The 266,670-nt window shown below is 38.1% G+C and overlaps 18 protein-coding genes and 1 non-coding gene across 26 annotated transcripts; 12 read left to right on the top strand and 7 right to left on the bottom strand.

Moving 5' to 3' along the window:
- Window positions 1-12,821: 12,821 nt before the first annotated feature.
- On the top strand, window positions 12,822-24,051 carry ppp5c (protein phosphatase 5, catalytic subunit). The gene is made up of 13 exons (XM_017496092.3): window positions 12,822-12,932; window positions 14,720-14,961; window positions 15,337-15,484; window positions 15,590-15,711; window positions 16,087-16,152; window positions 16,287-16,385; window positions 17,853-17,958; window positions 18,054-18,196; window positions 18,961-19,048; window positions 19,206-19,246; window positions 19,688-19,866; window positions 21,395-21,476; window positions 22,832-24,051. Exons 1-13 carry the CDS (start codon window positions 12,866-12,868, stop codon window positions 22,892-22,894), a joined length of 1,446 nt encoding a protein of 481 aa, XP_017351581.1. The 5' UTR covers window positions 12,822-12,865; the 3' UTR covers window positions 22,895-24,051.
- Window positions 24,052-27,307: 3,256 nt separating this feature from the next.
- Window positions 27,308-47,276, top strand: si:ch211-235m3.5 (BICD family-like cargo adapter 1). 2 transcript variants are annotated; one of them, XM_017496089.3, is made up of 10 exons: window positions 27,308-27,656; window positions 31,860-32,075; window positions 37,298-37,414; window positions 37,757-37,903; window positions 38,241-38,420; window positions 42,089-42,238; window positions 42,836-42,913; window positions 44,274-44,383; window positions 45,058-45,178; window positions 45,911-47,276. In XM_017496089.3, the coding sequence occupies exons 1-10, from the start codon at window positions 27,438-27,440 to the stop codon at window positions 46,106-46,108; spliced, it is 1,536 nt and encodes a 511-aa protein (XP_017351578.1). In that variant the 5' UTR covers window positions 27,308-27,437; the 3' UTR covers window positions 46,109-47,276. The 2 variants fall into 2 exon arrangements, with proteins under 2 accessions (XP_017351578.1, XP_017351580.1); XM_017496091.3 differs by lacking the exons at window positions 27,308-27,656; window positions 31,860-32,075 and adding an exon at window positions 33,385-33,801.
- Window positions 47,277-64,986: 17,710 nt separating this feature from the next.
- Window positions 64,987-66,519, bottom strand: LOC108280888 (claudin-3). The gene has a single exon (XM_017496382.3). It carries the CDS (start codon window positions 66,278-66,280, stop codon window positions 65,654-65,656), a length of 627 nt encoding a protein of 208 aa, XP_017351871.1. The 5' UTR covers window positions 66,281-66,519; the 3' UTR covers window positions 64,987-65,653.
- A 9,038-nt stretch (window positions 66,520-75,557) lies between these two features.
- On the bottom strand, window positions 75,558-76,680 carry cld3 (claudin-3). The gene is given in 1 exon segment (NM_001201116.2): window positions 75,558-76,680. A coding segment is annotated over 1 exon segment (657 nt). The 5' UTR covers window positions 76,660-76,680; the 3' UTR covers window positions 75,558-76,002.
- Window positions 76,681-77,466: 786 nt separating this feature from the next.
- Window positions 77,467-99,572, bottom strand: LOC108280887 (claudin-4-like). Its single transcript, NM_001329301.1, is given in 3 exon segments — window positions 77,467-79,371; window positions 91,768-91,772; window positions 99,562-99,572. A coding segment is annotated over 1 exon segment (654 nt). The 5' UTR covers window positions 79,267-79,371; window positions 91,768-91,772; window positions 99,562-99,572; the 3' UTR covers window positions 77,467-78,612.
- On the top strand, window positions 89,559-101,179 carry cldnf (claudin f). The gene is made up of 2 exons (XM_017496001.2): window positions 89,559-90,146; window positions 99,885-101,179. Exons 1-2 carry the CDS (start codon window positions 89,656-89,658, stop codon window positions 100,633-100,635), a joined length of 1,242 nt encoding a protein of 413 aa, XP_017351490.2. The 5' UTR covers window positions 89,559-89,655; the 3' UTR covers window positions 100,636-101,179.
- Window positions 95,155-97,513, top strand: LOC108280693 (claudin-4). Its single transcript, XM_017496002.2, has one exon. The coding sequence runs from the start codon at window positions 95,226-95,228 to the stop codon at window positions 95,856-95,858; it is 633 nt and encodes a 210-aa protein (XP_017351491.1). The 5' UTR covers window positions 95,155-95,225; the 3' UTR covers window positions 95,859-97,513.
- A 2,523-nt stretch (window positions 101,180-103,702) lies between the features above and the next one.
- cldne (claudin e) lies at window positions 103,703-105,481 on the top strand. The gene is given in 1 exon segment (NM_001329299.1): window positions 103,703-105,481. A coding segment is annotated over 1 exon segment (639 nt). The 5' UTR covers window positions 103,703-104,317; the 3' UTR covers window positions 104,957-105,481.
- Window positions 105,482-116,559: 11,078 nt separating this feature from the next.
- cldnj (claudin j) lies at window positions 116,560-117,347 on the top strand. Its single transcript, XM_017495200.3, has one exon. The coding sequence runs from the start codon at window positions 116,560-116,562 to the stop codon at window positions 117,190-117,192; it is 633 nt and encodes a 210-aa protein (XP_017350689.3). The 3' UTR covers window positions 117,193-117,347.
- A 2,573-nt stretch (window positions 117,348-119,920) lies between these two features.
- On the top strand, window positions 119,921-121,764 carry LOC108280872 (claudin-4). The gene has a single exon (XM_017496350.3). The coding sequence runs from the start codon at window positions 120,154-120,156 to the stop codon at window positions 120,823-120,825; it is 672 nt and encodes a 223-aa protein (XP_017351839.1). The 5' UTR covers window positions 119,921-120,153; the 3' UTR covers window positions 120,826-121,764.
- Window positions 121,724-130,073, bottom strand: sbds (SBDS ribosome maturation factor). Its single transcript, XM_017496349.3, has 5 exons — window positions 129,838-130,073; window positions 129,514-129,643; window positions 122,734-122,934; window positions 122,332-122,496; window positions 121,724-122,238 (listed from the first exon to the last, which is right to left on the bottom strand). Exons 1-5 carry the CDS (start codon window positions 129,963-129,965, stop codon window positions 122,110-122,112), a joined length of 753 nt encoding a protein of 250 aa, XP_017351838.1. The 5' UTR covers window positions 129,966-130,073; the 3' UTR covers window positions 121,724-122,109.
- A 3,255-nt stretch (window positions 130,074-133,328) lies between these two features.
- porb (P450 (cytochrome) oxidoreductase b) lies at window positions 133,329-168,237 on the top strand. 2 transcript variants are annotated; one of them, XM_017495971.3, is made up of 16 exons: window positions 133,329-133,487; window positions 139,412-139,585; window positions 151,195-151,243; window positions 152,923-153,051; window positions 153,208-153,357; window positions 157,074-157,198; window positions 157,363-157,452; window positions 158,001-158,099; window positions 158,281-158,397; window positions 158,842-158,960; window positions 159,987-160,168; window positions 160,780-160,929; window positions 161,011-161,278; window positions 164,691-164,836; window positions 165,125-165,210; window positions 166,931-168,237. In XM_017495971.3, exons 2-16 carry the CDS (start codon window positions 139,416-139,418, stop codon window positions 167,073-167,075), a joined length of 2,025 nt encoding a protein of 674 aa, XP_017351460.1. In that variant the 5' UTR covers window positions 133,329-133,487; window positions 139,412-139,415; the 3' UTR covers window positions 167,076-168,237. The 2 variants fall into 2 exon arrangements, with proteins under 2 accessions (XP_017351460.1, XP_017351461.1); XM_017495972.1 differs by lacking the exons at window positions 133,329-133,487; window positions 139,412-139,585 and adding an exon at window positions 146,582-147,607.
- A 2,752-nt stretch (window positions 168,238-170,989) lies between these two features.
- taf15 (TAF15 RNA polymerase II, TATA box binding protein (TBP)-associated factor) lies at window positions 170,990-177,883 on the top strand. 4 transcript variants are annotated; one of them, XM_053673532.1, is made up of 16 exons: window positions 170,991-171,126; window positions 171,860-171,893; window positions 172,119-172,164; window positions 172,264-172,276; window positions 172,424-172,520; window positions 172,626-172,762; window positions 172,973-173,138; window positions 174,686-174,720; window positions 175,253-175,285; window positions 175,374-175,483; window positions 175,614-175,743; window positions 175,832-175,945; window positions 176,086-176,161; window positions 176,868-176,947; window positions 177,070-177,208; window positions 177,428-177,883. In XM_053673532.1, exons 1-16 carry the CDS (start codon window positions 171,117-171,119, stop codon window positions 177,465-177,467), a joined length of 1,260 nt encoding a protein of 419 aa, XP_053529507.1. In that variant the 5' UTR covers window positions 170,991-171,116; the 3' UTR covers window positions 177,468-177,883. The 4 variants fall into 4 exon arrangements, with proteins under 4 accessions (XP_053529508.1, XP_053529506.1, XP_053529507.1 ...); XM_053673530.1 differs by having other exon boundaries at window positions 172,264-172,330; XM_053673533.1 differs by lacking the exon at window positions 174,686-174,720 and having other exon boundaries at window positions 170,990-171,126.
- Window positions 177,884-178,170: 287 nt separating this feature from the next.
- On the top strand, window positions 178,171-205,776 carry mmp28 (matrix metallopeptidase 28). The gene is made up of 8 exons (XM_017495967.3): window positions 178,171-178,688; window positions 185,185-185,261; window positions 185,739-185,926; window positions 195,975-196,196; window positions 196,430-196,675; window positions 201,183-201,326; window positions 204,192-204,359; window positions 205,031-205,776. Exons 1-8 carry the CDS (start codon window positions 178,587-178,589, stop codon window positions 205,420-205,422), a joined length of 1,539 nt encoding a protein of 512 aa, XP_017351456.1. The 5' UTR covers window positions 178,171-178,586; the 3' UTR covers window positions 205,423-205,776.
- Window positions 205,777-207,215: 1,439 nt separating this feature from the next.
- On the bottom strand, window positions 207,216-214,643 carry LOC108280190 (protein FAM124B). The gene is made up of 4 exons (XM_017495012.3): window positions 214,459-214,643; window positions 212,055-212,086; window positions 210,987-211,735; window positions 207,216-209,394 (listed from the first exon to the last, which is right to left on the bottom strand). The coding sequence occupies exons 1-4, from the start codon at window positions 214,530-214,532 to the stop codon at window positions 208,840-208,842; spliced, it is 1,410 nt and encodes a 469-aa protein (XP_017350501.1). The 5' UTR covers window positions 214,533-214,643; the 3' UTR covers window positions 207,216-208,839.
- Window positions 214,644-217,423: 2,780 nt separating this feature from the next.
- cul3b (cullin 3b) lies at window positions 217,424-234,502 on the bottom strand. Of its 3 annotated transcripts, none has more exons than XM_017496204.3 (16): window positions 234,207-234,502; window positions 228,831-229,028; window positions 228,406-228,519; window positions 228,158-228,318; window positions 227,776-227,890; window positions 227,422-227,650; window positions 227,128-227,273; window positions 226,834-227,010; window positions 225,933-226,103; window positions 223,738-223,845; window positions 223,468-223,592; window positions 223,192-223,306; window positions 221,115-221,249; window positions 220,558-220,744; window positions 219,955-220,100; window positions 217,424-218,522 (listed from the first exon to the last, which is right to left on the bottom strand). In XM_017496204.3, the coding sequence occupies exons 1-16, from the start codon at window positions 234,267-234,269 to the stop codon at window positions 218,391-218,393; spliced, it is 2,322 nt and encodes a 773-aa protein (XP_017351693.1). In that variant the 5' UTR covers window positions 234,270-234,502; the 3' UTR covers window positions 217,424-218,390. The 3 variants fall into 3 exon arrangements, with proteins under 3 accessions (XP_017351693.1, XP_017351694.1, XP_017351696.1); XM_017496205.3 differs by having other exon boundaries at window positions 223,210-223,306; window positions 234,207-234,501; XM_017496207.3 differs by lacking the exon at window positions 234,207-234,502 and adding an exon at window positions 230,301-230,538.
- A 2,502-nt stretch (window positions 234,503-237,004) lies between these two features.
- LOC108280635 (guanylate cyclase soluble subunit beta-2-like) lies at window positions 237,005-252,392 on the top strand. The gene is made up of 15 exons (XM_053673809.1): window positions 237,005-237,024; window positions 238,985-239,079; window positions 240,893-241,053; window positions 244,455-244,554; window positions 244,824-245,047; window positions 245,256-245,349; window positions 246,099-246,202; window positions 246,342-246,558; window positions 247,503-247,823; window positions 248,203-248,351; window positions 249,506-249,652; window positions 249,942-250,096; window positions 250,381-250,595; window positions 251,367-251,471; window positions 252,232-252,392. Exons 1-15 carry the CDS (start codon window positions 237,005-237,007, stop codon window positions 252,390-252,392), a joined length of 2,268 nt encoding a protein of 755 aa, XP_053529784.1.
- A 385-nt stretch (window positions 252,393-252,777) lies between these two features.
- Window positions 252,778-252,850, top strand: trnak-cuu (transfer RNA lysine (anticodon CUU)). Its single transcript has one exon. It is a non-coding gene; the product is annotated as a tRNA-Lys (tRNA).
- A 26-nt stretch (window positions 252,851-252,876) lies between these two features.
- On the bottom strand, window positions 252,877-258,058 carry LOC124629317 (putative coiled-coil domain-containing protein 195). The gene is made up of 3 exons (XM_053688662.1): window positions 257,194-258,058; window positions 254,557-254,776; window positions 252,877-254,058 (listed from the first exon to the last, which is right to left on the bottom strand). Exons 1-3 carry the CDS (start codon window positions 257,405-257,407, stop codon window positions 253,929-253,931), a joined length of 564 nt encoding a protein of 187 aa, XP_053544637.1. The 5' UTR covers window positions 257,408-258,058; the 3' UTR covers window positions 252,877-253,928.
- Window positions 258,059-266,670: the final 8,612 nt, after the last annotated feature.

The following is a 266,670-nucleotide window of genomic DNA, read 5'->3' as shown; positions in this document are numbered from 1 at the left end:
CGTCACACTGTAAACTTGAACCTAGCTCTAAAAGTTCCACTGACACGTGAGGGCGACCAGGCTAGGAACAGAGCTACATTCTGAGTGGTAAATCTAGTTATTATGGAGCTTTGGCATCCAAAAAAGTTTATCTTTACTTCCTTTCTCTATCTCTCTCTGATACCCTTTCTCCAATAACATGGTGCTGCTGCTGCATAAGAAATGACACACTTTTCCACGAAACCGTGATATCATCGGATAATAATAACAAGTAAGGATTTCTAAGTGGTATCTCTGGAATTTTACCATCTACTGCAAAGTTAACTTCTTCTGTGTCTACACACAATACTGTACACAGGCAATGCCATAGAGGACAAAAACACAATGACAGATAAATGCATTCATTTGGTTAACATAAGCATTAACAATGTAGTTCAGCCTCCTGGGATCGCTGATTTGTGGTCATCATCATTTTCAAAAAGCCCCGCATTATACACTACAGTATATGACCAAAAGTATGTGGACACATGAACATCACACCTATATGTGTTCTTTCCCAAAACTGTTGCTACAAAGTTGGAAGAACACAATCGTATAGAATGTCTTTGTATGCTGCAGCATTAGAAATTTCCTTCACTGGAACTAGGTGGACCAAATATGTTCCAGCATGGCAATGCAACTGTGCACAAAGCGAGCTCCATGAAGCCATGGTTTACCAAGTTTGGATGGAAGAACTTGAGTGGCCAGCACAGAGCCCTAACCTCAACCCCACTGAACACCTTTGGGATGAATTTGAAAGCTGACCTCACCCCAGGCCTCCTCACCCGACATCAGTGATGACCTCACTCATTATATAGTGGTTGAATGGCCAAATCCCCACACAAGAGTGGATGTCATTATAACAGCAATGAAGGATTAAGTGCTTATGCTCACCTTCAGTAACCACTTTATCGTGGTCAGGGTCAAGTGCATTATAAACTTCTTATTTCAGTGTCTTTTGTTGTCTATATGCCCTTAAACATGGTGGTTGATCTGAGTTTACAAGATGGAGGAAACAGGAGTCAAGAAAGTATTGTTTAGAGTAGTAGGAAGCACCCTTTACATACTGTTTTACATACATTTTTGCCTTTCCAATTTGTTAACCTGGTCATCGGTTTTTTTTTGTTTGTTTTGTTTTGTTGTTTTTTTTTTTCTGTCCTGTGCTTTGTTGATTGGTTACACATGTTCCAAGAACCTTTTGAGGAACTGAAATTAAACTCCACAGCTATGGGAAGAGTTCCTGTTCTTTATTCCCACTGCACTGCAATAAACAGGAACATTATGGGAAAGGGATCCTGACTGCAAGACGGTCACATAATTTCAGCAAAACCCATAACCCACCCAGTTGAGATTCTTCAAGCATAGAGTGTAGCAGTTTGTTTTGAGTGGTATTAGACATACCTTTGTTTAATGGGGTTTATACAGCACGTATAAACCCCATTAAACAAAGGTATATGTCTAATACATTAGACCAAAAAAAAAAGCTAGACCAAAAAATTTGGGCATCAGATAAGGGGGAGTGTGATGGAAAGACTTTGCAAAGACTGGCCCTTTGGACGAGCCATCGCTGCTTATGAAGGTCCTGGTGATTGTTTTTAGTTTTGATCCTAGCGTGCTATATTTAGTGTCTGTTCCCAGACTCTGGATATGGAAAACCCCCAAATAAGACTCTGCACTTAGAGCTGCACTACTTTATAGAGTTCCGAGTCTTGTTACAATATTAAGCAAGATGACATGAGAAAACAGATGACATGAGAACAGCTATCACTGGTATTACACCGTTCAATCTTGGTAATCTTTAGGGAGTCAGTATAAACTGTATAATCTAATCTGTACTTCAAGGTAATGGGGAATTACAGTAATGTTCCCCAGTGAATGATGAACTGTCTCACTATGCTTAGTAATTGTCCTGTAATGTTGACAATAAGCTATTCTTCTAGATCCTCCTCAGGCCACCCAGGGAAGAAGAAATTATATCAGCAGGAGGGATAAACCATTTTCAGTTTAAATTTATTTTTTACAGTATCACTGAATTTGTTTGTTTTTCATTGTACAAACATAACTTTTAGCCAGAGTACTAACCTGAGACAACAGGATATTTCATAACGGTGAGAAACAGGAACAGGAAATGTGTAAGAAACCCATTTTGAGTCATGGATTATTTTCAGTATTTCTATCTGTGTATGTATGAGCTTTTGCGTCACTCTTCACAGAAGGTTTATTGTGTGAATGTTACTGTTTGCAAGGCAAAATTTCACGTGGAAGTTCTTGTTAAAAACGTTCTTGTCTCATATATGTCATGACCTAAGACTTGCAGGGTGTTTCAGACTAATAACACATTTGAAACACCCTGCAGTGGATCATTTCCTCATGGCTTTCCTACATATTTTAGTTGAGGTCTGTATGCTTTACTAACTGACTCAGTCATTGTGTTGACTCTTGCTGTGGGTTAGGTAAACCATATGTGTCCTTGCCAACGCCGATTGCCCATAAACAAATAAATCCAGTACAAGAAAACACGCAAATTAGCCACCACAAGACATTGTGGCTTCCGTTAAGTAGCATGAGTAAAGTAGCCGCATGTCAAGATAAACCAAACTAGTATAAAGGACTCATTTTTGCTTTGGTGCTCTGTAGGAAACTTCTGAGGCTGAGACGGTGGCTGTTTTTATGGGCCACACTTAGTAACCGCTAGCAACTGGTGAGCCAACACATTACTAGAGCCAGTGTGGGGTGGATGCTAGAGTTGGCCCAGAACAGACATTGCCAGGCAAAGGAGGCAAATAAACTATGCAGTGTGTACCTGAATGGGCATAAAACACTAGAGGAGGTGAGTGAGAGGTGATTGGGTGTCTCCCTGTGATTCTGTGGACGGACATGGCCTTTTCATAGCAGTAAACAGAGGTTAGGGTGGATTACATTGGGAAAACTAAAGTTGTAGCCATGCAGCCCAACTAAAAAAGTTTTTACAATGACTGATGCAAAAACAGGTCAAAATTTGTTTCATTGACCTTTGCCATCTCACGTTCTCTACAATTCCTTTCATTTTCTTTCCTCTAAAATTTGTCACTTCCTCCCTAATTGAGATAGTTAAACAGACAGATGTGCTGTGCATTCTCACAGGCATTGACTGATTAGCGTGAATTTCTCATTTCCTGTTTTGGGGTGTGTACCTCATCCCTTGTTCTTCTGCCCAACACACATCAAAGAGAAAGGAGGGAGCTTGACTCTGAGAGGGCCAAGTGGCAGCCTGAGAATGAGTGAGTGGGGGAGAGCATTACAGAAGGAGTCAAGGGAGTACAGGAAGGGAACAGCGAAATGAAAAACCATCTAGGATGAAACCACCAACCCAATACCAATAGTATTGGAAACATATGGAAGAAGGAGAAAGTGAAGTCTGATAGACTATTGAAGCAATTTAGGGGAAGCACTGAGAAGGAGAAAAGTTAGATGGCAGGATCACAGGGGCTGATTACAAAAATTCCCAATTCTTCAAAGCTAGACAATGAGTCTGCATGTTTTAAAAAAACTGAGGGCAAAAAGTCTCCAATCCCCTAATACTGCATTCCCGCTTACACATGCTGGGTTTTGATAAATGTCGAACATTTTCTTCCACTCCGTTTATTTTATTTATGTCAATTATATACTTAGCCAGTAATTTTCTTAATCCCTTTTAATGAAACTGTGGTGCCAGTGAATGGAGAGAGGGCCTTAATGGCTTAATCCAATAAAACTCACTAATCCCTTTCACTCATTACATTTGGTATCCTCATTATAGGTTAAATAGGATATCAACCCCATGCTGTACCCAAGAAGGGGTGGGGGAGTATATTACATGAAATTTGTCGGGTCATCTTGTCCACTACGTCCATATAGGAGGCAAATGAGACACTGGACAGCTTGCATATCCATGGATCATTGCAAAACTGGAACATTTTTACTGGTGGAATAAACAGTCATTAAGTGAAGTTTTACAGTTAAGGAGGATGTTTATGTCATTCATGAGAAAATGGTGCACTAGCCATGAGTCTCCACCAATGTTAAAGTTATTCCTTTTAATAGACCTAACCCAGTTCTTATAAATTGTAAGTCGTTTAGTGTTCTCTAAATTAAACTTTTTTATTCCATGTCATGGCTTGGCTAAATGGGTTCACAAATAATATTCATAAAATATTATAAGTTCAGATAAAAATCATGAGAATGGACCCAATAGTATGATTTGGCATGAACACATTCATTACATTCTGGGTCTCAGTTGCAGTAAAAAATAAATAAATAAAAATTTACACGGCAATTTTAAAAAGGCAATATTTATATGCTATTATAAGGTACTATAAGAAGATGAGACATATAGTGTTGTCAGGCAATTTGTTTTAGCATCCATTGAAAGGGTTTTCAAAACAGCAAAAAAAAACAAAAAAAAACAGACAAATCAATCAATCAAATATGCCACAGCCTCTAATTAGTTGTTGCTTTTTGTATTTTATTTTATTTATTTTTTATTTATTTATTTTAGTCCTTAAAAGAAGTTAAAGTATGACATATCTTAGGGGGCACGTTGGCTTAGTGGTTCTGCTCTGTGTGTGTGGTGCTTACATGTTCTCCCCATGCTTCCGAGGTTTCCTCCAGCTACTCTGGTTTCCTCCCCCAGTCCAAAGACATGCGTTGTAGTTGTCGTGTGTGAATGCATGTGTGAATAGGTGTGGGAATGTGCGCGCGATTGAGCCCTGTTATGGGTTGGTGCCCTGTCCAGGGTGTCCCCCACCTTGTGCCCTGAGTCCCCTAGGACAGGCTCCAGGCTCCCTATGACTCGCCCTATGTAGGGCGAGCAGTATGGAAAACGGATGGATGACGCATCTTAAGTAGGAGGACACAGCCTCCCACTTACCCCTTCTTAGAAAGTCTTCTAATGGAAGGTTGGAAGCATAACTCCTCTGTGCAAACCACTGGAGGATGTTGTACAGACAAGGTAGGGTATCATAAGTGAATTTACTCAGGAGAATGAGCTGGACTTGTGGGATTTTCCACATGTCAAACCAACTAGTTGGAGTATTAACTATGGTCTCCACACATTGCCCATCGCCCCTGGCACACTTGAGACAGCCTTGATCCTGTACTGCTCTTTCCTAACCTTTGCCACCTCTGCCAAGCTCAATGCTTCTGTTTTTATTTGCTTTGGACCAGAGCTTCTCCACAACCCAGGCCAGTGCTCCTTAGCTGGAACCTGCCAATGACTTTTTGGTGCTGGAGTCTGCTGATCTGTCTGTCCACTTCTTCTTGGGCCTTCCACTTATTGCCAGTGTGCACCTGGGGATCTATATACCTCATTAATGGATACCAGCTTGAACTGGTAGCACCACACTTTGTACTTCCCTGGGAGTTTGGATGATTCTCGCCAGGCCACCTGAGAATTGCTTCTTTTCAGTTTAATTCAATTCAATTTTATTTGTATAGCCTTTTAACAATAAACATTGTCACAAAGCAGCTTTACAGAAATATATCAATTTTGTATCTATCCATCCATTTTCTATACCACTTATCATACACAGGGGTTGTGGAGATCCCGGAGCCTATCCTAGGGATCTTGGGGCACAAGTCAGGGGACACCCAGGATGGGGTGCCAATCCATCGCGGGGCACAATCAGACACACATTTCATACAGCCCATGCTGACCCCTGTCCACCATCGGAAAACACCCACAGTGGCATCACTGTGAGCATCAGAACTGGACCATGGATCATTGGAAGATTGTGGCCTGGTCTGATGAATCATGTTTTCTTTTACATAATTTGGATTGTTGGGTGGGTGGGTGTCGCGTACCTGGGGAAGAGATGGCACCAGGATGCACAATGGATAGCCAGCGAAGGCAGTGTGATGATCTGGGCAATGTTCTGCTGGGAAACCTTGGGTCCTGGCATTCAGGTGGATGTTACTTTGATACATACCACCTACCTAAACATTGCTGCAGACCAAGTACACCCCTTCATGGCAGCGGTATTCCATAATGGCTGTGGCCTCTTTCAGCAGGATAATGCGCCCTGCCACACCGCAAAAATTGTTCAGGAAAGGTTTGAGAAACATGACAAAGAGTTGTTGACTTGCCCTCCAAATTCCCCAGATCTCAGTCTGATTGAACATTGCCTTGAGAAAATAGTGCTAACAAAATAAATCACTGTCTTTCACTTACTTTGTCACTGAACCTTCCTGTCTGTAACGTTATAATATTTCTGACGTGTAGTGATTCTACCACCCGTTTCTTTGTTGAAGCTATATTTTTATTGATGTTACAGGGGACCATTGTTAACATAGTTATAATAGTGTTTAAAAGCACTGCTCTATAATTTTGTCAAATTTGGGTGTTACTATAAACCGTACTAATGCTAAAATAAAAATCTCCAAGAAATGGATCAAATCAGTGTGAATACCCCACTGGACATTTGGAATTTGGGATTTAGGGGACTTCAGAACATCCATAAAGATTAAAAAACAAACAAAAAAAACTGTAGTACATCTAAAACAGCTTGGTAAGAAAAAATGTAAATAGACCCTTCAGATATTATAAACATACTCTGTCTTCGTCTTATCTCTCTGTTTCTCTTTGTGTGTGTGGGGGGGGGGGGGGGGGTGTGGGGTGTGTGTGTGTGTGTGTGTTTGTGTGTCTTTGAAAGGAAAGGAGGCAGTGTTCACTAAGGTATGTAGGTATTCTGTAGTATTTTCCGCTATATCAAATTTCCATCCTTGCAGTCATGCTGAAACAACCCTTGTGAACTTTTTTCAAGACTGATTTACACACAGGCAGCACTTTTATTCAGTACATTTACCCTGTACTATTCTGGAGAAACGTGTTAATGTTAATAGGCACGATGAGTCATTGGAACAATCACCTCACAAAAACAAAAATTGTGAGTGAACACCATTACTGGGGGGACAGGATGCCCCCTAGCATTGGAACACAACGAATAGAATGAGGAAGGAAAATAGCAGAGAAAGTGTGTGTGTGTGCGTGTGTGTGTGTGTGTGTGTGTGTGTGTATGTATGTGTGTGTGTGTGGGTAACGGAAGGGTGGGACCATACAAATCAATGTCTATTTACTTAAGCAGTGACTTAAGTTGTTTTTTTGTTTTTTTTTGACGTTTCTCTCCCTGCCTCTCTGAGCCCATTCCAAATGCATATGTGGTTGCAAAAAAAATGCAAACTCCCCCCTCGCCAGACCTCCAGCAGACCCACTACTCATTAATGATAAAGACGAGCCTGCACATTTTCACCGCTCTCAAGCCCTTATCGCTCATGTTGCACCACAGTTTAGGGAGTGCTGATAATGAAGACGTGAGGCTGAAGGGAGGAAAGCAAGCCAAAGAACCACACCCAAGCTTTCATGTAGCATTACAAACCACAGTCTGTCACTTAAAACACACACACACACAGAAATGATCATATGTTTACAGTGACAGTGTGGCGAGTATATAGTATGTCTCTGTTCAAGTGTGGAGTGCGTGGCTCAGACCTGACCTCTTGCAAAATTCATGTTGGATTTCATACATTGCTAATGGGAGAAAAGTTATGACTACCAACACCACCTCTTACTCTAATACCTTAACCTGTATAACCTTTCATACGTTTTCATTTAATCAAAACCAATGTTGGAAAGAATACAAAACACACTGCCTAGAAATAAAAGTACTGCTACTCCAGTAAATAATTCACTTTAGAAGAGATCAAGAAAATTACTCAAGAGCAGCCAAATGCTCTTGTGGTTTTATTAGCCTGTGTAAGAACTAAATATATATTTTTAAAAAAAAGATTGTATTATTTCTGCTGAGTAGGTATTATTGGATTTGTTAAGTAAAGGATTTATCGTGTATTGTGGGGGATGGAATATATATTGTATTACTGAATGGACTTTTATATAGTTTAATGGGTTAAGGTTTTGTATTAATGAATACAATATTATGAGTTGTAAAAGTATCTGCCATTGAATAAATATAAATAATTGTAAACAAAAACCAGCTCCTCAGACAATTGTTATACCTCAATCAGCCATAACATTAAAACCATTGACAGATGAAGTTAATAACATTGAATATTATGTTGCAATGGAACCAGTCAGTTCTTGATGTTGATGTGTTGGAAGCAGGAAAAATAAGGATCTGGCAACTTTAACAAGGGCCAGATTGTGATGGCTAGATGACTGGGTCAGAGCATCTCCAAAAATGGCAGGTCTTGTGGGGTGTTCCCGGTATGCAGTGGTTAGTACCTACCAGAAGTAGTCCATGGAAGGACAACCGGACCGGTGAACCCGCGACAGGGTCATGGGGGCCCAAGGCTCATTGATGCACAGTGTATAAACTGTCTTGAGCATTAACATCCCCTTTCACTCAGTCATGTGATGTCAGATGTTTATATAGGATGGCAAATGTGTCAGTTGACACTTTTAACTACAAAAGTAACTTTTCCTTTTCCATAAGGTGAGATAAATGACTGCTTTCTGTCACACATTTGCCTTTCATTCATTATTCATTCTCATTCAGTCTTTTATATCATCTATACAGGATATTTTTTCCTGACTCATCAGCTGCATGACATGATTAATACCAGACTAGGGTTTAATCTTGTCTGGGAAACCAGCTTTATGACTATGTATGACGTGCAAAGCAAAAAAATAAGTATAAATATGTTTCTTTAAACAATAATTAAGTTATTTATTTATTTATTATTATTAATCATCATCATCATCATCATCATCATCATCATCATCGGGTGCACGTTCGCCTCACACCTCCAGGGTCCGGGGTTCGATTCCCATCGGGGCCATGTGTGTGCGGAGTTTGCATGTTCTCCCCGGGTACTCCAGTTTCCTCCCCCAGTCCAAAGACATGCATTGCAGGCTGATTGGCGTGTCTAAAGTGTCTGTCAGTGTATGAATGGGTGTGTGAGTGTGTATGTGATTGTGCCCTATGATGGACTGGTACCCTGTCCAGGGTGTACCCCGCCTTGTGCCATGAGTCCCCTGGGATAGGCTCCAGGTTCCCCGTGACCCTGAAAAGGAGTAAGCGGTTGAAGGTGGATGGATCATCATCATCATCATAGTGGTTAGCAAGTTTGCCTCGCATCTCTGGGGTTGGGGGTACACAGAGCTTGTATGTTCTCCTTGTGCTTCGGGGATTTCTCCAGGTACTCCGGTTTTCTCCCCAGTTCAAAGACATGTGTTATAGGCTGATTGGCATGGGTTGGCACCCTGTCTATGGTGTACCTCGCCTTGTGCCATGAGTCCCCTGGGATAGGCTCCAGGCTCCCCACAACCCCTGTGTAGGATAAGATGGATGGATGGATGGATAATCAATACAGTCATGTGAAAAAATAAGTACACCCTATGAAAATTGTTGGCTTTTTTGACATATTTAAATGAGCAAGCTTTTGATCATCTTTGAAACAGTGCCTATTAATAAAGGTGATACACTCTATAAAATCACATAAAATTAACGTTTTGTAGTCATTTTCACAATTTAAATAAAAAATAAATAAATAAACGGATCAGTCACATAGGAAAAAATAAGTACATCCCTACATTTATCACACCTTCAAATCCATAAAATTACAATCAGGTGCGCAAGATTGGGTGCCAGTGATTAGAACCCACTTAGGGAGTCTTATTTATACCCCTCTCATATCTAGTGTCTGGTGTTCCCTTTGTTATTGAGGTGTGTGGTGTCATCATGCCAAGATCTATAGAGTTCTGTAAGGCCTTCAAAAAAAGGTTGTGGACAAATTCAGCCCAACAAATTCAGCCCAAGAGCATGCCGTCTGATGCAAAGAGAAGTCTCCAAGAACCCCAAAATTTCATCACAGGATTTGCTAATAAGTCTTGCAACTGTTGGTGTCAAAGTGCATGCTTCTTCAATCAGAAAGAGATTATACAAATTTGACCTGCATGGGAGGCATGCCAGAAAAAGCCTTTGCAAGACTACAGTTTGTCAATGAGCATAGAGGCAAATACCAGGCCTTTTGGAATAATGTGTTTGGCCACAGTAACAGCAGACATGTTTGGCACAGACCAAAGACAGCTTTTAAAGGAGAAGCACCTCATACCAACTGTGAAGCACGGTGGTGGAAATGTAACGGTTTGGGGTTGCGTCGCTGCCTCAGGGACTGAACAGCTTGCAATCATTGATTCAACTATGAATTCTGCATCATATCAGAGAGTGTTTGAAGATAATGTGAGGCCGACTGTCCAAAAGTTGAAGTTGAACCAAAAGTGGACCTTTCAACAGGATAATGATCATAAGCACACTAGCAAATCCACCAAGTAATGGCCCAAAAAGAAGAAATGGAAGGTTAAGGAATGGCCTAGTCAAAGACCGGATTTGAATCCCATTGAAATGTTGTGGGGGAATTTGAAACCGGCAGTACATGCAAGAAAAGTTTCAAATATCTTACAACTGAAAGAATATTGCATGGAAGAGTGGTCAAAAATTCCAGCATGCCTGGTGGACAATTATGCCAAACACCTACAAGAAGTTTTTTTCTGATAAAGGGGGAAATACTGGCTTCTGAGGCCAAGGGTGTACATACTTTTTCTACGGAAAAATATCACATCTATTGATATTTCTGTTGAATAAATGATCAAAAAGTTCATTTTCCTTGCAGTTTTGTTCAGGTATATCAATTTCATTAATTGGCAGTGTTTCAAAGAAGATCAAATGTTTGCTTACCCAAATATGTCAAAAAAGCCAATAATTTCAATGGGGTGTACTTATTTTTTCACATGACTGTATCATCATCATCATCATCATCATCATCATTCTTAGTGATCACTTTTTGTCAACACTGGGCAAGGCAGGAATATTCACCAAGGATGGGACACTAGTCTATTCTGCACACACACATTCACACACTCATTCATACCTAGGGACAATTTAGTGTTACAGATACAGCAACCTGAGCTCAGGATTGAACATGGGACCCTGGAGCTGTGAGGCTACCATTCCACAAGTGGGCTGCAGTTTATTTTAATAAATTCCAGAAATCATGAATACCCAAAGAAAATGAAAAGCCACATATAAGTAATATATTACGCTTTCTTAATTCGTATTATACAGTATGTCATATATGGTGGACAAAATATTCCTTGGCGTTTCAATGAGATGGTCTGTCTTTCCTGCTCTTTAAATTCTATGACTTTTCTATGACCGTACATGTCTCACTCCTTCTTTTCTGCTTTGCCTTAGATGTTGGCACAACAGCTTCCTGTGAGAGATTCTTTCCATTTAGTTCTCCTTTCCTGTCTCTCACCTGCATCAAGGGCCCACTTCTCTTTACTCTGTATGAGGAATAAATGTTGTGCAGAAAGACTCATTCTTCAAACAGCGGTGAGGGAAAGTTCACTTGCACTTGAAAACATCTGCTTCTTAAGCCATTTGATGAGGCTTGCTGAATCATTCCAGCATGGGATACCCCTAGTGAGTCAAAATGACAGGACCCCCTACCGACACAAACACACACACACACACACACACACACACACACGCACTCGTTCCTTTCTGTTTGGATGACTGTCTCGCATTCATGCTGCTTTGAGTCATGATATGGATCTAGTGGAGGAAAGCTGAACAGTGTCTCACCTTCTCTGCTTGAGTGAACTGAATCAAACGATAGAATGTCTAATTAAGTCAGACCCCATGAATCACGTTTTGGAAAAGAAAGAAAGAAAAATTTCATGCCCAAGTCTTAAGCATTAGTCTTTGCAGATGTGCTATACAATAAGCTGTTAGGAAAAGTGCCCTGAGTGAGTTTGTGAGGTTTTAATTTTAGGTTGCGTGTTGTTTTTGACAAACACTAGAAGAGGGCAGGGTGTGTGCTTCAGATGGCAAGGCTGTTAGTGAGTAACACTGGACACCTGTGGTACTTTGGCCCATTTCAACAGCTTTCACTGGACCCAGTGTTTTCTTTGTTCTATTACCAAGAAAGCCACAGAGGGAAACTGTACAGAAAGTGTCAATAAACTTAGCAGAATTGCAACCCAGATAATGTGACCATATGTGAATAACAAAAGCCTAAATCATAATAAAAGTTTATAAATAAAAGTGAATAATAAAAGCTTTCTGAGTCTGGTGATGGAAGCTTTGCGTGCATCAGTTGGTATGACCTTTTATCTGGCATGGTAAAGGTGGTTTAAATTAATTATTATGGCCAATGAAAACCTGACTTGTCTCCAGCAGAGATGCAGCGCCCCCTACAGACCCAGAGGAAATATTACAAGTATAAGACGATTCAAGAACTTGACTGTCATATTCATATGCCCAAGCACAATGACATTCTAAGTTTGGATGTTCTCATGGCTCTTGCAATGGAAAATAAAAGATAAATAATAGCACATAAATTACAAATAAAGGAACAAATATATGAAATGTTACAAAAAGAAAAAGAAAAGTAGAAATTGGTAAAAGACATATTTTACATAATCCTATATAGAGTATATAGCGTATGTATAGACTATGAGGTATTTGTGCAATATTGTGCGAGATGCAGTGTAACACTGAAACAGAAATAACATTATGGCATAAAAAACATACAAACCTATGCTTAAGACATTTATAATAATGGTGGAAAATACAGTAATCGTATTTACATGATGTGAAGTAAAATAAATAAATAGCGTTGCGGATATTTAGACATTGAAAATATTTCGCTAATTTATTTATGTATTTATTTATTTATTGCGATTGATTAAAAAAATAAAATAAAGCTTTTAGAGCTGACCACAGAAGAAAACGAGCTGTCGCAAACTCCAGTTTTTACGACCATTGTTTGACTGTTGACGGCCATCGTAACGGATTACGACAGTAAGAAAATGGCGGAGGAGGAGCGGAGTGCCGAGGCTGAGAAACTCAAGGAGAAGGCGAATAATTACTTTAAAGGTAACGTTAAAACAAATGGCAGTTACAAGTAATAGTCGTTTGTCCTTTATGTAACTGTGTGGTATTTTATGGGTCGGAAAGTGCTCGTGTTCTCGGATTGGATGGCGCATGTCAGGCTGAGTAGTTAGCCTTGCTAGTGAAGTCACGAAGCCGGTAGGTAGCTTAAATCAATTATAAGCCCACAGAACCCTGTAATAATACACAACATTAACATGCTCGTTAAATGAAATGTGTCCTAAAGCGAGTCTGGTTCGTTCTTGGTGAATAATTAAGTATGTACCGTGGTGGTCTTATTTAGCCAACGTGCTAACTAGCGTGACGTGATGGAGACGCGTGCGGGGTTGCTAGTCTGTACTGCAAGTTATTTAACTGATTTAGTTTACACTATTCAGTCCCTGTACTCTTACACACAGTGTATCTCAGCAGGTAAGCCAGATGTAGCTTGTTAGTTGAACGTTAGCTGTATTGTTACAGTTACAAATCAATTCGAGAAAAGAATGATTGTCATTCATTCACAAGGCGGTGATTTTAATCTTAATTAATCAATAACGCATATATTATTTGTAACCTTTGTAACTAAAATATGCTTTAATTAGGAAAATACTTCACAACTTTAACTTCTGCCGTTTGGCTTACTAACTGGCTACTGGGCAACCCTCATAATCATATTGGCCATGTGATAACCAAGTTATAAAATGAATTAAAGCTCAATGGTTAGTGGCTTTTTATTTGAGAAACTGATCAATTTGCAGTGGTCTCTTATTTTTTTCCAGCGCTTAAATAAAATGTGTGTGCGTGTATGGATAGCTCGATAGATAGAAGTGAGATGGGGTTGCAGGGGTGGTTAAGCTACCTCCCTGAAATTAGTTTTTACAGGGTCGGATGTCTGCTAGTGTTAAAAGAGCAAACAAACAAAATCGCAATACGTGTTGACCAAACCCACCTGCTCAAGTGGAAAGTTTGACCAAACCCTCCCCTGCTTGCTCTCACTGAAAGTTTGACCAATCCACCCTGCTCTCACTGAAAGTTTGACCAATCCACCCTGCTCACGTGGGAAGTTTGAACAATCCCCCTCCTGCTCACGTCGAAAGTTTGACCAATCCTACCTGTTCCCACTAATAGTTTGACTAATCCCCCTCCTGCTCACGTAGAAAGTTTGACCAGTCTCCCCCCCGGTCACGTAGAACGTTTGACCAATCCCAGTTACTCACTTGTTTGCTCGGTCAGACACTCTTCACCAATCCCACCCAGTCCTGCTGAACATTTGAGTAATCCCCTCTGTTCCTGGAGAACATTTGTCTAGGCCTATTTGCTTCTGCAGAAAGTTTCACCAATCCCACCCATTCCACCCCATTCAACCAATCCTCTCCCACTGCCCACAGTTACTATTCTTGGCACTTTTGTAAAACCTGAGTCAGCATTTTAGCCCAGAATTGATACAGATATCAATATTTGGCGTCCGATCTGTGTATTCCGACTAAATAGTTTATGTTTAAGCCTCAGCTAATCGAGGTTGGCTGGCAAGCGATGTGTGTGATGTGAAGACCTGGTTTAGTCCAGCTGTATGTCACTGACATGGGATTTACTGACCAACATCGTGTGTGCAGATTATCACAAATGTGCCGCTGCTTCCAGTAGCTTGCACATTTGTTCCTTTACTGAATGTTTATTGCGTTAACAATAAAAGCATTTTGAGGCTGTTTGATGAATCAGCATGTCACTTCAAAGAACAAAGGTGAATATAGATAGACTGATTGCGATCATCACTCTTCGGCTCTTCCTTTCAGAAAAAGACTACGAGAACGCAATCAAGTATTACACCGAGGCACTGGAGCTGAATCCATCCAATGCCATCTACTACAGTAACCGGAGCCTGGCGTACCTGCGCACCGAGTGCTATGGCTACGCCCTGGCAGATGCGACCCGTGCCCTGGAGATCGACAAGAACTACATCAAGGGCTATTACCGGCGTGCCACTTCTAACATGGCGCTGGGCAAATTCAAGGCCGCGCTTAAAGATTACGAGACAGTACGCTTTTGTTTTTTTTGTTTTGATTAACATTATAATAATTATTGGTTATAACTATTTTCCAACCAGATGTATAAATTAGAGGTATAGTGTTAAATCAGTAGATTTGTGGATGAAAATCACATTTAATGTGTATGTTAAAGATGTAAATAACTTTAAAATGCTGGAAGATATTTCTGCAGGTAAAAGCAGGATGCTTGTGGTTGATTACATTTGCACTGAGACATGATACACTGTTTCCTCTAGCTGTTTCACCTTACACCTATGTATACAATAATTTTCTGCTCAAACACTTAGTATTAGCTTTGAGAAATGGCGCGTCGTTGCACAGACTGATTAAACCTCTTCCCTTGCTCTCGTCTTTGACCTGAACAGGTAGTGAGGGTGCGACCCAATGATAAGGATGCCAAGTTGAAATATCAAGAGTGCAACAAGATTGTAAAACAGAAGGCCTTCGAGAGAGCCATCGCCAGTGATGAACTGAAACGATCAGTAGTGGATTCATTAGACATCGAGAACATGAGTAAGTACTCATCCCTTCTACTTGAACGTTGTTTATAAAGCGTGCAGGTTATCTGTAGGACTAACCCTTCCGGTGCTTATTTTATTACAATTTTCTCCTTTGCAGCGATTGAGGATGAGTATGTAGGCCCTAAACTGGAAGACAGTAAGGTCACGTTGAAGTTCATGAAGGAGCTGATGGAGTGGTTTAAGGACCAAAAGAAACTCCACAGGAAATGTGCTTACCAGGTAAACCTCACAACTAGAGTCTGATAACTTGCAAGTCCCTAATTTGCTGTCTCGCTACTCATCATGTGACTAGCAAGTTGACTCAGATTTGACCAAGCCCCCCCTGCTCACGTGGAAAGTAAAGAATTTTCCCCGGCTGTCACACAAATGTGTACAAACACCACCTACCTCAGAGGTGTCCAGTCTTACCCCGAAACGGCCGCTGTGGGTGCAGATTTTCATTCCAACCAAACAGAAGCCACATTTGAGTCTATTGAAAGCCAAGGTGGACTGATTTAAACAGGTGGAATCAGATGTGTGCTTGATTGGAACGAAACACGTCTGTTTTAAATGACGCTGTATTTCATATTGTGGTATTCGTGTACTCCTTTTTAGATGCTGGTTCAAGTAAAAGACGTTTTATCCAAATTACCAAGTCTTGTTGAAATTACATTAAAAGAGGTAAGAAAAGAAACTAAGGCTTGTTAGGATTGTTTTTTGTGATTTAGATCTAAATTATTTTCTTATTTCTACTCATAAACTATTCTTGATGTGGTAACTGTTTTTTTTTGTTTTGTTTTTGGTAACTGTTCCAGACAGAGAAAATAACTATTTGTGGGGACACGCACGGCCAGTACTACGACCTTCTAAACATATTTGAGCTGAACGGCTTACCATCTCCGACCAATCCATATGTATCCTTTTCGTATGTCCTCAAAGCATTTAAAAGTCCCTGTGAAGTGCATTGAAATGAGTAGCGTTATTCGATGTGTTGACGTAATTTCCACTGAAACAGGAAATCAGTGTAGGACATGTTGAGTGGCTCATCCCCCCATTTAAGTAGCCAATAGCGATTAGCTTACCTCGCAGCCCCTGGCTAAGGCGTACTCGACAGTTAATTCCATGGGTGCAAGCCCGAGCAATAAGGATACGTTGGATTCACTTGTGGAGGATTTTTTTCTCCATCTCCTTCACCTGTTCCAGCGGACCTCGCAGAATACTCTACCAATGAAGAAAACGAACCAGGATTCGTCAGGAAAATGCCTGGCACAAATACCTCATTCTTCAAAGTGAATGAATTCAAGCCATTTTCTTTCGTAATCATCTTGTAGTTGGAACACTGAATAAAGCGTGCGCATTCGAACAGCCAAAGACACATTTACGACCCATGCTTGCTGATACGATACAACACGAACTGCGGCAAGGGGATTTTTATAATGTTTGGGCGGGACGCTTCAGAATTGATCGGACAGAAAATCTGATGAGAGGCTGAAGTGCAGAATGAGGTCATCAAATTTGTTGATCCGTATCAGTGGTAGAGAGAGACTGTAAATTTTCAATTTGAGTTTTGTCATAGGAAGCACACTAGCTTATAGATAACCTTAACGCTGACATATTCATACTAAAAGCCACAAATCAGCAGTTTTGATTTCATGGGGACTTCCATTCGGATGTAAGAAGTAATGCTCACGTATTTCCCAGTGAGATTTAGCTGTAATAAGGATTAGTTGGCATCAGTGGACAAGCTCTGAAGATGGGAATGAGCTACAAAAAAAAAAAAAAAAAAAACACTTGGTGGATCCTGATTGGGAGCATTGTTTTTGATTTGACGTGACAGTTGAAGTAGCTGGAGCTCAGTCCAATAGCATGCATATTTACTGCTATTCATCCAATTCCATGTAATACATTGTGACTAGTGCATGTTGTCATGCTAATGAACAGATGACACGACATGACCATGATCTGGATAAATATAATCATTCCATCAGTAATCTGATCAAAGCAGATTGCATGCTGTGGACTGAAAATATCAAGAGGAGGAACTATGGTATGTTTATTCAATACAGTTCTCTCTAGGTGAGAAAAAAATGTCTATAGACAATGTTTATCAGCATCTTGACAGCGAGGGATTCTGACGCAATGCAAACAAGAATGTACTTTTACTTAAAGCTGAACAAAGCACTTCAAACGTGACCTGTTCTTTGATGTTCCTGATTGATTAATATTAAGAAAGTTAGTCATTTCTGTATCAGTACTGCTGTAGTACTCAACCTGAAAAAACAGCATTGATGCATGCCTACTTCTTCCAAGTGGTTTAAAGACATGGCTTCTATTTCACGCCCTGCTTGTTGCGTAATATGAGTCTTAACCAAAAAACGCAGCTGTTCAACGGTGACTTTGTGGACCGTGGCTCCTTCTCAGTGGAGGTCATTCTCACGCTGTTTGGTTTCAAGCTCCTTTACCCAGACCACTTCCACCTACTGAGAGGTGTGCCCTGGCTTCAGCATTTCACATCATACACACACACACACACACACACACACGCTTAAAGAGTAAGAGAGTAACCTCCATTTCATTCCTAGGTAACCACGAAACAGATAACATGAATCAGATGTATGGCTTCGAAGGCGAGGTCAAGGCCAAGTACACGGCGCAGATGTTCCAGCTCTTCAGTGAGGTCTTTCAGTGGCTTCCACTCACACAGTGCATCAACAACAAAGTGCTGGTGAGCAGCAGTTTGGTTCTTTTTTATAACAATGTGTGTACATACAGTCAGCTCCAGAATTATTGCCACCCTTCGTAAAGATGGGTTTAAATCAGTCTGTATCTCGGTGCACCATGCACGCACTCATTAATACTTGGGGGTGATATAGAGTAATCAATCCAACAACTGCATGTTTTAAGGAGGTGGGAGGAAACCTGAGAACCTGGTAGAAGCCCACATTTTTTTTAGACTAATCCATGTCACGCACAGTTTGTTACAGTGAGTTTTCTAATACACACTGTACTTACCCTCAGTGACCTAGCAGAATGCACTGAAAGTCAAACGCAACTGATATATCATATACCAGCAGATTTTTTTTTTATATCCATAGCAATGGATATATTTGTTTTATACATTTGAGTGGGAAAAATTTGCTTCCCCTAAAAAAAAAAAAAAAATAAATAAAAATGAAATATTTGACAAAACACTACATTTTTATTAGATTATTTTGAACTGTGGCTATATCCTGCAACATAACATAAGGTGAAAGAAAATAATTATTTAAAAAAAAAAGAACTCACTCTTGCAGTGACTCAAATCCCAGTCCTGAGCAGAACAAGGCAGCGTATAACATCTGACAAAAATATGACCGAAATAAAGATTTTTGATAAACTGAGATGATAAAAACTATAAGTAAATTTCCTTGCCTCTTTTATTTTATCCTAAGGGTCTACAAACTACTTTTTGTCCTTGTGGTTAAGTATCTATGTAATGTGTGTTTTCAGGTGATGCACGGGGGCTTATTTAGTGAAGATGGTGTGACCTTAGATGATCTTAGAAAGATTGACAGAAACAGACAGCCTCCAGACTCGGGTAGGAAATAAGACTGCTTTGTATGAGTTAAAAATATATCTATTTGTGTGTGTGTGTGTGTGTATGTATATGTATGTTATTTTATCTTTGCACATTCTTTGTTTTTTTTCTCTCTTTTTTTCCACCTCATTTATCACGTCCGAATATGACTTTCCAGGTCCTATGTGTGATCTCCTGTGGTCAGATCCTCAGCCGCAGGTCAGTCTCTTCTCTAATTTTACCGCTATGTCCCTTAGAGTCCATATTAACAGTTTCATTTTTATGAATCTACAACTGATAGACTTTATGTAGTCAAGGACATTTTTGCCAGAGGATCACTTTCTCCCTGAAATTATTGCTAACTGATTTAAAATGACTTAAAATGAGGTCATGGTTCTTACTTGAGCTCATTTTAAGAAGCTAGTAAAAATTCCAATGCAAATCTAACAGGGAATAAACTAAAACGAAAGTACTTGTTTGTTACCTTTGTTTGAACGTTGTGGTATTGGAAAGCCACGTAGACGAATTTATGTCATGAATTTTGATCTCAGCGGTACATATTTGAGTGACAGAGCGCTGTGTTTAATGAGGCGTTTTTATGGCGTCGTTTGATTCACAGATTGAACAGTCACAGATTGAATGTAATTGAATGTGTTGCAGAATGGGCGGTCTATCAGTAAGCGTGGCGTGAGCTGTCAGTTCGGGCCCGATGTCACCGAACGTTTCCTGGAACAGAACAAGCTGCAGTACATCGTGCGCAGTCATGAGGTGAAGGCTGAGGGCTATGAGGTCACTCACTCAGGGAAGTGCATCACGGTGTTCTCCGCGCCCAATTACTGGTACAGTACTCCTTTATTAACATGGAAAAATTACTGTCATCGTGCACATGAGTGAGGCTTCATAAGTATGACACTTAAAATATAGTGTGTGTGGGATAATTCATGGTTAGGTGTGCATTACACGACTTTAATGCACAGAATGGAGGCAAATAACCTCCACACAGTGCATTAAAATCGTGTAATGCACCCCTAGATGTAGATGCTTATACCATGGTCACGTGCCGGCATTGACAAGTTAAAGCCGTCATTGATGCTTGCGGTGCAAAATGTGACTGAAAGGATAAAAATAACGGTTAATTTGCATTAGTTATTTTATATACGCGTCATTAGGTCTAGAATTCTGCCCGCTCCAAATCATACACAGAGACAAAGTAGTGCGATGAGATTACATTTATTTGAATGAATTATAATAAATGGTTATTACAAATAAGTAATCAATTATTATAATAGGTCATAAAGGATGAGATAAATTTTTTTTGATCAGTCATTTGTAATAATTACTTCTGTAAGTGCACACTAATTAGACAGTATGTACTGTATACATTCAACTAAAATGCATTTATTTATTTTATTTATTTAGTAGTTTATTTCACAGGGACAATGGACAGTCCATGACTGCTCCTGTAGTCCCTGGACAGGAAGTATATAAAAGAGGGAAAAATGCATCAAGATAAAAATAAATTACACAATGTCATTAAAGCATTGGTCAATAAATAACAGACACGAAAGATAAAAGATTAAAAAATTTGTGACGGACTGGTTCCTCACAAAGACTGTGCTTATAAATGATTGTTTGGCAACAACAGTTACCTTCTGATAAGAGAATTTGAAGCGGTTTTGATTTGTTTCATAGAGGTGCACAACATATTACCACTTTTGACTAAAACTACAGACTGAATTTGAAGCTTGGGAGAATAAATGTATGCTTCTTTGTCCATTCAAGTCTAACTATTCCGATTTCATCATCTCTACCTCTGTAGCTCGTCTCTAGTCTGATGAGCTGCCTTCAGCTAAATAATTTACTTAAATGTTTGTGATTGGCCATAGCAGTAGCTCTGCTACAGAAGCTGCATTGTTTCATGTTAAGTGTTGCTGAACGACGGCAATTGTCCACCGTTGTAGTTTCGGCTAACCATTTAACTCTGCGGTATCGTGTGATTCACTAGTATAGCAGAAAAAGAGAAGGTTAGTTAACGAGACAAAATACATTATAATGACCACGCTGACCTTAGGAAGTTTGGATCTCATAATGACGTCAGACTGAAATATTCATCCATTTGATAAAAGTTCATAGGAATGGGAATTTATTTTACAATGAAATGTGCTGCTTTCAGTGTTAAAAGATTTATGTGCTTTACATTACACGACAATATCAGGAATATTTCTTAAAATGCTTAAGTAGGTATGCAGGCCATTCAAAATGTAACATTTAAAGATTATTCTACGTTGAAGTACAGGTCAGAGATTTGAATTACTGTATGCCTTGTGACTTGATGTTCGCATCCTTTCTTTATCTTTTTGCCTGTAGTGACCAGATGGGTAACAAGGGAGCCTACATTCACCTCAGGGGATCTGACCTCAAGCCTGAATTCCACCAGTTCACTGCTGTGGTTAGTATCTTCACTCTGAACCACACTGTATAGTTAGACAGTGACAAAGTGACTAAAATTAATATCAATTAGTAGGCATGTTTCATTTGGAAGTGGGATTTCGTAAATCGTTATTCAGGGAGATCGGACTCGCTACTCACTTCTCACTATTTCTTTGTTCCAAGAAAAGCAGTAATGAAGCTCAAAAAAAGCACTTAAGGTTTATGTCGACATTTCCTACATTAAAAAAAAAAAAAAATACATTGAAGTCCCATTTTCTTTTTTAATAACTTCCTGGTGTAAGTATAAAGGTGATGTAGCTATGATTATTGTGCTCTTTGGTGTAGTGGCTTCTCAGGCTTTTTGCAGATGCCATAGTTTCTTCATCAGTTCATGAACTGATAATTGAGGTCAAGGTGCCTTGACTGCATTGTTGAGTATTTTTTGCTGGACCATGTTTTTATATGCAGCCAAAGCCTAATATTCAAACTCCCAGAAATTCCCAATACAGTGACTCCCAATAAAATGAATTTTAAATAAATAAATAAAATACAGATTTCCTGCTGTTCAACAAGTAAATAATGAATGTTATCTCTACCATACTGGAGTGTCATGGAAAAAAACTATAGTCATGCTATATACCAACCACTAGGTAGTGCTAGAATACTGTCAGCCATACCATATTGTATATTTTCATCATGACAGCCTCTTGCTTAGTGAGTCTTAAAATAGTTAATGTTGTTGTGGTTCTTCTTATTGTTGTTGTTGTTGTTATTCATACTGTTTTTGATGGTCATTTTGGTCTTTTAGTGAGTATTTGCAAATTTGTTCTTACTCATATTCTGCTTTCTGGACATTCATGATGTATACAGATTTCCAGAATTGGAATGTCTGGAACAAGGGATGTGGGTGAAGTAATAAGAGTGTCAGAAAATTAAAAATTCTTAAAGACAGGGATGATTATTAATGCTTGTGTAAATCATATGGTCTGATATATTTTTTTTCTCCACATGACAAATCATTACAGTGAAGGAAAGAAGTATTTGATCCCCTGCTGATTTTGTATGTTTGCCCACTGACAAAGAAATGATCAGTCTATAATTTTAATGGTAGATTTATTTGAACAGTGAGAGACAGAATAACAACAAGAAAATCCAGAAAAAACGCATGTCAAAAATGTTATAAATTGATTTGCAATTTATAACATAAATTGTTAGAAATTGTTATAAATACAAAACCCCCTCACTGTATGTATAAAGATCTTGTTTTCCCTCAGTTTTATTTACTTGCATGACAGGTACTGTTTTACCCAAAGACTTGCAGCTGTGATATTCACAACTTAAACAACTAACTGAGTGTTTCCTCTGTCTCCACAGCCTCATCCGAATGTTAAGCCCATGGCATACGCCAACTCACTCTTACAGTTGGGAATGATGTAGAGGCTCCAGCCATCTCTTAGCAGCTGTTACTCTCTCAAGTCCACACCAGTCCCTCCAGACACATCACACTTGTCATTCCCGTTTTTTTTTTTTGTTGTTGTTGTTGTTTAGTTTTTTTCCTCCCCCCACAAGTGATAGGGCTTCTAACGCACACAAGCACTCAAAGTGATCAAATGCTTCTTGGTCTAGCAAGCAGTCAACTCGAGTGCACATAGTTGAAAGAAAAAAGAAAACAGGACCTTGGTTGCTAATCCATTTTAATTTTGATACGTATCAGTCTGTTTTCCCTTCAGTTTTTTTCATAGGTGTAAAGGATTTTTAATCCAGTATTCGCAGTTGATTTCTAAGATAGAGAACACAACAAGCTGGATTGTACCAAAGACCTGGGGTCGTATGTAGCAAACGGCTTGGAGAAAGATGGATGAGGGTGTTTATAATTTTTTTGCCCTGCCATTAGGACGAATGTGGATGAGCCGCTTGATGCATTAAGATCCTGAATTAGGAAACTGATTAAGTGTCGTCCTGTGTAAACAATTCTGCATTTGTCACGCTCCCTTTTTAATTTGAAGCTTTGTTGGGAGGGACAACAGTGTGTGTATCTGTAATTCTGTAGCAGTGAAATCATCCTGTGCTACTTGGGTTTTTGTAATCAGCTGCCTTCATGCGTACGTCTCTCGGTATCGTAGAGCCAGATCGAGTTGGGTTCATTTGTACTCAAGCTTTTGTCCATCATATAAATGAGATCATGTACCCCCTGTAGTTACTCGACTGTTTGACTCTCTCCACATGTTCTTCAGTATTGTGAAGGTCCACTGTCCGTTGTACTCCGATCTGTTTGGCAGCACCAACACGTGTTTTTCTTCCAGCTTGCTTGACTGAAGTGCACTGGAGATAGCTGTAGTCCCCCACCCAACCCTCATTGTACGATTGTTTAGCTAAGTCCACCCCATCCCGCCAGTGTGGATTTGTGACAGAACATGACTGATGTTTAGAAATCTTAAAACGCACAGCAGCCATAGCCCATGCCCTTGACTTTTTAGATAATGTTATATACACAAATGTGTATGTATATACAGTATATACTGTAACAATGAAATCCCTGTGTACATGTTTGGGGGAAAAAGTATTGAATAAAAAAAAATCACGCTCCAATTCTAGTAATGCAGTATGTTGTCTTATTGTAAACTGCTCAGGGAGGAAGCTACCAGGGTGTACAAAGAGAATAAATGTGTGTTGTTTTTCATAAATATACACTGGGTTTCAAAAGTATTCAGACCCTTTCAATCTTTGCACATTTTATTGTGTTGTAGTTTTAAATGAAAATGGGTTAAAGTAACTTTTTTTGCCAGTAATATGCTCATAATTCCCAAAGCAAAAAAAAAAAGAGAGAGATGGCATCAGGATGCACTATGGGAAGCCGGAGGAGGCAGTGTCACGGTCCTAGCAATGTTCTGCTGGGAAACATGTATGTCATGTTGTAGTGTGTAGATGTTACCAGTAGATGGGAGGACTGATCTTTCCAGCTTCATGAAACCAAGTGCTTCTGAAAGAAGTAGATATTATATCAAGTAACCATAAGTTTAGCGTGAGCCTGGACATTCAGGGGAACAATTACCAAAATTGCATTTTGACAAACTTGTTTGACAATGCATTATGTTATAATTGTATTTATTAATCAGGAACGCTTGATCAAGAATAGGGAATTTCTCTTTGTGAAAAAATATTTTTATTTTTTTTTTAAATCTAGACTATATTTTAAACACCATAATAATCATTTTACTTTGTGACATCTAAATAAACTACAAATGACTAGTTGTAGGCGTTTGTAGAAAACCAGCACGTAAGGGATATTTTGGTTTGCAGCCACTTGGAGTGAATTTTCAACATAAGCTTGTTAACCAGAAGGCTGTGAAGTAATAAAAAGAATGTCTGTATCTCGTTATTTATTTATTTTTTATAAGTCATTGTTAAATTGAGGAGTTAAGAGTTTTGTATAATCAAGCACTCCTGATGTGATGCATTTGTGCGTCCTTCACAGGCTGTGTCTTTTCATTAGCAGATTGTAAACTGTTTAATAACAATAGGAGCATCATGGCTGGGTGGACAAGTCTGTGCTCGGGGGATTCTCACCCCAGGCCATATGTACAGACGCGTGGGGTCTCCTAAATACAATGATGCCGCCATGCGTCACGATGCTACCTTCCTTTATTTGCACTCAGATAATCTCTACCTAAACAATTTTTTATGCTTTGACTTTGACAGCAGCCACAGATTTACCCCCCACCTTAATGCATATATTGCCACTGTCACTCAAAATACAACCATGCTGGTTTCATTAGAGACAGAGATTAATTGACCTCTGAGAACTTAAGTCTGTGCTGGAGCTACAGATTAGATTTGCTAAATCGCCTTATGTTCTTTTCCAATTTTTATCCCAAGAAAATTAAATGACCACCAGAGGTAACTCGCATTCATTATTAACAAATCATCACTGCCTGCCAAGGTTATATTCGAATGACAAGGGTGACTAGATTGGATCAAAATTCTCAGATTTGTTATGGTTTGAATTGTACCTCATTTAACTGAATTTTGTGTCTTAGAAAAGGTGGGAAAAAAACAAAACATAGCTTTACGTCTGTGGGCCTAAAAGGACATGAGTTTGACACTTTAGATCAATTCACTGTAAAAAAAAATAATAATAAATGAATAAATATTAAATGAAATCCAGTTATAATCTTCTAGCAAAGTTAATGGGACCAGCTCAATCAGGCATCACTAAATGTACAATTAACTTGTCCTTTTTTTTTTCTTTCTTTCTTTTTTTTTTTTTTTTAATCAATACAAATTTTTAATTGTAGCTGTTTTTCTATCTGTCTGTCTGTCTCTGGTTCAATCTTAGGCTCAGGTTACTGACTGTGTGGAGTTTTCACTGTGTTTGTGTTCTCCCTGTCTTTGCATGGGTTTCCTCAAGGTTCTCTGGTTTCCTCCCATCTGCCAAAAGTTTCATGTAGGTGGATTGGCTACTGTAAATTGCCTCCAGTTATAAACGAGTGTGTGTATGTATGCATGCATACATGTGCATGTAGCCGGCTGTAATGGACTTACATCCTATGCAGGGTATATTCCCACCTCATGCCTGGTGTTCACAGGATAGACTTTGGAACCACCTTTACTGAAGATAAATTATTGCATGGCTGCGAGGATTTTAAGGTTACCAGATCTTTTTCATCAGTGGTACAGGTTTACCATGAACAAGCCAATCTGTTAAAGTAGACTTTAATAGGAACAACTGTACCCCTGCTCATTCATGCAATTATCCAAGCAGCCAATCATTTGGATGCAGCGCAATGAATATAATGTAGGTCTAGTGCTTCCATTAATGTTCTGAATAAACACCAGAATGAGAAAACAAAAATCCCATGAGCAGCATTTCTGGGGTTGGAAACACCTTGTTGATGAGAGAGGTCAGAGAAGAATGGCGATAATGTTTTGAGCTGACTGGAAGGATACGATAACACAAATAAGCAATCCATATGACCGTGGTGAGCAGAAAAGCATCTCAGAGTGCATGTCAAAGTTTGAGGTGGATGGGTTACAGCAGCAGGGTTTCACTCTTGTCAGTCAAAAACAGGAATCTGGTACTACACTAGGTACAGGCTCAAAGAAACTGGACAGTTGAAGATCGGAATAATAATCCCTGATCTTATACAGACTTAATATCTTCTAGAAATATACAGTGTGGTCCAAAAATCTGTGAACACTAGTGAAACCACTTCTGTTTGGCATTCTTTTTCAACTAAACAAATGTTTTCATTACAAATGATATGAGCAACAACTTGAGTGAAAAGTAGAATCTTAAAAATATTGATAAGAACCTCTCAGCAGTCCCTGTTTTTCTGCTTTAATGACAGTATGTACTCGAGCTGGCACAGACTCCACATGTTTGGGGAAAAAACTTCATCGGAGTGTCACCTGAACACGTGTTTTAATAGAAGGGATTCCTTTAAGAAGGGACTCCTTTTGTATAAAGGAGTTAACATGCTCAATATCACAAATTTGCTTAAACGTAAATAGTGACCTAGAACCTTTGGAAGAATGAATAGGCTAGTCAATAGAAATATTGCAAATTTCTTTCTCTCTCTCTCTTTTTTTTTTTTTTTTTTAATTTACAAATTTATTATTAAAACGTTCATTATTTCCAGTTTAAAATAATAAGTTTTTTAAATCCAGATTTTCATTTTAATCTCAAACTTTTGGACCCCTCTATTGATGAAAAACGACCTGGCAACCTTGAATGCATCTCATTCATTCTGACACTGAGTTAGGTTCTGTGTAACACACACCGCCACCTGTAAGTGACAGGTCCTGCCCCTCTTCTTCTGTTTTTTTCCCTTCGTACCGTTGGAGGTTAGGACTTTCCTTCCATCCTTCCAGCTCTCAGCTTCATTTGCCCTCAGACTACAACTATAGAGCGCTTCCACACTGAACCCGAGCTGCACTTTTGAACTATTACATCTCACTTCAAACTGTTTATGGGTGCATTATGAGTCGGCTGGAGGAGATTTGTTTTCGGCCGCACAGAATGGACTTGGAGGAGGATTTCTACTCGTATGGAGACGGAGGCGAGGTGCGCGCGGCGCTGCGCCGGAAGGAAGAAGAGCTCGTGCTCGCGGCTCAGCTCGGGAACGCGCTTCTGACCGAGAACAGACAGCTGAAGGAGGAGAACAACAAACTTCAAGAGCAATACACGGAAAAAATCGAGGTAAGATAAGCTATAGTAATGGCGTGTAAGTTGTGCTGGGTGGAAGTGAGGTGCGCGGTTATGGCACCTGTCAGAGTTTCCACTTGTCACAGTCAGTGAGGGGGAAAATGAGTGTATGGGTTTAGTTTCATTTAGCTCACTCCTTCCTCCGACTGTCTGACTTCTTCACATGTTGGGGAGAAAAAATAAGTCTGTGAATTTTTGCACCAGGTGCAACTACAGTGCATACAAGATCTCTACTATATGCTTAATGTATGAATAATGTATGCAGAATGCAGCTCTATCTGTAAGTATATGGTCCATTATTTGTTACTGGAGGTTAGGCTATAAGGAGTTTATGAAAAAGCAGGTGTTTTATTGAATGCAGTAAGTAACACTAATTTAAACAGAAAAAAATACATATAGATCTTTATATATATATATATATATATATATATATATATATATATATATATATATATATATATATATATAATCCGATATGCAATCTAAAAAACAAAAATCAACTGCAGCTTTATAGCTACTCAAAAAAAAAAAAACAACGATTGGATGACTGTTTATAACAGGCATGTGGATTATTACTGTATATGCAAATCAAATGATTTGAAATCACTAATGCAGTTATACATGGTTTTTGCACTAAATATACATTGTTTTCCAACCATGATAATTTATCTTGAAGAAGAAAAAATGTCAAGTGTAAGCAAGAGAGTAAATAAATAAATAAATAAAGGTGATTTGCCGGAAAGAAGGTTAGTCTTTTTTAAAAAGTTACACTTGGATTTTTTTCCCACCATGATCAATCTACCAGTAATTAACATTATTAGATCAGACATTCTTCTGTTAAACCCAACACTCGTAGAATTTTTTAAATTATTATTTAATTTGACTATCCAGCAGTGCACTGCCTTTCAGTATATAAAGCAAGCAAATCATGTTGTAAATCCTTATCTGGGTACCAGGTTCCAAGTCTGCCTGTGATCTTTCATCCGATACGGCTGTCCTAATCTTGTGAACATCAAAAGTCTTAATTACGTCCTGAATATTAGGCTGTAAGAGCAGCACTGCACTCGGATCAGTGAGATGTCTCAATAGCACCTTGCTCAGCATGTGAATCCACTCTGTCTGCATGGGCAGTAAAAAACTTAAAGCTGTATATCTTAACTGTAACCTTTGACCTCACATAGCTGCGAGACCATGTGCTTCTAGGCAACAGCTGATGAGCTCTAGAGGACGAACATGAACATGCATGAGTACTTTAAATTTGAATTTATTCTCCATAACCATTCACAGAGTGTTAATATCATGCTTAAAGAACAGTCACATTTGTTCAGCACATAACAGTTCAGTAATCATGTGCTTTAATGAGCCATAAAAAAATGGGACATGGTTTGTTTTTAGAAAAGATAAGAATTTTCCAGTAAAATTTCCACTGCGTTCATGCATTACATAGTTGTGTTATTCACTGGTCTGTTTACGCAGGTCCTTCGCTCTGTGAAGTAGTCCCTTGTGTTCAGATGGGCGGTTAGCAATAAAGCCAGCTGACGTTCAGTTCTTTAGCAACATGGAAGAATAACCTGTAGTCAGAAAAATTACATTTCTCATTTCTGTCTCTCATGGTTCTTGGTAAATATATCATTCCTCTACTTAACAATGGGTGTCAGATTAACCCAGACTATCTCTTTTGCTTTAATGTCATTTTTATTGAATGCATTCACTATGTTTGTCTTTATCTGTCTCTCTCTGTATTTAAAAAAAAAAAGTACTGCAGCCCTCTAGCTGCAGTAGTGGTTCGAGTTGCATGTGGGCTTCTTATTCACTTGGTTTTATGCACATTTTGAAATTGTGCATGGTGTAAGAAAACAAGAATGGCTAGAACAAACAAAGAAATAGTTTTCTGATTGGCAGAGGTGGAAAGGTTGTCATCAAGAGGTAGCATTACTGTTTCCTTCCCATTACTTTGCGGGTTTCCTCCGGTTTCCCCCCACCTCCCAAAAGCACATATATAGGTGAATTGTCTACTCTAAATTGCCTCTATGTTGAATGCATGTGTTAATGTGCATGTGTGATGCCCTGGCGTCGACTGGTGTCGCATCCACCATTGCGCATAGTGTTCCTGGGATAGGCTCCAAACCCTGACCAGGAAAAAGAGCTTACTGAAAATGAGTAAACGAATGAAAGAAGGAAGGAAGTAAGGGAGGAATTCTTAATCCTATTTCATGTACATGAGGTGTTTTGAGGTCATTTGTTTTAGACCTGTAATTAATAACTTGAGATAAGTCTTAAAAATGACTGCTCTTTAACTATGAAGTGAAAGGTGATTGCAGTCACTCTTACACTGTCTTTGTTTACGATAAAGATTGTGTTAATTTTACCTGTTTATACAGTACTCTGCAGCCATGTGAATTTCAATTGCAAAGGAAAAAATAACAACCCCTTCCCTTTTCCCCCAGTGGACCTCACCCTGTCTGTTAGCTTGTAATCTAGCTTTAACTGTATTAAAATAAACTAGATAATTTATTCATTATCTGTATTTCCCCATGTTTATTTTGTCATTTTAAACTCACTGTGATTGCATTCAGAAAGTAAAATATTGTGTCTTAAGAAACTATGTATTGATGATGATTATGGTTATTAGAGTCCCAGCAGCAAAGGTGCATAGGCACCCTATTGTTATTCTACCTTTTCTCCTCCTCTTCCATCTCCTTCTCTTCCTTCATCTTCTTCTTCTTCTTATTGCTAGGTTGTCTATAGAAGCCCATAGAAATGTCTAGTAAAAAGTTGTGAAATTTGGCACACTGATTGGGAAGGGTCTAAGGAACATTCTGCCCAAATTTGGGACAAGTGCTACCAACGCTCTAGCACCTAATTTGGAAGTAGTTTTATGGTCATCGCTTTTGAACCCTGTCTCCTAACTGCCTAATTAGATTTTCAGTCATATTCGATTTTGTCAAACTCCTCCTACAAATTTTGTCCGCTCATCACCAGATTTGGCACATTTCATCTCCAGAGTAAGCCTCACAAAATTATAAAAAATAATTTTGAATACTTCAAACGATTTGCCTGTAATTCAAACGGTTTTCACACTGACACAAATCTTGATAGACATTCTCAGGACCATGCCTTGGCTATGCAACACATTTGATCTACTGGTCAAAGTCACAATAACATGCCAAAAATTATTCCATCTTAGTGCCATTTTTGCTGTTACTACAACATTTGTCCAATCATCTTGAAACCTGTCTTAGATTGCTTAGGCAACAACTGTAGTGCATCTGTGAATGTGTGGCTCACAGAGTCTGGGTGCTTGGCCCCCCGAAAATGCTGCTTGCATCTATAATGATAATAATAATTAATAACTACATTATTATTATTATTATTATTATTATTATTATTATTATTATTATTATTATCATTATTATTATTATTATTATTATTATTATTATTATTATTATTATTATAGAGAAAAAAGTGTTGAGATTTGCTCCATATTACACCACAGTGCTGTTAAATTCTCAAATCTGATTGGTCAGACGGTGTTGATTAAGGAGTCTCCAGTGTCAGTGCTTTGTAACAGTCAGAGGTAAAGCTGTAAATTTACATTTTTTGATACAGAAAAGTCTTCAAGACAGATGTATTTAAGCTTTCCAGTTTCTCAGTAACATGACAAGCTGCTTTTTTGTCTTACTATCTTTAAGGAGAGAACGAAACAGAGGCTGGTGAAGGCGTGATTGTTTCTATAATATGAATGATAACAGGAACTATGAGTGTATGAAGAGTACACTCAACAACAGAAGTGTTGTTGTTTAATAGATAAAGGACTTCTTGGCAAATTGCTGTGATATAAGAGGAAGAAAATGCTTCTGAACACGCTGTTATACTGGTAACAGGAACTCTGCTTTGTGTTGGGAGACATAACACTAGCACATCATTGATTATTTTCCTATAACAGCACACCCTGTCGTGTTTCATCATCATTATTTAAATACACTTATAACCCTGTCCCCTAGCAATTAGCCAAATATCCATTTATTAATTCTTAAGGATATCTGATTAATAAAATATCTGTTTAGAATCCAATTTACAATTGTGTTTATTCTATAAATTCAACAGTTATGCCTGGATTACTAATCTATTTGAACAGAGCGTGAGGGTTAAGTCTGGCCATGTGATTTCACCCTGTCTCTCTTCTGTCTTCCACAGGAGCTGGAGCAGGACAGACACAATCTAAGGCTGAAGCTGCAGGGATGCCAAGCTCTGTGGGAGAGTCAGGTGGGTGAGCTGGAGCGGGACATCCAAGCGTTGAATGCCCACACTGAGCGACTGACATGGCAACTGAGCGAGGCAGAGAGAGAGAAGAGTCGGAGTGAAGAGCAACACAACGAGATCAGTCAGCAGCTTCAGGAACAGCTCCAGGCGGTGAGCGGTACTTGTCTTTTAATAGATTGAAATGTTTCCACTTTGTCATCTTAGTTTGCACCTGACAAGTTCTCATTTTTTACATTTTAAAAAAATTATTTTTGTAGTAATTTTTGTGTAATTCAGATTTACATTTCATAGTGGAATTGCAAACGATGAATTTAGACCATGATATGATTTCAAAGTCACAATAAATGATCATGTCATGATACACATTACTATGAGTAGAGAGTCCAGTTGAAACAATAATCAGTGATGTCAGTGCTTACACAGTAACATGGTGTGGTTTTCCCCTTTCTTTTCCCTAATTGTGTCATTTTTTTTTTTTTTCTGTTCCTGGTTAAAAGTTAATTTTATGTAATATTGTAATGTTTCTTGAAACAGTTGACAAGAGTTATGCTCAACAAATCTAAATATGCATACAGCAGTACATCATCATCGTTACTGTGACAGTGTAGTATCATTTTCCCATATCACCCACGTTTAGTGACCATGTGACATATATCAGTAGGAATCAGCATTATGACTGAACACCAGTCAGGATTTCTGCTCGTAAAGGCTTTAAAAGTAGGAATGCTGATCTACCAAGTGATTCATCTCCTCTTTAAGCCCCTTGTTCTAAATATCAATCCAAGGAAGATGTAGATCATGCTGACTCAAAATCAACTGCCCAATCATGGCGCTAAAAATAGGAATGACAGAATGCCCTGCCTGAGTCACTTTTTTTGCCCTGAGGACACACAGAGCAACAACACTACAGTGTCACTCCCAGCTGTGGTTTGTGAATTAAAGATGTAGCACATAAAAGATAAGGAGTGGCATTATTCACCACTGAAACTACTGGACTACTTTTTGTTAAAAGCACAAAGGTAGATATCCCTTATATCTAATAACAATAAGATCGAAGCTCACTTTCAGTGCTCTAAGAAGCACATCATCGTACAGATATATGGAATAAAAGTCTGTACTAGTACTGCAGGAGCAAAAAAACATTGCTTTGTGTATTTAATGTCAGCAACTCCGCTCCTCTTCTTCCTGCTTCCTTCCTGAGTACGAGATCATTAGTGAAGTATGTGGAGCTCAGACAGTGAAAACAACATTCAAATGACGGTGAATATCAAATAGTTTCATGATCTTCTTGAAATTTCACTTTGGAAAGGAGAATAAGTGCTTCGCAAAGTGCAATCGCACACTATTCTAATCTAATCTACAAGAAATCCGCTTCTGTCAAGATCAGACCTGGGACAATACGTCAGTACATATTGCTGGTGTTTGAAAACTCCTTGCATGAGCTCATGAGGACATCTTATCGGTTTGATTTGAGTAATCAGAACAGCTCTGGGGATGATAAAACAGCGAGACGAAAGCCAAGGCCTTGTTTTTCCACTCCCTGCAGATTTGCTTTGTTGCAGTGTCACACATTCACACACGTTTCCTGGTGTAATTCCTAACTCGGGCTGTACAGCGGATTCTTGCCAGAAATCAAAGTTCAAGGAAACTACTGCATTTACAAGAATCTTCCCATCTCTCGAGTCTCAGGGAGGAGGAAATGGCTCATTCGCATTTTGCCTTCACCATGAATGAGTCGCAGATTTTGAGCAGTGTAAATGAACAGTTAGAGAGCAGCCTGACACATGGCTATAATATAACCAAACTGAGCAGCAGGATAGAGCCTTTACCAGATGTAGTGAATGGTGGCTCCATCATTTCCAACGTGCCTGAGAAGGTAAGTTTGAAATCTCCTTAATGTGTATGTGCAAGACTGTGTGCGAGAGAGAGAGTTAAAATGTTGTCCTGAGGTACTTGGAAATTTGGCTACTGCTTATCTAGGTCAGAAATGTGAAGGAGGATCGGTGAAGGGAGTCATAAGGGTGTAGCAGGTGTTACTGGGTCACTGAAAACAAGAAATAGTCATGCCAGGAATGCCGTATCTGCCCGTACCAGCGAGCACAGACACCCAGAGGCTCTGTGCGTGTGTGTGTGTGTGTGTGTGTGTGTGTGTGTGTATGTGTATGTGTGCATAGGTTGGTCTTTCAGCCCAAAAACATCCTGACATTCTCACATTGAGCTCTTGGTCTCAGCCTTACTCCATTGTCAAGCTGTTGTTTGATTTCCAGTGCAAAGGAAATATATGATGTTACTGTCAGCCTGTGTAAATATACACAAATGATAGCAGGTCCAGAACAGCAGCTGATATGGTGATACTTATTTGCATGTCTGTCAAAACAAATCAAAGAGTTGAGTGAGCGAGAGAAAGACAAATTTCTCAATTTTGCAAATGACCTCTTTATACTTTCACATTCCTGACAGCGTGGCTTTCGCAATGTTGACATTTCATCTAAAAGCCGTGATTTAAAAGAATTGTCCGGTGACAGAAACTGATGCAATCAAGTGGCAGATAAAAGTTGAGCAACATAAAACCTGCTGGTTTTATTGTTTAGGGAAAAAATGTGGTGCATTTAAAATGACAAAGCACTTTTAATAACCCACATTTTCTCCCTACATGCCAAATAACCTTTGAGCGTGTTTTGCATGTATATGAGTTTTAAGGCAAATTTTTCACAAGGTTTGTTGTGATTCCCGTGACTGAAATTTAACAGAGGACCGAGCAAATGAGATTGTGTTAGTAAATTATTCACTACTGTGTTGTTTCTCATATAAGGGGATAAATATTATATGAAGAAGCAATTGGACATGGCTGGTTTATCTTAACTCGGCATTTAACTTCTTTCAGTGAGAATGAGTTCCATGTGAGACTCCTCTGTTTAGATAATCTGACAGTATGCATGTATAAAAATTAAAAACCTTCAAGAATTATCACTGGATAATTCTTAAATTAACATGGTACTAGTGGGACTAGATAAAATTTTGTATATAAGCATTGGTGTTAATCTTTACACTCTTTTGTGGCAAAAATGTCCCTTTTTTATTTTTAGTAAATCGATACTGGATATAATTTTTCAGACTTTTTAAGTCCTTTATGTGTTTGGCTCAATTGGTGTAGGAAAATGTCGTTTTAATGCTTGTAATTGTCAAACTCGATTATTTTAATTCCTGTTTCATTCCCTCCATCTCTGATTCATCTGTAATCTGTGCACGTACTAAAATAAACAAAATGTATAATGATCGTATATCATCATACATTTTGTTTATTTTAGTACTGAGATAAAGATATATTGGGTGTTCCAGTTTTCTGCTGAAAATGTCAACAGGATGTCCATTGGTAAATCATGCACCCAAAATGAGGGGTTTTTTTGCTTCGAGTTTGGGTTGAAACACACCCCTAAACCCCTATGGGGAAGAAGTCACGCTTGGGTCGTCTCATCCGTTTCTTTACCTCCCTAGGGGTTTGGTCCTGACTGGGGGTTTCAACTGTTAAGTGCATTAACAAACAGTGAAATGGAACCCCATAGCATGCTTATTTGACCACCATGTTGTGTTCTCTACTTAGAAATGAATGTCCCATTGACTCATATGTACAGTAAATGCTTCTGTAAAATGTATTATAGCACTAATATGTCTTCTCTGCGTCCCAGTTATAAGCAACCTTTACACATGGGGGTTTTAACTTCTCAGCTCAACATGAGCTGAACATAATCTCAGAGTTCTATTTCAGGAAAAAAAAATAATAAAATTTCATCGCTCCACAACAGAACAAAGACAGTAGACAGGCTCAGGATGGCCACTAGCTTTTTTTCTGGATTTCATTACCATTGAATTTGACTGAAAACCAACCCACACACCCCGTAGCCCTCCAACTGTGCCTAATGTGACATGATGATGTGCCACTGCCAAGACCAAGATGCCACACTCCATCTGCCGAGCTCGCCTTTGATCCCCTCTCAAGCGTGTGTGATGGGAGCTGACGTGAGGGGGCACAGACCGCTGAATCAGGATCAGGCCACCCTTTTGTTTTGGTGTTGACAAGCACACATAACTCCCTTTCACTGTTTGGTCACAGAGGCACATTACTTGTCGCAAAAAAAACGTCAATTAATATTGCTTTTCCAAAAAAATAAAAATAACAGTCAATTAGGCTGTCTTTATTAGAATTAACAAGGGAACCATTGGAACCAACATGGATAACTGTATGTATTGACGTGAATTTTCACATCAAGACAACTTCTTAGCCTTTAATCGTATTTTGTAGCTATCACCGTGTCCTAATTGGAAAAAGAGTTGTGTGTGTCAAAATTATAATTGTAATACAATTTAATGACTTGTTCATTGTCTGTATAGATTGGGACAAACCTGTTTACATAGCACTGAATTCACAATTTTCCATTTGTTCCATGTTCCATGAGAAACAGTGACTTTCTCAGAAGTCATGAAAAGGCTGTATTTATGAACTGAATGAATGAAACACTGCTCATCAACCTAAGAACACCACCCCCAGAGTGAAGCATGGTGGTGGTAGCATCGGGCTAAGCATTTCCCTTGGATTGAACATAAATCATTTTATTGGTTTATGATTATATTTTCAGAAATACTTTTAAATGTGAAATACTGGTTTCACATTGGGCAAAATAATAAGGTGTTCTTAAAATTCAGCTGTGTAAAGCTGCCTTTTGAATGGGACAGATTTATCCTTGAAAGCAAAGACTGCTGAAAAATGCTATTTATTCAGTTCAGCTTTATTTGTATAGCTCTAGAACAACAGACACTCTCATAATGCAGTTTTACAGAAATGAGGACGTGTACTGTGAGCAAGCCAGAGCTAAAAGGGGACAGGTAACCTCCCTCGAGGAAGAAACATTGAGAGAAACTTAAAGATTTGCACTTCTCAAGTCTCACCTTTGCGTCAAAGCATAATCTTATGTGACGTACTTGGTACTAAACTCATAAAGACTGTCCTGTACTCATCTCAGGACTCTTATTTACAATATGCTCATATGAACATCCTTTTAACACATTGTACTGTTTGCCTTTACTCTTCTACATTTCTTCAACATCTACACTGTCCTGTGTCTGGGTTATCTAGCCTACTGACTAGCCTAATTTTAATATTTTCCATTATAACAATATGCATTTTGAACATTGTAGTATACCATATCTCTGATTAAGACATCTCTTGTGTAATAATCTGACATTTTTACTGATTTACACCCTCACTGATACCACTGGTTCATGATACCAATTCACTCAAACACTCACCTAGTGATTTATATTGCACACACAGAACTTCCATTCAGTGTTAATATATAGCGCTTGTCTGTGTGTAGGCTATGGAGGTGAAACTGGCCATCACGGCTGAGCTGCAGAGCCTGAAGCAGGAGCTGGGGGAGAAGGGCCATCCAAGTCCACAAGATGAGGAACTGCTCAGTGCCCTTAAAGAACAAGTGAGATATTCAGCCTTATACACACACAACCAGTGAACAAGAACTCTTAGCTCCATGGACCTTATCAAAATGCCTAATGTTTTTTTTTCTTTAGCCTGTTTTTTCTAAACAGAACTGATGTATTCTTTAGCTTCACTCCAGCTTCTTCTCATGAATATCTATTAACTTGGCATTTTATGTATTTATTAGTTAAAGACTTCTGTCTGGAACATCTAGTGCACCAAGGGTCTTGTATTCTTGTATTGTATTGAGGTTGCACTAGTTTTTGGTATATTGTAGATTTACACCATACACTGAGAATTGTTTTCTGTGAATGTGTGTGTGTGTGTGGTGATTGTCCAGGTTACAAGACTGATGCAGCGGGAGCAGTCCCTGGAACAGCGGTTGGAGACAGTGTGCAAGGAGAACGCCGAGCTGAGAGACAGTGTGTCCTCGTTATACGCACAACTGGCCTTGCATGAGCAAGAGAGTAATATGCAAACACAACAGGTACATCACGCGCACACACACACACACACACACACACACACGCACACACACACAGAGTCATTATTATCCTTTATTCCCAGTTTGAATGTCTTGAATTTTCCAGTTTAATGAACAAATAGAGTCTGTGGTCATTTCATATCTAGTGTGTTCACTATTTCTGCCATGAGAAGAATTTTCAAGCACATGAAGTACTATACATATTTATATTTTTATTAATAATATATATTAGGCGTTTTAAAATGTATTGAACAATCTTCTTTAAAAAGAGATTTAACAGCAATATCCATTGAGTGGATGGAACATGAGGGTTATTATGTGTTGTTAAACATGTGTGTAGCTGACAGAGGCCTGGCAGGAGGTGGAGCTAGCAAAAGACAGAGTTCAAGAACTACAGTCTCAGATAGAGGAACTACAGGAAGAGGTTTCCCTCCAGAGGACCACTGATGGGGACACATCCCTGCTTTCAGAGATGGAGCATAGTTTAGACTCCATGAACTGGATCCAAGACAAGAAGCACGTAAGCAGTCCAACGAAACAAAATCTTTTAACACAACAAAAAAATGTGCCACCATCACCAGTGGAAAGCATATACGTATAGTGCAAAATTCATGACCTTGATATTATAAGATTCTGCCTGGGGGGATAAATGAATGGTATATACAATAGAACCTTATAATAATAAAATCACGACAAACAAATGTGATAATCATGCCTGTAAAAATACAGGTTGTACTGTTATGGAATTTCATCTTCTCTGCTAAGAAAATGCAGTTGAACTTTTTGTAATCTGTGTTATGCTGTGTTCTTACTCTACTGCATGCATTAATCTCATGGCTGTGAGTACACACATGTAGGCTGTAGCCCAAACCACACAATGCTCATTACATAGTACAGTAGTATACCTAAATAGCAGTAACACCAATAGTGTAATGATGTACAATTTAGAAATACATATAATAATTTAGTATTTTAAAATACAGTAGTATGCAAGTATTTCCGACTCATGATATAAATAACTTTACTGTGTATATCAGTGTGATTGACCCAGTTGCTACGCAATACAAAAAAAAGCTTTCAACAAGAGCTTGTTTTAGCCTGATCAAGCAGTAGTTCCCATGCATCGCTGGGGTGCAACTGTACTCAGAATGTGCTAGAATGGACCAGTCACATAATACTGGCTAGCTAATCTATAAACTCGGTGTGTAATCTCACAGAGTGCTGTGTTCACCAGACCATGGACTGAATGTAGGGACGTTCGACAAGGTGCTACGCTTCTCCAAGGCTATTGTGAATAACATATGGGTTTATGAGATTTGCAGTTTTTTTTTTTAAATTGGAGTTGAAGTTAAAATGTTGTGTAGACAGCAAAACTATAAATGCCTGGACATTTCTGTTGTTCTAGTGTATTTTTTTTTTAATCCAGTATGTGCTCTCGACATTCATCACATTCATCATCCTGTCAAAAAAAATATTGTGTCTGACTTGGTACTGTATATGATGAATGAATCATAGCATAGGAAAAAAAAATTCCTGCCAATTCCATCACTTGACTATTACTATTACAGGATTATCAGGGTGTCTCACAGGAGCTCGGAAACTATAGAGGCGTTTTTTTAATCTCCTGTGACTCAATAAACGTCTTTTTTTAAAGAATAAAATCCTACACAATTTAGCTCTATATACATTAGGCTACTTTAAAATCTTAAAATGCTGCACAGGAAAACTCTACAACCCTAGAGGCATAAACTCACACAAGTAATTTCAATAATTGAAACAAGCTACCTGGAAAATCAGGTTAAGCAGCTGTGTTAGCAAATATCCTATATGTCTAACTTGTCTAACTTTATCCTACATGTCTAACCTGCATATTCAGCTTAAGTTTGCTTGTATTTATTTATTTTGTATTTATTTGATAGTTTGCTTGTATTTCCTCATTTGTAAGTCGCTTTGGATAAAAGCGTCTGCTAAATCAGTAAATGTAAATGTAAGCCACCAGTGAGTGAAAAGATAAGCAAGTGAAATGGACTGAGACGTAAAAAAATAATAATAATAAATACAATTGACTGCATTGTTAAAGCTGTCGTCAGCTTGCCAAGCCAGAGATATTAGTCAAGTAGTCACAGAATGATATGAAAATAGAAATGTGATCTTATATTTATGTGTTAACATAAACAGTTGTGCCAGTTCCATTTATGATATGTGCTACAAGGTTGCATTATACTATAACTATGATTTGTCGATTTGTTGTTAATAAAATATAAAAATGCTTCATGACCTACAACAACAATGAGTCTACAAGCATGATGAAAAGAGAATGATTCTCAGTATTACAAGACATCCTGTACCTCATAGTTCTTTGTAGGAAGCATTTTTTAAATTTACTTTCACTTACCTGAAGCAAATATTCCTGACCTCCTGGCTAGAGCTTTTGATTACATAATTTAGGACATAAAAAGACCCAAGTGTAGGATCTTCTTAATCTTTTGCCATAGTTTGTTTACCAGAGATATAAAGATTATAGTATAACTCGTAGTACAAACTAAAATCCAAAGCCTGTGATAAGTAGTAAAACATTCAAAACAAAACATTCAAAACAACGGAACATTCTGTTTGTGCTCTCCATTAAGGACAACCATTGGACAAATATAGACTGTGAGACGTAATCCAAAGTAAACAACTTAAGGAACTATTAGACTTTATATTAGTTTTAAGGACATGAATAGAAACTGTTCTGTCAGCACTTTATTTAATTACTTCACCTCACTGTTGGTTTAGGACCTTATTTTCTTTGCCGAAATGAGCTTCTTTGTAGGGCAATGAGTTTTTTAATTGGTGTATTTGTTCCTGTTGAGTTCATTTTGATAGGATTTTGCTTTTTGGCTTCATGCCAGTGCTATCACTGAAACAAAAACTCATCGGGGACTTTACAGTGATGTGGTTAAATAACTTTGTGTGATGCCTTGAATCATCCGAACTATGTAGAGTTGTGGCTTTTCTAGGTCACAGTGTGACAAAGTGTGTGTCAGTAATAAGTTTGTTAATGGTATGGGAGGGGCATTATAATTATTAACAGAGAAGTCTATAATATAGTAATGTCGACAGTGCATTAATTAACCTGGCTGACATGCCACATGCTGATGGTGCTACTTTGTGCCCTTACTAAGCATGCTGCTTCAAAGGGCATTAGGGTAAATTTTGAGTTCATATTGCAATATGGAGATTGTCATCCTTTAACTACTAACGCATTCTGACTAGAGATATAAAAGATTCTGGTTTTAACAAGTAGACGTATCTGTTTCGATGAGTAAACACACTGGGATATAGTGTGACTACCAAGTATATATTGGGATATACTATATATGGATATACTACTAATAATAATAATAATAGTTATACATTGTTGTTGTTATTACCACACCAACAACAACAACAATAAGAAGAATATGTGTTATTTATATAGCACTTTTTTCAAACTCAGGGTCACTTTACAGACCATTAATCATGTCACAAATAACACAAACAAAAAAATGGACATACAGGAGATTTAGACAGTTGGATGAAGGTACATTGGGATGTCAGAAAGCACAGCTGGTCTGTAGACGTAGAGGAATGAGAGGAGCTAGTTTAATTAATGATGAGAGACGGATAACCCTGAGTGATGATGTAACTTCACAGATACTTCCTAAATTAAAGCACTGAAAGACCTGCCACTAATGTAAAATAATCTAAATCTGGGAACCGCTAGAACTAGGGGACCTTAACCTATTGACAGAATAGTTCAATAAAGGTACACCAGAGCACAACTGTTTAAGTTTTTGTAGTTGAGAAGCATTTTAAATTAAATACAGTAGATGATGGGAGTGGGATCAGTGTAATCTAAAGACAGGAGGTGAGATGAGGGCTGAACATTTGCTGTATGTGACAACTCTGTTGTGTTATATTTGGGTAATGTGGCTATTGAGCAGACATAGTAATAAACCCCTAATTGCTTTGTAGATCATCTACTCAGCTTCATGTCATACAAAACAAAACTATAAAACGTATGTCACAGAAAACAAAACTGTAAAACTGCTAGATGATAAAATGATACACGTTTATATGTGTTTATGACATAAGTGATACGAAGCATTTTTCAGTCATGTGGCAAAGACAACAGACACTCAGTTCCTAAAAATTTACCTTTAGGTTATACAAGAAGTGAGCGCTATCTTAGACATGCTGCTTCCTGTTTCCTATGGCTCTGAGGCTCCATCTAATCAAGAAGATAGTCTGCAAGGCAGGCTGGGGCAGCTTAAGAGTGTGGCAGAAAGGATTGTGCACAATGAGACACTTCAGGTGAGCTCTGTGGCCAGGCTGACACACACGTGCACACACACTACAGTCTCTCTCTCTCTCTCTCTCTCTCTCTCTCTCTCTCTCTCTCTCTCTCTCTCCCCCTTTCTCTCTCTCGCTCTCTCACGCACGCATGCACATGGAAACAATACCCTATACAATAGCTGACCTCTTTTTCCCCTCCTGGCTTTGTTACCATCTGCAAACTCTATCTGCTCATCACGTCACATTGCAGCTTATTTATTTCCAATACTTATGTCCAATAGCTGAATATTTATAATAACTCACCAATTACCAATATGGTTTATTTCATATAATGTTTTCACATAGGAAAGTTCAACAAAATTAGTATAAATATGCTGTACATTAAATCAGAATGAAAACCACACTTCTATTGTGTCATTTTGTCACTACATTTAAACATACGTGGAAAAACAAAACAAAGGAGCCTGAGATAGAAGGTCGTTCATATCTGTACTATTTGTTCTCATGTGTTTGTGCTTCACATAAGACCCCTCCCTATGGCCGGTAACAAAGGGCTTCCCTCATATCAGCCCGGTGATACTGATGTGCCATATCTGTGTTTCGTTGCGTCTTCAGGAGCTGAACAGACCCATTGTGGGAGGAGACATGGCGCTGTGCGAGAATACAGCCTGGATACAGGAGCTGCGAGATCAGGTGACAATGGCTCATGTGTTAGAGCTATCAAGGGGCCAAGGGCTGCTTCTGACCTCGCTTTTGCCCTCGAGTTACAAAAAATGCACTGATGAGCCAGGAGGAATTTTGAAACAAAGTGTTCTTGAGAGTATTCTCCTTCAGTAGTTTATGAGCAAGGCAGAAGTGGTTGAGTGGTTGAATGAATGGCTGCCCTTTTTTAAGAAAAAAAAAAATCACATGGCGTTAAACAAAAAAAAAAGAAACCGGTTGAAAGTAACAAATTACACATTTTTACTATATTTAAGTCTGTTTTTAAGTATCTCTACTCTGCTTCAGCTTTCCTTTCATTACATTTCATAACCAAAACCTCAGCTTTCTACTCACTACATGCTACACCAAATCATCAGGTAAATCAGGTTTTTAGAATCACACAGCTTCAAAGAGCTGATCTAAATTCCTAACAAGTCTATACTTTTAAAAGCAAAAATGAGATCTTATTGTAATCTTTCTGCTATATACAGTACACTTTGTATTTATCAAGGCAGTTCCTACTGTGGCAGCTAGGTATTACATTACATTAACATTTATTAATTCAGCAGACGCTTTTATCCAAAGCAACTTACGAATGAGGAAATATAAGCAAAGCATTAGCGTTCAGCTAGTTTGTATTGTCAGATGTATTATTGTGGTAGCTAACATTTGAGAGCTGAGGAATAAACCTGCTACTATTTAGCCTTATCTATTTGCTAGTCTCTCAAAAGTTAGCTAGCTATTAAGATTCAGTGTACTAGATTGTATTGCCAGAGTTATTGTCATGCCAGCTAATAGTTGAGAGATTAGGATATTAGCCTTAGTTTATTCCTACTGAAATCTCTCAAATCTTAGATAGCTGTTAGCATTCAAGTAATTTGGGTCATCAGATTTGTTTTCATGCTACATAAGATTTGAGAGATTGGGAAATTATTAGTCAGCCCTAGCTAATCCCTAATCATTCAAATGTTAGTTTGCTATTAGGATAAAGCCAATTGGTGCCATCAGAATTATCATGGTTGCTAACATTTGAAAAAATAAGAATAAAGCTGTTAGATAGCTAATGTTTCCCATGTACCTTGATTATTTCATGAAATAGACACTAATTTACCTTAAATAAGTAAAATGGGCATATTTTTCTTTTTGTGAATTTCTCCTTTATGTTTTCTGTCACACTTTAAGTAAGTCTAAGTGTGTAGACTTCTCTACTTTAACTTGAGTGAAGAATTTGAAGCTGTATTTGAAGAGAAATTTCATGTATTTTTACCACTGTTGTCTGCACATAACTATTTATGAAGTTTTAAACACATATTCCATAATTTACTTGAAACTTTCTGTCTTTCTCTGTCAGAATGCACAGCTATTAAAAGAGAACGCTGAACTCAGGCTCAAAGCTGACAGCAGGCTGGACGAAGAGATCATTCAAAGAGCTATAAAGGACAGAGATGACGCCATTTCAAAGTACGTAATTGAGCGTAAAACTGCATTTCAGCAAGAAAAATTTACACGCAAAGCCTAGGGCCCTAAAACACCTATAAAGTCTTTTTTTTTATAGCAGTCTGAAGAGGCTCCATGACATTGAGATGCTTTTGAGGAAATAGGCTTTGAAGTCACCACAAACTTTATAGCATTGTTTTCAATCATGCTCCAATATGCCAATGCACCATGCACCATTGGTCCTATTAGCATATTTGTTTTTCAAATGACAATTTTGTTAAAACGCCAAAACAAGTACTTAAAATTATCTAATACTGAAAAAATCTAAAGAAGTTTTCGGTGACTTTAAAGTTCTTTAGACCACAGTGCTGTCTGAATTCTCGACTCTGGTTGGACAGAAAGTATTGATACATTTTCTATAACAGCATCTCTAACAGTAGTTACTGCAAGGTAAATTACAGTTTTATATTAATGTGCTTATTTCTATAGGACTTGTATGGTGAACCCTCCCCATTAAAAAAATGTGTGTAAATTTTTATATTATAAAAATAAAAAAACCTGTAACTTTGTTTTCTGACATGGGACATTCTTCTGGACAAATTGTGATGATCATATGCAGCACACGTACTGATGTTACACGGTTTACCTGTAATTTGTACACTGTGTGTGATGATTTTTTGGCTCCACTCTCAATGCAGGAAAACGGCAGTGGAGGCAGAACTGGTGCGGAGCAGAAATGACATGATGTATCTGAACAACCAGCTGCTGGAGGCCATCCAGCGTAAACTAGAGCTGTCTCAGGAACTGGAGGCCTGGCAGGTGGGAAAAACACCCTCTCACAGACTCTCTTTCTCACATAAAGGAAAACAGTTTGTGTGAGAGAAAGGGTAGTGTCAGTTTTTTCACTGCAACTTGATGCTTCCTGTCAGACAATGAGCAAGACATTTAAAGTCACTAGACTTTAAAGGACATGTCAACTAGAAATGCTATGAATGGATTTGTTCAGAACTGAGGTCAGGGTCGATTTCATCGCCTCCAGGTGAAGCTTCCTGTTAGATGACAATTTAGATGAGAGCTGATCAGAGAGGATGGGAGCTAGTGAGAATTTTATTTACACAAACCCTGATTTGTCTAATATCCCACAAAGTTTTTGATACATAATGATAATGTGTCTCCCCCTGCTGGCCAACAATGTACATTGTATAACATGTACATGAGACACTGTCAGTCACATGATCAGGTCTTTTGGAGTTAAAAAGCCATCAATGAAAGATTTAATTTTTTTTGGCATCCACATCAGATTGTGATGTAATGCATTGCTCAACCCTGATAGTTTCATTCAGTGAGCTATTGATAGATATTAGATTTTAGTCCTCACCTCACATCTAATATCACTGTGATACTGTGTATATTGTACATACATCTTGTATTCTCCTACATACACTTGGTTCTTTTGTTAATGTCACAGAATTGTACTGTATTAATGCATTTGTGTGTGCGCGCGTGTGTGTGTGTGTGTGTGTGTGTGTGTGTGTGTGTTGCTTTTAAAAGGATGACATCCAGGTCATCATTAACCAGCAGCTGAAGAGCCAGACAGAGCAGCAGATGCAGTCAAAGCGGTCTGGAGGCAACCGTCTCTCTTTTTTCCGCAAACCACTGAAAGCATCCACTTCTGTGTCCTGCATACCGGAGACCACGACAGTGCCCAACCGTTCGCCCTGGAGAAACTGGCTCAAAGTGGCCAAATAAACAACACTAACAGACAGCACAGGAAATGAGCGCACACACTGCTGTATGCAGTGCATCTGGAGTGTACCAGCACCAGAATATCAAATATGTGACTCTGCAGGCTGTGCATTTTTAGCTCTCAGGTAAGAGTAAAGCAAGCATTGAGACAGTCACTGTATGAATCCGCTCTTAAAACACTACTATATAATATCTTCTTCCTGGACAAAGGTGGATCACTTTAACCTAATTTTGACCTGAAATCAAGTGCATGGTTATTTAAAACCACACCTGACACTGATGTGTGGTATTGGGGAACTAAAGATCACTTGAGGATCACATATACTGTATTTACTGGTTATGCTTATATTATTTATTTAAAAACAAGGGAACAAATCTATAATTTACTGGCTGCTCTTGGATGTTAAAACACTTCTAGGAAATTCAGGGAAACCATTTCTATTGCAATGAACTGCATCATTTAAAATATGCACGAGTAAATGGAAATGTGTTAATATGGCGTCAAAGTCTCCGAAACTTATAAGAACCTCCCTGAATATTCTGCTTTTGTAAATATTTTGTATTAAATATGGAACAATAACTCAAATTGAGTTGACAGTATTAAAATAAAACATTGTTGAATATGAATGTCAAGGTCCTGTTGTATGAAGGAAATGGGTTGATATTTCAGTATTTAGCCTATGTGCCACGTCACCTCCTCATATCCAACTGCTCATATCTTTGTACATGAATGTCCTACATGTCTGAAGAAAGGGTCTGTCTCATTTGTTCGTGGTCTGGCACATTTGTACTTGAAGTGTTTCATTAAGTGTTTGAGAGATGTGAAAGTACTGCAGACTCGTACTTTATAATCCATCAGGTTAATCCATCTGCTAGGACAGATTTCTGGTCTAGTCCTTCAGGAAGGTCATTACTTTTTCTTTTTTTGGTATCTACTTGGCTCAAGAGTGCTAAGTAACTGAACAGAACACAAAGAGAAAGGATCAAAAGTCTATATGGCTGCCCTATGAAGTTAAACAGTTAAACCCAGTTTAGTATTTTTATATTATTATTATTATTATTATTATTATTATTATAAATAAATATGGTTGTGAATGCATGTTTATAATGTATATAATAACTCATGTGGACTCTTGTCTTACATTGTAAAATAAAGGTTTTTTTTTCAATATTTGAGTTTTGTTTTTGTTTTTTTTTAAGTTTTGATGTCAATGCATTTCACCAAATGAAAGGAATCAACGAGGTACAATTCTACCTTCAAACTTTGAACAAAAGTACCCATAACATCCAGTGTACAAGCTAAACAATCCTAGCATTTACACTTATTGAAATATAATCATTAAAATACTTCAAAATCATATTATTTGCTGCATTGGTGAATTCATTAAACATTTCATGCTTGAAACATTTTCCATGAGTCATCCTATACTTTGTTCAGCCGGAAGTAGCATCATCTGAATTTTTCTTTTTTTTTTCCTTCTTTATTTTTGTTGCGGTCACTTTGAAAGTACACCCCTGTCACCCAAATTGAAAATTAATTTAAAAATGAATAAGTGACTCATTAGAATGTCCTTAACATGAATGTCTCCATACATTTAGCATGGATGCTAGTTAAGGACATTTTGTGTATTTGCTAATTCTATGCTTTATAAAAGAAGGCATTGTAGCAGCCATTCTAAAAATCAAATATGACATTGTTGCTATAGATGGATTAAACATTTATTGAATGATTGAATCCGTGTTTCCGTAGATTCAGTGTTGAAATTTGATTTTAAAAATAATAATAATAACGTTTAATTTTTAAGTTACAAATGCTAAAGGGCACCACAATCATGGATTCACAGTTCCAGTCAGATAAGTCACTAAGTCATACAAAATAAGGTATTTTAATGAATCAGTATGACGTGAATTGTCATAAATGGTTCACGTTCATAAAAATAAAAAACAAAACAGTGGATTTGATTGAAAAATGCAGTATTTCAGCAATAAACCGTGCTTCTCAAGCTATGTTGCGCTACTGACCTCTAGTGGTGAAATCACAGTATAGCAGCGTTCTATCACACCACACCAGGGGGCGATGCAGAGAAAAGTTGTCTAGGACAATAAATCAAGTTTCTTGGAATGATTTCAAAGGAATTTAGGGAGGACTCCAAGTGTATCATGTGAGATATTCTATTAAGATCTCAATGTACTTGAAACTTCCGCAGTCATTTTTGGCAGAACCCTCTGACCCAAGTGTGACCTAAATATACAAAAAATGTGTTCAGTGTGTGATTACAGAGAGGGAGTCAGTGTATCATCCTCAAAGTAAAATAAACAAAGAGACAGATACAGATAACACTGCCAAGTTTCACTTTTTATTTTATTACACACTTATTCAAATATCAAATTATAAAGCAATGGCTGCAACATTGACTGCAACACAATTTCCACTATGGTGGAATGGTCCACTAAAAATGAATACATGAATATTCACAAAAAAATTAATGAATAAAAATTCTATTGCTCAGGGAGTTTATTTAAATGGTGAACTTTCTAGGAAAAACACTACTCATGATCTCAAAGGAGGTCGCATGTTACAGTAGCAATTAGAAAATGTTAGCTTAACAAAACAATTTTAAAATTTTCAAATAAAAAAAAAAAAATTTACAAGGAATTTTTAATAATATTGTCAAATGCAACTGGATGTCTTACCAAAGTGTTGCGTTTGGCACAGATTTATAATCAGGATAGAATTTGCACAATAAAAAGTCTATTTCAGTTTCCAGCTTAGCCAAAGCGAAGGCCTGGAGCTACTCAGTAATATGTAAATAAAAATTTAAGGTGACTTCCTCACATTTAGTAACTGACCATGTAATCAGTTAAGTAATCATGTCATGGCCAGTCAAGCCATGGCAATATCATTACTTAATCATATCACTACTTTACTTATATTTGAGTCACCAGTTTATTAAAGTAAAACAAAAAAACCTTCTTTAAAATAAAAAGATAATATAGCAACAATTTAATAATTATATACATCAGAATCACAATATATTATATAAAAGCAGGACACAGAAGCATTATGTACCCTACACAAAACACAATAAAAGCAGGAAATAATATAAACATTTAAGTTTAAACATATTATGTACTGTAGATCTATAGGTGTTAAGCAGATCCTTAGGCCATAGAAAAACAAAGGCTGGTCTTGTCAGGTGGCAGAAACAACAACAGCTGTTGTTGAATGCTTTTATTAAAAATAAAAACTGGCAAACTCAAGCAAATCTGAATCAGTGTGTCAATTGCAAAATCCAGGAACATGCAAAAGGGTCAGGCCATGTACAGACAGGTTATCATAGGACGAGATTAAAATCAGATAGCAAGAAAGCAAACGACGGTCAAAAACAGGATTCTCAAACATGAAATAAAGGCTTGGTAAGTCAGATGCTTGAATAGAGCTGAACAAATACATTGCAACGTGTCTGTATTGGGAGCGTGCTTATGTAGTGTGGTGGTGATTGAGTCTACGTGTGTCCAATCAGAAATCAGGTGAACTTGAGCATGTGAGCTGGAAGTTGGAGGCCATGGTAGCCATTTTTGTAATCTGAGGTGGACGCTGGGAAATGGCATCAGATACTGAATTCGGTGTTGAAATGATAGGTTTTAAAGTGCATCTATTATGGTTTTTCAAATATTACCTTTCATGTAGTGTGTTATGGAGCTGTTTGTGAATGTAAAAACATCAGCAAAGTTTAAAAAAATCAAAGTGCACGACAAACGGAGTTATTGACTCCCAAAAGAAGGAACCGATTCTGAACAGCTGAAACAAGTCATTAGTAATTCCAGACTTACTTCCTGTACTAACTGAGGTAGGTTTGTAACAAAAGCCCCGCCTCTGGTCTTCATTAGCTTCTTTGACCCACCCTCAAGCGTTACTGTTGTAGTTGCCCTGAAAGTTACAGATTACTGCTGTCACCATGTCTAGAAGTTGTTTTTTGCACTGCAAAAGTAAAGCTACTTTGCATGGACTACCAAGAGATGAGGATGTAAAGTGTTGGTGGTTAAAATCATTGTTAAAATGATACCACAGCAGTTCAGCTCCGAGCTTTTGTATTTATGTTCCCACCATTTCACTGACATCTGCTTCTCAAATCTAGCTGACGTCAACAATTATTTATTAAAGATGGAGCCGTACCCACTTTATTTGGACAATCTTTCGCCTCTAGATCACAACAAGTATGATTTAATTATTTATGTATATATTTTCTACCGAGTGTTCTAAATGCGTGGTTTTGTGTTGTATACCTGTACAGCCAGTGCACAGCTGTTAGCCTCTGCTAATCGGGTGACACGTGTTGTTGCCAAACTATATATAAACTTACCACCGAGAAATGTCCTGTTCTCGTCATGCTTGCAGTGGTGGTTGGGGTTGATGTTGATCTTCCCATGTATGACTATCAAACTCAGGCTCAAATTGATATTGTTGTGTAAGTGCATGATGCTAAACGGTTAGCTGTAGACTTCTGCTAACTGGCTAACTCACGTTATCGAATCAGCAGTGGGCCCAATATTACCTACAGTTTTGTCGCTTAGGCCAGAGACACACTAGATTATTTATTTATTTGTTTGTTTAATCTTAACCGTGGGAGAGCACAGACATAAGGACAGTTTCAACCGATTTTTAACATTATATTCCCCTGAATGCACACACTAGAAGATTCGGCCAGAGCACGAGACAACATGCCTGTCCTTAGTACCCATCAAACATAACTTCAGAAGACTTTTTATTATTTATTTATTTATTCATTTATTTATTTATTTATTATCCGCATATCAGCCGCCTCATTCACACAGCAGAAAGTTAAAACAGACTTTTTTTTTCTTTTTTTCCATCTCATCCAGACGTAGCTGAAACTCGTTATGGTAGTGGGCATTTCCTTTTTGGAACACGCTGACAGTGGTAGACCAATCACAACAGACTCGGATATCTGACCAATCAGAGCTGAATATGCTCTCTGAGGAAGAGTTTAGAATGAATCAATTAGAAAGAATCATTTAACGAGTTGTTTGCGACACGAGGTGGGTGGATGAGTAGATTAAAGTGTTTTTTGACCTTGGATGCATGTAATTTATTGTATGAGACCTTTAAAACAAAATTAGGCATGTTTCAAAACCATAATAGATGTGCTTTAAGATAGGATTTAAACTGTTAATAGTGTGAAGTTCTAAACTATTGTGTCTCTGTGCAAAAGCAAGCTCCATCCATGTAAAAATCACAACTCAAATGCCCACTGATCAATAATAAATTCAAATGAATATTGAATGAATATATGAAAAATAAATCTGTTTATGTGAATTTTCACATCATATTTTTTTAACAATCATTTTTCTCAGGCTTATAGTAGGTAGGTAGATACACAGACATTCACATTATTGATCCCCAAGAAATATGGAAAAACTGATGTTGACAACATTAAATAAACACCCCTCACCTCTGATTTACGTGACAAACGTAAGTGATAACAGGAAGTAACTTGCCTTGTCTTGTCTTGTAGACATTTTGAGAATATTAAATGTTCATTAATGAGTGAAAATGTATTGTTGGTTTTAGACTGCCTATGTCTGCTAGATACCCTTTCTACTACAGTGAAACTATGATTACTTCATAACTACGTCCACTATGTGCAAACCTGTTTGAACCAGAAGTGAATGTTCTTCTCAAAAGACACTCTGTTTCCATATTCTGCCTTTTATCACGCTTTTGAAACATCCAGTTGGTAACTGTTAAAGGTGTACACGAATTAGTGTAATTTTGTTGATGTCAATAAATCAGTAATATGTTATATCATTACTCTCTGTACATGCATTTAGATCTTCACTTTCATGAAAAGAGCAGAAACCTATCTAATCTGGAACTGAATCATTAGGCAGACATTGTTTCCATGCTCTGTCCTCCTCTGGATGACTCTAGATACCTGACTCCCTGCTTTCTCACTCCCCTTTCCAGTATCGGTCACGTGACGGTAGTTTCAAAGAAAGCTGTGTGCTTCTAAATTGAACAAGAAAGCCTGTGTGAGCTTTGTGAGAGTGAACCAGTTTAGAGACAGTCAAGTCTGTATCAGGCTGGCACTAGAAATGTGGGCCAATATTTGTGAACTTTTTAACTGGGAAAAAAGTAGAGAGAAAGAAAACTGTTCTTTCAGTAAAACCTCTGCTGTTTCCCATAAAGAATAACAGCAGAGAAACAAAATACTATTTTATATATGGATTATCATTATTCTTTTTTTTTTTCTTTCTTTAGAACTGTAAAGTTGTGTGTTTAAGTACATGAATGATTTTGGAATTAGTCAAGTATATACTTACTCTAATACAGTATTTCTTTTTTCCTTAAATGAACAAATGAATGAATCATACCATTGTGGGTTGGATTCTACAATATTTATCATTTTGTTTTCACACAAACACCAACTCTTTCATTAATCCAGCAATTAACCAACAATTAGTTTTAGGGAAAAAAGTGTAATAACTGTATACAGAAGGGCAAAATGATACCAATTTTGAGTTTTTAAAATGTCAATTTCTATTCCTGTCTTTTTTTCTTCCTTAGTATTGATCATTTATCTTTAGTCAGTTACAGTTAAAATGTTTATTCAAGAATAGTTCATGAGTTTAAGAGTTGCACTAAAAATTCCTGTGTGTAGTTCGTTCTTTCTTTTGTTTTTGTTTGCTTGTTTTTTTCACTACACTACTTCTTGTTGCACTACAAATTCCTGTCTTTCTTTTGTTCTTTCTTTCATTTTTTGTTTGTTTGCTTGTTTGTGTTTGTTTTTCTAGTGTGATAGTGCTGACTGTGGATTTATTTTTAATCAGCTCTATTTAGTTGAAAAAGAATAATGAACACCAAATTAAAAATATATATATATTTAAATTTGTTTTCATTTTTTGATGTTTTTGATTAAAAAAATCACCAAATTTGAATTCCATAATGAATTTGGAAATGTCAAATGAAGTATTTTATTTGTAATGTCTAACCAAGAGTAAATATTTATTATATGTTGAAACCTGATGTAAAAATAAATAAATAAATAAATAAATAAATAAATAAACTGCTGAGCCCCTGATGTCTTCTACCCATAGACTTAAAAGAAGAATTTTCTCAAATGCATGCTGATCCTCCACAGCAAAATCTGTAGTGTTAACATATACAGTGTTAAATTAATGGCTCCCTCTGGACTTTCATAAACACTATAAATATTAATTCAACACTGGATATTTTGCAGTGTGGTTTTGCAATAAATTTAAGGGAGTAAAGTCCTGTTCACACTGGGACGTTTTTTGCCGTGTTTTTTTGTGTTCCCACCCAGGCGTTAAACATGGGCGACCCGTTGAATGAAAGTGCAAATTCCCTCCCTGACAGTAGATGGCGCTTATTGAAAAGCAGAAATACCCCCAGTACACAAGGTGGCGCTGCACATCTTTCCGTTTCTGATACCCGCTTATCACTGAGAAGAAGAAGAAGGCCAGTATTTACGTCTTTAAGCCATTCACACACTTAGTGCGAACTGCTTAAAGAAGGTACAGTAGAGTTTAGACTATAATATTGATCCTATAGTTTACTTTAAGGCATGAATGTTAAAGTTCACAATCGCTCTTATCATTAATATTAGCCGGCTAGCTTCAGATGCACTAATTAACTACATTAGATGCATTGAACTAACCAATCAGACTACCAGCTAGTCTCGTCTCTCACCTCTGCCAAGCAAGAAGAAGCCCACTAGAACCATAAACCACCAAAGAGCCATTGTTACTGGACAAAAAGTTTAAAAGAATGACACTGCAATGAGCTGAATATGTCTAAGACACTACATGAGGGATCATGGTGAAGCAAAGATAAGGGAGGTTGGAGTTGAGGGGAGGGATACAGCTGATTGGAGGACATCAGAGTGTTCTTAATCCTAGTGTTTGCTTGTATGGTAACCCTGCATTTTTGGTCAAATATAGGCCTTGCATTTCCTCCAATGGATCTCCTCCTACACCTAGTTCACTGTGTTCCTCAGGCTGAGCAAGATTTATATATATATATATATATATATATATATATATATATATATATATATATATATATATATATATATATATAAGAACAATTTCTGAAATGATATGAACACAGAACACTGAGTAAAAATCTCTGCATATTCAGTAGTAGGCCTGAGTAATGATCTATATTTCCCAGTCTACATTCTTCCCCTGATTATTAAGATGGGTCATGTTTTGACCATCAGATTATTCTAAACATGTGTGTTATCTCAAAGTTTGTGCTGCATATGTCTGGTGTAAAATGCCACACTGATTAAACATATCGCAAGTTTACCACGACTGGTAGCGTTAATGAAGATGGTGTCCATGCCGCCTCGTTGTGAAAACATCTTGGAGCTACTGGACTGGTTAGAGATGTCTGAAGTCTTCGTCTTGGTTCTGGAGTGACCCATTCCCTGCATGGACCTGCAAGACTTCTGTAGGCATAACAACAGTTGATTGTCTGAACCAGTGGCTCGAAGCATCATGAGGCAGGTGGTTCGGGCTGCTTGACGCTGCTGTGAGCGCTGTGAGTTTTTCACCATGACGTCAAGCCAGAGAACCTTATGATCAACACTGAGATGCTGCAGGTGAAGTTAATCGACTTCGGCTGTGGAAAGTTGTTGAAGGACTTTACCCACACAAGATTTGCAGGTTACTTTATAATATGTACGGGACAGAATCCAACAAAACGCAGCGGAGAACCATTTTCGTGACCGTTGCTGCGCTTTCTTTCCTTTTCACTCAGGAACTCTGGTTTTCTCTCCTCCTAAGTGGACACAAAAGTATATATGACGTCCTGCTACCGTTTGGAGTCTGGGTGTCCTCCTGTACTGCTTGGTCTGTGGCGACATCCCCTTTAAGACCAACGATGAAATAACTGATGCACCCGTACCTCTACAGTGGTACCTGTCTGGAGGTGAGAAAATGCAGAAGCATCACATTTAGACCTGTAGAATAAAGCCATAAAACTTGCACAGTAAAATGAATTTAAACAAAATCATTATTTATTTGTTTTTCTTTTCATTTTAATTTCTCACTCATCACTGCACACACAGACTGCCAAGCTCTGATCTCGGGGTGCCTGGAAAAAGACCCTGACTATCGGGCGACTTTGGAGAACAGGATGATGTCCAGGTTAGACAGCGACAGCACTGTGGAGAATACACGTCTCATTCATTATCGTCTACTGCAAGAAAGGACGAGAGGGAGGGATGGGTGGGTGGATGGATTATAAACACCTCCAAAAGCAGGCTCTCTGTTTCTCCAGGCTAAAATGACAATTAAGACTTGGGTTAGGTGTGAGATATGTCTGAAAGATATATGTTTTCATTAGACTCTAGTGCTTCTCTGTAAAGTAGGTGTACAGGAGTGTTACTTACAATGGTGATGAATTTGTCGTAGGCAGACTTGGCCACAAATTTGATAGTGACATGTTCACATATACAAAACATAATTAGTAAGTTCTAAAAGTTAGTTACTAATTAGTATAATTAATACAATTCCACGGTTATTACACGAGGCTCACAGGAACTCGGAGAAGTTTCTATATTGTTACTATATTTCCTATATTGTATCAATTAATGACAACAAACTGTACATGTGCAAATGTCTTACCATTTTCCCATTTGCCTTACAAACTCCAGCATAGACAGAGCCGAAGCCTCCTTGTCCCAGCAGCTATCCAATGTCGTACCATGATGCAAACATCTCTGTCAAACACACAGACCATCATTCAGTTCAACTCAAATAAGAATGAAAGAGCATCTGTATATTCCTCTGAAATGTTCACAATAGTTTTTGTGCAGAAAGTGGATTCTAATATACCAGCCTCTGCTGTATTCAGCATCATAGGAGTAGGCTGGCACGCAGGACTCTCAGAAAACTGGAATGGTGGAAAGCCTGGGAACTTCTCATCATCTCTCTCATCCTGCTCTGGATCATTGAGAAACACCACAAAAGGAGGCATCACGTTGTGCTGATGTACTTCAGCCGCATGAATTCGGTGAAGATTTTGCACCACTCTGGTTCCTCTGCCTTCCTTTGGTGAATCTTCTCAGACAGCTTCAAGACAGACAAGGAAAATAAATTGGTGATGGGACAATACTATGAATTTTAAACCTAGAGAATCTCGGTCGTCATGTTTACCAGAATAATCTTCCTTGTCAAGGCTTCTGTGGTGCTGGAGGGGCAGTTGGCGATTGCTCTAGTGACGGATTCGCAGTATTCAAGAGCTAGAGCAGAAAGTCCTTCCTTGGCTAGCATGCTAGTGTGAAGGAACTTGTATTTCTATGACAGAGTCATATGTTAATGATTCCTGCTTAAATTTCACATGGAAAAGATGGGTCTTTTTAAAAAGAAAAATTCTAACCTAGAAATTAGGTTACAGTGAGGGAAAAAAGTATTTGATCCCCTGCTGATTTTGTATGTTTGCCCACTGACAAAGAAATGATCAGTCTATAATTTTAATGGTAGATTTATTTGAACAGTGAGAGACAGAATAACAACAAGAAAATCCAGAAAAACACATGTCAAAAATGTTATAAATTGATTTGCATTTTAATGAGGGAAATAAGTATTTGACCCCTCTGCAAAACATGACTTAGTACTTGGTGGCAAAACCCTTGTTGGCAATCACAGAGGTCAGACGTTTCTTGTAGTTGGCCACCAGGTTTGCACACATCTCAGGAGGGATTTTGTCCCACTCCTCTTTGCAGATCTTCTCCAAGTCATTAAGGTTTCGAGGCTGACGTTTGGCAACTCGAACCTTCAGCTCCCTCCACAGATTTTCTATGGGATTAAGGTCTGGAGACTGGCTAGGCCACTCCAGGACCTTAATGTGCTTCTTCTTGAGCCACTCCTTTGTTGCCTTGGCCGTGTGTTTTGGGTCATTGTCATGCTGGAATACCCATCCACGACCCATTTTCAATGCCCTGGCTGAGGGAAGGAGGTTCTCACCCAAGATTTGACGGTACATGGCCCCGTCCATCGTCCCTTTGATGCGGTGAAGTTGTCCTTTCCTCTTAGCAGAAAAACACCCCTAAAGCATAATGTTTCCACCTCCATGTTTGACGGTGGGGATGGTGTTCTTGGGGTCATAGGCAGCATTCCTCCTCCTCCAAACACGGCGAGTTGAGTTGATGTCAAAGAGCTCCATTTTGGTCTCATCTGACCACAACACTTTCACCCAGTTGTCCTCTGAATCATTCAGATGTTCATTGGCAAACTTCAGACGGGCATGTATATGTGCTTTCTTGAGCAGGGGGACCTTGCGGGTGCTGCAGGATTTCGGTCCTTCGCGGCGTAGTGTGTTACCAATTGTTTTCTTGGTGACTATGGTCCCAGCTGCCTTGAGATCATTGACAAGATCCTCCCGTGTAGTTCTGGGCTGATTCCTCACTGTTCTCATGATCATTGCAACTCCACGAGGTGATATCTTGCATGGAGCCCCAGGACGAGGGAGATTGACAGTTCTTTTGTGTTTCTTCCATTTGCGAATAATCGCACCAACTGTTGTCACCTTCTCACCAAGCTGCTTGGCAATGGTCTTGTAGCCCATTCCAGACTTCTGTAGGTCTACAATCTTGTCCCTGACATCCTTGGAGAGCTCTTTGGTCTTGGCCATGGTGGAGAGTTTGGAATCTGATTGATTGATTGCTTCTGTGGACAGGTGTCTTTTATACAGGTAACAAGCTGAGATTAGGAGCACTCCCGTTAAGAGTGTGCTCCTAATCTCAGCTTGTTACCTGTATAAAAGACACCTGGGAGCCAGAAATCTTTCTGATTGAGAGGGGATCAAATACTTATTTCCCTCATTAAAATGCAAATCAATTTATAACATTTTTGACATGCGTTTTTCTGGATTTTTTTGTTGTTATTCTGTCTCTCACTGTTCAAATAAATCTACCATTAAAATTATAGACTGATCATTTCTTTGTCAGTGGGCAAACGTACAAAATCAGCAGGGGATCAAATACTTCTTTCCCTCACTGTATGTGAAACCTGAGGTCATGAACAGCACATATTCGTAAACCTCAGATCGCTCAATAGCTTCACTGGCAGCCGATTTATCGAATGGCAAGCTGGTGCAAAAGAGAATTCTCTCTTAGTCGCAAGTGAAGGAAAGTAATCACACCCATGCATGCACACGGACATACGCACGAAATACCAGTCACCTCCAATCAGCTCGAAGCTGGAGGTACTATATGATCCCAGCTCCAGTTGTGCCACCACGCAGCAGATATGCGCTGCAAAGATCTGTCCTCTGCAGGCTGCTGATGAAAAGCCAAATATCAGGCTTATGGACACACTGAAGTTTACTGTCAGAGAGATAGGTGTCTGTTTGGACTTATTTTTCAAAGTCATTTTAATCTCACTGTTACCTTTTGCATAACTACATCCATCCATCCATTTACTGTACCGTTTAACCTACACAGGGTCGCGGGGAGCCTAGAGTATATCCCAGGTGACTAGGGGCACCAGGTGGGGGGATACTCTGGACGGGGTGCCAACCCATCGCAGGGCACAATCGTACACACACTCACACACTCATTCACACATTACAGACAATTTGGGAATACCAATCAGCCTACAACACATGGTTTTGACCTGGGGGAAGAAACCGGAGTACCCAGAGGAAACCCCTGAAGCATGGGGAGAACATGCAAACTCCATGCACACCGGAAGGTGGCAGGATTCGAACCCCCTACCCCGGAGGTGCGAGGAAAACGTGCCAACCACTAGTCACCATCCCCATTATATAAACATATACAACAAATATGTTTTTAGGTCTTGGTCGAGGAAATACTGCTTCGTTAATCTGTATAATATTTTATACAATAAATCATACTTTTACAGATCACTGGCAACCCTGGGCAAGGAGTGTTCATAGACCTTTGTCAGGTGACGTCACGCAACCTCCGTTTTGACTCAAAGCAGTGTACGGTTACTTCCGCCAGCATAGTGGAACGCCATGGAGTTTTCCCAGTCCCTTCTACATCTGCCAGAAATGATGTACAGCGACTTGCACACAAATGTTCACTTATGACATGTTCTAAACTAGATAAAGGATACAAATACTTCATTGAGCAGTACCTGTTTGATTATTTAGATAAGCATTTGTGTATTGTTCAGCCCAGCTTACTAGCGGAGGATAACATTAGGATAACGGTAGTTGTTAGCTTTCTCTTCTGCAAATCTTTAAGTCCTTATTTTGGATTAATTTACTGTAATACAGACTGCAAACACTTGTTGCAATCGTGTTCCATATTACTGATGTTAGCTGTAGATTGTGTATTGTTAGATAATAGTCAGTAAGTATTACCGTAGCTTAGCTTAAGATCTTAGTGGGTTTAAAGCAAAAAAAAATATTTATTTATTAAATAAATAATAATGAAACTCACTTTTTGTTGCAATCAACAAAATCCCAGTGTAGCTCCTATCCTGGGTGAAGTGTCCGGCTTGTCGCTGCTTCACCGCCCGGGAACAGAGGCCACCCTGATGGTGACGCTAATATAAGAGCTACACTGGGATTTTGCTCAAATGCAACAAAAATTGAGTGTTTATTATTATTATTTTGCTTTAAAAGCGCTGAGGAAAGCCATAAGCAAAGTTAAGCTAATTGATGCTTGTGCTTTTGCTGCAGGTAGATGGCAGAGTACACACTGCTTCTCATATCTCATAGGATATGATGCATATATACACTGGTGTATTTCATGTATTGCTTCATAGATTGCTCTCCCTCAAGAATGTTTCATTTTAGCAGCAAGAAAACTGCTTTGTTGTCAAAAGTGGAATGTCAGTTGCGCCACCCTTGGTACTATGGCAACTTAAAGTAAAATGGAAGTACGTATACACTGCTTTGCGGAAAGGCGGACGTTTTCTGATGTCATTGTGAAAAGGGCCTATTGACTACTATAAACTGATGACTAAGGTGCATTAGGTAGGAATATTCAGTCTGTAGAGGTTAAATGGGTGGATTTGAATAAGATTTTAATGGTGTCTTAAGCTGATGTACAGAAAACTCTGCACTCAGAGTCTATGGTGGTTCAGCTAGTGTTAGCATTACCAAGAGGTGTCATGACATAAACATGCAAAATTCAGCTCATAATGATTTATGATTTGTCAGCTGTCGCTTGTTATTTTGATTTGCAATACAATATTCTCTAAGCTCCTATATTAGAACGTTAGCATTCCTAGCATTGCTAGTGAATTCAGCAGCTTGAAAGACAAGTTACAACTCTATAAACATGTTGGGGAGTGAATGTGTGTATAAAATGGCTGACAAAAGGCAAGCCACAAGCAAGCCTTGTGGACCGTAAAGCAGTTTCCAAGTGGGTTTTCTCAGCCATGTAAAACACTTTTGCTGAATTTTTCTATTTAGAGAAACAGTCTAAAATACTGTACTTAGTTTTCATTGACTATAACTGTTCAGCTTGTATCAGTTCATACAGGATTCTGTGGTCTTTTGATTGTTGTAGGCAAAAATGGTTGATTTTGCTTCATCTTTTTTTGTTGTTTTTTGTGGAAAACTACTCGAGGCGGCAAAATTGCAATTGCACATAATTGTTTTGAACTGTGTCCTTCACAGCGATGTTTGTTGGTAAACAAAGCCTTTTACCTGTACTCATGTGTGACGCATGTGACTCGATGAGGGCTTTGGCTAAATGCATGTTGTGATGATGTCACATGATGCGTCTTGGCCCAAATCTGCGTTGATTTTGAAAAATTGCAAGCCCTTCCGAATATTGCAGAGTTTGCGATCTCACAATCCCAAAATCATGGAGGGACTGTTAAAGGGATAATTCACCAAAAAAAAAAAAAAAAATTCTGAATTCTCAAACTATTCAACTTTTAAGTTGAATAAAACTGCTGTACTTTTGATTGTGCCAAATGATTGTGGTGTTAATAATTTTTGCTTTTTTTATAATTTAAAATTAAAAAAATAAATGAGTGAGTCATTTCATGTCATAAAAAATGCCACCACATTCTATTAAGGGGAAACCGACTTAAATATTCGAACATACCTCTAGTGTTGTGTGGATGCACTTCGTCAGATGATCCAGGTCTTTCAAAAGCCGCTTGTCTTTTACAGTCTTCACAAGTGCTTTGTGGGCTTCAGATCCTGGACCTTAACCAAAGCTTGCTTCTCTGGCTTGTCTCATCTAGGGGCTCATGAGCACATCGGTGATAGTGCCTATTCTGTGGCCAGTCGTGTTGGTTGGTAACATGGTGTATTACTGATACCCACTTCTCTTTCAACACCTCAGCGTCACCCACACAGGTTTGTGCACTCCACCACAAATGATTTATAATGATTGGAATCCACTCTCCCAAGCCTTCATATTCCCACCTCTTAAATGCAATGGACAGTTTGTTTTTTTGACATTCCTTTAGCCACATTCCAGGGATCAAATTCATGGTGTTTTTCTGAATGACAGACCATCATTTCCTTAACAATTAATGGATGTCTGTCAGTGGAGATGGTAGAAACCTTCACTCCATTTTCTTCTATGGTTTCAAGAGCTTCCTTAAAACCTTTGATTTCCATGGTATTAGAGCTTGAAACTTGGGTGCAGCTTATTACCTTGAAGTCCACAACCTTTTGACTCTGCACATCTAAAAAAGTGTAGATGTCATTACAAACAAAGGTTTCCTCGCTAAGTAATAAATAAATTTCAGTTAGCATGTTCAATACTTTTTTCCTGTGTCATTCCTCTTTATTACACATAACTTTATATATGGACTTTAATGTTGTGAATTCTTTATATTTACGGATTTCTTGAGTTAATACTGATATCTGGTGAAAATTTCATGTAAATAGCTTCATTGGAAATATATTTACTGAAAAAAATGTTGACGCATTTAATACTTATTTCCCCCACTGTATCTTATTTGATCCCAAATTCCCTACATAAGAACATTCCTTGTGCTCTGAGTTTCATGATATTCAGTTAATGGATTTGGCAAATATTCAGAGTGACTCCCATTGTAAAATATATGCTATCATTTTATAAACAAACTGTTCCAATCTATCAAGCTTGGGCACGTTGGTAAATTGCTGTTTGAAATTTAACAGTCTATCGCATGTTGTTGCCTATGGCAACGTAACATTTATCTGGATTTAAAGAAAAGCTAGTCACTGATTGGCCTTTTTATTGTAGGTGGGCTTCAGTTGTACTAATTATGCGTTTGGGTGAAGACACAGGAATTCTAAATCTCTGTCTTTTTCTAGTGTGAACATAATTTTGATTCACTCTCATTACAACTCTGCAAATTTCTTTTATTCATTAATAATTTGCATGTTTTTGCTGCACAAACAATACTTATTCACTTTTGATTTTTATATTATTCCACTTTATTTATTTGTTTCTAGGAATGATTTATGTATAAATTTCTACCTGTAATTAAAACTTAACACTATAATATAACACTTATATTTTAATGAGGGGGAGGGAGTGATTCTGAAAGTAAGTAAGAAAAGACCAGTTTGGAAGTAGAGTTTAAGTTAAGATTTAAGATTTTCTACAAACATGTCATAATGTGTCAACATACTTGAAGAAATGCAATATTTTTTCCAAATAACAGAAAACTTTTTGGCTGCTTTATGTGTAGTCCTAAATGAACTGCACTTTACATAGAGGATGTAGTGTTTAGATTGTAAGAAAATATCTATAACAGGATTCTTTTATGTGTCAACTCAGATAAAAGAAGTTTCCTTGTAAACATACTATAGATCATTATGACTAATGTCACACCCTGAAAGCACTGACTGATGAGTAATTGGATCACTATGCTACATTAAGCAGTCCTGATGTTTACTCCAATGTTCTAAAACTTTTTCATTGTGAGGCCCCCCTTGTCTAGGGTGCATCCCTTTGTGGCCCCCTAAAGTCGTCAAATTTTTGCTTTTTTTTTCCACACTAGGCTCTTCTCTATTAACTTTCGCAGATAAGAGACTATGTCCTCTATCTAAAAACGTATCTATTTTAAATAATCTTAGGTTTTATCAGTGTGTGGCTAACAGTACTGTACACTTGTATATCAACATGTCTCTCTTTGGTGTGTGTCTTAGTGTGCTGTGTATAATTTATTTCAATTATTAATATATGAAATATTTCTCATTTTTATGTATGTCATAGTCTAAAGTTTTACAATCCCGACTTACATACAGGTAAACTTCATTTTAAAAAAAACAATGTTTTAGAATTTCTATGCAGCCCCCCGACACCATCTGTTGGAACCCCAGGGGGCCCACGGCCATCAGTTTGAGAACCGCTGGTTTAGTCACTGTGTGATGCGCTTTGTTTGGGTGACACTGATCCTGTATGATCTCTAACAGCAGGAGGTGCTGCTTGGTAAAGTGACACCATCGATTTTACACACAACACATCTGTTAGATCTGTTAGGTGCGACAACTGAATGCTGTAGTCATGTGACCAGCCTGACTCAACGATTCCTCTCGTGCCATCAGTAAATATACCGACCATATGCTGTATTGCGGGAATAAGTTTAATTTTTGCCTTAAAGGTACAGTAAACATCCCAATGATAGTTTTCTATAAGGGTCAGTCATGAAGAACTTAACAAAAATGATTTCGTCTGAAATGGTGTTGAAAATAATTGAGTATACAGAATTGATGTCTAGAAATAAAAATACACGTTTCTACAAATTTTCAAATTGTTACAAAGTTTCTTTCATTCTTTCCTTTATTTTTTATGTTTGTTTACTAGTATAGCACTGCATTTATCTTCAGATGACTCTATTTAGTTGAAAATGGTGTTTATTCAAGAAAAAAAATATATTTAAAAATATTTTTAAATGGTTTAAACATGTACAGTGCCCTCCACAAATATTAGCACCCTTGGTAAATATGAGCAAAGAAGGCGGTCTTTATTGTTTAACCTTTTGATCTTTTGTTTAAAATTAAAAAAATAAATAAATAAATACTCTGCTCTCATGGATATCAAACCCTGTGAAACAGTAAGTCATAGTTGAACAATTTCCTGTTCCTAGTCACCCAGGAGTACTAAAACAAAAATGTAAAATATCAATGGGAATATACTTAAAATATATTTTTCTTAAATAAATTCACCGGGGTGCCAATAATTGTTGCACACCTATATTTAACAAATATATATATATATATATATATATATATATATATATATATATATATATATATATATATATATATATATATATATATATATTAATCTGTGTTTTATTTGCAATTGTTTGATATCCATGAGAGCAGAGTATTTTGGTCATTTTTTTTAACAAAGGATCAAAAGTGTAAAATAAAAAGACAAATTTTCACAGCCTTCTTTGCTCATATTTACCAAGGGTGCCAATATTTGTGGTTGGCACTGTATCACTTCAGATTCCATTGTTTATCTGTTTGTTTGTTTCTTTTTCTTTCTTTAATTTTTTGATTGTTTAAGTGTTTGTTTATTAGTATGTTAGCACTGTTTTTTTTATTCAACTCTATTTAGTTAAAGAATGTTTATTCATTAAAACTGATACAAATGAATTATGATTACAAATTCCAATGACTTTCATTTTTTAAAATTTATGTCAGTGTTTGTTTGTTTGTTTGTTTGTTTGTTTGTTTGTTGTCTTGATTTCAGGGGCATGCCTCCTGGTAAAAGCTCTAGTGTGTGATCTTTAAAGGTGCATGTTAGAGTAATTTTGTCGCCAGTTAAAGATAAAGTGTCTTTCCATGGTTTTAATTACAAGACAGGTGTTCAGCCTGGCTTCCTCTGTCATTTGAGAGTCGCTGGAGTTTGAACATATGGTGAATAATACATGAAAATACATGTGAATAATACACAAAATTTATATTTATTGTTATCATTACACTCATGACATTACATTAAAACTTGATATATACAATAATAAAAAAAAATCTTCAGTCTGTTTAATCAAAAATTGAAGAAAAAAAAAGTGTCATGCATATGGCAGTTTTTCAGTGTAGGTACAGCTTGATACAAATGTTCTTCTCTGCTTGACTGCCCACAATGAGTTGTTCACTTTGTGCTTCCTGGCCTTCTTCCCATACTTCTGCACCACAAGGTCCCTTTTATAAGGCTAGCTACAATGTACAGAAGTATTCATATCTGTTTACGCTGGATTTACTTCTGAATGCTAAAGCAATCTAAAATTACAAATTATATTAAAATACTGATTACTCTTTGAATTCCTTTTTTTAAAAAAATGCATAAAATAGCAGAACGCATGAAAACATTTCATTAAAAAAATTTCCTAGTCCACAGTGAAATGCTTTTCTCTTCCAGTGCCATCATATTTAAACTGGTTTTTTTGTTGTTGTTGTTTTGTTTTTCTTTACAGTTTCACAATGAGACATTCTTTTCAGAGATCAGCAAATCAAATAGCAGTTTTCTCCTTCATAACAGAGTCTGAGAAGGCAGATTTGTACCCTTGTCTCAAACATGTAACAGTACATGACACAGTTTGTTTCCTTTTCCCGACTCACACATAGTCTCTCCTGTCGTACCCACCAGCAGCTGCAGAGTGGGACGCTGAATAAGTCATCCTGGATGGAGGGCAAGAGCAACATAGCAGCGATCCTCCCATTATCAGGAGAGCCGTGGCGGCCCAGCCGATGTAAAGTGAAGCCCCTAGCTCCCACTTCTGCGGGGTGGCCATTAAGGGATTGTAGAACTCCCTGATGATTGTATTAGCTGACCAGGAGACAGGAATCAACTGCATGAAGCCAGCCACAAGGAAGAGAACTCCAGCCACGATCATTACTTTGGCCTTGGATGATTCGTCATCAATGCAGTTGGTGCACTTGGCCCCAGCGATGGACACCAACATGGCTAGAATGACCACTAGGATGGAGATGACAGTGAGGGCACGGGCTGCTTGGAGATCTTGGGAAAGCGCCAGCGTGGAGTCGTAGAGTTTGCACTGCATCTGACCAGTGCTCTGCACCACACAGCTCATCCAGAGGCCGTTCCAGTAAATCTGCGCCGTCACGATGTTGCTTCCGATGAAGGCCGTGACCCTCCACATGGGCAGAGCGCAGGAGACAATGGCCAGGAGCCATCCCAGCACGCACAGCACAATCCCAATGAGTTCCAGGCCGGCAGACATGGTCGTGGACGTTCACTCTTTCCTCTGGCTTCTGCTTTGTGTTTGGCCAGAGCTGAATAAGTATCTGCCAAGAAGGAGATGATAAGAAGTGGTCACACTGAAAGCAGTGCCTTGGAGTCAGTGATGTGGTTCCTTTGCTAAACAAGTATCCTTTATACTCCAGATCAGGTAGAGGGGAGGAGTCCTCCTTGGCAGTGACGTGACTGCAGGCTTTCACTCCCCAATCTGCTTTTCTCTGCATGATAAGGCAACAATAAGATCGTCAGCTTCTTAGTGTAAATCCAGTAGTTGTGCCTTTAAATGGATGTAAATAAGTATTCCATCTACATTTCCCACCATTAAATTTTTACAATTTGCTTTTCTGATATTATCTGGACAGTGTCTGTGTGTGTCTAAACTTGGGCCATATACATTAGTAATGACCAGGGTTGGGAGGGTTACTTTAAAAATGTATTCCATTACAGTTAGATATTACTTCATAAAAAATGCAATCAGTAACATAATCCACGTATCACGATATGAAAGTAATGTAATATTGGATTTTTAATCAAATAAATCAATAAATAAATGAAAGATCACTGTCTACCTGATGCAGGTAACATGACAAAAGCTAGGGTGACCATATTAATGTATGGATCGATGCTTTTTTGCTCAACAACATTGTAAAGAGTGGATATATGAGGTATCATAGCCATCCTTAAGAAAAGCAATGGTCCAATTTATTGTCCAGCACACGAGATCCACACAGTGAGATGTCCCAAAGTGATCTAAAAAAAAAAAAAAAAAAAAAAAACGCAGTTACAGGGCTCCCTTTTATACAGTGGAAATATAAAAATTTATTTTCTTCCCTCTACTCTTAAGGTCACCCTTTTTCTAGTTGCTTTTTTTTTTTAAACTACTTCTGCTTATTGTGACATTTTGATCTGACCCTTATTAAGCGAGGACCTTAGCTGTCATTGTACTTTTCTTCTTCATCATGGGGTAGTGTATGTATTTGTTTATTTGTCAATAGTATATTCAATTCAATTCAATTTTATTTGTATAACGCTTTTTACAATAGACATTGTCTCAAAGCAGCTTTACAGAAATATCAACATGGTATACAGATATTAAAGGTGTGAATTTATCCCAACTGAGCAAGGCACTGAGTGGCGACGGTGGCAAGGAAAAACTCCCTAAGATGTTTTAAGAGGAAGAAACCTTGAGAGGAACCCGACTCAGAAGGGAACCCATCCTCATCTGAGTAACAACAGATAGTATGAAAAATTTCATTATGGATTTATATGAAGTCTGTATGGCCTTAGGAGCAGCCGTAGTCCCAGCAGTCTGGAATTAGAGAAGATTTGAGCTCCATCCAGAGGCAGAAAGGATCTGGATCTCTAGTATCTCCATAAATTCGTGTGGGGCTCGGCGAAAGGAGAGAGGGAGAAAAAAAGATTATTATGACTGCGAAGTAGTAGAACAGAATCTAGTCAGGGTAGGCTTGAGTAAACAAATACGTTTTAAGCCTAGACTTAAACACTGAGACTGTGTCTGAGTCCCGAACACTAATTGGAAGACTGTTCCATAACTGTAAGTACCATATACCATAAGTATATGTTTAGTATGATTCTTAAACTGTAAATGAATGTTAGCCAGTGGTTTCAATGTAGTTTATTTTATGTGTTCCATGTCTGAGTTTGTGTGTGGTTCACTTTTCTGTTGGGGGCCTTCTTTTTTTGAGGAAAAGAGTATAACTGTTCTTTTTCGTGGTGTATCCTTACAGCTGATCTTTCCACCATCCCCCCCATGACTCAAGCCTGGACCCGAACACTCGCCATCAACCAGCACATCCCACTGCTGATCCGTCTCTCCAGACTGACATCCCACAAACTGAGTCCGGTGTTCCTGGGCTCCCTCATTCTCAATAAATTCTCATTCTCCACATATGATGCCCTTGTGTTTTATTTATTTCTATCATAAATTTTATCCTACAAAACTCTAGAGAATGCTGTGCTTGAAAAAATCCCAGGTGCTCAAACCAGCCACCAACAGCCACAGCACGTTCAAAATCAATGATATCACATTATTCTCCATTCTACAGTTTGACTGAAGCTTTTAACCTGTATCTGCATAATTTTAATGCATTGCCACATGATTGGCTGACTGAATAATTGCATGAATTACATGTACATGTGTTCCTAATTAAGTGGCTGGTATATACATAATTTTTAAAAAAAATTGTAATCCCCAATGGCTTGTGGGTGTGTTATACACATACTATACATTACTGTTAGATTTTATTATAGCTTATTTTGTATACATATATACACTTGAAGATGTTATTAATTTATGCTATTGTTGCCCTTTTTAAAAAAAATTAAATAAAATTGCATTTATTTTTGTTAGCATGTTTGGCTTTTGCAGGTGTCTGGTTAGTTGCTGTTAAAGGTGTGTATAAGTGTCTTAGTTACTGTTGCTTAGTTACAGGAAATCACTCAGCCAAATCCTTGACAGAAAAAACTCACCGTTACAACCAGTGCATGGTAGAACTCCAACCCTCCCCACGTTCCCCATACCAGCCAAAAAGCAGCGTTTCAACACATTCAGATAAGGAATGCTGAAATGTTTCAGGTGGGTTTTTTTTACCTTGACATTCATTTGTTTGGTATGTCGGTATGCATTACCTTGAACAGCTAAGAGTCACAAACCTAGTTAATCAGTTATATCTCTGAATATATGCAATGCCTTCCATAATTTTTGGCACCCTTGATGAAAATCGGGGGGGTGGGATTTAAGCAAGTGTGTCTGCGGCAGATTGTCCAAGATGTTTAGAAAAACTTACCAGCCAATTAAACGATAAAACTTCTCAAAATGTACCTGAGACTACTGATGCATTTTTAAAGGCAAAGGGTTGTCAGGCTAAATATTGACTATTAGTTTAGTACTTATTAGTTTAGTACTGTTTACTGCTCTTTATAGAAAGGTTTTTTAATGTATAAAAGTTTAATTTAATTATTATTAATTTATTTAATTTATTTTTTTATCATGGAATTTTTATTGGAAAATCGCATTTTACATATTATATTATAACACCCCATCCAACAACCCCACCATACCTGGCACCAACAAAATAATCACAGCCAAAACCAAAAGAAAGGGGGAAACAAAAACAACAACAAACAAAAAAACAGAAAAACAAAAACAAACAAACAAATAAAGAAAAAAAAAGAAAAAAAGTAAGATGATTAGCATTTACCGTATACCTTCCCTCAATCCACCTCCAGGGTGCGTACACCATTGAAGTAGGTAATAAATTGTTGCCATTTTCCCGAAAATGATTCACCAACTCCTCCGATGTTATACTTGATTTTTAAAAAGTTTTAAAAAGAACCTTTAATCTTTTAGCCAGACTGATATAGAGGGGGGTTGTGGAGAGGTCCAAGACAGCAATATTCTGCGCCGAGCAAGTAACGATGCAAAAGCCACAACACTAGCTTGTTTATGGTTCAGAGGTTGACGCTGAGATGGAACACCAAAGATGGCAATTAAAGGGCAGACATCTAATTTGATTTTAAGAACGTTGGACATAGTTTCAAAGAAAGAGTTCCAAAACTTCTGCAGTTTGGGACAGAATGCAAACATATGACTGAGGTTACAGGGCGAAAGTTCGCATTTTTCACACATGTCAGGAACATTGGGATATATTTTAGATAGTTTACTCCTAGAGAGGTGAGCTCTATGGACCACTTTTAAATTGTATGAAACTAGCACATGACGTGGTGGTATGTATATTATCTAACGCTCTGCCCCAGTAATCATCCTCAAGCTCCAGGCCCAATTCCTCTTCCCAAGCGCTAATGGTTTTGATATTGTAAGAAATGTGCTGTGCCCAGATCGTTGCATATATCCGTGAAATAATGCCATCCTTATGAGGATTCAGCTTGAACACCTCTTCCCATACAGACTATGTAGGTAAGGAGGGAAAAACCAGCAAATAGGGAGGAGACCCAGTGCCTAATTTGAAAGAAACGGAATAGGTGAGACGGAGGCAGGCTGAATGACGAGGATAATTCAGAAAAGTTTGCAAACACATTATTAATGAAAAGATCCTCAAAGCATTTCAGGCCCTTCTTTTCCCAAAACGAGAATGTGGAATCTATAAAGGAGGGGGGAAAGAGGTGGTTATTACATATAGGTGCCATGGTTGAGGCCGAAACTGATAGAAATTTTTTAGAGATGTACATACTGTTGGATTATCCGTTTATTGTGAAAGGGGTATAGGAAGGGAGGAGAACACCATAGCAGGGAGGGAGGTTGAAATACAAGACTTTGCTTCTAAGTGGCACCATGGAAGAGAGGGGGCCTGCACCCCGAGCACCATATTCTGAATATTAGCCGCCCAATAATAATACATAAAATAGGGCAATGAGAGGTTCAGCACTTAGTCGACTCTTTTGAAGTGAAAATTTGGAAACCCTGGGAGTTTTTCCTGCCCATTTAAAAGAATGAATTAATTGGTCTATATTCTTGAAGAAAGATTTGGGTAAAAACATAGGAATGGACTGAAAAAGGTAGAATGTTCATTTTTACCGTGTTTATTCTACCAAGAGCAGATAATGGTAGCGCTGCCCATCTTTGAAAGGCTGACTTCATGTATGAAATTAAGGGTGTAAAATTTGCCGCCATTAATGCAGAATAGGAACGGGTGATATTAACTCCAATATATTTGAATTTTGAATCCTCCAAATGAAAAGGTATTTCAGTCGGTTTTATTTTTTGGCCAGATTAGTTTACAGCTAAGCATTCACTCTTAATTTAATTATTTTTAAGGCAACTTTGCTTTGCAGCATTTCTTTAAGCTATGACCAAGCTTTTTTTGTACAGTATTTGTAACTGTATTTTTGTTAAATTATTATCAGCTCTAGTTGATATTTTAAATAAATTAAATAAAACAATTGTCTTCCTTGAAAGATTTATCATTTTTTTAATTACTATCAGTCCCCAGAAGTTTTCTTGGAGGTTGCACATATTTACATAATCTCTTTGTCATCCATCATCACATGGTTAACCAAAGAGCTTTCAACACAAAAGCTGTACACCCAGAGTTAGATAAACACAAAGTCAGATAATGGATCTTTAAAAAATTACATAAGTAGTAAAAATATCATTAGGAACAATAGAATTTTACAACTGTTAAAAAAAAAGGTAGGACATTTGCCAGAAATATGAAGATTACAGTTTTAGAATTGAGGAGTTTTGTTCATTCTTGGGATTGTCACATTTCAAATTAAGATGTTACATGCTGCCATATTGTTGCCAGAATGTAGCCCTTCCTTCATCTGAACTTCACCAAGTGTCAATGGAACACTAGACTGGAATTGTTTTGTGGTGAGATGGAACCAAAATTAAACTGTTTGCCCATGAACACCACCACCACCATTATCATTGTCCATGAAGAACTTATTCACTGTACAGTATGGTGTTGTTGATGTTTTGGGGTTGTTTTGTTGGTTCAGGGGCTCTTGTGAAGACTGATGAAGTATCAGGGTCTTTTAGGACTTTCAACAAGTTAATAATCCCAAATAAACATCCAAATGAACACAGAAATGGTGGTGAAACACAAAACCAATATGTTGCAATGGCCATTTCAGTCTCCAGAGTGATTAAACATAAAGAATTCAAAGCATCTTAAAATTTCTGAAAATGTATGAGTGGTCCAAGAAGCCTCTAAATGTGTCTTGAACCTTGTTAGACAATCATTACCCCAAGGGAAGATTGCACTGAATGTTAAATGTAAAGCTGTAAACAATGTTTCATAGGAAATAAAATCCATTACTCAGGATTACTTTTTGTGTTTAAAAAAAAAACACAAAATGTTTCGTTTTATATTTTATATTTTTGCTTTTATGAAAAGTGCAGATAATTTGGGAAGGTATCATACTGTATCTGTGCAGCAGAGTGTGCATTGGATTTCATTCCCAACATTATGATATCATTGCTGGCTCAAACACAAGACGAAAGACAGCTACTGTTACTGGGAACGTGATTAAAAACATTTCATGGGATTAGAGATGATGCAAATGTTTATAAGAGCCTTTTTATTTATGATGAATTCAAGTGATATCTGTGGAAACTATAAAACTGACGGATAAGACTTAGTGTTTATTGAGCCATTTTTTCACAATACTAGAGTAATAGTAGAAAGAAATTGCATTTAAAATTAACATTCAGTCAAAGTTAAACAGTAAATGCAAAATCAATGTTAGTTAAAGAACTGAAGTAAATATTTATTGTAAATAGAGTATACTATATAGTAGGTAATGTTTTCTTATTCCAGAGGAATTCAAATGCAGCAGGAATTACAGAGACGGGTTAAAGCAATGCATACTTAATCCTCAAATGATTGATTATTATAAAAGTAATTATCAATGATCATTTTTTTCCTTGCAGTTAGCTCGAAAACTATTTTTACAAATCAGCCATAATATTTATTATTACTATTATTATTTTCAAATCCGCACACCAATTTATTATTTGCATTGTTTTTAGACGTGACACCTTGTTATTGATATACATTTATGAATATGTATATCTATGTACAGTCAACAGCAGAAATATTGACACCCTTCATGAAACTCTAAATGAAAGAGGAATATATAGTATAATATGAATAACACATGCATTGAGGTTATAAGTTAAAGAACTTGATGACATATGGGGGAAGTTTATAGTTTGTTTTTAAATTTTTATGGACTTCCTTTTTACTTAAAACTGCTGGTTTAGAATTTGAAAATCTAGTGATTACACATTATAAAATTATGATGTTTTGTAAATACCTCCTGGCAGAGGCAACCAGGTGTTGGGTTAAAGTATTTATGGTTTCCTCTCATCTGACCACAAATAATGACTCATCTACTGACTGATTGTTAGGAAATGCTTGTTTTGTGCAACTCTTTCAAACAGGTTGTTGTTATGAAGAGGAAACAACCTTAAAGTGGATTCTAAAACTTGAAAACCTGACCAATTAACTACACTGTGCAATTCTGAAACTGTGATTGTTTGTTTTGGAGCATTTACTTCCCTCCCCATCCTGCTGTATGCTCATCCAATTCCTGGCAAATTCAGCTGTTCAAGACTTAATAACCTTGTGCCCTGATTGTGCTTAATGGTATTTTGTAATGGCTTATGTATTATGTCTATCTTTTGTGTTTAAATCTCTTTGTTTTCCCTCACAGTGATGGATAACATGTGCAAATTGTGTTTTATTTATATTTGCAGATTTTATTTGAGCTTCTGATGAGAATTTTAAAAAATTGACTTGCTTTATGCTTATTTGCCTTGATTTCACACATTCTTTTGGGGTGTAAATAATTTTGTCACAAATGTTTTTTGAGAGAATCCTAGATTAATATAAAAAAAAGTTCTTATAAGAATGATTTTTTCTAAGGCAAGTAGTTTTTCCAGTGTTTTATATCATGTAAATCATTATTTAAATAATGTTTATTCTGTAAAGTCCTTTTTTTGTCCATTCTCTTGAAGGGCATCAATAATTATGTTCTTTCATTATAAATAATTGAGGAAAATTCCATTTTAAAATGAAATGGAACTTTGTGTACATTAATGAATTTCTGTGTTATTCTCTATCCCGGATACTTACAGATTAAGCCCGGTACTGAGTCATCTATCCATTTATGATATTTCTAAGCATTGCATTATTAAAAGCATCACATACAGTTGGCTTGGACTATAAATTAAGAGCTATGTGACTCAATCAGTTGGTTGAAGTTAAAGGCTAATTATTATTTTTTAAAAAGGGCACCATTTATTGTTCAAACGTCAGTCCATCCAGAAACAAGGTGGCTAATAGAGTAGTGGCTAATAAAGTGATGGTTTTGACCGAACATAGTGCCTTGTCTCATTAAACTGTATTTGAAAAAAAATTTCAAAGTATTTCATAATGCACCGGGGAAAAAAATTCCTATCAAATAATTCTAGACTATTCCAGTCCGTACAGCATTTATTTTTCCAAATATACAATGCAACTTGCTGAGTTTTTGTGCTTTTTTTTTCTGAAAACTACCTGAATTGGTGAAATTGCTATGGCAAAAATTGTTTTGAACGATCTTTCGCAGTGATGTTTGTTGGTAAATTAAAACTTTTAGCTGGACTCATGTTTGGCACATGTCAACCAAACAGGACATCACGTTGTGATGACATCACATGAGGCATCTTGGCCCAGATCTAAGGAAAATCTGCTGTAATTTTGAAAAACTGCAATCTCCTCCCAATATTGCAGAGTATGCTTGATTTTGCTTCATTTGTGCAATCACAAGTTGCAAATCCTGGAGGGACTGATATTTTGAAGTTTTAACTGCATTTTCAACAGTCTAATATAAAAAAATAATTAAGTGCAAATGTAAGCACAGAAAAATTTCCCTATTAGCTGAGGACTCATGATTATTTGCCCTTACACATTAATACACTCTGTATAGATCCAGACCTTCTGTGCTTTTTCAGTGTATTCTGATCTTTTCAACTTTAGTGTCACTGTTTGCTTTGTGAGTCTGTAATGACCTCGTGACCCCTCTGTATTTGTGGATCTTACAGGTGTTTGATCCTCATTTCAGCAGCCTTGAGACTTTAGCTACAGGGAGGGACATTAGATATGGCCCAGAGACTCAGATAATGTGTTTTCCTGACATTCCATGGCATCAAAATCCCCCAACTGACCTTTGCCTCGCTACACTGAAATAGCTTCATTGTAGTGTGGACACTTGGATTGAAGCCCCAACAAAGACAAGATTCTTGTAGAGAAAGCTAATAGACCTTAGGGAGGCAAGGAGATAACGAAAGGACTAAAGCTCTAAATCAGCACCTTATTGCTGAGGAGAATTTTTAGGATTTTTTTCCCATATTCTGATCCACTAGAACACTGTAGGAAGATAATAAATAACTATACAGGAAAAGCATTTTGAAATTAACTTGGGCATTAACATTTTTATTTGTTGCAAATTATTTGATGAGAGTGGACCAATAAAATGAATAAGTATTCAATTGTGTATAAACCAGACCATAGAATATAGACCTGAGCAATGTATATTACAAAATCATTTGTGGCAATATATATAATACATAACATATAGAATGAATCCTTCTCATATACTCGTACTTTTTTATTTTTATTTTTTTTAAAGGCGAGTCATTATATCAGTTTAGTTTATTGTATTGTGATACTGAAAATATTAAACATATGTATTATATATGCAAAACACACACACACACACACACACACTTATGTTGTTTTTCTTTTTTTGGCTTGAGCATGAGGTTTTTTATTTTTATTTAAAACAAAAAAAAAGCTGTTTGAGCAACAAACAGTTGATTTTCCTAATAAAAATGTAAATATATATTCATATATAATATAAGCCACATTTAACTCACCAATACTTAAGAATACTCCAAAGAAAACTAATTTTACAGTTATAATTGCAATCATGATGTTCAGTTAATATGCAAAACACATCCAACATGTACAAAAACATAACAGTTTCAAACACCGCAAGTAAGAGAACCAGATGATTCAGTCAGTCATGAAGGTAACCCTACTGCATTTCTCAATTTGACACACACTGAGACATTTTCTTCTCTGTTGGGTCACAGAGTTAACAGTCCTTCATTTCCTTGCTCTCATCAAACCAAGGACAATCTCAGACTCTAACTCTTCATTTTTCGTCATTAGCTTAGACATAATCTTTTCTGTCGTAGGTGCTGGGTGCTACAGATCGTGTGGTGGAGTAGACCATCCTGCTCCCTGTACCGTACCTTTTCTCTTGATGTGGTGGGCAGCTGCAGCACAGAATTGCTCCCCCTGTCAGCAGCAAAGCGGCAGCCGCCCATCCCAGGTAGAGAGACGCTCCAATCTCTCGTTTCTGTGACTCTGTTATCACCGGGTTGTAGAAATCCGTGATGATTGTGTGGGCCGACCATGACACCGGGATCAATTCCATGACAGCAGCGCAAATAAATGTCACGCCAGCAGCGATTATCACCTTGGCCTTCGTGCGCTCATCCTCTATGCAGTTGGTGCACTTGGCCCCTGAGACAGAGACCAAGACTCCCAGCACTCCCAACATGATGGCGATCACACACAGAGCTCGAGCTGCCTGTAGATCTTGAGGCAATGCCAGCATGGAGTCGTAGACCTTACACTGCATCTGGCCTGTGCTCTGCACCACACAGTCCATCCATATGCCCTGCCAGATGATCTGTGCCGTCACAATGTTCGAGCCGATGAAGGCGGTCACCCTCCACATTGGCAAAGCGCAGGACACAATGCCAACAATCCAACCCAGGGTGGCCAATGTGACGCCCAATATTTCTAAACCCAGGGCTGCCATTGTGTTCTGCTTCACTGTTCCAGAGAAATGAATACACAGTGCTGAGATGCTGAAGGAGGTTCTCGGCAATGACCCAATATTTCATGTACACTGAACAAGGTGGAGTCTTGGGTACATGAGGTCCCACAGTGATTGGTCAAACATTTTGAAATACTGGTTTGTTTGTTTTTTGCTAGTATAACCTTGCCACAGAGACCTTTTTTTAATGATTGAACTATTACACACAAAGTAAGCAGTGAATTGATAACCATGGCTTAGGGGTGTCTGGTTAAAGGATAACTGTTAGGTTACACTTAAACCACAAAACAAAAAAGTCTCAGGAAACAACCGAGGAGGAAGATTCAAACACGGGCAGGTGTTGACACTGTGTCAAAGAATTTTTGTCTGTAACCTCTCAGCAATGCTGAGCAAAACCACATAAAAAAAAACCCCACATTTTCTCAGCAGAAGTCAGTTATTGATAGTTGACACTTAATTCTAACAGAAACTCCCTGAGTGACAAATTGCTTTGATAGAACAGCCAATAATTTCCACTAAAAAAGTTAAGTAAACAGTCATATGGTACAAAAAGGACCTGAGTGAAACTGATTAGCTGATAGTGCTGGAATCATTTTTCCTGTCTTTTATTCTGGAAGACAGAGCACAAAGAAACTAGTGTAAGTCAGCCATATCAGTGTGATTCTCAGTTACATAGTTTAACCCTATGTTCTTGGGGTAGGTGTGTATTTTTGGTTTACAGCACAAAAGGGTCTTTGTGGGGGATATTGCGATGTTGTTTTGCACGTAGCCTGCAGCATATTTTTAGGTTCTTATTGACCTTATTACACTCTTTCATGTACCAACATAAGTTTCAGAGAAAAACAAAAACAGCTCTAATATATTGTGTTTGCTGCATTGCAGTGTCTGACTGTTTACTTTATCATTTTCACCATACAAAATTGTTAGTGGCACTGTTAATCCATTACATATTACTCTTTTGAGTGATTTCGACTTCATCACATTTCTCTGCATTCTTTAATGCATTTTTTTCAATATAGTAGTTTTCATAGTAGACCAAAATATTAAATTAAATTTTCCTGACCAAAATATTGACCAAAAAGCCCAATTTGTTGGTAAAACTGCATTTGTCATTCACCATGCTCTACCAACAAAACAAAGGAATGCCACAACACAGAGGCTTTGCCAACTAAGCAAAAAGGAAGGTGCTTTCATCTCGTGGAGGCTAGTTTCAGTTACACTCCCCTGAAGTAAAGATTTGAACAGTGGACACAAAGAAGCAGAAGAAGGTCTCAGAACAATGGCTGCATTGTACCCAGTCACGTCTACACCGATGCAGGGAGGTCATTTCCAATGTGTAGCAGCCCCTCAAGAACTGGATAGATTTCAAATGATATGGAGCACTTTGGACTAAGAATTCCTTATTTCAGCTCATCCAGCCTACCTTTGCAAAGTCTCAGGTTTCCATGAATGGTCATCCATTTAGAAGTAAATGAGAAACTGAAAAAATGTTGCAGGAAACATTTATGTGCTGACTGACTTGTGATAAGAACTTTATTACATTCAGAAAATTTTTCATTACTAAAAGTTGCAATGCCCATCAGCCTTAACCATGTAAACTCTGAGGGCTTGTAATGAAACGTAATGAAAAATTGCAACATAATTAGACATGGTGAATACCTTTTAAGTCAACATTGTTCAGTTGGAAAAACTTGTCATTCTGTCTCAAAATCTAGATGTAACACAAAGGTTATTACATTCTAATGCAGCTATTTCAAATCTACTGTGAAAGAACATATCTATTGACTTACTGTTGTTGACAGAATTAAATCTATGCCATAGTTCAATCATATCTAACCATTCTATCATATCTTTCTGGTGTTTATCCTAGTAAATAAAATTCCATCACAGTTTATATTGTTGCTGAATGCATGCTCATTTACCAACCTACAGCATTCAAACATAGTCCCTTCTGCAATATCCATTTGCAGCCACTGATTTCACCACTGAGTATTGTGCTCCAGTAGACGCAGGATCCTTGGTTGCTCTGGAAGAACACGAACAGGAAAGTATGGCTCCCCCTAGGATTAGCAGGCAGGAGGCGCCCCAGCCGAAATACAGTGAGTTCCCGAACTCCCTCTTCTGTGTGTCCTGCAGCAGTGGGTCATGGAAGTCAAGGACAATGGTGTAGGCTGACCAGCACACGGCCAAAAGCAACAACAGCCCAGCGCTGCCGAATGCTGCACCGGCACCCAGCATGATGCGAGGCTTGCTGGACACATCCGACGTACAGTTGGTGCACTTGGCACCTGCTACGGCCAGCGTCATGGCCACCACGCCAATGAACACGGTGATGACAACCAGAGCTCGTGCCGCCTGCAGGTCACTGGGCAGCGCTAACATGGAATCGTAGATCTGGCAATGCATTTGGCCTGTACTCTGCACCACACAGCTCATCCACAGGCCCTCCCACACCACCTGTGTGATCACAATGTTCTGACCCACATACGCCGCTACGCGCCACATAGGCAGGCAGCAGGCCACCATTGCGCCCAGCCAGCCAGCCACAGACAGAATCATGCCCAGAATTTCCAGGCCGGCTGAAGCCATCGTCTCTCTGGAGCTCTGCACACTGAGGTCCTCCGTGTCCAAGCGTGATATTAGATCTCTCCAGCTCCCGACACTGGCCGGAGCTGAGAAGGGAGGGAAGGAGAGGCAGAGAAACAGATTCTACCTTCTTTATAGTTATAGTTCGAAGGTGGAGTCAGACCATGATGGCATCATCTTTGCACTGGTATAAGAGCAGGGATTTGGGGATTCACAACTTTCTGATGGGGTAGCCTTATAAAAACCACATAGCTGGGATTGTTAATATACAGAAATAAAGTGTTGTACTAGCATTCTTGACAATAGCATAACAATAACCATATATTTAAATGCTTATTTGCATATAACATTGTGCTATATGTTATTTGTGAAATTGACTAAATTGATTACATAATCTGATATTTTAGAGTATTTATATGTTAATATATAACAAAATAGGAGAATGACAGGCTATTTTGGAAAGGGCAATAGACAATTGCCATTATGCCAACACTAAATACCCACAGTCACAAAGAAATTTAAGGGTGAAATTACAGAACAAGAGTTCTTTAAACCTAGGTTTGCTAGCCTGTTATTTCCCAGAAGCAAGGGTTTTTGTTTGTTTTGTTTTTTTATCTTAAAACTGAATGCACACTTCTTCCATTAACCTTGAGGAACAGCTGCTGAATCACCTTCTCAATAAGACAATTCCACTCTTGTCTATAGAATTATCAAGACCTGTTATCTGATCTCATGTCTATAGCAGCTTCTTCTAGCACTCAAACTAGATTTTAGGTTTGGTCTATATGCGTTTATTGTTTTTTCTTGACTGAAATGAATTCAGTAATGAAAAAGTAAAACTATCAAAAGAAAAAAAGCTATTTAATATCTTGCTAATTAGTTATACATGGTGACTTTTTCATGCTGCACAATGTAGTTAACACTATAGCTATCTGTGTGCCTGTGAAAATGGATAAGACACCAGACTGCAGTGTAGAAATTGAGGATTAACATCCACTTGCCCTGCCTTAGTAAAATATTTAAATATGCTGGAGTAAGCAAAGACACATAAATTGAGGTGTCTCCTTTGCATCCCTAGAAGACATGAATGCCATCTAATTAAAAAAAAAGCATGTTGAGGTAAGTTTCACTAATTTGCTAACATTAACTGGCTGTTAACTAAGTTAGCCTGTTTTCTTTGCTAAGGTCAGGTTAGACTAGCATCAATTCCAGTAGAAAAAATAAACTGGCTAGGCAGCAAGTCAAATTCTAGCTAGTGGTTAATATTGGTTATTTACATGATATTTTACTTCCGATTAATTCATTAGCAAACTTCAGCATTAGTCATGCATATAACAAGCACATTTACAGATTGATGATTGAATGATGCTTAGTTGCTATGCAGTTGCTTGAAAACAAAAATCATCTAACAGTTTTAGATAAATAATGAAATTTACAATACATGACAGTAACTTCATTTAAAAACATTTTACTTTTAATATTTTACTACATATAAAAGTAGCAACTTTTAAAACTTTCACTTGAGTATATTTTTTCAATTGAATTGAAAATTTTGACACATTACATTTACTTTCACTTAAGTATAATTTCTTAAGTATAATTTGTCTGTAAGGTTTCCACGCTATATTCTTATATAACTGTGGGTCAAGATTTATAATGGTGATTAAAAGTACTGTTTATCTGTTGCTATATTTGTTGCATTTTTTATTGGATTGTCAGGACCATCTTGCAGAACAGCAGCAGTAAATGAAATAGTAGTTTGTTCTGGAATTACTTCTGTGATGTTACAATTTTTTGATTTTATAAATAACTATTTAAATATATATTTTGTAATACTGCAATGTAAGGCAATGCAATGAAACTTAATGCAGTGCAGTGTAATGTAATGTAATTTCAATGTAGTGTAATGCAATGTAGTGTAAAGTAAATCAATATAATGTAATACAATGTAGTTTCAATGTAATGTAAATCAATGTAATGTTATGTATTGTTATACATATAATGTATGTTATGTAATGTTACATCCACTTTATGCATTTTGTGACCGCATCGAGCTCGCGCTTCGGTTTTCCAAGCATGCTACGTGCTACAGCACTTAGCTTGAGGGGAAATCATGACAGAACACCCCCCCCCCCCCACACACACACACACACACACACACACACACACCTCCCCCCCAAGGTGCTCCTCTTGGAGCACCAGAAAACACTCCCCTCCCCGGTGGTCCTGGCCCTCTGGGCAAAATGTCTTCAGCTGAACAGGGAAATTGAGTGGCGTCCTCAGCTTTATCACCAGACTCGGGTGTGAGCAGAACTTGGTTGTCCGTGTCAACAGACTCGGGCATGAGCAGAACTGGATTGTCTGTGTCAACAGACTCGGGCATGAGCAGAACTGGATTGTCTGTGTCAACAGACTCGGCCATGAGCAGAACTGGATTGTCTGTGTCAGCAGACTCGGGCATGAGCAGAACTGGATTGTCTGTGTCAACAGACTCGGGCATGAGCAGAACTGGATTGTCTGTGTCAGCAGGCTCGGGCATGAGCAGAACTGGATTGTCTGTGTCAACAGACTCGGGCATGAGCAGAACTGGATTGTCTGTGTCAACAGACTCGGGCATGAGCAGAACTGGATTGTCTGTGTCAGCAGGCTCGGGCATGAGCAGAACTGGATTGTCTGTGTCAACAGACTCGGGCATGAGCAGAACTGGATTGTCTGTGTCAACAGACTCGGGCATGAGCAGAACTGGATTGTCTGTGTCAACAGACTCGGGCATGAGCAGAACTGGATTGTCTGTGTCAGCAGGCTTGGGCATGAGCAGAACTGGATTGTCTGTGTCAACGGACTCGGGCATGAGCAGAACTGGATTGTCTGTGTCAACAGACTCGGGCATGAGCAGAACTGGATTGTCTGTGTCAACAGACTCGGGCATGAGCAGAACTGGATTGTCTGTGTCAGCAGGCTTGGGCGTTAGCAGAACGTGGTTGTCCGTGTCAGCAGACTCTGGCATGAGTAGAACGTGGTTGTCCGTGTCAGCAGACTCTGGCGTGAGCAGAACTTCGTTGTCTGTGCCAGCAGACTTGGGTGTGAGCAGAACTTGGTTGTCCATGTCCGCGACCTCGGACAGGAACATGGCTTTTGAGGCCATCCCATCGACCTCAGACAGGAACTTGGCTTGAGAAGTCGTCCCGTCGACCTCAGCAGAACTGATGAGACCTTAAATGTGCCTGATTTATCCTGTTTCAAACCTGGACCGGGTCGTAACAACAAATATCTTTGACTCCAAGACTATGACTGAAATGGGTATTGGAGCATGCACTGACTTGCAGATGCTTTCTGCAAGCTTCATGAAGCTGTTGTTTATCACACAAGGACATGTGTCTGAGCAGGTACTCACTGTCACCTGTGTTGACATTGCTATATTCACTGTGGGAATGGAAACCTGCTTAGCTTGAATATTCTGCCTATGGGTGCTAGTGTATTAATAATTAACAGCCAGGACCATGCATGCTTAATAACGGTTAGCTGGAAGACAAAACAGGATCTGAGAAATGTAGAAAATATTTTAAAGTGACAGCCTATTTACCATTTCTTTAATCACAATACTATGAATGGATTAACAGCAGATGAGACAACAGAGCTTCTATGCAGTTTGCTGTTAAATAATCTAATATTTATTACATTTTTTTCCTATAACAGCATGCCCAATGTTTTTTATTCTTCTTATAACACATCAATTTGCCAATGATTATATTTTTATTAATTAAGTTACATTTAAAGTTGTGCAATGTCCATGAGACAAGTTAGTTTCTGTTATCACTTGTATCACTTGTACCCTCCCCTGGCTCCTATTATTGTTCTTTTTTTATTCTAAGTAAAGCAAACTCAGCTCAGCTGTCTTTCCTACAACTGTCTTGCACTTAGTGTACATCGAAGTACAGTACTCTTTATAGTATATCACTGTATGTTTCCACTAATATACAACGTATACTATACATATAATATACAATATATAATGTACTTTTTTCTAAAATCCTCTAAATTTGCTGATTTGGCTTATACTTTCATTGACTTTTAAGAGACTTAAAATCAAGATGGGATAAAACATAGCATTTGAACTTGCTCAAGTCTTGCTCAAGTAGCTTGCAACTGATTCAACCATCTCTGCCATTGCATTAACTCACACTAAAAGAAAACTTTCAGTGATTTATTAGTAAGCTCAACGAGTTCAAAGTGGGGTTGTGTTTGCTTCAATTAGTGTCAATTAAATTGCTTGCTTAATTAAAATAAAGAACACACAAATGATCCAGGTATTGACACAAAGAGAATCTTTACCATTCTCACTCCCACCCAAAATATTAGATATCCCACAATACATTGCATTTTCTAGTATTTTACTGTAAACCAATGCACTGTTCTAATGGCCCAATCATTTACAGTACAATCCTGTAAATAAAAAATGACACATTTTATAATAAACTTTTTTTGTGGCGTTTATTCTATTGTAAATAATTTACAGAAAACCTTTGCCCAGATACTAAGTGTGAAAATGATAGACCCCATTTAATGTTATAAACCAGTAGTGGCTTTTGAGGTGGTTGGTGAAAATACAGAAATGGCAGGAAAAAATAATTAGTCTATGTCTTTGACACTCACCCAATATTATTTGTTGTAATGCTTCATTATAACTTGAAGAGAGAAGTTGAATGAGCATTGTTTGTGTTGACAGGTAAATGAAGTTTACTATGAACTTAACTTCTCATTATATAACCTTCAATAACACTTCTAACTATAGTGGCAACATCAGGGAAACATTTAAATAACATATTTGTATAAAAGATCATGTCATGAAGTTAATAAAGATGACAGTTACAACACTGCCAAGATACAGAATAACTACGGATTATTAATAAGAAAAAATAACACACAACAAGATGTTGTTGGAAGCTGAGTTAACATTACTGTTTTCCAATTGTTTAAATTATCTTATAACACAGCAACAGCAACACAACCAAAGCTTACCACTTTTAATTGATTAAAAAATGTCACTAGATTTATACTTACCTTTAATGTTGTAGAACTTCCGCAAAACAACTTACATTATAGCAGCTATAAACTGCCTCTCTTTTTTCCATGTCTTTAGGTAAATAAGGGGGGAAAATGCAGCTTGTCGTATTATAGAAACCGCAAAGCTCTCTGTCCTGAAGACTTTACCATGTTAAATTAAAATGTTTACTAATATCAACAATTACACTTGTATGTAAACCTATGATCCGCCTTACAGCCAAACGACTGCTCGATTTGCTGTTATTAAAATGAATCAATACCTTCTGAATTGAATTCAACAGTGGTCATATTGTAATCCTGATTAATTGTAAGAGTGATAGTGCAGCACTTTTATTTGGTCTTCACCTTCAACAACTGCTCTCAGTAACCATACAAACAGTAAGCAGAACACGAGATCAAACCCAAAATTAGGGAGCTGTAATGTCAACCAATCCCCACACAATGCTAATATATCATTTTCAAAACTTTGTCTAAAATTGTTAGCATTTACTTGCTTGCAATACTAAGTACATCAAAAGAGTATGATAGTGCATTATTATTGCAAGCAAGTAAATGCTCACCCTGTTTAAAACAATTTTTTTTGTTTTTATCATTATTATCTGTACAAATACAGTAGCACCACATGTATTTATAAGAACTGTATAGAAGAAGAAGTGGAAGTAAAGTGCAGTATTCCGAGGAAGTGGAGCGCTAATAACATCCTCTCAATCTCTTTATTTATCATTTACTGTGACTTTTGTGTTCTCCAGTCACAGGCAAACACTGGGAACATTCATGACTCAAGCCAAAACAAAGTTTTTTTTCTGTCACTCTCTATAATTACTCACACTGCCCTACCCACAATCCCTCAGGCAATAAAACCCAGTGACATCACACACACTGAAAGCACCTGTGAGAGAAACTCTCTGATGCCTGAGTTTCAGTGGAAAAAAATGTCACATGACTAATTCTTATTCATTGGTGCACGAGAAATAACATAATCTTGCTTTTTTCCTCATAGAATCAACTTTCTGAGCTTTCCTTCAATGTTGATTTTGTGGAAAATGTGTGCATGTTGTCATAGCCTCTCCCTAAGGTGTGTTTTGTCAGTGTGACTTGCCACAGCATGTGTATTTTGTCCCTGAGATTTTCTCTCAGAGATATTAATCTAATAAGCCAGTTCTGTTTCACCTGTTTCTACACGTTCAGCAATCTGGGAACATTGTGATATTGGTTTAATATAATAATAATAATAAAAGATATGTAGACATACAGTCATTGCTATTTTGTATACTTTCCTTTTACAGGTGTTTTGTTTTTGTTTTTTGTTTTGTTTTTTTGCCTGTTTTTGTATTATCGTATCTTACTAAAAGGAGGTGTGTTAAAGGTGGGAATATAATAATTAGCAAATTAAGTCATCAATTATAATTACAATAAATACAACTATAAATAAATGAAATAAAATAAATATAAATAATAAACTATAAAAAAAAAAAAAAGTTTCTGTGATTACAAGATATTAAGCCATGAATCTTCGACACTCAATACGATATATATATATATATATATATATATATATATATATATATATATATATATATATATATATATCTTTCTATACATATATATATATATTAATTTAAATTTAAGTAATACATTTTGTAAAACAACTGATTGTGTTTTCTGTAGCAAATAGACAATATTATTATGTTTATAACATTAGCACTCATTTTTACATTATGATGAAGTGTTCAAAATGGAAGCAAATACTTTAAATTGTTGTAAAGTGAACTGCGCACACACTAGCTCCATTTTTTTCTGTTTCAAACAGACCTTTTCTACTTTGAATCCAAGATGTTTTAAATGTATGTATCTTCATGAACATGGAACACCCTGACAAGTGAGTGACAAGTTATTGATTTACTGAGTTCAGTGTTCCACTTTTTATTCAGTATTTTTTATGCGAACGTTCTCTCTCTCTCTCTCACACACACACACACACACACACACACACAGAGATATATCTTCTTTTCTCTTTGATGACTATCCTAAATACACTTATCAGTGACCAAGTAGTATGGAAAATCAGTAACACTTTACAATAACGTCCCTTAATATATGCAAGAATAAATCATGAACAAACATTGGAACTGCTTGCGATGGAAAATGCATAGTGTTTCATTAGAAATGAATGAGGAAGGAATTGTTTGTTTCCAAGGAACTGGGAAGAGTCCTATTGTAAAATCATGAACCGCTTACAACATAACAAGCAATAATGATGCAAACAGTAGCCAAAGAAAGACTATTATTATTATGATTAATAACAATTTAAGCCTATTTATGTAGACTTGGACTATTAGGTTAATTTACCAATTACATAAAGGTATCACCTTAATATGAAACATGTGTTAGTACAGATTTTAAACCAGTAGGCTACGTGGTACTTGTTTCATAAAGAAATTAACAGCCCGTGAATTGTGTACTGTTATGTTAATGATTGTTTTAAATATCTAATCCTGTATGAAGATTTCAGAGAATGCTTACTCAATTAATTTGTTCACTCTTTCTTTTGGACTTCCAGTTAAAGGTTTAACTTATTTATTGCTGCTCTTAAGAGTTTATTACGTATAGTGCTGTGAAAAAGTATTTGCCCCATCCAGATTACTGTCTTCAAAACAGTTCCACTTTCGGTTCATCAGTCCAGAGAACATTCTCCCAGAAGTTTTGAGGATCATCAAAGTGTGTTTTGGTAAATTCAGACGAGCCTTAATGTTCTCCTGTGTTAGCAGTGGTTTTCACCTCGCCACTCTTCCATGGATGTCATTTTTACCTTTTAGTGACCTTTATTGATGCAAGAGAGGCCTGTAGGTCCTTTGATGTTGTCCTTGGCTCTTTTGTGACTTCCTGGATGAGACATTGCTGTGCTCTTGGAGGAATTTTGGAAGGTCGGCCACTTCTGGGAAGGTTCACTACTGTGGTGAGTTTTCTCCATTTGGAGATAATGGCTCTCACTGTGGATCTTTGGAGTTTCAGAGCCTTTGAAATAGCTTTGTAACCCTTCCCAGACTGATGTATTTCAATCACCTTCTTCCTCATCATTTACTGAATTTCATTCAATTGTGGCATAGTGTGTTACTGAGTAAGGCCTTTTAACCAAATTCATGCTGTTGTAAAAGTTCTATTTAAGTGTTGATTTGATTGAACAGGGTTTGCAGTAATCAGGCCTGCTTGTGTCCTGTCCAGCTGAACCACATAATGAATGCAGGTTTATAGATTTGGGGAATTAGTAACTACAAGGGCAAATACACTTTCACACAGGCCCAGTTGATATTGGATAACTTTTTTGCTTTAAAAAATAAATAACTATCATTTAAAAACTGCATTTTGTGTTTACTCAGGTTGCTTTTGTTTTATCTTAGATTTTGTTTTCATTTCTGAAACAATTTAGTATGAGATATACACAAAAACAGAAGAAACCCATTTCTTTTTCACAGCACTGTATATTATATACATAAAACCATTATGATTTCACATTTTAGTCTCAAAATGTGTTGTTTTTACAAACACCTGAGTCATTATTTTGGAAACAATTTTGTTCCCCCTGTAGTAAAGTATAGTATAGTAAACTATAGTAAACATTCATTAATAATTAAGCTTTACGTAGTGTTCATTTTAAACAGTTACTACATTCATCCATTGTTACTGGGTAGTTAATGCGATACAAAGGAACCTTTGTAAGCTCAAAAAAAAATAAATAAAATAAAAATAAAATACACAATAATATAAAAGTCTTTTTTTAAGTGCTTACACAATGACATGGATGGTTGAGTGTGCTAACGTGCACTCTCTGGTGTCTCCCATTTCATCTGGTATCTGATAGTGTAGAACCTAAAGAAGGTGATATTCTCCAAGCTGTCTTTCTTCAGCTCCTTAATTGTGGAAATTCCTTACCTGTTTACCTGTGCATGGAACTCTATCCACTGACCCCTTGCCAAGTAGATTTTAATGAGCTACCTTTCAAAAAAAAAAGAGCCTTTATTGTCCTAACGGCAGTTTTTGGCTCCTGAACAGTGCTCTCTTTCTTTAATGAAAGAATCAATATCTCTTACTCTCTCGGTCCTTTATTCCAAAGGAGCCAAAAACCTGTGAGTCCCCGTGAGTTGCTTTTTTTCCCTCCACCATGTCCTCCCTGTGTCCTTAATCTGCAGACCGTTGGACGACAAGCACTTGTACCATATTGGACCATTAAGACCTATAGACTCTGTGGCTGGGTTTTCATATGCATCTGCATCCCTCAGGACATCGTGTAAAAGGTTAGCATTTTCCCCCACGCTTTCTCATGCTTTTTTATCAATGCGTATTTAAAACTCTTACATTCTTTAGCAATGCTATCATTTTAAGTGCTGAGATTGAGGAGGTTGCAGGAGGACTGCAGGTGTCACATGTTTACTTAGGGGAAAAAATTGTTCTGTGATGTGGTTTGATTGGATTATGGCGGAGAGAAAAAGTTTGCTTTGACTTCCTGACAGAGAAACTTTAGATTATTTGATGTACGATATTGTAGATTGTGGTCTTAGATTTGATTTATGTGTGTATAGGAAATTGATACATTACAAAGTTTCAAATATAAGTACACTACACTCAATTGGGCTAAATAACAAGGTATTTAACCAGTTAAAGTCTTAGATTATCAGTAGGTTAGTTGTCATGAAGCATATTATTCAACTAGTATGAATAATTCAGGCAAACTAATTGCTAAAGGAATGTAAGAGTGAGAGATGTATATCTACAGTATATGTCCTGAAACATATTTTTTTTGCCATGCAATCAGTATCAGTTAAAATGTTCGATATTGAAGGTAGATATGTGGGTGTGCAAGGTGAAATTACACTGCTTTAAACAGTATTCATTTTACTTTATTGAACTATATAGAGTTTTATATATGTTGCATTTGACACCCTGAATATAATATATAATTTAAATAGTATATAATTAAAATAAAATATAAATGATTCTTCTCAAGAGTGGAGAGCCCCAAATCAAAATAATTATTAATAGTGGGAGTTACTATGTACTATCTGCAGACTAAATCTGGTTTTGAATATCAGTGACTCACAAAACCCATGAAACCATCCTTTAGTTTGTTAGCAAACCTGAAAAATCCTTGGTTGTTGGAGAGGGGCGTGAGAGAGTGAGTCAGTCAGTCAGAGCATGAGTTGGTCCCTCCCTATTTGAAGCATATAAAAGGACCAACTCTCATCCACTGTGTCTGTCACTGCTTTTGGTACAAGACTACACGCATATTTGGACTCCTTATTGTTTGGACAAAGACAAAAAAATCAAGGAAGAATGGTATCTGCCGGGCTACAGATGTTGGGCACAGCCCTGGCCATCATTGGCTGGATCCTGACCATTGTGACTTGTGCCCTGCCCATGTGGAAGGTCACAGCTTTCATTGGGAGCAACATTGTGACAGCACAGATCAACTGGGAGGGCATCTGGATGTCCTGCGTGGTGCAAAGCACTGGACAGATGCAGTGCAAGGTCTACGACTCTATGTTGGCTCTCAGCTCGGACCTGCAGGCCGCCCGCGCACTCTGTGTCATTTCCATTTTGCTTGGTGTCATGGGGATCCTCCTGGCCATCGCTGGTGGCAAGTGCACCAACTGTGTGGAGGATGAAAGCTCCAAAGCAAAGGTGGGCATCACAGCGGGTGTGGTCTTCATCGTCTGTGGTATCCTGTGTCTGATTCCCGTCTGCTGGTCAGCCAACAGCATTATCAGTGATTTCTACAATCCCTTAGTGCCGGGTGCACAGAAGTATGAGATCGGAGCTTCTCTGTACATTGGATGGGCCGCTGCTGCTCTGTTGCTCATCGGAGGAGGCTTGCTCTGCTGCAACTGTCCACCTAAAGACAACTACACTGCAAAGTACTCAGCACCCAAATCAGCAGGTTCCAAAGGCTACGTGTGATCCTTTAAAAAGATGCTTCAACTCTGGACTCGATTTTCATGATATGCTGTATTTTGGCCAGCTGATATAGATGGTGTATTCTTTATTGTCCTGTATTTTATTAGCTGACCACCATAGTCGTGACAGTACAAAGATTGAACGCTACAAGCTGTAGCGGAACAAGCAATGTCATGACAAACGGCAGCGTCTGTCAAGTTGGGTGTTGCCCTTTGGTGTTCTTTGTTTTTTGTTTTGTTTTTAATAACCAAGAGCTGTAATATACTGATGTGCTCTATTTAGATTTAATTTCACATTTGAACTGTATTAAATAATACACGTGTATGGCATTTAATGTTACATTTTATGGTTTAAATGTTTTACATTTCTGTTACATTTTATATGTTAAGATTTGATGCTATACTGAATTCTATGTTTCTTGCTTTTTGTTACTAGTAATGGTATAAAATATTTAAAATAAATGCAAATAAACTTTTTTATTAAAAAAAAGAAGAAGAAGAAGAAGAAGAAAAGAATATTATTTGTATTGACCACACACACATACAGAGAAATCCCTACACATATCTTGGTAAATCACTTTAAAATGAAATCACTTTTTATTATTTGTGTGAAAAAAATATTTGTGTAAAAACATTCAAAACCAGATTTAGAAAGAGATTAGTAAGAATTTGTAAGAATCACTAATACTTTTCAAGAAAGGAATGGAAATTTCATTGAACAAATATATCATATTTATAATATAATTATCTTGAACAAATATATCAATCCAAATATGTTGAGCAAAATTCACAAAAACATGACAGTGTGGCTGAGAAAATGCATATACGTAGCGTAAGGGTGAACATGTAAAGAATATGTTGCAAATAATACATCCAAAATTAAGTACATGTAGTTTTACTCTCATTGGGTATTTTATAGTTGGATTATTAAATGTGTACTAAGGGGTAATTTATGGGAATTATGGACGTTTGAGTGGTTGAGTAAAGGTTGACGATTCTTAGGGATTGCTCAGAAATATGTATGCAAGAGTGACACCCAGTGTTACTTTAGTTCAGTGGTCTACTCAAGCAGTATGTCCAAAACCACACCCTAGATACAGCATTACTACATTGTTTCTGGAATACTATCTTGTAGTCATGTCTGAAAACAAAGTGTAGAATATCAAGTTCACTCATGACAACTAGGGAATAGGGAATAGGTTGTAGGGAACTATTTCAAACACAGGGACACACCTATGTGGCTCTATAAAACAAAACAAGAAAAAACTGTTATTTCTTTTAACAACCACATCTGCAATTTTTCCATGGCTGCCGCTAAATCTATGGAATGTGTTGCAGCTGGAGTGTCATTTATAATCGCTGGTCTGCTCTCTGCTCTCACTGTAACTTGGACAGCCCAATGGGTTTTAATAAGGCAGAATGTATGTTATATTTTCTTAGTACTTCTCTAGAACATGATTGTTAATTGAAGCAAGATCCATTACAATCTTCACTCTACTACATATAAAATATTATTCTAGGCTAGGGATTGTCAACTGGAAGACTGTGATCTGTGGTTTTACTGCAGATCCAGTAAAAGTATTTCAGCTGACTCTACCAAATACTTCAAAAATGCTGTAGCAGAGCCAATGAATGTATAAAAAAAAATGATTGCCTGTAATTTTGGTGTAATTTATGTCATCGGACCAGAGACTAGTTAGAGGGCTGGATACATAGAAAAGATTTCACAGACTTTTCATTTCACAGATTTCACAGCAAATGGCTTGATTAAAAGAAATTGACTTAAAACAGAATGTTTAAAGATGATGAGGACAGAGAAGTATGTGTTTATGCTCCTCGTGTCAAATTCACAACTGATGTTTCTTGTTTTTCTGAGGCTGTAGCACTAATCAAAGTTGTAACATGATGAGCCACTACAACATAAAACATCCACCCATACATCCATTTTCTGTACCGCATATTCTACAGAGGACAACCTGGAGTTGTAGAAATCAAACAGGAATCAAACCCTCAACCCTGGTGGTGTGAGGTGAACGTGCTGACCATTAAGCCACTGTGCACCCAACATAAAACATACCCACATCAAAGTGTTTTATTTATAGTCATAAACTAATCATTACTAGTTACTAATTAATTGGTAACTATTATTGCCATTCGGTCATGTTATTGTGTAATGCGAAGATTTTTTTGTGTAACTGCACCTTTACACATTTTAGCTGAGTACCCCTGTTATAGACAAGAAAAAAAAAAAAATATTTATATACAAAACAGTATCCTGACTAAGAAATCTATAACATGCTTTAGTATACTGAACAAGTACCTATAGCTAGCTGGTTGTGAAGGTTTTGAAGAGTGTATTTCATGGATTTCATGAAAGAAAGAAAAAAGATTCCAGTATCCAAGAACAAGAATCCCTAACCATCCAAAAAAAAAAAAAAGATACTTGAGAAGACCCTTTTTTCCAGCGATAACTGCTTAGTAAGAATAATTTAAAAACTTTTTATTGTCATAAATTTTAATGACGTAAAATAAGACTAATCTGGGACTGAATTGTGTCAATTAATGGTTTGTTTGTCAATGATATGTTATTATGCCTGCATGGGAAATAATTATTAGAGGCTATAACTTGCTGGATGTTGATTGAAACTCAATTTAACCTATTATTATCAAGATTGAATGTCCAACTGTGTTTTTTGTTAAAGCTTGTTGAGAGGGTTGCCAGGTTTCAGCATAATTCCCACACTAACTACACCTTTTTTTTAAAAAAAACTGAAAGTCCAACATTTTAATTTATACCAAACAGTAATGTTTTTTTCTCAATCTTTTAATTGGAAACAAGTTAAAATTACCAATTTTCAGTATCTTCCTGCAGTAGACAAACTTTACATGCTGAACCTAGCAACCCTGCTCATGGAATAAATATTATGGCAGGAGATGCTTCCAAGTGCAGGCAGACTTTACTTCAAATCCAAATCAATAGTCAAGAGGGAAGTCTGACACAATCTTGGGTCAGGCAATAGACAAAAGATAAAATCAAATCAAAGACTGTTGTGAGTAAACCCAAAGCCTTGTGCCAGTGTGAGTAGGCGTATAGTATATAAAATGAGCCACAGGTACATTCAATCAAAAATGTGTCAAACAAGAGCGTGTGGGTCATGTAACCTGTGTCATTGGTGGTCATTTCGATTCATCCCAGTGACTCGAATCTTTTTAATTCCATTCACTAAAAAGATTTGTTCAGATTCGTTTGCTGATTTGTTCAGCGACACTTAAAGATTTGTGGTGTTTAGTATGAATATGTTAGCCTTATAGTTATCTATAAGCTAGTATGCTTCAAAACAATGACCAAATTCACATTTAGAAGATATGTGCTGTCAAAATTTACAGTCTCTCTCTCTACCACCAATACGGATCAACAATTCTGTTTGCATCATTCTACACTTCGGCTTCTCATCAGATTTTCTGTCCAATCAAATGTTCTCTAGAAGTGTCAAACACTTCTAAGTTTCCTGGCTGTAAGATAAGCTAAATGCTATTGGCTATTTAAAAAGGTACCATGTGACAAGGCTAATGGAAATTATGTCAACACATCGAATAAAGCTACACGATCCAAGGCATTTCATGGGGGACTTTAAGTTACATCATTACACCAGTAGGTGGCTCCAGTGAGTGTCTTTTTATGAGTAAGTCATTGTTAATGCACGTTTTCAAGAAACTAGTTTTAGTATTATGAGTTATTAAAAAATGGCATGTCCAATCCACGAAGAAAGACATTTCAGTCCGTGCAGTCTAGTTTTGAGAGTGGTCACGAATGTAATTTTTTAAAAAGAAACATTTTTACACATTCATGTATGCTATGAACAACACGTTCGTGTATAGCGGATTATGCTCTGTTGTGCACAACCAAAACAACAGTCAGTTCATGAGTCATATGAGTCAATACATGAACGGACACGAGAACATTCACCGATTCATTCATGAAAAAAACACCACTAATGGGACACTGAAATGACAATTAACGAATTGGAAGATGTACTATTCGTTTTTTGTTTGTTTGGCTTGTTTGTTTGTCACTGATTTACGCACCATATATCCTGACCGAAACACTGCCTTACTGAGTTCTAAAATAAAACTATATAGTCCCTGTTCAGATGCACACCAATAGTTTCAATCATTTGCCCTGTGACCCTCCTGTTGGTTTGGAACACATTATCTGTTCATTCTGAATAATTTATTTATGGCCAGTAACATCCCTAATGTACAACACTATTTTTATCAGATCACTGAAATGGATTGATATGTTAGTCAATGCTATTATGATGAGGTTGTACAAAATCAACCGTATAATCTTTTAAACGTTTCAATTTGCAGTGTAATTCAATTGAAATTTTATTCATATAGCCCTTTTAACGGTGGACGTTGCCACAAAACGGCTTTACAGAAATCTGAATCTAGATCTACCTGTATATGGGTTTCATCATATATTTCCATTCCAACCCACATGTTTGTACATTTTCCAAATTTTAATCCAAACCAACACCCATGCAAGTTTGCTTTGATCAGCTTGGCACGAATCAATCATATTACAGAAGACAGAAACAGACATTTAACAAGCATTTTACTTCTAATTCACATTTTGGTAATAACCTTTTCAACTGAACTCTAGGAAACAAACTCAAATGTACTTTCCTTAAAACAAGTAAGATGGATGACCTTGAAGTACTTGGTCTTTGTTTTTTGGTGCTGTTTGAGGTCATGTTTGTGATGTATACAGAAACCTTAAGAAGCATGAGGGCAGAAGTGTCAGTTAGCAGTATTTTGACAAAGAAGAGCTAACCCCACCTACAACAACCTATACCCTATAAATACACAACCTCAGCTGAATGCATGCATTTGGCCTTCAGATGAAGGTTCTCTTTTGAATGTACTTTTGTTCAAAAATTAAAAAGAATGGTGTCTCAAGGAGTTCAGTTCATTGCCATTCTCGCAGGCTTCTTGGGGTGTTTGGGAACCATCGTTGTGTGCTGCCTACCTCAGTGGAGCGTAACCGCATTCATTGGTGCAAACATTGTGACAGCACAGATAATCTGGGAAGGAATTTGGATGACTTGTGCAGTGCAGAGCACCGGGCAGATGCAGTGCAAGATGTATGACTCCATGCTGGCACTCAGCGCAGACCTGCAGGCCGCCAGAGCAATGACCATTATCTCCATTTTGGCTGGTATCATTGGAATCATGATGTCCATCGCTGGTGGGAAGTGCACCAACTGCATTGAGGATACACGGGCTAAATCGATGGCATGCATCGTGGCTGGAGTGTCATTTATAATTGCAGGTGTGCTCTGTTTGATCCCTGTATCCTGGACAGCTCAAAGGATCATCACAGATTTTTATAATCCCATAATGATGGATGCACAGCGAAGGGAATTGGGGACTTCCTTGTACATTGGCTGGGCAGCCACGGGTCTTTTGCTGTTGGGGGGAGCGCTGCTCTGCTTGAACTGCCCTCCCAGGGAGCAGCACATCTATAACCCAAAGTACTCTGCTGTAAGATTAACTCCTATCTCAAAGGAATATGTCTGAGAGAGACAAACTAGTCTCAGAATACTGCTATATATCAATCGTATCTGTTTAGAATTAGTGCTAGGATTTGGTCGGCATTCTGGACATTTTCTTCTCATCACCAATCATTGTAAATAAACCACATTAATTCACACTGTTTGAAGAAATAATTCTTGCACCAAAGAGAATTGGCAAAAAATTTGTTTTCTGGGTTTTTTGTTTTTTTAAGATCTTTAATCAGTGGTTTTTCAAGAACAAGATTGTTATTGGAAGCAAAAACAATACAATCATGCTCTTCTATATTAGGAACTATTCATCTATCCACATGATTATGTAACTTGCTTTTGTTATGGTACACCACATTTGGATAAAATATTGTCCTTGGTGGAGAATTTCAGTTTTGCTGAAGGAACTGGGTTAACTTAGGTTCCTACTCCCAAATTAGATGTATGTATTAAAATGACCAATTATGTATTGGGCACAACCTGATGCACTGAGCTGGAATAGGACATTCTTTTTTTTTCAAAGTATAAGTTTGGCAAATACAGAATTTATGTTTAAAGATGAATGAACAGATATATGCGTTTATTCTCCTAGCATCATTTCTTTTTGTTACCAATCCATGGTGCTAGTCAAAAATTGCAATGTGAAGTACCAAAACAAAACATCACCACTGAACTATCTTATTTTATAGATATAAACTAATCATTAATAGTCAAGCATAAAAAGGTAACTGTTGTCACCATTCAGTCATTTATTTCATAACAAGGAATTTTATATTACTTGACTGATAAAAGTTTTATTTGAATTCCCCTGTTTGGTAGCAGGCCATATGTATGGTATACTGAAAGAATACATACAAAACAGTATCCTGCATGAAGTCTACAATATACACTATAGTATATGGCCAAAACCTGAACATTATACCCATATGTGCACATACAGTCCACTGCAAAACCATGGGCATTATTTTGATGTTGGTCCACCTTTGCTGTTATAATAACCTCCACTCTGCGAAGGCTTTTCACTAGATTTTGGAAGTTGGCTCTAGGGATTTGTACCCATTTCACCACAAAAGCATTAGTGAGGTTGGACAGTAAGGCCGCTCGAGTTCTTCCACTTCAAACTTGGCGAACCATGTCTTTATGGATGTTGCTTTATGCACAGGGCCCCTAATTCTACAGCATACTGAGACATTTTAGATAATTCTACATTTTCAACTTTGTGGCAACAGTTTGGGGAAGAACCACATATGGGTGTGATGGTCAGGTGTCCACATACTTTTGTTCATATAGCGTATATGTACCAGAATAACTGTATTCTAATTACTTTTTCTGATAACACAGTAATGTAATGCATTACATTTTAAATATATATTATTTGATTACAGTTACTGATATGATTATCTTTAGTTCTCTGCTAAAGAATTTTTAATTTTTTTTTTTGCTTTGATTTTCACTGTACATAGATGATTATCCTTTAGGCAAGCCATACTATCTTTGTTTTGAGCTCCTAAACCTGTTTTTTGTTTATAGTAGGAGTATACGTGTAACTGCTGATGTGTACAGTATCTACAAAACCAGTATTTTTGTTGTGTCCAAACCAGTTCTTAAACCAACATGCTTTGTATGCGATTTCCTAAAAATAAAATAAATAAAAAAGCTTTCAGTGTCCAAGAGCAAATTGTTGCATGGACAATTATTTTTTTTATTTTACTTTTGTAATTATTCAACCATATTTTGCCTCAGACCTTCAAACCCTCAACGTTTAAGAAAAACAAGTTCCATCTGTCACTTTATTACCCAGTCCACTCAAAAAGTATATATTAGCAGACAGAAATATCTTCAATATAATTTGAATTTATGCAATAAAACAAAGATAATAGGCTATTTATAGATTTCAAATTATTCAACCTTATTTTAGATTCTTTCTTGCCATAGTTTTCTTCAAATTGCATAATTGTGCTTATTTTAAACATTTATTTACTAGAAGAAACAAAACGATTCAGCTGTGGAACAAGAACAAGGATTAAAGTCCTTATATTTGGTTACCATAAACTTATAATGAGAGATATAAGTTAAATTTCACTAAATTGTCTATATATAGATATATTCACTTGATAAATTTTTTAAGAGGTTTGCCCCTCAGAGGTAAAGTACTTGGTAGAACTCTAAAGCAAACGCTTTTACTTTCAGAACAGCTTCCACATATACAACCCACTTAGAAATCGTGAACAATTCGCTATCCAAAGAAACCTTGATAAACCCTTTTCTACCAAAGAATGGACATTATTTTTAAACTGTTTTAATGTCATTTTCATACAATGTCCAATACATAATCAGCACCTTTTAATGGCATAAAATAGACTTAATATGAGACTGAATTATGCCAGTGAATGCCGTATATCATGGCTTTAACTTGATTGATTCAAATAATGTAAATCTCATTGGTGGTTATGCGGTATTAGACATATATCATGCATAACTTAAGGTTATACTGTATAAGGTTTTACTGTACAACCTCATTGTATTTTGCATATACAGTAAGGTGACTAGATTGTTTAAATGCTAACCAGGGACATTTCCTAGTTCAGTGATCAAAATATCATTGAAATCTCACTTGTTATTATCTATGAATTTAAAAACCAGGGACAAAACATTTTGTATGTTTTTGTCTTTTTATTGCTGTGGGTGTCTAATTCAATTAGTTGAATTGAAATACTGTAATTCTAATTCATTTTTTTTTTCAACAATGCACAGAGGACATTAAGTGTCATCAAAGTGAACAGAACAGATAAAGAACAAGGAACTACATCAGCTGATTTCATAGCATTTTAAACATGGAATAGAAGGAATACTGCAAAATGTAAACATACATACAATTAGAAAACATTTTCTAATTGTATTTAATATTTGCATTTTAACAATCTGTGAACATACTGTACACAGTCATTACAGTCAATAATTAAAACTTTTAAAATGTCTTTTTTTGTTTGTGCTTTTGGAATTGGACCTTCACCATCCCTAATTAGGCTTACTATTTTACATTTTAGGCTCATTTGGAGCACAGGTGTCCTTTCTGCAAATGTCCTAGCTGCAATTGTAACTGTTTAGATGAATATAATTTTTATTTGTTCATATCTCTGTGTATTTTCACCCACGTGGTACTGTAGATGTGTGTGGGAATTCTGCGTTGTGCCCTGCTATATGGTCCTGTTATATGGTACATACAAATAGTATTACTTTAATTTAACATGAGTGGTTAGTACCTTGAACCCGATAACTTTGTCTCTTTTGATATTTGATGATAGCTTGTTGATGTTGTTTCCTGTCTCGTCGTAAATTCTTCATGGATAAAGCAGCGGCGCGCGACCAAGTAATCAGTGTAGCTCGCAGCCCCCTCTGTTGGTGAAAATAATCACTACATGATTGCTCTGAACGTGCTGTAAAATAGGACATTTCCGGGGACAGCTCCAGGCAGGGACAAAACATCAAAAACCGGGACTGTCGCCGGAAAACGGGGACGTCTGGTCAACCTAATATACAGTATACTGAAGTTTTAATTCATCCTCAACTTCCCATTTACTTTGACTTCTTCTTGTCTTAAAGCTGCCAAAAATATGTGACTATTTTTATTATGGTTGTAATAAAGTGAGAATCAAGCTTTCTACTGAGTCTCATCAAGTACTAAGCATAATGCTTGTTATTGTCAATAATTTAAAAACATATCACACTTATATATGTGACACTGTCCATATCCAAACTATATAATAATACTAAAAAAGATCATGTGGACAGCATTGGCTGATGTCGTATTGTCCTGTGTGAGACCTGGCTACGTGATTGGCCTTTTACTAGCATGTGTATTGCGAAGGCTATATTCTGTTCAGTCTACTGAACATGTATGGAATCTGGCTCATCAGGAAAAGCCATTCTGCTTACACAACTCCTCCTTGTGAGAGTCCCTGTCTAACCAGCTGTCACTTCCTACAAGTCTCTCAGACGTGACTGTGGCACTAGGACAGCTCCTTTTATTTTTAATATACAGCTTCAAAATGGGGAGAATTGCCAAGGAGGTGTGGGGCCAAACACTGTGCTTCATCGGATTGATTGGCTTGTGCCTAACGTGTGGCCTACCCATGTGGCGTACAACCTATTTCATCGGTGCCAACATCGTGACAGGCCAGATTGTCTGGGACGGGCTGTGGATGAACTGTGTGATGCAGAGTACGGGTCAGATGCAGTGCAAGATCCAGTCGTCCGTCATGAGTCTGACGCAGGACCTGCAGGCGGCGCAAGCCCTCATAGTCATCGCCATTTTGATTGCTTTTGCTGGCATACTCATGACATTTATTGGTGCACAATGTACCAGTTGCTTGAAGAATGAGTCCACCATGGCCAAATTGGTCATTTGTGGAGGTGTCCTATGTATTGTGGCTGCTGTTGTGTGCCTCATTCCTGTCTGCTGGTCAGCGGCATTCACGATCACTGATTACAGCAATGTTCTCGTACCTACATCGCAGAAAAGGGAGATAGGTGGTTCCGTATACATCGGCTGGGGAACTTCATTCGTTCTTCTTCTTGGAGGGATCATTTTGTGCACCTCTTGTCCACCAAATGATATGCAGCAGAATAACCCAAACACGTATCCCTACCAAGGGCCTTTCATGGGACCAGCTGGACACTATATGCCTCCAAAAACATATCCACCCAGCGTTACATATTCTGGAACATACGTACCGGGTAAACCATATGTGGCTCCGAGCACTTACTCAGCCGTTCCAAGGCAATACATGTAAGCAAACAAATGTGGACTTAACTGAATGTGTACACTTGCCAGTGTTCAAACTGTAAAAAGAAGCTTTGTTGTCTTATAATGTTCATTTCCAACCTTTAAGAGTCTTGTGTAAACCTGTTTAGCAACTTTCATTAATTATTTTTTATACTTTGCCTGAATAAATGGTTAAGTTTCTTTGAATGTTGTGTAAAAATATAAATCAAATGTAAATAAATAAATAAATAAATAAAAACAAGGGAAAAAAACTTTGTTGATAGAATCTACTGTAATAAAGGTTAAATATCTCATGTATAAATATTGGTATATTGGTTTAACCAGAAAGCCAAGATTTTACTCTTTTATAGCAATGTATAAAGCTCAGAATGTGGTCATATGACTCCAAAATAACCGAGCAGGTCACAAATGGTTGGTTTATAGATACCATTCTGCACTATTTGTGTTAAACTGTCATTACACACTTCTCATTTTACATAACCAAAATAAAGGGCCGTCATGTCTCAGCCTTTCAGAATTCCTTGTAAATAAACGCATTTCTCTTATGACAATGCATGTGTATTTTTTATGAGCTATATGTGACATTTTAACATGTATTAATTTTAATACCACAAATTAAACAAACCTCTAAATATAATCCTTATACAAATTCCTACAAAATACCATCCTGTTTATTACCACTGACACCACACCAAAACATACAGTGTCTATATATAAATGTTTGAAATCAGTGTTGTAGACAAAATTATAATTGTACCAACATATTATTTTCCTTCATTAGAAAACTAAAATTGTATTTACAAAAAAATTTTTTTAAACAGATTACTTGTCCAGCATAGGTGGATCCTTTAATACTGTTTAAAAAGCATCTCAGGGGAATTCCTCAAGAAATCGGTTGAGAAAATGCCAAGAATACATTTCTGGAAATTCTAGGCAAAAAGCGTGCCTACAATATTTTAAAATGTTAAAATACTAAATTATTTTTTATTTATTTTGGATTTATTGATCACAACATAATTCCCATACTTCCATTTGTGTTATTCCAGAATTTTGATGACTATATTATTATTATAAATGGTGGGGGGGGGGGGGGGGGGGGGGGATTATATATATATATATATATATATGTGTGTGTGTGTGTGTGTGTGTGTGTGTGTGTGTGTGTGTGTGTGTGTGTGTGTATATATATATATATATATATATATATATATATATATATATATATATATATATATTGTGTGTGTATGTATGTAGTCTAACTGCCTTAAAATGAGCATCATTCTTTAAACATAAAAAAATATTTATACTGAGAAAATAAACTCTGTCAGTATGTCCAGCACAGTTGCTTTCATTACACAGAAGTCACATGTTCATGATGACATAATGGAGTTTTCTAAACATTACAAAAATATAGGTTGTAAGATGTTTTGTAACTGCACCCATTAACTAGGTATGAAAATGAGGAAGCAAAATGTAAAAGTAGAACCTTAATATGTAAAATATTTATATATATATATATATATATATATATATATATATATATATATATATATATATATATATATACTGTATTTATATATATATATATATATATATATATATATATATATATATATATATATATATATATATATATATATATATACTGCATTTATATAATAGCTCTAAGTTTCATTTCCATTGACGCATGACCTATATCTTCTAAAGATCTTTCAAAATGGCCTATCAGGTATCAAGTGATACTTTTTTGCTTTCAAACAAATCTTATCAGGCCTGACACCAAGTCTGACAACTGACTTCAGGATAAATTGTTAAAAGCTTTCACAGCAGTGAGTTAGCACTGAAAGAAAACTAAAATGATGTGCTGCCAGATGCTGGGCTTTGGTCTGGTCATTGCTGGCTTTTTGGGGACCATCTTTGTTTGTGCCGTTCTCATATGGAAGGTAACACTGGTCAAAGGATCCAGTACTTCTACAACACCCTTCCACACCAAAGGTCAGCTCAATGAGCCAGGGGCTACACTCCACATTGGCGTTGCCGCAATTCTGCATTTCAATGGTCTCCGAAGTCTGCTCTGCAGTTTCTGTCAACCACAAGAGGAAAAGAATTACAACAATTACAATGTGTACAGATACTCACAGCCACAGTCCACTGCCACCAGCCAGCCTACATCTGAGTGTAGAAGCACCGGGTAAAGAATTTTTAATTCCTCATAATGTTCTGCTCTCTCCCTTTCTTCTTGCTCCACTGGAGAAATACAAAAGAGGAGCAAAGATGGACATCAGATGTTTGCTGTGAAGACTTGTGACTGTTCTGTAGTGTGGATTATAAGGTGCCATGTAGTGTGGACCATGAGGTGACATGTTGAACTTCCAGTGACCAGTATGAGGGAGTGTGAGAGCGATGGCACCAAATTTAACACACCTGCTCCCCATTCACACCTGAGACCTTGTAACACTAACAAGTCACATGACACCCGGGAGGGAAAATGTCTAACTGGGCCCAATTTGGACATTTTCACTTAGGGGTGTACTCACTTTTGTTGCCAGCGGTTTAGACATTAATGGCTGTGTGTTGAGTGTTGAGTTATTTTGAGGGGACAGCAAATTTACACTGTTACACAAGCTGTACACTCACTACATTGTAGCAAAGTGTCATTTCTTCAGTGTTGTCACATTAAAAGATATAATCAAATATTTACAAAAATGTGAGGGGTGTACTCACTTTTGTGAGATACTGTAGCTAATATTGAGATGATTTGTTGACACACTTGTATTTGAAGCTGTGTGAGAACCCTTCCAGCCATTTATTTGCATCTATTAAAAAGCACAGCAATAAAAAGTATATAAGTTAATGACAGTTTAGTAAGTAGTTTAACCTACTTTTTCTTCTCTAGAAACCAGCAAACATTTAACAAAAATAAACCTCAGTGTCCGTCATTTATCATGTTGCATAGACTTCTAAATTGTGTGATGCGCTAGACTTGTAAATAAACACGTCTCTTCTACAAATGCATGTGCATTTTTTTATTATGAGCTCTATGTGACATTTGAACCTGTATTAATTTGCTATAAAATACCACAAATTAAACAAATGTCTAAATATACTACTTTCACAAATTCTTACAAAATGCAATCCTGTTTATTACAACACTAAAACACTTGTAATAAATAAATAAACTGCCTCAAATGGGGCATCATCCTTTAAAAATGCTAAATATTTCTACTGGAAAAATATACTTTGTCAGTACGTTGAGCACAAGCATTTTTTTCTCTTTTTTTTTGCACTAACAGAAGTAACATGCTCATGAAATGTTGTAAGATATTTGGTAACTGCACACATGAACCAGGTTTAAAATGGGGAAACAAATGTAATAGGACATAAACGTTTATTGATAGACATAAGTTTCACCTCCCTTTAGAGGGATTTTTTGCTTTTCTGCTGATGAATGACCTAATTTAAAGTGCATCTCATCGAAACTGTCTTGTCTTCAGTGTCTCAGTGGAATCTCGTCAGGCCTGAAACAAAGTATGACAACTGGTATCAGTACAAACTATTAACTCCACCTTTCAAAAGGCACCATATAACCTGCTGGTTAAAGGAAGTTCCTCACTGTTCTGCCATCGTAGCACATATACAGAAGACCAGACACTTTCACAGCAGTGAGTTAGCACTCAAAAGAAACTAAAATGGTGTCCATGTGCCGCCAGATGCTGGGCTATGGCCTGGGCATCATTGGCTTCTTGGGGACCATCATTGTTTGCGCCCTTCCCATGTGGAAGGTAACAGCATTCATCGGAGCCAACATTGTGACGGCGCAGATCATCTGGGAGGGGTTGTGGATGACCTGTGTCATGCAGAGTACAGGCCAGATGCAGTGTAAGATCTATGACTCCATGCTGGCACTGCCCCAGGATCTGCAGGCCGCCCGAGCTCTGATCATCATCTCCATCATCGTCTGCCTGTTCGCAATGATCCTGGGAATCAATGGAGGCAAGTGCACCAACTTTGTGGAGAATGAGAGCAAAAAGATCAAAGTGGCTATTGCCAGTGGCGTCACCTTCATCATTGCTGGAGTCCTGTGTCTCATCCCGGTCTGCTGGTCCACCAACACCATCATCCAGGACTTCTACAGCCCCATGGTCAACAGTGCTCAGAAGAGGGAGCTTGGGGCTGCACTCTACATTGGCTTTGGCACTGCTGCACTTTTGATTCTCGGTGGAGGTCTTCTCTGCAGTTCCTGTCCACCGCAAGAGGAGAAGAATTACAACAATGGCTACAAGTACTCCCAGCCACGTTCCATTGCCAATAGCAAAGCCTACGTCTAACCGTAGAAGCACCAGGCAAAGACTTTTTCTGCTCTCTCCCTTTTGTCGAACATTTACTGAAAACAGATATGTGACTGTTCCACAGTGTGATTTTAAAACGTATTAAAACTTAAAACTATTTATAATATGCATAAGCATAATGTTAAAACAGATCCTGAATAGAAGTATAAAGTCATTAGGATTACAGAATGTGATTAACTAAAATAATAAGTGTGGAACAAATAGTATACTTATTCAAAATGTATAGCTGAAAAGGACTGTATTTTTTTTTCCATCAATTTGTTGATGTAAGAATTGCTGATCAACAAATCTGGCAGTGTACTTTGGAAATTTGCACATTAAAATTAAACTGTTGTACTATAATGAGAAGGGTTTTGGGTTTTTTTTTTGTATTTTTCTGAATATGCTTGAATCTGGGCCCTTTAAGTGTTCACTGAGGCATTCAGAGGAAAAGTGTTTGTTAATGTATACACAGGTTTTTATGTTGTCCAATACTAAGAGTTGTTTTTTTGTTGTTGTTGTTGTTGTTTTTTTAAAGATCTACATCAGCTCATGTTAGAGTGCATTTGTGAGAAGGAATTGTATAACAGCACTGGTTACAACCCATGACTCATGTTTATTCTAGGTATCTGTTCATAAAGGATTATATCTATTGGTATCCAAGACACAAAATTTTAAAATTTTGCATTTTAAATCCCACAGTTTCTGTTTGTGTTCTTTACTCTATTTTATTGTTGCATGAAATGCAATATTGTTAGATATTTATTACTGTTAGATATTTTCTTCATAGGCTTTAATGTAGTATAGTTCATATTGAGCTGATTTACTGAGACACTTGAATTTGAAGCTGTGTGAGAACCTTTCCTGCCAAACCAGTTTGGCTTCACTGATTACATCAAACATCTAGGCACCATTGCAATGAATAAGCATAGAAGTTAATGACAGTTTATTATGTAGTTTAACCTACTTTTTCTCCTCTCTCACCCACCATACATCTGAGAAATATTAATCTCAGTGTCCATCATTTATCATGTTGTATAGATTTCCAAAATGTGTCTGTATACAGAATAGGGTTTCATACACAGTATTTCACAGATTCCAGCTGACATTCCATGAAGCGATTCAACCACAAACCTGTACACAGAACTCTGGTACAGAACCTGACCCTCACCTTACATTGTTCATACAGCAAAGAATCTGGTAAAACTGGTATTGTGATGGCTGAGACTTAAACAATAGCACATACATCTTATCTCAGATTAATTCTGTGCTGGAGAGCACAAAAGAGTGAATGAGTGTTGGTTGTACCCAGGGGTGTAGTTTCTGGGGGGGAGAGGTAACCCCTCCAATAATCAGAGCTAGCAATTATAATACCCCAAATTATAATACCCCCCCCCCCACCACCACCACCACCACCACCCCCAAATATTTATACCATGATCAACTGACACATATGTGGAAGTAATTTATTTTGTAACATTATTGGTGTTCCGATCAATTATGAGTTTGTCATAATAAATCAGATAAAATACTAAAAGCCCGCCTCCATTGTGCAAGTTGGTAACGCCCAACTATTGCCCCACAACACAAGGCTAGATTAGTGCTGTTTGACTGGGAGAGCACAGGTAGTTTTGAAGATGAAGAGATTCCATGTCGCTCAGAGTCTCGCGCCGGCGTGTACGCAGATCTCACGGTCACAAACTCGCCAGTCTTGGTCATTAGCCAGAGGTAATTGACTAATACTATTTAGAAGACCGCCCTATGCTTGCCCTTTTATCTAAAAAGTACATTGTTTAGTCCCCTTAGATAGTAACACTTAATTATAGTAACATTATTTCTAGTCAGAGGTCATGACCGCTAAGATTTACAGAGATAGACCAACATTACCTAAGTTAAAGATAGCTTTATATAATCATGCCATAGTTTCCTATGTACACTTAACTAGAAAAGTATTACAATAACCAGAGGTTTAGACTTCACTCTACAGTGCATCCGGAAAGTATTCACAGCGCTTCACTTTTTCCACATTTTGTTATGTTACAGCCTTATTCCAAAATGGATTAAATTCATTATTTTCCTCAAAATTCTACAAACAATACCCCATTATGATAATGTGAAAGAAGTTTGTTTGAAATCTTTGCAAATTTATTAAAAATAAAAAACAAAAAAAGTACATGTACATAAGTATTCACAGCCTTTGCTATGACACTCAAAATTGAGCTCAGGTGCATCCTGTTTCCACTGATCATCCTTGAGATGTTTCTACAACTTGCATTGTGACCTTATATAGACAGGTGTGTGCTTTTCCAAATCATGTCCAATCAACTGAATTTACCACAGGTAGACTCCAATCATGTCAGAGCACAAACCAAGCCATGAAGTCCAAGGAATTGTCTGTAGACCTCCGAGACAGAATTGTATCGAGGCACAGATCTGGGGAACGGTACAGAAACATGTCTGCAGCATTGAAGGTCCCAATGAGCACAGTGGCCTCCCTCATCCGTAAATGGAAGAAGTTTGGAACCACCAGGACTCTTCCTACAGCTGGCCGCCCAGCCAAACTGAGCGATCGGGGGAGAAGGGCCTTAGTCGGGGAGGTGACCAAAAACCCAATGGTCACTCTGACAGAGCTCCAGCATGTCTCTGTGGAGAGAGGAGAACCTTCCAGAAGAACAACCATCTCTGCAGCACTCCACCAATCAGGCCTGTATGGTAGAGTGGCCAGACGGAAGCCACTCCTCAGTAAAAGGCACATGACAGCCTGCCTGGAGTTTGCCAAATGGCACCTGAAGGACTCTCAGACCATGATGAAACAAAGATTGAACTCTTTGGCTTGAATGGCAAGCGTCATGTCTGATGGAAACCAGGCACCAGTCATCACCTGGCCAATACCATCCCTACAGTGAAGCATGGTGGTGGCAGCATCATACTGTGGGGATGTTTTTCAGCGGCAGGAACTGGGAGACTAGTCAGGATCGAGGGAAAGATGAATGCAGCAATGTACAGAGACATTTTTGATGAAAACCTGCTCCAGAACGCTGTGGACCTCAGACTGGGGCGAAGGTTCATATTCCAACAGGACAACGACCCTAAGCACACAGCCAAGATAACAAAGGAGTGGCTACAGGACTACTCTGTGAATGTCTTTGAGTGGCCCAGCCAGAGCACAGACTTGAACCCGATTGAACATCTCTGGAGAGATCTGAAACTGGCTGTGCACCTACGCACCCCATCCAACCTGATGGAGCTTGAGATGTCCTGCAAAGAAGAATGGGACAAACTGCCCAAAAATAGGTGTACCAAGCTTGTAGCATCATTCTCAAAAAGACTTGAGGCTGTAATTGGTGCCAAAGTTGCTTCAACAAAGTATTGAGCAAAGGCTGTGAATACTTATGTACATGTGCTTTTTTAGTTTTTTATTTTTAATAAATTTGCAAAGATTTCAAACAAACTTCTTTCACGTTGTCATTATGGGGTATTGTTTGTAGAATTTTGAGGAAAATAATTAATTTACTCCATTTTGGAATAAGGCTGTAACATAACAAAATGTGGAAAAAGTGAAGCGCCGTGAATACTTTCAGGATACACTGTATTTAGGTTGGTCGATCAACTTTTTGTTTGAACACCCTGAAGTAGAAGGGGGTTTTTTTTGCCTGTTTTTTTTTTTTTTTTTTTTTTTTTTTTTTGTATACAGATGCCTGCAGATGTCTACAGTTGGAAAACACAACTGCACCATAGCACAAAGCCTTACCTAGTCCAAGTTCAAATATGCTGACAGTGCCAAAGAAAATTCATATTTTACACATGTTTTTCTAAGGGTATGTCCATGCATTTTACCAAAATCAACTTTTGGAGACTCCAAAGGACCCTTGGTAACCATGTACACATACCTAGGATGAAAAGGCTACTACTCTTGATTTTTCTCATACTTTTGGGCACTAATGAAAGGTGACATATTACATATCCAGCAATCTACAAAATGTATAGTCATAACTGAAACCTTTGCAAGGTTTTATGTGCAGAAAAATGAGACACTTGCCACTGGTTACACAGCTTTACACAGGGACATTTAAATTGAATTGTTGAAACTCACCCCTAAAGCAGCATATCATATTTTTCAGAATTTCATTGCTTATACGATGCGCCAGTCATCCACACAATCGGTTGCTATAGGCTCAACTGTTCACAAAGGAAATGGGGAATGCATTTCCCTTCAGCAGGGACTCTCATTGGCTATTGAAGGCTACAACAGTACGTACTAATCAGTATGTGTGTGTGGTATGAATACAATCCCGGACATACTACATCAGCCATATTGGCATTGTCATGTGACTTTCGATGTCATCATAAACACAAAAAACTTACAGGAACCACCAGATTAAAGCAACCACAATAACGGCAAAAAACATCAGGAAAGTTTCAAATGCTGTGACAACTGTTTTCTTGTTTAAACCTTCAACAAGTTAACAAATTATTTAGGTATTGTTAAACAAGTAGTGTTTAACCAAGGTTTAATACTTAAAAAGAGCCGATGCGCTGTTTTCTGTATTTTGTTTTTCTGAGCTTGTCTGCACTAGACTTGTGGTATCATGGGATTTTTGACTCGCGTAGTGTCCATTGGTTGCATACCGCAAAATCTCGCTGGAAGCAGTATGCCTTCTGGGTATTTCTCGTCTGCTGTTTCTCACCTACTGAGAATTCGGACATTCTACCCCTCCAGTGTACTGCTTTTCACCTACTGTGTAGTAGGGAAGTACGTGTTTTCAGACGCAGCCAAGGGGCGTTTCTCAATACTCAAACTAATGCTTCCTCATTTCCTTGCTCCTCCGTCCTCCAGCCTGTGACCCGGGAAATCGATCTACATCAACCGTCTTGAAGAACATATAAATTCTCTAATTACACTAGGGAGGTGAGGAACGAGGAGTGAGGAAGCTTCCAGAGGAGCTAGGAACGAGGATATATGGGTGTATCTGATGTGGAAGTGTTTCTGGTCAATATATAAATTCCCCTCCTCCTTTACATCTTCCACAATCTCAAACAAAAAGTCCTGTGATGATGTGATGGAATTTTGTGTGAAATATAATTAAATAATAATATGCTTACAATGAGTATTGTAATTTATTGATCCATGCATGTTAAGATATGCTAAGCTGCACAAAAGATGCGATAATTTATGCATTATTCATTAATTCATTGTTGAATAACCCAGACATTTCACATACTTTCAGTGCATTTTACTTTATTAAAAATGTTGATAACCAAACTCCAACAACATAACAGCAGATCCTTGAAGCACTGTGAGGTAACCCAGCTGAGCACAGTCATCATTAATTTACATTGCTTTGAAGTGACTCTTGAGAGGGCAAGAATATTCCATTCAACTTGCTTTGATTCCTCTCTCCTCACATCTCATCCTTGCATCCTTACATCTTAAGGGGGTGGAGCTAAGATGTAAGGAAAGGAAGCGAGAAAAGGAAATGAGGATGCACAAATAAGAACTGAGAAGCACCCAAGGAATACTCACAAGCGAACCGAATTATAACTGATAATATGTGAAAGATTAGGCATATCTGCCGGTAATTTGAAATGATGCAGAAACAGTCTGTGGGAATTTACTGATGTAATAATGTGTTTTGGACTAAATATTTTATATGATTGGATTGTTAGGACCTTTGCCAATGTAACAAGAATGTTTTTGTCTGGATGTTATGGATCAGTGGACTACTATGAGGTTTCATACGTGAGCTGCCTCAGTTTTGTAAGTGTTTGTTTGTATGTTGGTGGACTGACAGAGACGTTGATTGTAGCTGCTGTTCTGATTTATATAAACCAAATCACAAGAATTTTAGCTTTCTGAATGTATATCACATGTACAATGTGCCTGCAGGCCAGCAGAATTTTTAACTGACACAGCCATGCAAAATGGGATTTATTTTAAAAATACATTTTACTTAATACTGTTTTCTTAACAGTTATGCAAGTAATTTTAATGACATCAGTAATTGTAATGAAATTATATACATTTAAAATGTAATGCATTACATTACTATGTTATCAGAAAAAGTAATTAGAATACAGTAACACGTTATACCCAACTCTGCTGGTGACGGACTCTACCCTATTAGCATAGAACCTTCCCTGAGGTAGCTGCACACAGTCCGCCATGTTCTCTGCATAATAAGAAGAATGCCTCAGCTTCGTAAGCTTTGTTGTTCTGTTGTTGGCTGTAAAAATTAACATAAGAGTCTTCATAAACTCCCAGCATCAGAGCCACTGAAGACGCAGTGGAGTAATTAAATTTTTGAAAGAAATGTGCCCAAAAAATAGCTAAAATCGTATATGTTTGTTCGAGTCATTTTACACCAGACTGCTTTGTGAATGAGGGTCAATACAAAGCAGGATTTGCTGAAAAGTTTATTCCCAAGCATGGATCAATATCAATTGTTCGCGATCCAGCTTCATTTCCAGAAGACCTAAGTATCACACTATATTTTGCGAATGTTTGCAAATCGCCTTTCCAAATGTTCATGTTAGCAAATTCCATTGCTTATGCGGCTAAAGTTATCATTGTCTCTGATTGTATTTACAGAGACCATACATTCTGGTTCATACATATGGGCTGAACACCGGCATTTACGTGTCAGTCATATTGGTTCTCCTGATTTGTTGTTGCACCAGCTGTAAAGGCACAACTGTAAACGCACAGCCCTCTTCTGGAAAGGGGGCGGGGAGCATTTGCATTTAAAGAGACACACGAAAACAGCGTATTTTTGCTATTTTGCGATACATAGAGAGATTAGACAGATAGCTGGATGGGTAGGTAGAAAGAAAGATAGATAAGCAGAGGATAATTATGTAATGACACTGCAGATATAGCAAAGCTGTTGTTTTCCTATTTTTTTGTTACTTTTTTTATTTAATTAAAAATATCGGGAAGCATACCCATTCACACTTGAACCCCCCAATGTTACATGTGGGGATTGCATTGATGGGTCTAAAGATGCTGGACTCTAAATAGCTACATTGTGTATGGTCAGCTCATGTGGCGAATTACAGTCTTCATCAGAAACATCACTGTGGCATCGTAGATATTCTGGGAAGCTGTCTTGATGAGTTGTGTAGTAAACAACATGGGCCAGATGCAATGCAAGGTCTATGAAAGCATGTCAAAAAGAAAAATCCTCCCAAACTATTTTCAACCATATAGCTGCCATCAACTGGGCATTGTTTTATTGCTGATAATGTGTAAATATTATAATTAACTACGTCAGTGTCCATCCATTATCGTGCTATGTAGGCTTTCAACTCAATTGATGCTCTACACTTGCATTTACATCTCTGAAAGTGTGTTTGCTTACATAGTAGACTAAAACCAAAACCAGTATATCTGCATGTTTTGCGTACTGCAAAGGTGCATTTTGAATTTCCTTGTATAGAGTTTTAACCACAAGCTTGTAACCTGATCTTTAGTACACAAGCGTCACATTGTGCATACCATAAAGAATCCTGTAAAGCTGGTATTGTCATGGTTGAGACAGCCCTAAATGACAGAACACACCTCTTTTCTTTTGCATTAACTACCAGCAGAACACAAACTCAATCTGATTCTGTGCTGGAGAGAAAAAAAGTCAATCACTAAGTGTTGCGTGCATCTAATTTGGAAATGGCATCAATGGGGCTGCAGATGCTAGGGAGCATACTAGCTCTAATTGGCTACATCGGGGTGATCATCGTGTCTGGCCTGCCCATGTGGCGAGTCACGGCCTTCATCGGAACCAACATCGTGACAGCCCAGATTTTCTGGGAGGGCATCTGGATGAATTGCGTGGTGCAGAGCACAGGCCAGATGCAATGCAAGGTCTACGATTCCATGCTCGCTCTAACTTCGGACCTGCAGGCTGCCCGCGCACTAATGGTCATTGCACTGGTGGTGGGCATCGCTGGGATCTGTATGGCCTTTACTGCTGGCAAGTGCACCAATTTAATTGCTGAGGGGAAGGGCAAAGCGAGGGCAGCTGTGGCCGCTGGAGTCATCCTAATCATTACAGGTATCCTTTGCCTCATTCCTGTGTCCTGGACAGCCAGCAGTATCATGAGAGATTTCTACAACCCCTCACTTGTTGATGCCCAAAGGCGTGAGCTGGGGGCTTCACTGTACATCGGATGGGGAGCCGGACTTCTCTTGGTGCTAGGGGGAGGACTTCTCTGTAGTTCCTGTCCAACACAGCAAAATCGTGCACCATCCCTCAAGTACCAGCCATTCAAAACTAAATTATCGACTGGGAATAATTCAGTGCCCAGCAAAGTTGCAACATCACAGAGGTCTACCACGCCATCTAAGACCTACATCTAAAATCATGTGAAGGACTTTACGCATAAGACGATGCTCAAAATACTAAATGTTATGTAATAGTGTCTATGTTTTTTTTTTTCTACTATTTGAAATTCTGTAGCATTCTCTCACTGTATTAAATTTGTATATGTGCACAATGTTTTGTTTTCACAAAGTTTTTTGACAAATAAAGGGTCAAACTTACATTGTATTGTTCAGATAACCTGTTGTGGCAATTAAAAAAAAGCTATTTTTAGTTTGGTTTCACTGTTTATGTTCCAACTGATACCACTTCTGATGTATTTCCTCTCATTAAGTCAACACCCAACAACAACCTGCTTAGCAACCTATTTGGAACATCTGATACAACACACCCATGCCAAGAGCATACCATGTTTACTTTTAAAAGCAAGGAAATAATCAGTTTAGAAAAACTTATGTCTATTCCCACAGTTTAGTCTGACATTGAACAGTATTATCAGGCACTGAAATTCAGACAAAACATTTCATTGTCAGTTTTCTGGGAGTTTTTAAGGCTAATATTGAACTGGATGGTTATTACGCTAAAATAATTGAGACCTTCATGCCCTTATTTGAGGAAGAGTTTTCAACTCGCTTTGTTTTAAAATACAACTCATGAGAAAAGTTTAATATCTCCATCCATCCATTTCCTGTACCGCTTAGCCTTAATGGGTTGCAGGAAACCTCAAGTCTATCCTGGGGACCATGGGTCACCCTGGATGGGCTGCCAATACATCGCAGGGCACAATCAAACACACATTCACTCACCCACTCATACACTACGGACACTTTTTTGGACATGCCAATCAGCCTACAATTCATGTCTTTGGACTGGAGGAGGAAATCAAAGTACACGGAGGAAACCGCCAAAGCACGAAGAGAACATGCAAACTTTGCACACACAGGGCCGTGGCAGGAATCCAACCCTCAACCCTGGAGGTGTGAGGCAAACACGTTAACAACTAATCCACTGTCCCCCCAAGTCTAATATAATCAGATTGTTATTAATGAAGTGGTGCTTTATTGTGTGTAGGAGTTGGTGTGTCCCATTCTCAAAATCTGGGCCTTCAAGTTATATTCTGATGAAAGTATGATGACATCAGCTAGCATAAGTTTGGCTTTAATCCAGTATTTGTTCAACACATCACCTTTCAACATATCTAAACAAATGTAAATGACTCAGAGATGGCCAGGATGTAACTTTCTGTTTCTGAGGCCGGTTTTACTATTTTCAACATATGAGACATAAAGCATGATGCGAAATGCAGTTGTAAGTAAATAATCAACAAGAGGGTTGCGTGTTGTGACAATTAGCAATGGAAGTTACAGTCAGCATTACAATTTATCCCAAAGGTGTTCAGTGGGGTTGAGTTCAGGGCTCTGTGGAGGCCAACCTTGTACAACCATGTTTTCATGGGTCTTGCTTTGTACACAGGGGCTGAAAAAGATTTGGGCCCCATATAAATACTTATAGCTGCCTTACCAGCCTCTCTATTTTTTCTCTTTCTCTTGAAATTATAAGAACAAAAAAACATGGCTTGTCATGTAACCAAGAATCCAGAAAATGTAAAGTCCTCCAACTCTTCTGTGGTGGAAAACAAAGAGATGACATTGGAGAGTCCTTCCATAAATGTTAAATAAACATATTGTTACAGAAGCTTTACCATATCAACAATTAGATTTAATTGTATAATATTTCACTTTTTTTTGTAAAATAAAAACAGGCTTTTAAAATACTTTTGCCATACAAGTCCCTGTGAATAAAAAGTTACTATAGAAAAGATAACATTTCAGAAAGTGCACATTGATATAAACCTGTGATTTGAATTACAGCCTGTGCGATTATCATGGTTGCTGTAATAGAAAATGAATCAACAGCACTGTGGTGCCAGTTGAACAGGGGTGCAAAAAATAGTACAGTTTAACCCACATACATTTTTATGCAATACTGCCATGTAGTGGTATAAAACCATAGTGGATTCTAAACTATCCAAACTTTTAATAATAATAATAATAATAATAATAAATTCGTTTAATGCATTTTTCTGTGATTGCATTTGTTGTTTTTATTTTTCGCTTTATCTTAATTATTACTTGTCCTGTACTTCATTTTGCATTATAGCGTACTATCTTTGGCTGGATTACAGGATAAATAAAGGTTATGGTTGTATCAATGACTGTACTTATTGAAACTTGGCTTCAAACCTCATTTGAAAATAAACTCAGTTTCTCTCATTTATGGACAACAAATTTTAACGTTTAATGCAGAGTATGTTAAATTTACATTAGTGTCAGAGGTGGTAAAAGTACCCCAATTCTTTCCTCAAGTCAAACAGCAATTACTCATCAAAATAAATACTCTGGTAAAAGTTTGTATTCTTCACTCATGTTAAAGTAGCAATGTATACACTCTTTACAAAGCTAAGGCTTATAGCAGCTTTATATTTAAAATCTCTCAAATATTAGGTAGCATGAATGCAAACTAACTGAATGCTAATTGCTAGCTAACATTTGAGAGAACAAAAATTAGCCAAGCTTAACCAAAACAGCTTGATTCCTCATCTCTCAAATGTTAGCTAGCATGATAATAACCCTGACAATATAAAACTAAATGCTAGTAGTTAGCTGTAAATACACTGCCTTGAAAAATGTGTAGTAATAGAAAGATTGCAGTATTACTTGCAGTCACGTCTGTTACAGTTTAGATTTGTTAGGAATTTATATCGACTCCTTGAAACTGACTGGTGCTAAAACCTCATCACTTCAAAAATCTTTGATGATAGAGAAATGCAGTGTATGATGTAGTGTTTGAAAATGTAATGAGTACTAACGTAGAGATTTAAGTAGATATGTAGAAATAGACTACACAGTAACAACGTATTTATACTTTGTTACTTCCCACCTCCATTTATTATATCATTTATTATATCTCACCCTGACTCTTCTTTCCCAGAAAATCTAAATTAATCAGTTTTGGTAACCATAAGTCTTGGTCTTCTTTTTTACAGATACAGTTAAATTTATATAGCGCTTTTCTAGACACTATAAGCGCTTTACAATGCATGGAGGAAATCTCCTCAACCACCACTACCTGGATGATGCAACGGCAGCCATGGTGCGCCAGAATGCCCACCACACACCAACTATTTTTCGTTTTAAACTGAAGGGTTTTCAATAATGTCTGGATTTTGAGAATCGAATACAGTTTGCTATTTTATCTCACTCTTTCTCTTCTTTATCAGGTCTCCATATGGCTCTGCAGGTGCTGGGCATCACGCTGTCTATGATCGGCCTGGCAGGTACCATCATAATATGCGCCCTGCCTATGTGGAAGGTGACGGCGTTTGTGGGCACCAACATCGTGGTGGCGCAGGTCTTCTGGGAGGGCCTGTGGATGACCTGCGTGTATGAGCGCACGGGCCAGATGCAGTGCAAGCTGTACGACGCTCTGCTCGACCTGGACCCAACACTGCAGGCCTCGCGTGGCCTTGTTGTCACCACCATGGCACTTGCGTGTCTTGGGTTCCTCATCTTCCTGCTGGGAGCCGAGTGCACCAACTGTCTCAGCAATCCACGGGCCAAGGCTAGGATCGTCGTGGCGTCTGGGATCACTTTCATGCTCTCGGGGCTTGGCACCGCAATTCCCGTTTCCTGGACGGCTGACACCATCATCAGGGACTTCCATAACCCTGTAGTGCATGAGGCGCTGAAGAGAGAGATGGGTGCTGCCATATATGTAGGCTGGGTGACAGCGGGATTCTTGTTTGTTGGAGGGGCAATTCTCTGCACCAGCTGCCCACCAGAGAGGGTCAAGCACTTCTCCAGGCTTACGGCAACAAAATCAGGCAACCAAAGCAGCTATGCACTTAAAAACTATGTGTAAGTTGAAGACATGACCTGTTCATCACTGAGGTGAATGTGCCACCATGTTACAAAAGGGTATTCTTACAATTTGCATTTTTTCAGATCTAAAAATAATTTGTTTTGTGTCATATACAATAATCAATTTGGTTGAAATCTTACTTGAGTTTAACTTACTTGTTTTTTACACTTATATATATATATATATATATATATATATATATACATACATACAGTATCTCACAAAAGTGAGTACACCCCTCACATTTTTGTAAATATTTGACTATATCTTTTCGTGTGACAACACTGAAGAAATGACACTTTGCTACAATGTAAAGTAGTGGGTGTACAGCTTGTATAACAGTGTAAATTTGCTGTCCCCTCAAAATAACTCAACACACAGCCATTAATGTCTAAACCGCTGGAAACAAAAGTGAGTACACCCCTAAGTGAAAATGTCCAAATTGGGCCCAATTAGCCATTTTCCCTCCCCGGTGTCATGTGACTTGTTAGTGTTAAGAGGTCTCAGGTGTGAATGGGGAACAAGTGTGTTAAATTTGGTGTCATCGCTTTCACACTCCCTCATACTGGTCACTGGAAGTTCAACATGGCACCTCATGGCCATGAACTCTCTGAGGATCTGAAAAAAAGAATTGGTGCTCTACATAAAGATGGCCTAGGCTAGAAGAAGGCTGCCAAGACCCTGACACTGAGCTGTATGGCCAAGACCATACAGTGGTTTAACAGGACAGGTTCCACTCAGAACAGGCCTCGCCATGGTCGACCAAAGAAGTTGAGTATATGTGCTCAGTGTCATATCCAGAGGTTGTCTTTGGGAAATAGACGTATGAGTGCTGCCAGCATTGCTGCAGAGGTTGAAGGGGTGGGGGGTCAGCCTGTCAGTGCTCAGAGCATACGACGCACACTGCATCAAATTGGTCTGCATGGCTGTCGTCCCAGAAGGAAGCCTCTTCTAAAGATGATGCACAAGAAAGCCTGCAAACAGTTTGCTGAAGACAAGCAGATGTCCTGTGGTCTGATGAGACCAAGATAAACTTATTTGGTTCAGATGGTGTTAAGCGTGTGTGGTGGTAAACAGGTGAAGAGTACAAAGACAAGTGTGTCTTGCCTACAGTCAAGCATGGTGGTGGGAGTGTCATGGTCTGGGGCTGTATGAGTGCTGCCGGCACTGGGGAGCTACAGTTCACTGAGGGAACCATGAATGCCAACATGTACTGTGACATACTGAAGCAGAGTATGATCCCCTCCCTTCGGAGACTGGGCTGCAGGACAGCATTCCAGCATGATAACAACCACTGCCTTGCTAAAGAAACTGAGGGTGAAGGTGATGGACTAAACCCTATTGAGCATCTGTGGGGCATCCTCAAATGGAAGGTGGAGGAGCACAAGGTCTCTAACGTCCACCAGCTCCGTGCTGTCGTCATGGAGGAGTGGAAGTGGACTCCAGTGGCAACATGTGAAGCTCTGGTGAACTCCATGCCCAAGAGGGTTAAGGCAGTGCTGGAAAATAATGGTGGCCTCACTTTTGGGTGTACTCACCCAAAAGGGGTGTACTCACTTTTGTTGCCAGCGGTTTAGACATTAATGGCTGTGTGTTGAGTTATTTTGAGGGGATAGCAAATTTACACTGTTATACAAGCTGTACACTCACTACTTTACATTGTAGCAAAGTGTCATTTCTTCTGGGTTGTCATATGAAAAGATATAATCAAATATTTACAAAAATGTGAGGGGTGTACTCACTTTTGTGAGATACTGTATATAAGATAACTTAGAATTGTGTGAGGGTCCCTAAAATGTTCTACTCTATCTAAAATGACATTTTACAGATTAAAAGGCCATTTAAAAAAAAAATTATTTATTTAAGGTGACACATTGGCTTAGTGGTTAGGACATTTGCCTCGCTCGTTTGGGGTTCAAATCCCGCCTCAGCCCTATGTGTACGAGGCTTGCAAGTTCTCCCCCTGCTTTGGGGTTTCCTCCCCAGTCCAAAGACGTGCATTGTAGGCTGATTGGCATTTCCAAATTGTCTGTAATGTGTGTGCGATTGTGCCCTGCGATGGGTTGGCACCCCATCCAGGGTGTCCCCTGAGATCCCTGGGATAGGCTCCAGTCTCCCAGCAGAATAAGTGTTACAGAAAATGGATGGAAAGTCATTTAATGGTCCTAAATGGTTAATCTGGTGTTATTTTTTATGTTATGGCTGCATGTTTAATTACACAGGGACAAGTTCATATGGCGAATGATGTACATAGAATTAAAAATAACTAGAATACAGTACTGTGTTGAAACTTGTGTCTACCAGTGACTATACTCTGCCACAGAGCTAGTTTTAAATCACAATTTGAAGTCTTTTTTTTATTTTGTAGAATAAACTTGAATTCGTGTACTTAATTGTACTTGAAGTCCTGTTAGATATGGTATATCAGTACAAATTTGGTGTGGCATTGAAAAAGTATTAAAAAGGCATTACGTTTCATTTTAAGGTACAGTATGTTGACAATCAGTTTTTTCTTACACATATTAAAAAACAAGTTTACGCAATTTATAGTCATTGCATTGTTTATAATAAAGTATGAAAGTGTTCTTTGTTCGCTACTTCTCTGTACACACCTTTAAGATGTGTCTGTGTTCCTATTTAAATAAAATTTGCTTCCATACAACAAGCTTTTCATACTTCTTGGTGTCGTTGGACTTTGAAAGCGTTGTGTGTCAGCTCACAAAAGAGGTCAAGAGAGAGGAGGCTGTTGATTTCACACAGTGACATCATTGTTTTAGCCTCGAGGCGAAATAAAAAAAAGAGAGAGAGAGAGAAGAGCCACTGAAAATGTTTTGAAACCATGGATAAAAAAAACAGCAGTGAATACTCTGTGGTCTCCACACCCTCAGCTGGAATGCAGATAGCCCGGTTTGCTCACGAAGTGAGCTCGTGGTTTCTCTTTGTTCCTCACAGAAACTAATCATGGAGAGGTGGCACAAGTGGTTCGAGTTGGCCAGTGTCTGTGTGGCCATCTCTGGCTGGATTTGTGCCATCTTCACCAGGACCCTTCCCGTGTGGATCGTGACAGGAGCTGTCGATAATTCCACAGATACTCTGTCATTGTATTGGGATGGAATCTGGTTGAACTGGCAGGAACCGAGGATAGGAGACTTGCATTGCCACTTCTATCAGTCGCTTTTGTCCCTGGCTGGGCGCTTTAACTCCTGGAAAGTGTCGGTTAATGTTTTGCTTGGAGTGGGAGTTATTCCCATAGTGCTCTACATAGTGGCCATGACCATGTTCTCTCAGAAGGAGCGAATCAAGGCAGCAGCTGGATTTGTTTTCGTTTTATCTGGGCTGCTCATGCTGGTGATTATGAGCTGGATCACTCATGCCACAAACAGTGATTTGGACACATCCATTTCTTTGAAGAGGGACTGGGGAGCAGCTTTATATTCCGGGTGGACTGGAACAGTGTTGTTTCTGATTGGAGGAGGAGTGCTGAGTACTTGGTGGTTTAAAACAGCTCCAGGGCCACAGCAACAAATAACGCCACAAGCAGCAGCAATACCAGAAGCTGAGGATCCGCTCTTTGCAATGCATCATGCTGCATTCATTCCAAGTCCATACAGGCAAACCACAAGACCTATTTGAAAATAACTCTCGCTAAATTCATCATACTGTAAAATTTGCAGTGCACTGCTGACTTCTTCTTGTACATTTGAGACTGTTTGAATCGACTGAAACCCTGATAGAACACTACATCCTGATTCTCCATTTCAGAGAGCTTTAAGGTTTGGAACTTTTAAGTCTCAGTCCTAGGTTTCATTATTCACAGTAACAGCGTTCAATATCTCTAAGTCTGTTCAAACATGTTCCTGAATATACAATTTTTTACATTTGTTAATTCTATAACTTATTACTGCAATAGCCTCGACGCTGTACGTAGTTTACTGTATGTAGTTTACTAGTAAGTGACGTGCATAGAATTGAGACGTGATTTACATTCATTTTTATTTGCACATTTTGTACATTGTTATGATGATTTTGTAAGCGTTGTTGTAAGTCAGATATATGGCACAAATCTGAGAAGACAAACGATACCAAGTGGACACTGAAACTTTTAGATGGGTGCAGGGGAAAATCTTGTAATATTTATTTTCTGCTGGTTGTGAGGTGAACTGCAAACCTGAAGCCTTCCTGTTCTTCCCAACGGACCTTACCCTTACTGCTGAAAGTTTGCATATCTCCCGACTTGCCTTTCAAAGAAAAGCTGAGACATTCTATGCCGGCTGAGGGGTGGGGCTAACTTCTGGGCCATAAAAATGTAAACAAAAGCCTGAAATGAAGAAACTCGCCGCATGGCAAATGTTTTGATGGGATCTTGGACATGAAATGAGTATTACAAATAATTTTAAATATTACAAATTGCACTTTTAAGTTAAGAGAGTAGTAGTAATGGGGATATGGTGGAATAGGCACCTTCTGTCATTCCATCATTCTGTCAACTTCTGTCATTGGGATGAAGATTTCCTTTGCTACACTTTGCATGTGTACTCATATTTATTTTAATAAATCAATCTGTTGCCTGTCTTGCAGTCATACAAATCACTTCAATTTTCACAGAAAACAAACCTCTTAGTTTTGTGATTTGAGTTAAGATTATTAATTTGCTCTGGATCAATCATTTACGAAGATTTACTGAAAGTTCAAACAGTAAATATGCCCAAACGACACTATTATAATTACTGGTCCATAAAAAAATAAAAAGATAATTAGCTAGAAACTTCAACAAATGCTGCTTAAAGCTTCAGTGAGTTCAGTCCCCTGTTATATAAATCAAGTAAAACAGTTTTGATACATAAAAGAGAGAAATAATTTAATGTGGAAGTAAGTAGTTATTGTGGTGAGCAGTGTGTAGAGTCGGATTCAGGACGGTTACTCAAATTTCTCCTCGCCTTCTTCCACATCTTTCAGGCTGAGAACCTCGACTGAACCTTTGCCTTTTGTTTCGCAGCGAATCAGCTCATCGATTTCCCGAAAGCAGCCCGGATCTATCAAGCAAACCTGTGGGGCAGGAACATGTATTTTAGTTGCATACTTGAAAGAAAAAACGCTTTAAGTTTACTCAGCAATTAAGGAAGATGTAAAACCTCTCACCATCTCCAGCTGATCATCGAAGTCTTCACTCTCCACCACCTTTAAGAGGGGTTTAAGCTTCTCTTTCAGCCTCTTCCCATCTTTGGCTGGCAGGATGAAGCGGAGTCGCATGTGAGCTCTCTGAATCTGGATGGATTCCTTCAACTGTTTGATCACTTCAAGTGCCTAAATGAGAAGAGAATCAACAGCGCTGAATGAAAATAATGCCCGTCATCCTTAATACTTTGAAGATTGTACAGTTATTAGATCTCTATCAGAAGTAAATGTATAAATTGTGTGTAATAGGCATGCTACATGGAATGGGAATTATACTGGCCTGTGCTGCCTACACTTAACATTAAATCATAACAGAATAACATTTTTTAAAATGTTTCAGCCCAGATAGTCAAATATCCTACTCACCTGCTGTTTTGTGCTCTTAGTGGCTTTGACAGAGTAGTGAATGTCCTTCATGGCTCTTTCTATTAGGCTCACTGTATAAGGGCGCTTTGTCTCCGGATTGACGCATTTCTCGGCCACAATCGTGGCGATGTCCCGGAACATCTGTTCTAGCTGAGAATGTCGCTCCTTATCAGACACCTGAAGTTCTCCTTTTGCTAAAATCTGAAACAGGAAAACCAAGAATCACAACCAAGCATTCATACACACACTGGATAAAACTGAGAAACTCAAATACCAGAGTTAATCTTATTTCAGGGTGCAAAACTAAGTGGTGTTTTCATCCTGATCACAATTTTGGGCTTCCACTATGAATTACAACCATACTGTATTAATTTTATGTTGTATATAGGGTACACCCACTGGACACTTTATTAGGAACGTGGTCATTGCTCATTCATGCAGGTAGCCAATCAGCCAATCATGTGGCAACAGTGCAAATGCATAAAATCATGCAGACACAGGTCAAGATTTTCTGATCGTTTTCACATAAAACATTAGAATCTTTGACTGTGGCATGGCTGTTGGTGCCAAAAAGGCTGATTTGAGTATTTCAGAAAGAGCTGATTTCCTTGGATTTTTTATTTTACACACACACACACACACAAAAAAAAATGTCTCTGGAGTTCACATAGTTCACAAACTCCAGTTAGTCCAGAATGCAGCTGCTACAGTTCTAACTAGAACCAGAAGATACAGCCACATCACCCCGATCTTATCCACACTGCATTGGCTCCCAGTGAAATCAAGCATTAATTATAAAATACTATTATTGACTTAGAAAGCAATAAATGGTCTCGCGCCACAGTATCTAAGCAACCTTTTGGTTTTCTATGATCCGCCACGCCTACTTAGTTCAAAAGGTGCAGGCTATTTGACGGTGCCTCAAATAGTGAAGGCTACAGCAGGGGGAAGTGCTTTCTCTTATAAAGCCCCACAGTTATGGAATAGTCTTCCAATTAGTGTTCGGGACTCCGACACAGTCTAGGCTTAAAACGTATTTGTTTACTCAAGCCTACCATGAGTAGACTTTCTGTTATGCAAAGCACAATCTTAACAATCTCTTCTCTCCCTCTCTCCTTCTGCCGAGCCACACATGTTTTTATGGAGATACTAGAGATCCTGATGCTTTCTGCTCTCCGTACCTGCCTGATCCTTTCGGATGCCCTACATTTGGATGGAGCTCCTAACAACTCCAATTCCAGATAGACATTCTCACTGTGGTTGATGGGACTACGGTTGCATCTAAGGCCCTGGGACTGCAATTACAACATGCAGTTTTGCCCTCGGGTCTCCTTTGAACAGTGGACTAGTTCTACAAACAGACTTCATATTAGGGCTGCACAATTAATCGATTATCGATCACGATTACGATTTTGACTGCCCACGATTACATGGACATAATCGACTGCGATATTGACGTTTAAAGTTCGTCCTCCACTCATAGAAAACTCTTCTGCAGATCAAATCAAGCGCTTCCTACACTTACAGCCAATCAGCATAGAGCGGCATATTCAATTCAGTTTTATTTGTATAGCGCTTTTTACAATAGACACTGTCTCAAAGCCGCTTTACAGAAATATCAACACGGTATATAGATATTAAAGGTGTGAATTTATCCCAACTGAGCAAGCCACTAAGTGGCGACGGTGGCAAGGAAAAACTCCCTAAGATGTTTTAAGAGGAAGAAACCTTGAGAGGAACCCGACTCAGAAGAGAACCCATCCTCATCTGGGTAACAACAGATAGTGTGAAAAAGTTCATTATGGATTCATATGAAGTCTGTATGGCCTTAGGAGCAGCCGTAGTCCCAGCAGTCTGGAATTAGAGAAGATTTGAGCTCCATCCAGAGGCAGAAAGGATCTGGATCTCTAGTATCTCCATAAAATCGGGTGGGGCTCGGCGAAAGGAGAGAGGGAGAAAAAAGATTATGACTGCGAAGTAGTAAAATAGAATCTAGTCAGGGTAGGCTTGAGTAAACAAATACGTTTTAAGCCTAGACTTAAACACTGACTGTGTCTGAGTCCCGAACACTAATAGGAAGACTGTTCCATAACTGTGGGGCTCTATAAGCGAAGGCTCTTCCCCCTGCTGTAGCCTTCACTATTCGAGGTACCGTCAAATAGCCTGCATCTTTTGATCTAAGTAGGCGTGGCGGATCATATAAAACCAAAAGGTCGCTTAGATATTGTGGCGCGAGACCGTTTAGTGCTTTATAGGTTAATAAAAGTATTTTATAGTTAATGCGAGATTTTACTGGGAGCCAATGCAGCATTGATAATATTGGTGTGATATGGTCGTATCTTCTAGAAGGGATAGGGATGGCATCATTTTGTAATGCCAAAACCCGGAAACAGGATTTGCATTTTAGCGCTTGAGCTGCTAGCTTCGCTTCGGAAATTATGACACTAACATGTTGCTAAATGACACTACAGAGGTTGTCAGGGACATTAAACGTTATCATGCCGAAGAGGAAAAAACTATGCAGATAAACTCAGGGCTCTACTGTGTGACCATTTCACTCACATTTGCGACTGAAAAGTATTTTGTGCGACTGTGAATAAATATTTACTTACACCAGTGCGAGTGACCTGTTCGGAGTTGTGTAATACAATCAGAATAAAAACTACAGGAAGTCCAAAATGCATCTACACCGCACAACAGTTACTTTCACACTGCTTTTCATCTCCTCAGTCAACTAATCAAGTGTGGAAATACGGCAGAGAAGCCATTATGATGACAAGAGTAACTCTGTACATCATCTGCTTCAACTTCCCGATCTCACAAACTACGACTGTGACCTGCTCGTGTGGACACAGCGGCGTCGGGCGGTGTAAATTAATAATAATGCTAACGCTACAAGGTGGGTTTAATTCAAACCTCTTTATTAAAAAATTTCCTCATGACTCATAATCAAGAGTAGCAACTGTACAGTCTGTGAACATACAGTACACTGTCTCTCTCCCCTTCTACGCCAACTCTACTAGAGCATTGACTTCATTTAAACTCAGGGTTGCCAGATAATCTGATTTAACCCCCAAAACTGCAGTGGTGAACAGATCTAAAAGGAACAACTGATAAAAATAAATAAATAAAAAAAACTAAAAATGTAAAGACAGAAAATGTGCTTAGTTATAAATAAATCCTTTAATATATAAAAATTAGATATTATAATAACTTCATTAAATATAAATAAAATGAGAAAGGAAATGTTTAATTACTATGGGTTGCATTTAATCAGTTTGACATTAAGCTTAGTAAGCTATTTCCTTAGAAAGCTATTAGCCTTTTTCCTAATATGGATCATTTTTGTGTTAATCTACTTTTAATTAGGACTCTATTGTTTAAGACATTTAAATTAAATATTTTATGCTTGTTTATTTATCAATTAACCAAGTATTTCTCATTGCTATTATTTTAACTCAATTAACAGTGACCATGAGCAGACAGTTTACATTTAACTCTTTATGACAGACCTCCTGATTAAAGCTTAAACAAAAAAAAGATTGGTATCTGGATCGGTATTAGCTGTAAAAATCCTGATCGGAGCGTCAGTAATGAACACCATTAAACTAAAGCGCTTTGCATCTTACGGGTAAATGAACTCACCCTAGATCACATCCTATAAGAGATTATTCAGATATATGCCCAATATACACCGAGCGGTTCGAGAACTGACTCAGCCCACAACCATGACAGTGGAAAATGTCTAACAGTGCAGCTTTAAATATATTTAAGAGGAGCAGACGTCAAACACTGAACATTGATGTTTATTGTATTTGTTTACAAGGTGGAACAGGTTAACGGTTGTTTTTTGCATACAGTCTGTAAAATTAACTGAAAATATTAGATTTAGTTTATCAGAAGGTAAATTAATTTGTTATGGCTCACACTATGTTCCTAAATTCTGTCATAATTGACCAGCTCAAGTTCTCATATGCCTACTTTTGTGTTTTATGGTGGCACATTAACATTACCATCTTAAAAATAATATTTAAAAAAACCTAAACTTCAACTGCGCTCAAAATTTTTTGACTGTGCTCCTAAATTTTTGTAATTTTGTAATTGTAAAGAAATTGTTACCACTGTAAACTGGTTCTCACAATTCCCCCCAAAAAAACATGGATGAATATTCATCCACAAAGTAAATCCGTATTATGGAAAATGTTTTAAATAAAGTTTGGAAAAGTTGTCGGAAGCAAGTCGAGCGACCGTGGTGTAATTTGTTTATAGCGTACGGCTAACTTTTTATTTCTGCCGATTGTATTTAGGCTTCAAACTTCATAAACATGGTGTTGAATAATCCAAAAGCCTATGGGAAAATCCTATTGGGTTTTTGTCGAGGGAACCGGTGTGATGATAACTTCCGGGTTCCGGTACAAAATGACGCCATCACTGAGTCACCACTCTATTGGGTGATTTTGTCTGCGTCTCTCGTCCTGTAAACACTGTTATTGACTTTTCTGCATACACCTGAGTTGTTTTCATTTGGTTGCATATTGTTATATTTGATGCATATTTTCATTTGGTCGATGGCTTTTTTATTTTTACTTATCCTATATTTTGGGTACAATTTTATTTATATTTTGCTTCTATGAGATGATGCACTTTAAGGACCAGTCTAATTTCAAGCAAAGATTTGTATATTAGCCCTGCGATGGACTGGCACTCTGTCCAGGGTGTACCCCGCCTTGTGCCCGATGCTCCCTGGGATTGGCTCCAGGTTTCCCCGCAACCCTCAAGAAGGAATAGGCAGTAGAAGATGGATGGATGGATGGATTTGTACATTAGCAGGAATGTAGCACTACATGGAGGTGAAAGCAGTGATCTGTTTATTTAAGTGTGAAAGTACAATGAAAATGTTGTCCCTAAAATAATCGTGATAAATAATCGAGATCTCAATATTGATCAAAATAATCAGGATTATCATTTTAGCCATAATCGTGCAGTCCTACTTCATATTAAACCATAATGATCTGGTTCCTCTCAAGGTTTCTTCCTCTTAACATCTTACGGAGTTTTTCCTCGCCATGGGCTTGCTCAATTGGGATAAATTCACACATTTAAAATCTGTATCCCATGTTTATATGTTTCTGTAAAGATGATTTGAGACAGTGTCCATTGTAAAAAAGCACTATACAAATAAAATTGAATTGTGACTCAAATAAATCGCCAATTACAACAATGCTGAGCAGAAAAGCATCTCAGAACGCACAATACATCAAACGTACAGAAAACCACAACATTTTCCACTCCTTTCATCCAAGAACAGGAATCTGAGGCTACAGTCTGCACAGACTCCGTCAAACTGGACAAGATCTGAACTGATTAATTTGGATTTCAGACTGGTGTTGATGGTGGTATGATGGTGTGGGGAATGTTTTGTTGGCACAAGTCAGGCCTCTTAACACCAATTCTATCCGAGTCTTATTGCTGACCATGTGCATCTTTTTATGGCCAAGATTTACCCATGTGAATGATACAAAGAACAAGCTGTCTCAGACTGGTCCCAAGAGCATTACAGGGAGTTCAGTGTACTTCAATTAAAGTCACCAGATCTAAATCAAAACATGCAGCAATAATTTGGTTCAGAATCTCAAAAGAATGGTGGGTGGGTTGCCATCCAGTATTAGTGTGGTATATAAAAAAAAATCGCTTTTCTCTTCTTGGTATTCAAACCGAGTATCTGCAAGATTCATATGTAAAACATCAGAGGTGCAATGGCAGCTCATGTTAAGACAATTTGTGTGTGGAGTTTTGTTAAATTCAATCTGATACCACTAGAGCATTTCAGATCAGTATCAGCCCAGATAGAAAACTCAATACTTCCTAGGTGAACATAAGCTTATAATAGACAATGAGAAGGCAAATAAAACAGCTTTGTTCCAAAATAGTTGTGATAAATGTGTGAAATCACAACACTGAGAAAAATAAATGCTGATGATTCATAATTTTTAGCCATAGTGAAGCCTATGGAAGTCCTAAGAGGCCATGCATTTTCCCCCTTTCTTCTTTTCTCGTAATCTTGACTTAATTTTCTTGTGACACAGACATGACATAAATGTTATTTTCTCACGACCTCGACATAGCAAAAAGCTGTTTTCTCACATCATTTTTATCACGAGAAAATCTCGCACCTTGCGAATGGCACTAGTGTTACATGCACGCATCCCTCGCCTTTACTCTGGGCAGCCACAAACCGTTTAAACGGCATCTTTCAAACATCATCGTACAGCCATGCAGACGTCCCTCAAGCTGGCTGGCAATGAAACTTGACTACTACACGTTCAGGGTCACTCTACTGTCTTTGATGATAAAGTTGTAAACCAGACAGCCTCCTTCTCAAGTGCTGGACACTAATGTGGAAATTGTCACTCACTGACAGACAGAGCTGTTTCAGCTTGACTGAGTCCCTGATCAAAGTAAGAATGAATTTGTTCATCCATGATGCAGTGGGATTGCACTAAGCTTTTTCTGCGCACAGAACAATAAAAAAAAAAAAACGTTATGTTGAATACACAGAAAAAATTATGTCGTGATCAGGAGAAAACAACTATTTTGTTATGTCGTGATCAGGAGAAAACAACTACTTTGCTATGTCGTGATCACAAGCAAACAAGAAAGAAAATAAATACGCATGGCCTCTTGGGCTTCCGTAGACGCCCTACTACGCGCTTGCAAAACTCCGTCTTCCCTACTTATATAAAGAAAGTAAATATTATACTTTTGTCTCGAAACATTTACCTGTTTGCATATTTCTGTTAAGTCATCTGTTCCAAATGCTTTTGACAGATCGTCCTTTTTCGCCACTTGGCCCTTTGACACATTTATAAACACTGTGGGGGTCTGGAGTACTTCATCCAGATCTTTCTCTCTAACGTGAAGCAAAACAGATTGAAACAACAAAGATGATAAATGAATTGATTCTCCCATCATTTTCTACACTACTCCACAGTGAACAGACAGAACAAACACTGTAACGTTACTGTGTCATAACATCTATAACTTGTTTTAAATGTAGCTAGCTAGCTAGTAGCTAGCTAGAACTAGCAAAAAGGCTCTACTTACGCTCCCGATCTCCAGCTCATCACTTTATTTTTGTAACACGCTATTTCAAATCGTTTTCCTCCTCTTTTCATCCTCACGACCGCCACGTTTGTCAGGCGAATCTGATTTGTGGGTGTAAATATCGACATTTTGCCTGCTGGTATAAATGGGACACTTCGCAAAGCGTGTTATTCTTCTTCTTATGAGCGTTAAGTCGGTGTTCCTGCGCCGTCTGGACAGCCACATCGCTCTCTAGTGGACTGGAAGCATCAGTCAATAACACCGCCTTTTCATGATGTGTGCTTTATTTTGATTTATGTGTGTGTGTGTGTGTGTGTATATATATATATATATATATATATATATATATATATATATATATATATATATATATATATATATATATATATATATACATAAAAAACAACTATTATTAATGATAAGCAAATAAATTAAATTATTGTTAATATACATTATAAATATCAAAATATTAACGAATGCATTTTGTTAAAATATTAAGTGAAAATTCTACGTTCAACACCACCAAAGCTAATATTTACTTGTTTTATTGCCTAATTATCTTATTAATAACTCATTACATCGTTTAGTGGATTTTATTTTTCACTTATTGGTGTCATTTGATTTCATTACTATGATACCCTATCCGGATTAACGTCTTTATTTCAGTAACAACATATTTCATGCACATGAGCTCCGAAAGTCTGCTTCTAACTACTAAGAAATAGCCTAAGAAAACTCTAATAGCAGACACACACAAAAAAACAAAGCTTCCGGAAAACTATGAGCCTACTCGTTGTATAGTAGCCCTATATGTATTGTGTGTAAGTATTTATTTTACGCATTTTTCGTTTATTTGTGAGGACTCCGTGTGGGTTTGTTTATTTTTTAGTTACCAGTATTAACTTGCCGGATATTGCACTTTTTGTGTTTCTAATGACATGTTGTTGTTTTTTTTCTTTTATTAACCATTTTCAAAAATGAAATACAAGACCACACAAGAACATTGATATGTTACTAAATGAAGAATAAGAAATCATATATATATATATATATATATATATATATATATATATATATATATATATATATATATATATATATATATATATATATATATATGATTTCTTATTCTTCATTTAGTAATATTTATACTGGGTTTAGGCTTATACACATTTATACACATTTATACTGTGTTTAGGCTTCAGCGGATTGGTTTGGGCAAAGTGCAGAGAGACAGAGGTCATGGTTAAGCAGTCATTTCGCCGGTAAACTGTGTTTCCATGTCCCTGAATCTCATCTCACTCGCCTTTCATTATACATAACGATTTATCTTGCTTTAAAAAAGTATCTTTTTGCTATATATCCTTTTATATATATATATATATATATATATATATATATATATATATATATATATATATATATATACACATACATACAGTATCTCACAAAAGTGAGTACACCCCTCACATTTTTGTAAATATTTGATTATATCTTTTAATGTGACAACACTGAAGAAATGACACTTTGCTACAATGTAAAGTAGTGAGTGTACGGCTTGTGTAACAGTGTAAATTTGCTGTCCCCTCAAAATAACTCAACACACAGCCATTAATGTCTAAACCACTGGCAACAAAAGTGAGTACACCCGTAAGTGAAAATGTCCAAATTGGGCCCAAAGTGTCAATATTTTGTGTGGCCACCATTATTTTCCAGCACTGCCTTAACCCTCTTGGGCATGGAGTTCACCAGAGCTTAACAGGTTGCCCCTGGAGTCCTCTTCCACTCCTCCATAATGACATCACGGAGCTGGTGTATGTTAGAGACCTTGTGCTCCTCCACCATCCGTTTGAGGATGCCCCACAGATGCTCAATAGGGTTTAGGTCTGGAGACATGCTTGGCCAGTCCATCACCTTCACCCTCAGCTTCTTTAGCAAGGCAATGGTCATCTTGGAGGTGTATTTGGGGTCGTTATCATGCTGGAATACTGCATTCTGATCATGCTCTGCTTCATTATGTCACAGTACATGTTGGGATTCATGGATCCCTCAATGAATAGCCATATGAGTGCTGCCAGCATTGCTGCAGAGGTTGAAGGGGTGGGGGGTCAGCCTGTCAGTGCTCAAACCATACGCCGCAGACAGCATCAAATTGGTCTGCATGGCTGTCGTCCCAGAAGGAAGCCTCTTCTAAAGATGATGCACAAGAAAGCTGGCATACAGTTTGCTGAAGACAAGTAGACTAAGGACATGGATTATGAGACCAAGATAATCTTATTTGGTTCAGATGTTGTCAAGCGTGTTTGGCGGCAACCAGGTGAGGAGTACAAAGACAAGTGTGTCTTGCAGTCAAGCATGGTGGTGGGAGTGTCATGGTCTGGGGCTGCATGAGTGCTGCCGGCACTGGGGAGCTACAGTTCATTGAGGGAACCATGAATGCCAACATGAACTGTGACCTAATGAAGCAGAGCATGATCCCCTCCCTTCAGCGACAAGGCTATTCCAGCATGATAACAACCCCAAACACACCTCCAAGACGACCACTGCCTTGCTAAAGAATCTGAGGGTGAAGGTGATGGTCTAAACCCTATTGAGCATCTGTGGGGCATTCTCAAATGGAAGGTGGAGGAGCACAAGGTCTCTAACATCCACCAGCTCTGTGATGTCGCCATGGAGGAGTGGAAGGGGACTCCAGTGGCAACCTGTGAAGCTCTGGTGAACTCCATGCCCAAGAGGGTTAAGGCAGTGCTGGAAAATAATGGTGGCCACACAAAATATTGACACTTTGGGCCCAATTTGGACATTTTCACTTAGGGGTGTACTCACTTTTGTTGCCAGCGGTTTAGACATTAATGGCTGTGTGTTGAGTTATTTTGAGGGGACAACAAATTTACACTGTTATACAAGCTGTACACCCACTACTTTATGTTGTAGCAAAGTGTCATTTCTTCAGTGTTGTCACATTAAAAGATATAATCAAATATTTACAAAAATGTGAGAGGTGTACTCACTTTTGTGAGATACTGTGTGTGTGTATATATATATATATATATATATATATATATATATATATATATATATATATCAAAAAGATGCTTTTTTGTAAAGCAAGATAAATCGTTGTGTATAATGAAAGGTGAGTGAGATTCAGGGACATGGAAACACAGTTTACCGGCGAAATGACTGCTTAACCATGACCTCTGTCTCTCTGCACTTTGCCCAAACCAATCCGCTGAAACCTAAACACAGTATAAAAACGCAGTGGATTAGTTCACTGCGTCAACAGGGGAGTGGGGTTAGTTACAAAAAATCACTTCAGAATCAACGACATGATGCAATAAATAAATAATAACTCAACCTATGTTTTAACACTTATTTTAGATTTTTTAAAATACGATATATTTCCAAAGCGTATTCAAACAACACATAATTGTGGGACTGTACCACATTGGACCCCTCCTGTAGATTGGATTGTTCTGGTGTTGCGTGTCGAGGCCGTGACGTCAGGCTTCCGTGTCGCGTGTAACATGCCTGATACAGTGCAGTAAGTGAACAGATAAGTTATCTCACCTTTTAAGAAAATTGTTCTTCGCTCTCTTGGTTCAATCGACACACTTGGCGTACAGCTTGATTAAGGCGCGGTGCATAAGGTATGTCTACACTGGGTTGTTGTTTTTTTTAACTGTTCTTTCATTCAACGTGTTTTTCTAGGTGCTTTTACAGTGCTTCTCAGGGTGAATCCCAAATACCTCTAAATCATCAGAATCTCTCCTTTGCAATAAGATATGAAATAGTGATCTATACACCCTATGTAGTGCACTACTAATTCAGAAGGCAGCCTTTTTGAAATACAACTTTACTAGTCGGGCTCGTGAGCCATGATAAGTCATGTAGTTCGGTCAGTTTAGCAATTTAGCATATAGTTGTAACTAGCTTAGAGAGAAGACAGCTGTGCGGAAATAAACTACTTATACAGCGGAACTGTTTTATTAACTAGCTCGTTAAATTATGTCACTTAGTCTGAGATATGTATGAATGAGATAACTAGCCGACTAGTGAATCAGTCTAGTGTTGATTGTGAATATTAGTTTATTACAGCAGACATCCCAATATTTGTTCAAGCACTTTGGTCTAATGTGTGTAGTTTTGAGCAACAACTCACACAACAGATAATACATTTTGTTACCTATCATTGCGAAATACAGCTTCAAAAGTATCTGAGCAAAATGTAATTAGATAAAGATAAAAATAATTAGATAAAGACAAACATACAAAGTGTTTGTATTTATTTTTGGTAATCTTTGCCTATCTGTACTGATTTGATACTCTTCCTAACGCTACTACTACTACTACTACTACTAATAATAATAATAATAATAATAACAATTTCTTATAATTATTATATTTAAGCATATAGCACTTTTAATTTTATTCAAACAATCCAAAAGAAAGAATTAGAAACAGAGTAAAACAGTCCATAATCGTAAACAGTACTTAAAACATATTGTTTAATGTAATTGCCTAATTTTCATCTTGCCACTGAAAGAATAAAAAAAATCTTTACACCGTGTGATTTTTTTTTTGGGGTGTGTGTGTGTGTGTGTGTGTGAGCAAATTATAGCTGAAAATCTTATAGTGTAAAGAATTCTGTAGTCATGAGTTGAGATCAGCAGTTTTAGTATGACTATTATGACTAATACGCTGACCGACAGCTGATTTAATTCCATTGTGAACAGACAGCAGATGAACATGACCACATGAGTGACAGGTTAATATTAGGGCTGGGTACTGCAACCAATTTGGCAATGCGATTCTATTCTTATTTATATGGATTCGATTCAATATCGATTAGTTGTCAATATTTCATTTAAAATGTTAGTTTTGCAGACATGGAATCCATGTTTTTACATATATGCTGGTAACTGAAACCCTCTTACTTAGCTATATTATTGAAATACACATTTACATTAACAATAGGGCCCACACAATTATGTTTAATTACTTTTTACGTTTACTTTGAGTAACAAACATTGTAACAAGAAATCATGAACATGTTCATACAATGCACAAACTGCACAATGCACATTACTGTAAAAAATTAAAACATTGTAAATGTGCAACAGTGAAATTCATTAACAACTCGAAATGTTTAAGAAATAAAACCATTTTAAAAATTCAAAATATGCATGAAAGATGGCGACATTTCAGGACCAGAGTTGAATAATATTAACAGATAATAACAGATAATATTCACATTCACATTTCCCGAATCGATATCGTTTGCTTATATTGAAGCTCAATTAAAATCTGAGAATCGATATTTTTTTATCCAGCCCTAGTTAGTATTAATTCACTCGTTCTAATACGTTATAGTTTCTATAGTAACAGCACATACGCTGGGACTTGTATGACCGATGGAGCACATAATCTAAGACTAATAATAAATTGATTTTTTAAAAGTAGTTGTCAACCATGTAAAACATACCATTTTTGATGTGGTGCCTTTTTTTATTATTATTTTATTTATTTATTTATTTATTTATTTTAAAGGAGACATCTATTGAACATTTATGGAAGGAGTCTTGAGTGTCCATGCTTTCTGAAGTCTCCCAGCATGATAGTGTTTAAAACAGAGAAGTGTGAGCTTTCTGGTTTGCATTTACATTGGCAAATTGCTGTGATATAAGCAGAATAACACACTCCAGACTATGTGGTTATACATGCCTCATCACACCCCTGGTGTGCATTTCTTTTATTTTTATTTTATTTATAGAGATTTTAACAAAGGGCATTTTCACAAAGCAGCTTTAGCTTTACAGAAATCCAGATATACATTTTAGATTTTAAATTGATACCTAATGAGCAAGCCAGAGGCGTCATTGGCAAGTACCCATGAGACGACATGAGAAATAAAGTTCGAGAGGTACCAGATGGAACCAGATTTGGCAGGTTAGTAGCTATGCTCTTTCCCTATAATGGTGTAAGAAGAAATACATTGTACATAGAGTGCAAGCAGGGACTCCTGCAAGACTAACTGTGGCAGCATAATGAAAAGGGAGACCAGGACAGACATGAGGGCACACTGGAACATAAAGCAACCAGCCACTGAACATGTGAGAGTTTACCAAAACACTCTATGCCCACGAACTCTCCAGATCTCCGGCTTTTTCTTTTAATAGAAAAGCTATTAAGAAACGACTTGACTAAACAAATACTTTTTCAACATAGACTTAAAGACTAAGTCTATGTCTGAGTCCTGAACACTAATTGGAAGGCTGGTCCGTAACTGTGTACCATAACTTTGTAAGAGAAAGCTCTTCCGACTGTTGTAGCCTTCATTATTCTAGGTACCTGCACATTTTTCACAAAGTAGGCGTGGAGGATCATAAAAGACCAACATTTAGCTTGAGACCGTTCATTGCATTATAGGTCATGAGAGTAGTATTTTACTGGGAGCTAAAGCAATGTGGATAAGATATGGGTGATGTGGTCATATAGTCTAGTAAGGACTCTGACTCTTGCATTCTGGATTAACTGGAGACACTATGGCATTACATTAATCCAACCTAGAGGTGACAAAAGCACAGGCTAATTTTTCTGTATCATGTAGTGACATTACATTTCTTATCTGAGCAATATTTCTGAGGTGAAAGAAGTCTATCCTAGTAATATTATCTACATGAGCTTCAAATGAGAGACTGGAGTCAATAATCACACCAAGATCTTTTACTCAAGTGCATGAAGGACCAATCTGAGTTACTGTGTCATGTGAAAGTTTATGTCTACCTGTCTGTGGTCTTAGAAGTACTTCTCTTTTGTCAGAATTTAGTGAGAGGAAGTTACTCGGTGTTTAATGTCCTTGTTTTGTTTTTAAAAAAATTGTATAGCCTGGAGTGTGTTTTTCTTAATTAGCACACAGTGTTAAAGTGATTGAAGAATTAAATTGGAACATCTCATACAAGTGTTTGGCAAGTAATAATCCTAAGTCTTCTGACATCACACATCATAAAACAAACGGGCTTAACTCCAGCATTTACGATAATGTTGGCAATATTCCTAAAATATTTTATGGTTATGAAGTTGTTCATATAATTCATATGTCCAAAGATGTTGTGATTGCTTAATGTCTGCACCCGGTTAATTAACATGTTGACACATGCCTCCATGCTAAATGTTGCTTGTTTAATCACCAGGGAACATCACATGGTATTTCTCAGGGACTTAGTGTACTGTATGGAATAGTTGCCAAAGGAACACACAATCGTGATCGAAGGTTAATAATAAACTGACTAAAAAATGTGTTGTTTATCAAAGAAAAATGTTTAATCATTGAAATGGCGAAGTTTTCAGTATGGAGACGTTAACGTTTGTGGAAGGAGTCTTCAGTAGGGCTGGGCGATATGACAAAAATATCATATCATGGTACTTGAGGACATTTCTACGATACATGATGCGTATCACGATATATAATTTAGCTAACAAACTGACTGCAAAACAGTAGTAAAACAAACAAAACACTGTTAAACTGACTTTGATGGTACTGTATTTTACTGCCTACAAAGAAGATAAATAGTTTATTTTTATTGTGTCAAATCAACAGCATCCATTCAGTTGTATATAAATTGTAATTATTGAAAAAAATTTTTTAAATACATTACCATACCAACGATATCTAAGAAAAGTGTATCGTGTAATCATTTATCAGAGAAGAGAGGCTGGTGTGTGAATGGCTGGTTATAGCTATTATAAGAGATAACTGGAACTTTGTAGAATATTAAATGTAACTATAAACCGTTACCTGTCATTCATTAAATGTAATAATACACAACTTGCCATGGTGTAAGAGGAGTAAAAGACTTCGGGACATGCTGTTATTGGAAAATGATCAATTAAGGGATTGTAATAATAATTTCACTTTGTGTCATGGGGTATTATGCTTCGCCTTCATTGATTATTTTCCTATAACAGCACTCCCTCTCATGTTTTATTCCTTATTTAAAACTGTCCGTTTAATCAGCATGGTACATGGTACATGCTAAACAGCATGGTACAAGCTAAACAAATTTAGTTTAGATAAATGTGGTTTGGCAGTGTGTCATAATAAGCAAAACATTATGCATGTTGGGGGGAAAAAAACATTTCTTGTTGCAGCATGTAACTTGGAAAAAAAGATCCTCTGAACACGTTCAGTCATAAAGTGTTAAAGATACAAAGATAGAGGAGAATTAACACAACAGTTAACGGCTGATACACTTGCACCATGTGTTTGTATAATATAAATGCATCAAGACTCTGTGGCTGGGGTGTGAATCTTGAACATGGTGATCATGGTGCAAAATGCGAAAGAGGATACTTATCAAGCATTCCAACAATTTTAGGCCTTGATATAATACTCGGTATCGTATCAATGTATGTATGTATGTATGTATGTATGTATAGCTAAAGAAGGAATTTTCAGTAAGACTTGTACTGGATTACATTAGAAGCAGTGAAGGGACTTTTTTCTTCTTCTTCTTTTAAAAAAAAAAAAAAGTTTTTCTAAGATGTAAATCAGCACCACGTGTCTCGAAGTTGAAAAAACTCAGTGTTTTTTAAAAATGTGGTATAGAATGCTCCCATTCTTGACTCATAATACTTTTCTTCTTTTTTCTTTCTTATTGTTTGTGTATGTTGTTCAAGTTCGTTCTTGTAGAACCGGGAGAACCAGTGATTTTATAGTATAGTGGGTTTATCATTATAGTCTCTCACAGCAGAGCCTTTGTTACGTAATTGTTCGATTTAAAAGAGGCTTTTAAGGCTGACAAAAGAAATTTAAAAGCCGAGTGTTGTCTAAAAGAACCAACGAAGGTGTTTGTAAGAAATGTAGTTAAAGACTTCTAATGCAGGAAATACTAGTAATGCAATATCTCTATGAAATATTATAGCAGTGTATTTGCACAAACCGAGCTCACGGTAATACTAGGAAATGTCCGTTTTTGTGTTTGCACTACCTACAATTCAGCTCAGGTCATGTCACATTTAACGCTAAATTATTGTTTATCCTGAAGTTGTTTACCTCATGGGTTCAGCTGCTGAGAGGCTACAGCGGGATATTTACAGCTTCATTGATTCGTTAAACATGTCATCGTGTTCCTGTTTGTAAAGTTCACATCCGAGGGCCTCTGTTTCAATTTCATACTTATAGAGCTGCTCAAAACAAAGTTCTTTTTTTTTTTTAAATCAAACAAAGCACTGACACTGGAGACTCCTTCCTTAAGTGTCAAATAAATGTCTCAGAGCTAGGAGGACACTAATATCTTGTAGAAAGATGCTGTTATGCCAACTCGGATGGCTGTGGTATCACCAGGCACCAGGTACTGTACCAACTGTTGATGTTTGAGGCAAGAAGTCAGCTGATGATGATGGGGTTTTCAGGTTTTTAAAATCTGTATTAGGCTCAGTGTTTTGTGCTAGAGGCATCAACCCCCCCCCCCCCCCCCCCCATTTGTCCACAATACGGATAACTATATTAATCTTTAATCTTTATTTCAATATACATGTTTTCCAGTCACAGCAAAATCTTGTATTCTTTCAGAGACATGGCAGACCTGCAGGCAGATGAGCCAACACAACTACCGAATGAGGAAGAGCCTTTTTTCAGCAACCTAGACATCTTCCTGTTCTCCCTCATCGTAGGCGTGATTATATACTGGTTCATTTTCCGCAAGAAGCCTGAAACCATCCCAGACTTTCGTCCACTCGAGCCCATGTGAGTACTGACCATATACTAGAAAAGAAGTTAAAGGTACTTTCTGAGAAAGTATAACACTCTCCTGTAGAGCTATAGGTAGATTTCTAGATTATTTTATTTTATTTTATTTTATTTATTTATTTATTTTTTATAGCATTTATGTGTAGTTCACCCTCAGGTGGTGGTAACTCAGTGGTTAAGTCATTGGACTTTTGATCAGACGGTTGTGAGATTAAATTCCCAGTACCACCAAGCTGCCACTGCTGGGCCCTTGAGCAAGGTCTTTTAACCCTCAATTACCCAGTTTTATAAATGAGAAATGTGTCACTCTGTATAAGGGCCTCTGCCAAGTTCTGTGAATGTAATGTAAATGTAAACTCATACTATGGCAACCAATAAGAACACTTGCTACAGTCCAGCATAACGTGAGTCTGAGCACTTGACTGCTGATCTTGTGTTGTTTATAAAATATTCAGAATTCTTTATGTAACATACAATTCTTAATGGAACATGCAACATAATTTCCATTTGCAGGAGGAATAAGAATGATGCTATCAAAGCCTGACTTTTCTCGACTATAGCAGAGACTGATTATTCCATTTCCTGTGTACACCTTATTACCCACCGGCATAAAAAAACATAAAATCCCCATGAAATCAAAATGAAAGTTTTGTGGCTTTTAGTATGAACATGTCAGCCTTAACGTTATCTATAAGCTAGTGTGCTCGAAAACAATGACCAAAAAAAATCACATTTAGAAGATGTATGCATTCAATATTTACAGTCTCTCTCTACCACCAATATGGTTCAACGATTTTGATGACCCCATCAGATGATAGGTAACACCATGGTTAGTAGATATGAATGTGAATCAGACTTGTGATCTCATGCACCAGAGTTGGCATTGTTGAAACAAATTTATATTTGAAGACTCTCGGGGAAGCACTGTTTACTGTCCAGCTTGACCTGCAGGCCGTGAAAACACAGCTGGCTAGTGCTAAAGTTGCTACAGATGCTACCATATCAACACTGAAAGGTACTGTTGGGGAAATGGAGCACGCTCTCTCCAGTTGCACCAATGACATAGTTCATATGAAGACTACTACTGAGTCTCTCACTGCGACCGTGACTCAATTAGAGAATAAATGTGAGGATTTGGAGTCGAGGTCATGGCGCAATAACGTTAGGATAGTGGGAGTTCCAGGGGGCGCTGACACCTGTACAACTGCTGCTGTAGCGGCCTTGTTAATGGAGGCGTTTGGTCTGGAGAAGGAGCCGGTTTTGGATGGGTCCCACCGGACCCTTCAGCCGAATCCCAAGCCTGGTGAACAACCACGAGCTATTGTGTTCAGATTCCACTATAACAGTGACTGTGTTGACATTTTAGGCCATGAGAGAGAGCTCCAATGGATTGTGAGGGATTTGACCATCTTCTTTGACCATCCACGTCTTTTTCGCTCTTCTTTTATTTTTATTCGGATTTTGATTGAAGATATTGTTGTTGCATTACTTCGCCTAGATTTTGTGGACTTACTCCTCTTAAAATTTACTTCTGTGTTAATGTGCTTCTCTGTTTTGATGCGCTGACCGGGTTAGAGTTTCTGTTTATTTAATTTTATTAGTGTTATCTCCTCGGCTTTACGTGCTACCCTGTTATATTATTTGTTACAAGTCTTTAAAAGGTAAGGACATTATATTTATCATTGTGTGCAGACTGTTTATCAGACTTGAAGTCGGTAGTTTTTTTTTTCTCTTACTGGAACTTTTTGTCTCTGTAATTTTGTTGGTTAGTTCAGCTTACTCTCCGAGTTGTTTTCACATTGTGGACAATGTTCAGTTTTTGTAGGATACACTGCTGTCTCATTTGTTTATGGAGACTTTGGGTGTTTGGTGGATTGTGAGAGGAAGCAGAACATGCCAATGCTTTGAAGGATGTGAATTAGAACAGAGTAATGTTATTTAACTGCGAATCTGTTTTTAGAGCATATAAACCTAACATGGTGAACAAATTATATTATAGAATTCAATCAATTTTACTGGGGTTATCTCATACAGGGTAGCAAGTAATAATCTGGAAAGACCTTTGTAATATCACAGTCTAAAACTGGATTTAAAGAGAAGCAAATTAGTAAATGAATCACACGTAAATGAATCACATGTAAATTAAATATGAAAATGAATAAATAAATTAAAGACCAAAAAAAAAAAATCTCAGAAAATGTATTTCCATGTGTTTCATGATGCTTTAAGAAACTCTGTAAGCCGTTTGACACGCCCAGTACCTGACTTCCTGTTTGAAAAGCAGCTGCATCAGGATGCAGAATGAATTCACATCTGTCGAGCTATTTCATAAGCACTTTAAAGTTGGTCGTTTAGCTACCTGTAGCTAAGATTGTGAGTACTACTGTCTGTTATGTCTATTTATTTGAGGACACTGAAATCATGATGATTATAACGTACATCACTTCACTGCAGTCCTCTCACTTCAAGTCCCAACTAGAGGACTGAAATGAAATGTCTCATAATAAACTATAGTTTCTAAAATGTGAACTCATCTTCTGCACATTTCTTTAAAAAGAAAATGAAAAAAGAAAAGGTTTTATATTTATTCAGATTTTAATGGTGCAGCATTTTGGTTAAAATTCAATAATTGTTTGAGATATGCTTAAAAGTATGTTGTACTGAATGGACTTAAATAGTAATTAAATAGAAACAACATATCAAATGAGTGATTTATTACCTCTAAAGTAGCCTGCAGTGGATTACGGGATCATTTGAACCAGGCTTTTCATTTGTACTGCCTCAGTGCCTAAGGGTATGAGGTACTTTAAGTCAGTGCTGAGCCAAATTTAGTATACTGCCCTTATCTTTGGCACAAACATTACACTGTTTTTTTTTTGTTGTTGTTGTTTTGGCGTTAGAAGGTTCAACACCCCCTGTATACTCTTGGCATTTATGCTTTACAAATAGTCTTGAAAGAAAAAAACGTTGTCGTATCCTTATAATTTCTGCAAAATTGCACAGCCTTGTTCATTGTCCTGTTTCTTGGAGAAACATGACCACTTCAGTATATTATGTCATTGGATTATGAAAGTGATAGCATACAGATTCTTTTGATTGCAGAGTAGTTATGTGAAATGAATGCCAGAGAGAAATCCAATTCAATTGTTGTACCAAAGGATGGTGGCGGTGGTGGTTGTTGTTTTTGTTGTTTTTGCCTGTAAAAGAATAGACTTGTATGTATCTTTCTCGCTGCCTGAGATTATTACAGAGGGAGAAATTCTATATTATACCATCAAGTGAATATCCTTTAGCATAATTGATTTGGCTATATTCATATAAAAATATATAGGTTTTGAGATGCTACTAGCAGTTATTTGTATGCAGATAATTGCTGCTGTTCTTGTGAATGCATCGCTGCATGCAGATGTGTAAACATCCGTCATCCATTTAAAAACATTCATCAGAGTTTAATTAAGGTTTAAAAATCTGTAAGGAAAGGTCAGGGAGCCTTTGCTTGGAATTTTGTCAGTGTGTGCACAGGTCGGGAGAGGAAAAGGAAAACCAAAAGCATGCAATTCACCTAAAATTGGTAGGTGCCGATCTGACTGATGCTGAAAAGTCTTTGTGATTTGTAGACTTAAGGACAAATCTTTTATATTACAAATTTTCTATACACTATATGGACAAAAGTATGTGGACACCGAACCAGCAATCACAATAATATGTGCTTTTTGAACATCGCATTCCAGAGGGTGTCCTCTCTTTGCTGTTATAATAATCCATTCTTCTGGGAAGGCTTCCCAGTAGATTTTAGAACATGGCTTTGGAGACTTATGTTCATTCAGCCACAAGAGCATTAGTGAGGTCAGGCAACGATGTTTGGTGAGGAGTTCTGGGGTGCAGTCAGTGTTCCAGTTCATCCCCAAAGTCTCCAGTGGGGATGAGGGCAGGGCTCTGTGCAGGCCACTCAAGTTTTTCCACCCCAATCTTGGCAAACCCTGTCTTCATGGAGCTCGCTTTGTGTATTCATTCTCCAAACACTTGTCTAAAGCAAAACAACCCACAGTTGCAAATACATGGCTGTACTTGCTCATTATCACTTAACATGTGTTGAGAAGAATCTCAAGTAATACGTGGAACTGTAGTTCTGTGAATGCTGGGTAACTGCCAATGTGTTGCGAATCACCCGGATGTCTTCTTGTACGACCGTATGATGCATCATTTCCTGAAATCCTCTCATTTCTGCTGGCACTGTTTCAAAATGACTAGGAACCCTGTCAGTTATCCGGTGTTCCTAGAGTCATAGTTATGTACATAACTGGAATTCATTCATCCTACCTGCCTTATTAACCATATTAGACTGCACTTATTTCCTGTTGGTTGATGTGGTCTACTCTCACACACTGAGGCTCTGCATGCCTCCTGTGCCTCTGTGGCACCACACTGCCCTCAAGCCAGTGAGGCAGCCATCTCGTTGGTGAAGCACCACTCTCAGAAAGCTGTGGTACCACACATAACAACCCACCCAAACTCAACTGGTGATCACAATCATGCCGCAACACATTCGGGTAACAGAATGGCCAGCTTTCTAAAGGAATCTAGCATCATGCCTGTTTTGGTTTTAGGAAGCGTCAGAAGTGGCCGGACCACATCTGGAGAGTACTCGTAGTGCTAAAGAGAGCCTGAAGGATTTTGAATTGGAATATCTGTCCTTGAAAGGAAAACCTCAACAAGCATCTGTGCTCAGAAGCAAAGGAAAAGATGAAAATATGCATTGCTCAGTCCCACTGATGGGAATCAGTCAAAATATAATCGGATCCCTTTTTAAAATATAGAACTAGGGGAGCTTTTTGGAAACAGTACAGCCCTGAGTAACTGTATTGAGTGTCTATATTGAGTAATCTGCCATGTTCGCTAAGGTTTGCACCTCCTTTAGTGTAATCAGCATAGATGAACAAGTGGTCCCACTTTGGATTTCATGCCTTGTAGCTGTAATTAAGGTTTAACATTTACTCAGACTCATATTTGACCCAGTTTGCAGCTTATATTTCGACAATAAACCACAGAGAAAAAACAAATTCCACTACTATACGCCCTATTGGCGTGGTGGTGAAAGATCCGGTAGTAAAATGGGATCAGCTTACTAGATACATGACCTTAAAGAGTACTGAGACCTTGTTTACCAGTCGCACTTGTTGTCATGAAATGCATAGCTATGTTGTTTGTACCTGTTACACATTACAACCTTGTTCTTCCATTGACACTAAGCTCACAAATGTTCAGTCATTGCATGGCCATTCTGATGCAATCCAGGTGTCATATACCCAGTGGTGTGTCGTCAGTAAAATGAATTCCTTCACCTATGGAGAACTGACCTGTCCTGCCAATCACTCCTTTTGCTTGGAGGTAACAGAGGATTTCTCAATGGGTTAGATCAGCATTCTGGGAAGGACACCATTGGACACTGAACTTTTTCCTTGGTGAGATGACATGTTCTACGAGCACAGTGCACAAGCTGTAGTGGACACAATGGACTTGGCACAAAGAATGGTTTTGCAGACAGTATATCACATTTCCCAGGCACAGATGGAGACGAATCTGGCCAAAAGGACTGTACAAATCCTCTCCAGTTCATCTACACGCTCAGAATTATATGTCTATACGTGGTGGGACTGGATATTTCGGGCATTGGCAGTGCCCTCATATTTGTCTTCACACTGTTCCAGAGCTGCTACCTCAGATGCCTCATCAGATCATTACGGACATTGACCGATACAGCACTGGCTCTCAGTCCACTACAACTACCCACCTTGCAAAGACTGAGATGATAATCATCAGTAGGAATGAAACACCTCATACACCAAATATAATGACCCCGCAAGGACTCTTATGAATAGCCCACGGGGCCAAGGGGGGAAAACTGTAAGGCTGGTGCCAAAATGTCTGAACCTAGAGAGAACCATGGCAAGGAGTGACTGAGTTTGTACAGGAAGTTCCGAATCATTCACAGATTTCTCACGGCACCAGGTTAATACTGCACTCAGATGTGTTAGCAGTGAGTTAGACGATACACTGATGAGGGTGTACTTATGCATTTTTTTTTTCCTCAAAAATGTACCCAGTTTTAGCTAATTCACAATGAGCATGTCTTGATGATGCACACAGCCTGCATGCAGCAACAAACCTCCTGAGAGTTCAAGCATAATTGTTGGATGCTTTGCATCTAGGTGAAAGTAGTGAGAGTGTATTGAGTTGTCTGCTATTGTCTTTGGGCTCATACCTCATTAAACTCCATTATAATTCTGCTGGGATGTAAAAATGTGTCCTACGGTCCCCTCTGAAAGTATTGGAATGACAAAGCCAGTTCTATTAGTTTTTGCTGTACGTTGATGACATTTGGGTTTCAGATCAAAAGATGAATATGAACAAAAGTATTGGAACATAGTCTTAAAGTAAGTAATATTTGGTTGCGATAACTGGATCAAGTTGACGACATCACCAGACTGTTGCGTTCTGCTTTTGTGATGCTTTTCCAAGCTTGTACAGCAGCTTCTTTCAGTTATGTTTGTTTGAGGGTTTTTTTTATATAGCTTTATTTGCTTTATTTCTAGTGCATAATCCTAGACCATTAAGTACATGTGGAAAAAGCGCACAGACATAAGCAGCAGCAAGGATCACGCTTGGCTCTAGGGTGACTGTTTTTTCCCCTTTTTTCTTTCTTTTTCAGCAAAATCCTGTATTCTCTTGGGCATTCCAGGAATAGAAAAAGAAAACTATGAACTGGGATCATTTATTCCATGCTCCCTCTGTACAGTTTCCATTCATGTTACCGAATTGTGCTTGTGAAATCTGTGTTAAGTCTGGGCTAGGCCCCCACTTGTTTTCTTGTGTCTCAGAACCTTGTTTGAGTGTTCCCTGGAGAGTGCGAGAGGAAAGGCCAGCCAGCAGTTTTGCCAAAGGTGGAAAGTTGAGCAGAGAGACAAGCGCTCCATTCTGTTCTCCCTCGTTCTGTTTTTTTTTTCTTCCTCCTTTCTCAGTGCAGACCATCTCTAATTTGCTCTCACTGCGTTCCTGAATGGCGCGGGGCCTGGCTTGTCGCGGGAGACTCCTTTTATGACTGATGGGGTTGCTATGGCAGTCCACGTCGTCCAATAGGAGGAGAGCTAATGTGAGCGAGGGCTGGGCCTGGAAGCCTGGGGCATTCAGTCATTCTTCCTCTTGCACAAAAAAAAATCAGTAACATTGTCTTACAACTGTTTCCAGGGTTACAGAAATGTCGGCTTTGTGCTTTTCTTTTTGGTTTTGAGCATCTCATTCCATGCAAAACAGAAGGCAGGAGCTGGTTTGATTTTGAGTTTCAGTGTTAAAGCGCAGCTCTTGTTATTTGAGATTTCATTAAGCAGTCTAGGTTTCTTTCCCGGCATTACAGCCATTGTGGTTGCCAGATGTTGTGCACACATGCATGTGTGTGCGTGAGCATGGAAAACACAGAGTCTGCTCCTTCCTGCTCCAGCTCCTTTTCCTTCAGCTCCTTCAGTGACGCAGGAAATGAGCCCTGAGCACTCACTTGCTTCCTCCATGGCTGTTAAGATTGTGGAGATCTTTTTTTGTCAAAAGCCACGGCTAGTATTTCTTTCTGGATTTTATTCATGACATCATCTCCGTTGTGGAATACTGGGTTAATTCCTTTGAGAGCATATTCTCGCCTGACTTTTTTGGATCCTGTACTGGAAAAATCCGAGCTCAGATTGTAGCTGCCATGCCAGTGTTATCCATCTCCTATCTTCAGGATTCAGCTTCGCTGTTCTTTTAGTTCTTCTTTTTAATTTTAGTAGAAATTTTCTTTTATCATTCTCTTGGTCAGCATGAGAAAACTGGTATGCACATCACAGGTCAGCCTTTCTCTTGGGGAAACTTTAGTTTAGCCTTTTGAATTGTTGTTATTGGTGGGGTTTCTTGCGTGGACTTATTGTGGCACTCTGAGACTATGGGTTGCATATTTAGCTTACCTGAGGAACGATTGGCTGCTGCGAACAGGTGGGTAATAAACCTGGAATCTTTCATGAAAGTAGATTGAGACTAAAAGAGCTGGTTAATAAACCCGGAACACAAGTATATTTACAAAATTGTGTAAAAAAAAAAAAAAAAGTATTTTTGTTTGAAGTTGCTGTTTCTCTTTGGAATTTTAACTTTAGGGTTTTTTTTGGTATAGACTGCACAATACTCTTTAGAATTCACAGTGGCCATAGTCCAAAGGTAATAGGAAACTAGGCCTGAACTGGTATGCAAAGCTGTGTAGTGGCTCTTAATACTGTTTTGTCATTTTAAATAAGATTGCAATGTTTCTCCTAGCTTTTATTTTCAGGGTTAAACAGGTACCAACCCGTTTTCAGTTTTATGGGTTTCACTTCTGACAGAACCATCACTAGCCGTTTGTAGTATTTAATACTTTAAAACTCAAATGAGGCCATGAACGGACTGTTAGTTTATCCATTGTACTGTTTTTCTGTATTTGATCGTTGATAAAAGAATGGCTGTTTTGGGGAGAAAAACGTTTTATTCTCTAATCACTATAAAAAGATCAGAGTTGGAATTGCGTGCAAACCTTCGCATCCCATATGGTGTCTGCGTAGCTGAACAAATAATTCTGGTTTGCAGTTTACCTACAAAAATGTGTTTCTTGTTTATTTAAAGGTGTTTATCTGTTCACATCTTCTTACCTCATTGCTTATATGTCTTGTGCATTCTCTTTTATGGCATGTTCAAAGGTTTCCATTCAGAGCTGGTGAAGGGTATTTAAAGATATCATCAGTAATGGCTGTAATCCAAAAAACACATAAAGCTGTTTTTAAAGGAGTGGAAGACCAAGAAGAAGTACAGAAAAGTTTGCCAGAACGTTTACAAAAATCCAAAACAGCCAGCAGATGTGTGGAATTCTTTTAAAAACATACGTTGAATGCTGTTAAGTTCAAGACACAGAATTGGCCATTAAACCAGCTGTGTTTTGAAACCTTTGGCTATTTTATCGTAACAGGCAAAAGCATGTGTAAAGAAAAAAGGAAAGGTGCCTAAATACTGTATGCATGAGAGAGCGCGTGTTCATCGAGCACTGGGGTGCTATCTGCAGAAAGCGAGTGATTTTGCATGAACGCAGTTCAAAATTAAAAGACGTCTTACAGTTAATAAGTTATAAATGATGTGCAGGTGGATCCTGCAACAAGACAGTGATTCGAACCGTAAGTCAAAGCCAGCAGAAAATGTTTTAAAAACTGAACGTTTTGTCACAGCTTTCCTAACCTCCAGATTATAGGACATCGCGGAAACAATTTAAAGAAGGTTGTGCATGAAAAATGTCAAGCAGTCTGATAGCTAGAGTTCGAAAGAATATTTCAGGGGAAAATGCGTAAATATTACCACTGAGAGGATCCAATATGGGAGATGTTTATGAATGGAAATATTGGGCATACAATTTATTGGAGAATATTCATATTAGTTATAGACAGAGTCTGTGAACTTTTGAACTGATCTCATTTTAATCATTTTTTTTTTTATAATGAAACATTTTTAACAACCTGAATTTAATGCTTTTGTGGTGCAAAAATTATCCCCTTGTTTTTCTCCTTTTATTATTTTAATTGGTAGGGGATGCAAACTTTTTATATATATGCAACAGTGAGTGTTCTATGTATAGTATTACAGTTCATAGGCATAAAATTACCCAAATATTCCTATCTTTCTTTATTACTTTCTGTGAATTCTGGAGAATTTATTTATTTATTTATTTACTTACTTACTTATTTATTTATTTTAAACAACAGTCACACTATAGCAGCAGTAAATGTCAGCTTGTGACATTAGTAATTCATCATTTAACATCGATATATTGGTTGGTTACCATTAATTAGTGGTGTTTTTCTAAAATGACAAATTAAAGATTCATTTCAGTCACAAGTTCAAACGTCATGAGACCGGTATTAGTGTCATTGTCTAAAGTGGTATGAAATGAACTGCACACCTGTTTCCTTGGTCATTGTGTGTGTTTCAATACTAGGAAATGGCTGCCAAAAACACTGTGAGAAATAAGGTATAATGTTAGATACATTACTTACATCTATACCACAGCACTGTTGAGTTCTTGTTTCTGATTGGATAGAAGGTATTAAGCTATTTTCTGTAACAGCAACTCTGACAATAGTGCCATGTGTAAGGTTAATTTTTTCAGTGTGCTCAGTCGAATATATGTACATGTTTCTATAGTAACAGCAACAAGATATTGCTGTATAAAACGAATAAAACTCTTCAGGAGGTGATATTACAGGGAAATTATCAGCTTTATGCTTCATATCGTGATGCATCACGCCACCCCATTGTTGATTATTTTCCTACAACGGCGTACCCCAATACAAGATGACATTTAGTAGCTCACAGGCAGGCCCCTGATCAAACAGAGATGACTAAAACATTCCTCTTAGGCAAAACGTCCATAGTGTCGTCCTTCATTCCTCATTCAGCTAGACGTTTGTCTAAATAGACTTTTGTTTAACTGTTCAAAAGTGACTAACTGTACCCTAATGCTTTCAGGACATAGAAATGAGATCTAGCATGATTATAGACCATATGGTTCAGACTTTTTTCTTCTCTTCACTTCAGTCATACATGTTTTAAATGTATCCAGCAACTCTGTATTTATTTATCTGTATGCATAACTGAAATTAGAAGCTGAAATTAATCTGAAAGTCTATGGGAACTGTGTTTTATTAATTTATTTATTTTATTGTTGTTATAAATGAAAAATGTGTCTTTTATACATATACTTTATTGTGCTGTCACATATACTGGGTGATCATCACGATATCCCAGAAAAGTGTATAAATTTCTTTTACAACCTTTTCTACTATTTTGAGTCTATAACATTTTTAAAGAAATTTTATTTGTTTTGCAGATAATAATAATAATAATAAGAGGAGAATATAAAAGTATAATTAAACAAATTTTTAAATGCAACACTGCTGTTTTACTGGCAGTTTGTTAGCAAACGTGTGTAGTGTGATATCTGTTGTGTATCATAGAAATGTCTTCAGATATGGTGATGCAATATTTTTGTCATATCACCCACTCCTAATATACCCAACACACAGTATATTTAGAGCTAAGTCTGTAGCAGATCTCTGCAGGGTTTATTGGTTTAGTAGCCTGTAACGAGGTGATCTGAAGTTGTTGGTCAGTGCTGGAAAAAAAGACAATTGAATTTCTTTCCCAATTTCCAGATTAATGTTTTTTTTGTTTGCTTGTTTGTTTTAAATCCTCTTTTGCTTGTTAGTGTTTCCATGGGTTTCATTTAGTTTTAATGGGTTTCATTCAAATGATTTCTTTAGTTATTTTCTAGATATGCGTGTGTGTGTTTGTGTGTGTATGTGTGTGTATGTATGTATGTATGTATGTATGTATGTATGTATGTATGTATGTGTGTATATATATATATATATATATATATATATATATATATATATATATATATATATATATATATATATATATATATATATATATATATATATATATATAAAATGGCATGCTATTTGTAATCATTGTGTATCTTTTCTATTTCCCATTTCTTCTTGTAGACCAGCGGCTGCCAGGGAAACCAGTTTCATTGAAAAAATGAAGAAAACTGTAAGCATATGTCCTCTATATATTTCTCTTTTCTTTATACAGCATGGTAGCACTTAACATTTATGCTGGTTTTGTGTCAAGCCTACAAAGGGAAAAGTGCATAGTGTATTGTGTGTCCTGTAGTTATGTTTGGTCTGATATTTCTTAAAAGTTCATTTACATCTTATGCAGACACTACAAACGCAAATGGCGGTGTTGTATTAGAAACAGGATCAGGTTGGACAAGTAACTCTTCAGTGTGCTGCCAAGTCCATATTTTGATTGCCCAGTATCTTGACGGCCTAACAGAAAAGTGTTAGCTAACATAGTGTAATAACCCATGCGCAGGTAGTTAGCTAGTTAAGTACATTAATACACACAAAGAGTAACAGATTTGTATATGAATTCACAGGGAGAGGACTGATTCATGCTGCCATGGTCTTTATCCTCTCCTGATAAAGTTTCTAATGTAGCACATTGTGCCCTATATTATGATGAGTTCTTCTTTCGTTGCATCACAGATAAAAAATCCTTTTTGAGCCTGGTTAGCATCTTTACTAAAAGATAAATGAGGCCCATCTAGCAGTTAAAATATGAAGCAAAAGTAAAGATGTGTGTAAATGTTTATGCAAGCTAAAAGTTTCCACCAGATTTACAGACGTTTCATAATATGTCATTTTAGTAGTAATAATAATAATAATAATAATAATAATAATAATAATAATAAGCGAGTGTCAAATCAGCCTTCAGCTGAGGCATTTGTTTATGGCTTATGGCCATGCCCAGACAGACAAACTCATCCTCTGTTTACAAAGTGGCAATTCTTTTCTTATAATAGAATGATTTGTTTTATTTGTCTTAATTTATCGGTTTGTGTTAGGTCACTTTCTTAATTTTTCATATTCTTTAATCAGTGCCAATAATATAAAACGACTGGTTTTCACTTCTATACATCACATTGGATAAGTGCATCTGCTAAATGCTGTAAATGTAATAAAAATAAGCTATTTATACACAACAGTATATTTCCTATAGACAAGTGCAGTAATCCATGCTAATGATATGATTCGAAATCAATCAATTCCAGGTTTACACACACTCAGGAGCACGAATAGAATACAAACTATTTTCCACACTTACAGGATTTACACAAATTTCTTGTGCAAAAGATTTACACATAAATCTGTTTGTATCCAGTTTGATAAATGAGGCCCGTTGTGCTAGTTGTATGGCGGCTTTGTGCTACACATTTCTTTGCTCGGTTTCGTAAATGTTTCCACATACATGGGTATTCCTGATTTTATAAACAGATCGTCTGTCATCCGTGCATGCAAATTAATTCGCCAAGTGAAAAGCGTAGTACCGTCAGCCAGACCACGCTCCGTCGATGTGTGTAGTGCAGCAGGCAGTGGGATTCAGGAAAATGCTGTAGTTACATCATGAAGTGTGAAGCGCATTTTGTTTAAGCTCATACAAAATGAAATGTAGGTTTATTTTCTTTCAACAGGCAACTACAAATATATATATATATATATATATATATATATATATATATATATATATATATACCTGGACAAGAAGTCTAGGGTGCCTGGGCTTTTGATTTGATGGTCAATGTTGAATATTGTATTTTAAATTTCTTGCTGTCCTTATTAAGTGAACCATGTTGGAGTGACTGTATTCTTGTCTATGATCACCAGGGCAAGAACATAGTGGTGTTCTACGGCTCACAAACTGGAACAGCTGAAGAATTTGCCAACAGGCTGTCTAAAGATGCCCACCGTTATGGCATGAAGGGCATGGCAGCAGATCCAGAGGAATATGATATGGTAATGTCTCAGTACTTTCATTTATCAGTGATGTGTATTATTTTAATGCTGCTATGGCGCATTAAAAAAAAAAATTCTCATTTCTCACTTAGTGCAGTATATTTAGATGCTGTTCTCTCTCTCCCTCTCCCTCCCTCACCCTCCCCCCTCTTCCAGAATGAACTTTCTCGTTTAAAAGAAATCAACAACTCTTTGGCCATCTTTTGCATGGCCACATACGGGGAAGGAGACCCTACAGATAACGCCCAGGATTTCTATGACTTACTACAGGAGGGAGATCTTGACCTGGATGGAGTTAATTTCACGGCAAGTTTCTCAGACTGATTTCTTTTCTATCTTTTTTATTTTATTTATTTATTTATTTTTTTGCACTTTCTGTGGTCTCACAAAGTGTGAAATCTTTTTGTTTCCGTACGGTTTGTTTGATTGTTAAATATCACTTGATAGCCCATGTTTAACCCCATTGTATCACAATTCACACCATTTTGGAATTTGGGTATGACCATGAATTGCGAGACAGAAAGAAGAAAAGCAGTTAGGATACAACCAGCCATAACTCCGTGACCTTCGGTAACTCATTGCTCAAACAGAGTGTGAGTAATTGGTTTGCTCCGATGTTGAGTCACACTGTTCTGATTTGGAGAAGCTGAGAGAAAACAATTTATTGCACTTAACACTCTTGTAAACTCAGAACAAAAAATGCGGATGAGTATTGAGCAAAAATGGGAAGTTAATTTCCTCTTGTAGTCATTTTATGTCAGTTTCATAAGCTGACAGGAAACCACGTACTGCACGTAGCTTTATGATTATGGAAAGTATGGGCAAAGTTGGATGACTAAGCAGATTTTGTTTTCTGAGGAAGAGCTAGGTGACTAAGCAGACTCTGTGTCTGAGCAAGTACAATGAGTGTGCTGTATTGGAGTGTAGTGACTTTGCAAATGTACACTTCTGCTGACAAATGTGTATGCCAGCACAATGGCGAAAGCGCCCTTGTCATGGGACACAGTAACACGTGAATGGGAAGGTGAGCACGTCACCCTTGCTCAGCGTTGGCTGGCTGCCCAATGACCCGATCGTTCTTTGAGCATTAATGCCGGCACCGTCTACAAAGGTTACGGTGTGTCACAAACAGGAACGCAGTAATAAAACAGCAGCTGTTGCTTTGTCTGAGTGTTTCATTTTGCTTTGAGACAGCTTGGCATTACACACCAGATTAAAGACGAACTAGAATGCATTAGCATCCAGAGATGAGCAGCGCTCATTGAAGTCAGATTAAAAAGGGTTTTGCCTGGGTGTCTAACACACTCGCCTTGTTCTGCTGAACTTCAAAACAGGCCTTGAACTGGAATGACAGTCGTCTGAGCAATCCTGTCTGCTCCTCCCCTGTGAGCGCATGCCTTTATCTGCTTTTAACTGGAAAAAGAAAATGAATTATCATTCATTGGACTTCATGGAATCTACTATTTTTCCTGTTTAACTGATCACTGCTTAATGTTTAGTTAGGGATTTTTAGGCTGATAATGGTTCGCTGCTGATACTACTGATTTCCAAGCATGATTTGTTTAAGCAGTTTATTTTCTCACACACACACACACACACACACACACACACACACACACACACACACACACACACGAAAAAAAAACGTTTAATGTTTATGCATTATTCTCACCTGGATACTGCAGATTTGTATCTAAGAGCTGCTGCTGTAATCATAAAGACATGCTGATAGCAAACATCCTTTCATTGCATTTAGTGCTGTTTGTCTTTACAGTATACAATTGTAGAACAGTAATGATTTATAATCGCATTATCCGGTGTTCACCCAGATTAGGATGGGTTCCTCTCAAGGATTCTTCCTCCTGTCGTCTCAGTGAATTGGTCTTTGCGTGTGTCGCTTCTGGCGCTTGTTCAGTGGGGATCTAAATGAAAGGTCGGCAAAACCGACCAATCGGCAGCGATAACCGCTTGCTGGAACGATCAGTCATCAACAAAATTCCACATCGATTATTTTTTTTCCCCATTTGCGTCCGTTGCGGGGGTGGCTGAGAAGGGTCCGCTGTCATTATACGGTACGAGATGCAAATTAAAGAGATAACATTGAGATAACGTGTTATTTGATGTGGTTTTTTTTTATAAATTTTGTATGTCTCTATTTTAGGGCTGGATTATATGACATAAAATCAAAAATTAATTGAACATTTTATCTCGATTACGATTAATGAATGATTATTTTGGCTGGGGGGGGTTCCCCCTCATAGTTTACTAACAAGGTTTGTACTGTAAATATGCTCAACTATTAAAGGTGGGATGTTTTTTTCCAATCAAATTTTTTTCTAAGCATGCTTTTCTTATCTTATTTTAAAATAATTGACGGAAACACAAACTATTGAACTACTATAAACTATATAACACAAACTATTAAATTATATAAACTATCATCCTACTTGATCAGAGATCAGATGTGGCTGCAAAGTGCAGACTTCAGTGCAGCAGCTACCTTTTTATGACGTTTTGTACATGTTGGCCAGCGCAGGTTGGGAAAAATATGGTTGCAATGGCATAGTGTATGTTCTGTGGAGAGTTTTACCCACTGCGCTCCACTGTTCATATTGTGTTCACTGCTCCACTTTTCATATTGTGTATTGCATTTTTTACATGCTTGTGTTATCGACACCTGCTTTGTGGAGGCACTTCTTGCTTGGCGCTTATCACACTCCCCTTTTTTTGAGCCATACACTGTTCATATTCGGTAATGTGATTGTGCTCCGAGTGTTGAAACAGATTGGTGGTATTACCTTTGGTCACTGAAACTGTTTTTCTGCAATGTTTACATTTAACGTCATTTTGTTCAGTGTCTTCTTTACTGAAGCCAAAATGCGTCCAAATGAGGAACACACCGTTTTTTCTTTGGTACAAGCTGCTCCAGTTGCTCAGTTGACTTTGTGTTTGAGTTCGCCTCCATGTTGCTTCCGTGCCGCCAACTGGATGGGGCGGAGTCACGTGACTACACACGTGATAGTATTTCCTTAAAGGAATTATATATATATATATATATATATATATATATGTATGTATATATGTATGTATATATGTATGTATATATGTATGTATATATATGTATGTATATATATGTATGTATATATATGTATGTATATATATATATATATATATGTATATATATATATGTATATATATATATATATATATATATATATATATACATACATATATATATATATATATATGTATGTATATATGTATGTATGTATATATATATATATATATATATGTATGTATATATGTATATATATATATATATATATATATATATATATATGTATGTGTATATATATATATATATATATATATATATATGTATGTATATATATATATAAAATATTTTTATTTTTTTTTTTATTTTTTTTCATTTAAATTTAAAATCAATTTAAAATTTTCATGATGTAGTCAGTACTGTTTGTTTTTTGTAACAAACAGTGCTGATGGTTGATTAATCGATTATCAGCAGGTACTGCTCAACTTAGTTATCATTATGGGTAAAATCCACTATTGGCCAAGCTCTGATCTAAATCTACATCTGTTTTGTGAAATGACAAATTAACATTCCGAAATGAAGTGAAAGCCAGTAACCTGACATTGACTTTGTTTCTGTTGACAGAAGAAGTGCAATGTCTTCTCTGTGTCAGATTATACTTTTAAGATCCTGTAACGATAGACTTAAATTATTCAGCTGATGCTTACATCAACAATCAGAACGATCTGGGTACATAAACAGAAATCCTATGCCATCCTCCTATTGGTGGCTTTTAGATGAGTGTCATAGTATTTTAAAATTTTATTTATTTATTTATTATTTATTTTGATCGACTATCTTTGGTCACAATGGGACTAAAACATCTGCTGGTGAGTCTAATATGAAGATTTCAGAAGCTGTACATGACAATACAAGTACAAAAAAAACAACTAATTCCAGTTATTAAATTGACCTTTTGTCTCTAAAGGTGTTTGCACTTGGCAATAAAACATATGAGCATTACAATGCCATGGGCAAGTATGTGGACAAGAGGTTAGCCGAGCTCGGGGCCCAGAGGATCTTTGACCTTGGCATGGGAGACGACGATGGCAAGTGAGTCAGAGACTTTTAAATAGCGATCAGTCATGTGCTGGGATTCACGATGATCTAACCATGTAACCATAAGAGTTTTCTCTCCTGCAATGACTGTGTCTCTGAAATGTGTTTTGACCCCCCCCCCCCCCCCCCCCCACACACACACACACACACACACACAGCCTTGAGGAGGACTTTGTGTCATGGAGAGAGCAGTTCTGGCCAGCTGTGTGTGAACACTTCGGAGTCGAGCCTACTGGCGAAGAGTCTAGGTATTTCCCCATGACTGTAATCATGATTTTGTCTTTTTCTGTCCAGAATCTGACCATTTCTTTAAAATATTACTGATGTGATATGGAGGAAGAGGCGGGGCTTTCGGGGTGTCAAATAATATATCAGTTAATAGGAGTTCATCATCTGTCTATCATTTCAGATTCATATGTTGATTGGCTCATCTGCTTTTATTATGGGGGGAAAAGACTGCTTATTGAGTGATAACTCGTTCTAGGCTACTCCAATGTAAAAAATAATAATAATAATAATAAACATGAAGTGGCAGTTATCATGCAGTCGTTGAAATATTTATCTTGGTATTTTTAGTCTCACCCCTCACCAGTACCTCCTGTGCAATTCCTTCTCACAGTCTGAATGCCTCTGCTACAGACAAAACGTTTTGCTGAGGAGGTTTTGTTTTTGATAGGGACTTTCGTTAGGGAATCTGGAATGTACACTTGCATTCACCATACCTTATGATGAATACAATCATAGACCGAGAAACTCTGGCTCACGTCTCACATGCAGACTTTTCTTTACCTCGCAGCATTCGACAGTATGAGCTGAAGACCCACGAAGACTTGAACATGAATAAGGTCTACACCGGTGAACTGGGACGCTTAAAGAGCTTTGAGAACCAGAAACCGTACGTAATACGTCAGCCCTCTACTTGTGTGGGGCTTTTTTATTTATTTAAATTTTTTTTGAGTGTGGTCTATGCCACCACAACAGACCATAATCTGTGATGCACTGTGATATTCAGAGAGCACTTTGTCACACCAGACACTAATCCGAGTCATTTAAAAATCACTTATTTTCTTCTACAGGCCATTTGATGCTAAGAACCCCTTCCTTGCTCCCGTCACTGCTAACCGCAAACTCAACAAAGGAGGTGACCGACACTTGATGCATTTGGAGCTGGACATCACAGGGTCTAAGATCAGGTATCTGAGTGGAAATTGCTTCTTTAATTATAATCAGGGAACAGTTTGCTAGACATTGCTGTGCTTACAGTCTAGTAATTTTATATATATATATATATATATATATATATATATATATATATATATATATATATATATATATATATATATATATAAAAACACATAACAGATATGAGGTAAAGACCTTTCTTTTAGATACCACGTGATTAAATATGCTTCTATGTTGACTTAATGTTTTATTATACACCTTTGCCATATATTATGATGTAATAACAAAGGTACAGCTAACACTTTGTTATAATTAACTCATGAGGTCAAAACGATAAGGCCAGAATGTACTTTGAATGACTTATAGCTGATCCTGTTGACTTTACACACTGAATATGTATGTACACTTAAGAAAAATTGAGATTAAGCCAGAGCAATTGTTGTTCGTTTAACCAGGTACGAGTCAGGAGACCACGTGGCTGTGTATCCCACCAATGACTCCAGCATTGTGAATAGACTGGGAGAAGTCCTTGGCGTAGACCTTGATACCATTATCTCCCTGAACAACCTTGACGGTACGACCCTGACATTGACAGGCGTGACTCATTTGTCTGTATAAATGTCTCGGAGCTGTTTTATTGACCATGGTGCTTCATTCAGAAAATGTTTAGCCTGTTTAGATGATCCTTGGCCGCTTTGATTAATGGATTTATAGCAGCTTTTATGCATTTAAAAAATTTTGAGGAAAAAAGTAAAAAAATAAAAATTTAAGTGAGCGTTTCATGGACAGAATATATTTAGTAGGAAATACAAAAGAAACTCAAACATAGGGTTAGTAATTAAAATAAAGACAGAAATGAATAGAATAACAAAAGTGTTGCACTAATTAGATATATAAAAATACTGATGTATTGGTGAATATTTATGGATGCAAAAAAGACACCTAAAGATGTGACCATTTAAAGCTATTGAATTCTATTTAAGAACATTTTAAAACTACTGAACTGATAGCATAGAAATATATCATTTTGTAAAAGCCACACATTTGTATTTGTTTTGAATTATCCTCCTTGAAATTCATGGTGTGTAATTTATTTCATTCTTCAGAGTACCACATTGTAAAATTCACAGTTTTTGAATATTTGAAAACTGAATTATTGAATCTGAATTTGTAACCACTGAAAAAAACATTTCAATTTAGATGCTTGAATTTAATTTTATTTATTTATTTACTTTTTTTTTGAGGACATGAATTTGACCCTTTGAACAATACAATAAACTACTTTGAATTTCAAATAAATTCATTCACAGCAAACAAATGCAGACATGCGGTTTTTAAAACAATATATTTCAATGCTTTGAATTCACTCATGTTTAAATTCCATTATAATGAGCTTTTAATATTCATATCTTTAGGTGTCTTTTTTTTTTTTTTTTTTTGCTCCCATAAATATTAAAGTGACATATTCTTCAGGTTTGTGGAGCCTAGAAACAAAACTTGGCTCTTGGTAGTTTTTTTTTAGGTGAAATCAACACGGTTAAGTAGTGATTTATCTTTTGTTTTTGTTTTTTTGTTTTGTATTGTTTTTTTCCTTTTTCAGAGGAGTCCAATAAGAAACACCCATTCCCATGCCCCACCACTTATCGTACAGCTCTAACACATTACCTGGACATCACCAACCCGCCACGCACCAACGTTCTCTATGAGCTTGCCCAGTATGCCTCTGACCCCAAAGACCAGGAGAACATGCGCAAAATGGCATCCTCTTCAGCTGAGGGCAAGGCATGTTTCTATTTTGGTGATTTTAAAGTACCCTCTTTTGCCCACCAACCCGGTGAATTTGAGTCCAGTTGTAACGTCTAGGTTTATATCAAAGCTAAAGTAAAGATTTAAATGATAAGTAATATAACTTCAACCTGACTTAAAACTTGTATTAGTTGCTAGTAGGTGAACGCCCACCATAAGAAGTTCATTAACATGGCTGTTCAAGCTTAGTGATGAGAAGACCTTGCCAGAAAACAAAATGTCACAGTGGAATACATGCATGTAATGCGACATAAAATGGTGGGACAAGTAGTAAGCTATGAATTTAGCTAGCACAATAAAATGGTGGAACAAGCTATGATAAGCTATAAAGTTATCTAGGTTTGTAGCAGCAGTAGCAAATGCAAAAGGATTTGATCAAATCGCTATAGCACAATTTCATTAAGACTCGATTACACCAGTTATTTGTAACTATGCACTAAATGCTCTTTGTATTTCTGTTCTTTTACTTTTGCAAAGAGAGATTGTGTTTCACTTAATTAGTATTAAAAAAAATCATTACATCCAGTCAGTTTACTGTCGTTACAGTCTATTCATTGCATTATTCACATTTCCCTTTTCTTTATCAGGCACTGTACCAGAGCTGGGTCTTGGATGCATGTCGGAATATTTTGGCCATCCTGGAAGACCTGCCATCCCTGCGGCCACCCATTGACCACATGTGTGAGCTTCTGCCCCGCCTGCAGGCTCGTTATTACTCCATTGCGTCCTCCTCCAAGGTACATATCTACTACCTATGTCTCCTTTCGTTTATTATATTGTGTGTGTGCGTGTTGCTAAACAGCGCCCTCTTGTGACAGGTTCACCCCAACAGCATCCACATCTGCGCCGTGGTGGTTGAGTACAAGACCAAGACAAACCGCATCAACAAGGGTGTCGCTACCAACTGGCTTAAGGCCAAATTTCCCACTGACAATGGGCACAAGGCCACCGTGCCTATGTACATCCGCAAGTCCCAATTCAGGCTGCCCTTCAAGGCCAACAACCCGGTCATCATGATTGGTCCCGGCACAGGCATCGCACCATTCGTGGGTTTCATTCAGGAGCGCTCCTGGCTTAAAGAGCAAGGTAAAGCAGACACTGCAGCTGCTCCATGGCCCTTCAGACAGTGTTCAAAATCAGACACAATGTTGTGCATTACTTTATTTTACAGTTCCCTCTGAAAGTATTGGAACGGCAAGGCCAATTCTTTTGTTTTTGTTATACACCGAAGACATTTGTGTTTGAGATCAAAAGATGAATGAGACTGTAGATCAGAATTTCAGCTTCCATGTCCTGATATTTACATCTAGATGTGTTAAACAACTTGGAACATGGCACGTTTGGTGGCAGATCACCCACTTTTTAGGTGAGCAAAAGTATTGGAAACAATCGTCTTAAGGTAAATAAGATTTAATAGTTGCTTGCGATAGCTGCTTTAAGCTGGTGACCCACTGACATCACCAAACTGTTTGTGATGCTTTTCCATTCTTGTCCAGCAGCTTCTTTCAGTTGTTGTTTGTTTTGGGGGGGGGTTCTCCTGTCAGTCGTCTCTTCAAGAAGTGAAATACATGCTGAATTAGGTTATGGTCTGGTGATTGACTTGGCCAGTAAAAAAACCATCCACTTTTTTTCCCTGATAAAGTTCTTTGTTGAGTTGGCAGTGTGTTTTGGGGAATTGTCTTGCTGCTTGATGAAGTTCCTCCCAATTAGATTGGATGCATTTTTCTGTAAGTGGCGGACAGAATGTATCTGTAGATTTCTGAATTCATTCAGCTGCTAAATTCATGAGTGACATCATCAATAAAGATCAATGAGCCTGTTCCAGAAGCAGCCATGCAAGCCCAAGCCATGATGACACTACCCCACCGTGCGTGACCGATGAGCTTGTATGTTTTGGATCATGAGCAAATCCTTTCTTTATCTACCACACTTTGGGCTTTCCATCACTTTGGTAAAGGTCAATCTTGGTTCCAGACAGAAAGTTGCACAGAAAGCCGTCTCATTGTGTGAGTACCGAATGGACGAAGAGAGATCGTTTCCACGTTTCATCTCAGCCAGCTCGGTTACATCCGGTACTCCACCGGAAGCCATTTTCGCTATTGGCCATAACTGTGTGAAGATGGCGTAGGAGGGTATGACGTATTACACTCGCTGTTTCCAAGAGCTTCCTTCCACAGATTACCGTGAACGGCGTTAATCGTATTGTGAGGCAGTCAGCTGTTACACCCAACAGTAAGTAACTCAAATGATGTATTTCGAGTTAAATCGACAACTTTGAGGGTGAGAATTCTCATGCTATATCCGACTAATGAATCTAGCCAAGTCTCCGCCTCTGACCTGTCTTTGCATTATTTGTATTTATTTATCTAATTAAAATGTACTTTATACAATAAATAATCTGCACTTGCATCAACTTCCTCCTCCAGTCCATGACAACTTGAGTACATGGTTCACTGTAATAGTACCTTTTGAGTATGGTTAAATCATAGTACTTTTACTTGAGCTTTTTTTGTTTTAATAAAACTCTACCCTTCATTACATTTAATTTTAATCACTGTTGCATAGTAAAAAATATATATAAAAATTCACTTAAAGATGGAAGACCGTAAGAGCTGAAATTTGAACTATGCAAGAGTTTTGCCGCTAGTACGCCTCGCTACAGGGATGCGCTATGCAGGTCTGGCCAAGTATTCATTCAAACACAGGCAGTTATGTCTTAAGTGAATGTAAACAGTTAGCGAAAATTGGAAGTGTAACTCTACTCTGTACTGTCTCTCTCTCTCTTGTGCATCCATAAAATAATGCATAAATACTATAAAAAGCATTTTTTTATATATATATATATATATATATATATATATATATATATATATATTGTTTTATAGTATTTATGCATTATTTTTATGGATGCACAAAAAGCACTGAATTAGGACTACAGTTCTAAATTAAAAATATATATTCCTGTGTGTGTGTGTGTGTTGGGTTCTTTTCTGTTTTGGATAAACAGTTGTGTAAAGTTTTAGTCTGAAGTAACACTCAGTTTGTGGATTTTATTTCAGATAAACAAAGAAAATGGTACTGAAAGTTTGCCCCGCCCTATCCGATTAATCAAAAAAAAAAAAAAACCTGCCAACTAATACACCATGAAAATAGATAGTTAATTGCAGCCCTAGTTCCTATATTTTTTGCTCTGAAAAAACAAGTGGGTTCAAATAAAAGGTGCCATGTTCTAAGTTGTTTATCACATCTAGATGTAAATATCGGAAAATGAAAAAGGAAATTCTGATCAGTTGTCTTTTGTTCATCTTTTGATCTCAAACCCAAATGTCTTCATTGTATTGTAAAAACAAAAGAATTGGCCTTCCTGTTCCAATCATTTTTGGAGGAGACTGTACATTACTGTAATTGTATTCTACTTCAACTAATTAACTGGTTGAATAGATGGTATTGTGGTACAGAAATTTGATAAATCTAAAATAAGCAATTCTACACCAAGCATCATGATTAGCTTCTGAGTTGAATTTACTGCAGGAGTGGACAAGTCCCTTGCCTGGTTGCCAAGCAGTTTTGTCTCCAGGCTATTAGTTTTCTTATTCATAGTTGCAGACAAGTAGGTTCATCAACCAGAAGGGGGGGGGGGGATCAATTAGATTTCCAGGCAAACAAAACTTGAGACTAGATAAGTAAACTGGAGCTTTTACTTGCCTGTGATCTAACTAATAATTTTTTTTTCCCCAACCTCTGAACTGTATTTATTAAGAACACTGTGCCATAGAATGTGTCTGGGATTGTGTAAGGTTGGTGGTATACTTGAAACGATAGAAAAGCCAAGCAGACTTAACGTAACATTAGTGTTGTCAGATTGGCGTACTTTTGAGTTGCAGCCATAGGAAAATTTGTATTTTTAAATACCCTATCAATCAAATGTATTACATAATAATCCTTTTTAATTATTACAATGCAGTTTGCAATAATAGTTTTGCTGTAAGATGTTATCAAAATTTGAAGGGGATTATTTTAGTTTTTGGGCTTGTTCGGTCTGCATTTCATACAAGATCTGGCAACCCTGTTAAACTGAACAAATGAAAAACAGCAACTTTGGCAGAGAGTTGAGGCTCAAATGCAGCAGTGGGACCTCCTGGTAGTCGAGTTATTTTGTGAAGCAAAAAACTGATTAAAGAAGGTGGTGGCAAACCACGGACCTGGGAATTAAACTGTCACTCCATGCAGTTATGCAAGCAACCGTGTGATATTTAGTACAATCACAGACCGAAAGGTGGTTGGGAGTTGATTGTAAGCATGCATGCACTGAGGTATGAACAGAACATTCACATCTTACATCTTTTACAACAAACGTCTTTTACGGTTTGACGCATACCACCAGCTTCATAATGCACAGTATCATTCCCTTTTGCTTTTCCTGTCATTCCTTCAGCAGTCTGTGAACCAGTGTTTCATAGTACAACTTGTATGAATTTACATTTACATTTACTCTCAGGTAAGGACGTGGGCGAGACTGTTATGTACTTCGGCTGCCGTCATAAAGCCGAAGACTTCTTGTACCAGGAGGAGCTGGAAGCGTTTGAGAAGGCAGGAGCACTGACGCAGCTCAATGTGGCCTTCTCCAGGGACCAGGAGCACAAGGTACAGCAATTATTCCCCCCCCACTTATCCCAGCATGGCAGGAAGGAAACATAAGAGCACAGTGTCAGCCATTGTACTGCACTTCTGAAACAAATTAAGGTTACACTGTATCTCTGAATGGAAGTCTATTTCCAGGGATTTAAACTCTCAACCATCAGGCTGTTAAGCTTTTGGTTATGTTTCTGAATTACTAGAAACTGTAACATTTAGAAATGTTTTTGCATCTCATGATATTTTTTTTGTGGTTTTTTTGTTCCTTTGGGGGTTTTTTTTGCATAAAACTTGTAGGTATATGTGCAGCACCTCCTGAAGAAGAACAAGGAAGATGTCTGGCGTCAGATACATAAAGAAAATGCGCACATTTACATCTGCGGGTGAGTGGCCAGGAAAAGCGAACACATGGCACACACAAAGTCTCCACGAGGAAATTTTCTCACCATATTCCTCGTCCCTCTCTGCTCAACACAAGTAGGTGTTTATGATATTTCTAGGAGTTTGGTTGTGTCAAATAAGTATAGGTATAGGGGTGTTAGGGTTTGAAATTTTCACTGTATTTCATTCATTTATTTAGAATTTTCCCGTGATTTTCTCGCTAATTTAGTCTATGGTCAATTTCCACCCTCCAGTCAGGTCTCCTTTATCATACAACAGCTATCAACTTAGGAGGAAGAAGGCTAACGTGTGCTTCCTCCAAAAACACAGCCAGCCAACCACATCTTTTTTCAAACTGCTGCTCATGCTGCGTCCTGGGACAGTGTAACACAGTCAGAGGAAAGTGCTATCCACCTCCTTCTGCATGCATGAACTCCCAGATGGCCGTGATTGTCTAGTGTCTCCTGTGATTGAAAGGTTAGAGAGAGTATAGCCACCCCTCCCACCCAGACGGTGCGAATCCCGGCCATGGATGGATTTGGCATTGTCAGGATTTGAACTCGCGATCGCTGGCTTTTCTGTTGCACCACTCGGGAGCAAAAATTTTTCACAGTATGATAACCTAGTTTAAAATATCACTGTTTTACAGTATCGCAGAATTAATTGAGCATTTACAAACAAAAGCTGGTGGTGAAAATTAAAGGAGAATTGAGTATATTTTGTGCGTGTGTGTATATATATATATATATATATATATATATATATATATATATATATATATATATATATATATATATATATATATATAACAAAAACATTTCTTACATTGTCTGTATTCATCACTTTGTTGTTATTAGCTGAATAAGACGTTGGCTGTAAGGAGAGTTGGTGCGACACTGAGCCAAATATTTTTTTACGTTTATTTACTTCCGGTCAGAAATGCCATGTTCTTCCTTATGCTTCGTAGCCATCATGTATGATGAAATTACTAGCATGCTAGTGGCAGCAGAGGTACCTAGGTTATGTGTTTACAGCCAAAGTTTACAGTGCAGTCCACGACTCCTGCATGGATAAACAGAGGCGTCCTTTAATAGCCTGGTATAGTAAAATAATCAGTGGCAGGATGATGTGATGTGACCCAACACAAAGCATGTTCCAAAGTGTTTTACTCCTCAGTGGTAACTCTTTTTTATTATTATTATTATTATTATTATTATTATTTTAATTAAATATTTATTAAAGAACATACTCTGTTCATAGGTTAAATCAAGTCAAATGTTGAATGTCCATGAAAGAGCTTATTTCCTGCTAGCATTTGTGTTAAAACAGCTTTAAATTTTCATTCTCTCACTGACCTTTAATGTTATTTTTTTATCCCCTTGTAGTTAATTAGACAAAACATTCAGCTTATGTTCTCGAGAAACCAAAAAGCACTATATACAAACCCACTGGAGACTCCTTTCATAAATGCATCAATTAGTACATCACCGTAACGGCAGTACATGTGTCTGCTGTTTCTGTAGAAATGAGAACATATTAGAACATATGCATTAATATAAACCTGTATCAAGAATACATAATGATGTAAGAATAAAGTGTAGAGGCAAATGTGCTTGTTTTACCTGATCATAATGTGGATTACTGTATCTGTCACTCCGCTAAATGTGTGCACTTGTTAAATGTCGACTGCAAATGGACTGTTAAATGCACTTTTTCTTCCAGAGATGCACGTAACATGGCAAGGGACGTACAGACTGCTTTCTACGAGATAGCCGAGGAGCTCGGTGGCATGACCCGCACCCAGGCAACAGAGTACATCAAGAAACTGATGACCAAGGGACGCTACTCGCAGGACGTCTGGAGTTAAAGAGCCTCCCACATTTCTTCATATGTCCTTTGAATTTGTAGTGTTTTGCAGGACTGCTTTAAAATCAATATTTTTGGAACTCGGTAAAGGAAAAATACAGGCGCACAGACATTTAACCCCCTCAATGAAGTTCATAGCAGGTGCTCATTTTCTGACTCTTGTCTCAAGATTTACTCAGTGTACATAGGTATAATTTCATACTGTGTGTTGTAACATTTCGACCCAAGTATTCATTTTAACATATGTAATAGTAATGTCAACAATGCAGTTCACATGCTGTTCTCTTATTATATTGTAGTGTTGGTGGAGAGCTACTGAATGTAGTCTTCAATCTTATGCATAGACTTTATATGTGGAGTCAAATGAATACTAATTTGCAGTAGAAAATAACTTATGTGGCCTGTTATTACCCCCAATCATCAGGGGGCAAACTGGTTTAATTGCCGAAGAGGTGGTGATGATAATGATGGCCCAGTTAGTTAGACCTATGCACTTGATGCAATTTGTAATGTAGCCTTAAAAGGCTGTGCTTTACATAATCAAGTGTATAAGAATCAATAACGGGCATCAAATAATGTAGAATATTCTTTCGATTTTATTGCAAAAATCATTTCTTACTGGGGTTTTTTTTCCCTTTTAGTTTATTTTCAACTTTGATCTGAATATTTAAACCTTTTTAGCTGCCTCAATTTATTTTTTTTCCATTTGAATCTTGTAGCATTACATCGTGAAAATGTGTATCATGTCAGTTATGTGTGAATAACAATGTGTACGGTTTAAGTAGGACATTCCAAGCTAGCGTTTTAATGTAATCGATACAAATGCTTTCCCTCACTGCTTGAGAAAATGTCAGAGCTATTCTTAACCTAATTTCTAAACATCCACTTGCAAAATTCAAGGGACTGTCTGTGTTTGTTTACTAGTCAACATGTGCCTTATGGAAAGCATTTCTTGCCTTGTCATTATAACTGAAATTTGCAGATCAGCATTATTGCTTATGATGAATGCATTATTTTGGAAGAGAACATGTTAATGTAAATGCGAACAGTTGCTGTTACTTATTTTTGTCAGCATCATGCAGTTTTATATGCAACTAATGTTTCATAGAGTACTGCTATTTAAGCATGTCTTTTTAAATTAATAAAATTGAGAATTAATTTCATTCAGCATCTCTCGTCCTTTTGTGGAAAAAAAAATTATAATAATGATTGTTATTTCCATTTTTATTTACAACAGTAAAATTGAATTTGTTGCATCAGAGCTCCAGGGTCCCATGTTGGATCCTGAATTTTTGTTACTATGTGTGTGTGTGTTTCTGTGCATGTTATACCCATGTCTGCATGGGTTTCCTATCTCTCTCTCTCTCTCTCTCTCTCTCTCTCTCTCTCTCTCTCTCTCTCTCTCTCTCTCTCTCTCTCTCTCTCTCTCTCTCTCTCTCTCTCTGTGTGTGTGTGTACGTGTGTGTGTACATACATATGTACGTACGTACGTACGTACATACATATGTACGTACGTACGTACGTACATGTGTGTATGGTCCTGCGATTAACTCAAGTCTCATCCAGGGTTTATTCACATTTCATCCCAGTGTTCCCAGGACAAGCCATGACCCTGACAAAGATAAAGTGGTTACTTCAAGTTAGTGAAGTAATTATTCATATTCAAATTATGTATTCATGGTTCCCTCAATGAACTGTAGCTCCCCAGTGCCTGCAGCACTCATGCAGCCTGAGACCATGACACTCCCACCACCGTGCTTGACTGTAGGCAAGACACACTTGTCTTTCTACTCCTCACCTGGTTGCCGCCACACACGCTTGACACCATCTGAACCAAGAAAGTTTATCTTGGTCTCATCAGACGACAGGACATGGTTCCAGTAATCCATGTCCTTAGTCTGCTTGTCTTCAGAAAACTGCGGGCTTTCTTGTGCATCATCTTTAGAAGAGGTTTCCTTCTGGGACGACAGCCATGCAGACCAATTTGATGAAGTGTGTGGCGTATGGTCTGAGCACTGACAGGCTGACCTCCCACCCCTTCAACCTCTGCAGCAATGCTGGCAGCACTCATACATCTATTTCCCAAAGACAACCTCTGGATACGATGCTGAGAACGTGCACTCGACTTCTTTGGTCGACCATGGCGAGGCTTGTTCTGAGTAGAACCTGTCCTGTTAAACAGCTGTATGGTCTTGGCCACCGTGCTGCAGCTCAGTGTCAGGGTCTTGGCAATCTTCTTATAGCATAGGCCATCTTTATGTAGAGCAACAATTCTTTTTTTTCAGATCCTCAGAGAGTTCTTTGCCATGAGGTGCTATGTTGAACTTCCAGTGACCAGTATGAGGGAGTGTGAGGGTGATGACACCAAATTTAACACACCTGCTCCCCATTCACACTTGACACCCTGTAACACTAACAAGTCACATGACACCAGGGAGGGGAAATGGCTAATTGGGCCCGATATGGACATTTTCACTTAAGGGTGTACTCACTTTGTTGCCAGTGGTTTAGACATTAATGGCTGTGTGTTGAGTTATTTTGAGGGGACGGCAAATTTACACTGTTACACAAGCTGTACACTCACTACTTTACATTGTAGCAAAGTGTCATTTCTTCAGTGTTGTCACATGAAAAGATGTAATCAAATATTTACAAAAATGTGAGGGGTGTAGTGTGTGTATTTTATATATATATATATAATTTACATACGTGCGTGTGTATATACATAATATAAATATACACACACACACACACACACACACATATATATATATATATATATATATATATATATATATATATATATATATATATATATATATATATATATATAATGTGTGTGTGTGTGTGTGTATATATATATATATATATATACACACACACACACAAAAGGTGTGCATCATACCTGACACCTAGGTGAACACTTTCCAGTTGGTTTTGTGACTGTAAGTCGTTCCCTTCAACTGCTATTGAGCTTTAAATAATGGCATAGTTTGTGTATGGGCCCATTCTGCAGTGAAATTGATGTCTAATTTAAATGTGATTTAATAGCTCATTTTAATATCAATAATCTAAAAGGTGTGCATCATACCTGACACCTAGATGGACACTTTCCAGTTGGTTATATGACTGTGAGTCATTCCCTTCGAATGCTATTGAGCTTTAAATAATGGCATATTTTGTGTATGAGCCCATGCAGTAATAAAATACATGGCAATATTTATATATGATTTAATAGTTTATTTTTGCTAATTATCAAAAATCTAAAAGGTGTGCATCATACCTGATACCTAGATGAGCACTTTACAGTTGGTTGTGTGACTGTAAGTCATTCCATTCAAATGCTATTGAAGTTAGAAACGTGTATAACAATGTCGTATGAAACTTTAGAGACGGTCCCTTAATTTACGCATTTCTGCGAATATCGAACATCCAACGGCAAACCAACTTTATTCCAGTTATTCAAAAATGTAACATTCAGTGATGTGGTCTCCCTCAGTGATAGTACCTGTATTGTTACAAACCATATTACTGGTAAACATAAACTGACCAAAAAAACGTAAACTACTTATTGTAGCTTTAATAAGGGCGCAAATAAGACGTAAATATAAATGTGATGCTTTGAAATGATTACTACACGTTAGCATGAGCCACTAGATGTTATGCTTGCCAACCGGAGGGGAAAATCACGTGACCGTTTTACGAAAAAGGCGCTAAGACTGTACCATTTTCCAGTTGGGTATATTCATTCACATAACAATATAATAGAAATGTTTTGAGGTTGTTGTTTTTTGTTTTTTTTGCATAATTTTACGTGCACACATGAAATGGCATTTATTGCGTTTGAGTAGTGCCGTTGATTTTTCCCATGAAGTTGTTTATTTTGAAAATGAAAACGCATTCATGGATCAGATGACTTGGTATTTCCCGACAGCAGGTCACAGTTCATAAATACTGCAGTGTGCGCTCTGGCTCTGTCGCTAGAGGGTTTTAACGTGAAATCGGACGCGGAGGAGTATCAGTTTTAATTTTATACGGAAATATGGCTTCTGGTGAGATATATTTTAATATTTATAAATCGTCATACCGTTATGCGCTGTATTACTCTGATTAGCACAAAAAAATATTATTCGTGAGCTTAAAAAAAGCAGTTTGAAAATAATCGACGGCTAGCTTGTTAGCAAAGGCGGAGCCGTCGGCCTCGTGTAGCTTAGCTATCTAATGCTTTAAATGGCGCGTTTCTTATTAGGATAAATATATGGTCTAAATTGAAATTTAATGTTTATTTTTGCTTCTAATCTAATGTCTAACAGACCACCATGATTTTAATGTTAGACGTATGCACACTGTAGCTTTGTATTAATGTGTGTCGCCGCCATTTTTTTTGTTCTGCGGCGTGGTGTTCTTTTATATTAACTGGTTAATTAACACCGCTGACTGAAGCCGAAAGCGCTTTGGTGCCAGATGTCCCTTTTTTCTCAGAAAGGTGTACTACGTACGACACAAACTCAAGGCTATTGAGCGGACTATATGGGGATTTCTGTATGTACGCGAAATGCGGTCACTTTATCCGGCTAGCTTGCTAAAGCTTTAGCGGAAGCCATTAGGCCTCCGCCTTCTCCTCGGCCTTAAACAGGTACAGCGAGTTTTTTTCAGGAACTGGCGTATATGTAGATGTTATGAGGTTTGGTATTCGCTGTTAATCTAACCTGTGGATGATGATGATTTATTATTATTATTATTATTATTATTATTATTATTATTATTTCGTTTTCTCTTTCCTAGATTCAGGCTATGGGCAGCCTGGAGCCCCACAAAGGCAAGTAGTGATCTTTTTTTATTCTTCTTTTTTTTTTTCTTGCTGTTAGGAATGCAATGTTAAGTATTTTTTGTCAAATTAACATCTAACAACAAGGACCTTTACCTAACTTGTATTACAGCTTGCAAGTTTCCCATAAATCCATATTTATTTATTTATTTATACATAGCATGTTCTCTATTATATACTGTGATTAACTTGTTGCTCTCCTCCTGAACTTTATAGCTATGGATCTTATGGTGGATCCCAGGGCTATCAACATGGTGCACAGGTAAGATCCAAAAATCACTGGTGCAATCATGTCTCTGGTATTTATGGCTTGTTTAAGTTTTAATGCTAGTGTTCATACATGTCCATCTTTCTCCTTTAGGGTTATGGTCAAGGTAATGGCGGCAGCTCATATGGTGGACAGAGTTACGAAGGTTATGGACAGTCAGGTATTTTATAAAAGTGGTCTTGTCACAAGGCTTTATTATGATGTAGTTTTCTTTCTATATTTTCTTTCTACTCTTCTTTGTTCTGCTTTGCAGACAGTTACAGTCAGTCATCACAAGGCTACTCTGGCTACGGACAGCAGCAGCAGAGCTATGAAGGTTACGGGCAGCCGAGCACCGATGCTTCGTCGGGGTAAGACGGTTTAGTTGTTAGATATTTGTTTAAAGTGTGTGGTGTCATTTTTAAGTTGAGCTGAACTTTTACTGTACTCCTTATAACTGATTTGTCTCTCTCAAGTTATGGAGACAAGCCTTATGGACAGCAGGGTTCTTATGGACAGCAAGGTTCATATGGGCAGCAGTCTGAAGCAGGACCTGGCCAGTCTGGGGGCTCATACGGCGGTCCGTCAGGAGGTTATGGAAGGCGAAATGAGGGTAAAGCCCACTTGTATCGTGTATATTCTTTGTAAATAGTCATGCATTATAGGTCGTCTCTTAAATTATAGAATACTGGTTGGTTTTAGATACTTCCGTGTATGTGAGAACACGTGCAATTTGGTTTCTAAAGTTGCAGAATGTCCCAGATTTATAATGGCATGTTAATGATTGTCCTGTTGGAACTAAACTCTTTCTCCTTGTTTTCAGGTGATAGCAGGCGATATGGTGGTGGTGATGAAGGAGGCGACAGGTCTGAGGGGTACAGGGGAAGAGGGCGTGGAGGTTATGAGCGTGGAGGCTATGAACGTGGGGGTTATGATCGTGGTGGCTTCGACCGAGGTGGAAGAGGAGGTGGTCCGCCCTCCGGTGTGGGGTAAGTCTGAAAGCCTCCCCTCCCCCTCTTCCCCAAACAGGTACCGTTACCTAGTTCTGCTTGATGGAAGTGCACAAATCTTCATCTAATGGTAGATAATGCCATAATTTCATCAGTCACATGTGCTTAAGCTGTTCTGAGTATGGCATGGCTATGGCCATGTTATTTTTTTCCACTTCAGTCAATACATCAGCTTGGCCAGAAAAAGTATTGGTAGGTTACTACACTGCCTTACTTTTGTCACAGCACTGTTTGTGATGCATTACATTTACTACTGGTATTGATCCAGCATAAACAATATTTAGTGGGCTAGTTGGTTTGGAAATGTGTTGTAGGCATTATTTTGGGTGAGGGGACACCCTTGTGGCTGGACACAGAATGTAACTGCCTGATACTAGTGCAAGAATTTACAATCCGTTTATATAAAAGGTTTTAAAAACGGCAGATTACAGGATTCGCTCAAAATGCAGGTTGTTGCAGCATTCTCTGAGCTGCCTGTTGACTTGTTAATGGTGACGGCCTAAGATGACCATTTCTGGTTAGGTCAATTTGACACTTAAACTAAAGGGCGGTGAATAAAACATTGTGTTAAACAAAACCGTTTCAAGACAGCTTCAGCATTTTTTGTTGACTTTGATTCTGTAGAGCCCACTTAAACCAGATTTAAGTTCATATTCTTTCCTCTTTCCCATTAAGCAACATGTTCTGTAGTTTGAGTTGCTTTCGGGGTGTTTTTTTTTTTTTTTTTTTTTTGGGGGGTTTTGTTTTTCTAATTTTTTTTTTAAATTTATTCCCTTTCCCCTTCATTTTTAGGGGAGCTGAAACAAGTGGCCCTATTAGAAGTATAATAGTTTTTTAAAAAACATTGCCTTTAAATGGGTCTCAATAAGCAAGTAATTTCGCTATTGCAGTTCTGGCAGCCCATAAACACTTTGAAAGCCCTGTGTTTTGGAGAATGTGTTCAGGATATTTAATGCTGCAGAAGCACAAATTCATCATTCAGTTATTCCCCATAGTACGGTGTAATTGAAGTGTTGTATTTTCTTTTAAACATGGAGTCGAATGCTTTTGTTTTAACATGGTCTACATTTTATACTACAGGTATCAAAGTGAATGAAATTAAACTTGGACCTCAACCATTGGAGCTCATATAAGCACTCAATGGAAGAAAATAAAGTGCACTCGACTCGAGTGCCTCAGCTTAGTGTGTAGAAATCTAAATTTAGACTCATTCCTGCTATGATGGAGCTAGGAGGGTATCCTCCAATGCTCTGCTCGGTTTTGGCTAAGAAGAGCAATAAATACTAACCCAGTTCATTCACCCAATTCTAAATTGGAAGAAAGTAAAAATGTCTCTCGATTTTTTTTCAATTATTGTCACTTGCACTATTGGCGCAACTCTTTAGCCAGTGTATTCATGAACGGGAGACATTGCCTGTTGATTAAACTTGAACCATGACAGGATACAATGCACATAAGTGGGGGAGTCTTGAGCTCCCAGGTTGCGACAAAGGAAAGCCATCATATCTTCCATTTTTCCTCTGCAGTGGTGGTGACCGTGGTGGCTACAAAAATTACGGTGGTAAGTGATGAGCATCAGAACTGTCTCAGTTGGGGAAAATGAAGAGAAAAAGATTAACTGGCAAAAGAACAGTGAACTCTTGACAGCCACCTTTTTGGACTGACAAAAAAAACCCAAATATCACCCGCCATTGTTAGGTTTTCCTTTCTGGTAAATGCTGTTGGGTTAAAATGTAATGGCTCATTTTACTGGTAATGGTATTGTTGCATGAGGACTTTTGATTTAAAATAAATAAATGCCAGCGTTCTGGATGCCAGCTGTGCCAATGGCGAAGAAGGAGCATATGGCTTTAGCAGAAGATTTATAAGGGGGTTTATAATTAATGCACACGAACATTTGTGGTATTACAAGGTGTTGACAAAGGATCCAGCCATTTGATGAAACCTGGTGTATAGCTGTCAAAAGTCAAGTATATCCTTGTAGACACTTTTTATTTTATTTTTTTTTTCCATAGATGTTGAATAACTTGTGGAGATTAATATCTAAGTGGCTCATGACTTTCCCTTGCCTTTCCTGTCTTCCTGTTTTTCAGGACCCAGAGATTATGGTCAAAGGGATGATTCAGGTAAGGAGCGTATATGTATGTTGGCCTGCTTCTGTGTGTCCTTTAAAGGGTGAGATCAGATGTATTGATTAAGACTTGTCTTTTGTAGGTGAAGAACAGGACAACTCTGACAACAACACAATCTTTGTCCAAGGCCTTGGAGAGGAGGTCACAACTCATGAAGTTGCTGAATTCTTCAAACAGATTGGAATTATTAAGGCAGGTTTCATGAATAGATTGCCTGATGCCCCTTAAGCTTTCTAATACAATTCCACTTAGCATGACTTTATTCCTTTCTCTCTCTCTCTCTCTCTCTCTCTCTCTCTCCCCCCCCCCCCCCCCCCCCCAGTTGAATAAAAAGACTGGCAAACCTATGATTAACCTGTACACTGACAAAGCCACTGGTAGACTGAAGGGTGAAGCAACAGTCTCATTTGATGACCCTCCTTCTGCAAAGGCTGCCATTGACTGGTTTGACGGTCAGTTGAAGTGATTTGATTATGGTATCTGCTTACAGAGCCACAATTGTATGCTGATTTTGTTTTAACCCAGTCCTATGAATGCCAGGCAAGGAGTTCAATGGAAAGCCCATTAAGGTGTCCTTTGCCACCAGACGGGCAGAGTTCTCCCAAAGAGGAGGAGGAGGTGGGGGAGGAGGGGGAGGAGGGAGAGGACGTGGAGGTACTTAAAAAATTTTTTATTTATTTTATTTGTATGTAAAAGGAAGTGTTCCTTATTGCTGCTAAAACCAGATGAGTAAATACAGTGGTTTTGCTTTTTTGAGGTAGTAAGTACAAGGGTAACACTTATTCTCCTCTAAGGTTTCAGAGGTCGAGGAAGCTTTGGTGGAGGTCCCAGTTTTGACGTTAAAGGTGGAGACTGGCTTTGTCCCAACAGGTGAATGGATTTGAAGCTAAAAGTAAAGCTTAAACTACTTCTGGTAACAGATAGCGTCTCTATGCCTCATGGTTTCCATGGCGGGCGGGGGTGTCATTGTGTAGCTGTTTTGATGTCCAAACATCCATGCTGAGCCAAGCCATATGCCATCAGTGTTTTGTGGCCATTGTTGTATTTCATTTTGAAGGACACAAATATGGCTGCACTGTATCCTTTGGTGGTATTGTGACAAACATCCACATGGTGCAATACTAGAACACTAGGGGGCAATAAAGCACTAAGCTATTTGGTTTATCTTGACATGTTTTCTCTATAAAACTAATTCAAACACCTTAAAGGTATGCTTTGTGTCCCGATTAGGAGTTTCTAGATTACATGTTAAGCACTTTCAGGTTGTTGTATGGGATGGTTTTTTTTTTTTTTTTTTTTTAAATGATTTCTTAATAGAAGCAAAGCTTGTTTTGTCTGTATTTTTGACCTCCATGGTGCATGGCTGAATATTTGCCATAAATCTTGTCTGACAATCAGTTTGCATGTCTGTATGGACGTGATGTTTTAGTTGTTGCATGCTTTATAGTAGATGCGAAGCAGCAGTGAGCAGTTTAGTTGCAGGTCTAGTCATTGACATGACATGTTAATTTTGTGGTGATCTTGGAGGAAAAATGATCGATTTTTTTTTTTTTTTTTTTTTTTTCCCCTTATGTAGCTCTTGTGGAAACATGAACTTTGCCAGGAGATTTGAATGCAACAAATGTGGTACACCAAAACCTGGAGACAGTTTTGGAGGTTAGTCGGAATGACTGAAATGTTGTACCTTGGTTGGCGGTGGACAGTGTTGTCTTATGCCTTTTACTATGAAGTACTTTAATTTTCTATGCAAAATTTTTTGCCTTCTGCTTTCCCCTTAGACCGTGGCGGTAGAGGAGGCTTTGGTGGTGACCGTGGTGGTTTCAGAGGTGGAAGAGGCGGTTTCAGAGGTGGAGACCGTGGTGGTTACGGTGGTGGAGATCGTGGGGGCTATGGTGGTGGATACAAGATGGGAGGAAGGTAAATTGATTACCAGTTTTATCCTTGTATTAGAACGGAGCGAAGCTGCTTGATTCCTGTGAGCATAGGGTACATGTGGCATTTTTGAGCATAGGACCCCTGTATTAAGTTGGGGGTTCTCAGATATTGCTAAAGATGCCCTTCAACTGTAATTTTCAAAAAGCTTTTTTTTTTTTTTTTTTTTTGTTCTTTTTTTAACTTTACCTGTTTCTCTTATAGAGGGGAGCACAGAGAGGAAAGAAGAGACCGGCCCTACTAAAGGATTAGAGTGGACTTCACTCTGGAGGGGGGGGGGGTTTAATATGGGGAATAAAGAAAAGGTGGGGTCCATTTTTCCACACTCTGCATCACTTTTTCACCGAAGCGTCTTGTGTCTTGCATCCAGTGGCTGGTTTGTCCAGTAGGATCACTTTCCATCTACTGTTAAAGGACTCTGGCTGGAAATTATGGGGAACATGAAAGGGGAGGGAGGGGTGGGGTGGGGGTGTTGGAGGTGATTTGCTATTTTTGTTACTTTTAATTTTCCTGACTTGGTAGAATTCACGTTTAGTGTATGGTAGACATGTTAAGTGTATCATTTTGTTGGGGTTTTTTTTTTTTTTGTAAAACTGAAATGATCTGTTTTACTTGGGACTTTCCTTGTTCAAAGTGATATTAAACCTGATTCTAATCTTACTGTGTGGCCTTTCTTTGGTTATCTGAGCTTTGTTAGCATGTTTAGATAAGGAAAACCTATTGGTCACGTCGGACACCAGAGCTACAATCTTATTTTGAAAACCAGACAACACTTTTCTGTAATGAATTAACATCAGAATGTTGCATGATTGAATGTTGAGGTTTTATGTGATTTATTAACAGCAATGTGCAGCAGTACTTCTATCCTTTCTCTGGAAGATCTCCGACCTGCATGAGCAGCTGTGTTATAGTTGGGAGCAGTGCCAACCTCTGGCCTAGAGCAATAGAATCAACCCTGAACCTTGCACATCTGGAATTAAAACAGGCCATCTTTAGAAGATGGGTATAGGCATTCTAGACACCTTAACCATTGCATCTTGCACCTCTTTAACGCTTCAATTCATAGATCCTGTAAGCGTTCCTAATGCTAGTAAATGCGCTGTATTGTCCTTCCTGTGCACTTGGGAGGCGGTTCTCTCTCACACACACTGCCCCCTTAAGCACTTTGCTTACGGTTATGAAAGGGAAATACTGCTTACTTCTGTTAGTGTTGTGGAAAAGAGTCTGTGGCAGTGTTGTACATGTTAAAATAATCCCGTTAGAAAGGCGTTTTCGGGTGGATTAAATGGCACGGGTCATTTTTTTCATACGGAAGTGATAACCTTATCAGCTGTGTGTCAGTGGATTAATCTGGAGCTCTGACATGGACTTGCAGTTTTTAGTGTTTCTTCTGAACGGGGAGTTATTTCTGTGCGCGTCTTTATCTGAGGCTGTGAGCGCTTCACTGATGCCCAGAGATGCCGAGGTAAGCGTTCAGAATGCGGTCATTCATTCCAATTATTAATGTAGACTGTCCAGCACCTTTTTTTCTATACATTCTCAGAAGGAAAGGGTGCTACACTGTACCTCTGCTTGTCCCTGCGGTAGAACCCTCAACTATGTATCTTTTTCCTGCAGAGTACCCAAAAACTTTAAAAGACAAAATTACTTTTTAGGTCGGGAAAAAAAAAACATACTAAATATTAAATGTAAAGGTCTATTATCTCCTGGAAACATGGGTATAGTGTACCTTTTGAAAACAAATTAAGGTGGATAATTAAAGCGTACATTGTTTTCATAGGGAATGTACAGTTTCGTACCATTTTGTTCTGAGAGTGTATAAATGAAAAGCAAATGTGTACAAAAATAAACAGACAAGAAATGAGTGTTAATTAGCTTGCAGAGTGACTACAGTCTTCAGTTCTCCTTCAGAGGAACCGTTGAAGGGTCTGTGTAGAACTTTAGGGTTTCCCTGTCTAAAAATTTCAACAACAACCAACACTTTCACAGATGAACCACTTCAAAAGTTTACACACGGTTAATTATTATTCCTTTGTGTCGTTACAAGGATGAGCAACGACTGTGTTTATGTTTTGTGATAGTTGTTTATGAGTCTCTTGTTTGTCCTGAGCAGTTAAACTCCCCGCTGTTTTTCAGAAAAATCTTCCAGGTCCTGCACATTCTTTACTTTTCCAGAATCTTCTGCATATTTGACCCCTTTCCAACAGTAACTATATGATGCTGAGATCCAGCTTTTCACACTGAGGACAACTGAGGGACTCGTACACGACTATTACAAAAGGTGCAAACATTCTCTGATGCTCAAGATGACAACTCCATACATTAATCTTTTGATTATATATATATATATATATATATATATATATATATATATATATATATATATATATATACACACACACACACACACACACACACACACACATATACATACATATATATATATATATATATATATATATATATATATATATATTTATATACACACACATATACATACATATATATATATATATACGTATATATATATATATATATATATATATATATATATACGTATATATATATATATATATATATATATATATATATATATATATATATAGTGCTATGCAAAGAAATGCTGTAGAGCAAAGATGTCTTCAAAAATAATTAAATAAAATTATTTCTACATTAACAAAATACTATAAAGAGCAGTAAACAGTAATAAATGAAACAAAGTCAGTATTTGGTGTGTTAACCCTTTTGTGGTGACCTTGCTTTATAAAATTTAGTAGTCTCAGGTACAATTTGTGTAGTTTTATAAAATAATAATAATAATAATAAAATTCAACTGGTTTGATCTGCTTACAAACATTTAGGATTTTTAATAGTCTTTAATAACAAAATATAATTAGCGCCATTTTATATATACATATATCAGACCAAAAAAACACAATGAAGGCTGCTAGGGTTTTACTGCAAAAATAAGACGCAATTGTGACAGAAGTGTACCCAGAAGAACCGTGTCTGGTTCTGCAAGATGCTCAGTAAAACCAGTTATTTTTTGGAGTGCAGCTAATTACTCCAAAAGACAATTTGCTCAACTCTTAAACGTAAAACTTACATGTAATATGTTATAATGAGCTTGAGGCTTAATTATGGTCTGTGGTTAACACCCGAGCAATGGAGCATGTAATTAGTAGTGATGGTGCCAAAATCTTTGGCTATAGCCAAAGAGAAAATTTAAAAGCACAGTGCAGATCAACCTTTAAGTGATACTACTTGTAAAGTACATCTTATAAAGCCTGAACCTGCACAGTTTGATGATTACCGTCGATACTACTAAACATGGTGAGGTGAATCAGGTGTTTGATTCAAATCAATTGTATTCGTACAGCACAATAGACAGTGGCACAAAGCAGCTTAGGAAATCGAGATGTCAATTTAGATCGGTAATGAGCAAGGCAGAGACAGTGACAAAACAAAAAACAACAACAACAACATGAGGAAGAAACCATGAACGGAACCAGATTCATAAGAAGAACCACAGACACCAGAGGAGTGCTATCATAAATCATTACTCTTTCACAGCTGTAAATTATAAAGTTAAACAGTACTAGGTGTGTTGAAAGGATGTTCATTATGAGCATTATAGTCTTTGTGTAAATAAACTAACAAATTGTGCTGGAAATGCGGTGCAAAGTAATGCATCCCAAACACCACCTCTCTAGTAAAATCTCTCAGTCTTTTCTATACCTTTTAATTGAATGTCCATGTGAGTCACTAGAATTTGGGGGGGGGGGACGGGACTGATAGGCCTGCATTGCTTGCTCGGTCCGACCATCACCCTTGCTTCAACTATCACCATTTTTATATATATATATATATATATATATATATATATATATATATATATATATATATATATATATATATATATATATACATATATTACAATCACTGACTCCATGCCTCCAGGACTGGAATTGGCAAACCCTAACTGAGATAATGATAGGTTCTTGAATAGCCTAGGGCACATTTCTGTATTGTTCTTCTATGCCTATGCCCACTCCCTTTTATGTTTGCGGCAAACGTAAATTGGGCTCCTTTTAAATGCGAAATTACATTTCTAACAAAATTCCTTTGTTTGTTGTGGTTACACTGCTACCACATCACATTGTGTCTTCTCATAAGTAGCATTTTAATAGTAACATCAAAGATCCTCATCCTCACATACACTAATCCAGATCTAAGTTTGAATTGTTAAAAACCACTTCTTTAATTCTCTGTTCATAGAATTCCAAAAAATACTGAATTCACACATCATTAATACTATCCTTAATCTTAATAACCTTAATAAATACACTGTAAGACATTTCAAGTTGGTTAAACATAGAAATGAAAGTTCACCTTCTGCCTTAAAAACACGAGTAAACTCAACTTGAAGATAAACTTTGTTTAACCTCAAAAGTAGTCACAAGTAGTCAAGACAATGGATCACTTTAAGTTTAATTTTTGAAAACGTATAAACTTGAGTTGAATATCCAAAACTGGTCATGGCAATCGGAGTTAAAGAGAAGAAATAAGTTCACAACTTAATGTGGCTATCATGTTTTACAGTGTACTCTGATATACTAGAGAGTTGGACTCTGTTCCACTATGTGTATGTGTGTGGTCTGGAAATTCATGTACCTTTGTCACCTGGGGTTATATACGAGTTTGCATGGAAAGATATTCCTCTAAGGCATGAAACAGAAAATTTGGCTTGTCTCGTAAAAGATGACAAAGAAAGAAGGTTATTGTTCATAAACATATTTAGAGTGTTGGATTTTCCCCAGTGCTTTGGCTGAGTATATTATTATACTATATAGAGAGAGTTGTATGGAGTACAGCGTATAGGCAGCATTTCTTCAGCAAGAAAGTGTCTTTAGGACACTTCTGTGTGTCAAGATGTCAGAATATATGTTTGGCAATGTTGTTTTTTTTCTTCAGGTAAACAACTGGGCTTTCAAGGTTCTGTAAACCATTGAAAGGGTAGAGACTACTTGTTGAATGTGAAAAGAATGTGCAGAGGGTTAGTATAAAGCACAAACTCAAACTCTGGAGGTCTTCAGAATTGCATGATTGCAGTGAATGATCGAACATGTTTCCGCAGGTAAAATGCTACATTGTGTAATTAGATGGCCTAGTTTCTATGTGCCTGTGCCCACTGTAGTCTTAGATTCCTATTTTTGACAGACAGGAGTTGGAACACTGTGTGTTCTTCTGCTGTTGTAGCCCATCTACCTTAAAATTTGACATGTGCATATTTGAGTTATGGACACAGTGACTTAGTGGTTCACCTCACAACGGCAGAGTCGGGGGCTCGATACCTGCCAAGGCATTTCAATCTTCAGAACTGCCGCTCACTGGATGTTTTTTGTTTTTTTTGCACCACTCTGTGTAAACTTTAGAGACTGTTTTGAATGAAAATCTCAGGAGATCAGCAGTTTCTAATTCTAAGGTTACATTTTTCTGCCATTGCTGTTGTTTGACGTGAACATTAACTGAAGCTTTTTACCTTTGTCAGCTATATTTCGTGCATTGCACTGCTGCCACATGATTGGCTGAATGGATAATTGTCAGAATGAGCAGGTGTACAAGTGTCCATCATACAGTCTGATGGCTCACTTGGGTCAAAAATATAAAATACCATTTCTCTACAATTACAGTAGATTCAGGAAGTATTGCGATATCTTTTACAGATTTAGTTTTTTGGCCAAATACCCCATTATATTACAAACCATTTTGCCTTTGCCTTCCTATGCAAATCACTTTTTTCTTTAGATCCCCCAATTTGACCCCCCAACTACATTCCAATAGCTAGTTCTCCCTTATCGCACAACAGCTACCAACTGGGAGGCATGAAAACATGTAAGACCAACCATTGCTGTCCTCTTTCACAGACATGAGCTCACAGATTGACCCAAAATCATTTTATAGCCTCTTTATTTGTACAGTTTTTCTTATTCTTCCTAGCATTTCTGTAGCCCTTCCTCAATCCTCAGTCTCCCTATCATTAAAGGTACGTTCACACATACAGCGATTTTATCGCTGCAAGTCGCCAGTCGCTGTACTATGAAGTGGGGAAGTAGGTGTTCCTACTACTGGTTGCCATGGTAACATGGGTGGTGCAACTAACATTCCACTTTTGATAACAAACCAGTTTTCCTGATACTAAAATAAAACATTCTGGAGCGAGAGCGATCTTATATAAAATTCACCAGTGTATATGCATCATATCCTACAAGATGAAGGAGAAACAGTGTGTGCGCTTTGCCATTGCAGCCATCTATCTGCCACAAAAGCCCAAGTGCCAGTTAGCTCAGCTTAGCTTATGGCCTTAGCACGTTTAAAACAAAATAATAATAATGAAACACACTCACTTTTTGTAGCAATTGAGCAAAATCCCAGTGTAGCTCCTATCTCAGTAAGTGAGCATCACCATCAGGATGTCATTCATTATATTCACTCAATGGTGACCGGGAGCCGGACCACAGCTCTTTGGCCATGGCCTCTGTGATTCCTGGGTGAAGTTTCCAGCTCGGTGCTGCATTAGGCATTAGTGAAGTAGGGCACTGATGTTGGATGAGGAGGCCTGGGGTGCTATCAGCGTTCCAATTTATCCCAGAGGTGTTCAGTGGGGTTGAGGTCAGGGCTTTGTGCAGTCCACTCGAGTTCTTCCACTCCAACTTCATGGAGCTCGCTTGCTGCACAGGTACACTGTCATGCTGGAACACATTTGGGCCTGTTAGGTCCATGAAGGGAAACTGTAATGCTACATCATCCAAAGACATCCTATACATTTGTGTGCTTCCAACTTTGAGGGAAGAGTTTGGCACAGTTTGGGGAAGAACCACAAATAGGTTTGATTTTCAGGTGTCTGTCTACAAACATTTGGACATATATTTGGCCACCTTAACCTCCATCTGCTAACTATATGCTTGAACAATCTAGTTGTTTGCTTGGGCTAAAAAAATATAACTGCAATGTGTAAGGCCTTAGAAAACCTTTTTTGTACCTTGGGCACATTTGTAGGAACAAATGTTCCATCTAGTGGAATTTAGAGCTGCTTTGTTTCTCCGGGGTTACTCTAGAGAGAGACCCTACAAAAGAGTGTTTCTCTATCATGAGGAGCTGCAAGTAGAACCCTTTTCTGGATGCTAAGAACCTTTGAATAACCATTTTTATCTAAAAGTTTTACAACAGAGGGTTATCCTTTTAGGATCCTTTTCTGGATTACTGCTGTTTGTATTTTTGTGCAGATAGTCAGCATGTGGTGTGGTGGGATCCTGCATCTCCCCTTATATAACACACTTAAGCTTTGACTGAGAGTGCTAGGTGCACAATGTGCAGCTTTTTTTAATCTGTAGGTGTTATTCATTATACTTTTCTAAGAAAGTCTCTGAGGTAGCACATCACGGTTGTGCCAGAAAGTATGAGCTGTGGTGTTTTTCATTATAATATTTGAATATGGCTGCCATCTTTTTTTCTTCTACATATGCATTTAACCACAGGGTGACTGTGTGTGGTGCTAGTAAAATTATATAAGAGCTTTACTGTGTAGTTTATTCTGCTCAGTTTCCATAGTCTTTCCATATACTTGTGTGTTCCTGATTCTGAAAAGATTGTATGTCATACATGTATGCTAATTAACCAGACTAGTAAAAACCGATGTGTGTGGTGCAGCAAGTGGTGGGATTCAGAATGAAGAGCGTGCGCTAGAGTTAGAACATAGAGGTGCATTATATCACATTTTGTTTAAATGTACATATCAAATAAAAATGTATGTTTCTGTTCTGTTTTTTTCTCGATTTGGTTGTTGAAAGGTGTGAAAAAGCATACTGAGCCCATTTTTTTTTTTTTTTTTTTTTGCCATTTTTAGCACTGGAAAAAAATGGAACATGGACTTTAAAAGTGTACTGTATATTTTTATGCAGGGCTTTCTTGAGAAATATGGCTACCTCCATGAGCAGGATCACACACACAGTGCAGACAAAGTCACATCAGCTGTCAGGTAATGACACCATTTCCCAAAATTCCAAATTATTTGATTTCTGGTAACTAGAATTTAAAAATATTGACTGTGACACATTACAGTTAAAGTCAATGTAACACTATAAATGTAACAGAAAACATTGGACCTTTTAAACCATCTTTCAACCGATACACTCTCGATTTCGCTCTCATTTACACTTAAAGTTTGTTATTTTGGCCTATCCGGTTGAAATGTAATGACTGTTACTTATGCTGAACTAACAACCTTAGTCATGGTCATTCAGCTCTCAAAAGAAACCATTCTTTACATTAAACTCCACTTCATATGCTGTTGTGTAATCCAGTGATCTCTTAACTTTTCCAAGGAAATTATCTTAAATATAATGATTTACTGCACATTTCTGATTACTCATGCATGTTTCTCAACTGTTTGTTTTTGAGACCAGTTCACTGATTGCATATGTTATTGACCATTTTCCATTCTGTCCCAATTTAGGCAATTTCAGTGGTTGTCCCATCTGCCCATCACTGGTAGACTGGACAGTACCACGTTGTTGAAGATGGTATCACCACGCTGTGGGGTGAAAGACAGAGGTAGCAATGAAGCCTGGGCACGGCGAGTTAACTCTGTTTTTACAGGGCAAAGTCAACAGCACCTTCGCAAGAAACGCTACACTCGACCAGGTCAGTATGTCTTTAGTTTTGCCTCTTAAAATAATTAAAGTGACAAAAATTTCTCAGTCAGAAGCCAATACCAAAAAATGCACAGTGAATAAAATTTGTACCTGTGAGTGGTACGTTTTCAACTTATACATTACTTTACATTGTTCAAATATAGCCTAAGGGTGCCTGTAAATCTTTAGGGTTGTAGCCTGACCTGTTTCAATTGAATGACCAGGTTAGACCCAATGACTTTATTGAAGTAGCACTCCAGGCTTAGGCAAAATACTAATCCACATCCATATCCACATAATGTGGCTACCTCTATCTGTGTATGGCCTAAATAGGATCCTCATTGGAAATAAAAGGCATGCAACTAAGAAACATTTGTTTGTTGTGTACCAATCTACCAAAAAGTCATAGCTAACATAACATCTTATGATGTATGCTAGCATTACAAATTCAGTACTGTAGATAATAACAGAGTGAAGAAATCCAATTTTAGGCCTACAAATAATGATATAATTAGCGTAAAACCAAAAGTTTGTCCAGTGTTTGATCGCCTGTTGGTTCAGTGGGGTTAGGGAATAGTTTGCTTCTATGTTAGCTAGTTAAAAATGCTTGCTTCTGCACAACATTTCACTCTTTGGTAGTCCTCACTGTTGGACAGTGATGAAATTAATTTTCATATTTCCCAGACATGTTGTAGTGGGTGTTTTCATTATTATTATTCAATAATAATAAGCCCTAGTGACGCCCCGGTTCTGACAACTGTATAGATTTTTTTGTGCAAAGATAACTCCAAAAATCCCAAAAGCATGGTCAAATATCTCACATTTGTTTCTGAACTATAAATAATCACATATCAAGGACTACCGTACTGTAAACTACTACTACCATACCAAAGACTGTAACCTTTGTAGTATGGTAGTTATTACATATTAATATTTTGTTAGCGCTTTCTGTCATTTGGTCCATCAGTTTATCGAGTTTGTGTTTAATTGACATCCAACCTTTTCATTTTGTCTTTATTCCTACACCAACCCAAATGGCCTTAAGGTCATGTCTGTAATGTGTGTTGCATGTTTAAATCCAAATAAAATGCACTGCTTCCAGGGCAGGGTGTGCCTTTTTGTAAAAGCTGAGACCTAACATCATGGGGAGGAATAATTGCTACCCGTGCTCCCTGTGCAGACGTTCAGCAAGGAGGACAACACTCCCACACCTGCAGGGCCCAAGCACACACACACACACACACACACACACACACACACACACACACACACACACATACACATACCTTAACCACTCCACCACAGCTTACCTGTATCCTAAATGCCCACAAAACTCCCAATAATTTCCCCCATCTTCCACATTAAGGGCAGCATTCTGTTTAAAATACACTGTATAGTATGCTGGAAAAGATAAGAAAGAACACTTTGGAACGGAAATTCAGTGTTTCATTGGAAAACTGGACACGTCTATTTGTGTGCTCACTAAAAACTTCCTCCGGAAAATGTCCTTCTGTCACTCTGGGGATTTGTAATACACAAGGAATGCGGCAACAGCAGGTTTTGTGTCACTTCCTGATGCAAACTATCTGTTTTCACTTTAAATCTAACTAGCTCATTTGGCACAGGTTTGGGCCAAACAAGCGAATTTTAGACAGTTTTAATGTTTATATCTTTATAACAAGAATAAATGACTTAGAGTTGAGAGCATAATATTTACCTTCCCTTTGGCTGCTAGGTGGAAACTACACCTCTATTTTACAATTTCTCTACAAAACAGAATTTCTATTTCTAACACGTTTATTTAGTGGTGTTTTTGTACTAAAAAGCACTTAGAACATGGTATAAATTTTACAATTCAGTCTACACCAGCTGTTTTTTGTTTGTTTGTTTGTTTGTTTTATCAGATAGCTCAAACTCTGAGCAGTAATGTTCAATGGGAGTCAAGAAAAACATAAATTAAACATAAAAACAGAAATATTTACCTTTCACAAAGCTAACACTATTAATGGATGCCTTTAACCAACAGTGACAGTATCTTTTAATACCTAAAGCAGAAAAACATCTGGGGGAAAGACTGCCAAAGAGGGTCACGAAAACCCAAACCAAGACCTAAAAGTCTTCAGAGAAATTAAGGATAGAATTTATGCATTTATACCACATTCAGAAATATTTTTTCCCTATTAACATACACTGCCAATCAAAGTTTTTTTGAACACCTGCAGTTTTCTATACTATTACTATATTACTTTTGCCACAGACCAAACAAAATAGAACAGAATAGCAGTTTAAATAAGAATACCTACATTTCTGGAACGTATTAACTGTCCTAATGAGACTCTACTGAATGCTTTATTAAAGGCAGACATACTCAGAGGGTAAAACCGTTAAGCTTATAGATTAAACACAGTAGACAGTCATAGACAGTGCTAGTATTAATAATGTAGAATATAAATATATATTTATATATAAATATATAGCATGTTACAAATGCCTAATTGGAGTGAGAAAGATTTTGACTTTTCCCTTCTACCTAGATTAGATAAAATAAATAATTTCTAATATATTTCAATTCACTATTGAAATATATACTAAACATATACACTAAACATTTTTTGATTCACTTACACCTATTCCATTGTTTGTTTGTTTTTAGAGCAAAGTCCAAGGTGTTATGTATTTTGTGAACACAAAGAAATTGGTGAGTGTGAAGCACTGAACCGAGAGCACAGAGAAACTGTGTTTGGTGAGCACTGAGACACACACTTCCTTTCGCCAAGGTTCTATACTTCGCTCGCAAATCAATGCATAATTCACAGCACCTTGAGTTCATTTTTATTGACCGTGCTTGCATGTTCAGTTTGGCTGCACTCGCTCTCTATTAAACATGCTGTATAAATGCCATAACATCTTAAGCATAAAACTCAACACACAGCAGTAACAAACTGAGTTAAATAAAATGTTCCATAACTCTCCTGACTGCTTAATACTAAGAAGGTCATTTAGGCATCAGTATCGGTATCAACAAGTACCAAAAAACATGCAGTCATACTTGTACCCGTTCTGAAAAAATAGTGATTCATGCCAATTCAAAACTTTTGACTGGAAATTTTTTTTGTTTTTTATTGAGGCAAATCCAAGAATCATAATCAAAACCCAGAGCAAAGGTCAAAACACATCCAGGCAAAGTTAAACAAATATCATCAAATATATAAAAAAAAATGAGGGGAAACAGGTTTAAACCAAAAAAGTACAACAAAACAAAGAACTTGGGAAACTTTAGACTCTTCCCTAGGCTTCTTCTGGCAAATGTCATGTTGGATAAGGAGCCAGTTTAACAAAAAAAGTTTTTAAAAGTTAAAAAAAGTCAGTCTGCCTAAAGATGTCTAAAATCCTTTTAGCTAAATTTGATTTTTTTCCCCCCCTCACACAGTGAATGTCAGGCTTTGATTAAGTTGTTGGATAGTTATGCACCATAGCAAAATGTACATAAGCCTGATCATTGCAGTTTGTAATCAGAATGTGAAAATGTTGCAGTTGGAATGGAATCTATAAATGCAATTTTCTCCCTTTTCACTTCTTGGGATAAGCATATTTTAAAATGCTATTAGATTACTTGAAGATACATGCAAAGGAGAAACATATTTCCATTTCGGAAAACTCTTCTGATTTCACAAATTTCATATGAGAGTCTTTCCCAGTCCACCACATGCATCATTCAGTATACATGTTATGATCTGCACTCTACACTGGTTAATTTCAAATCCAATGTGTTGCAGTGTGGGGTTAAAATAACAAAAATTTCATCACACTCTAATTCTAATTCTAATCAGAAATTTAGCTCCAGACCCCTAACAACTAAGGTGCCGAGAAATCCTCTACGGACATTAGAAGAAACCTTGAGATTTACATTCTGAGAATAACACACACATTTCATTATTACAAGCATTTTTTGCATCTGTAATTGCTTCCAGGAGGGAAGTCCTGGAGTGTTTCAGATTCTGATAACTCTCTCTCTCTCTCTCTCTCTCTCTCTCTCTCTCTCTCTCTCTCTCTCTCTCTCTCTCTCTCTCTCTCTTTGGCTCTCTCTCTCTCTCTGTTCCTTTCTTTGAGGGTAGGTCTAAGTGGTGTAGTTAAATTTTAATCAGACTACCCCATGAGATTTCTTTATTCAGCTTAAATATTAAATCAGTTTACATTGGGCTCATGATGTTTCCAGTGTCTGAAGAATAAAATATTTCTTTTATTTTAAAAAACAACACCACACAACTTCACACACACACACACACACACACACACACACACACACACACACACACACACACACACACACACACACACACACATCACAACAGATTTTTTTGTTTCATTTCCTGCACTACTTAGTATGTGTACACCTGCTTGCAGCATGGCAGATGTTTACAGGCATATTTAGAGAAGGTCATCACTACATACATTCCTGTGGCTTGGTCCTGCACAGCTGGCTGCAGGCTTTGCACCCCAGTGTCCATTTCCAGGAAAGAATTTTAGTATTCATTGTACTAGTCTTGGATTTATTACATGACTTGTAAGTTGACTTGGCTTAGAACTTACTTTTGATTGAGCATACACTTTTTCTTAAAGAAAAAAATAAGATTAGTCTATGGTTTCTCAGAGTTCCTAGCCCGCCACTCAGTTTGCTGGTGTTTTTGGTTTTCCTGTCTCTCTTCTCTATGACCTTTATTTTCCCATAGCTCATTTTAAAGGACAAAATCACATGTCCCTTGTGGGACTTCTCAGTGGCTCAGTTTAACATCATTGCTTTCTATATCTGGTGGCTGAGCTCTAACACTGTCTTTTGGACTCTCTTAAACTTCATGCATTTAGTATGTTGCATTTAGTTTATTTTTCTCTGTTTAATTCTCAGTGCTGTTCACAGCAGGTTGAAGTTCACCCGACTTAATTATAGAGGGTTTTTTTTTGTTTTGTTTGTGTGTGTTTTTTTGTAATTATGCTGTGTATACTCTTGCTAGTGTACACAACACACCATATCGTAAATAAGCCAGTGATATGGGCCAAATTTTTGCAAAGACACAAACCATACCTCTGACCACTGTATTATTTTGATGGCTGGGAAGCATGTAATTACATTCAAGTCACGTAACCTCTGGTGTATGTAAAGCAAATTGTTTACAGATCTAGCTGCGAGAAGCTTTTCTTGGTTTACATAACTGAGAGGATGGACGTTGGTGTGTACTTTAATTCAGTGGATCACAGAAATAATGTCATAATATTAGTAAGGAATAAAAAACAACAGGCCATGTTGTTACAGGAAAATAATAAATGATTGGGCAGCATTTCCACCCTGAAACTGATTATATTCCCATGCGTTTTATTCCTCTAAAAGCAAAGCAATTTGCCAACGATTGTCTGCAGGGGCACATACTGTATATCAGCTGTTCAACAAATGTTAATCTTCATAAAGTTCTCATTCACAACTCCACTGAAACTCCACTTTAAATTCCACTGAAATACTAATTAACTCTTTTGATTGTCCACTGTTTCAAAAATATGTTGTTATTTAACAGATAAAAGCCATTGTTCCATGGGTTTGCTCTCCTTTCGTGATGTTGTGCAAAAGTTGTGCAAAACAGCCTGGCTGCACGATAAGACTTAACGGTGATGTGGAGAGATGAATGCGGTTGATCCGCGGTCATGGCCATTGGAACCGGCGGTCTGGAGAGTGACAATGAATGGGGTAAAAGTTGCCCTGTTTGTCAAAAAGTCTGTGGTAGGTGTCCTTCTAGAGCACCACTCCAGCCACTTCTTGTCATTGTTAATCCATTTGAGAGAATCGGTATGGACATTGTCGGCCCTGTTGAGACGAGTCGATCAGGCAACCGGTTTCTGCTGGTAATCACAGACTACGCTACAAGGTACCCAGAGGTATTTCCTTTAAAATCAATCAAAGCAATATATGTGGCAGTCTGTTTAGCCTAGTTTTTTATCAAGAGTTGGGTTTCCTACAGAAATTCTAACTTACCAAGACACTATTTTTATGTCTACACTTCTGGAACAAGTCTATCAATTATTAGGCATCAAGAGTCTGCATAGAACCCCTTACCATCCCCAAACTGACAGACTTACAGAACAATTTAATCAGACTTAAACCAGATGCTCCATAAGTTTGTTAGTGAGACTGGTAGAGACTGGGATCAGTGGCTTCCATATATCCTTTGTGTTTACAGGGAGGTCCTTCAGGCTTCTATGTGTTTCTCCCCTTTTGAATTGTTATATGGCCGTGAGAAATATGCTGTGAGCAATATGCCATGAGAAATATGGCCGTGAGTTATATGGCCGTGAGAAATATGCTTAAAGAAATATGGGAGGGAAGCCAGGAAAGAAAGGAACCTACTAATATTGTTTCTTATGTATTACAAATGAGGGAACGGTTGGAGAAGATGACAGCCCTGGCCCAAACACATATGGCGGATGCCCAGAAGCATCAAAAAGCCTGGTATGACCAGTCGGCCTGGGAAAGAAGTTTTGACATTGGCTAAAAGGTACTGGTGATGTTACAAACCCAAGAAAGTAAGCTTTTGACCCAGTGGCAGGGTCCTTTTGAAGTCAATAAACTGCTGGGCCCCACCTCATATGAACTTGTTATGCCAGGGTAAGATCAGTCTGGTCGAATATTGCATGTAAATCTATTAAAGGAGTGGGTTTCTCGACCTGAGCCAAAAGCACATGCTATGATGATCTATCATGTTGGAGAGGAGGAACGGGATGATCAATACTTGCCCCAACCAGTGTATCAGTTTAGACCACTTGCCTGAAGATCAGCAGTTACGGGTGAGAGCACTATGCAACCCAAAAGTGTTTTCTGAATACCCTGGATTCACCGACTTGATTGAGCATGATATGGTGTTGAAAGCTGATGCTGCTGTATGATGCTTGGCATATAGAATTCCTGAATGACTGCAAGTATCCTTGAAAGAGGAAGTAGACTTCTGTAAAGTAGCCAAGTAGCCACTTGATGCTCAGACTGGGAATTATTGAGCCCTCCCACAGTACGTGGTGTCATCCGGCGGTATGGATTTCCAATACTTGAACTCTGTAACAAAATTTGACTCATACCTTACTCCCCGGATCAAAGATTTGATTGACTGTCTGGGCCAAGCAAAATATTTAACAACTTTAGATCTTTCAAAAGGATACTGGCAAATACCATTGACTCAGCAAGCATGTCCATTGACTGCATTCAAGACACCATGTGGGCTTTTCCATTTTAAGGTGTTACCCTTTGGGCTTCATGGGGCCCCTGCTGCTCTCCTAAGACTAATGGATCAGGTGCTGCATGGTCTAGGTGTCTATAGTAACACCTGGGAGGAACACTTGCAATATCTTCAGGAAGTCCTACTACATCTACCAGGAACAAGTCTGACCATCAACCCTAACAAGTGTGCTGTGGCCAGGAAAGAGAAGGAGTACCTGGGTTTTGTAATTGGTCACAGAACAATTCAGCCTCAGGTGGAAAAAGTTGAAGCTCTGGAAGAATGTTCCGTACCACAGACACATAAGGAACTTCAATCTTTCTTGGGTATGGTTGGGTTCTATAACCGTTTCATTCCCAATTTCTCCAGCATGGCTGCCCCTTTAACAGACATGGTAGGGGCATGCAGTGGACTAAGCAGGGGATGAAAGCCTTTAGAGGCCTACGGACAGCTCTGACAAATAATGCTGTTCTTTATAACCCTGACTTTAACCAAACCTTTGTGTTGCAGACACATGCATCAGAGAGGGGCATAGGATCAGTGTTGCTTCAGGGACCGCCTGATGACCGACGTCCAGTAGCCTTCATTAATTGCAAGCTGTTTTCAAGAGAAGTACGCTACTCTATAGTGGAAAAGGAATGCTTGGCAGTAAAATGGGCCCACTATTCCATGAGATACTATCTGCTGGAGAGGGAATTTACATTGGAAACGGATCATAAAGCTCTATAGTGATTAGAAAGGATGAAAGATTCCAATGGGAGGATCAGAAGGTGGTACCTGGCTATACAAGCCTTTTGTTTTACTGTCTAACATGTCCCTGCCAAAGTACATGTGACCACAGACTACCTTTCCCAATGTACCTGCGAGATGTCTGAAGAGGGGGAGAGTGTGATGGCCTCACCGCACAATGAGACTTACTGGTGATGTGGAGAGATGAATGAGGTTGATCCACGGTCATGGCCATCGGAAGTGGCGCTCTGGGGAGTGACAAAGAATGGGATCCAAACGGAAACCAGAAATTTCACTCCTGATTTTTCTGCCCAAGTAAACCAAATGAAGAAACATCGCAGGTAGAGGGAACTTGATTTTGACAACCTTTTGTTTAATATATTTATATTTAAAGTTATGAAATGTTAGTGAATTCTTTCTTTTGTTATTTTTTTCTTTGTTTGTCTGGATGTCATCCAGATGTATAAATGTTATATGTTGAATGTCATGTAATGTTTATCCCCTGTTGTGTTTAAGTTGGCCCGCCATCTTCCTTATAAGCTTGGTGTTGTCTCAGTATGTCAGTTTTACTCTGTTCAGTTCTCTTTAGTTGAGTTTTGTTCTGTTCAGTTGACCACACTGTTTCAGTCTGGTTTAATTATGTTATTTGGCTGAGTTTATTTATTTTGTATATTTTCCAATTATTTATTTGAAAGATTTCAGGTTAAAATAGAGACCCATTTTTGTTGAAAAGCTTGTGTTCTCGTGTCTGCCTGCTTGGTTCCTCACAGTGCTCATTCCATATAGTTGTTATCGTACCTAGTGGTCAAAAAATGAGAACAAGAAGAAAAATGTGTCTCTCATTTCCAATGCTGGAATTTCTTGGTCTATCCTGGTCTTTTTTGTATTTTTTTGTAATGTAGTTGGGCTGGAGATTTTGCTGAAACCTGACAATGATATTAGCTCTATTGTGTTTCTCTGAGAAGCACACCTGCTGTATAAAACACAGTTAAGCAAAGGTATGCCTAAAAAACAAACTGCTAGACTGTATGTTGTCAACAGCCTTTTGAATTGACTGCCCCCCCCCCCCCCCCCCCCCCCCATATATATGTTCATGACTCATTGCTGCAGTGGTTACAGTTTTTTATTTGTTAGAAAACGAAACATCCTTCTTTTTAAAATACATTTATAGGTGCGATTAATTTCATGTTCCTGTTATCACTTATGTTGTAGCAGTTATAGACAGTCATTCCATCACATTCTCTTGAAGTTAGGACAAAAAATTCAGTTAATTACTGCCACACTGTAAAAACATAAAAGCCCTCTGTCCTTAGACTTTCACAGGTTGGAAAACTTCACTTCTGTTACTACTGTCAAAGATGAGAAGTTTTACTTTGTTAAATAATAATACATTTTTAATTTGTTTATTATTAGACTTAGATTATACAGAGACTCTGTGATTTAGCCGTTAATCAGCACCTTCTGACCAATCAAATTCAACAGTTCAACAGTGCATGGCCACATGACCATGTGTTCAAATAGAGATTGTTTACACAGTAGTTTTATGTTAAATTGAATAATGTTTGCTAGTATGAACTGTAAGTAATATTAAAATTTAATGTGCATCATTGAAATAGATGTTCCAAGATTTTGAGACTTTTTTTTTTTTTATATATATATATCTGTTAGAAACTGCAGCTTTAGAGGTTCACTAGTAAAACTTGCTTAAATCCCCAAGCTCTGTGTTTGTTCAGAGATAAACAGTAAAAACTGTAAATCCCACCTGTCACTCTAGGGATGTGTAATACAATCGGAATGCAGCAAAGGCATGTTATGTTGGTCCATATTCATGTCAGTGCCTGATGCCAACCAGCTGTTGTTTTATAAAACAAACCAGCTCATCCATCATGTGCATTTTACCACCCTTAAAACAGTTCCTAAAACTCTACTATATGAACCTTGTGGAGTGTTTGGGTTTCTTTTTCCATAAAGGAGCCACTGAAGTGTTTGTAGATATCTTCAGAATTACCACTAGCTGTTAGGAGTCTAAAATGGCTAAAGATGAGGCCTTGGAGTCTTCCAGTGTTCTTTCTTTTATAGGAGGGAAATGGTACAAGCAGAACCTGACATACCAGATAGTGAACTGGCCGCGCCATCTCTCCCACGGTCCTGTGCAGCTAGCAGTGCGAATGGCTTTCCAGCTCTGGAGCAATGTTTCAGGATTGGTTTTCCATGAATTGAGTGACGGACCAACAGACATCCGGCTGGCTTTCTACGAGGGCGAGCACAATGATGGCACCAGCAATGCCTTTGATGGACCAGGTACAATGCATATCAATGTATTTCTACTTTTGTCACTGAGTAAGCTAAATTTTTGCCTAGAAATATCCCAGTGCAATTTCAAATACTATCGTATTCATTAGCAAGGTAACGATTATGCCCACTTAGTGTAAAAATGTACTAACTTGGTCTATGTCTCATAATATGACAGTGTAGTTGATGATGATGTCACCTTCCTTCTCTTATAGCCTTTGCCATATTTGTTTTCTCTTCAGGTGGTGCGCTGGCGCACGCTTTTTTCCCATGCCGCGGTGAGGCTCACTTTGATAAAGCTGAGCGCTGGACTCTGAGTGGTCACAAAGGTCATAACCTTTTCCTGGTCACTGCTCATGAAATTGGCCACACACTGGGATTAGAGCACTCACCAGTCCGTCACGCTCTCATGTCACCATATTATAAGAAGCTTGGTCGCAGTCTACTGCTGAGCTGGGATGACATTACAGCTGTGCAACAATTATATGGTAAAATGTATAAATGTCTTGCATTTAATCACCCAAAATTATAGCTATATTTATTGGTTCTACTTCTATTTAAAGTAAGTCAATTCAATCACTCAAGCTCATGTTATAGTTGATGTCTTCATGCAAACGATTCAAGGATCTCAAGCTTTAAATTTGTTATGGTACACTAATTCAGTTTGGCTTTTTCTTTCCAATAGTCAGGCATTTGGCATATGGGCATTAAATTAATTTCAGTCTTAACATTTTTGGACATTATTTCCTGTTCAATGTCCATCTATTTGCATAGATAGTTGTTTAAATATTCCTGCAGAGAACATGCTGACTGAATTCCACAGTTATTCCATGTTCACGATAGTTTTATTTGTCCCTTTTACTGAACATTATTATTATAGTGCACAGTTCAATGAATAAGAATAAAGCTTTGTCTTATCTTGGATTATTAAGAAACATTCTTGAGCTAATTCTAACCAGGGGCTCTACTGTTCAAAAAAAGAGTTTACTGCTAGCAACTCTGTGGAAGAAATGATCATTGAAAAAGAAAAGCAGAGGACTACATTTAACACTAGCTTGTTTCTACGACAGCTCTGCTGCTACTTCACTTTCAGAAAATAAGTTGCAATTAGTTGCATGGAGTATTATCAAGTCCATATGGCATCATGAAGTATTCATAATACAGCTTGTTAGTACTAATGGAAGCTTACACAGCTTCTCATTGGTCACCTTAACAAGTGTACATTAAGTCAATGTTGCTGAATAATTGATACAAAGTCATAAGCTACCATTCTTTTTCTTTTCTTTTTTTTAATTCAACAGCGCCTGTTGAAATAAAAAGTCTGATATAGCACTTTTAGAGTGCTTCTTGAATATAACGTGCCATAGTTTTACATTTAGTTAGACATATGGGACCACAAACTGATAGCTCAGTCAATAGTGTAGTCACCTAAATTATGTTTGAGGTGGTAAACAAATAGCTTTTTATGACACAGTTCCTCTTTTATATCATTGTAACAGTTAGAAATATTACACTCTTTAATGAAATGGATATATGTGGCAGCAGAAGGTACCATATAGCCATTTTTTAGTCCAAAATGGTTCCAGAAACCACAGCTTTCCTGTCAAAGAGAGAGCCCATAGCATGTGAACTCAGGATTGTGATAATTAATTCATTCATAAGTGCTTTATCCTGGTCAGGACTGGCATGGACCTGGAGCTGATCCCAGGAATACTGGGCATGAGGTAGGAATACATCCTGGATGGGCCAGTCCATCAAAGGACACCACGCACACACACAAACACTCATTCACACTTAGGGGCAATCCTGCATCGCTAATTCACCAACCAGCATGTTTTGGGGAGGTGGGAGGACTCTGGAGAGCCCGGAAGATATGCACATGAACATGGAGAGGACATGTGAAACTCCACACAGACATTAACTTGAGCCCAGGATCATAGCTGGAACCCAGGAGCTGTGTTCTAAAAAAAAAAAAATGCAGGCCATGGCAAATACAGCTCATAAGAATGCAATATATTCTATATAATGAAACTGTTTTCTGGTTTATTCCGCCATATTCCTTCTGTCACTGATTTTGACCCAAATGCTCCATTTAGCATCACCAGAAAGAGACACAAATATCCACCAATTTGTACAATTGTTTGTGAAGCAACACAAACAATTGTACCTAAAAAAAAACAGCAGGAAGACAAACTCAGTATATTATAGTTTACACTTGGTAAGTATCCATCAGGCAGGTTTCCACATGCACTGCTGCTTGTCCATCTGTCAGTCCTGAAGCACTCATGAAGGAATGCTATACTCTTTAGTCTGCTGGTACATCTGATTTTTCAGGCTTGTCTCTAGCAGTCAAGCTTACTGGAAACATTTTATCTTTCCTTGAGCACTGAAACAAAGACAAGTTTTACTACAATACAGTCAGATATGCTTGAATGTGCTTTTGGGAGAGCAGGAATGATCAGATCATACAAGACAATGCCACTTTGATAAGAAGTGATAAGAAGATACATTTTAAGAGATGTCTGGGCTTAGATTTTTGAATGGGAATCTTACATTTTGAAATTTGGCACTGAAATTTGTGGTAGGTACACATGAAACATCATGGGAGGTTGGAATGTACGTTTTTACCTGCAGCTTCTTTGTAATCCTAAAACTGAAGGATGTGTGTGATATGTTACAGGAATGTACACAGTTTTGAATGGGATATCACACTGTATTTCAACTGGAAGAGCTGCTCCAAGGCATGAAATAGTGCACAAAAACACGATTTAAAACATGAGGCTTGAATTGCTATGGCAAAAGCAAGAGGAAAGAGGAGAAGAGGAATTTTTCAGTCAGACCCTAAACTAACTTCATTTTATTCGTACTCATGATGCTCATGTCCAACACCTCTGGGCCTCATTCTTCTTTCTGGATCCCCAGGCGAGCAATCTTAACAACAACCAGACTTCAGATGAACACAAATTGCACCCCTTTTACACACAATGCTGTATCTCTTTTAACTCTCATGGGCAGTGTACAGTGTAACTGATATCATATCTCTCAAACACAAACCCACACAATCTGCAAAATGTACAAAAGGAAGGACACAACAGAAAAGCTGAACTGCACTCTCTCAAGGACAGAGTATAGAGATGATAATATTGTATAATAAAATAAGAACAAAATATCATGAGGTGCTATATCATCATTACTACATGTTCATTACTATGCTGTTGCATCCATCATTAGCAGCAAATATATAATAAGGAAGAAATAAAACATGATCAGGCATCATGTTATAGGAAAATAATCAATGATTATATAAATAAATACTTTCATTCATATATTATAAATTAATAAATAATAACATTATATATTATTATCTAGAATCCACAAATTTTCACCATCCTGAAGACATTACCACATCAGAAAACTTAAATACAGCTTTACCTCTTTTTGACTGTTATAAACAACTGACACTGGAGACTCTGAGTGTACATTCCTATGGACGAGCCACCACTGCTGCGAACCTTTACCCATTTTAACAATACATAACATGTCCATCTATGTGACATGTCCTCCATACAAGTCTCTACTGTTACTATAGAAGCATTAATGTATTTGAATGATAACCCTTGCAGCTGGCACAACTGTCAGAGCTGCTGTTTTAGGAAATTAATCAACCAAATGACCAATCAGAATCAAGAGTCCAAAAGCACTGTGATATAAATATACATTTCAGGGTACTTTCTGTTTACACGGCATGTATGTATGGTCCATTGTATGTACCATAACCCTTCTAATTACATGTTCTGTAGAAGAACGCTCTTAACCTTGTTGTTCTATTTAACTTCTTTAACAAGCCTTTAAACCATTTTGGGTATGAAAATCAGTGGTAGTGAACTATATCCCATGCACCGCACACATATCCAGAGCTCAACCACCCAGAACCAAACACGAGACATACAGTCTCCTGCTGAGGAGCTCCACTCTGCATATCTTCAGTTGCTCCTCAAAACTGCCCTTTGGGGATGGAGATATTATCTGTGGTTAGCGCAAATGTTTGCTCAGCCTTTTGCAAACAAACTCAGTGTGCAGCCATCCTGAGTCTTATCAGAGGAAGCTTTGTGTTGGGGTTTCTGGCATTTTTTCCCCACCCGCATCCATAAACACAATCCTCGTTTTATGTAGCTTGCATATTCAGTTCATTTTTAGTAGACGTTTTCAGAAATCCGGATTTCCCATTGTCCTGATCAGCTAAACACAGAGTCATGATACTCTACACACAGAAACCCAACAATGTCCTGACTAATCTTATAACAGACTCGCGATGATGAAATAATTCATTTGTTTATACTGATTGAAAATATCTGATAAGTTGATTTCTATTCCATCAGCAGAATGTATAAGAAAGGGTTAAACATAATTCAAAGAAATTAGAGTAAAGGAAGCTCATTAATAAAGTGAGCAATATAAGCATACGTTTTGAGCTATGGGCCATTAAATGCTTTTACAAAAATTAAAAATCTGTTCTAAATGAAACTGATAAAGCCTATGATGAAATGATAGAATTAATGTAATGAACTCATTCTTCCAGTCTTCTGTCATATAATTGTGGACACCTGATGAGTAAACAGATATGAGAATGGCAAGAAAAAAAACTCCATGAGGAAGAAACCTTGAGAGGAACCCGTCCTCTTCTGGGTGGCACAGATAGTGGGAATATACATCAGTACAGTATACACTTTTAGAAGACTAAAGTCAAATAGTAAATTGTTAAGATGAATAGAAAAGTGACTTTTATTAGCAGATGCTTCATTTGCTTCTATTGTTTGACTGCCATTGCTCAGAATGATAACAAATCAATACTTAGGTGCTTTAATCTTTGCTTAAACTTGTCTGTTGTGTTGAAAGTATAGTTTTGAATTGAACAGAATTCCCAGGGTTGATTTTTTTGCTTAAAATTAAAAAAAAAAAACATTTTTATTTATTTAATTTTTTAAATATGTGTAGGTAAACCATCTGGAGGTGCAGTGGTGCAGATCCCAAGCCAAGATCTTAGCTGGGCCATGCAAGATTGGGAGTTATCTGACGAGCCTATGGGAGATCTTACCTGGCCCCATTATTGCAGGAACACATTTGATGCAATCACGATGGGTAAGACAGACAGAGGATACTATAATATTACAATAACAATAAACCTTTTTCTTTTTTTAAATAATAAAGCACCTTTAAATCATGGAGTACAGCTCAATAGTGCTTTATACAGGATTTATACAGAATTCTGGTCATTTACAAAGAAAATAAAGTGAGAGGTCAAAAATGGAATTTCCACATGTTTTGGGGGTGCCCAAGTTCAGCATTGAATTTATTTGTGAAGTCACCCTTCACAGTAGTGATTAATGGTTTATATGAAAGTAGATACGCAGGGCTTTTAGATTTGCAGGTTGTTGTTGTTTTTTTTTTTTTTGTAGTATATCGTTTTTACCATGCCTGCTAGGTTTAAAATTTAACCATTTACTGTGGCAGTTGTATACGGTGTTTTACTATCAAAAAAGCTTTAGTTGTTCTGTCCGTTTTATCTCCATAACAATGTTATTGTGGAGAGTTGTGAATTGTTTGCCCAGCAGGGGGCTCACAGTCCTCGCATTTCCCATCACCCTGATCACCAGCAGCTAAACACAGAGTCACGATACTCTACACACAGAAACCCAACAGTGTCCTGACTAATCTTATAACAGACTTGCGGCCATAAAATAATTAATTTGTTTATGATTGATTTCTATTCCATCAGCAGAATGTATAAGAAAGGGTTAAACATAATTCAAAGAAATTAGAGTAAAGGAAGCTCATCAGTAAAGTAAGCAATATATGCATATATTTTGAGCTATGGGCCATTAAATGCTTTTACAAAAATTTTAAATCATTTCTAAATGAAACTGGTGAAGCCTATGACGAAATGCCAGAATTAATGTAACGAGCTCATTCTGCACTACCCATCAGCCTTTGCACATCACATGATGACACCACTGATCACACACACCTGTTCCCGATTGCACCTAATGAACACTGTTATTTAAGTCTTTGTTTTTGTACAGTACCAATTCTGAAAAAGTTGGGACAGTATGGAAAATGCAAAAACAAACAAGCAAACAAAAAAAAAAAGTCCATTTGAAAATTCAATTCACCCTGTATTATTGAAAACACATTATTAACACATTATTTCATGTTTTTGTGAATTTAATTTATTTTTGAATATATACACTCATTTCAAATCTGATGACTGAAACACACTCCAAAAAAGTTGGGACAGTCAACTGTTTACCACTGTGTAACATCACCTTTTCTTTTAATAACACTTATTAAGTGTTTGGGTGCTGAGTGTAGACACCAGGTGGTTAAGTTTAGCAAGCAGAATTTTCAACCATTCATCCATTATGCATTTCTTCAACTGCATAACTGTACAGGGTCTACGTTACCTTATTTTGTGCTTCATAATTCGCCACACATTCTCAATGGGAGACAGGTCAGGACTGCAGGCAGGACATGATAACAGCCGCACTCTCTGCTTACCCAACCATGAGCTTGTAATCCAGGCAGAATGTGATTTGGCGTTGTCCTGCTCTGGATGGCAGCATATGTTGCTCCAAAATGTGTACATATCTTTCTGCATTAATGATGCCCTCACAGATGTGCAAGTTACCCATGCCATGAGCACTGACACACCCCCATACATGACAGATGCTGGCTTTTGGACCTGACGCTGATAACAGCTTGGATGGTCCTTTTTCTCTTTGGCCCAGAGAACACGATGGCTATTTTATCCAAACATTATTTGAAATGTTGACTCATCAGACCACAAAACACGATTCCACTGTGCTACTGTCCATCTCAGATGAGACCGAGCCCAGAGAAGTCGGTGGTGCTTCTGGACAGTGTCGATGTATGGCTTCTGCTTTGCATAGTAAAGCCTTAACTTGCATCTGTGGATGCAGCGGCGAATGGTGTTCTGTGTCAAAGGTTTACCAAAGTATTCCCAAGCCCATGTCAGGATATCCATTACAGACTCATGACGGTTTTTAAGACAGTGACATCTGAGATCACGCAGATCCAGAAGTGGTATTTGGCCTTGCCCTTTACGCACCAAGATTTGACCGGATTCCTTGAATCTTTTAATTATATTGTGCACTGCAGAAGGTGAAATGCCCAAAATCCTACCGTTTTGTCTTTGGGGAAAGATGTTCTCAAAGTGTTGGGTTATTCACTGATGCATCTGTTGGCAGATCTGCGAGCCTCGACCCATCCTTGCTCCTGAAGGACTAGGCCTTTTTTGGAAGCTCCTTATATACTATGATTAGACGATTGCCTCACCTGTTTCACATCGCCTTCTTATTTCAACTTCTCACATCGCTATTAGTCCTAAATTGCCCCTGTCCCAACTTTTCTGGAACGTGTTGCATGCATCAATTTCAAAATAAATGTTTATGTTCAAAAAACTATGTAGTTGATTAGGTAAAACATCAAATACCTTGTCTTTATATGTTTTCTGTTTAAATACAAGTCAAAGTGCATTTAAAAATCACTCCTCTTGGTTTTTATTAGCGTTTTCCAGACTGTCCCGACTTTATCAGAATTTTGCAAACTCACTATGCAAACTCAACCACTAAATCATTTAACAAGCTTCAACTCAATGGTCAGTAGTGGCAGCATGTTGAGTTTATAGTTAGTTTTTAATCCAAGACATTGGGGAAAATGAACTTTCTCTGGCTTTTCTTTCCTTTTTAGGGCAGGACCTAACTGACCAACCAGTAACATTTCTAGATTTATTTCATATTATGTGACTTTCATTCATTGGCTCATGTTCTATGTCCCTTGTTATGTGTGGCAGCATGATGGCCTGATCATTTACTTCAAATTTGTGCCCATCGAGGACCCCCTAGTGGCTAGGGCCCCTGGGTACATTTCTTGTATGCCTATACAGTACTCTGCTTTGTTAATCATTTTTATTTGCTCTTTTTAAAGATGGGAACGGCACAGTGCTAGTCTTCAGAGGTGGTCTGTTCTGGACAGTGACATCTGGGGGTAATGTAAGTGCTCCACTTCCTCTGAAGCAGCGTTGGCCTCAGCTTCCATTCGCCATCGAGGCTGCTGCCTTCTCTCCACTGGATGGCAAACTTTACTTTTTCAGTGGTGGGTTCTTATTAATTCTAGTAGCATTAAGAATAAGGGAGAAGAGGTTGAAATATATATATTTTTTATATGATCATCTGCATTATCCACTGTATCTATGGATAAACTTTGCCTTGCTCGTAACGTGTTTAAATCCTCAGGCTGGTATATGTACAGTGGTGCTTGAAAGTTTATGAATCCTTTAGAATTGATCGATTTCTTCATAAATATGACCTAAAACCTAAAATCATCAGATTTTCACAGAAGCCTTAAAAGTAGACAAAGAGAACCCAATTAAAGAAATGAGCTAAAAATATTATAATTGGTCATTTATTTTTTAATGAAAAAATATATAATTGGTCATTTATTTTTTAATAAAACAGGGCACTCACATACACCTGATTGCCATCCCATTGATTGAAAACACCTGGCTCTAATTTCACCTTTAAATTAACTGCTAATCCTATACTTTGCCACTCACAGATATGTAATATCGGATCATTTTCCTCAATAAATAAATTACCAATTATAACATTTTTGTCTCATTTGTTTAACTGGGTTCTCTTTATCTACTTTTAGGACTTTTAGGACAATCTGATGATGTTTTAAGCCATATTTATGCAGATATAAAGAAAATTTTGAAGGGCTCACAAAATTTCAAGCACCACATTAAACTCCTCTTTAATCGGCAGGCAAACACATATGGCGATATTCAGGCCCTGCTTTGGACCTTGGCTTCCCCAGGAAGAGCAGCGAGTGTGACATGCCGCGACACCCAGACTGCGCCTTCTTCTATGCTCCTCTAGGACACATGGTGGTCTTTAAAGGCTCACGTTACTTTGTGTTAAACCTGGAGACACTGCACTCTGAGCCATACTACCCTAGAGGCCTTGCTGATTGGAAGGGAGTGCCACGGCGGGCCAACGGTGCCGTAACAAGAGCCGATGGAAGGCTTTATTTTTTCCGTGAACAGCAGTACTGGAGGTTTGAGCCAAGGAAACTACGAGTCACAGCAAGCGGACGATGGACAAAGAAGCTGGCATGGACTGGCTGCCATAAAACTCCCTCAAATGATGTGCTGTGACCAGATTCCATACTAAAGTGAAATATTCTCTAACAGAATAGAGCAGAGCTACGTGCAAGTCAACAGACATGTGACTTTTTATTCTGTCTGGTGCTAAATGGATGCTGTCATATGATGGGGCAAGAGGACAACTTACAGTATGTATAATCATGAGGTATGAGTCTAGAACAAATGTATAGAACAAAATGTGATTTGAATTTAATTTTCATGCTACTATAATATGGAAATATGTGTATATGTATGTGTAACTGTACATAGCACATTGTAATTAGCATAAGAATATTTTTTTTGATATTTTACATGAACAGAACAAATAACTTCTTATACCTATTAAAGATACCTGACTCCACCTGACCACTCTCTCAGCCACAGGTGTGTAAATTAAGGATCCTTCAGAGTGATTATTGTTTAATTATAATACAGTGATGAGCAGAACACAACAATGTAATGTGCAGAAGCAGTGTATCGCCTCCAATTTAATAAAATGGATTAATATGAGCTTTACACTCCTCTCATTTAACAGCCTATCACAAAATAGTGACATGTTATTCACCATTTAGCGTCGTCAATTTTTCCACGGAAGATCGGCAAGATCAGGTTAACTTCTAGAAGATTTTATCCTACAAAAGTATAAAAACTATCAGTGTTGTTCTCAACTGTAAACAATGAGTATTATAAAAACAGCATTGTTAATTATTCTTGTAGAATGATATCACTTCCACCAAATGTAGTCCTGCCCAACTCTCAAAAGAGCAGAAAAAAGAAATTCTAAAAAATTTCACCAGAAAACAAGATTAATTTATTGCAATCCATGGTAAATTAACAAAGGGAAGCTACAACTAGCAGTAAGAAGCTTGGTGAGTAAATTGTAAAACAATTGTAAAACTGCCCTCTGCTGGAGATTATGTGACGTGCAGTTTATTTCAACTGCCTTAGAAATGTAAATGGATTTTGTTTTCAAAAGCCAGACTATAGATGATTTGTCAGACTAAATTCGATTTGGCTTGGATAAAATTAAAAATAATTAAAACCCAAGATCTATGGGTCCGAGTAATATGATCTGCTTTGTTATCAGAATTATAGAACTCAAAACAGTGATGTGAGAATGAGCTTTAATAATAGTTGTTCTAGTAACAACAACAACAACAACAACAACAACAATAATAATAATAATAATAATAATAATAATAATAATAATAATAATAAGATGGGCGGCTGTGGCGGTTGGCAGTTTGATTCCCGGCCCACATGACTCCACATGCCAAAGTGTCATTGGGCAAGACACTGAACCCCAAGTTGCTCCTGATGGCAGGCTAGCGCCTTGCATGGTTTTTGTGTGTGTGTGTGTGTGTGTGAGAGAGAGAGAGAGAGAGAGAATGTGAATGAGTGGGTGAATGACATACAGTGTAAAGCACTTTGTAGAACCGATAAGGTTAAAAGGTGCTATACAAGTTTACCATTATTTACCATTTAATAATAATAATAATAATAATAATAATAATAATAAGTAGTATTATTTTGAGTAAAAGACATGACACTGATAATAGGTTGCATGTTGCATTAATATGCCATTAAAAAAGTTTTTCTGTTACTGTTCCTCTGACCTCTCTGAGTGAAGGAGTTCTCTATGTTTCTCTTTGTGTTAGACTGTGCTAGAACTGAACTCACTAGTTCATTTCAGTCACATACAGGTTTATTCAGGTCCATCTGGTTTGGCATGGGTGTTTTAATGTAATTGAGTGTAGTAATGCAATAATGCAAGTATTTCACAAATTTAAAAAAAAAACACCAAACAAACATAAAATGCTTTTACTGAGGTAAATTATTCTAAATACAGGTTTATGTTTTGTAAAATAAAAAAGACCAGACAGTAAAGATTAATTTGGTTCTCATTAACTGTCATTATACCACAGCGTAATTGCATTATCCAACATGAGTGGTCAAAAGGTGTTGATTCATTTTCTTCTCAGCAGCTCACAGGCAAATCACAGGTTTATATTAATGTCCTCATTCTAATACATCATTATCCTGTTGTAACAACTATTTCACAGGGACACTCCACATAATCTAAGTCTAATAATAAAAAACTGATTTAAAAAATATTATTCAACAAAGAAACACATAACGAGAAAGGAGTCATTTATTTAACATTTATAGAACGAGTCTTGGGTTTTCCGTTCTGGTTTCTTGTTTACATGACAAGCTTTTTTTTGTCTCGTTAACATCAAGATTAGTAAATAAGGACTGGTGAGGTCATAACCGGTTTATAGCTGCTATAACTAGTAATAACTGGTTCACGGATGTTCAACGAGATTAAATGAAACTATAATGGATAAAAATATTGTGGATAAAGATATAGTGATCTTTTAGTGGGCATACTTACACCATAAGCTTGTCAATAGCATGTAAGTGTTTCAGAGATCAGTGTTTAGTTTTTATATTGTCAAAGATACTGTTATTTAAAAAAAAAAAAAAAAAAAGGCCAACGATTCTGGATACTGTTTTATCAAGAACCACACGTCCGTTGATTTCCCTCCTCAAAGATTCGTGTTCAAGTCTAGATATGAACTTGTGAAGAAATTATGCTGCTTCAAGAGGTGACTCTAACTGCATTAGACTCTGCACTTTCAGACTCTCCTGCCTTCTTTTATAATAGGCGAGTTCATTCTTGCTCATGTTTTGCAGTTGCTGTACTAATACAGCTCCTTGATCTGCACTCTTACTTTGCTTTAATTATATAAAGGAAATATGATACTGCCTGGTCAACACTGTAATTCATAATAGAAGCGCAGACTTTAAACTGAGACAAATGCCAAACCTTTTATGGCAATTTACAAATATTATCCCAATACTGTATTTGTAAATGTATTCCCCAGTCAGGAGTTTGGAGCTCTTACTCTGTTACAGTGAACAGAATTAGAGGATTTCTTCTCTGAAAAGGGTAATACAATGTTGCCTTCAATTCTGCCCACTATAAGGAAACAAAACAAGAAATATGAATCATTCCAAACTGGACAGACCTTATATGCCTAAAGATCCTGACTCCATAGGCAGCCTTGGAACTGATGACAAAAATTGAGGCATGATTAGATCATGTTTAAGGATGCAGCGTTCCCACTTTATCTCATAGCCTTGGTTATAGGCGGTTAAGTCATTCTGAATCCGTGCCGATGTCCTCGCAGTAATCGCTTTGACTCTGTGAGGTTCTGCTCTGCAAAACATCAGAAGTGATGGTGACATGCTTAAAAACGTGTTCGGGTGCATGATCTGCGTCACATCAGTCCATGTAATACGTTCACAGCATAAAGTGGATCTGTTTTAATGCTGATCCAGCATTTCAAGCCAGGTTCAGTGTGATACGGATACTCAGTATCAGGTTGGTATAGCTCTAATTTATTTACTATTTGCAGCAGTCAATCAGATGAAGAACTCATCCACTTGTTCCTGCTCTTGTATGAGGCTCTGTGCTGCCATGGGGTCTGATAGACTCTCTCCTTCTGATGCACCCCACATCCTCTGTACCTTTGGCAGGCAGCATCTCAAATCTCTTGCTAGTGTGTCCATGGCAGGCCTCTGTATATTGACAGCACAGCCCGTGTCTACGTTTGTCTCTGGCTCCTTCTCTTCTTCCTGCTCCAGGGCGAGGTGAGCAGCAGATGCACCGGAGGATGCGACTGGCTCAAAGGGATTGATGGACAGAAGGGCAGGGCTGCTGCACTGGGATGAGTAACAGGAGCTGCCAGGAGGAGTACTACAAGCACTGCTGGAGCCAAAGCTCTCTGTGGCACCTACTGCCAATCTGTGTGATCCAGCAGTGCTGCCCAGAGCACGCTCTTTAAGCTGGCATAACCTTGTGCCTGGGGAGGCTGAGATGGGAACTGGGCACCTCAACAGCGATCTAGGAGGAAGAGCAGGGCAGCTTAGTGGAAAAGCCGACGTGAAGAGCCTCTGTGGCTGTGTTCCTCCTTTAACCTGTAAAACACGTGCACATTAAAATGTGTGTTAAAATTCTTCATTTTTCTTCTCTTAATCTGTGACAGTTGTGCAAGTGTGATGTTAGCCTTGTCATTTATGGGGAAACACATCAACTTGCCTGTAATCCCAGCTAAATAAATAAATAAATAAAAATTCAAGTATAAGACGTATAAAAAAGCTATTTGTCATTTTTTACCACCCTCTGCTGCATGAAAGTTGAATTGCAATTGCAGTGACACACAATCCTTTCTCTTCCCATCACTGAAGCCCACCCATTCTTTTAAAACAATGTGATTCATGCCTTGTGATTCATGTTTAAAAAAGGTATAGACCTGAGCAGCTCTGTTCTAGATGGAGGCGGAGCTCATTTCTGGACCAGAAAAATGGAAACAAAATGAAACTAGCAAGAGCATGGTAATATCGCTAAATGTCTTTTCCTAAATGACATGGATTCTTACAGGTCTAGAAACAGGTTAGACCTATAACAAACTGGGGCTTTAAATAAAATATCATGTTGATGCTCTTATTATACAACTTTCGACTGGGAAAACACAGCTTGCTGAAGTTATGTAATTAATGTTAGGGTTGTCTGCTGGACTAAAAGGTGGTTTAACTGAATATGATGTGTATGAATGTGTGACTATGACAGAATTTTTCTGGTCGGATTGTTCACAGTTTATTTAAGATTCAATATCAATAAGATCACTAATCACAATGACACTAATGAGACTAGGCCACATGGCATAGCACTGCGTTTGAAGTCTACTTTATAAGTGCTTTTATTAAATCAGGCCACGAATGCCTGGAGCAACAACTCACTACCAGAATATCGTCCAGGTCGTTGAGGTTTGCGGTGGTTATACATCTTGAAATGTACTTTCGTACATTTTTTCAAGCTTGGTGCGGTCTCACTTCCTATGGTGGTCTAGATTAGTTTCCAGCACACACATTTCTTTTCCATCAGGGAACGCTTTGACCGCCAGACCGAATCAAGGGAAGCAACGGGAGCTTTATCCCTACAGATTGACTACCCTGGTTGTTAATTATGTTTCAGAGCATCCAGCCTTTTGTGCCTCCTGAGCCTCTTAGAATTGCTTTTTGGCAGCTTGTCCCAGGACCAAAAACCAACACAGTTCCACAGGAAAAACCTTGTTCCACATATCCCAGCTTATTACCGCATATTTACATTTCAGACGAAAGGCTGATCAGGTTTCTGCTCGTCTGTTCAACTTTTCAGGTTGATTATTTGGTGTTCGCCAAAACAAGTTGGAAGGGTAAAATGTTCCTTGAAGTAAATTTCACACTAAGAGCTGGGGAACGATCAATTGACTCGAAAAATAAGCAGTAATATTTATATCTGCTTCAGTTCATACAGCTGAAGCATGGTAATACGATATTCAGTGGTACAATGAGAGTACTCTGGCACGGATAATGAATCACACACGGTAAACCAACTTCACAGTGACTAGACATGTGCTTTAAAAACCTTTGATAATGTATTTTAAAAATTAGCGGTTGAGGTGAGCATATTTCAATCATGAAAAAACAACATTTATGCCATAATATGCCTGGAAATTCCTGCCACTTACCTGAAAGAGGATCTTGCTACCATCCAGGTCCTCAGTCTGCCAGCGGGTGGCACTGATAGGCGAGCATGGGTTGGGCAGCAGGGGAACGAGCTGGCCAATTTCACCCACCTTGAACTGCAGCACAGCAGAATGGCACGTCTCCACCCTCACACCAGGCGCCAGCTGCTTGAGTGCTAGCTGCAGACTGAAAGTCCTCTCTTTCAGCAAGGTAAACCAGCAAAACCCAGCTTTCTGCTCCTCAGCCCTCACACGCAGAACTGTCTCATAAAGTCTCACAGCGTCTTCAAAATTCTCATGCCCGCTGTGCAGAGTCATGCGTAGCACTTCACCTCCGCAATGCACCGGACGCACGGCCCACACCGGCATACCTGGGCCAAGACTGTAGAAGTCCCGTCCAGGCAGCAGGTATGGTCGGAGCATGGCATCAGAGCTCGCATGGCCATTCTCAGTGTGGTGGTACTGCCAGGGTGGGCGCTGGAGGAAGTCAAGGACCCGGAGGATGCGTTCTTCACCGTAGGACTCGTGCAGGAAAAAGGTGACGGCTAGTGAGGGGTAGCTGGTTGGCGTGCACAAGTGAGCACGGGCGTACTCACGTACCGGGCAGGCACGTTCAGACACATGGAAGAGTCGCAAGCCCGGACACACCCAATCAAGCAGGCGGTCCAGGGTGTGCTGGAGAAGGAGAGAGTCACCCGGGTTGGCCAGCAGGTGCATGGCGACTGGTAGGGGATCACGACTCATGAGTTCAACTAGGTGGAGAAGCAGAGGATTACGTGTTCAAGGTATAAAAACTATTCTTGGCATGAGGCTGAGTAATCACAAAGGCCAAAATGAGGCAAACGCACAGAAGACAAGGATTATGTAAAGTGTTAAAGGGGATTTTTTTTAAACTAATAAAGTACGAAACAGGGTCCTGACCCTGGCCTGCCATATGGCTGTCAACATGCAGAGGCAGAAACACGCAGAGGCCAACAAAGGAAGGATTATGGAAACAAAAGAAGTAGAACAAGGTTTAAAAATCTGAAATATGTAATGCAATATTATAATATGTAAGAGTATTGTACTTACTGCTACTGCAAGACATTTTGCTGCAGTCTGATCTAAAAAAACAAAAACAAGACTGTTAAGATTGGAGCCAAGAGGTTGTGGGCTGCAGTTATGAGTGAAATATAGTGAATGAACAGGTCAAATGATGCATCTATAAGGTATTGTAACTACAATAAGAGATATTACTCTCACAGACTACTTTTACTTTTAAAGATGTGCTTGTTGTGTGTCGGTTTTCTCATCCTTACAAGTAGTGACATCTGGTCGTCATATTATATAGGAGGAATAAAATTGTATATATCTACATATCTATCAATAGTTTGACAATGAAACTATTATAGTTGAGCAGTGCATTATATGACAATTACGACATTATAAGAAGGATGTGGGACAAACCATTACACAAACATAAATGGCATTTATTATTTGTCTGAAGTCTTTTAAGTCCATTCTGATCTACTGGCCATGTTTCTTCTGAATGCCAAACATGATCAACAAAAAACTTCAACCGTTTTGTTCATACAACAAACAAAAATATATAAATTAACGTCATTTTGTGTAATTTGTACAAAACGGACAAAATATGCTTAGTCTCTCTACTTTTAGTTTCTCCTCTTCAGGCACTCAGTGCGTTTACATGGACAAAAATAATTCAACATTAACCTGATTAAGACAATACTCCGATTAAGAAACTACCACGTAAACAGCAATTTTTAATTACCTTAATCCGATTAAGGTCATACTCGAAGTAAACACAAATCGAATTAAGACATGTGGAGTATTCCTGTTTTAGTCGTCGCATTATCGATGTGCATTACAGACATGTAAACACCTTAATCACACTATTAACGTCGTGTGGGAGTTTGCACCACATTTTCACAGGACACGTACACACACGGCTGTGCTCAACCATTTTATGGAAAACAAGAGAGCACGGCTGCGTCCCAAACCGCGTAGTCACCTACCACACAGTAGGCGAAACACATGCATATAGTAGGCGAAATACATGTATCTCGACTACTATACAGCAGTTAAGTACGCCATTTGGGACGCAGCCCACGGCTTCAAGCAGTCATCTATTTGTACGTACACCATGAAAAATAATTAACCGCACTTGAAGTGTTCGTAAAAATTTTAAATAAAAACACGTATAAAAACTGTATACGGTACCATAACAAAGACCAACTGTATGTTAATACGTGAAATTCTGGAGGGAACGTCGGGCGGCGTGGCACGGTAACATCATGACGTGTGCTGTTAATCGATCTATGTTCTATAACATGTAAAACGGGAACATGAAAGGAGTATCCTAAAAGCGACTCATGTAAACACCTTAATTATAATATTGTTTTACTCTGAGTAAGGTCAATAATTAGATTACGGCTGTCCATGTAAATGTAGTCACTGATGAGTCTACAGTCTGAGCAAGAAAGAAATCAGGCCCAGTCTCACTTCTTCATGCTATTCTGTGGATTACACACAAAATAATTTGCACTACACCATACCAAACTATTGATGTATTTTATAGATGAAAGACATACAGCTACCCAGAAGCATAATTAATTTCTATTAATATATGGTCCTTGAGGAAAACGGCATCGTTTCATTAAAAGGTGTGTTTTAAATACTTGTAAATATTATAATTGTACTTGTAAATACTTGTAAATATTATAATCACTTTGGGAAACTGCATGTTTCTTTAGCACAAGGCTTTTGGGGCTTGTTTTTCCACACACCAGGCAACCTTGGGCTTTATAATATTTACTTTTCATGCTTAAGTACACTTTAGTACAAGTACTTTAACATGTTAGCTCGAGTGGGTTTCTTAGATGCGCCATTTTCGCTGTTAAAAGAGTAATATTCGAAGTTATATCCATTTTAGTCCACTTAAAGGTCACCCCTTGCTTTAATTACTCCTGGGCAGCGTTCAAGATCCTATGCAATTTATCGTTTTCTCAATTATTAGTGAATTCAACGTGACCCAGCGAAGGGTTTGTGGCTTATTTATAATTTCAGTCTAAGATACAGTATTTTACACGGCTCAATGGATGCTTGATGTTTGGAGGATGCTAAGACTGTTTTTGTTTTTCAGCGTTTCATTTTTCACAGAGTTGTTTAGTCAGTTAGTTAGTTAGTTAGTTAGTTAGTTAAACGACACAACGTCACAAAACCCCGAGTAAAATTGAACCTTCACTCGACTCTCATAGTTACAGTTGTGTTTATCCGTCGCCCACTTGGATACTACAAACAAAGGCTGCGACTGAAAAGCGCATACTAGCGCACTAAACAGTGTGTATCTATCCAGTGGAGCCTCTGCGGCAGAGTACTCTTTTTGACACACTATTCAGTACATAAGTGTGCGGTTTCAGACGTATCCAAAGTGACCGACATCAACAAAAACGGTTAGCATTGCAGGCTAACTCACCCTGCAGTTTCAGCTCCAGAGTCCGTGTTCCCATCCTCCACGCTTTTGTGGAGTATAAAAGGTCTGCGCAGCATTATCTCTCCATTTCTTTTTCAGCTAATTTTGCCATCGAGTGAGACACTTTCAAACTTTCCATTGCGGAATAAAAGTAGCGGTGTTGTCCTGCCTGCTTTCCGCTAGGCGTCTTTTCTGCGCAATGTGGCGCCACCTACCGGGAGCGTCATTAATCCCAATTTAATTACTGTAACTAAAAATTCAATGAATACATTCCAAAGCCAGGCTCACAAAATACACCACAGGTCCAAAATGTAGTACTGAGCGCTATGGGAAGTGTCGGGGAATTACAATGCAGTCCATATTAGAGCAGATGGCCGCCATGCTGTTATTGGATTAATACAAAAGATACCAGATGGGTCTGAGGAGATTTTACTAATGGGGGCATCCCCTTAAAGGAAAACCCCACCCTGAAACACATGGCATATGCTTAGAAAGATTTTTTTGAGATATTCTTAGTGATTCTGTTACTGATTTGTGATTTGGTGCTGTATTTCCGTCATTCGTGTGAGAAGTCAGTGGTTGTGTGCTGCGCTGATGTCACAGGGAGACAGTTACAATGGCGGTTTTCACCAATCTCACAAGACACAAGAGATTAGAGTCACATTATAGGGTGCTTCTCAATACTCAAACTGATGCGTCCTCATTTCCTGAACTGGAAATCGATCGACGTCAACCATCTTGAAATACATATCAATTCTCTGATTGCACCGAGAGTAGCTGAGGAACGAGGCGTGAGGAAACTTCCAGAGGAGCTACGGTAGGAGCGAGGATACATGGGTGCAGAATCGTTTCTTGTTGAAAAACCTGACGCACGTATAAATTCCCCTCCTCCTTTACATCTGCCACGATCTCAAATACAGTCCTTGGATGATGTGATGGAATTGTGTGTGAAATATAAACAAATAATAATGTGCTTATAACGAGTATTGTAATTTATTGATCCTTGCATGTTTGGATATGCAAAGCTGCACAGAAGATTCGATAATTTATGTATTGTTCATTCATTCTTTGTTGAATAACCCAGATATTTCACATACTTTCAGTGCATTTTGCATGTCGTTTTTAACCAAGCTCTAACAACATAATGGCACATCAAAGAATTTGTTTTGTTTTTTTAACAGCAGATCAATGAAGCACAGTGAGGTAACCCAGCCGAGCACAGTCATCATTAATTGACGTCGCTTTAATGTGACGCTTGAGAGTGAGGACAGTCCATTCGACTTGCGTCCATTCCTCTCTCCTCACATCTCATCCTTGCAGCCTTCCCTCGCATCCTAAAGGGGCGGAGCTAAGATGCAAGGAAAGGAAGTGAGGAAAGGAAACGAGAAGCACCCATAGAAAGATTATCGTCACATGCAAAGAGCAGTCAGTACTTGTCAGATGTTCCTGAAGCTCACTTAATGTTGCTGTAGGTCTCTTGGCAGCCTACCTGTTAAGATTTTGTCTTGTCTTTTTGTGTATTTTGGAGGACCATCCTGTTCTTGGTGATGTCCTTCCTGTTCTCCACTTCCTCCACTTGTTGATGACGGCCTTCACGGTGTTCTAGGGCAGTGGTTCCCAAACTTTTCCAGGGCAAGGCTTCCCAAATGGCAATAACATTTGACCGAGGCCCCCCTTTTGCAAGATGTCTTTAAAACACATTAAAAACACAGACTTCTGAATATATAGCCCTTTTTTAAATTAATAATTACATCTTGCATATTTACATTAGAGTATGAATTGATTGTGTGTGTGTGGAGGGGGGGGGGGGGGGGGGGGTGTCTGAGAATGAGAAAATCATGTATTTATTTTTCACACCAAATAGTTTAGGCCCTTGGGCGCCCCCTGGCGGCCCCCACTTTGAAAACCACTGTTCTAGGGTACATCTAATGTTTTGGTAATTCTTTAATACCCCTCTCCTGATCGAGTCCTTTCGACAGTGAGACTCTGTACAGGCTTATTAAGCTCTTTGAGGACCATGGCTTCAGCAGGAAGATGAAACCAAGATGTGACGAAAATCCTACAGAAACAGCTGGTCTTTATCTGGGTTTAATCAGAATAATTTAATTGCTGACAGCCATATAATTACTTTTGAACATGAGATTGAATGTGATTGGTTCATGCTGAACATAGCCACACCCCCAATTATAAAAGGGTGTGTACACTTCTATAACCAAGTTAGTGTAACTTTATTTTTCTCTAAAATGTTTGATGTTTTTTTGTTTTTTTTTTTGAAGTAATTTTTATATAAGGGTGGAAAAAATTCAGACATGATTTAACTTGGTTTAATTTTCTTCATCTCAAAAACGCCTGTGGAGACTTTTTACATCCACTGTACGTACACACACACACACACACACCAGACAGTAGTTATACACAACTGATATTAAATTCATAGGAAAAGCTCAAACGAAATGAGGTTAAGCTGATTAAATTCTGGTTTAATCTTGTAGTTATTTTTTATTTAAATAATGAATTAATAAATTTAGTCAAATCTCAATGCATACTTAGGGATAAAATGTTAGCAGAATTTAATGCAGTGACAATAACGAACAAAGACGGGGGAAAATGCATACCCTTATGGCAAAATAATTTTAATTTAGTATGTTAGATCTCATCACAATTTTTTTTTTAAATAGTCAGATACAAGTTAAGATTAACAGTAGAAGAAGCTAAATAACATCAGTTACCCTTTGTCTTTATAACTGCTTTCATATCCTCAGCAGCTTATGGGATGATTTCAGTTGTGATGATGCGAACATGTTCTTGACACGTCCGTTATAACATCTGGCAAAACTTTCAGTTCTTTCTTGTGGTTTCTTTTGTACTGACTTACTCAACATTTTTTAAATATGTAAATTTCAGAGATGCATGCAGCCTAAACTGCTTCAAGTGGAATTTCTCAGGACCATCATTAGAAAGCAAAAGATGACCCGAAGCAGCAAATCCATTTATTTTTAACTCCTTTTTCTACATTGAACAATGATGAAAACAAGGCCCTGTACAGTCCACTTCAGCGAGTACAATAACAATTATTTTACAATTTGTACACGTTTAGACACAATGCTCCTTCTGCTGCTGAAAAAACAAACAAAACCCAACCCCCTTATAATGGAACTGCATCAGAAGGACCCTACAAAAAAAAGCTAATATTTAAATTTACATTTGGCCATGCCAAATACGAAAAAGTTCAAACAAAGACACGATCAAACCATTTCTTTTAGAAACCTTGAAAGAGTTATTTCACCCCTTGTCAGAAAAGGCATGCTCCAAAGCTCCAAAACTAATATGGCTCTCTGATACCCAGCCTCCATTTTTAAAATCTTCTGCAGGCAGGCAAGGTTTAAACCTGTACAACCAACATGGTGCCACAGACCACAAACACATTTACACCAACATTGGGGGGGGGGGGGGGGGGGGGGGTTTAAATCAAACTAACAAAAAATAAATGTGGGAAGGTATACATATTTCACGGTAACCTGATTGGTCTCCGGAAGGCATCCCATGCTGGAAAGTCATCGTTCTTCGTTTATTTGGGCACTTCTGTTCTGGGTTCAGGTTTATAGGGTCCGACTCTTACACAGTTCTCTCACAGAGACGGACGCCTCGTCTGCGAGCCCGAGCTGAATCTCATTCAGCTCCTTGGAGGCTTCGGAAGGCTTCTGTGTGAATCGCTAAGAACTTTTTAAAATGAGTCCTTACAGAAGGTTAAAGGTTAACTTCTCAGTTTTCCCCCAGTAGCGATGGAAAAAAAAAAAAAAAAGAAAAAAAAAAAAAAACCCAAAACCCCTAAACACAAAAACCTCCCAGTTCATGCTCATTATCAAGTCCCAGAAATAACACTCTCACACTCTCCTTCACTCCACATCAGGTTTCATTTGAAATTCATGCCACATTTATGCTACGTAAGTGTACACTTTGCGGTCTTCTGGCGTTCTTGCCAAGTATTCCCGCTCAATTAGTCCTTCAATGCGTTTTTTAATGACCACAGGACTTGGGAGGAATCGTGCCCGTAACTGCTGAGTGACCTGAAGAGACAGAACAGAGTCATTATTCTGTATGAATATATTAACTTTACAGTCACATTCTGCTTCAAAATGCAGTCAGTATAACCCCAATTCCGAAAAAGTTGGGACAGTATGGAAAATGGTAATAAAAACAAAGGAGTGATTTGTAAATGTACTTTGACTTGTATTTAAACAAAAAACAAGGTATTTGATGTTTTACCTAATCAATTGCACAGTTATTTTGAAGATAAACGTTTATTTTGAAATTGATGCATGCAATATGTTCCAGAAAAGTTGGGACAGGGGCAATTTAGGACTAATATGTGACTAGTTGAAATAAGAAGGTGATGTGAAACAGGTGAGGCAATCATCTAATCATAGTATATCCAAAAAGGCCTAGTCTTTCAAGAGCAAGGATGGGTCGAGGCTCGCCAATCTGCCAACAGATGCATCAGTGAATAATCCAACACTTTGAGCATGGGTAACTTGCACATCTGTGAGGGCACCATTAATGCGGAAAGATATATACACATGTGCTGTCAACATATGCTGCCATCCAGAGCAGGACAATGCCAAACTACATTCTGTCAGGATTACAAGCGCATGGTTGCGTAAGCAGAGAGTGCGGATGCTAGCATGGTCTCTGATTGAGAATGTGTGGCGTATTACGAAGCACAAAATAAGGCAACTAAGGCCCTGTACAGTTGCACAGCATAACAAGAAATGCATAACGGATGAATGGAGGAAAACTGCTTGCTAAACTGAACCAACTGGTGTCTTCAGCGCCCAAACGTTTAATAAGTGTTATTAAAAGAATAGGTGAGGTTACACAGTCGACTGCCCCAACTTTTTTGGAGTGTGTTGCAGACTTCAAATTTGAAATGAGTGTATATTTTCAAAAATAAACTAAATTCACAAATTAAAACATCAAATAATGTGTTTTCGATATAATACAGGGTGAACTGAATTTTCAAATGACTGACCCCCCCAATGTCCCAACTTTTTTGGAATTGGGGTTGTACATGCAAGATTAAAATAGCTGAAATGGTAGCAATTTATTCCAACCTCAAAAAATTATAACAAAAGGCTAAGTAATTAATAAAACACTTGGCAGCAGATTGTTAAAGGAAAATAACCAACTATGTGGTGGTGTGATATACCCTGACATGAAGCAATATAAGCGTTAAGGTTATTTAGTTAATAGTTGTTTTTTTAACAGAACGTCCACATGGTTTATCCCTCTTATACCACACAAGTACTTGTATTAGTCAGTACTTGCAGTAATTAATAATTAAAAAGACAATGAAAAACTAAAATGACCATTATTCTGACAAGGTGAACACACTACTATTTCACATGACCTGCTTGCAAAAGATCTTCTTGGTAGTCATGATTATATAGCCTTTAATACGTGCTCGAACTGGTGGATTGTAACGCAGTTATTAAATCATACCTCTGCTACTAGCACATTATGCTGCATCTTCTTCCTGGACTTCATGATGCGGACGATGGCTGCTTCGATCTCGTGCTTCCTATCGTCATCCACTTTCTGCCGTGTTTCTTTCCTCTCAGGGTCTGATTCACCCTGTTTAGCAGCAACTGCAAACCAAATACATATAGCATGAGCCTTGTATATCCAAATCATCAGGGAGAATGATGGATAATATAGCTACATCACTTTAAAAGCTAGCTTTTCTCAGCTGCAGAGAATTATTAGGCACATTCTGAACACATTTGTGAAGGCAGGCTGTACGTACACACAAACATTAGCAATATATTAGGTATATCAGTCTGCTAACTTGGCAGCTCTGTGTGTATTTAAAAATAAACCAATCAATCGATGTCATTTAATTGTAATTGATTATTTTGTTCACTCACAATATTCCTCTTAACATACATGTAAGGCTTTTCTGCATAAAAACGAGCACAAACAGATCAAGTGGTGAATTTGACCCTTGATGATTTAATGTTGAATAAAAAAAACCCTAAATCTTCCATCAGCACGAACATACACAAAACAACACTTGTTATAGTTTTTGTATTTTTGTAATGGTACCTGTCTGGATCTTTACTCTGTGCAGTTTGGATGTGAATTGGTCATTGACTGTAAATACATGGCCGTTCTCGATCTCCTTAGATTTGGGCTCCTTGGTGAGCACTCGCTGAGTGGGCTTCCCACAGGCCAAAGACTGCAGTGCTCGCACCAGTTCTCGCTCTGGGATGTCCGTCTCCTGCTGGATCTCCTGCAACGAGAAGTGAAATTTTAACGACATTCTTTTAAGTTGCTAAGTTCCTGTAAGTTCTGTTCCACAATAATTTATTTTATTTTTTTTACTGAAAGTATAGCAAAAAAAATCCAAAACAAAACCAAAAAACAATTTAGATGACGATTAGTTGAAACACTGTTAGTTGTTATCATATGTGATCATAAAATAAAAAGTTGAATTCTTGCCAGAATCAGGATTCACCCCAAACACACAGGATTTTAGTGATTTATTTTCAAAATATTGTTCACATTGCCATTAACTGAGCTAAAACATTTATTGGCCATTTTAAAACTAAACTGTACTGCTTTACACTACATGAAAGTTAATTTATGAGTGCAGAAAATACCTCAAAGGTGAACTTCTCTCTGTTGTTGAGGAGCATAAGGATGGTCATCTGAAAAGTGGACACTTGGAGAATGTGCTTCCTGGTGTTGGAGCCGGTCACCTGCGCACCACCCACGCCCAAGTCTGAGCCGTCCTCCTAGGGAAGAAGAGGAAGATGAGGAGGGAGAACGCAATGCAGTATTACAGCACTTATCCTTTATGTTCCCACATTCCCAAGAATTCTGTCATTTACCCCCCCCCCCCAACACCACCAAGCAAGTCGTATCATACCCAAGCACCAGTGCTGAATTTGGCTACACTTGTTACCCAGGTATTAAACAAGTTAAGCCCCAACAACATGCAGGTAGAATTGATTAGTCAAAATCATAATGGTTCAGTCTGTTTGAGTCATACCAAAACAGCAATCTTTAGAAGCAGTTTAGTGATTGAAAAAATAGTAGGAGGTAATATTACATTTTATGGTAAGATTTAATGTTTGTCACATTTTATTTATTAATGTTTGGGCCAAATCACAAATGGTTTCTTATTTACTTTATTTGCTCCCTACATTGGGCATAACATAAGTCTGCTACCTACCCAGGGCTTTACATGTGTTGTGTAGAACACTATTTAAAATTTAGCCACAAAGCTCAAGTAATTTTTTTAATAATAATAATTCATCTGACAAAGTCTACAAACAACTTCTCTCAAATTTCACTAAAGATAAAAATAGCTGCACTAGTTTATTTATATATATATATATATATATATATATATATATCTCAAGTATGTATGTGAAACAGCCAGAGAACTCCACCAAATTTTCATTGGTAGTAATTCATGATGGGATAAAGACACACCACACACATATACTAAGCCAGTACACGAGGCCATATTTCCTTGCAGGGTTAAGTTGAAAAATGTTAACAGGATAAAAATAAAATAAAAATTGCATACTTGGCCTCGCTGGTTCGTTTTCGGCTAAGTATTTACTGTTTATCTGTACCTGACTGGTTGTTCAGCATTTTAACCTCACGAGAACCGGCATTTCAATCAGTGGCATCATACGTAAAAATGCATAGATAAATAATCTTAGATAGGTAGAGAAAAGCAAGCTGAACAACATAGGTGCTGCTCCTGTCAAGTCATGTGCGTTACAGAAGCGAACAAAATTGAACTGTGATCAAAACACTAACTACGTTTACATGGACAGCAGTAATCTAATTATTGTCCTTATTCTGAATAAGACAATATTGCGATTAAGGTGTTCACATGAGTCGCTTTTAGAATACGCCTTTCAGGTTCCCATTTTACATGTTATAGGACATAGAGCGTTTAACGGCACACGTCATTACGTCCCGCCACGCTGTCCGACGTTCCCTCCAGAATTTCACGTATCAACATACAGTTTGTCTTCGTTATGATACCGTATACAGTTTTGGGTGTTTGACTTTTAATTTGACAAAAGCTGCAAGTGTAGTTGATTACTAGTCATGCTATATGTGCAAATAGACGACTGCTTGAAGCCGTGGGCTGCGTCCCAAACTCAGATACACGTATTTCACCTACTATATAGTAGGCAAGTACGCGGTTTCAGATGCAGCCATGCTCTCTTGTTTGATATAAAACGGTTGAGCACTGCTGTGTGTACGTGTCCTGTCGCAAAATGTGGTGAAAACTCACACGACATTAATGAATAAGGTGTGTACATGTCTGTAATGCACGTCGATAATTCAACTAAAACAGGAATACGCCACGTCTTAATTCGATTTGTGTTTACTTCGAGTATGACTTTAGTTGGATTAAGGTAATTAAAAATTACTGTTTACATGGTAGTTTCTTAATCAATCAGAGTATTGTCTTAATCAGGTTAATATTCGATTATCGATGTCCACGTAAACGTACTGACTGAACAAAAAGTTCATTTAACATCAGGTCAGGAGCTATCAGTTACTGCCCAAAATATTTAAAAAGCTGTTAACAAAATACAGAGCAATATTTAAAGGCAATCAAGAAAATCTGTTAAATATCAAAGCATAAACAATTGCATGCCTAATAAATCAATGTTACACAAAGTGGTCTAGGTGGTCTTGACTTACTAGCGCTGACACTGATACCTTTTTGATCGGCCCGTAGAAAGTAGCGTTAAGGTCTGCCGAGCCCATGTGGTGCTGCAGTGTGAGCTGCCGGCCACTGTGCTTGGCCAAATAAAACCTGACACAGAAATCACAGAATGTCAGATAGAAAGAAGTACATGCTGCTCAGCTCCCCGGTTTTACTTTGATAAATGATTGGAACCGAGACTTTTAATTTTACTCGACGTAAATGTGAGTCGCGTAAGGAACTTTAACAGAAAAAGACAATGAATGACATACCTTCGAAAAACCTCAAATGCATGTCTGGGAGAAGGGGGGATGTTGCACTTGGGTGTGGCTGCCTGAGTGGGCCAGTAACCTGTCGTTAACACCCTCACTGTGAGGTCAACACCACCCAAAGACACCTACGGTAAGATTAAGTGAAAGAGAGTGAAACTCATTAATCAGGATTGCTCCTGCAGACAGTTACAAATATAACTGATCTTCTTCACACCAATGTGGTAGCCCACTAGAGCAGTGTGGGCTTCCTTTTAACGTTCTTTCTCTTACCCCTGTTGATTGTAGGTGTTGGCGAAACTCATCCATGGTTGTGTTTGAGATACTCATGTCCCTGAACATGCCTTCCAGTTTGGATGTGAACTGACAGCCACACTCCGTCTGCACATTTAGAAACGCTGTGGTTAGAACATTAGGAAAATGGTTCCCAAACTTTTCCAGGGCAAGGCCCCCCAAATGGCATTAACATTTAGCCGAGGCCCCCCTTTCGCAAGATGTCTTTAAAACACATTAAAAATACAGACTTCTGAATATATCCCCCTTTCTTATTAATAATTGCATCTTACATCTTTACATTACATTAGGAATTGATTGTGTGTGTGTGTGTTTGTCTGAGAGTGAGAATTTATTTTTCACACCAAATTGTTGCGGCCCCCCGGGCGCCCCCTGGCAGCCCCCACTTTGAAAACCACTGCATTAAGTCATACAACATAAAACAGAACATAGAACATAAATGTCATCTTAATTAAGGTCTTAATTAAAATAGTATTCTATTATATAATCTTCACTAAGTTGACTGCTGCAAGAGAATTACAAATATTAAAAAACATGGAAAAGGGAAGATAAACGAGATGCCGTAAATAGATGTACACATTTGTACACCCAATGTACACATTTGTACACCCAATGTACACTACCAGTCAAAAATTTAGACACACTCATTCTTTTTTTTTTTTTATCCCCACATTTTAGAATAATAATAAAAACTCTCCAAAACTCTGGAGTAACACAAATAGAACTATGGGAATTATGCTGTGATAAAAAAAAAAATCCTAAATAAATCTAAATAATGTAAAATTTTAGCATCTTCAAGGTAGACACCCTTTTTGCCTAGAATTTCCAGAAATGTACTCTTCGCATTTTCTTGACCGATTTCTTGAGGAATTCCCCGAGATGCTTTTTAAACAGTATTAAAGGAGTTCCCACCTATGCTGCACACTTATTGGCTGTTTTTCAGAATATTTCACACTGAGTTGTCAGTTTAAAAAAAAGATTTTTTTTGTAAATAAAATGTTAGTTTTCTAATGAAAGAAGTTAATAGCGATTTCAAACATTTAATCACACACCTTCAGATCAAAAGGTTTTTAAAATCATGAGAAACATTTCAGTCAAGTGTCTCCAAAAATTTGACCGGTAGTGTATGTGAAAGAAAAAGTTGGAAAGACCCTTTTAAGCAAAGTAAATAAAGGGCAGTTTAACAACTCAGAGGGAGGGAATCAGGATCAAACCGAGGACCCTGGAGCCGTGAGGCGACAAATCGACCTGCTGCTGTAAGTTTGATTTAGTGTTTTAAGAGAACACTTTAATACCTAAATCATCTAAAAATCATCTGAACAGGCCACTTTAATGCCTAAATCATCTAAAACCCTGCCTTGTGTAAATACCAGAGACCAGACATGTCACAGCCAATATTATCATAAGCCTATTCAGACGTGCACTTTTACAATGGAATTTAATAGTGTTTAATTAGGAATGGTTTAAACGGATGGGTGAGTGAAAATCTGCCTTGAAGCAATGCATCAATTGAACATTCACAAGTGTGAACAGGAACTAATATAATTATCAAGAAAGACTGACTCGTTTGAAGGTGGTGGATTTAAAACATGGGGGCGGGGGTTAAAGGAGAAGAGCAGAAGAATTAAAGAAGACATTGGAGTGATTCAGGAATGAAGGTGCTGGTTTTGGTCACATGAACGGTACAGTCGGTACTACAAGCATCGTTTCATGAGCGAATCACCAGCAGACCCTAACAAATGTGGCACAACCCGTTTTTCTAACAGTGTTAAATTTAGAAACAGGAGTTAAAACAACTCGGTTTAAAACCAGGAAGAGCAGTGATGTAAACTTCACCACCACCAGCACCACCTCTACTCTTTCTTGTTACTAACCATATGCCTGAAATACCTTTAAAATAGACTTCAAACAGGAAGGAAGCTATTTAAGAAAAACAATGGCAGATGTTTGACCTTGAACTTCTTTGGATCAGTTCCTAAATCTAATCAGCTACTCTGCTGGTTACAATGATAATTCCTTATAAATCCTACAAAACGTCTGCCTACTCTTTCTTGAGATGTCGCGCACTCTCGGGACAGATGGGCGACAGATTATGAAAACATAACGCTTCCGACACCTGGTGGCCGGATGTGTAAAAATTACATGCCAGGCGAAGTGAGCTCGGCGTTACATGCCTTCAGCTTTGAGATCATGTTCTTTTCCGAATCGTCAGAGACGCTCTTGTTAGTTAGGAGCCTCCTGGCCAGGTGTTGTTTGTAGTAACGCTCAAATACATCCTTCTCCTGCATGAACCTGAACAGCACCATCGCTTTATCCAGGATTGACTCCACCTCTTGCTCCGTCAACTGCAAGGGAGAGCGGGAGAGAGAGAGAGAGAGAGAGAGAGAGAGAGAGAGAGAGAGAGAGAGAGAGAGAGAGATTCAGTGGTGTGACATTACAAAATGAGCAGACAAAAATGGAGAAAACATGAGTACATGGACTACAAAGTTACAATGCCTATAATTTTATACTACTGAGCTATTAAAAGTAACCATGTTAATAACATAACATGTTTGACAACCGTGCATTTGTAGTCTTTTTTTAGGCTAGTTTCGTGCGTGTTGCTTGCTATGAATGAATGACGGAATACTGGAATTCTGATGAGAGTGTGTTCACATGTTTTGACCATAATAAAAGCAGGACACTATGCCAAAGCAAGCGGTGCAAATGTCATTAAAGTAGCAAAGTAGTGACATGTTCAGAAGTGTGCAAAACAGCTGGCCTTATAAATACCATAAATGCACATCAGTCTCGTATCCATCACAGTAATTGTAAAGAACAGAAGCCACGTAGCCAAATCCCAAAAAGAAAATTGTTGGGAATTTCACGCACGGTGTATTAAACTTAAACTTCTGATCATGTGGCATCATTATTACAGAAGAGTCATTCCTAGGAGCTCACTGACTCAAAGGTGACACATAAAACCGATTAGTCAGCATATGATATCATATAAACTCCTAGAAGGAAGTTGCTAAGGCTTTATTGGTGGCAAACAAAAAGAAATAAGGAGTGAAGGCCGAAGAACAGGTTACTCACCCCTTTCACGCCTTTTTTTAGCTTGTCATCGATGAAGAGGGAGAGGTATTCAGGTGACCGGGGATTCAAGTTAAGGAAGTATTCAAAGTCGCCTGCAATGGTCTGCTTGAACAAACGATCGTTATTAAAGGACTCCTGCAGGAAGCGGTCAAAGCGAGACTTCAGGTCCAACAATCCCTAAAACAGGAAGGTGGGGAGGGCGTTGAGAGAGAGCAGACAGTATGGAAAATCATTAGGACAAAATTTTCCTCTGGGCCACGATCCACATTCATGTTTTAGGGAGGCTGAAGGTACCTGGATGTAGTCCACTGGATTCTTGCCCTCTCCCTCTTCTGACACCAGAGCTTTGCCCTGCTCCCTCAGGTAGGCGCTCATACACTCGCACATCGTCTTCAGACCATTTGGCACCCGACTGAACAGCTTATACATACACGCCAGGTCTACACACACACACATCGTTTATCACTACAAAAATCACACCTAAAAAAAAAAAAATCTTTACAACTTAAAAAATAAGAAAACACAAACGGGTCAAAAATTTTAAATCCCAGAAAGCCACAACTTTCTATCCATTTCTCACAACCGGACCTTCTGTCTTTCCATTCTTCAGCATGTGCACTAGCCCCGAGTTCTCCATCTCCACGATGGTCTTCATGTGCTTGGAGATGAGCTCTCGCTCCACCACCTTCACGATGGGCTCCTCTGTCGACTTGTCCAGACAGTGCATCACTCGCTCGATCTCCTCGTTTATCCGCGCCTCCACCTTCTTTATGTACACGCTCGCGCTGTTCTCTGCCAAAAACTTTTGACTCTCCATCTGATGGCATTGAAAAAGACAATGACTGATGAGATATCCATAGGAAAAAAAGCAGAACTCCTGAACTGTCTCATGTAGTTAAAAACTCATGAACGTATGAGCTCTCATAACGAAGCAATACATACCTGGAAAAATTCTGCAGACATTTCTAAAAACGGGGCTTCAAAATCCTCCTCATAGACCGACCTTCCTTCAAGGCCTAAGATCATCAACATCTGGCAGGCATTACGTATGGCACCCCTGACAATGACAAAAATGCTCGTTTATAACTCAGACAGTAGTTCGTTAACATTAAATACATCACAAAGAAATAAAGTAGGCATCTGATATAATGTGTGTATGTATATATATATATATATATATATATATATATATATATATATATATATATATATATATATATATATATATATATATATATATACACACACACACACACACACACACACACACACACACACACAAAATGAAATGAAAGCAATTCTGCATAGCAAGAACGGATCTTACCGATCCACCACTTCGCCTTTCCTCTCCCGGGCGATCATGTCTAGCAGCGTCTGCCTGAGGTGGTCGCGGATGCAGCCGTAGCGGACCACCTGGTCCCGGAAGATGATGAGCCCTAGATTATAGACATTCTCCACGTTGTTCTGTTGCACATACACTCGATCCTGCAAGCACAACATGATCACAGTCTATAAACAAAACAAAAAAAGACAAAAGGGCGACATTCAACCAACGCCGAACACTCGACTCACCATGTACATCAAAATATCTCGAATCATCACCATGGCTGTCTGGTGGTCATTCCAGGCTTGGTTCAACGTTTGCAGGAAGTTGTTGTTCAATGAATTTAAAACATCTTCCCGTACCTGTGTGTGAGGAAAAAATGTGTCCATCAAAGACATTACGGATGTCTAGCAGTATAATCTTAACCGAAAATGCTTTTCGGATGAGTGACCCAAAAAAAAGAAAAAAAATGTTCAGATTTATTTTTCGCCACATAACACCTAGGGTCAAAGAAACGAGCCTGTGCAAATGTGCATTTTCCAGCTCTTTCGACTAGGAAAAAAAAAAAAAGCTGATATGGCTGATCCACAGCACCTGCAGACCTGCGGAACATGACATCCTGAACCATTTCTCACACTGTGCAGCTTAAACCGTCTCCTCTGCACTCTCTTACTTTGAAGATGAGGTGCTCGGTGACGACTTCGCGCAGTCCTGTGTACAGCTTCTCGCCGTGTTTGTGCAACACCATGGTGTAGGCGTTCCTGTACAGCTCCTCGAAGCTCAGGCCACTGTTGTTCTTCCTCTGGATCTCCTGGATGGCGTTCTTGAGGAGGTCCCAGATGTTGTTGACGTACTTCTCGTCCATGGTCATCTGAGGGACAAGGAGAGTGGGAGAAAGACGAAAATGAACACGGGCACGCTTGTGAGAGATGCTCATACGCAGGGAGGCAAGAAAAAAGGAAAGGGTCAAATCGCTTACAACAAAATCGGTTTTAAATCAGATTCCAACCTAAAATGCATTAAACTAGTTGAGCACGCGAACAAAACACACTTCTCCCAGAAAGAAATGGCTCGATCAAGCCTTTAGAGTCTGAAATAAAGCATGTGCGTGTATATATCCATCTCCCTCTCTCTCATACACACACATACACATAGATATATATACATACGTACGTACATATACACACACATACACATATATATATACATATACACATATACACACACACACACACACACACACATATACATATACATATACATATATATATATATATATATATATATATATATATATATATATATATATATATATATATATATATATATACACACACACACACACACACACATATATATACACACACACACACACACAGACACACCATGGTGTTGTTTATTTACCTGCATTTTGCTAATATTGTAAAACTCTACAAAAATTTGAATCCACTGTCTGAAGACAATGAAGGGATGTCAGTCAGACTTGGCTCTTTATAGAGTCATGACCTTTTTTTTGGTGCATAAAATTGAGAAAGTCTTAACTGAAATGGCTGCCTCTCTCTTGTCACATGCTAACTGTGGATCGATTTCAACTATACTCTATCCAAAATGAATAACCAGATTAAAATATACTGCCATTAAACATGAAACAATCATTCACCATTGAATGAATCATTGACCAATGCAGGTCTTGGTGCTTCTCCTGGAGTGACTCATGAAATACTGCAGTGTGTTATTTCGGCTACGCAGAAGCACTTACTTCAAGTTATCTACGGGTTTCGCTCTTATACCTCCAGCCACTGGTGGCTTATGGCATATGTATTAAGGAATCCGTGAAAAAGCTAAGGTTTAATTAAGGAATACATTACGATGGGCGTGTTGTTATAGGAAAATAATCAACAATGAGATGCAAAGTGGAGTTACTGCTACCACGCTGAAGCTCATTATTTTCCAACAACACAAATAGTGTTTTAATCCTCTTATACTACAGCGATTCGATTACGTGTTATTTTTTCACATTTAGCAAAGAATGCCACGTCCTGCTGTTTAACCGCTTATGTTTAATGAAGTGTAACGTCCACAAAACAACGCTTACACCTGTTATGACTTTCGTTATAGCAGATATAAACAGTCATTCTCTCACCAGCCTGTCTTTCACGCTCTCGAAGTTAAGAGAGAACATCGCAGCTTGTTACCAAGAAACCAGGAAGCACAAAGTCATCTGTCCTGAAGACTTCCCTGTGGTGGAAAACTGCCGACTGTTTTCAACGAAGCACTGACACTGGAGACTCCTTCCACAAATGCTTGTTATTAGTCTTATTAGATTATGTAGCTCATCTGCCATACAAGTCCCTCTGCAGGTTGTTACTACAGAAACGATAATGTATTATAACAAATATATTAAAATATACATGTTATTTGAACTGCAGCTGGATCTACTGTCAGAGCTACGGTCATAGAAAATGAATAATCAATCAATACATCTAGAATTCAGAAGTCAGAATTTGAGAGTTATACAGCCCTGTGTAACCAGCTTAACAAGCTACGCTGAGAAGAATCATCTCAAAATGGCACAGGGACTGGAAGAGAAAATGATTTAATTGCTATTGACAAACATTTTATTAGATCATTGATTGTATAGCCTCCTGCTCTATAGGACATTCACTTTTGTCCCCTGAAACACATCAGTGATCAGACCTGGAAAATAAATAAATAAATAAATGAATGAATGAATGAATGAGTACCATATCTGTGTGTTTTAAACCTTTTAAATAAAAAAGTCTGAAAGCATGACTCGTGTGAGCATGAAAGAAAGCTGCTCCAACCTTATCGCTGTTGAAAGGTGAACAACTTTTGTAAACATGAGAAATGTTTCAGCTTCAGAGCAGACCGTTTAAAAGATTACAGAGAACTGCTAGAACTACTTACCTGACGTTAATTAACTTATACAGCCCTGTGGGTATAAGGCATTTCTATTTTACATAAACAAACCATGCTGAAGCTGATTATTTTCTAACACCAATAAAGTGTTTTATTCCTCTTACACTACAGCGATTCGATTACATGTTATTTTTCACATTTAGCAAAGAACACCGTGTCCTGCTGTTTAACCGCTTATATTTAATGAAGTGTAACGTCCACAAAACAACGCTTACACCTGTTATGACTTTCGTTATAGCAGATATAAACAGTCGTTCTCTCACCAGCCTGTCTTTCACACTCTCGAAGTTAAGAGAGAACATCGCAGCTTGTTACCAAGAAACCAGGAAGCACAAAATCATCTGTCCTGAAGACTTTCCTATGGTGGAAAACTGCCGACTGTTTTCGACGAAGCACTGACACTGGAGACTCCTTCCACAAATGCTTGTTATTAGTCTTATTACATTATGTAGCTCATCTGCTATACAAGTCCCTTTGCAGGTTGCTACTATAGAAACGATAATGTATTATAACAAATATATTAAACTATACATGTTACTTGAACTGCAGCTGGACTTACTGTCAGAGCTACGGTTATAGAATATGAATCAATACTCCTAGAATTCAGAAGACAGAATTCGAGAATTATTCAGCCCTGTGGGTATAAGGCATTTCTATTTTACATAAACAAACAGACAAAAAAAAAAAAAAAAACATTGAAAAGGAAAGAAAATAAAAAATCTGGTTCAAACAGCTACTTGGTCCTATGAGTGGAGCCTGTCTGTTATATAATCACTGGCAATAAACCAGAATTTGACTTGATCTAAGGTGGTTATCACACTGGGCGCATTTGCTACGGTCCAAATCCAAGTGCGAACGTTCCGGCGCCCCGCCCCGCGGCGCTCAACTGGTTTCAGACTCACTTGATTGTATCGAACCCATTCATCTTACGTCATCACAAATGCACATGGAGAACACAACGCAACCATTTACAAAATTATTATTTTGTGCAACAGATATTCTATTCAGCAGCGGAGCTCTTCTGCGTTCCACAACGTTCCCCTGTCACTCATAGTACACGTGTGTTGTGGAAACTACTGAGGTCATCGGCGGAAACACACGTGCAGGTTAATTTACTTCCAGAACAAATGCGGACACGAGTACAAGATTTACAGGAATCGTGGCACGGTTCCAGTGCAACCGACCAGCTCCAGACCACTTCCTACAGTTAGTCTCGGGTTTGGTACCGGGGTGCACGTCCTGCTTCGCATGACAGCTCTCACGTTACCGTTCTCTGTGTCGGACTAAACTGTCAGCGTGAAAGCCACCCTAGAAGTACAAAGCCTGTTTCTCACAGTGTATTTTCAGCAGCGCTTCAAGATCATTTCTGTCACATGGTACATCATCGTTCAGAAAATGGGGTCGTACAAACAAACACTCTTTAAGAGTGAGCTCCAGGTGTTAAGAGTATTTTTCACATTCCACCATTTCCATTTTTCATATTTGGAGCTGTCCCACGAGTTTCACGTAATCCGTTGCCATCGTCCTATTGGTGGCTGTCAGATGAGCGTCATAACTAACGCCGCCACAACTTTGTCGTAGCGAGTCGGAAATCTTTGATAAAAATCTCAACGTGAACGCTGCACCATCGTTTGTCTGAAAGCCACCAATAAGAGGACGGAAAAAGGATGACATGAATGAAGCCACAAATATGATTGTGACAACGATGAAATGCAAATATATATATATATATATATATATAATGTATTTAAAAAGATATCCCTATTAGCTCAAGCACACTTCCAAGGTGTTTCATTAGATTAGCTTCATCTGACATGTAGAACATGTTACTTCAAAGTCTGTTACAGGATTTGGCCAAAATTTTATTGGGACCATCTCATACAAAGAGATGACATCATGATCTTAATATCGTTGTTACTATACAAATGATAATGTATTAAAACAAATATATTAAAATGTACATGTTATTTGAACTGCAGCTGGATTTACTGTCAGAGCTACAGCCATAGAAAATTAATAATCAATCAATACTTCTAGAATTCAGAATTCGAGAGTTATACAGCCCTGTGTAACCAGCTTAACAAGGTAGGCTGAGAAGAATCATCTCAAAATGGCACAGGGACTGGAAGAGAAAATGATTTAATTGCTATTGACAAACATTTTATTAGATCATTGATTGTATAGCCTCCTGCTCTATAGGACATTCACTTTTGTCCCCTGAAACACATCAGTGATCAGACCTGGAAAATAAATAAATAAATAAATGAGTACCATATCTGTGTGTTTTAAACCTTTTAAATAAAAAAGTCTGAAAGCATGACTCGTGTGAGCATGAAAGAAAGCTGCTCCAACCTTATCGCTGTTGAAAGGTGAACAACTTTTGTAAACATGAGAAATGTTTCGGCTTCAGAGCAGACCGTTTAAAAGATTACAGAGAACTGCTAGAACTACTTACCTGACGTTAATTAAATTCGTCTTGCATCATACATGGTTGCAACAACGTCCTGTTTTAGTCAAATGATACTCAATATAGAAAAGGGGGAAAGAAAGAAAAATCCCAGACACTTTAAGAAATCCTTGCTTTACCGAAAGCTAACTGTCAGCTGGCTAAGTATCGCTAAGTCTTACTCGGCTAGCTGGCGTTGCTTCCTAATTCACCGCAGAGCAGAATATGTTTTATATGTTTCGCGTAAACAGCTAACATTAATGATGTTGTTTAACCTGGAGGAATTATAAACTGGCCTCCGTAAACATTCGCTGATATAATCCTTAACAACTGACTCTTAACTAACGGTAGCTAGTTGATTAGCGGTAGCCGGCTAGCTGGTTTAGCCGTTAGATACCATTTGTTGTCATCTCAATATAAAACAAGTGACTAGTGAAGGCCAAGTATATGAATTGTGAGCTAATGGATACTCAAATATTAATGTCGGAGTAGTAATACATTAGTTCGGTCCACTTTTGTATTTGTGACATTATTTAACTTTTGCATTTGTGACATTATTTTGTTTTGGGCGGTGGGACAACGCGGACAGGCCTCCATCAAAGCCTCGGTGTGGCAGTGAGGGCCCGGCCGGCTCGGCGCTCACTGTAAGCGGTCAGTACTCACAGGAAAAGCGCGTATCCTCATCTTGGTGTCCTTTTTAGTGCCGCCTTTGCTCAGATTTGACATGTTTGGCTCTCTCCCCCCGGTGTTCTCTGCGTTCACATGAAAGTCGTCTCCTAGAGCGGACAGGGGAATAAATTCGTAGAGCCTATAATGAGCCTCGGCTTGACCTTCTCAGGAATCCGAAATCCGCTTCACTTCGGACTTGTTGACAACCGACTGGGTTTTTCGGCTGTACTAGCTTCACTGTCCAATGATGGCGGACGTACAGGTCTCACACAAATACACCCGGATTCCGTAAGACCGCTGATCACTGGGTAGTATTTGAAATGGGAAAAACAACGTCCAATCCAAGTGCAGCTACGCTTGCTAGCAACCAATCAGAGTGTATGAGGTGGTGACTACTTTTGGAATACGGGTAGGGAAAAGTAAGCATCTCTCTCAGCAACTTAGGCGAGAACTGAACTTCAACCTTCATGAACATACAATTAAAGCAAATTAACACATAAAGCAGGTTAGCTATAAGGGTCAGTAAATTTACTGTGAAGGAAATATGCATTTACATTTATTTATATTTGTTTACAGTTTTTTTTGTTTGTTTTTTTTAAAATATGAATGTATTTAATATTTCATTTATTACTCTTAAGGCCAGAACTCTTAAGGCCAGACACTACAGATGGGATCTTTTTTTTTTTTTTTTAAACAATAGATAACACAATAAGTCTCTGCCATCTGATTGCTGATGTACATTTGATTATGCAAATGAGGCCATGTCTAATTAATTATGCATACATCTGCATAATAAAACCAAATGCAATCTTACACAGAATTTTTTTTACACGACTTTTATGCAAGATTAATTTATTTACACGTGATTTTACACATTCATTTATTTACACATGATTTTATACATTCATTTATTTTACACCTGGGATTTTACACAGGATTCATTTATTTACACATGATTTAATACATTAGTTTATTTTACACCTGGGATTTTACACAGGATTCATTTATTTACACACGATTTTATACATTCCTTTATTTTACACCTGGGATTTTACACAGGATTCATTTATTTTCACGTGATTTTACACAGGATTATTTTCACATGGTGTTTTTAAACATTAATAATTTAATTTCACAGATTCATTTTGGTGTGAGTTTTAAAGAAGATTAATTACATTTACATGTCATTTTAGACAGGTTCAATTTATTTTCACACGTGATTTTTTTTGCACAGGATTTATTTATTTTCACATGCGACACGTGATGAATTATTTTCACATGCTTTTTTTTTCTACACACGGTTAGTTTATTTTAATGTGTCATTTCCTATGTGATTAATGTATTTTACATGACATTCTTACATGATTCATTCATTTTCTCGGGTGATTTTTTTCTTTTACACGTGATTCATTTATTTTTACATGTTAACTTTTCACACGTTTAAGCCTTTACTTTCACAGGAGACTTTTGTACACGATTCATTAGATTTTTTTTTCACATTTAATGACGTATTATTCACATAATCACGTGGTAAAAAAACAAAACAAAACATTAAATAACATAAAATAAAACGGTCTCATGTGTAATGTATGTGATAATTTGCTGATTTATTGAATAAAAAAAGTAACAAATAACATGTTATCCTTAGGCATCTGAGTTATATTTTTGATGAGTTATCACATTCAGTAGCTATATGGCTACTATGTATTAGGCCTACTTTTAAAAAATAAAATCTCTAACTGCATGGAATAGCCTATAGGTTGCATGATACGGGTATGGGATAACAACAAATATTTCTATACCTCTAACAATGTTGATAAGTAATAGAAAATGAAGGTTAAGTTCAATAAGAAAACTCACTTCACATGATATTTTCATGACAGCTCGTCTAGCTGTTGCTATAACCCGTTAAATAAATAAGATGCTAGTTTATGCCAGTATCTCGGTTTATTATGATAGCTGACAGATCTGCAGTGTTTGAAGTGGCAATGCAGATGTGCAATGAGGTGCGCGAGCTAAAAGTGCCGCAGGCGGCCATCAGTCAGCACGCGCCGGAAAATCCCCGGGAAAAAAACCCCAAAAAACAAAACTCGATATGAATTCTTCCACTGTACTTTTCCCCACATTCCAGTTCTAGCAGGCCCAAAAGGCTGTATTAGTAAAAATGACGCGCGCTGAAATGACGATTAATTATGCGTTAACGTGTGGAGCGCGCGCGCACTGCAGCTTGAAGCTCGAGCGCTGTGGCTGTTGCGTTGCTCTCTCACCCCTGCAACATACAACTGAAAATGAAGGATCCTGTCCTGTGCACAAAAACAAGGCAGTGAAATGGTAAGAATTTTGGCAGAATTGTCTAAATGGTTAAGATGTTTACATTTTAATATTAGCTACATCCAGTAGTTGGTTTTAGGTCTTTACATCCTTATCGCCTGCTAAACTGTGTTTGTTGTTTGTTTGTTTGTTTGTTTTTAACTTTAGTGCAAATCTTATGCTTGCTAAACCTATTAGTGCTATTTTCATTTATGTTATCGATTGTCATTATTCAATTATTAATTCTCTAACCTGTTCAGACTTTATTCAACCTAATAAAGTGCATAGGCTGCAGAAGTCTTACTACATAGTGCTGTTTTAATTGATGGGTCCTTATGATATGTTAACTATATTTAATCAAATCTTTCTCTTTAATACCAACAGTACGGATTTATTAACACGTGTCTGAAGTCGCTGGTAATCGATAAATTTGGAGAGGACATGTGGAATAAACTCAGGTGATTATCCGTGTTGTCCACAAGATGGCGGAAACGAGCACAGAGTCAGTGACTCAAACGCGCTCGTGCTGTGTACTGAGGAGAAGACACCACATTTATACCTTATTTTTTAAAGGAAACTTTTCACTTTAGTGAAGATTACAGGACTACATTGTAGCTAAACAGTAAAGTTAGCTTATTAAATCAGTATTAGATTTCAAAAATCACACGTGTCACAAGTGTCCGAAAACTGATGTACTTTACACTGTCTGATAGCTCCCTATGGGGCACTGACGTTTTCTCTCAAAATTTAAGGCATTATTTAAATATTCTGACGAATTGTCCTGTTATTGCTGCAATATTATGTCGAATTATGTTGAAAAGCATTTGGATAACTGAAGAGGATTTGTTTGTTGGATAGTATATATAGTACAGTCCTATGTATAGCCCATACACCTGTAGATTCATGCAGTTATCTAATCAACTAATCATGTGGCAGCAGTGCAATGCAAAAAACAAAAAAACAAAAACAAAAAAACAACAACAACATGTAGATACAGGTCAAGAGCTTCAGTTAATGTTCACTTCAACAATCAGGATGCAGAAAAAGTATGATCTCTGTGACTTCAACCGTGGCATGGTTGTTGGTGCCAGATAAGCTGGTTTGAGCAATTCAGAAACTGTTGATCTCCTGGGAATTTCACACACAACAGTCTCTAGAGTTTACACAGAATGGTGCAAAAAACAAAACAATAAACAGTGATTGAGCGACAGTTCTGTGGAAGGACATGCCTTGCTGAAACTGGAACCCAAACTGGACAGTTGAAAATTAGGGGAAAAAGATCACCTAGTCTATTTTCAGTCTCCAACTGTCCAGATTTGGTGCGTCTGTGACCATGATATTCTCAGATCCTTGTTCTTGGCTGACAGGAGTGGACCTGATGTTGTCTTCTGCTGTTGTAGTTCAGCCACCTCATTAACTATAGTAACTCAAATATGAGTTAATATAGACTTCTTGTCAGCTCCGACCAGTCTGGTCATTCTCCTCTGATCTCTCTCATCAACAAGGTGTTTCAGCCTGCAGTCTGCATGATTTTTATTTATTTTTTGATTTGCATTATGCTGCTGCCATGTGATTGGCTGATTAGAAAACTGCATGAATGTGCAAAGTGGACAGTGAGTGTAGAAAACATGCATCCTTTACAGGAATAGCAGCTTGAATGACTATGTTAGCTAACAAACTAAAGCTAGTTACCTGCCTACTTGGTATTCCTATTACCTAGCTAATAGTAGGTTATCCTGTTAAACAGCTTTGAGCTATACACTAAATAAGATTAAAAAGGAAACATCATTTGCAATATTTGCATATAATTCTGAGATAATAAGCCTAAAGTTTGGCATAAGTCAAAATAATAAAAGGTAATACGTTTTTTTAAACATTGAGATAAGTCAGAATTGTGAGATAAGTTAGACCTTTGAGATAATAAATACAAATTTTAAGATAACTCAAATTCTTGAGCTAATAAATGACAATTATGAAAATCTTGAGATAATGTGTCGACACTGTGACATACTTCTACTGCCTACTACTCTATATACTCTCTATATACTCTATATACTTCTCTATATATGATTTTTTTTTTTTCTATCTGGAAGAAATAGGAGACAGGGAAACAGCCTACTGTTATCTATTTGAATAATATAACTGAGAAAATGTAAAAAAAAAAAATTGTTTAGAGGATACAAAAGAGGTTGGAGGGAGTTACAGATATAGAGTGGACATACAAGTTATTGGAGAACATATCATTCAGAAAAAGACATGCAAACTTTTGAACTGATATAATTTTGATTTCATTATTAATAATACTTTAACATAAACTATTTGACACTATTTGTGTTAACGGGATGTTTTGTCTGAGCAAAATATGTTTGATATAAATGTAGCATTTGTGTAAATTACATTTTGTTCATGAATGATTCCTTTACGTTGTTTCATAATTTGATGAATAAATTCTGTTTTTGTAGGGACAAAGCAGGCGTCCAAGACACCTTCATGACATATGAGGTGTACGAAGATGACATCACCATGCGACTTGTTGCAGAGGCATGCAAGCTTCTTGGTAAAATCATTCTTTTCAGTTTTTTAGCCATTAATGTCTAAACCGCTGGCAACAAAAGTGAGTACATCCCTAAGTGAAAATTTCCAAATTGGGCCCAAAGTGTCAATATTTTGTGTGACCACCATTATTTTCCAGCACTGCCTTAACCCTCTTGGGCATGGAGTTCACCAGAGCTTCACAGGTTTCCACTGGAGTCCTCTTCCACTCCTCCAAGACGACATCACGGAGCTGGTGGATGTTAGAGATCTTGTGCTCCTACACCTTCCGTTTTAGGATGCCCCACAGATGCTCAATAGGGTTTACTCTGTTTACTCCATCAGCTTCACCCTCAGCTTCTTTAGCAAGGCAGTGGTCGTCTTGGAGGTGTGTTTGGGGTCGTTATCATGCTGGAATACTGCCCTGCGGCCCAGTCTCCGAAGGGAGGGGTCATGCTCTGCTTCAGTATGTCACAATACATGTTGGCATTCATGGCTCCCTCAATGAACTGTAGCTCCCCAGTGCCGGCAGCACTCATGCAGCCCCAGACCATGACACTCCCACCACCATGCTTGACTGTAGGCAAGACACACTTGTCTTTCTATTCCTCAGCTGGTTGCCGCCACACACACTTGACAACATCTGAACCAAATAAGTTTATCTTGGTCCCATCAGACCACATGACATGGTTCCGGTTCCAGTAATCCATGTCCTTAGTCTGCTTGTCTTCAGCAAACTGTTTGCGGGCTTTCTTGTGCATCATCTTTAGAAGAGGCTTCCTTCTGGGACGACAGCCATGCAGACCAATTTGAGGCAGTGTGCAGCGTATGGTCTGAGCACTGACAGGCTGACCCCCCACCCCTTCAACCTCTGCAGCAATGCTGGCAGCACTCATATGTCTATTTCCCAAACACAACCTCTGGATATGACGCTGAGCACGTGCACTAAACTTCTTTGGTCGACCATGGCAAGGCCTGTTCTGAGTGGAACCAGTCCTGTTAAACCGCTGTATGGTCTTGGCCACCGTGCTTCAGCTCAGTGTCAGGGTCTTGGCAATCTTCTTATAGCCTAGGCCATCTTTATGTAGAGCAACAATTCTTTTTTTCGTGTTTAATTGGCTAATTGGGCCCAATTTGGACATTTTCACTTAGGGGTATACTCACTTTTGTTGCCAGTGGTTTAGACATTAATGGCTGTGTGTTGAGTTATTTTGAGGGACAGCAAATTTACACTGTTACACAAGCTGTACACTCACTACTTTACATTGTAGCAAAGTGTCATTTCTTCAGTGTTGTCACATGAAAAGATGTAATCAAATATTTACAAAAATGTGAGGGGTGTACTCACTTTTGTGAGATGCTGTATGTGGACATATTTTTAGTCATGGATTGAATAACCTTTAGTCAGTGAAGGTGTATTTAGTCAACATTTAAACAATCGTCACTTAATAAATGTGTAGTAATAAACTTTATTACTATTATTACTTATGGTAGGAGTTAAGTGGTGCATGGTGATTTAGTGCTTAACACGTTTTCCTCACACCTCCAGGGTTTGGGGTTCGAATCCTACCTCTACCCTGTGTGTATGGAGCTTGCATTTTCTCTCCGTGCTTCTGGGTTCCCTTTGGGTACTCCGGTTTCCATCCCAAATCCAAAGATATGCATTCTAGGCTGATTGGCTTTTCCAAATTTTGTGTATTGTGTGAGTGATTGTGCCCTGTGATGGGTTTGTTCATGTTAACTAATTCATTCAATAATGTTCAGTTCTAGAGTTCTTTCTTTACAGTGGAATATATGAGATCTGTTGGACTGAAACTTTTCTGTTTGTTGTTTTGAAGATGTGGAAGCGAGTGCCGTGCTGAGGCAATTTGGAGAGTACTTCTTTGAGTTCTGTAAAAGATCAGGATATGATCACATGCTGCGCACACTGGGAGGAAACCTCTTTGAGTTTATCGAAAATCTGGATGCACTGCACGGCTACCTCTCGCACTCATATAAGGTAGGCGAGCACCAAGCCCTGTGTGTCTGGAGGAGAATTTTAATGCCCTGTTGAGTATTGCATTTGGAAGGAAGAATGGAATAATGTAGTCCATTGGTAATTTTGTGAATAATCACGTAATCAAATGGCATATCTGCAATCAACAAAATACAGTTGTCCAGCATACAGTGTCGTATTTAAATGCTTTTAGTGGAAAAGAGATGCACATTTTTCTACTTTTTCCTCAGCCTTTGCTTGGGAAGCAAGGTCACCCTCATGCCTTTTTGATGTACGGACATTATCCACTTCATAATCCCTCTTTCCCTCAGCCAAACTTTGTAATATATCTTACAATAGAAATGATTCTGTACATTGTAGACACTGTGTGCACTTACGATTTTTTTGCCCTTTTGATTTATTAGATTTCATTCCAATTATTTGCTATAAAACATAATCTTGCTCAATTTGGCATAAGGTGGCAGTCCTGTCATTAACTGTTCTGTCTGCTGCTTCACCCCCAAGCATGGGGAAGCGTCATTCCTACCCTAATGGGCCTCTACGAGTGCTTGTTGCAATTCCCATTTTTGACCACTAGGTGCAATTATAACTTTATGTAGCTAAATTGGGCAGTGAGCATGCTGCTCAACTTCTAGTAACCAATTCAATGGAACAATGGATTATACATTTACATTTACATTTATTCACTTAGCAGACGCTTTTATCCAAAGTGACTTACAAATGAGAAAAATACAAGCAAAGCGATATATCAAGCAGAGAACAATACAAGTACTGCTACCATACAAGATCCATTAATTGAGTTCCAGGAGAAGTAAAGTGCACAGAGTAGAGGTGTAAGTGCAAATTATTTTTATTATTATTATTATTTATTTATTTATTTTTTTATGAGTTGGTTAGGTGTTCACGGAAGAGGTGGGTTTTTAGCTGTTTTTTGAAGATGGTGAGAGATTCTGCGGTCCAGATTGAGATTGGAAGTTCATTCCACTACTTCCACTACTGAGGAACAGTTAGCGTGAAGGTTCTGGAAAGGGACCTTACGCTACGTTGAGTGGGAACTACTAAACGCCGGTCGCTAATAGATCGCAGATTGCGAGAGGGAACGTAGGCCTTCAGGAGAGAGTTGAGGTAGGAGGGTGCTGTTCCAGACAAGGCCTTGTAGGTGAGCATCAAGGCCTCGAATTTGATGCAGGCGGCTACAGGAAGCCAGTGGAGGGAGATGAAGAGGGGTGTGACATGGGTTCTCTTGGGCTGGTTGAAGACGAGGCGCGCTGCAGCATTCTGAATCATCTGAAGGGGTTTGATGGAGCTGGCTGGGAGGCCCGAAAGCAGTGAGTTGCAGTAGTCCAGTTTAGAGATAACAAGAGCCTGGACTAGTATCTGTGTAGCCTGTTCAGTGAGGTAGGGTTGGATTTTCTTGATGTTGTACAGGATGAACCTACAGGACCTTGCAGCTGAGCTGTACAGTGAGGTTGTGGTTGATTGAGGGACAGGCTGGGATGACGAGAACCTCAGATTTTGCCAGGTTAAGCTTAAGATGGTGTTTCCTCATCCAGACCGAGATGTCCGACAGGCAAGCAGAGATGCGTGCGGAGACGGATGGATCATCAGGCTGGAAGGACAAATAGAGCTGGGTGTCATTAGCATAGCGATGATATGAGAAGCCATGAGACTCAATTACCTGCCCTAGAGATGTAGTATAGATAGAAAAGAGGAGTGGACCCAGAACTGACCCCTGTGGAACGCCAGTTGTGAGTTGCTGAGTGTAAGGGAATTTGCCCGGGGAAGGGCGGAGCACAGACCCACAAGAGACAGGTTTTAGTCAATATGGGGGTTTTATTTGTCTGTGTGGGAGCTGTCTGTTGTGAGGAGGCGAGTGTGTGTGAGTGTGAGGGGTTTTGTGGGGGTGTGGCTGGCGTTGTGACGTTCTCGAGGGCGTGTCGGGGTTCCCAAGAGGTGTGTGTGGGTTTCCCGTGCCGTCATCCACCGTCAAATGCAATCTCACCATCCGGCGGTCTCGTCCGCACTCGAACCTTCAGGGAGAGAAGGAGAGAGAGAGAGAGAGAGAAAGAGATTAGCGAGAGAATACCGTCGTGCTAAAGGTCGGAATGCCTCTATGCTGCTGAAGAGCGCGCACGTAGTCTGTCTCTTAGCCGTTCTCCCGGCAGGGCCGGAAGAGCGTCCTTTTATACTCTTCCGCTGTCGCCTGAGTGGTGGAATCTTCCCGACGGACTCCCCAGTCGCCGGCCGGTGTAGCGTCGACGGTACCGCCCCAACCGTGACGGTCTTTCCGGCAGATGGTGTGTTTGGCACGAGGCTGTCTGCTTTGTACCTGCGCGGCAGTCGGGGAAGGAGCGATTTTCTTATCATGCGCGCCGGCTGTCGGTCCGTCGCGACACTGAGTTTCAGAAATACCTCCCCTCCATGATAACTTGAAGGATCTGTCCGAGAGATAGGATTCCACCCAGCACAGAACCGTTCCAGTGATGTCCAGGCTGGAGAGAGTTGACAGGACGATCTGATGGTTCACAGTGTCGAAAGCAGCAGACAGGTCAAGTAGGATGAGGACAGATGATCTAGAGGTTGCTCTTGCTAGTTGTAAGGCTTTAGTGATGGAAAGCAGAGCAGTCTCCGTGGAGTGGTTGCTCTTGGAGCCAGACTGCTTGGTGTCCAGGAGGTTGTTCTGTGTGAGAAAATTGGAGAGTTGATTAAAAGCAGCTATTTCAAGAGTTTTGGAAAGAAAAGGAAAGAGGGAAACCGGTCTGTAGTTGTCAACTACAGCAGGGTTAAGTGATGGTTTTTTAAGCAGTGGGGTAACCTGGGCCTGCTTAAATGAGGTAGGGTATGTGCCAGTAGAGAGGGATGTGTTAAAGATGTGTGTGAGTGCAGGTAATAGTGTGAGAGAGATGGACTGAAGAAGGTGAGCGGGGATAGGGTCCAGAGGACAGGTTGTGGGACGGCTAGAGAGGAGGAGTTTAGAGACATCAGTCTCTGAGATGGGAGAGAAGGATTTCAGTTGGGAGTTACATGGAGGAGGAGCCGGTCTATGGATGTCTGGGATTGAGAACTGTTTCCTGATTGATGTAACCTTGTTGGAAAAGAAAGTGGCAAAGTCATCTGCATTGAGAGAGGTAGGGGAAGGGGGATGAGGGGGACAGAGAAGAGAGATGACAGATATCTGTCAAATACTGTAGCAACATTAAAAAATATATATACTGGGCACTCAAAAGAGGTCATTAGTATTTCACCAGAATTTAAAATGTCTAGAGTTGTGAATGAGGATGTTATGAAGATTAAAATTTGTTGAATGGCTGACATACCAAATCATATGATGTGGCTCTGCTTCACCTGAACCCATGGACGAGCCGTCACTGTATGTTGATACATGCAAAAACATCCTTTTGCAGGAGATGAATGCACCATCATTTCGAGTAGAAAAGAACTGCGATGGCACCATGCTCTTGCACTATTACTCGGACCGCAGTGGGCTCTGCCACATTGTCCCAGGTGAGACAAAGGTGTTTAATTTGTTCCTTCAAACAACCAATAACTGATATGGCACTGATGCCATTTAACACTTGTAAATCGTACACTTGTAAATAGTTTTTCAGCACTGAAACTAAAAAAATTATTCAAAAATGTGCCCGTCCATCTCAGGCACCATGGTTTTGTATTTCCATCCTATATTTAACAGTATCATGTTGAATCATTGTTGTAAAGGCAAGCATGGGCACAAGGCAAATGAGTTATCCCATTGTCTTCCACTGTGATTTTAGGCATCATTGGTGCCGTAGCAAAGGACTTCTTTAACAGCCAAATAGACATGAAGATTGTGAATCAGATGGAGGAGGTGGAAAGAACAGGAAAGAAAGAGCATGTTGTATTTCTTATAAGCAGCAAGCCTGCGTTTTCCGAAAAATTATGCAGCAAAAATGCATCACCATCACAACGTAGTCATGCCTCAGGGTGCAGAATCAACACAGTGCATATGAACAAGCAGGTAAAGCGTACCCTTGTTGTTTTTTTGTGTTGTTTTTTTTTAAGTAGTTTTTGTAGCTGGGACCAATATTTTTTTCCCCCATGCATAATTTCAGTACTTACCATCATTTTTGGGGGGATAATTAATATTGATATTGTTGTCCATCACAGTAAACCTGAAAGCCACTAAATAATTTATAAAACTTTTTTTTTTACTGATCTCTTTCAAGGAGGTTGAGCGATCAAGAGAGAGCACGAAACTCACATACGGTACACGTAGGAACCACTGGGAGACAATCAGAAGCTTAGTGCAGCTGGGAAAAGGTAAAAGGCAGATAAATATAATATTTACTTTTTTCCACTTCATCTATATAGTTCTCTGTATAAATAAAAAATGAATATGTTGACTTGTAATCTGTACTGTCATGGAAAATCAGAAAATTCATGGAAGATTATGGGATTCCATTATTAAAATGTAGCGATTCCCAAAAGAATTTCCAGTGGCTATTGAACTCAAAGGCCAGTGTGATTTGGCAGTACTGGATTTTAATGGGTGTTTTCTCAAAATCCATTAGAATTTTTTTTATGGGTAAGTCATTGTACTGTTGTGTGCAGAACATTCACTGTGATTATTGACTTTATTATAGAATTTCAGCTCTTAATTGGTGATCGTGGGACTTTCATGGAAATCCTACAGCATCCACTGGGTTGTATAGGAATTTTTATGGGGGTAACAAATGTACTTCATGAACGTCCCAAAGACATTTTTGGCTTTAGGTGCCCTCCATGACACACTAATTGTAAATACAATCAAGTTTTTGGGGTCCTGCATACATACCCTATGATTTCCCCATGAATACACCTCATCTCATGGGGGAGCCATGAGGACCTCTTGTTTACCTGGAGATCCCATGTTGACCGAGGAACGCCCAGTGATAACCTATGGATTCCATTTTATCATTAAATGTGCACATGATTATTGCCTGTGTAGTTGAAATGTAAGAATAATGCAAAATCAAACATTTCTGCTCTGTTAAATGTTCTTTTCTTCTTTTTGATTGTTGTAAACTTAGGCAGACTTTTAAGGGGATTTGAGCCAATTTATCCAGATGAATTGTGCATAGACCTGAAGACATTCTGCAATGCCTTCCCGTTTCATATTGTGTTTGATGAACAAGTGAGCCACCATGATTATATTGTAATATATACATGTTAAGCATTTAGGTTAAGTATATGATGCAATCCATTTCTGTTTAAGAAAAACTATCCAGAACAGTACTGTACTGCCTAAATACTTAATTCTTCCACCCATCTAGTTGAGGGTAAGGCAGGCAGGGGTGACAGTCCAAAAGATCGTCCCTGGATTGCAGACCAGAGGGATCCGACTGGATCAGTATTTTACCATTCTGCATCCCGAGGTCACCTTTACCATCGCCAGCATTCGCAAGTTCATCAACAGCCATTTTGTCCTGCAGACTCGGCGAGACATGATGCCTGAGTACTGGAAGGAGATGCCCATGCTTGAGCTCAGAGGTGGGAACTGAGGGATGAACACACTCTGTATTTTACTCATACAGGGTCTGTACTTGCCATAAATATTTAATGACACTCTGTGTAGTCTAGAGGGAAAATGTAGCCCTAGAAAATTTTAACATGGTGTGTATGTGTCTGGTGAAAGCTTCTATTTCCTGGGCATGACCTGAATTCTCTTTCTTTTAGATGCCCCAAACCGACAATTAAATCCTCAGCTCTGTTTGCTTAAAAATGCTTGCTTGATTTCGGTCTAAAAAATGTGATTTCTGTCTAGAGCTGATTTTCTTCTCTGTCACTGTCATGAATTCCCATGTGGTTACCCAGTGAAATGAGCGCTGCTTTCATTTCATGTGTTTTGTTATCGGTTCTCCATGTGCTATTGTTTGAAACGCCATGTGCCTTTGTTGTTTTAATCTTTTCTCCACCCCTGTTCAATCACTGGCTTGTTACCTGATTGTTTTCACCTGTTCAGTGGTGTACCCTGTTGTTCTTTGTAATGTCACAAAGTCTTTAGTAGCTTTATGTCTGAGCCTTGGTTTATTTTACTCCACGTTCGTTCCAGTTCTTGATTTTTGCCTGCGTTTTGGACTCTGATTATGGATCATCCCTATTTAACTCGGTCTCCCTGTATTTGGACCCTTGCTATGGAGATTGGTTATGATTCCTGCCCAAAAATGTTTACACATTTATGTTTTACCTCTCATCGCACATTACAGTCACTATTCCTACTATGTTCTAAAGCTGGTGTATATCCGTGGTGCATTTGCCTGCTTAGTTTAGCTTGAAATCCCAGAGAAATTGAGAGAATGTGAAAGTAAAATCATATTAATTTCCATTTTTAGTCTGGGCAAAGTTCTAGATTGGAATTAGTATAATGCAAACGTTTAAACTAAGTCAGCCTCCATTAACTGTAACCTCTTATCTCTCCATTTCTCTTTTCCTAGGTCAGATGTTGTGGATGGCCCCTCTGCACTGCATGTTGTACCAGGCGTCCCCCTTACTGCGCAACTTGCAGGAGCTGGAGGAGAGACGCATGTACCTGTCTGATATCGCTCCACATGATGCCACACGGCACCTCATTTTGCTTAATCAGCAGCGCCTGGCTGAGATGGAGCTCTCCAGCCAACTGGAACGCAAGAAGGAACAGCTTCGCCAGCTTTCTCAGCATCTCGAGCAGGAGAAACAGAAGACTGAGAACCTGCTGTATGCCATGCTTCCCAAGCACGTAGCCAATCAGCTGAAGGAAGGCAAACGAGTGGAGGCAGGTGAATGAAAAAAAGGTTAGAGATGAGGGATGGGAAATATGAAGGAAAAGTGGAGTTTTTTTTTTCTTTTTTCAGAACACACAATCACCGATGAGTGGGGAAAAAAACAATGGTCTTAGAGCAGAGCCTTGTGCCACACCAAACATTACTTTATATAGTAATGTTGATATAGAGTCTGTTTTTTCTTGTTGCATCATAATCCTTCAGGCACTATTATTCTTAGAAGAACAATATATGTAAACTTTGCAGAGTAAAAATGGTCAGAATGGAGGAATTGTTCAATTCTAGGTCTATCTCAATACCTGTAGCTATTCTAGATCACAGTGGGCATCTTAATTGTTTTTAGTTCTAGTTTCTGCATTTTATTTCTGTTCTTCAGGTGAGTTTAAGGAGTGCACCATCCTCTTCAGTGATGTGGTAACCTTCACCAACATTTGCTCACAGTGTGAGCCTCTACAGATCGTCAACATGCTCAACTCCATGTACCTGAAATTCGACCGTCTCACCACTGTTCACAATGTTTACAAGGTAAACCTTGGCTACACTCGTATTTTCTAAATATAAAGTAATTATATAATTATTTTCTTAAAGCACTTTTACCTCTTAGAATTTACCACTCAAGACTGCCCAGAGGTTGTTATTATGTTACAGTGGCATATTATTGATATGCCACTAAATATACAGAATGTGAGAGGTTTTACACCAATATATTGCCCAAAAAGTATATAAAAAAAGAAACTGGAGTCAAGCATTTGTGAAACTAGTGTACATTTTTGTGTTGATGTCATTTCCACTGAAACAGGAAGTCAGGTTGGGACATATTGAGTGGCTCCTCGCCCTTTTAAAATACCAATAGTGTTTAGCTTACTCATAGCCCGAGCTAAGCTGTACTTGACAGTTAGAACCATGGATTTTTTTAAATGTTGGGGGGCGGGACACTTCAGATTCTAGAGAGCATTTGATTGGACAGAAGAAGTGCTGAGAAGTGCTGAATGATCTCATCAAAATTGTTGATCCGTATTGGTGGTAGAGAGAGACAGAAATTTTGAATGCATATATCAGTCCCTCCAGGATTTTGCAATTTTGCGATCGCAGAAATTAATGCAAAATCAAGGAAATGGTGCAATATTTGCAGGAGCTTGCAATTCAAAATTTCAATTTCAATTTTAATTTCAAAATTACCACAGATTTCCTGCAGATTTGGGCCAAAACACATCATATGACGTCATCACAACGTGCATTCAACCAAAACCCTCTTCCATTCACGTGCATTGAACATGAGCGTAGCTAAAAGTTCTTATTTACCAAAAAACATGTGAAAGACCGTACAAAACAATTTCATGCAGTTGCAATTTTACCAATTCAAGTAGTTTTCTGCAAAAAAGCACCAAAAAAACCTCAGCAAATTGCATCACAAATTTTGAAAAAAGCTGCAGCAAAATCGAGCATTTTTGGCCGCAACAATAACAGAAAACCTCCGTGAAATCCTGTACAGACTGATATATCTTCCAAATGCAAATTTTGTCATTGTTTTGGAGCATACTAGCTCATAGATAACCTTAAGTCTAACATATTTATACTAAAAACCACAAAACTTCCATTTTGATTTCATGGTGACTTTAATGTAACAAATGGACTCTTATATAGACTCAGTAATTTAACTCTTGATGTTGTTCTTATAGGTTGAAACAATAGGTGATGCCTACATGGTGGTGGGTGGTGTCCCAATCCCAGTATCCAGTCATGCTGAGCGAGTGGCTAACTTTGCCCTTGGTATGATCATTGCTGCCAAAGAGGTCACCAACCCTATCACAGGAGGCCCTATTCAGGTGAGAGTACAAGCAGTAACTATTTCTTTCCTAAACTACTATCTTACTTCACAGACACCTCATTTAATGATTTTGAAACTAGCGAAATTAAGAATAATTTTATTATGTGTGTTTTGTAATTTTAGAGTTAATTATGTGCTGCAAAGGTTGTGTTTTTTTTGGCATTGATTATTGATTAGACTCAAGATCTTCTATCTGACATTGGCTACGGTCGTACTGAAATGTGCGAAGAGTATTGGGTTCTAAGAACTTGAGTTCTTGGATCTGCCTTGTCTCTTTGCGACGCCAGATTCGGGTGGGCTTACACAGTGGTCCGGTGCTAGCGGGTGTTGTTGGAGAGAAGATGCCACGTTATTGCTTATTTGGAGACACTGTAAATACGGCTTCTCGCATGGAGAGTCACGGCCTGCCCAACAAAATCCACCTCAGCCCCAGCGTATATCAGTGAGTTTCTGGTTTTAAAGAGGCATGCTTTTTTTTTTTTTTTTTTTTACCTAGATAATGCTAGCAACAACAACAACAATAGCTAGAAGTCTTTATTTATATAAAGCTTTTCAGTTGTAATAAGTTGCAATGCTTCTTGATAACTGGCCATATCACTTTCATCCATTGTTAGCCAAGTTATAATGGTTGAGAGTGAGCCATTAATTACCAAATATAGTCCTTAACACTTAACACAATTTATTGCAATCATTCTTCATTCTTTGGAACGTCTGACTTGTTTCCAGTGCTCTTCGGAACAAGGAATTCCAGATAGAGGAACGTGGAGAGATTGAGGTGAAGGGGAAAGGCAGGATGCAAACTTATTTTCTTCTAAAAAACCTCAAAGCTACACAGAACGATATTGTAGGCTGCCAGATGAGGGAAGCTGGTTCAGGACAAGAGTCCGTTGAGTCCAACGAAGACTGCAGCACTGAGCCTTCTTCTTTTAGACCATCACTAGGTACTCCGGGCTTCTATTCCTTTGATTAATCAGTTTTTGAAAAAATAATTCACTTTATTTCATGAATATCATCAAAGGCAGCTAGCTAACTGATTAAAATCAAAGGTGCCAACATTTGTAGTCTACCTGTAGCATTTATGGTAATACAGGAGACACCTGAAAAGTACACATTACAGCTTTTTGTTTTTTTGCTAAAGCAATTTAATGAAGCAGAAATGATGTGAAGAAATTAATTGGTTAGCAGTCGCTTACAATTCATGCTGACTTTAACCTGTGAATTCAAGAGCCTTGGCATTATGATACAATAGCCACAAAGTGGGTTTGACCATGCTTTATTTGTTCAGTAAAAAAAATGGAGATTTTTAACTAACATTCACGCTTTTTCTTACAGTGGCTTAATGCACAGCTGAAAGAAATTGCTGTCTTGTCTACCACCATACTAACATTCTTTGTAGTAAATTGCTAGGATGTTCTTATTAGCAAGAATTGGTTATCCCTTCCGTATTTTGTTTTAATTTGAGATAATTTACTAATTGTTCTTTAATATGTGTTATATAAATTCTCTGTAAGTAAATCTTTAGTCTCCAAAAAAAAAAAAAAAGAAGTATTTCTTCTTAATCTGGTATTAGCAAAAAGTTAGCTTATTAAAATTCCTTACTGACACAAGCCTAGTGAAGCCCACTTTGTTTTTACTTGTCTCCCATCAGCTATTAATCCTTCATCACAGGTAAATTAAGCTAGATTTGATTTTCTCTCTACTTTTTCAAAAAGCTTTTCAGAACAAGGAAAGACGCCACACTGTGGCAATGAGATACAGTGACAACAAGCCTCCATCTCTGTTTCCTGAAGCCCTGGCCAGCACTAAATGTCTAACAGGTAATATAATTTACTTCCCTATATTACAACATTCTTTTTATTAGTGGCATGCATTTACGATGTTCATACTTTTTTCTGAAGTGAATTTTTGCAAAACATTGGTATGAAAATATACTGTAGCTTATAACATCTCAGTGATAAAGACTCAGTGGTCCAGAAATGATATTTAAGGAATGAAAACTGTAGGACGTGCTGTGATGGGAAAGTAATCATCGGTGAGGTGGTGTAATGCGACTTGAAGCAGTTACTACCCTAAAGCTGTTTATTTTTCAATTACAACACGTCCTGATATGTTTTATTCCTCTTATACCACACAATTTCTCAGCAGTTACATTTGATTTATTACTTAAAGAATGGCATGGCATTAAAAAAAAAAAATCTGTTTTAAGTTACATTTAATGTTGTAAAGTGAAACAAGTTAGTACCTGTTATCACTTGTGTTATAGCAGCTGTAAACATTTCCCTCACTAGCTGCTTTTTTTTCTTTCTGTTGACAAAAAACACAGCTTGTCATGTTAAAAGCGAGTCTGTCCTGAACACTCATTACAAGTAGACGTTACAAAGTGCTAACAATGAAGATTTCTTGCATAAATATTAAATAAAGTTACCGAATGCTTATCAGCAACTGCTATATATAATGAACACACTGTATGTTCAATAACAGCATGTTTTTAATCTGTTTATTATTAGGCTTAGATTATGTGGAAAGAAATAATGTAAACTTCTTAATGTGTACTTGTGCATTTGAATTCACAAACAGGTAACTCAAATTACGGAAGTCTTCACAATGGAAGCAGGTCTGAAGACGAGCCGTTCGAGGTAAACGAGGGCGCCGTACGCCGAGGTCCCGATGGAGCTGAACCTCCTCCACCTGCTCCAAACAAAAGGCATGTTTGTAGCAGGTTCTGCGTGGTGACCTAAAATGCACAGTGAGCCCAGGTAGATACGGTAATAGCTTTGGTCTGGTCTGAAAGATGCTTCTGTGTGTAGTGGTGTGTACGCCATATATGAAGTCTTGGTGGATATATCGTTATATGTATATTTATTTATTTATTTGTTTGTTTATTTATTTATTCCATGGTCTGTCTGAATACCCAATTCTGACTGGCTGGAAGATGTAGTCATGTAGTAAATGAGCTGTTTAAAAATTCTAAAATTAGAGGCATTTTATAGCATGTATAGAGGATTTTATATTAGGTTTTATTAGTTTGCCTTTGTTTAATTTTTACCAGTAACATAAGACAATTTAAAAATGTTAATAAATATGACCCATCCTGAAGTATTTACTGACTTTATTTATTTTTTCACCCAGCTAGCTCAGTTAGTACAGCATGAGACTCTTAATCTCAGGGTCGTGGGTTTGAGCCCCACGTTGGGTGCTAAACCCAGCCACAGGATTGTTGCACAAGCTCTCACAGTGCCGGTCCCAAGCCTGCATAAAAATCAAATATGCCTATCATAAACCGGATTTTCATAATGGAGACGGATGATCCGCTGTAGCGACCCCTAACAGGAACAGTTGAAGAACAGGATGAAGAAGAAGGTTTATTTATTTATTTTATTTAACATTTTTGTCTGCAATGGAGCACTGGTTTCCCTTACATCAGGTATACGGACATAATAAAATAGGACATGAACGTCCCAAATACCGTTAGATTTACAGTTTGTGTGATTACAGGCAACTCTGATTATATTTGTAAGAACAGAAGGAAGAGCAGATACATTAGAAAGATAATAAATTACAAAACATTCCTCTGAAATTAAATAATTGAGTTTAGAGAATTTACACAAACAGTATGTACAGTAAACAGAATAACAAGAATTCACCTGATTTACCTCAGCTGTTCACTTTAAAAAAAAAATTCTTCCCTTTCTCTAATACACCTGATGTTACAGACTGTGTAACGGCAATACTCAGATTCGTAATTTGAAATTCAACCCCACATGGAAGTATTTAATATAATATAATTCACTCTGATGTTACCCACATTTATGATCGCGACAAAACACTACCTTCAGAATATGAGACATTTTACAACTGTATACTTGGTCAGTGCTAAAAATCCAGTGATCATTTGATCATTTGATTTTTATGCTTTGAAGCAGGCAGTCAGTCCTACAGTCTCAGTGCTGAATGTTTCTTCACGCTCTATGTAACTGCATCAGATCAGGTACAATCACAGCTTCCATACCATATGTAGTACACTTTATGTTCAAGGGAATCTTGCCATTTGCAGAAGCCACGTTGTGATGTGACACCTGATTAGCCCACGCAGTGAGAAGCCACATGCAGAATGAGTTCACGAAACCGAATCTGTAACTGGACTCAGTCTGGAAGAGGTCAAGTGTAGAAATCAAACGTCGCTGTGACCTGAAAAAAGCAGCAGTGTAGGGTGATAAAGCTGCTCTGGATTAAACGCGAGACCGTATCATTTGTCCTTTTTGTTTGTTCCTGCCTCACGAATCTGTTTCTGATATCACCTGGAGATCGCACGGGCTTGTGTCGCTCAGGTGGTCTGCCATAAAGGGCCGGTTGGTGTAGATGTCATCCACAGGCAGCAGGAATGTGACCGTCTTCTCTTTGGCTCTGCAACATAACGAAACTGGATGTTGGAGCTCAAACGGGGTTCAAGTAACATAAACCTTGTTAAAAAAACATTTTATTAGCTAATAAATTAGGCACCTATTCTGAATATATACTGACTATATACCCGTTCCCCTGGTGAACTGTTTTGAACTGATTTTGGATATTGGAACTCCATTAGCTGAGATATTGAGTGATGCAATAACGCCAAACTGTCATGTGATCAAAACTGTAGACTGGTGTTTCTTAAAAGGTGACAATACTTCGCCCAGCCTGATGTTATTGCATCATTCAATATATAAGCCAATCACGTTCCAGTATGCAAATGTAGACCATTCAACAACAGACAGGAAAGGGGTGGGTGTGCAGAGCTAAAAGACTATTTTTAAAATAAGTTTAGTGTTACATTTGATCAAATTTAGGCTTTTTGACAGTGACTTTACTAAATTATATTTAAAACATGACAAGTAGCTACATTTATGAAGTAGCCATCTGTCACACCTGGCTTTGTTGACGCAGTGCTGAAGCGTGCGCCGGTTTACGGGTTTTTCTTCGGTTTTGTCTCTGTCCTCTGTAGCCGTATGGCCGAGTCCATGCACTTCTCCTCGCAGTCTGGCCCAGTCGCTATCGCTCCGATATTTATGCGAGCTCACACTCTTACAGGGCACATGAATTGCGTTTGAGGATATGGAATACCTCCGGACGGTCATGATCGTGTTTTCTGTTGGAGAACAGGACAGCATTTTGCATGACATTTTAAACCATATAAACAGCATTGATTCATCAACAGTTGTATAGTTATTATATGTAGAAATAATTAATACATTATTTTACTTTTGCATTGCCTTCAACAAAGGTCAATTAATAATTTTTTATTATTACCACAGTGCTTTAGAATACTCTATTCTGATTGGGCAGAAGGTGTTGGTTAAATTTCAGCACACAGCACACCTTGGACAGTAGTGCTTCTGGGCAAATCGTGGGTTTATATAAACATATACAGGTACAGTCTTTACATGCTTGATCGATCATCGTTAACTGCATGAAACTATCTGAAGATGTACAGTCCATCTCTCTTCTATGACTACATGAAGATGGTAAAGTGCCATGTTGTCTCAAGCAATCAGGCCTTCTCTATAGGTCATCTAACAAAGGAAATCAGTGTTTTGCTTGGTTTCAGCATGACACTGGATGATAGTGCTGTAGTACTTTGATATTAGCCTCCATCTGGCCTAAGAGCATCCAGGACATTTCAGCCCAATTCCTGGTTGCCAATTATGTGGCAGCAGCACAATGCATAAAATCATGCAAATACAGGTCAAGAGCTTCAGTTAATGTTCATATCAAATATCATAATGGGAAAAAAAGTGTGATCTTTGTGACTTTAACCATGGCATGCTTGTTGGTGCCAGAAGGCTGGTTCGAGTATTCACACACACAGGTTTTCAGGTTTTTGAGTATTCACACCCACAGACAACAGTCTCTAGCGTTTACACAGAATGGTGTGGAAAACCCCCCCCAAAAAAACATTGAACGAGAGACATTTTTGTAGGTAGAAATGCCTTGTTGATAAGAGAGGTCAGAGATAGTGAGTGTAAATTATCATGTAATGTTTAATTTAAATGATAACTCAAGATGACTATACACTGTACATGTCCCAGGAAATGTTAGCCCAAAACCTGGTTGCCTCTGGCAGGAGGTTAAGATGTACAGAATACGCACATTGACTATGCTTACATGCACATCAGCATTAATCAGAATTTGTCAATATTCTAATTAGTCATGTGAATGCCGCAATCCAACTGCCCCATTCAGATTAAGGCAATAATCTGATTATCCAAATCATGATTCCCACCCTTGGAATATGCCTGTTTTATATGGCTGCAACCCATGAAAAGAGACCTTAAACAGAATTTGATGTGCATGTAAACGTAGTCATAGATAGCACTTTAACAAGATGATGAGAAACGGAACCCGAATCGAACCCTAGTGAAAACCTGTGGTATGAATTGAAGTCCATATGTACAACAAATGGGGGTCAGGTGGCTTAGTGGTTAGCACAGTTGCCTCACATCTCTGGGGTTGGGGGTTTGAATACTGCCTCCCCTTCTGGGGGTTTCCTCCAGGTACACCAGTCTCCCCCCACATTCGAAAGACATGCACTGTAAGCTGATTGGCATTTCCAAAATTGTTCGTAGTGTGTGAATGTACAGTGCTGTCTACTAATATTGACACCCTTGGTAAATATGAGCAAAAAATTGTCTTTCTTGTCTAACGTTTTGATCTTTTGTTCAAAAAAATTCACAAACGTGCTATCAAACAATTGTAAACAAAACACAGGCTCATCAAAAAAATATAACATACATCAAAATCAACACAAAAAAGGTTTACTGACCACAAAATCAAGGTCAAAATCATCCCAGTCCCCTGTCCACCAGCGTGGACCTCAAAGGATCTCGAGAGATTCTGTATGAAGGAATGGTCTCAGATCCTTTGCCATGTATTCTCTAACCTCTTCATATCAGGCATTATAGGAGAAGACTCAGAGCTGCTATCTTGTTATCATAGGGAGGTAGCACAAAGTATTGACTAAAAGGTTGCCAATAATTGTTGAACACAAATATATTTCTTTAATAAACCAGTTTTGTTTCCAATTGTTAGATATCAGTGAGAGCAGAGTATTTTTGTGCATTTGTTTAACAAAAGATCAAAAGGTTCAACAATAAAGACAATTTTTCCACATATTTATCAAGGGTGTCAATATTATGTGCCCTGTATGTGCAATTGTGCCCTGTGATGTATTGGCACCCCATCCCAATCAGGGTGTCCCCTGCCTTGTGCCCTGAGTTCTCTGGGATAGGCTCTGTGTAGGATAAGGGGCATGGAAAAAGTGGATGGGTGTACAACAATTTTTTTTTAAAAGAACATAAAGGAGCTTGAAATATTCTACATGGAGAAGTGAACCAAGGTCCTTCTCCAAGTGTCTACAACCTCGTTACAAGTGCAATAAGCAATGTTTTCTAAAAAGATTGTCATTAAGGTTGCCAATAATTCTGCAGGGCATAGCATCCACCAAGAGTAACTGTTCTCCCAAAGAAATTCTAAACATGCGTTGCTTTTCGGTCTGCATTGTTTTACCTTTGTACTGGCCCTCCAGTGTCGGTGCCGAAACGTTCCGTCTCAGGTTCGCGTGGTTCTCCTGGGTTCCAGCTCTCCGTTCAGAGTCGGTAGGTGATGTCTCAGTGAGCGGCAGGCTGAGTTGCCCGCGCAGCGCCTTGTTCTCCGTCTCCAGCTTCCTGATTTCATCCTGCAGCTGCTGGATGACGCGCGCGAGGCCGTGGCCGCTCTCCATGATGTCCTCGCTCTTTCGTGAACCCTGCTGTTTTCTCTTTTTTCTGCTTTCTTTTCACCGCACCGCCGCGTCCATTGCACTCATCCCTTATTGTGGTCCCTCTCGTTTTGTCCGTTCAAATCTCGGCCGTGATCTTGTACCGGAGAGATTATGTCGCCTTTCACCGCTTGTACAGCTCAGAGGCTTCGGGTGATCGGCCTTCTGGGACTCGGGTCCATGTTTTATTCATGGGCTGTATAAAGTTTCGGGGCTTTTTTATTTATTTATTTATTTATTGCTTTGTTTGGTTTGTGGAACATCACGGGGATGTGAAATTGTCACCTAAAGCACGTGGGGATTAACAGAAGGATGCGTGGAGTTTCATTTCGCTACTTTCCTTCACATCAGAAGAGGAAGACGTGTGAAATTTCCAGCAGGTTTTCATTTCAGATAAAACAGGGCGATAAACCGAGTGCAGTAACCGATGCGCAGTTCTCGGGGCCCTGAAATATTCATCGGGTCTGTCAGCGTAAAGCAAGCAGCAATAAATATAAGGCGAAAATAAAGTTAAAAAAAAAAAAAAAAAGTAAACCGTATCAGATATTTTCTGCTTGAAGAAATCCCTAAAATCTATGATCAATCTAGGAGTCTTATGTCCATTCTGTGCATTTATTGCATTGCTAGCTGACCTTCTGTCATTCAAGCAGAGTGTGAAGTCTGATCCCTGTTTTTCCAACAACTGATTTTATTGAATAACAGCAGATAAAAAAAAAGTGAACTAATATGTCTAATATGCAAGATGATATCTATCTATAGTGGTGTTTGAAAGTTTGGGTAACCCTTTAGAATTTTCTGTATATCCGCATAAATATGATCTTAAACATCATCAGATTTTCACACAAGTCCTAAAAGTAGACAAAGAGAGCCAAGTTAAACAAATGAGACAAAAAATGTTGAGGAAATGATCCAATATTACATATCTGTGAGTGGCAAATGTATGCGAACTTGCAGGATTAGCAGTTAATTTGAAGGTGAGATTAGAGTCAGGTGTTTTCAATCAATGGGATGAGGTGCGAGTGAACACCTTGTTTTATTTAAAAACAAAACAAAAAAACAGGGATCTATCAAAGTCTGATCTTCACAACACATGGTTATGGAAGTGTATCGTGGCATGAACAAATGAGGTTTCTGAGGACCTCAAATTTAAACATTTGACCAAAAAAAGAATGATAGGAATTTCATGAGTGATATTTGACTGTGATCTGCATGTCTAGGTTCCACTAAACTATGACAGATCTGTAAATTATAAACTACACCGCTCTTGTTCAAATACTGTCTCAGTGGTGTCTTTCAAGTCAAAATAATTTATTAGATGAGAAGAAGAAAATATTTAAACTAAAGAGACATATTGGTTTGGTTGGATATTCACGGTGTTGTGGTAAAGTGAAATAATTACTTGTGTTGAGTTGTGGTGAAATACAAGAGACACAAAAAGCTGTGCTGTGTGTTTTTCTATGAAAAACTATTTTTAAATGATATGTTACAGTAAATCATGCAAAATCCATGTACTGAGGCCAGGCACCACACCATAATAGGCCTCTTTATTTATATCAGGATGAAACTTAACATGTTAAAAGTGTGCACAATGGAAACAACACATATTTTTCTGTATTATAATTTGCTATTAAACTACTCAACTGATGCAATAGATATTCACTTATTTGCATATCACAAATTTATTATTTTTTTAAAAAAAGGGCTTAACTTAATGCTCTTTTGTTTTACTGTGACCGCATAACTGGGGTCATACTTTTGCATAACAGTTAATCAAAATGTTATTTTATGAAATGATTCAATTTAATATTTTTGATTCAATTTATTCAGTTCAATTTTTTACTATTCATTTGGATGGAAAGTGCATATTTGTTGAGGTTTGAGGTTTGAATAAAACATCTAGACCAGAAACGTAGACTAATCACTATAAGATTGTGATTTCCATCACTGTAACAAAGTTAAAAATAAAGATAAAAATAAGAAACCCTCTAACTGTGCTTTAGAGACCCATGGGGGGGACTGCAAATCCTACTTTGAGAACCTATTTTGAAAGTTTCAATTTGTTTCATTTATACTCATGTATGTGTGCCAGTTTTGGACAGCTCTAACACTGTGGTGCTGCACCTTAGAGCATGATACAGCCACTGGTCTAAAAATAGTTTACAATAGTTTCCCACTGGTATAATTGGTGTGGTTGGTCATCTGCAATATCAGTCAAATGGCTTCTCTCTGTGTCAGCAAATACTCTATTTGGCTACATTTAAGGATAAGTGGTAAAAGACTCGAGAGATGGCTACATAGACGTCTGGATTGTGAGACTGGGTTGTCTCAGGGCATGTTGCTGGTTTAGGGGCACTGGGAGAGGTGTGACAGGCAGAAATGTTGATGCTATGGTAAACACATTCCTGTATTGTGAAGTCTTTCCAATTGCTAACCAGAAGTTAAGCACCAAGCCAATTGGTGGACTGCAGTCCAGATGCAGACACAGCAAAGTATTTTCAGCAGATCGAACCAAGCTCCGGTAAAACCGAACTGTACAACATATGAAAAACCTGGTTATAGTTCAGTGACTCAATCACAGTGATTTATGTAAATTATTTACCTGAACGCAACTTATCCAGAAAGTTACAAGTTTTCACAGACTTGCTGGCATTCAATCAGTTGTAGTTGCATTGTAGATGTACTTGCCAGATCTTGTAACCAAGGAATTTTATGTAGCTCTATGTTTACAAATTTGAGTTGAATACCCCTGCACTACGTAGTCGTCACTTCCAATACTGACACAACCTTGCATGTCCAGCATTCGACACATATCTACAGCACAACATGCCAGCATATCCATTCAGTCTGCCATGTTATTAACACTAACGTAAAATAGACAGCAAGGACACAACAAACACAAAACATTCAACATGCAAATGTCACACAAACGTGTAATCAAAGAAGGCCTGTAATTGCCTGCAATTAGCACTCTGGCTTTGTTCCAACAAATTGGATGAATATGAATTGGCAAGAGGAGCATGAAACACAGGTTAAACGTGCTGCTTTGTGATGACAAGAAAGTGAATTGAAAAGGATTAGGGCTATTTGATACACAAACATCAAATAAATTGGGACAACAAACGCAACAGGCAAAATTCACAGGAAAGGAAGAGCTGAGGTTGCAAAGCTTACTAAGTGACCTCTTGTGTGCTTTCTATTTTAAACGGAGCACATGCAAATCTCACAGATCAAAACTGGAAAAGCAGATTGCCTTCATGCTCTTTGATTTGAAATACACTGTTAAGCAAATGATGAAAAATATGTGCATATGTGCACATAGAAGCCATTCAATTCATAGAATCAATAATATTATTTTATATTATAATATTATCATATTACCTCTTGAGTGTAATGGGCTCTAAGGGGATCAGAGATTGGCCAATATGCTGATTATTATTCAAGAGATAGTTCATTTTATGATGAATGAAATACAGTAGCGTCCGGGGTTCGAGTGTGTGGAGTTTGCATGTTCTCCCCGTGCTGTGGGGGTTTCCTCCGGGTACTCCGGTTTCCTCCCCAAGTCCAAAGACATGCATGGTAGGCTGATTGGCGGGTCTAAAGTGTTCGTAGTGTATGAATGGGTGTGTGAGTGTGTATGTGATTGTGATTGTGCCCTGGGATGGACTGGCACCCTGTCCAGGGTGTACCCCGCCTTGTGTCCGATGCTTCCTGGGATAGGCTCCAGGTTCCCCGTGACCCTGAAAAGGAGTAAGTGGTAGAAGATGGATGGATGGATGAAATACAGTAGCGACATGATTGCCATTGTTTTGAATCAGGCTGAAAGATGCGCTAGCAACAAGAGACACCCGATTCCCCTGTTTCTTCCCCACTGACTATGAATCATGCATGACTTTGTCTGTGGGAGAGAGAAACTCTATCAGCCCAACATTAAGCTTGCTTGTCCATTCTAGAGCAGCATACGTTTTGTATGTGTGTTTTTGTGTGTGGCTGGATTGGCATGTATAGAAATCATAATCGTGGTCAAGGTGTGTAGGAAAATGTTGTATGTAAGGATTATGAAATCCTTGTGCATCTTCACTAAACCAGAATAAACTGCAAATGAACACAAAGGTCAGCTCAATAGGTTTGACCTTGACATCTGTACAGAGCGTTCAGAGAATACCTAAAACCCTTTCTGGTGTAACCCATTGTATAAGCACACTCACACAAGTTTATCAGGATTAACTTAATTAGATATAAACTGCTGTGTTAGTGATCACAGGGACACTTAACCTGCTTCAGTGGGCCGTCCTGTCGCATACACCACGGCATGAATTAGTGAAAAGGCACTCTGCTCCACGGCTAGTCCGTAGCCGGTAATTATACCACTGAAATGGAAAAAGAGTTTAGAGATGCGACTCTATAAGATTTCAGCCGGAGGGCACAGGTATCGATTGCACAAATCTGCAACAGCTACTTGGCTCTTTGGAGTGCTTTGCATGTTTGCCAGATGCACCACAGCGTAATCTGTAATCTGAAACATTGCATTATATTGCAACCGAGTGACTGACAGAGTAATTGTACTGGATAAAAGAAGTACAGCAGGGAAGCAGTATTGTCTCTAAGCACATGGATAGGCATATTGAAGCAGACTAAGAAGAAAATGTTAACCATTTATACCACAGAGCTATTGAATTCTCAAGCATCATTCTGATATGTTAACATTTCTATAAGATTTGTATGGAAAATTTGTAGCAGGAGTCTCCTGTGTCAGCACTTTGTAACAGTCAATAGTTTTCCAGCACAAGAAAGTCTTTAGAACACAGGGCTTATTAGTTTTGAGTGACAGAGAGACAGAGCGAAAGAGCTGGTGAAGGAACGTCTGTTTAAAAGTACTGTGTTTCAGTCATTGATAAATAAAAAATTATAATAGTTGGTAAATTGCTGAGGTATAAAAATAATTAAACACTCGAGGAAGTGCTATTATTGGACAATAATCCATTTCAGGGTGGTAAATAATTGATTATTTGATTACTTTCCTTTAACATAATTTTTATTCCTTACATACTAGATACTGAGAGATAGGGGGAGGGACAGGATGAAAGAATAAACAAAGAAAGATAGAGAGGTCTCTGGTTCTGTTGTATCCTTATTAAACCTTAGCACTGACTTTACTCTGAACTTCTCAACCTTTGAAATGGGAATCAACATCTCAGAAGACTTGGCTTCATCTGCCTCGCTAGATGAAAATGATGGATACATTTTTTTCAACATAGATTAGATTAGTTGTTTTTATTTATTTAAAAAATAAATTAATTTACAAACACAGATATTCCTTGGTAATGTTAATGCTGTTGCACCAGGATTTTTCCGGATATAATTAGGGGTGACTATATACTATATACTATAGACTATACTATAATTTGATGGCAATCATACCATAATATAATGGTAATAATAACAATGATGATGTAATACACTTTAATACAGTACAGAGTAATGGCTTTATTTCACAAATGTAAAATGTTGGCCAGAGCAGTGTTACACTGAGTGCAGGGTTTGAGCATGAACATGTTTGCATGTGTTTCCTCCAGGTTCTCCACCTTCGCACTGTCCAAAAACATGCAGTTCCTGGGAGTTTATGGAGTTAAAGTAAAATGTATTCATTTTCCTCACTATTTCACTTGCTTTACTGCAGTGGTCACCAAGCCTCTTCCTTGAGATGTCCCTTCCTCCAGGTTTCGACTACAAACAAAATCTGACGCACCTGGTTAAGTTGATTAAGAACTTCTTAAGGCAATGATTAGATAGTAAGGTGGGCACGATTATGGTTGGAGCTAAAATCTTCAGGAAGGTAGGTTGGAAGGTTGGTGACTATTGCTTTACTGAATGATGCAAAAGTTCTGAAAATAATGAGGATTTAAAAAAATATCACTTTGATGCCAAGACTGCCAAACAACAATTACTGAAAAACTTCTTTCTAATTAAACTGCTAGTAATTAAGAGAATTAACGATGCCATTTGCGTTGCACCGCCAGGGTTGGCGGTTCGAATTCACACTTCTGCTCTGCATATGTGGAGTTTGCATGTTCTCCCTGTGTTTTCGAGTTTTCTCCACCAGGGTGAAGACATGTGCTGTAGGCTGATTGGTATTTCCAGATTGTCAGTAGTGTGTGCTGTGCATGGGTGCATGAATGTGTGTGCAATTGTGCCTTGTGATGGGTTGGCACCCGGTCCAGGGTTTCCCTTGGCAAGTTCCCTGGGATAGGCTCCAGGCTACCCTGCAGTGCTGTGTAGTATAAGTGGTACAGAAAATGGATGGATGGATCTCCATATACTTGCATAAAACTGATCCCTCTTTGTTGCCACCTGTGAAAGTATAAGGGCTTTACTCTCAAATCCCAACTTAACAACAATTTAACATCTTGAGCTGCAAGGAATTGTCAGCGTTTCATGAAACATCTTAAAGCATAACAAGTGAATGTATCTCAAAAAATGAGAATATTGTGGACAAGTCAATTTTTTTCTGTAATTTAATTGATTTTGAATTAAATTACGTAAAAACAAACTTTTCCACAATACTCTAATTTGTTTTTTTAAATGCACCTGTATTAGCTGTGGGAAAACAGTGGTAATAATCTTATGGCAAACACTGTGTCAGAGGCACGTCTCGATCAAAGCCCAGTTGACCTCTTTGATGGACTCAGCTTTGAAGTCACCATGTAAATGGATTGATGCCTCTTGAGGTGACTTGATTAATAGAAATGAGACAGGCAAAGTCAAAAGGCCAGAAAGGCAAATGCAGTGTCATTTTAAAGAGCTATGTCAAATATAATAGAGAGTCAGATTGTATCATGGCACAGTACTGGTTAAATGATGTTTTTGGCCATTCTTTTTGAGGCTCTTCAACATAATTTGCATCTTAGACAGGAAATGCATAGAGAAAAGGATTTAGGCAGAAAATGACATGAATGCCGCAACAGATTACAGATTGTAATCTTCAGCTCATAACATTTTCAAATACATTTTGTCTTTGTCTTCTTTTTGTAGCAGTATTGTACTGTATGTATGAATTGTATATATTATAGCAGTAGAAACAAAGGTTGCTGTTTTTTTTTTGTAATTTCCAAACCATTTTCCAAAAGGTTTAACATTACAGATTACATTTTTGGATCTAACATACTGCATAGCAAATGAGATTAGAAGTCAAAGTTCTCCAAGATGCTTGGAAGAACTTCTGATTTCTTTCTAAAACCACAGTTTACCTAAACATAGTTTTTTGAAAGCAACTTCATTCTATATATTCTTACAGAACATATATGAATGTAAGGAGTAAAACACAATGAGGTGTGCCATTAAAGACAAATAATCAGTGATGTGGGCAAATGGAACAGTATCAGGTGAGATATAAAATGTGCAGAAGAACCGTCTTATGTTCAACCAGATGCTTGATTTCCTTAATAAAACAACTTCACCACAGTTTATATAAAATAACTGAATTTTGAAAGAACCATCACCATGCATAATAATATAACAATATTCATAATTGGATTTTTTTTGGAAAAAAATGGTTTGCATTTTTACTGCATTACTGTAGCAAATAAATATATAGTGTATCAGAACTCAGATCAGTGTGTTTTGTGTGAGGCAATAAGAGACACATCTTCCACTAATTACAACCTCGTCATAACAGCTCTGTTAAATGACAACAGCAGTGTTTTTTACGCACTCAATCAAAAAAACACAATCACAGACTCCATGATTCAACTATCTCAATGATGTGAAGATAAATTTATATTGTTTCTGCAGTACAAAAGGCTTTTGCCACCTAATTTTCTGAAGCCGTGACAGATATTGTGCAGACAGATTGTGATCATCACTTCATACGTGTCTTTTTCGCCAGGCGACTGAAAAGACCGGCAATTATCTATAATTACGCCGTCTCTGGAAAAAGGTGGAGGAAATTAACAGCACACACAGCTGGATAATAGCTGCAGGCGAAGCGCCTCAATTGCAACATTGAGATGGAAAATTGGTTGAGCTTGTCCTCAGTAATACAGATGTAAATTACAGGTTTGATCGTAGTTCAGTTACAGCACCAGGAATAGGACCTGTGTCTATAAACCTAGAACAAGAAGCATTAGAAGAGGTACAACGTGTGTAACTCTTAGTAGGAAAAAAATAGTAAATTTTTAAGTGAGAAAAAGTCACATTCCTCAATCGCACATTACTTTGAGGATAAAAATCGTTGGGCCTTTGTTAAATCCTCAGGCCTTTAAATGAAGTAAGGAATACAGCATGGTGTGCTGTTATTGGAATATAATCAGTTTGGAAGGTAGATAGGTTGGAAGGTGTGATGTGGTCTGACATACAGTAGCGTGACCTTTATAACAGCATGTCCTGAAGTGTTTTATTCCTCTTATATGACAACTATATGCCAAAAATTGTCTTTTTTATTAAACAACATCCATTTTTTAAAACTTGTTTAATGTTGTAGAATGTCCACTAAACCAGTTGCTTCCCATTGTCACTATGCAGTCCCAGCAAATTCAGCCCAAGAGCACGCTGTCTGATGCAAAAAGAAGTCTCCAAGAACCCCAAAATTTCATCACAGGATCTTCTAGTAAGTCTTGCAACTGTTTGTGACAAAGTGCATGCTTCTATAATCAGAAAGATCTACATGGGAGGCATGCCAGGAAAAAGCCTTTGCAAGACTACAGTTTGCTAATGAGCACATAGGCAAAGACAGGCCTTTTGGAATAATGTTCTCTGGATAGACGAATCAAAGATAGAGTTGTAATCCTGGCAATCCTGGTGGACAATTATGCAAAACACCTACAAGAAGTTATTTCTGCTAAAGGGGGCAATACTAGCTTCTGAGGACAAGGGTGTGCATACTTTTTCCATAGAAGAATATCTATTGATATTTCTGTTGAATAAATGAATAATTTTCTTGTAGTTTTGTTCAAGTATAATCAACTTCAGTAATAGGCACCGTTTCAAAGATGAACAAATATTTGCTTGTCCAAATATGTCAAAAAATTTTTCACATGACTGTATATGACAAAGATGTACATTACAAAGATGTAATGCTAGTATGCTACTGCTACATAACTTTTGTTATTCTGAGATCACTAGAAAAGTAAGATAACAGTGCATTTATCGATTGATAAATGTTAAATAAATCAGAAAAGCCATCCAGCCATCCATTTTCTGTACCGCTTATCCTACACAGGGTCGTGGGAGAT

The sequence above is a fragment of the Ictalurus punctatus genome, chromosome 20, assembly GCF_001660625.3.
Source record: "Ictalurus punctatus breed USDA103 chromosome 20, Coco_2.0, whole genome shotgun sequence".
Lineage (NCBI taxonomy): Eukaryota > Metazoa > Chordata > Actinopteri > Siluriformes > Ictaluridae > Ictalurus > Ictalurus punctatus.
Note: the sequence above shows the minus strand (reverse complement) of the source record. Positions and strands in the feature narration are given on the sequence as shown.

Coding starts and splice junctions, on each gene's coding strand:
- ppp5c (XM_017496092.3), top strand. CDS start 12,866: ATGGCGGAGGAGGAGCGGAGTGCCGAGGCTGAGAAACTCAAGGAGAAG. Junction 15,712..16,086: donor ACAGGAAATGTGCTTACCAG/GTAAACCTCACA, acceptor ACTCCTTTTTAG/ATGCTGGTTCAAGTAAAAGA. Junction 18,197..18,960: donor GCATCAACAACAAAGTGCTG/GTGAGCAGCAGT, acceptor GTGTGTTTTCAG/GTGATGCACGGGGGCTTATT.
- si:ch211-235m3.5 (XM_017496089.3), top strand. CDS start 27,438: ATGAGTCGGCTGGAGGAGATTTGTTTTCGGCCGCACAGAATGGACTTG. Junction 32,076..37,297: donor TTCAGGAACAGCTCCAGGCG/GTGAGCGGTACT, acceptor GTCTGTGTGTAG/GCTATGGAGGTGAAACTGGC. Junction 37,904..38,240: donor GTAATATGCAAACACAACAG/GTACATCACGCG, acceptor ACATGTGTGTAG/CTGACAGAGGCCTGGCAGGA.
- LOC108280888 (XM_017496382.3), bottom strand. CDS start 66,280: ATGTCTGCCGGCCTGGAACTCATTGGGATTGTGCTGTGCGTGCTGGGA.
- cldnf (XM_017496001.2), top strand. CDS start 89,656: ATGGTATCTGCCGGGCTACAGATGTTGGGCACAGCCCTGGCCATCATT. Junction 90,147..99,884: donor TATGAGATCGGAGCTTCTCT/GTACATTGGATG, acceptor TTTAATATACAG/CTTCAAAATGGGGAGAATTG.
- LOC108280693 (XM_017496002.2), top strand. CDS start 95,226: ATGGTGTCTCAAGGAGTTCAGTTCATTGCCATTCTCGCAGGCTTCTTG.
- cldnj (XM_017495200.3), top strand. CDS start 116,560: ATGGCTCTGCAGGTGCTGGGCATCACGCTGTCTATGATCGGCCTGGCA.
- LOC108280872 (XM_017496350.3), top strand. CDS start 120,154: ATGGAGAGGTGGCACAAGTGGTTCGAGTTGGCCAGTGTCTGTGTGGCC.
- sbds (XM_017496349.3), bottom strand. CDS start 129,965: ATGTCGATATTTACACCCACAAATCAGATTCGCCTGACAAACGTGGCG. Junction 122,497..122,733: donor CTAAGAGCACAAAACAGCAG/GTGAGTAGGATA, acceptor CTTCTCATTTAG/GCACTTGAAGTGATCAAACA. Junction 122,239..122,331: donor TCGATGATCAGCTGGAGATG/GTGAGAGGTTTT, acceptor CCTGCCCCACAG/GTTTGCTTGATAGATCCGGG.
- porb (XM_017495971.3), top strand. CDS start 139,416: ATGGCAGACCTGCAGGCAGATGAGCCAACACAACTACCGAATGAGGAA. Junction 158,961..159,986: donor CTCCCTGAACAACCTTGACG/GTACGACCCTGA, acceptor TTCCTTTTTCAG/AGGAGTCCAATAAGAAACAC. Junction 165,211..166,930: donor GCGCACATTTACATCTGCGG/GTGAGTGGCCAG, acceptor TTTTTCTTCCAG/AGATGCACGTAACATGGCAA.
- taf15 (XM_053673530.1), top strand. Junction 175,946..176,085: donor AGGAGGGAGAGGACGTGGAG/GTACTTAAAAAA, acceptor TTCTCCTCTAAG/GTTTCAGAGGTCGAGGAAGC. Junction 176,948..177,069: donor ACCTGGAGACAGTTTTGGAG/GTTAGTCGGAAT, acceptor CTTTCCCCTTAG/ACCGTGGCGGTAGAGGAGGC.
- mmp28 (XM_017495967.3), top strand. CDS start 178,587: ATGGACTTGCAGTTTTTAGTGTTTCTTCTGAACGGGGAGTTATTTCTG. Junction 178,689..185,184: donor TGATGCCCAGAGATGCCGAG/GTAAGCGTTCAG, acceptor ATTTTTATGCAG/GGCTTTCTTGAGAAATATGG. Junction 185,927..195,974: donor GAAACGCTACACTCGACCAG/GTCAGTATGTCT, acceptor TTTCTTTTATAG/GAGGGAAATGGTACAAGCAG.
- LOC108280190 (XM_017495012.3), bottom strand. CDS start 214,532: ATGCTGCGCAGACCTTTTATACTCCACAAAAGCGTGGAGGATGGGAAC. Junction 212,087..214,458: donor TCTGGAGCTGAAACTGCAGG/GTGAGTTAGCCT, acceptor TTGTTTTTTTAG/ATCAGACTGCAGCAAAATGT. Junction 211,736..212,054: donor CAAAATGTCTTGCAGTAGCA/GTAAGTACAATA, acceptor TTCTCCACCTAG/TTGAACTCATGAGTCGTGAT.
- cul3b (XM_017496204.3), bottom strand. CDS start 234,269: ATGTCAAATCTGAGCAAAGGCGGCACTAAAAAGGACACCAAGATGAGG. Junction 227,274..227,421: donor GAAGAATGGAAAGACAGAAG/GTCCGGTTGTGA, acceptor GTGTGTGTGTAG/ACCTGGCGTGTATGTATAAG. Junction 218,523..219,954: donor ATAATGTGCTAGTAGCAGAG/GTATGATTTAAT, acceptor CTGTCTCTTCAG/GTCACTCAGCAGTTACGGGC.
- LOC108280635 (XM_053673809.1), top strand. CDS start 237,005: ATGGCGGAAACGAGCACAGA. Junction 250,097..250,380: donor CTCAGCCCCAGCGTATATCA/GTGAGTTTCTGG, acceptor ACTTGTTTCCAG/TGCTCTTCGGAACAAGGAAT. Junction 250,596..251,366: donor TTCTTTTAGACCATCACTAG/GTACTCCGGGCT, acceptor TTTTTCAAAAAG/CTTTTCAGAACAAGGAAAGA.
- LOC124629317 (XM_053688662.1), bottom strand. CDS start 257,407: ATGGAGAGCGGCCACGGCCTCGCGCGCGTCATCCAGCAGCTGCAGGAT. Junction 254,777..257,193: donor ACTGGAGGGCCAGTACAAAG/GTAAAACAATGC, acceptor GTTCTCCAACAG/AAAACACGATCATGACCGTC. Junction 254,059..254,556: donor CACTGCGTCAACAAAGCCAG/GTGTGACAGATG, acceptor GTTATGTTGCAG/AGCCAAAGAGAAGACGGTCA.